The sequence below is a fragment of the Sphaeramia orbicularis genome, chromosome 16, assembly GCF_902148855.1.
Source record: "Sphaeramia orbicularis chromosome 16, fSphaOr1.1, whole genome shotgun sequence".
In the NCBI taxonomy this organism is placed as follows: domain Eukaryota; kingdom Metazoa; phylum Chordata; class Actinopteri; order Kurtiformes; family Apogonidae; genus Sphaeramia; species Sphaeramia orbicularis.
Genome location: NC_043972.1, coordinates 9716147 through 9986146, shown reverse-complemented (window position 1 = coordinate 9986146; position 270000 = coordinate 9716147). Strand labels below are relative to the sequence as shown.

General features: G+C 36.4%; 4 protein-coding genes across 13 annotated transcripts in view; 3 read left to right on the top strand and 1 right to left on the bottom strand.

The window, feature by feature from the left end:
- dop1a (DOP1 leucine zipper like protein A) overlaps positions 1–72077 on the top strand; it is a 73054-nt gene extending 977 nt beyond the window's left edge. Inside the window, exons 2-38 of one of the 3 annotated variants that reach the window (XM_030157093.1) lie at positions 1763–1957; positions 3721–3902; positions 4689–4859; positions 7508–7697; positions 8816–8914; positions 9248–9347; positions 13687–13769; positions 17255–17369; positions 18574–18694; positions 20454–20573; positions 20672–20789; positions 25162–25191; positions 27834–28106; positions 31967–32489; positions 34853–35136; positions 37761–37913; positions 38001–38101; positions 39347–39612; positions 42399–44520; positions 46459–46570; positions 47546–47728; positions 51541–51666; positions 52298–52432; positions 55602–55657; positions 55787–55891; positions 55967–56033; positions 57578–57722; positions 59045–59124; positions 61343–61452; positions 61551–61700; positions 62896–62957; positions 64659–64811; positions 66986–67122; positions 67219–67274; positions 69486–69650; positions 69748–69877; positions 71478–72077. In XM_030157093.1, coding sequence (XP_030012953.1) covers positions 1820–1957; positions 3721–3902; positions 4689–4859; positions 7508–7697; positions 8816–8914; positions 9248–9347; positions 13687–13769; positions 17255–17369; positions 18574–18694; positions 20454–20573; positions 20672–20789; positions 25162–25191; positions 27834–28106; positions 31967–32489; positions 34853–35136; positions 37761–37913; positions 38001–38101; positions 39347–39612; positions 42399–44520; positions 46459–46570; positions 47546–47728; positions 51541–51666; positions 52298–52432; positions 55602–55657; positions 55787–55891; positions 55967–56033; positions 57578–57722; positions 59045–59124; positions 61343–61452; positions 61551–61700; positions 62896–62957; positions 64659–64811; positions 66986–67122; positions 67219–67274; positions 69486–69650; positions 69748–69877; positions 71478–71786 — 7470 coding nt within the window. In that variant the 5' untranslated portion in view covers positions 1763–1819 and the 3' untranslated portion in view covers positions 71787–72077. Of the gene's footprint in view, positions 1–1762; positions 1958–3720; positions 3903–4688; positions 4860–7507; positions 7698–8815; positions 8915–9247; positions 9348–13659; positions 13770–17254; positions 17370–18573; positions 18695–20453; positions 20574–20671; positions 20790–25161; positions 25192–27833; positions 28107–31966; positions 32490–34852; positions 35137–37760; positions 37914–38000; positions 38102–39346; positions 39613–42398; positions 44521–46458; positions 46571–47545; positions 47729–51540; positions 51667–52297; positions 52433–55601; positions 55658–55786; positions 55892–55966; positions 56034–57577; positions 57723–59044; positions 59125–61342; positions 61453–61550; positions 61701–62895; positions 62958–64658; positions 64812–66985; positions 67123–67218; positions 67275–69485; positions 69651–69747; positions 69878–71477 lie in introns of all 3 variants that reach the window. The other 2 variants (XM_030157092.1, XM_030157094.1) reach the window with 2 other exon arrangements.
- Positions 72078–74556: 2479 nt separating this feature from the next.
- Positions 74557–189371, top strand: snap91a (synaptosome associated protein 91a). Of its 8 annotated transcripts, none has more exons than XM_030157099.1 (29): positions 74557–75024; positions 122624–122766; positions 130458–130533; positions 132018–132120; positions 136290–136383; positions 138435–138546; positions 138647–138753; positions 140217–140258; positions 148942–149003; positions 151324–151332; positions 151899–151911; positions 153674–153843; positions 154164–154258; positions 155146–155160; positions 157500–157721; positions 162689–162766; positions 164373–164642; positions 166596–166679; positions 166961–167029; positions 168764–168898; positions 170510–170581; positions 174527–174748; positions 179176–179352; positions 179449–179467; positions 180974–181064; positions 182365–182451; positions 182537–182665; positions 183482–183570; positions 187474–189371. In XM_030157099.1, exons 1-28 carry the CDS (start codon positions 74895–74897, stop codon positions 183560–183562), a joined length of 2907 nt encoding a protein of 968 aa, XP_030012959.1. In that variant the 5' UTR covers positions 74557–74894; the 3' UTR covers positions 183563–183570; positions 187474–189371. The 8 variants fall into 8 exon arrangements, with proteins under 8 accessions (XP_030012959.1, XP_030012960.1, XP_030012963.1 ...); XM_030157100.1 differs by having other exon boundaries at positions 74895–75024; positions 140217–140253; positions 148937–149003; XM_030157103.1 differs by having other exon boundaries at positions 74895–75024; positions 162710–162766.
- A 2842-nt stretch (positions 189372–192213) lies between these two features.
- prss35 (serine protease 35) lies at positions 192214–201649 on the bottom strand. The gene is made up of 2 exons (XM_030159233.1): positions 201276–201649; positions 192214–194585 (listed from the first exon to the last, which is right to left on the bottom strand). Exon 2 carries the CDS (start codon positions 194564–194566, stop codon positions 193301–193303), a length of 1266 nt encoding a protein of 421 aa, XP_030015093.1. The 5' UTR covers positions 194567–194585; positions 201276–201649; the 3' UTR covers positions 192214–193300.
- A 46046-nt stretch (positions 201650–247695) lies between these two features.
- me1 (malic enzyme 1, NADP(+)-dependent, cytosolic) overlaps positions 247696–270000 on the top strand; it is a 210428-nt gene continuing 188123 nt past the window's right edge. Inside the window, exon 1 of the mRNA XM_030158231.1 lies at positions 247696–248099. Within this exon, the coding sequence (XP_030014091.1) occupies positions 247815–248099 (285 nt within the window). The 5' untranslated portion in view covers positions 247696–247814. The remainder of the gene's footprint in view (positions 248100–270000) is intronic.

Below are 270000 nucleotides of genomic sequence, written 5' to 3'. Positions count from 1 at the left end.
TCACATGGACGCTTATTGTGACACACAAAGAAGCTTCAATTCAGGAAAACTGCAATAGAATATTTCCCTTCAATCAATTCGATTCGATTAATCGAATTGTGAATTTTTGCATTCGCTTCAAGCGCCTAATCAATTAGTCGTTTCAGCTCTATTTTAGAATGGGAAGATTGAATTGAAAAATCTTTAATGTCACCGAAGGGCAATTTGATTTGCAACAGAAGTGTACGTATCTCACATATCACCAAAATAATCAGTCACACGTAGCACAATAAATGCAGTAAATAAATGTAATATAAAAGTATAATTACATCATGAAAATGTTTACATCTATAAATGATCCTTTAAAACAATGTGAATAACAGAAACAAACTATGAATGTGGTTACTTTGGTCAGACCGGTAAAATAGTACCATCATAACCTGTAAATACTGTCAAATCTAAAGTTTTCACTGTGTTTTAGAGTGAAAAAAGTACAATTACATCATGAAAATGTTTACATCTATATCCTATTCTTTAAAACAGTGTGAATAACAGAAACAAACTAAAATGTCTTAAGAAAAATAAGTGCAATTTTAACAATATTACATGTCAGTTTATCATTTACACATGTACATTACAGCTTACAGATCACAGTGGATCTACACATACACAAGACATTTAATAACAGGCAGAATACTGGTACAATTGCACTTCTTAAAATATTTCAGGTATTAGTTCAGGTTATTCTTTTTTATGAGAAATGATAGTTTATTTTAGTATAATTACAGTATACAGTGTTTACATTTACAAAGAGAGACATTTGGAGTTTTCACTATTTGTAGGTTATTATAATCGTATTTTACTGGTCTGTCCCACTTGAGATTGAATTGCTTTGTATGTGCAAACTGAACTAAAATGATTGTTAATATCTTAGTGTAATTTCTGCGTTACACAAATTCATCCCCTTTGGTGGGCCAGATTTGGCCCCTGGGCTGCATCTTTGACACCTCTGCTATAAACTTACATTAACACATTTACATTAACTTACATTAACATGAAGACACATGCAGTATTTACATGTAAAAGTATGAATGTTACGTTATGTCTGAGACCAAGGGGGTCAAAGGCTTTGTAATTCAGGTACTACATTCAGTCCAAAATGATCTCAACTGGGTCAGACCAGTAAAATAATACCATAATAACCTGTAAATACTGTCAAATCTGAAGATTTCTGTGTGTTTTAGAGTGAAAAAAGTACAATTACATCATGAAAATGTTTACATTTATAAATGATCTTTAAAAAAAAATGGATAAATATGAACAACCATGAAAGTAAAAGTGTAATTTTAACAATATTCTGCCTCAGTTTATTATTTACACATACAGTACAACTTCCAGATCACAGTGGATCTACAAATACACAAAACATTTAATAACAGGCAGAATATTTGTAAGATTACACTTAATTCTCTTTAGACATTTCAGGTTGTTCACATTTTTTGTGACAGGATAGTTTGTAAATGTAAAAATATTCATCCAATTTTACTTTTTTTATACTAAACCAAACAGAAAATTCTAGCTTATTCACAAAAACAAATGTAGGAAGGACTACTCCCTTCAGACTTTACTCATTATTTATATGATTAAGCGAATGGCTCCATCTAAACACTGGACATTCTTGGTCCCTCATGTAGTGATGACACACTGTCCAGGATGATTTAAGACCGATGAGTCACATGTTTTCATCCCAGTTCTTCTGTTTTCTTTCTGTTTCTCTCTGTAGGTGTGATGTGCATATGTGTGGCCGGTGTTTAACAGTACCGTCATAACTACCAGGAGAATGAATGCAGAGGAAGTGGAGCTGCTTAGTGACTCCAAGTACAGGAACTATGTGGCAGCAGTGGACAAAGCCCTTAAGAACTTTGAGTATTCCAGCGAGTGGGCGGATCTTATCTCAGCGCTGGGAAAACTCAACAAGGTAATGATCAGACAGACGCATGCTGTGGTATTTACAACGTAGACGAAGCAAAGTCAGGTACATAGGACACACACACACACACACACACACACACACACTGACATGGATGCAGGATGGACTCTGAGTTACTGTCACTCATTTACTTTATCTGTTTACATCAGACGTGTCAAACATATAGTCCAGCCCACAAGATGAATATGTACGGAAGAGCATTAGGGCCACTGGAAAAAAAAAAGGTCCAATATATTTTTTTTTCTTATTATGTTGAGAAAAAAGTCAGAATTCTGACTTTTTAGCCTCAGAATTCTGACTTTTTTCCCTCAGAATTCTGACTTTTTTCTCAGAATTCTGACTTTTTTTTTTTTTTTTTTTTCCAAAATTCTGATTTTTTCCCTCAGAATTCAGACCTTTTTCTAAGAATAATAATAAACAAATATATATTGGACCTTCATTTTTTAAAAAAAATTTCTTCCAGTGGCCCTAATCCTCTTCTGTAAATATGTACAAACAATGACACTGACAAGTGAAATTTACTCTGTTTTCTTGTATGTTTTTAGTGTGGATTTATGAATGAAATTTCTGTTTTCTGTAAATTCTGCTGCTGTCTTGATCACAACACTCTAGCAAAAGAGATTTTTACTCTTCATTTTTTCTTGGTTAAATAACAGTTAATAAATAATAAAATGTAGTTGATAGGGGTGTAACGGTGCACTCATTTGTACTGAACTGTTTCGGTTCGGTACGATACAATACGGAGGTGTACCGAACGAATACATGTAGCCTATGTGAAGAACGCAAACACTCTGGAAGCATGTGCAGGGTTTCCTCTATATACATTCAGCAGCTGCGAAATCTCAGTGCTGCCACTAAAAAAAAAAAAAAAAAAAAAAAAAAGGACAACAGAGAGTATAACAGAGGCACAGAAGCTGGGTCGGACGTTCGAAGTGTGTTGAGTTTCACTTTCTTTTTCCGTATGTTGCAGCTTTGTGGCACTAAAGAGTCCACGGGTTCCTTTATAGCAGAAAGGTTTTGTTTTCAAAATCCAGTGAGCCTGCTTCTTCCTCTACTGGTGTTACTGTGAGGTCACGTCCACCGCACCTCAGGGAATACTGTGAGGCATTCAAAAACACTCAGTAAATTACAGTATTTACTATAAATTAACATTGAACATTAAAAAATGCAAACATACATAACCTCCTAAGACCCAGGAAATGTCAGCAAAGTACAAGCTTTTTTGTTTTTTATTAAATCTGTGCCTATATTAGAAACATCATGATGCAACAGTTTTTTCAGATGCAGTTTTTAAAATTTTGATGGAATGTTCTTTGTGGTGGACAGTTTTCTTTTCTTTTCTTTTTTGTATAAAGTTGTGAAACTCTTGTCCACAAATGTGGACAGTGGGTCTTAGGAGGATAACATGTGGGGTGCCTGTTAATGCACAAATGACTGAACAATATTCTGTAGAAATGTCCTGTGTCCCGCAGGTAGTTACAGAGCGCACGCCCCCATACCCTCCCCCTTCACTGGTCTCCTTCACTGTACTGAAAATATATCGAACCAAAGACCCCTGTACTGAAAACGTACCGAACGGAAATTTTTCTGTACCGTTCCACCCCTAGTATTTGATATGTTTTTCCCCTGAATTGGCCTAATTAGACATAAAATCTAATATTTACATGTAATCTTGCAGTAGTAGAGGTTGGGGTCATCTCCCTGTTCCCTCTGTTTTACTTTCACTCAGTAATTCTTAAATCCTGTCGCAGGTTTTGCAGAATAATGCAAAATACCAAGTGGTTCCCAAGAAGCTGACGATAGGGAAGCGTCTGGCCCAGTGCCTCCACCCCGCCCTGCCCAGCGGCGTCCACCGCAAGGCCCTGGAAACGTACGAGATCATCTTCAAGATCATCGGACCCAAGAGGCTGGCCAAAGACCTCTTCCTCTACAGGTAACGCCGAACCGACACGTATGAGATTAGCGTTAGCTCCCAACATCATCAAAGACACATCCCACCACGGCCACTGTCTGTTTGACCTTTGACCTCTGGCAGAACAAGGACCAATAGATTCAGAGACAGTTTTGTCACCACATTAAAATATAGATAGTCAGAAGTCGGGTGTTTCTTCCTGTTCAATCACTTCCCTCCATTTATCGTCATACAATCACGTCCAGTAATGTGCATTAACCCGGTTTAATGTCAATTATGTGCAATAAGTCGTGCAACAATTTCCTGTACTTACAATGACAATGCAATATTTATTCAATACTTATTCAAACATAAATGCACTATTTTTATAGACTGTCATAGATATACATACTGTTAATATTGTGTCTGTTCATATTTTATGTCTATTTTTATTTTTATTTTACTTTTAGTTCTATTCTTATTTACTTTTGTTGAATTTTATATTCTGTTTTCTTTGTACTTTTGAAAAATTGTTTTTTTATTCATATTGTTGCATTGATTGGAGTAGAACTGGTACTTTCATTGAACACACAGTAAAGTCTATTCTATTCTATTCTATTCTATTCTATTCTATTCTATTCTATTCTATTCTATTCTGTTCTGTTCTTTTTTCTTCTCTTCTCTTCTCTTCTCTTCTCTTCTCTTCTCTTCTCTTCTCTTCTCTTCTCTTCTCTTCTCTTCTCTTCTCTTCTCTTCTCTTCTCTTCTATGTGGTGTTTCAGTTTTCAGTCCTTTAACCTTGGCTCTGTGTCTTGTTGTGTCTCTGCAGCTCTGGTCTCTTCCCTTTACTGTCCAACGCTGCCATGTCTGTCAAACCCGTCCTTCTGGGGCTCTATGAAACCTACTACCTGCCCCTGGGGAAGACGCTGAAACCAGGCCTCCAGGGGCTGTTGACCGGGGTCCTTCCAGGTCTGGAGGAGGGGTCCGAGTACTACGACAGGTAAGATCAGCAGAGATGGAAAGAAACTAAATGAACATGAATGAAAATCAACAAAATAATAAAATAAATGAATTCATCAATCAAATTTAAACCAAAATGAGCAAAAAACAAACAGAATAATAAAGAAAATCAACAAAAACTGAAATGTTCTTATTGTTGAAGGTCTTTTGTGGTCTGAGACCGGATCATTAGAAGACATTTTATCTCTAATGTGGAACTGATCATCGATCGTATGAATTATACATGAGTTGTATTAGTCATAGAAAACAGCCCATATCTGAATCTGGACTGACGTTTAATTCCAGACCATGTCCTGATGATGTTCGAGAAAATAATATTGAGTTACAGCTCAAAACATGTCAAGTATTTGATCCAAGGAATTATTATTTTTATTATTATTTTTTATGAAGGTCAAACACTTTGACATTTACTGTCATTTTAAATAAGATAAGACTATCCTTTATTAGTCCAACAACAGGGAAATGTACAGTGTTACAGCAGCATCGAGATAGTAATATTAAAAGGATTGAACTAAGAAATATAAAAAGAGTAAAAAAAAAAATTATATATGTGTGTGTGTGTGTGTACCTGTGGTCTGAGTACCTCATGTGCTTTTATTGTATATTTATTATTGTATAGACTAGCTATTTATTTTTCTGGCTATGCCATTTTATTCTTAATATTCTTATTCTTTATACTTAACTCTTACATCTTTTTTGTTATTTCTTTTTTCTCCATCCTTTTTTGCACTACCATTCTATCCTTCTTTGTACTATTGTACATATGTTTTTTCACTGTGTCATTTGTACGTATGTATGCGAGCAACGGAGTTCACAGAATTTCTTGCAGGATCAATAAAGTACATTTCTATCTATCTATCTATCTATCTATCTATCTATCTATCTATCTATCTATCTATCTATCTATCTATCTATCTATCTATCTATCTATCTATCTATCTATCTATCTATCTATCTATCTATCTATCTATGTTTTTGTCCATTTTCTTACGCATTTCATTCAGTTTTCATTAATTTTATCTCATTTTGTTAATTTTCCACTAATTTTGCTGATTATTTTTTGTCTTTACTCATTTTGATGCTTATGTTTGTCCATTTTTACTCATTTTGTAAACTTTTTCAATCATTTTTACTCATTTTGTTCTATCTATCTATCTATCTATCTATCTATCTATCTATCTATCTATCTATCTATCTATCTATCTATCTATCTGTCTGTCTGTCTGTCTGTCTGTCTGTCTGTCTGTCTGTCTGTCTGTCTGTCTGTCTGTCTGTCTGTCTGTCTGCACAAAATATACAAAGTAACACTCAATAGAAACAGTAATAATAATACATAAGTGCAGAAAATGTATGGAAAAAATCAAAGTATGGAGTGTTACAACTAATCTTGCACTTTGCTGAGGATCATCTAAGCTTTAATAATAGTAATAATAATAATAAAATATTGTAATAGATGTGCAATGGTGAAATTTCCAAATAAAAAGCTTAACAAAAGTAAAGGTAGAAACCCATCACTTATTCACTGAATTCATTCCCATGTTTTGTTTGTTTACCAGGTTCTAAGGTTCATATTATTATTACTGCTGAGAACATTTGTGCCAGTAGAGGGCGTTACGTTTACAGGTTAGGCTACTCAACGGAAGGTCTTTAAATCAACAAACACTGGACGTTTTTAGCAGAAAAGCCCTGTTTGAGGTTAATAAGAATAATGGGATTTTTTTTTACAGTAACGTTTTAGTCCATTGTTCTATTAGGACGCAAAGTCACAGACACAAGAAAGACCCATTTAGATTAAAAATCTGTGTTTAGAACATCATCCTGGTCAAACATTATATTTAGTTCAAGGTAGGTACAATGTAAAAGGCTGTAGTTAAAAATGTAAATCAATTAAATTAAGCAAAACAAGAGCATCGAACTCATTTTAGTTCAGGTTCCACATTCAGCCCAATTTGATCTCATCTGGGCCAGACCGATAAAATAATAATGTAATAACCTATAAATAATGACAACTACAAATCTGTCTCTTTATTTTAGTGTCAAAAAATAACATTGAATTAAGAAAATATTTACATTTACAAACTATCCAAACACAAACGACGTGAATAACCTGAAAAAAGTGAAATTTCCTGAGAAAAAGAAGTGAAATTTTAATTATATTATGCCACAAAGTATCATTTATACATGTGATTACAGATTGGATCTACAGAGGCACAAAACATTTAATAACAGGCAGAATATTGTTAAAATTGCTCTTAATTTTTTTTAGACATTTCAGGTTATTTGTATTTTATTTGCTAATTTAATGTAAATATTTTCATAATCTAATAAATTTTTTTTGCACTCATACAAAGACAAAAATTTGCAATTGTCATTATTTATTGGCATAATGTACTATTTTTTTCACATTATTCACATTATTTAATGGTTATTATGCTATTATTGAGCTTGAGATCATATGGTTCTGTATGTGGAACCTGAATTAAAGCCAGTTTAGCCCTTGACTGTTGTTACCTTCAGTGTAGTTTTTACACTTTGCACATTGGTCCCGTGGGCTGGTTTTGCAGTGTCGGTGTAATTGGAGGTACGAGTCGTGCTGATGTAAGCGTATTGGTTGTGTTTGTGCCGTAGAACCAACACCCTGTTGGAGAAGGTGGCGGCGGCGGTGGAGCAGTCGGCCTTCTACAGTGCCTTGTGGGGCAGCATCCTGACCAGTCCTGCTGTGCGTCTGCCGGGGGTTTCATTTGTTCTGCTGCATCTCAACCGCAAACTGTCCATGGAAGACCAGCTGTACGTGATGGGCAGCGACATCGAACTGATGGTACGTAACAGAAACCAACAAACAAACGCCATCTGAGTAAATACACAAGTTCATATAGACACTAACTGTAGATGTTAGGTATTTATATAATTAGATATATTAGATCCAGACTGGACCTAAAACTGTAGATCTAAGTTAGATTAGATGAGATAAAATGAGATTAGTTTTGATTAGGGTCAATTAGGGTCGGTTAGGTTATATTAGATTAGGTTAGATTAGATTAGATTAGGGTCGATTAGATTAGGTTAGGTTCGATTAGATTAGGTTCGATTAAATTAGATCAGATTAGGTTAGATTAGATTAGATTAGGTAAGGGTCAATTAGATGAGGTTAGATTAGATTAGGGTCGGTCAGGTTAGACTAGATTAGGTTCGATTAGATTAGGTTCGATTAGTTTAAATTAGATTAGATTAGGTTAGATTAGATTAGGGTCGGTTAGATTGCATTAGATTAGGTTAGGTTAGATTCAATTAGGTTAGATCAGATTACATTAGGTTAGATTAGATTAGAGTATATTAGGGTCGATTAGATTAGATTAGAGTATATTAGGTTTGATCAAGTTAGATTAGATTAGGTTTTATTAGATTATTTTAGATAAAATTAGATTAGATCAGGTTCGATTATATTATATTAGGTTTTATTAGAGAAGATTAGGTTAGGTTAGATTAAATTATGTTAGATTAGATTACATTAGTTTATATTAGAATATGCTAGATTAGATTAGATTACATTAGATTCAGTTAGATTAGAGGAGCAGCACAACACCGAATGTACACATAATTATATAATAATAATATAGTAATAGCAGTGAAAAACAGACAATTGCACATTAGAAAGTTGTCGTAGAAAAAAATCATACCTATCTTATCTTATTTTATCTTACCTTACCTTACCTTACCTTACCTTACCTTACCTTACCTTACCTTACCTTACCTTATCAGTACTGTGGTTATTTGGTTTCTTTAGGATTACTGTACAGATGTTATATCTGCATTGTAATGAATATTAACACCCTCACTTACAGAAAAAGCCTTAAGGAGGTTTATACATAGTTGCTGCATTTGCATTCATTCTGGGACCCAGTTTGATTAATATTCTGCTATGTTTCATCCGACCAGGTGGAGGCGGTCAGTACCTCGGTCCAGGACTCCAGTGTGTTGGTGCAGAGGAGCACCCTGGACCTGATTCTTTTCTGTTTCCCCTTCCATATGAGCCAGGTAACAAAGATGTGTAACGGAGGTTTACAACTGCAACATGACACTGGTGTATTTATGCAGATGCTCCTGTATCAGTATCACTGTAAATACGCCGTATGGGTTTGTTCTTGTGGAATTCCACGTGAGCGAGGCCACGGCGGTGACTCATGCTGGCTGCTCGTTAAATTCTTCACCTCAAAACAGTTTCTGGACCTGTCAGGACTGGGACTGGGCTCTTATCAGAGCTGCACAGTTCCCACATAATCTTTTGTGGGTGTGTGTCTGTGCGTGTAATTGAATTATGTGTATGTGTGAGACGGTCTCAGATGTTCTGGTGTGTTCTGTTGTCGACAGGCGACTCGCCCCGACATGATCCGGATCCTGTCGGCAGCTTTGCATGTGGTTTTGAGAAGAGACATGTCCCTGAACCGCAGACTCTACGCCTGGCTGCTGGGTGCGAATGACACAGCTCTGACACTCACATATATCAGGGTTCCCACTCGTCAGACGGCAGACTGAGGAGAAAATAGAACGAAACCGAGAACAATGAACTTTAGCAGCCTTTACTTTTACAACAACAGTCCGATTGAGTTACCTCTACACTAGTTTTATAGATTCACCTTCCGGTATCCAGATGAGCGTGTTATGCACTTCATGTTACAAAAGGTCAAATTATTTTTCATAATTTGAGTGGGGTGAGAATTCAAAAGTTGTTCATTTTTGCGTGATTTTTTAAAAAATAGAATAGATCTTCATTGTCGCTGTTACAGGAAGGTTAGTGTATCTTTTGGTAATTGGATTTTCTTTTCAGAAACGAAAGAAAAAACTAGTGGTTAGTTGATTTTTGTTTTAAAATAGAAGAATTAAAATTGAATTTCAAAGCGTTTTTCTTTTTCAGTATCAAAACAGATAAACCAAATTTAAGGAAAAAACCGATTGATTTTCGTTTTCTCTTTCTATTAACAAAAAAGAAAGTTACTACCTGACAGAAATGGAAAAACGGACCAAAAACGTCCGTATTTTTCATTTTATGAGATCGGATGTTGTCGTTTTCAAGGAAAGAGCGCTAATGCCATCGAAGTCGCAAAGATTCTTACAAATGATGGGTTTTACAAATCCCTCCAGTTCGAACAAAATCTGGAGTTCGTAGACGTTTGTGGAGGGAGCATGTCGACGATGTCCAGATTTTGTACGAAAAGAAAATCCAATTACTAAAAGATGCACTGACCCAGGAACAATGAAAATCTGTTTAGCAGCTCCATTTCTGTTGGTGAACACTTAAAGCACTAAAAGACTATAGAAAAATATTGCACAAAATACTGAAAAATATTGTCAGTGTACAAAAACTACACAGATAAAATGTTAAATATACAAATCCTTATTCTAAAATACTACTAAATAGAACTAAAATATACAAAAAAGCTAACTTTATACTACAGATGAGGATATATACAGGTAATAAAGGATATTTACAGGTAATAATGGATATATGCAGGTAATAATGGATATATATATATATAGGTAATAATGGATATATACAAGTAACAATGGATATATACAGGTAATACTGGATATATGCAGGTAATAATGGATATATACAGGTAATAAAGGATATATACAGGTAATAATGGATATATACAAGTAGTAATGGATATATACAGGTAATACTGGATATATACAGATAATATTGGCTATATATAGGTAATAATGGATATATACAAGTAATAATGGATATATACAGGTAATACTGGATATATACAGTTAATAATGGATATATACAGGTAATAAAGGATATATACTGGTAATACTGGATATATATACAGGTAATAATGGATATATAGAGGTAATACTGGATACACATAGGTAATACTGGATATATACAGGTAATACTGGATATATACAGGTAATAAAGGATATATACTGGTAATAGTGGATATATACAGGTAATACTGGATATATACAGGTAATACCGGATTTATACAGGTAATAAAGGATATATACAGGTAATAAAGGATCTATACAGGTAATACTGGATATATACAGGTAATAATGGATATATACAGGTAATACTGGATATATACAGGTAATAATGGATATATACAGGTAATAATGGATATATACAGGTAATAATGGATATATAAAGGTAATAATGGATATATACAGGTAATAAAGGATATATACAGGTAATAATGGATATATACAGGTAATACCGGATATATACAGGTAATAATGGATATATACAGGTAATAAAGGATATATACAGGTAATACCGGATTTATACAGGTAATAAAGGATATATACAGGTAATAATGGATATATACAGGTAATAATGGATATATAAAGGTAATAATGGATATATACAGGTAATACTGGATATATACAGGTAATACTGGATATATACAGGTAATATTGGATATATACAGGTAATAATGGATATATACAGGTAATAAAGGATATATAGAGGTAATATTGGATTTATACAGGTAATAAAGGATATATACAGGTAATAAAGGATATATGCAGGTAATAAAGGATATATACAGGTAATACTGGATATATACAGGTAATACTGGATATATACAGGTAATACTGGATATATACAGGTAATAATGGATATATACAGGTAATAATGGATATATACAGGTAATGAAGGATATACACAGGTGATAATGGATATATACAGGTAATAATGGATATATACAGGTAATGAAGGATATACACAGGTGATAATGGATATATACAAGGTCAAATTAAAAACAATGTGCATGGGTTGTGATTATTGCACTGAGGTAGGGTAGGGTGAGTATTGTATTGTTTATTAGACTGGGGGTGGTGGTTATTTCGTGACCCAGCCACTAAAATCAGCATATTGTAAACAATATTAAATTCCTGCACTAACAGGCTTCTACCAAGTGAGTAAAAAATGCACGTTGACTCATTTAGCATTTAGCATTTAACCTAGAACCCAAAAAAATAATGCCAGGATAGAAAAAATAAAAAAGTAAGTAATCCAATTTTGCATCAAAAATATGGTTTGTTTACGTTACAGACATGGCATGTAAAGGGTTAAAAATGACAGTTACTGAGTATTTGGTATTTTTGTTTATTGCTAATGTTGATGAAATACAAAAAAACCTCTCTGGGCTGTATACAGGAGGGTTAAACGGTGGGACCCCTGATATATAAACCTTTATTTGTTATCATTTGTAAACACTCTAAGCCTCGTAGCTTCTGTGCTGCTTGTCCTCCCATTTTTATTTTTCGTGAACATACACAACATCTACACGGTGCATCTACTGTGGCCATTGTCTCACATTATTTTCTCTTGTTTGCAACTTAACTGCGGACGAACGTGCTGGTAAGTGTCTGCATGGCGCTAAATGTGACAAAGCTACATGTGACGGAATGTCAGTGCTAATGTTAACATCTCAAAGGAGGACTGGATGTAGTGAAAGTCAGATGGGTAACTATAGCAACTATAGCTGTTTGGTATTTTAGATATAATTTAAAAAAACATATGAGATCCAGACTGGCCATAAAAGTGTAGATCTGGATACAAATTAGATTAGATTACATTACATTACATTACATTAGATTAGATGGAACTTTATTGATTGGAAGTTATTGGAAATTAGAGCTACAGTAACAGCACAACACCCAATGTACACATATAATAAATATTGTAAGATAAAAGGAAATAAAATAGTTATAACAATAACTATGAAAACATGAGTGAAAACCAGGCAGATGCACATTAGAAAATACTAGTAGAATAGGATTTCTGCGGGTCATTAAAAAGCATTAAAAGTTATTAAATAGATTTTGTGAAAATTAAGGCCTTAAAAACATGAACAATACAAGCACAGTATGAAAAAGTGCTATATAAATAAAGGTTGATCGATTGAAATGGTATTAAAAAGCATTAAATTCAATGTCCAGAGGCATTAAAAAATTAAATTCACTTGATGGAATTAAAAGCATTGTTATTCATGATTTATTTTGATTATATAAACATTTAATAATTGTGACTGGAAATATAGTGTGATGATTGACAGGTGGAACCCTTTAATTGGCTATTGTTTACGGCCGATACACAAAGTCACAACATCGAATACTTGGATTGCAACGTGCTGTGAGTGTGCACATGCTGTGGCGAAAGAGCGGAGGGAATATTAGCAAATGTGGGAAAAATGGGAAAATGCAAGTTTCAGCAGAAGTGATTGGAGTAGAAACTGCTCAGAACCTGGTTAAAGCCTGTCGACGGTAAACAGATATAAAACTATATATAAAACTGCATCTGCAGTTGGACATTTATTCGAAGTGGCATTAAAAAGCATTCAATTAGATTAGCAGAAACCCTGTAGAAATAAATTAAGTAGTAATAATAATAATAATAATAATAATAATAAGTATGTTATATTATTATAATATGACACTTTACGTATAAAGCTGTTCCAGACCAGACTGAATAATCCAGAAATAATAATATTTTAACTCTGGATACTTCCTTGAGTCAAAATGTACAGTACTCCTTCTTCTGTGTGTAATATTATTATTAATCCATTATCATTAATGAATGTGAGAGCGAATGAATAATGGATCGATAATGTAAAGTGCTTTGGGTGCCTTGAAAAGCACTATAGAAATTTAATCCATTATTATTATTATTATTATTATTATTATTATTATTATTATTATTATTATTATTATTATTATTAACCTTCTTCACTAACTCTCTATTGTTTTTTTTTTTTCTTTTTTTCAAGGCTTTGACAACAACGGGGTGAAAATAGGCCCCCGCAGCACTCGCCAGAGTAATCCAGAAGAACACGCTAGCCATTACTTCAACAGCTTCTCAAAGGATATGCTGGTCCAGGTGAGGTTTGTCTCTTCAAGACCGAGGCACTGAAAATAGCAGCCAATCACTAATTCTAACATGTTCTAATGCAGGGGTTTTCAACTCATTAGAGTTCAGGCTCCATATTCAGCCCAATATGATCTCCAGTCGGCTGGATCAGTAAAATAATGGCATAGTAGCTTAAAAATAATGACAAGTCCAAATTATTCTCTTTGTTTTAGTGCAGAAACCCTTTAAATTATGAAGATATTTACATTTACACACTCTCCAAATGAAAAAGACGGGAATAATCTGAAAAAAACTGAAATTTCTTAAGAAAAATAAGTGCAATTTTAACAATATTGTGCCTCAACTTATCATTCATTCATGTACATTACACACAATGTTACACAAAACATTTAGAAACAGGCAGAATGTTGTTAAAATTGTACTTATTTTTCTTTAGAAAAATAAGTACAGGTTATTCATATTTGTTCAGGTTATTCACATTTTATTGTTAAATGATAGTTTGTTAATGTAAATATTTTCAAAATTTATTGTTATTTTTTTTGCATTAAAACAAAGAGAAAAACACAGAGTTGTCATTATTTATAGGCATAATGTAATATTATTTTCTTCACATTAAATCAAGACGAAAATTCAGATTCCTTATTTATAGGTTATTATGATTTTATTTAACTTGTGATCTTACTGGTTTGTATATGGAACCTGAACTAGAACCAGTTCAACATCTTTGACTGTTAATATCTTCAGTGTAATTTTTACACTTTGCACATTTATCCCGTGGGTTGGGTTGGACCCTTTGGCGGGCTGGTTTTGGCCCACGGGCCGTATGTTGGACACCCCTGTGTACTGTATGTACAAGTATGAGTTGGCCATATTTTGGCAGACATTTCAAGTTGTTCATATTTTATTGTTAAAGGATAGTTTGTTAATGTAAATATTTTTATAATTTAATGTTATTTTTTTGCACTAAAACAAAGAGAAAATGTGGAGTTGTCATTATTTATAGGCGTAATGTAATATTTTTTTCCACATTAAATTAAAAAGAACATTTAGATTAATTATTTATAAGTGATATTATTTAACTTTAGATCATATTGGTTTGCATCTAAAAAACAGTTCAACATCCTTGACTGTTAATATCTTCAGTATAATTTTTACACTTTGCAAATTTAATTTTTGGACCCTTTGGTGGGCTGGTTTTGGCCCACGGGCCGCATGTTGGACACCCCTGTGTACTGTATGTACAAGTATGAGTTGGCTTTATTTTGGCAGACATTTCATTTTGTTCATATTTTATTGTTAAAGGATAGTTTGTTAATGTAAATATTTTCTTTTTTTTTTGCACTAAAAGAGAAGAGTTGTCATTATTTATAGGCATAATGTAATTTTTTTTTTTTTCCCGCATTAAACCAAGAAGAAAATTTCAATTCATTATTTATAGGTTATTATGATATTATTTAACTTTAGATCATATTGGTTTGTATCTAAAACCAGTTCAACATCCTTGACTGTTTACATCTTCAGTGTAATTTTTACACTTTGTAAATTAAATTCTTGGACCCTTTGCCCTTTGGTTTTGGCCCACGGGCCGTATGTTGGACACCCCTGTGTACTGTATATATATGAGTAAGTGTTGGCCTAATTTTGGCAGCTCTGGTCCTTTTTTTTGTGCTTCACCCTCTTTAATCGTCCCCTTTCCCGACTCCACACATGCTGTCGGGTTTGGATGTTGGTCTTGCTCCCTCTGCTCTTATTCCCCACAGTCTGACCTTTAAAGGCGGCGTCCAAACACATCCATACACCGTCACGAAGTCGGACGGACCCGGGCTCTGCTGGCATGTGTTCTGCTCTGGTACTCCAGGGTTTGGAACGGGGGGGGTACAGAGCAACCAGGAGGCCAAGTTTAGGTTTTTTTGAAAGTGTTTTTGTTTTGTTTTTAATTTAGGTTTTTTTTTTCGTTTGCTCCTCTGCCATCTGCTCCGAGATAGTTTTGGAGCTCCCTCCATAGGGAGAGTTTTGGTACTACAGGGACCTTCTGTTCCAGGCTGCAGCCGATTATGTGGCAGACGAAGCGTGAAACACACAGGAAAAGGAGGAAACATAAAGGAGGGGGCGCATCAGACATATCAGCTTTGGCAAAGATTACAGGAAGAAAAACAACAAATAAACACCTACAGTTGTTTTTGTTGTGGTTCTGCATTTAATAAATATGTTTTTCACTCTTAACCCTCTGCTATCTCGCCCAGATCTGTGTGTAATCTGCACAGTGCTGTAGTAATGTCAAGTATTTTTCTTTTTTTTGACACTTAGTTTTTAATTAGTTATTTATCATTTTGTCATACACAACATAACGACAACAAACAATAATCGGTAATAAATAATGTCACAATCTAATAGTAAAGATAATTTAGGTTACATTTATGAAATAGCAATCAAGTTACACATTTAAATTTTTAGAGCGGCAGTTTATATAACATTTCACAGGACTTTGAGACAAACCACACATTAATTGTATTTAAATAAACTAATCCATTAGCCCCACCTCATCATGTAAACGTCAGTTTACAGCCTCGGCGTAAATGTTAATCTCTCCATTTTGTGAATTTCATCAACAATTTTCAACCAGTCCTCCAGCACCGGTGCATCAAGTTGAAGCCATTTATGAGTATTTGGTTTTTTTGCTGTGCATTTTTTATTCACTTGGAAGAAAGGTATTAGTGTAGTGGTGTTCCATTGTTTCCAATGTGTTGATTTTAGTGTCTGGGTCAGAATTTTAAAAATCCTGCAAAAATGAGCAACTTTTGAATTCTGACCTAAACCAAATTGTGACAAATAATATGACCTTTTATAACATGAAGTGTAAAGTGAGTATAACAGTGGTTTACAAACTTTTTTGTCTCGTGACCCCATTTTAACATCACAAATTTCTGGCGACCCCAGACATTCAGAACAGAGACATTTTGCTAAAATTAATTTGATTTTGATCATGTAATGGTTTGCTACACTATGTTGCAAATAAATATTAATTTTAGGCGACATTTAGTCTATATAATGTATATTATTATGGACAGAGGCAGAAAAGCCAGGTGTAGATTACTGCACAAAGGGAGGATTTTATTTTCCTTGGTCAGGATATGTACAGTCAGTCCAGCTTGGATTTACAAGGCTGACAATTAATACTGAACAAACAAGAACTCAAACTATGAAAGAGCTGCAGCATCTGAAACTGACCACAATGAACATTTGACAGATAAACAGAACCACAGTGCTGCAGTTTCACACTCACAGTTTGTCATGTCTTTTATGTACTGGGATTTTCTTTCTCAACTCACCATTTATTTTTTATTAGTAACTTTTTGTTTTTATTTTGATCAGTTACTAGAAATTTCAGGCGACCCCATTTGAATTCCAGGTGACCCCAAGGTTGAAAAACACTTGTGTATAATATGCTCACCAGGATACCAGCAGGTTAATATTTAAGGGTATGTGTGTTTCAGGCGATGGTGGGAATCCTGCAGGGAAAAGCCCGGGGTGGTGAAGAGGAGAGCATCCTCATGCACGACCTAAAGCCATTCCGTATCCTCATCAGTCTGTTGGACAAACCAGAGCTCGGTAACCGATCTGTCGATAATTACACCAATAGTCCAGTTAATATTACACACTGAGCCTGTTTATATGACTATAAACATCTAGTAACTTGGAGTAATCAGATAATTGTAATAATCAGATCTGATACGTTTACATTAGTGATGTGTGGATCAGCAGTTACCTCGGGTACCCGCGGATTGAGTTTGGATGGGTCAAAAAATGTCACTTTATTTGTGGTGTGGGTCATTAATTGATCAGAGACACAAAATTATGTACAGTATCATGTATAAATTCCCTGTAGCAGGTTTATTTCTATTATTTGATGGTTAGTATTATATAACTTGCATAACCTGCGGATTGACGTCACAAGAGCGCCAAGCAGTGACACCTAGCCGCCATTCATTCACATTAAAATGCTTGGCTTTATTTAATTTGTTGTGGGTTGGGTTGTAAAAATAGCTGCAGTGATACAGGGCTGTTTGGGGCAGGTCACATAATTCCAAAAAAGCGGGATCTGCAGGTTGAAATAAACCCAATAATCACTAGTTTACATGCACTTGAGAAATGCAATAATTAGAAAACACTGGTAGACATTTAAGTCCATGATCAGATTTCTTTCAGATTACGTACGTATGTAGTGACGGTAGATTCAAACGTCCTGTTATTGTCTTTTGTCACTTTCGTTTTATATGATGTCATTGTTTTAACGCATGCGCAGATGTAAAAGAACTAAATAAATCAGATCAACGCGTATATGTGCATTAAGACATCAGAGTATTGAGGAGAAATCTAGGTGTGTTAATCTGATTTATTATAATTAGTTTAGAATAGAACAGGACTTTATTGTCACTGTTAGAGGAACAATGACCGTCAGTTTAGCGGCTCTATTTGTCTTTAGCAGCAAATACTTAAATAAAAAAATAAAAAAAAACTGTATAAAAATATCACACAGTCTGTACCAAAAATAATGGCAATGTACAAAACTACAGGAAATACTGAAAAATACAAAAAGCCAACTCTGTAATACAGATGGAACACATATATACAACATATAATGAATATATACACCTAATATAGGATAATAATCAGTAATAATCAGATTACTATTAATAACTCCATTAATCAGATAATGAGTATTAGTGTGGATGGAAACGGGCTCACTGATGTGTGGAAGTCAGTGTTGTATTCCCAGTGTGTATCTCCAGTGTCTAAACATGTCATCTTCCAGGTCCAGCGATCCTAGAGGATGTACTGATCGAGGTGTTTCGTACCTTACACAACCAGTGCCGAACAGAGTTGGACCTCCAGAACCAGAGTCCATTCAGCAAAGACCACACCCACCTCAGCAGGTGAGAGCCCACCTCCCACTAAGACCACACCCACCTCAGCAGGTTAGAGCCCACCTCCCACTAAGACCACACCCACCTCAGTTTAGAGCCCATCTCCCACTAAGACCACACCCACTTCAGCACATCAGAACCCGCCTCCCACTAAGACCACACCCACCCCAGCAGGTGTGAAGTCACCTCCCACTAAGATCACACCCACTTCACCAGGTTAGAGCCTGCCTCCTGCTAAGACCACACCCACCTCATCAGGTTAGAGCCCACCTCCCACTAAGACCACTCCCACCTCAGCATGTTAGAGCCCACCTCCCACTAAGACCACACCCACCTCATCTTAGAGCATGTCTCCCACTAAGACCACACCCACCTCAGCATGTTAGAGCCTGCCTCGCACTAAGACCACACCCACCTCAGCAGGTTAGAGCCCACCTCCCGCTAAGACCACACCCACTTCAGCACATTAGAACCCGCCTCCCACTAAGACCACACCCACGTCAGCAGGTTAGAGCCCACCTCCCACAAACCCCACACCCACCTCAGCAGGCTAGAACTTGCCTCCCACTAAGACCACACCCACCTCAGTAGGTTAGAGCCCACCTCCCACTAAGACCACACCCAGCTCAGCAGGTTAGAGCCCACCTCCCACTAAGACCACACCCACCTCAGCTTAGAGCCCACCTCCCACTAAGACCACAACCACTTCAGCACGTTAGAACCCGCCTACCACTGAGACCACACCCACCTCAGCATGTTAGAGCCCGCCTTCCACTGAGACCACACCCACCTCAGCAGGTTAGAGCCTGCCTCCCATTAAGACCACACCCACCTCAGCAGGTTAGAACTCGCCTCCCACTAAGACCACACACACCTCAGCAGGTTAGAACTCGCCTCTCACAAAGACCACACCCACCTCAGCAGGTTAGAGCCCGCCTTCCACTAAGACCACACCCACCTCAGCAGGTTAGAGCCCACCTCCCGCTAAGACCACTCCCACCTCAGCTTAGAGCCCATCTCCCATTTAGACCACACCCACTTCAGCACATTAGAACCCGCCTCCCACTAAGACCACACCCACGTCAGCAGGTTAGAGCCCACCTCCCACAAACCCCACACCCACCTCAGCAGGCTAGAACTTGCCTCCCACTAAGACCACACCCACCTCAGTAGGTTAGAGCCCACCTCCCACTAAGACCACACCCAGCTCAGCAGGTTAGAGCCCATCTCCCACTAAGACCACACCCACCTCAGCTTAGAGCCCACCTCCCACTAAGACCACAACCACTTCAGCACGTTAGAACCCGCCTACCACTGAGACCACACCCACCTCAGCATGTTAGAGCCCGCCTTCCACTGAGACCACACCCACCTCAGCAGGTTAGAGCCTGCCTCCCATTAAGACCACACCCACCTCAGCAGGTTAGAACTCGCCTCCCACTAAGACCACACACACCTCAGCAGGTTAGAACTCGCCTCTCACAAAGACCACACCCACCTCAGCAGGTTAGAACTCACCTCTCACAAAGACCACACCCACCTCAGCAGGTTAGAGCCCGCCTTCCACTAAGACCACACCCACCTCAGCAGGTTAGAGCCCTCCTCCCAACACAGAACCATTCTATTAAGTGTCTGTCACAGGTCATGGGTTTGACTTTATCTGATCAACATTCAACTGTTTTATACATTTAAATAATCAGTCAGGTGTATTTAACATGTGCTGTCGTCCAGACCTGTCGACTGTTTGTAATTTAATTTTGTTTCTTAGTAAACTGCGAGAAAACAAGAAGACGGCCGAGCTGATTAAGACGGCCAACCTGCTGTTCAACTCCTTTGAGCCGTACTACATGTGGGACTACATCGCCCGCTGGTTTGAGGAATGCTGCAGGTCAGTGGGTTCTGGTTCTGATCAGTGGTTCCAACAGTCACATCAACACCATCTGCAGGTCTTTATTAACCACCGCTCCTCATGTGTGTGATGTACAGGAGGACGGTGAAAAGCAACACAAGGGCACCGCGGCATTCTGGGACATTAGACACTCCAGAACTGTCACTGGAGGAGTTCTGTCAGCTGGTGGACTTCCTGTTGGACATCGTCTCCCTGGTGAGGACTGTCTGTCTGTCTGTCTGTCTGTCTGTCTTTGTTTGTTTGTTTGTTTGTTTCTTTCTCTTTATCTCTTTCTTTCTCTTCATTTCTTTCTTTTTCTTTATCTCGTCATGTCCTTTCTTTCTCTTCATTTCTTTCTTTTTCTTTATCTCGTCATGTCCTTTCTTTCTTTCTTTCTTTCTTTCTTTCATTTCCTTTTTGTCTTATAACTTAGGTTCAGCTCTTGATCGTATGTTTGTAGTTTGTTCCATTCAAATATTTATTTCTTCTCCGTCCTACCATTTTCTGTATCTTTTTTCCCTGTATCTTCCTTTTCTATATCTTCCTTTTCTGTATCATCATTTTCTTTTTTCTCTATTTTCTGTATCTTCATTTTCTATATCTTTTTTTCTATATCTTTGTTTCTTGTATTTTCATTTCTGTCTTTTTTTTCTGCATCATTTTCTCTTTTCTTTATTTTCTATATCTTTTTCTAAATCTTTTTTTCTGTATCTTCATTTTCTTTTGTCTTCATTTTCTGTATTTTTTTTTCTGTTTCTTCATTTCCTCCATCTTTTTTCTATATCTTTTTACCTGTATCGTCATTTTCTTTTATCTTCCTTTTCTGTATCATTTTTTCTGTTTCTTCATTTTCTATATCTTCATTTCCTCTATCTTTTTTTTTTCCATATCTTCCTTTCCCGTATCTTCATTTTCCTCTCCTCCTTCTCTGCTTGTTTCCATTTCTTTTCCTTTTCTGTCCTGACTCACACACCTCATTCTTCATCTTTCACACACTTTTATTTTCCTGCTGTTTTCATATTGTGTCTGATCATCTCCTTTTCTGGATTTAATCTTGGGGTGTTATGGCCACTTTTAGGTTTATATGTGAATCCTGTCTGTTCTTTCTTTTCTTTTTTTCTTTGTGCAATCCCTTCACAGGTTCCAAAAGATTCCTGGTTTTTTTTTTTTTTTTTTTTTTTAATTTCCTTGCCAAATATATTGTTTGCATTCAGAAATATGCTTGTGTTCTTAGTATTTCCAATCAGAGTAGTTTGGAAATGCCTCAGTCTTTTATTACCCTGGTTGGATGTTTGTGTGTTTGACAGAGAATCAGAAGAGTGAGTGAAGAAGTCTATGTTGGTGGTTTGGCCTGTGCAATACGAGCAAAATATTCTCTATCAATTTCGAGAATTATATCATATGATTTAGTACATGTATATAAAATTAATTAGACTTAGATGAGCATGTGAAAAGATCTAATTTTTTTTTTAAGGAATTAACTAAGATTATTAAGTCATTTATGGACTTTTTCCTCTTCTTGTATTTGAAACTTTTAATTTTCAGTTTCACATTCATTAAACATGAAACAAGAATATTTACAACATATACAGGAAAATAGAAAATGTCTCATTCAAAGATTCTTTATCATCAATTCACCATATGCGCAAAACATACAGATATTTGAGATACTGTTTCTCTCACACCTTGTTAAATGTGATGCGTTTTTGTAAAAAAAGAGATAAAAATGCAATGTGATCTTTGTAATCCCTTGACCTCATGACCTGTTTGTTTTGTTTTTTTGTTTTTGAATCTGTAAAAAAAAAACCCAAAACTTTCATAAATAAAGAGTTAAAAAAAAGAGGTAAAAATAAAATAAGAATAAATAAGCGGTATAAAGAATAAACTATAGCAGAATATAAAGCAGAATAACATTCATTGATCTCAAGTGGGTCAGACCAATAAAATAATAACACCAAGATCTATAAATAATGACAACTCCATCTTTCTATCTTTATTTTAATGCAAAAAAGTAAAATTACATTATGAAAATGTTCATATTTACAAACTATTCTTTCAGAAAAATATGAATAACCTGAACAGCCTGAAATTTCTTAAGACAAATATTCTCACTTTATCATTTACACATTTACATTACACCTTACAGATCACGGTGGATTTACAGATATACAAAACATTTGACAACAGGTAGAAAATTGGTAAATTGCACCTATTTTTCTTAAGACGTTTGAGGTTGTTTATATTCAGGTAATTTGCATTTTTTGTGAAAGCATAGTTTGTAACTGTAAACATTTTCATGATGTTATTTGCACTATTAAAAAAGAAAATCTTGGAGTTGTTATTACTTACAGGTTATTATGATAGTATTTTCCTGGTCTGACCCATTTGACTGTTGATATCCTCAGTTTATTTTGTATTTGTGTTTATTTAGTTACAGAACAGTGCGTATTCACTTTAGTTACAAAGAATAAGATGCATGCACCAGATTTAGCAGAAAAGCTCATTTCCATCTGTTGTCCTGGACAAACGACTAACATGACAAACATCACTTAGATTACAAAGTCCTAATATTTTGGAAGAAAACCGTTAAACATGACAGATATTGGAAAGTCTGTGCAGACTGAACGGCTTCGGCCAAATACATAAAACGGGGCTTACATTCTAAAAATACACTAACTTTCCTAGAGCAAGAATAAGATATAAAAGAAAGAAAGAGAAGAAGAGAAAGAGAAGAAAAAAAACAAAAACTAGAAAAGCACTCAGAGAGCGCAGACCTCCACCAAGGCAGATCAGCCCCCCCCCCCCCCATCACCACCAAAATTTCATTATTTGTTCCTTGTTCCAGTGTCAACATTTCCTGAAAATTTCATGAAAATCCATCCATAACTTTTTGAGTTATCTTGCTAACAGACAGACAAACAAACTAACAAACCCTGGTGAAAACATAACCTCCGCTGTTCCTTGGCGGAGGTAATGACAGGCAGACTTCTGTTGTCTTTTGTAGTTTTACCAAGAAATCAAAAATCGAGTTTTTAGAGGGGAAAAAAAATCAGGATTTTATTTTTGTCCGAAATCATGCAGCCCTATTTACAGGTTATTCTGATAGTATTCTACTGGTCTGACCCACTTGATTATTAATATGAGTGAATGAATGAATATTTTATTTCAGTTATGTACAAAAGCACATACATATAAAAAAACAAACAAACATAAAATTAACACAGTTGGTAACTGAAAAAGGAAGAAGCTGATTTCTGCTTCTCCTACTCCCATCCTTACTGCAACTCCACTCCTGAAGTTGCAGCAAATAAAACAATAACACAAATTAGTCTACATTCAGTTTCTTAAGTCACTTTGAAATCATTTTACTTTCATAGCCCTTGAGAGTTTGACAACTTAAAGCTTTTTTGAAACTCGACAGCGAGCTACACAATTTCACTTCGTCCTTTAGTTGGTTCCATAGTTTGTTTTGTTTTTTGTTTTTGAGTCTTTAAAAAAAACCCACAACTTTCATAAATAAAGAGTAAAAAAAAAGAGATAAAAATCAAATAAGAATAAATAAGCAGTATACAGAATAAACTGTAGCAGAATATAAAGCAGAATAACATTCAGCACAATTTGATCTCAAGTGGGTCAGACCAAAAAAATAACAACACAAAGATCTATAAATAATGACAACTCCAAATTTCTATCTTTATTTTAATGCAAAAAAGTAAAATTACATTAGGAAAATGTACATATTTACAAACTATCCATTTTCAGAAAAATATGAATAACCTGAACAGCCTGTTATTTCTTGAGACAAATATTCTGTCTCACTTTATCATAACTTAAAATTTTTCTGAATACAAACAGGAAGATTTTTACTTTTAGCACGAAAACATAATTTCCATTGTTTTTAAATATACAATATCAAAAAATTTTAATAAACCAGATTCTAAAAAATGGATTACTTGATTGAAGATAACCAGCTTTATTTATTACTCTAATAGCTTTTTTTTTGGAGTTTAATTATCGGGTCTTTATTAGTTTTATACACATTGCCCCAGTGTAATTTTTATATACCACAAATTCATCCCACAGGCCAGATTGAAAAAAAGAGATAAAAATGCAATGTGATCTTTTTATATTTCACAAATTCATCCCACAGGCCAGATTGAAAAAAAGAGATAAAAATGCAATGTGATCTTTTTACATTTCACAAATTCATCCCACAGGCCAGATTGAAAAAAAGAGATAAAAATGCAATGTGATCTTTTTATATTTCACAAATTCATCCCACAGGCCAGGTTGGACCCTTTGACGGGCAGCTTTTGGCCCGTGAGCCTTATGTTTGATGCTCCTGATGTAGTCTATTAACTGCAGAATTGTACGAGGAACAACACAAGACGTTCTGCAGACAAATAAAGCATACGCAGAAGAATAAAATGTCTAAAATGCCATAGTATGAAATGCCAGTTCCATCATGTGTTTGGTCGTATTGCACAGTCCTGCTGGTACAAGAACGTGCGTCTGCAAACATACAGTTGTGTTGCCTGTGCTCTGCTTGCTCCTGTCTGTTGAAACTATCTGCTCTTTCTCCTTGAAGCCTACTAGAAGCATGAGGGTAATCTGCCAGGTAAAGTACTGCTCTTTCCTGCTTTTTCACCTCACCCTGCTTCACTGAGGCTTTGATAACATTTCTGCAATTTCCTGCCAACATCCCCGAGGCTATCTTTGTTTCTCCCGCTTTTGACTGACTGATCATTTCAGAATGATTGACCGTCACGTATTAATGTGAAAAAAACTAACACGATCCCATTGAAGAACAGTCATGACCCGCTCCGTTTACTGGCTGTTTGGTGTGGATCTTGTGAAAATGAGATCTTTGCCCAGTGTGAATGTGCAGTTTAAGCATGCATGCAGATATACGCTATTGCGGCGCTCACATATTTTTTAAGAAATATGACAATGTTAATTCCTAAATTTCATGTTTTAATGCTTATATTTTTTATTTGGCAGTTATTTTATGCTCATTTTTTTCTTTTTTTGTTCATGACATGATGTGTTTGCTTGTTAAGTCACAATGATTATTAGAATATAACGGATACTTCTGTCACAGCGAATGGTAAAATTTAACATGAAAAAGAATTTTGTTTACACAGTCACAGATCTGATTGATATATTTAAGATGCATCAGTTATGACACATTAGATGTTATTATATGAAGTTAAATTAAGAAAAGAACCACAGAATGGATCAGAGATGTCATTGATGGGGCCAAGTTTGGACAATAATTACATGTAAACTGGTAATATATGCACATTTCACTGTTAAAACTAGTAATGGAGCAACACGGGGAAGTATTTCATCTTATTTAACCTTGAGGGGTACAGAAATGTCAATAATTACATCATTTTTTTCTATTTTTCCCTTGTTGTGTTGGTCATTTCTTTCCTGCTGTTTTTTATCATAGTCGAATGGGATGACTGTAACACACAATAATTTCCCCTGGGATTAATAAAGTATTCTAATTCTTATTATAATTATGATATTATATCAGTATTCTGTATAGAAGTCTTCACAGTGTGAGCATCAGTTCAACCAATAGCTTTAATAAAATAAGATTTAGATTGATTCTTAATTTCTGGTGTTTTTATTGTTGTTTTTTTGTTTTTATTTATCCTGGAGTCACACGTCATCAAAATCAGAATCAGAATACTTTATTAATCCCACAAGGAAATTATTGCGTGTTACAGTTGCACCATTCAAGTGTAATAAAAAGATAAAATTAAAAAAAGGAATGATCCATACAAAAAAGAAAAATAGAAGAAAAAAAAAAAATAAAGCTCTAAACATAGAAACATACATAGCTCTGAATGTGTATATATATGTATATATACTGTATACTAGGGCTGTCAAAATTAACGCTTTAACGTGGATTAATCCATCATCATGATTGATCTGATAAAAAATGTTAACTCCATGAACCCATCTGCAGCAGAATGACTCTGAACATCTCTGCCAACGCATTTGGGTCAGTTTGTCCAAGTAGAGTTACTGTCTCGTATGAACAAATGGTCAGCTGATCCAGTAGTAACAGGCAGCAGAACCGACCCATAAAGATGGAAAACACTAAACAGCACGTTGTCCCTCTGGATGGAAATATGAGGACAAAAAAACCAAGAAGGAGCAGGCGACCCAAAGAAAGTATTAGACACACTCTGCAGGAAGGAGTTTTTCTGTATTCACTGAAGCACTTCCACATTCAAATACCACATTAACACCAAGCATATATTAGTCTGGGATTCTGCTAACGCTTCGGCTAACGCGTTGCCCAGCTTGGACAAACATGTTAAGTACAGATATATTCACTTCTTTCTTGAGTCTGTTTGCAAAATCAAACGTGATTAATATAGATTAAAAAAGAATGATATTTAATCATGATTAATCAAAGTTAATTCACAGCAACCCTGTGATTAACCCAATTAAAAATTTTAATCGTTTGACAGCACTAATATACATATATATATTCACACACCAAATATACATATTACAACTAGGGGTGTGTATTGGCAAAGATTCTGTCCATACGATACAAATCACAATACTAGGATCACGATACGATATATCACGATATATCACGATATATCATGAGACTGTTAAAAAGGCAAGTTTTTTGTTTGTTTCTTTTTTTTTAAATGATTATTTCCTTAACGAATTGAGTTACACTAGAAATCTGCACAAATACTAAACACAATTTTATTTAATCAGAACAGGTTCTAATGCTATATCACAAAATGTTCCTGTGTTCAAACTGAAATTCTGTTTCACAGACATTACAGTTTAAGATCCTGCTCAAATGTTCATATTCTATTAGTTCAGAACTAACATCAGAACATTATTTTTGTGCAATCCCAAGAAAGGAACTAACATTATTTAATAAAAGAGTGTTAAATAATAATAAATAAAATATAAACAATAAAGAAAAACTAAAATTAACCTCCACAATATCTGCATTTGAACAAATACCTAAAAAATATCGATACAGTACTTTTTAATATCGATACAGTATTGTGAAATGAAATGTCGCGATATATTGCATAACCGATATTTTCTTACACCCCTAATTACCACACTATTAAGACACATTCATAACTGCAATTTATCAATATGATAATGAAAGAAATAGAAAAACAAATGTTGTGTTGTTAAAAATGATGTGGTTATAATGAGTGTCACGTTCCTTTCTTCATCCTTGTTCTTGTTGTAATTTGTCAGGAGACGTACATAGAGATCCAGACTGAACACCTGCCTCAGCTGCTGCTGCGGATGGTGGCGGCGCTCACCTGTCACCTGCAGGCGCTGGGCCTCGCTGAACTCACACACTGCCTTCGCCTCTGCTCCAAGATCCTCAGCAAAGTTCAGCCCCCACTGGTGTCCCCTTTAGCCCTGCCCCCCGGACCCCAGACCCAGACCCAGGGCATGTCCACCTCCAGCGGTACCCCCTTAAACTCAGCAAGAGACAAGAGCAGAGGAAAAGACGACAAACAGGTGAGAGACGGGCTGAACACGTCTATGAATGGACAGTGTCATTACAGAGAATACGCTGATGTCACCACCATTAATACAGTGGTTCAGTAGAGTGAATGTCTGTTGGGTCATTCTGTAGATTTTGTTGTAAATCATGTCCAGGCTCTTTACAGTCTAACACACGGGTACTAAACATACAGCCCACAGGCCAGAACCGGCCCACCTCAGGCTTCAGTCTGGCCGAATTTGTTTTGTTTTGTTTTTGGTTCGGTTCCTTTGTTTGTTTACACTTAACAGCAAAACTATTGGTGTTTCAGATATTTTTATTTCGAAGCTTTGTCATAGTACAGATTTGAAATCCCCCAATTGGTACATTATACTTCATTTTTAATATCAACACAACAAACACACATTCAGAAATAAACAGCACTGATAGAGTGAGAAAAGAGGAAGGAAAGAAGAAGAAATAAGAGAAAAGAACAAAACAAAAAAAAAAACAGAAAAACCCCCCAAAAAAAACATACAATGCAGCAAAACTGTTGGTTGAATTCATACTATATTGGGTTTATAGATTACCAGTGACCCAGAATAGATGTCATTACATTTTGGGAAAAGTAGGTCAAAGTTAAAGTTTTTATGAATTTTTAAAATCTTTTTTTTTTCTTCTCCCCTTTACTTATAATGGGTGAAATTTCACATGTCTATAAAAACAATTTCTTTCAGTTTACTTCAAACTTGGCACATATATAGAAAAGTTACTACCAAGTAATATACAACTAGAAAAGCACTTGGAGAGCACAGACTTCCGCCAAGGCAGACCCCCCCCCCATCACCACCAAAATGTAATCATTTGTTCCTTGTGCCAGTATCAACATTGCCTGAAATTTTCATCCAAATCCATCCATAACTGTTTGAATTATCTTGCACACAGACAGACAGACAAACAAACCAACGCCGGCAAAAACATAACCTCCTTGGTGGAGGTAATAATTCCTGCCAAATGTTCTTTTTTTCTGTGTTTCATCTTTGATCTGTTAAAAGCCTTTTGATAACTGTTAGCCTTGTTAGTCACTTAAAAGAGTAAATACAATTTCAGCCCCTTTTGACCCATTTCTTTTCATTTAATTCACTGCTCAAACACATCCTGTGGACTGTGATGGTTTTGTGATGCCCTGGTTTGTGGGGGGGGTCCCAGTGCTGTCGGGGTCTGGATGGTTAATGCGACAGGCAGAACAGGCAAACTCTCCACTCAAAGCATTTGAAGACGTGTCCAAAAAACAAATGTTCCATCGGCCCCTGGTCTCTGTTCAGCCGCCTGGTTGTTTAAGGGTTGGAAGTTCAGAAGGACGTGGCAGCGAGTCCCCTGTCAGAGGAGGGTGGGGGGTACCCATGAGGGGTGGGAGAAGGCAGAAGATGGTTGACAAACAGCTGAGCCCTTCATGCCTTTGGTTTGTAAAGAAGAAGAGGAGTAGACCGGCCTTGTGACGCCTCCGGGGTGAGACGAGTCCACCAGAGTGGAAAACAGCCTACATACATCCGTGGAATACTATAACGCCCCCCACCCCCACCCCCCATCCCCATCCTGAGGGGCGTATAGAGCATGTGTGGAACTCACCATCTGAGTCCAGGATGCACAGGCTGCCTGGATCTAAATGCATTTCTGAAGCCCCTGTTCTCTTTGAAAATCAGCCATAAAAACATTAACTATATGGACAAAAGTAATGGGACACGTTGAATTCAGGTGTTTCTTTTCTAACAGGAGTCTGGGATACAAAACAATAAGGACTCATTTCAGAATATAGCTTTATATTATGGGATAAATGTCATTGCATTGGTTAGTTTGGTTTAAATTATCTTTGCTTCCAAAATGCCTCAGAGATGGTTTTTACTTAATTTCTTTCAACACAGATTTTTTGTTTTATCTATGACTATGATTTTAAATGTTCTGCCTCTAAATTTCTAGGATATTTTTCAAGCTCTGACTGTAAATGATAATTTTCTACCACAACTAACCATCTACTTTCTTTTTTTGTGTGTATTTTGCTCATTATGATGCTCTTTTCTCCATTTTTGTTCATTTTGAGGCTTTTTTTTTTCTCTCTACTTTGAGCTCCCATTGTCTCAAAATCAGTCATAAAACTTTAAGGAAGTATAAACTACATGGACATTAATATTTGGACACATCATGTCAACAGCTGTAAGGTGTCCTGCTCAAGCTGATTTGAGATACAAACATAAATATTTCCTTGAAGTTTAATGGGGGATTTTTCTTCCTCAGTGAGATGTGAAGAAAGTAGATGGAAAAAAATCAACAATATAGATCTCAAAGAGAATAAGAAAGCATCAAAATGAACAAAAATTAATAGTGCAAGCATAGAAACTGAACAAAAACAGCCTCAAAATGGACAAAATTGAGCAGCACAAGCATAGAAAATGAACAAAAAGCCTCAAAATGAACAAAAAATGAAGAAAAGAGCATCATATTGAGCAAAATACACACAAAAAAAGAAAGTAGATGGATAGTTGTGGTAGAAATTAATTTCTCTTAACACTGACTATGATTTTAAATGTTCTGCCTCTAAATTTCTTAAATATTTTTTCTGCTCTGACTGTAAATAATAATTTTCTGCCACAACTAACCATCTGCTTTCTTCACATTTCACTGAGGAAGAAAAATCTTCCATTAAATTTTAAGGAAATATTGATGTTTTTATCTCAAATCCTCATGAACAGGACATCTTACAGCTATAGACATGATGTGTCCCAATACTTTTGTCCATATAGTTTCTAAATATGTGACTGTAACTGTACATTATGTTATTATATGGTAAGTATTTTCTCTTGATACAAAATCCAGACTGAACATCACTGAATTATTAAATAATCTTCATGAAATCACACATGAACTCACTCAATATTGATTTTGTTTGGTGTTTTTATTCATGACTGTGATTTTAAATGTTCTTCTAAATGTCTAAAATATTTTTCGTGCTGTGACTGTAAATGGTAATTTTGTACCACAACTAACCATCTACTTTCTTCACATCTCTCATTAAACGTAAAGGAAATATGTATGTTTATAAACTATATAGCCAAAAATATTTGGACGTATCAGGTCTACAGTTGTAAGATGTCCTGTTTATGAAGATTTTACAATAAACATCAAAACTAACCAATGCAATGATACTTATCCGTACAAAACAATAATGACAAATGTCATAATATAATTTTGTATTGGGATAACTATCATTGCATTGGTTAGTTTGGTTTAAAAATTTTTATCTTTCAACATTGATTTCTTAACTCCATTACACTTTAAGGAAATATTGATGTTTATATCTCAAATCATGAACATATCCACGATGTGTCCCAATATTTTTGTCCATAAAGTTTATAAATGTCAATATTTTCTTAAAGTTTAATAGGGAGGTTTTTCTTCCTCAGTGAGATGTGAAAAAAGTAGATGGTTAGTTGTGGTAGAAAATTATTATTTACAGTCAGAGCAGGAAAAATATTTTAGAAATTTAGAGGTAGAACATGTAAAATCATAGTCATGGATTAAAAAAAATATATAAAAAAAAAAATCAATGTTGAGAGAAATGAAGTAAAAACCATGTCTGATACATTTGGGAAACAAAGATAATTTCACCCAAACTAACCAATGCAATGATATTTATCCCATAATATAAAACTATATTCTGATATTAGTCCTTATTGTTTTGTATCCCAGACCCCTGTTAGAAAAGAAACACCTGAATTCAACGTGTCCACATACTTTTGTCCATATAGTGTATATTTGTTTGTTAATATAACATTTACTCTAAAGGCCAAAGGTTTTATCTGCCTCTAAACTTCTTGATGAACCTCCTCTTCTTCTGCAGACTCTTCCTTCTACTTTGGAAGTACCCGGCAGTGGAGAAGTGTTTGAGGATGGAGAGAACGCTCCCAGCGGTCGTTCATCTGAAAGTGGTTTCACAGACTTTGTCCAGTACCAGGGCGACGGTTCCGATCCGACCGAGCAGATCCCCAGTCCCCACCCTGCGGTCAGAACCGGGCGCCGCTCCTCGGGCCCGTCTCAGACCAAACCTCTGGACAAACCCGTCATGCAGTGTTGCCTGGAGCATTTCCAGCAGTTTCTGTCGCGTCTCATCACCTTGTACATCGTCCCTGAGCCGGAGCGAGGGGACGCCACGCCCTCGGGAACCCTGGTCGTCGAAGGAACCCAGCTCAGTCTGGTCCAAGCGGAACCGGGCTCCGAGTCCGGGTCTGGGTCCGGGCTGGTCCAGAAAGAGTGTGTCGCTGCCTTCACTGCTGCCTGTCAGCTGTTCTTAGAATGCTCCAGTTTCCCCGTCTACATCGCAGAAGGGAATCTGAAGTCATCGCCTACACAGGACGAGCACTTTAGTGAGTGTCAGGAACCAGGAACACACACATGTAGAACCCACACACACACTTAGAACCCACTCACACACGTAGAACACATTCACACACATAGAACCCACTCACACACTTAGAACCCTTTCACACACACTTAGAACCCACTCACACACTTAGAACCCATTCACTCATGTAGAACCCATTCACACACACACATAGAACCCACTCACACACGTAGAACCCATTCACACATGTAGAACCCAATCACACACTTAGAACCCACTCACACACATAGAACCCATTCACTCATGTAGAACCCATTCACACACACATAGAACCCACTCACACACTTAGAACCCATTCACACACATAGAACCCACTCACACACTTAGAACCCACTCACACACACTTAGAACCCACTCACACACTTAGAACCCATTCACACACATAGAACCCACTCACACACTTAGAACCCATTCACAAACACTTAGAACCCATTCACACACTTGGAACCCATTCACACACTTAGAACCCACTCACACACACTTAGAGCCCATTCACACACTTAGAACCCATTCACAAACACTTAGAACCCACTAACACACTTGGAACCCATTCACACACTTAGAACCCATTCACAAACACTTAGAACCCACTAACACACTTGGAACCCATTCACACACTTAGAACCCACTCACACACACTTAGAGCCCATTCACACACTTAGAACCCACTCACACACACTTAGAACCCACTCACACACTTAGAACCCATTCACAAACACTTAGAACCCACTAACACACTTGGAACCCATTCACACACTTAGAACCCACTCACACACACTTAGAACCCACTAACACACTTAGAACCCACTCACACACACTTAGAGCCCATTCACACACTTAGAACTCACTCACACACACTTAGAACCCACTAACACACTTAGAACCCACTCACACACACTTAGAGCCCATTCACACACTTAGGACTCACTCACACACACTTAGAACCCACTCACACACTTAGAACCCATTCACAAACACTTAGAACCCACTAACACACTTGGAACCCATTCACACACTTAGAACCCACTAACACACTTAGAACCCACTCACACACACTTAGAGCCCATTCACACACTTAGAACTCGTTCACACACATATAGAACCCACTCACACACACCGAGGGGAGGGGTGGGCAACCTGTGGCTACCAGGCCACATTTGGCTCTTCTTTGTTTGTTTGTTTGTTTGTTTGTTTCTTGCTTGCTTTCTTGCTTTCTTTCTTTCTTTCTTTCTTGCTTTCTGTTTTGCTTTCTGTCTTGCTTTCTTTCTTGCTCACTTGCTTGCTTTCTTTCTTGCTTTCTTTCTTTCCTACTTTCTTTCTTTCTTGCTTTCTTTCTTTCTTTCTTGCTTGCTTGGTTTCTTTCTTGCTTTCTTTCTTTCTTGCATTCTTGCTTTTGTTCCTTCCTTCCTTCATTTATGTAACCAGAAAAAAATAGTACAATATTTTCCTCAGTATTTTGCATTTTTTACTGTAAATCATGTATATTTCTGTATTTAATTTCCTATATTTAATTTAGATCTTCATGAAAACTCAGAGTAAAGTCAAAAAATATTATATCAAAACAGAGAAAACTGAAGAAAAAGCGACTTTTTCAGTAAATCTATCATTAACTGAACAGAAACCCAGTGTGTCCATCCACTGTCATTGATCCAACTCCATGGGTTTTACTGGTGAATCAGTGTTGTAGAAGATGATGTTTATGAGGTAAATTTTCTTATTCGTCTTTGTTCATTTTGTTCATTTTATTTATTATTTTCATTGTTTTTCTTAATTTTCTTTCTCATTTTTTTTGTCCTTTAATTTAGTTCAGTTTGTGGCTTATTTCAGTAACGTTATGAATTTTTAAAATTATTATTCAGTTTTGTTCATTTTATTCATAATTTTTTTTGCTTCTTTTTCATATTATTTATAATTTTGTAGGTTTTTTTTTTGTTTTCATTTTTGTTCATTTTATCCACTGTCATTTTTCCAACTCCATGGGTTTTACTGGTGAATCAATGCTGTAGAAGATGACGGTGTTTGCACGGTAACTACGAAGCCTCTGAACATCCAAATGGGTCATATCTGATGACCATGAAAAGATGAATAACTGTATTTTACACCAAATATTTCCATGTATTGACAGGATTAATGGATCAACAGGTATTAAACAGTTTCGATCAGTAGATGGTTTGGGTTAACCGTGGATGTTTGGGTCTTTATGGGATAGAGAAGAGAAAAAAACAGTAAACAAAAAACACAAAGAAAATGAACCAACCAAATAAAACCCAGATGTAAATCTATATTCTGTACTGAATAGGATGCGTCTTTGCTCCGCCCTCGCAGATAGTGAACAGCTCCGCCTCCCGGTGTGGCTGCAGACGCTGATGGACGCCTGCTGCTCGGCCGCTGACTTCAGCCTGCAGGGCGTGGCCATCTCCCTGCTCATGGATCTGGTGGGACTCACCCAGTCGGTCGCCATGGTGACCGCAGAGAGCGTGGCGTGCGGCGGTCCGTCCGAGTCGGCCCAGCCCATGAGCCCCAGCCAAGGTCGAGTGGCAGTCGTCATCAGACCGCCGCTCACCCAGGGGATCCTCAAGCACATCGCAGACAAGACTGAATTCTTTAAGGTAAAGAACTGAGGCTGTTGGAAAACAACAGTTCGTCAAACTTATTTTAGTTCAGGTTCCACATTCAGCCCAATTTGATCTGAAGTGGGTCCCAACAGTAAAATAATAACATAATAATCTATAAATAATGACAAAAAATGTTCTGTGTGTTTTAGTGTCTGTGTTTAGTTATGATAATATTTACATTTACAAACTACCCTTTTACAAAAAAGTGCAATTTTAATAATATTACACCTCATCTTATCATTTATACATGTGCATTACACACAGTATTACACAAACATCAGACAACAAACAGAATAATCCTAAAATTTAGGACTTTTGGAACTAAAATAAGAATATTTTCTGCAATATTACATCTCAGTGGATCTACAGATGCACAAAACATTTAGTAACAGGCAGAATATTGGTACAATTACACTTAATTTTCTTTAGACATTTCAGGTTTCTCATATTTGTTCATGTTATTGACATTTTATTGTTGAAGGATAGTTTGTAAATGTAAATATTTTCATGATTTAATTTTTATAACCAAGAAGAATATTTGGAGTTGTCATTATTTGTAGGTTATTATGCTTTTTAAATTTTTTTTTTTTTTTACTTGAGATCTCATTGATCTGTATGTGGAACCTGAACTAAAATGAATTTGACATCCTTGACTGTTCATAACTTCAGTGTAATTTTTGCACAATTTTTCACAAATTCTCCCCATTTGGTTTGGAACCTTTGGTGGCCCCCTTTTGGCTCACGGACCACGTGTTTGACACCCCTGATTTAATTCTTTCCCTTCTATGATTATGAAATAGACATTTCCATAGTTTTTCTCTAGAGAAGTAATTACTGCTTCTGTCCAGCTGAGGGCGATATGGAGCACAATAAAACAGAGCTGATGTCCACTGCAGAAGACATTCCATAAAAAATAAAAAATGTATCTGAAAAAACTGTTGCATTTTTCTGTTTCTGATCAAGACAATTATTTAATGTATCAAAAAGAAAGCCAAAACATTTACTTCCCTGGATCTCAGGTGGATAAATTAAGACTGGGTTGTCATACAGTGGTCAAATCAAATCGTGTAATTACCATTTTTCCTGTAATTCATGTTCATGCCCTTTTGCAACTTAACAAAAGAAATCTGACTTCTCCAAATAAGCCACATATTTTGCTGCACCAGTTTTTATATCACATTTTGGGTGTTTGTTCACAGACAGAAAGGTGGCTCCAGTAAAAGTCAGGGAAATCAAACTCATTTTAGATCAGGTTCCACATACAGCCACATTTGATCTCACGTGGGCCAGACCAGTAAAATAATAACATAAAGATCTGAATTAATTATTAGATCTGAATAGAATCATGACAACTCCAAATTTTTCTCTTTGTTTTAGTGCAAAAAGGGAAAATTATATGAAAGTGTTTACATTTACAAACTATCCTTTCACAATAAAATGTGAGTAACATGAATGAATATGAACAACCTGGAACCTCTGAAGAAAAATAAGTGCAATTTTAACAATATTCTGCCTGTTACTAAATGTTTTGTGAATTTGTGATCTACAAGTTGTCTCATCACACAAATTATACTGTTCTCTTTTTTTTCACTGGAAGGAAGATAAAAAAGAAAAAAGGGGGTAATTTGTGAACCTTTGCTGCATGAATATTGTCATATATGAGTCAAAACACAGTATTCGAAATCTCTCTGACAGGACATTTTAGAGACAATTTGATATATCAGTGTTGCTAAATGACCCACATTTTTACTTTAAAATTCATTTTTGCTTTAGTTGGACCTTAAGGGATTATCCAAAACAAGGAGTTACTTTATATTGAAAGAAATGTTTGTTAAAGTTTGCTCTTTGATCGGACATTACTGTGTTTTGACCCGTACACATAGACTTTGCAAACATAACAGAAGAGTAAATTATGAAAAATCAGCACTTTTCATGGTCATCCTACTTTGTAGAACAATAACACGAAGAGTAATAAAGATTATATATGCAAACAAACATATTTACATTTACTTACTTGCACTCACATTTATCTACAATTACTCCTTCTATTTAATGTTGTCACTAGGGGTGAGTATTGGCAAGAATCTGGCGATACAATACAAATCACAATACTAGGATCACAATTCGATATATCACGATATATTATGAGATTGTTAAAAAAAAATATATATATATATATATATATATATTTTTTAAGATTATTTCCTGGAAGAATTGAATTACACCAGAAATCTGCACAAATACTAAACACATTTTTATTTGATCAGAACAGGATCTAATGATATATGACAACATTTTTCTAATTCTCCTAGTTTCCAAAGGAACTAAAACCTGCCACTCTCAGACGGTAAAAAGTGCTTTCAGGATGCTTCACATAACCATTATTTAATAAAACAGTGTTAAATAATGAAAAATAAGATATGAACAATAAAGAAAACCAAAAAAACAAAGATGAACCTCCGCCATATCTGCATTGGAATGAATACCTAAAAATATTGATACAGTACTTTTTAATATTGATACAGTATCATGAAATGAAATATCGCGATATATTGCAGAACTGATATTTTCTTACACCTCTAGTTGTGACTGTATTTAATCCTCATTCTTTGTCTCAGAGTGTGGCGTTGATTCTGTGGGACCAGCTGAGCGAAGGAACCCCTCAGCACCATCAGCGCAGCGTGGAGCTCTTCTATCAACTCCATAACCTGGTGCCTTCGTCCAGTATCTGCGAGGACGTCATCAGCCAACAGCTCATGCACAGAGACAAGGTTCAGTACAGCGATCACACACACAAACACACACACATTCAGCCGTTCCAGGAAAACTGGGCGTCATCTTCTAATTGTTTCTTCCAGAGAATCCGGTTGGAGGCCCATGTGAAGTTCTCCATACTATGGCATCTGACACGAGACCTGAACATGACCAAGTCTTCTCCGTTTAATCGCACATTTGACCGGTCAGTGTTTTTCTATTGTTCAGATGATCGATGGATGAATGGATGGGAAAAAAATGAGGTTGATTTAAAAAAGTTGAAAATGAAAAATGAGCAAAAATTAATAAAAACTGATCAAAATAGGCAAGAAAATGGACAAAATTAAACATAAATAAGTGGATGGATGGATGGATGGATGGATGGATGGATGGATGGATGGATGGATGGATGGATGGATGGATGGATAGATAGATAGATAGATAGATAGATAGATAGATAGATAGATAGATAGATAGATAGATAGATAGATGAGAAAAAACAGCAGATTGATTAAAAAGTTGAAAATGAAAAATGAGCAAAAATTAATTAAAAACTGATCAAAATAGGCAAGAAAATGGACAAAATTAAACATAAATAAGTAGCACAATGAACAAAAAGGATGGATAGAGATAGATGAGAAAAAAATGGCAGATTGATTAAAAAAGTTAACAAAATAAGGGGAAAATTGGACAAAAATGGACAAATATACGCATCAGAATAAGTAAAGACAAAAAATAAGCCGCAAAATTGTGAAAAATTAGACAAAATGAATTTAAAAACTGAACAAAATAACCAAGAAAATGGACAAAAATCAACATGTATAAAGTAGCACAATGAACAGAAATCATAGATAGATCCTCATCTTCATATTTATTTAAGAATTGTATTTCATATATTCCCTTAAACTGATTTATGTTTTGACTTTGTTCCCTGGGATTGAAACACACATTCTTTCTACAGTTGTTCTGTTCAGTTCATCCCCCTTCTCCATCTGAGGACAAAGTCTGTATTTTAATTGAAACTCATTTATGTTTTGCTTTAAATATTAGTTGTGCTGTTTTAAACTGAATCAAATGTGGAAATTTTTGAGTTTGTCATCTTCAAAAAAGTTCATTTGTATGGTCTCTATATGCTGCATTATTTATCAGTCTAATGGCCTTTTTCGGTGTTATATATATTGTTTATATATTGGTTTTATACGTGTTATAGCACAGTAACTCAAATACAGTCAAAGTAATGTACAGTATCATGTATATAGTTGTGTCTGATTGTCAGTAAGCCTTGTTTTGCTTCATTCCATCTTCCCTTGAACGTATTTAATGTGTGGTTTCCAGCAGGTTTTGTATTTAAGATCAAACTAAGAAACATATTTAACTTATTAGACGTATGTTCCTTCCTCTCCTCTGTCCTAACCCTTCACCCCTCCCTCTGTTCTTACTCCTCCTGTAGATCCCTCTTCATCATGTTGGACAGTTTGAGTTACTGGGACCCATGTACCAGCGCCGTCGGTCGGGCGTGGCTGAACCAGGTCCTTCAGCGACATGACATAGCCCGGGTCCTGGAGCCCCTCCTCCTCCTCCTGCTCCACCCTAAAACCCACCGAGTGTCCATTCAGAGAGTCCAGGCCCAGCGCCACTGGACCCAGGCCTTCCCTGATCCGCCTGAACAGGACACGACCGACGCCATCTACACACGGGACTCCGGCTTCTCTGACAGTAAGGGTTTTAGATTTGGACACAGCCGGGGGCTTTCCAAATTGATGTAAAATTCTAATATGTCTCGTTTTTCTATACCCCTGATACACCGGGAATTCTGTCCATCTGTCCGAGATTTTTGTCCATCTCATTTCTCTGCCAATATTCACCCGATCTTTTTAAAATTTCACGTTCTTTGTCAACAGGAGATGTGTAGTGCACAGTTTGATGGCTGAATTTCAATTTTTGGGATTTTTTAATACATTTAAAAAAAGTTCAACTCATACAGTTTGTCCAACTGATTTCTGTGATGTGATTCACCTCAATGTTTTTTTCAAAATTTCACACATACAGTACAGGCCAAAAGTTTGGACACACCTTCTCATTCTTTGCATTTTCTTTATTTTCATGACTATTTACATTGTAGATTCTCACTGAAGGCATCAAAACTATGAATGAACACATGTGGAATGTCACCTGAAATGGTTTCCTAACAGTCTTGAAGAAGTTCCCAGAGATGCTTAGCACTTGTTGGCCCTTTTGCCTTCACTCTGCGGTCCAGCTCACCCCAAACCATCTCGATTGGGTTCAGGTCCAGTGACTGTGGAGGCCAGGTCATCTGGCGCAGCACTCCATCACTCTCCTTCTTGGTCAAATATCCCTCACACAGCCTGGAGGTGTGTTTGGGGTCATTGTCCTGTTGAAAAATAAATGATGGTCCAACTAAACGCAAACCGGATGGAATGGCATGTCACTTCAGGATGCTGTGGTAGCCATGCTGATTCAGGTTGCCTTCAATCTTGAATAAATCCCCAACAGCATCACCAGCAAAGCACCCCCACACCATCACACCTCCCCCTCCATGCTTCACGGTGGGAACCAGGCATGTAGCATCCATCCGTTCACCTTTTCTGCGTCGCACAAAGACACGGCGGTTGGATCCAAAGATCTCAAATTTGGACTCATCAGACCAAAGCACAGATTTCCACTGGTCTAATGTCCATTCCTTGGGTTTCTTGGCCCAAATAAATCTCTTCTGTTTGTTGCCTCTCCTGAGCAGTGGTTTCCTAGCAGCTATTTGACCATGAAGGCCTGATTCACGCAGTCTCCTCTTAACAGTTGTGGTAGAGATGTGTCTGCTGCTAGAGCTCTGTGTGGTATTCATCTGGTCTCTAATCTGAGCTGCTGTTAATTTGCGATTTCTGAGGCTGGTGACTCAGATGAACTTATCTTCAGCATCAGAGGTGACTCTTGGTCTTCCTTTCCTGGGGCGGTCCTCATGTGAGCCAGTTTCGTTGTAGCGCTTGATGGTTTTTGCGACTGCACTTGGGGACACATTCAAAGTTTTTGAAATTTTCTAGACTGACTGACCTTCATTTCTTAAAGTAATGATGGCCACTCGTTTGTCTTTACTTAGCTGATTGGTTCTCGCCATAATATGCATTCTAACAGTTGTCCAATAGGGCTGTCAGCTGTGCATCAACCTGACTTCTGCACAACACAACTGATGGTCCCAACCCCATCAATAAGGCAAGAAATTCCACTAAGTAACCCTGACAAGGCACAGCTATGAAGTGAAAACCATTTCAGGTGACTACCTCTTGATGCTCATCAAGAGAATGCCAAGGGTGTGCAAGGCAGTCATCAGAGCTAAGGGTGGCTACTTTGAAGAAACTAGAATATAAGAGATGTTTTCAGTTATTTCACACTTTTTTGTTAAGTACATAATTCCACATGTGTTCATTCATAGTTTTGATGCCTTCAGTGAGAATCTACAATGTAAATAGTCATGAAAATAAAGAAAATGCAAAGAATGAGAAGGTGTGTCCAAACTTTTGGCCTGTACTGTATATTCTTTACGCACGCCTTTGTTTCAAGTTTAGAATTTTTAAAAAATAAATATCTGAAAATATTTTAGAAAGATTGAAGGCTCAAAATGAATCCCTGGGCAGTCAGGGTAAAATTGATAAGGAGGGGCAATGTGTCGTGTGACTGGGTGGGGGCATTAGTAAGCTCTGCCTACTTTGTTACTTGTTTTTTTTTTTATTTTATTTTTTGTGTTTTATATAGTGCATCCAAAACACACACTTCATTTCTCTCATTGCCTTTCACTCTCACATATGTTTTCATTTATAATACTTTTTTTCTTAAATTGACATAATAATAAATTTTATGTGTAAGTGCCTTAACAGACAATGCATAAAATACAAAGAAGTAAACACATACTTAACAGAATAACTACAATATATAGAAATAAAACCATGTAACCATACAAAAAAATTAAATATTTCAAATAATTTTGCCTTAAATGGGTTACATCTGACCTAAACCTGATCAAAAACTCAATAAATTTTACACAATTGTTTTATTTATTTTTTTGCTAGAGGCACTGAAAACTCCCATCATAAACATACTGACTACATTTATGGATTAAAAACTACTACAATAGACACACAACAGTAGTAGTTCCAGTATATTTTCATTTCTTTTTCTAATATATGAGAATGTCTATAGCTATTTAATATATTCACATATTTAATGGTTATGGATGCTAACAGCTAAGGGAAGCAGCTAACTGACTAAAAAGTGATTAAACTGGTTCCAGCTGGTTTAATTTGAACTGGTTGAGTCCAGAGCTGTTATAGAGTAGATAAACACACATATTCTACTGGGACAAACTGTTAAAAATACTCTGTTCAACCCAACGTTACTTTATTAAATGACATTTTCTGACTGAAATCACTCATAGATGCATCTCCTCATATTTGTGTCCTTTGTTCGTCTCTTCTTCTCTCTCTTTTTCGTAGACTTCAGTCATCTTCAAGGTGAAAGGATGACACAGGAGGAGCTCCGAAGCCTGGCGATCAATGACATGGAGCCGTTCTGTCTCACCGTTAACCCTTTGAGCGACAGTCTGTCTTTACTGAGTCTGAGCAGTGAGAACCTGCAGCTCGCCGGTGAATATCAACCTGCTGACCAGCAGGGGGAGCGCAAGAGCTCCGAGTCCAGCGCCTCTCAGTCCTCTACAGTGGAAAATGGAAGCTTTGAGGATCCAGATGGCGGCAACAGCACCGCCAACGGCTCCGACCAACATCCGGGTTCCTCAGATTACATGTCAGACGACTCCATCGAAGAGGCCGTGTCCTGCATCGTACAAGAGCTGATAGAACGGGTTCTGGTTTTAGTGGATGATGGACCGGTAGAAGTCTCAACGGCACCGGAGAACTGGCCTCAGACAGACACTGACAGCACCTCCTCAGACACCTCCACCGGCCCCCGTCTGGACCCGGGTGCTCCTCACGGATCCAACCATCAGACTCTGCCGGAGATGCTCGCTGAAGGAACGCTGGAGTTTCTTTCGGTCGCCGGCGTCGAGGAGCAGCACAAAGAGGGAATCACGCGCCACAGTTCATCGCCATCCATCGTGACGTTACCGGACAGCTCCGACCCGGCCACCCCCGACCACAGCCTCCGCGTCGACGACCCCCAGGCCCGCAAACGCAGCCACAGCAGCACCCAGCTCAGCCTGAAGGGCAAGATCATGGAGAGACTTGCTGACAAATCTCCAGGAGCCAAGCCCAAGATCAAGAAGGCCAAGAGGAAGGAGGAGGAGCGGCAACGGAAGGCGGCGAGTCAGGCCGAGAAGCTGCGCCCGCCCAGTATTTTCTTCGGGGACAGTCTGGACCTGGAGAACTGGTACAGCTGTGGGGAGGGGGAGGTGTCAGAGATTGAAAGTGACACCGGTTCGCCCAGCGGGGGCTCCGTGGGGCCTCTAGGTGGCGCCGGCAGCGTCACCGGGCGTAGGTCGTCCTCGGCTCCTCCTCGTTTCAACATCCATCCCCTCTACCAACACGTCCTGCTCTACCTCCAGCTCTACGACTCGTCACGGGCGCTCCACGCTCTGTCGGCCGTCGCAGCCATGCTCCGAGCCGTGCCCTCGGGGTTCGTGAGCGCCATCTCCACCACCAGCATCAACAACACCTACACTCCACAGCTGTCTTTGCTCCAGAACCTCCTGGCCCGTCACAGGGTCTCTGTCATGGGCAAAGACTTCTACTGCCCCATCCCTCAGGACTCCCACTCCCACTCATTCCGCAGCGCCATGTACCTGGAAATCATCATCTCGCTCTGTCTCTACTTCCTAAGGAGCTATTACTCCGCCCACGTGGCAGCAGGGCCTCAGGATTTGGCGGGAAACCGGGCCATGCAGCTGACCAGCGTGGAGGTCTTAACTCTTCTGTTCAATGAACTCGGCAAAGTCACAGGTGGCTCCGCTAAAGGCTTCGCTAGTTTCATCAGTGACGTCCTCTCCAAGTGCAAAGTTCAGAAGGTGGTCCTCCACTGCCTGCTGTCCTCCATCTTCAGTGCCCAGAAGTGGCACGAGCAGCGGATCGCCGGGGTCAACGTGGCCACGGTGGAGGAAGGACTGTCAGAGGACAGCGTCATCAACCTGTCGGAGGACCAGATCGACAGCTGCAGCGCTGTCCAGTCCCAGCTGCTCAGGTTACTGCAAAGTCTGGTCGTACTGGAGCACAGGGTCCTGGTCCCAGCTGATGAAGCAGGAGAAGGAGGACCCGTGGGTGGAGGGACGGGCGGCGGTGGGACGGGCGGCGGCTCCGGGGCTGGTTACGAGATCCTCGGTGGTGAAGTGGAACACGTCAACCCTCAGCAGCCAATGACATCGCTGCAGTATCTCCACGGACAGCCAATCACAGCCCAGGGCATGTTCCTGTGCGCGGTGATCAGGGCGCTTCATCAGCATCACGCGTGTAAGATGCATCCGCAGTGGATCAGCCTCATCACTGCCACACTGCCCTACATGGGGCGGGTCCTAAGGAGGGTGGTGGCGTCGGTCACTCTGCAGCTGTGCAGAAACCTGGACAACCTTCTGCAGCAGTACCGCTACGAGACCGGGATCACCGACACCAGGTACAACGAGGAGACGAGTACAGTACTACTTCACAAACACACACTGATCTACATCCAGATACTTTATACACAGTAAATGCAGAAATATAAAGACGTACCAGGTTTGGTCAGCAGATGGCAGTGTTGACCATGAAATGCAGCAGTGCACATGTTCAGCACATGAGTGGGCTCTATGCACAGCCCCACTACTTCCTGATTTTCAGGTGGCTTTTTTATTTCCTGTCTTTTATTATTGGACACACTGATTAATCCAGGTGTGCTGAATTGATCAGTTGTCACAGCAAGAAGTAGCAGGCACACCTGGATAATAAATAAAATAAAGGAGCCACCTGAAGATCAGGAAGTAGTGGGGCTGTGCATAGAACCCATTACATGTCTGGTTTTACTGTTCAAAGGGATGTGGGAAATAGACATTTATATATATACATATATATAAAGTCCAGTCAAATTTTATTTATATAGTAAAGTTGTCTCATGACACTTTACATTTAGAGTTGGTCAAAAAAAGGCCAACATAGAAACTAATGATAGTTTCTTCCAAATTACAAAATAAAAAGCATATTTTTTTTGCAGAAAAGGCAAACTGGACAAATTAGCCAAAAATGTAGTAACACAACAAAGGTTAATTCACAATTAACTGTGTTGGGTTGGATTAGATTAGATTAGATTTGACTCGACTTTATTGATCCCACAGTGGGGAAATTCAATAGTCAAGGTGGCAACAGAATGAAGTGCAAGACAAAATGTGCAAAAAATAACTATATAAAATAATAATAATAGTAATTAGTAATGAAACTCTAACTGAGGGATGTCCAAATCCGGCCCTCAAAGGCCAGTATCCTGGATGTTTGAGATATTTCCCTCTTCCAACACACCTGATGGTCGTTATCAGACTTCTGCAGAGCATGATGATCATCTTATCATTTGAATCATGTGTTGGAAGAGGGATACATCTAAAACATGCAGGATACCAGCCCTCAAGGACCAGGTTTAGACACCCCTGCATCTAACCCATAAAGACCCAAACAGCCACTGACAACCGAAACCAGCAACTGATCGAAACTGTTTAATACCTGTTGATCCACTAATTCTATCCATCCATGTAAATAATCGATGTAAAATACAGTTATTCATCTTTTCGTGGTCATCAGATATTCAGATGTTCAGAGACTCCATAGTTACCGTGGAAACACCGTCATCTTCTACAACATTGATTCACCAGTAAAACCCATGGAGTTGGATCAATGACAGTGGATGGACACACTGGGTTTATGTTCAGTTATTGATAAATTTGACTGAAAAAGTAACTATTTCTTCAGTTTTACTGTTTTAATATAATAACCCTCAACTTTAATCTGAGCTTTTGTGAACACTTACATGATCAGTGAATTAAATGGAGGAAAATACCTGATTTTCACTGAAAAAGCGCGAAATACAGAGGAAAATATTGCAATAAATGTAAAGAAATCACTTACGAAAGGTTAAATAGAGACAAAAATTGATTTGGGGACAATCACAAAAATAGCAGTGGGTCTTTATGGGCTAATGACTACATTTATATTTACAACAGAGTAGAAATACAAAATGGCAGACAAAACTACAGATGAGACTCAAACAGGATAGGGTTACACTGTTGTATACTTAATTCAACTTAATACTCAAACTTAACTGAGGAAGGTTTCAGAAATCTGTATTTTGTGGAATAAACCTGATTCAGTCACTGCTTTCATACATAATGGTTTCTTCTCTACCTTCTCTACATTAATATCTAGTGTTTTTTGCTGCTCATGGAGTAAAAATACAATCATCTTGACTTTCACTGAGGTCTTTTGATCTTCAGGCTGGATGTTTCTGCACTATTTTGTTTTTTTTTTTATTATTTTGTTGTTCATAATGCAGTTTGATTCTAGTGTGTATGTGTTGTATTCTGTCGTCTAGGCCCCAGTGGATGGCTCTCTGCATCCCTCCTGACCTCATTCTAACGGTGCTGGAGGGGGTGACGGCCATCATCCATTACTGTCTACTGGATCCCACTTCCCAGTACCACCAGGTGAGGGCGCCATGCATCACAATTGAAACAAGTTGCTCATTCATGCCTCAGTGGACATTGTAGTTGACGCAGCAATAATGGGAGAACCTTCAGCTGATTCAGATGTGCTTTTTTTAGATTTATTACCCCGCCCCCCAAAGGGGAGGCAAGGGGTAGTGTTTGTGGTTCTGTTTGTTTGTTTGTTTGTTTGTTAACACTTTAGCAGCAAAACTGTTAGTTGAATTCATACCAAATTTGGTTTATAGTTTGCTATTGACCCAGAATAAATCTCATTACATTTTGGGAAACATAGGACAAAGTTAAAAATTTTTCTGAATTTTTCAAATCTTTTTTTCCCATTTACTTATAATGGGCAAAATTTCAAATGTCTGTAGCAGCAAAATTATTGCTTTAATTCATATCAAATTTGGTCTATAGATTGCCAGTGACCCAGGATAAATGTCATTACATTTTTGGAAAAGTAGGTCAAGGTTCAAATTTCTTATGAATTTTAAAATCTTTTTTCTTTTCCCAGTTACTTATAATGGGCAAAATTTCACATGTCTATAAAAACATCAATTTTGTTTCAGTTTACCTCACACTTGGCACATATATAGAGGCAGTTGATATGTTGACATCAGCACAAGCATAGACATGATGACATCAGCTGGATCGATGTCAAAATAAGCTACAATACGTGTGAGGGGCGGGGTTGGTTGTGCCTGGAACTACGTGTTTGTTTGTTTGTTTGTTTGTTACCATTTTAGCAGCAAAAGTATTGGTTGAATTCATACCAAATTGGGTTTATAGATTGCCAGTGATCCAGAATAGATTTGGTTACATTTTTGGGAAAAGTAGGTCAAAATGATAATTTTTAATGAATTCTTTATATCTTTTTTTCTTCTTCCATTTACTTATAATGGGCAAAATTTGTAATGTCTATAAAACATTAGTTAAACCGTCCAATAAGCTCTAATTGTTCCTTCTGTTTCTCAGTTACAAGTGAGTGTGGACCAGAAGCACCTGGCTGAGGCCCGCTCAGGCATCCTGTCCATCCTCCACACCATCATGTCTTCAGTCACGCTGCTGTGGAGCGTCCTCCACCAGGCCGACAGCTCCGACAAACCGGCGGCTGCTTCTGCTTCATCAACATCCAACATCAACCTGGGCTCCACCAAGGTAAACCTGACGGCGAGTATTCGATAAAAAAACACATTCAGTTATCCATTCCAACAAACTGGTGTCAGAGGCGTAGTAATCTAACTGTAGGAGCTATTTGTCCGTTTAGTTTATTGTTCAAAGTTAATTTACTTTTTTGTTTAGCAGTCAAAACACAGTAATGTCCCATCAGAGAGCAAACTTTTATTGATTGCCATTCCAACATTTATTTCAATGTAAAGTAGCTCCTTGTTTTGGATAATCCCTTATGGTCCAACTAAAGCAAAAATGAATTTAAAAGTAAATATATGGGTCATTTAGCAACACTAATCTGTGAAATTGTCTCTAAAATGTCCCGTCAGAGAGATTTCCAATACCATGTTTTGACCCTTAAGTAATTTAGTATTTTTTGCTAATTGTTTATTTTTGATTGTTTGCTTTTTTTAATTGAATATTTAGAACATATTTTGGACTTTCATGGTTATTACTTTCATTCTTTAGTATTTAGCACCTTTTGTTTTGTTTTGTTTTGTTTTTCATACTTGTTTAGACCGTGGGCACCTGGGCATTAATAGGCAGCACTAAGGGAGACCAGCATGCACCTGGGTGGGCCTATGGTTTTTTTTACCAGTCAGTCAGTCAGTCAGTCAGTCAGTCAGTCGACAGCCGACGGCATGACAGGATGAGCAGGAGAGGCAGCAAATAGGCCTTAATTGTTGCTTGTCTGCTAAACCTAAGAATAAAATGCCTGAAATACTTTTATGGTATGGACATTATGTTTTTAACTGTTTAAACCACAAACCTGTGGTGCTTCTAGTGGTTATTTTAGTTATGTTGAAGTCTTAAGTACAGTCACTTTTAAGTTGGTTTAAATTTGATGACAAATAGTCACTAGGCTTATAAATCCAAATGCAACTTTGACATTATTCAACAAATGTACGTGGAGATCGAACATCAAAATCTGACCTGATTGGCTCCATTTAGACCAGAGGTGTCAAACTCAGTTTAGTTCAGGTTCCACATTCAGCACTGTTTGATCAAACCAGTAAAATAATAACATAATAATTGATAAATAATGACAACTTAGGGCAAAAATATAACATTAAATTACGAAAATATTTACATTTGGGTGCTTCTATGAAACTGGGTACATTTTGGTGCCTAGCACTTTTCCAGCTTTTTAGACCCAATAATAAAAGGTAAATGTAGACATATTTCCCCTTAGGATGGACCTAATGATGACCTCAGATAAATGCAAAAAAAAAAAAAAATACTCTTGCTCTGAGCCATCCCAAAATTAATGAATTTTTAATAAAATATTGGGTCCAAAAATAGGACCAAATATGGACATTAATCTCCCTAGGTGTCAGTGCATTAGATGTGAAAACGTGTGTGTAAGTGGTCTTACATAGTCTATAAATAAAGAGACTGTGTTAAATGTGTTGATCCTAGTGGTTTTTCTAATCCACACATGTGGGTTTTTCATCAATCTCAGTCTCATTCCAGGTTTTGTGTGGAACCCATCGTGTCCACTGGCATTACATGCAGAACCTGCCCATTTAAATACAAATACATCACAAATGATTTTGCAACAGCGGTCATTTTTGTGGAACACTCTGCCTTGCATAATTAGTGCAATTGCCAAAATGTACCTGTGAGAGAATAAAGAGATATTTAAAAAATAGTAGCATGTAATTTTCATGTCCTTTTGACTGTGTTACATACAAATTTTTGTATTAAATATAATGTAAAATAATATATAATAATATAGTTTCTAACATAGTTTAAGTAAATATTTATTTTTAAAATAGACCCAAAGTGCTTCCAAAATTACTTCATAACATTAGTCTACATCTGGTTTGAATTTTTAGCCCCTCTGCCCTGCTTTTAGGGACCAGTTTCATGGAACCACCCCTTTAGAAACTATCCAAACAAAAAAAAATGTGAATAACCTGAAAAAAAAAAGCAATTTCTTAAGAAAAACTAGAAGCACTCATAGAGCGCAGACCTCCGCCAAGGCAGATCAGTGGGCCCCCGTGGCCCCCCCACCACCCCCGATCACCACCAAAATTGAATCATTTATTCCTTGTGCCAGTATCAACATTTCCTGAAATTTTCATCCAAATCCGTCCATAACTTTTTGAGTTATCTTGCACACAAACAGACAGACAAACAAACCAACACCGACAAAAACATAACCTCCTTGGCAGAGATAATAAGTGCAATTTTAACAATATTATGCCTCAGTTTATCATTTATACATGTGCATTTCACATTATGTAACACAAAAATGCAGAATATTGTCAAAATTACGCTTAATGTTCTTTAGACGTTTCAGTTTCATATTTGTTCATATTATTCGCATTTTTCTGTTAAAGAATAGTTTGTTAATTTAAACATTTTTACAGTTTGATGTTATTTTTGTGCTACAACAGGGAAAAATTTGGAGTTGTCATCATTATTGATTGGCGTAATGTAATATTATTTTTTTCACATTAAACCAAGAAGGAAATTTGGAGTCATTATTTATAGGTTATTATGCTATTATTTTACTGGAGATCCCATCGGTCTGTATGTGAAACCTGAAATAAAGTGTACTATAGACCATATACGTAGATGAACAGGTAAACTGAATAAAAGCCCAGAGTTAATGTGAACATGTGCATCCTGGTTTAACGACGCCGTGCATAAAACTTAAATCACAGGTCTCAACAGTACGGCTGTAATCTATTTACTGGCACCAATGGATGTTTTTTAAGCCATTATCATCTTGCATTTTTCTGCCAATAAAGTTATTAGCCTCATCTAGATGGTGGAATATGAGGCTTTTCCGGAGCTGGTTGGATAATGTAATTTCTCCTGAGATAAAACAGAGCGTAGTTAGGATTTATTACAGTCTGTGTCCCTGAAGGAAATCAATTAAAGACCAAGTCATCTACCACACTCTGTTTAAAAAGAAACTCCCATAATTCAGCAGTTTGACATGAGTCGAGTTCCAGTGTAGATGTAGATAATGTCATATCATTTACAGAAGTAATGTAATGTGTGCTTTGTTTTACTTGGTTATAGTTCAGAACACAAAGTGGTTCTTCATGTTCTGTGACATATTTAAAGACCTTTACCAGTGACACCAAGGATATTTGAAGTGCTTTAAGTTTAATTGGCTTTGTTATTTTGCTAAAATTAATGTCGTGTATAATTGTGTTATTGTGGATTACCTTGTGTTGCACAGGGGAAATATTTAAGCGTTACACAGAATAGGTGAAGAAGATTGTACCGTGTGTATTTTTTCTCTGTCTTAATCCTTTATAATATGTAAACAATTATATATTTTGTCACTATTGATTGTATGATTTTTTTATATTATTTTTATATTTCTAAAAATTTTACATGGTCATATATCTCCTCCCGCAATATGCACATGTTTCTATTGCACAGTTTGTTTTTTTTTTAAATAAATGTTTGTATTATATTGTATTGTTATGAGATCTAAGTGCACTGTCACTGGCAGAGATCTATTCTATTCTATTCTATTCTATTCTATTCTATTCTATTCTATTCTATTCTATTTTCATTTCTTTTTGATCCTATTCTGTTCTTTTGTATTCTATTCTTTTCTTTGCTATTCTTTTGTATTCTGTTGTTTTCTATTCTTTGCTTTTCTATTCTTTCATTTTCTTTTTTCTTTTCTCTGGATTTTATGGACACCATTTGGAGAAGTTTAATTAATCCATAACTGTTTTGAACAGCGGTCCAGTGTATTTCCTGGAGGGAGTGAAAATGCAATTTATCTAACCTTTATTCTTCATTTCTTCATTTTTTAAAAAAAATAGAACCTCCGGCAGCAAATCCTGGAGTTGCTGGGTCCAATTTCCATGAACCACGGCGCTCACTTCATGGCAGCGATAGCGTATGTTTGGAATGAGAGGAAACAGGTCAAGGCTCCAGTTAGAAACAAGGTGAGTGTTGGACATTTCAGACCTATCGAAATGATCTGAAGTACAATAACAGCATCACAATCTGTAAATAATGACTCTAAATGTTGTTCTTGGTTTAATGTAAGAAAAATATGACAGTATGCTTATAAATATTGACAACTTCAAATTTTTCTTTTTGTTTTAGTGTAAAAAAACCATTAAAATATAACCATGTTTAAATTAACATACTATCCTTTAACAATAAAATGTGAATAACCTGAACAAATACAAATAACATGAAACATCTAAAGAAAATTAAGTGCAATTTTAACAATATTCTGCCTGTTATTAAATGTTTTGTGCCTTTGTAAATCTGATCCCTAATCCACATGTATAAATGATGAGTTGAGGCAGAATATTTTTAAAAATGCTGTTATTTTTCTTTAGAAATTTCAGATTTTTCAGGTTTTTCACATCTTTTTTGTGACAGTTTGTAAATGTAAATATTTTCAGAATTTAATGGTGTTTTTTTTTGCACTAAAGCAAAGAGAAAAATTTGGAGTTGCACACTGGAATAAACAATCTAAACAGCGTTGCACAGTCCCAAATAAAGCCCTATATCAGAGTGTCCATGCTGATGTCCTTCATCCTCGGACTCCTCCTGTGTTTCCAGGTGATTCCTTTGGCCAGTGAAGAGCAGCTGCTGCTGGTGGAACTGGTCCGATCGGTGAGCGCCATGCGCACCGAGACCGTCATGCAGACGGTGAAGGAGGTTCTGAAGCAGCCGCCGGCAATCGCAAAGGACAAGGTCTGAGTTTGGTTTCTGCTGCTTGTTAAAGATTTTGACCATGTGTATTACTTTGATCCCCAAACTCAGAGGAAAGGCTAAAGATGTTCATTTTGTCTTCTGTTTATGTAATTATACTTCTCTTTTTTCTTTTGTTCAGACAAGGTATAGCTTTTTTAGATGTTACCTGCTTGACAGTTTCGACTGTGGCTCCAGTCTTCCTCAGAAGCGTCATCCGACGTGCTGCTGACGTGTCATTTATCAGCCACAGTCACAGTTGAAACTGTCAAGCAGGTAACATCTAAAAAAGCTATACCTTGTCTGAACAAAAGAAAAAAGAGAAGTATAATCTCAGAGGAAAGGGTGAACTTCACCAAACTGCATCTCGCTGTAAGTTTGATGGAACACAGTAAAAACACCTAGGCCAAGTTTTTCAACATATTTTGATAAGTGCATCTAGTTTTTCGTGAGGTTTGGATTTTTTTTTGTATTTCTTTCTGTGGTCATGTACAGCACTGCACAAAAGTCTTAGGTAAACATAAGGTTTGTTGTTTTAGCAGGATTATGACCACAAACATGCATTTCTCAATCTCTGCATTAAAATTTGGACACCTGGAATATACAGAAAATAACTAAAACAAATTTAACCCATGAAGACCCAGTGCTACTTTGCAGGTCCTAAATTAATCTTTTTTCCACATTTAACCTTTCTTCAATGATTTTTCACCATTTATTGTAATATTATTCTCTGTATTTAGTGTTTTTTCAGTGAAAATCAAGTATTTCTGAAATATAATTTACTGGTCATGTAGATGTTCATAAAAGCTCAGATTAAAGTTGAGGGTTATTATATCAAAATTAGAGAAAGCTGAGGAAATAGTGTCTTTTCTCAACAAAATATATCATTAACTGAACATAAACCCAGTGTCTCCATCCATACTCCATGGGTTTTACTGGTGAATCAGTGTTGTAGAAGATGACGTATGAACATCTTGCAGATAGTCCAATAGGACCAGCACAGAGGCTCTGTTATTGACTTTCTATATATGGAACCCAGGAGCAGCATATACAAAGAAAACAGGATCCAGAATAGAACCCTGAGGCACCCCAAAGCCTTCAAATTCAACTGTTATTATATCAGAACAGAGAAAACTGAAGAAAAAGTGAATTTTTCATGAAACTCTATCAATAACTGAACATAAACCCAGTATGTCCATCCACTGTCATTGATCCAACTCCATGGGTTTTACTGGTGAATCAGTGTTGTAGAAGATGACGGTGTTTCCACGGTAACTGCGGAGCCTCTGAACATCCAAATGGGTCATATCTGAAGACCATGAAAAGATGAATAACTGTATTTCACACCAATTATTTGCATGTAATGATAAGATTAGTGGATCAACAGGTATTAAACAGATCATATCAGTAGATGGATTTGGTATCTAGTGGCTGTTTGGGTCTGTAGAACCCAATAATGTAATAATGACTGATAACATAATAAAAGTCCTGAACTGATAATGTAATAACTTATTATTAGCCAAAAGTTATTTCGTAATCAGTTCAGGACATTTATTATGTTATTGATCAGTTATTACATTATTGGCCTATTAAATTTTAAAAATGGCAAATTTATTACGTTATCGGCCGTTATTTCGTTATTGGCTTCTGCAGGGTCTTTATGGGTTAAGAGAGTCGAAGAAACACTAAATCCAACATGCTAAATACTGACTTTACCTGAAATTGTACATATGTTTTTGTGTGTAGGTGTGTTTTAATACCACACACTAGGGCTGCTCGATTATAGAAAAAAAAATAATCACGATTATTTTAGCAATAATTGAAATCACGATTATTAAAAACGATTATTTGTTAACCTTAAAGTTGTTTATTTTTTTCTTGCAAAACAATGTAAGATATACTCTTTAAATATAAATAAAGCTTTTAACCACTAAAACAAAGTATGTTCACTTTTGTACGAAACAAAAAAATCTTTGAATGCAAATAAGTGTACTGTAAATTCAAGTATGTTTCCTTTTGTAAACAAATAGTGCACTGGAATTAAACTGCTCTAGACTTGCCATAGAACTGTAGCAATAAAAAAAAAACTCACGTAAAGGGCAAATTATAAATTCAAGTATGTTCAGTGTAGTATGAAACAGTAAATTCAGTGGCGTGCCGTGAGGTTTCAGTTAGGTTAATACGGGAGTTGCAGCGTAAAGAGATTCGGAGACTGAAGATTGCATTGCGGACAAAGTTGTAGACGGAGTTTTTTTAATGTGTTTTAGTTTTTCATAAGATTATGATAAAGGTCGCGGTGGTTAAACTTTAGATGGTTAAAAAGGTTTGCTGTGTTACCGGTCGGTGCGGACACAACTACGAAACACTTTTTGCACGTAATGGGTTTTTGCTCTTCATCTTCTTCATCAAACCCAAAGTGATTCCATACAATTGAATTTGACTTGCCTTTTTTGTTTACCAAGCACTTCTGCTGTGATTCTCCTGCCATTTTTCCAGACCGCTAGGTACAACTTTCCTCTTGGGGTGGACCTGCCGGCTAGCAGGCAGCAGTAGCTTAGAGGGGGGCGGGGCAGAGCAGCTCATGGTAGCTTGCGTTCGAGTGAATTAAACAACTCAAAATTAATAATCGTTTTTTCTCGATTACATAATTTTTGTAATCGTTGCGTGTAATAATCGAAATCGTAATTGAATTTCGATTAATTGCACACCCCTACCACACACATATTTCCTGCCATTCCATCCCTGCAGAGAAAGAGAGAGACAGAGAGAGATATTTTTTTTACCAGGCCAATAACATAAGTTATTATGTTAGTGGCCAGAAATTATTACGGTATCGGTTCAGGACTTTTATGACGTTATTGGCCAGTTATTACGTTACTGGCCTATTACATTTTAAAAATGGCAAATTTATTACGTTATCGACTGTTATTTTGTTATTGGCTTCTACAGGGTCTTTATGGGTTAAGAGAGTTGAAAAAACATGAAATCCAACATGCTAAATACTGACTACCTGTAGAAGTTGTACATATTTTTTTGTGCATGTGTGTGTTTGTGTGTTTTATACCACACACATATTTCCTGCCATTCCATCCCTGCAGAACCACCAAATCAGTGGTGCAGTACCAGTCCAGTATTCCTTTATTCCTTTAGTAACGGTCAGTGTCTCCTACAGAAACACCTGTCCTTGGAGGTCTGCATGCTGCAGTTTTTCTACGCCTACGTACAGAGGTGAGTTCACTGTACAACGTCCTCATATAACTCACCTCTGGTATTTACTAGAATTAACATCTGAGCCTTACAGACGTCAAAGTGACTCACATTTACAGTTGTTTTGTTTACTTCCTGTTTTTGTCCTAGAATTCCTGTGTCCAGTCTGGTAGACAGCTGGCCGTCTCTGTTAGCGCTGCTGAAGGACTCGGTTCAGTTAGGGCTGCCGGCGCCCGGACAGTTCCTCATCCTGGGGTGGGTGTTGTCGTTTTACGAACATACAGGGTTAGACTGACCCAGAGTGAACATGTGTCTGTTTCTGTCCTCTAGAGTTTTGAACGAGTTCATTTTAAAGAATCCAAATCTGGAGAGTAAGAAGGATCAACGCGAGCTGCAGGTAATTACTCAAAGTCTTCAGGTTTTACATTGTGCTTTATAATAAGTTTCTTTAACCATTTTAAGATGATGTATGTCTCCTGTAATACATTTTGAATTTTACGGCATTCAAATTACCGTAACTCCTGAAAAGTTCTCGCTATTGACAAAATTCAAATGGCGTCTAAAAGCAGAGATTCAGAGCTTAAACTCTTATTACTTTTATCAGAGTTTTAGTGAGATTTTAGCTGTGTTTTTGCGGTGAATACCTGTAAATAATTGTATGTAATAGTGATAGTGCTGTTTTTGAGTGTTCTACTAGTGTATTTTGTATACTTCATTGATATATTTTAGCTGTAAATATAAAATAAATGTATGTATGTGCATTAGGGATGTAACAATTACCGATATAACGATAAATTTCTGATGGTTAGTATTACCGTTTAAATTCTAATTCGCAGTTTTATCTGTAGTTTTCTGATTTGTATACTTCATTGATGTATTTTAGCTGTAAATATAAAATAAATGTATGTATGTGTATTAGGGATGTAACAATTACCGATATAACGATAAATTCCTGATGGTTAGTTTTACCGTTTAAATTCTAATTATCATGATAACCGTGTTTGATTAGTGCACTTTCAACACAAAGTTGATATGGAAAATGGTTAAACAATGGCTATAAGGTGCCATCTTTAATGCACATTTGTATGTTTGATGTTTACATGTTAATATTTGGATGTTTCTGCCAACAGAAAGTACATTGTGACTATTATTTTATTTTATTTTATTTATTTATTTATTTTTCAAAATGCAACTTGGGTAAATTATTTCAGGTTATGTATAAGTACTTTTTGAACATTTCAGTAATAATGATAACCATGATAATTTTGGTCACAATAACCGTGATATGGAATTTTCTTATCGTTACATCCCTATTGTGTATATGTATGTGTGTGTTTGTGTGTGTGTATGTATATGTATATGTATAGAGGGTGCAGTTTGTCAAAAAATCGGGGAATTTTTTTTTTTTTTGGCGGAGCACGGGGAAGGTAGTTATATATGTGGGGGTGCAGTCCACAACTAACGAAACTAACCCTGGCGTGAAACGAAAAGTTATGTATACATACTTTCAATGTCCAACTCCGTGGTTCTATTCCTCTCTTATACAGCGGATCTTACACAAAATTTTCACAACTTCTAACCTTTATCCACTGGACCCACTCTACTGCTCTATGCCCCCCAACACACACACGCGCTCGCAAATGCTGGGCCCCATGAATTTGTTTTTATGACATATAATAATAATAACGAACAGCCAGATATTGAAAGTGAAGTTCTTGAAAAAAGATGCAAAACAGCTGGTAAAAAAAAAAGACACTTTTTGATGCTTTTATTGCAAAAACAACATAATGAAGTCTCGGTCTGTTATAATGGGAGTCCTTAAAGGGTTCATTCCTGTAGCTTCCACAAGTTTAACTTCACACACAGGAATGCGGACGGAGCCGTAGAAACAGGATGTGATTGAATTCGACGTCTTACTGAAGTCATTATCTTATCTTTCAGGACGTGACACATAAGGTGGTGGAGGCCATCGGGACGATCGCAGGCTCGTCTCTGGAACAAACCACGTGGCTGAGGAGGAACCTGGAGGTGAAGGCGTCTCCTCAGATTATCGTGGATGGAACAAACCTGGAGGCCGATGTAGAAGGTGTGTCATTTACCCACAGTTCACTTCTGCACCACTACAACAGTTATAAAGCCGGTTCTAGTCAAAGGTTAAATTTACTGTTTCTGTGTCGGGTTATTAGTGATATTTGTGACAAGGGTGTTTTATTAACAACAAACAAATAATGAATTAATAATGGAATGAACTGCCGCTGCACATTAGACAGGCGTCACTGTCTAATTTTAAAACTCTTTTTAAAACCCACCTCTTTTCTTTGGCTTTTCACACTGCGTAGGATGTTGATTTTATGTGCATGGATAGTTTATCTGCGGTAGACAGTGTTTATTTATTTAGCTAGTTATTTGCTATGTTTTATTGTGTTTTTATCTTAGTATTTTAACTTTTATTATGTTTTTATTGTATTTATTTTTCTGCGCAGCACTTCAGAAACCTTTGTGCTTGTTTAAATTTGTGCTCTATAAATAAAAATGGATTGGATGGAAATCATTTAGAAAAAAAAATTTGCATTTGTTTGTGTCTGATGTAGTCGCACCTTTCAAAACACAAAAAAAGATAGTTCCAAGTCAGTTGTCAATATTGCGATTTTATGTGCATGGACAGTTTACCTGGAGTAGACGGTCTATTTATTTATTTATTTATTATGTTTTATTGTGTTTTTATCTTAGTATTTTGTTTTTTATTATGTTTTTATTGCATTTATTTTTCTGTATAGCACTTTAGAAACCTTTGTGTTTGTTTAAATTTGTGCTTTGTAAATAAAAATGGATTGGATGGAAATCATTTCGAAAAAAAACAATTAATTAGCATTTGTTTGTGTTTGATGTAGTCGCACCTTTCAATACACAAAACAAGATAGTTCCAAGTCAGTTGTCAATATTGCGATTTTATGTGCATGGATAGTTTATCTGTGGTAGACAGTCTATTTATTTATTTATTGTGTTTTATTGTGTTTTTATCTTTTATTATGTTTTTATTGCATTTGTTTTACTGTACAGCACTTTGGAAACGTTTGTGTTTGTTTAAATTTGTGCTGTATAAATAAAAATGGATTGAATTGGATGGAAATCATTTAGAAAAAAAGAATTAGCATTTGTGTGTGTCTGATGTAGTCACACCTTTCAAAACACAAAAAAAGATAGTTTCAAGTCAGCTGTCAATATTGCGATTTTGGTGCTTAAAGGGTTAGCTAAAGGAGAGCACACCCGCATTGTAAAAGTAGGAATGAATGGAGTTTTGCTAAATTAAACACCAAAACCGTGTATGTTTCCTGTAAAATGTGAGTTTATTTTACAGATAGGTGGTTGTTCTGTGCTGCTAATGTTGGGTTTGTGTGTGTTTTCTAGATTTAATGCTCACAGTGATGGAGGCCTCCAGCTTCACTCCATCAGTCTACAGTGTTCATGCTCTCACGCTATTGGCCGAGGTAAAGCACACACATGTGATTTAGCTCAAACTGCATCTCTCAGGGCCTTTTTCTTTTAATTCCATACTTCATCTTCGTCACAAACACGGTCCGACTCAGCTCTTTACGTCTGATTTACAGCCTTCTTCCCCGTCTCCGCGTCAGGCGTTATTAACGAACCAATAACTCAATCTACCGGCCTAAACGGGGGCCGCCTTCTCGTCACTCGGCCTATCTCTGCTCTGTGTGGATCTAATTATGCAGATTTGTTTCACTGCTGTGCAGCTCGTAGATGAATGGATGAGTTTATGGCAGTAAATCAACCTAATGCTGCAGTGGAGCTTCTCAGATTAACACTGAATTCATGTGAAACTGTAAAACACAGAACACACCCTATCTTCATAAATCCGTGTAATCATTTGCTCTTTTCATCTTCAACTGAGAATCGCATTTTTATTTTTTGAGTGTGTAATTAACCTTACTTTTCTTTTCTTTTCTTTTCTTATCATCATACTATCACTGTGTTCTATGGTATCCCATGACACGTTCTTATGTCTTGGGCCCACTTGTGGTATTCGGGCAAAAATTATACTAATGTTAAAGTTCTTTCTGTATGTTTGGTTCATTTCAGGAGTTCTAGCATTACTTTAGTAGCACATATGTTTTAATATTTTATTCTGAAGCCCTAGCACAGTTCACTTTTCTTAACACTGTGATATTTGTATTTTATTTTTCGTATACTGTCCCTTTGCAATAAGTGTTTTGCTGCTAAATTGAACTGAGCTGCTGAACTGATTTTTATTGTTCCTATGGCAGTGACAGTAAAGATCTATTCTATTCTGTTCTATTCTGTTCTGTTCTATTCTATTCTTTTCTATTCTATTCTATTCTATTCTATTCTATTCTGCTCTACTCTACTCTGTTCTATTCTACTCTACTCTACTCTACTCTATTCTATTCTATTCTATTCTATACAGTTGGGCTGAATGTGGAACCTGAACTAAAACAAGTATGACACCTTTGACTCTTAATAACTTTAGTATCATGTTTACAATAGAATAGAATAGAACAGAGTAGAGTAGACTATTCTATTCTACTCTGCTCTATTCTATTCTATTCTATTCTACTCTATTCTATTCTATTGTAAACATGATACTAAAGTTATTAAGAGTCAAAGGTGTCATACTTGTCTTAGTTCAGGTTCCACATTCAGCCCAATTGTGATCTCAAGTAAAATAATCGTATAATAACCTACAAATAATGACTCCAAATTTAAATCAAAATTTCATCGTAAAAAGTCGGTATCGGATTGGTATCGGATCGATATCGGCAAAACTAATCCTTAAAAAAAAACTGGATCGGAAGCAAAAAAATCCAGATCGGGACATCATTATCTAGAACACATGGTTCCCCACGGGTCATCGCGCTAGTTCATAAATAACTATACAGAAATATTGTTGTGTGTAATTATAATTATATGGTTATTGGGTGGAATTATTAATTATTATTCGGGGTGTGTATTGGCAAGAATCTGGCGATACTTTACAAATCACAATACTAGGATCACGATACGATATATCACGATATATCACGATACTGTTAAAAAGGCATTGTTTTATTGGTTTTGTTTCTTTTCTTTAAAGATTGTTTCCTGGAAGAATGGAATTAAACCAGAAATCTGCACAAATACTAAACACATTTTTATTTGATCACAACAGGATCTAATGCGATATCACAAAATGTTCCTGTGTTCAAACTTAAATTCTGTTTTACAGACATTACAGTTTAAGATCCTGTTCAAATGTTCATATTCTATTAATTCAGAACTAACATCAGAACATTATTTTTGTGCAGTCTCAACAAAGGAACTACCATTATTTAATAAAAAAAAAAAAAAAGCCTAAAATGAACCTGCACAATATCTGCATTTGAATAAATACCTACAAATATCAATACAGTACTTTTTAATATCAATACAGTATTGTAAAATGAAATACCGTGATATATTGCAGAACCAATATTTTCTTACACCCCTAATTATTGTCTCACTCACAAACAAACATTAACCAACCAACAGATAATCCCCCAGCGGCTGATTCCATAACCTGACGACAGAGATAATTAACCAGGCTGATAACTGAACAGTGAGGGGTTCATATCTCCACATATGGTGTCATTTATTGCTGTTTTGTGAAATAAATTCACTGTTATTTATGGTTTTTGGGGTTTTTTTTGTCAGGTGTTGGCTCATCTGTTGGACATGGTTTTCTACAGCGACGAGAAGGAGCGGGTCATCCCCCTGCTGGTCAACATCATGCACTATGTCGTCCCCTACCTCCGCAACCACAGGTGTGGGTCAGCTCCTCGTCTCCTGTTTCTATACTGACTTCACTTCCTCCTCGTATCTGACGGTGTCTGTTTTGTTGGATGTTTTGTGTTTTGTCCAGTGCTCACAACGCCCCCAGCTATCGGGCCTGTATCCAGCTGTTGAGCAGCCTCAGTGGGTACCAGTACACCCGTCGTGCCTGGAAGAAGGAGGCCTTCGACCTGTTCATGGATCACACCTTCTTCCAGATGGACTCCTCCTGTGTCAGTCAGTGAGTACCAGGGGAAAGCAGGTCTGGTTTTAACCCTTTGAAGACCACTGTGTCTGCAGTGACACATTTAGCATTTTACTGCATTCAGATTACCGTAACTCCTAAAATTCAAACGGCATCTGAAAGATGAGATTCAGAGCTTTTGATTGATATATAACACATTAGGGTAGAGGGGTGGGGGAGTGGAAGTGGGCGGAGCTAAGAGCAGCATAGTGCAGTCGGTGAGAGAGAGATGAAAGATTTTTGTTATTTTTAGCATTGTTTTAGTGAGGTTTTAGTGGTATTTTTGTGGTGAATTCATCCAATCAATTTTTTTTTTAGCGCCAAATTATAACAAAAGTTATTTTATGACACTTTACATGTAGATCTGGTCAAGAGTCAAGACCAGAATCTTGAATTCTTGTAAATAATTGTATATAATAGTGATAGTGCTGTTTTGGACTGTTCTAGTGTGTTTTGTCGAGTTTCACTGTTTTGGTTTTATTGTTTTTACCTTTTTTCCACTGTTTTAATCTGTGTTTTTCTGGTTTGTAGTTCAGTGATAGTTGTATTTTAGCTGCAAATATTACATAAATGTATGTATATTAATATCTATGTAAATCTATACGTAGAGAGCTAGCCAGGGCAGAAAGAGACGCAGTGTCTGAAAAAAAAAAAAAGGAGATGATGGATGTTTTTGTCAGTGAAATGAGGGGCTCTGTCGACAACTAGACAGAAAATGGACACAGACTATAAACACGGGATCAAAATTACATGAAAGAACTAAAAAGAAGAAGAACAACAACAGGGAGACAAAATGATCTAGACAAATTTAAATGTTTGAGCATTTGAAAATAGTGGAAAGTTTATTTCTGTGATCTCATAAAGTTTTGTTATGAACATTTACAGTTGTTTTTCATAAAATGATTTGTTTTTTAAAATGCAAGTCTTTTTTTTTTTTTTTTTTTAATAACACACTGTTTTAAGCATGTATTGCATATAATTATGATAATTAGTGGCCAGATATTGAAAGTTAAGTTCTTCCTGAAAAAAGATGCAACAAAGACATTTTCAGACACTTTCATTGCAACAAAAACATTTTAAAAACTCTAGGCGCCTGTTTATAATGTCGTCCTTATTGGGTTAACATGTCACTTTGTTTCTGTGTTTTTATGAAATAACACTTTAATATTAACACAGTTTTCTCCTTTTTCAGCTGGAGAGCCATCATTGACCACTTGATGACCCATGACAAGACCACGTTCAGAGACCTCATGAGTAAGCTTTAGGTTTTGTAACAAATATTCGACTGATGTGAGGTGCTCAACAGGGGGGCTGCGGCCCATTAGGGGGCCACTGAAAGCTGCCCAGGGGCTTTGAGATGGTGGTGAATGTTTCTAAGAAAACAGAGAAAAACACTTTAGAATCACACAGTAATTAGAGGAACAACACTATCCATAATGCACATGTATAAATAATAAGTTTAGGCATAATGTTGTTAAATCGCACGTATTTTTCTTATGAAATTTCTATTTTGTTTTGTTTTTTCAGTTTATGCACACCTTTTTAGTTTGGATAGTTTGTAAATATAAATATTTCCATATTTTAATGTTATTTTTTGCACTAAAGCAAAGAGAAAAAATTGGAGTTGTCATTATTTATACACATAATGTAATATTACTTTATTATTTATATGTTTTTATGTTATTATTTTACTAGTCCGACCCACTGGACATTGTTTGGATAGTTTGTAAATATTTCCAAATAATGACAATTTCAAATTTTTGTCTGTGTTTTAATGCAAAAAAACATTAAAATATGAAAATATTTACTTCTACAAACTATCCTTTAACAGTAAAATGTGAATAACCTGAACAAATATGAACAACCTGAAATGTGTAAAGAAAATTAAGTATAATTTTAATAATATTCTGCCTGTTGCTAAATATTTGTGTTATATTATGTGTAATGCACATGTATAAATGATAAGTTGAGGCATAATGTTGTTAAATTGCACTTACTTCTCTTAAGAAATTTCTGTTTTTTACAGGTTATTGACGTCTTTTTAGTTTGAATAGTTTGTAAATGTAAACATTTTCATATTTTAATGTTATTTTTTTGCACTAAAACAAACAGAAAAAATTGGAGTTGCCATTATTTATATGCATAATGTGATATTACTTTATTATTTATATGTTATCATGTTATTATGGGATTATTTTACTGGTCCAACCCACTGGACATTGTTTGGATAGTTTGTAAATATTTCCAAATAATGACAACTCCAAATTTTTGTCTTTGTTTCAATGCAAAAAATATTAAATTATGAAAACATTTACAAACTATCCTTTAACAATAAAATGTGAATAACCTGAACAAATATGAACCTGAAATGTCTGAAGAAAATTACATGTAATTTTAACAATATTCTGCCTGTTATTAAATATTTGTGTTACATTCTGTGTAATGCACATGTATAAATGATAAGTTGAGGCATAATGTTGTTAAATTGCTCTGTTTTTTCAGGTTACTCACATCTTTTTCGTTTGGATAGTTTGTAAATGTAAATATTTTCCTATTTTAATGTTATATTTTTGCACTAAAACAAAGTAAAAAAAAATGGAGTTGTCATTATTTATACGTATAATGTAATATTACTTTATTATTTCTATGTTATTATGTTATTATTTTACTAGTCCGGCCCATGTGGGATCAAATTGGGCTGAATGTGGAACCTGAACTGTAATTAATCTGCCTATACATATCACTATTCTGTCTTAATTAGTCACATCTTCCACCTGGGTGTTATACATCTCCTACTGGATCCTGTTTTTCTGAGTTCGTCCCACAATTACGTTCGTTCTCAGACAGACACAGATGCTAATGTTCCCTCTGTCATTAAGTCTCTGGTCCGTGTACCTGCAGAGTCGTCGGTGTGAACGTCTGCGCTGATAATCCACCTGCTGTGTTTCCTTTCAGCTCGGGTCGCCGTCGCTCAGAGCAGCTCTTTGAGTCTGTTCACCAACAGAGACGCCGAGCTGGAGCAGAGGGCCATGCTCCTCAAACGCCTCGCCTTCACCATCTACAGCAGCGAAGTGGACCAGTACCAGAAGTACCTGCCAGATATACAAGGTGAGCATCTCCATGGAAACCAGATCATTTTACAGCAGCAGTAGGGATGAAGAACATGCAAATGATACAATATATGGAAGGAAATATTGATGTTTTATCTCAAATCCTCATGAACAGGACATCTTACCGCTGTAGACATGATGTGTCCCAATACTTTTGTCCATATAGTTTATAAACATCAGTAATTCCTTAAAGTTTAATGGGAGATTTTTCTTCCTTTGTGAGATGTGAAAAAAGTAGATGGTTAGTTGTGGTAGAAAATTATTATTTACAGTCAGAGCATGAAAAATATTTTAGAAATTACAGAAAGAACATTTAAAATCAAACACGAATAAAGACAAATCTAATTTTATCACGAGGCATTAAGTCTAATAAAGATACAAAGTCAGAATAATTAACAATATTGTCACCTGTAGATAAACTAAACAGACAAAAGTATTCTGATATATTGAACTCAGGTGTTTCTGTTCTAATAGGGATGAGACTTTAAGGAAATAGTGATGTTTATAAACTATATGGACAAAAGTATTGGGACACATCATGTCTACAGCTGTAACATTTCCTGTTCATGAGGATTTGAGATAAAAACAATATTTCCTTAAAGTTTAATGGGAGATTTTTCTTTCTCAGTGAAATGTGAAAAAAGTTGAGGGAAAAAATGAACAATACAAATATCAAAAATAATTAAAAAAAAAAAAAAAAAAAAAACTCAAAATGAACAGAAATGAAGAAAAGAGCATCATAATGAGCAAAAATACACAGAAAATAAGAAAGTAGATGGTTAGTTGTGGTAGAAAATTATTATTTACAGTCAGGGCATGAAAAATGTTTTAGAAATTTAGAGGAAGAACATTTAAATCATAGTCATGGATTTTTTTAAAAAATCAATGTGGAGAGAAATGAAGTCAAAACCATCTCTGAGGCAGTTTTGAAACAAAGATAATAATTTAAACCAAACTAACCAATATTTATCCCATAATATAAAACTCTATTCTGACATTAGTCATTGTTGTTTTGTATCCCAGACCCTTGTTAGAAAAGAAACACCTGAATTCAACATGTCCACATACTTTTGTCCATATAGTGGATGCAATAGAGTCAAAATGTTATTACCAGTGGTCCTGTATTACATTTTTTATGTAAAAAATGAATATGAATGATGTGAATTTTTTTTTGCCTCTGTGCTTAATGATGTTACACTCTGACACACAGTAGTGCAAAAAAGTTTTCAGTCACCCTTAAACTTTAGCAATCTCAAATATTATCATGAAATATTTGCAGAAAACTCTTTTTTGTGTTTCAAAAGGTGTGGCCGGATCAGACAGACATGAGTAAATGCAAATGATTTTCTTTTTTTTTTCTTTTTTTTTTTTTAATGATTAGGGGTGTAAGAAAATATCGGTTCTGCAATATATCGCAATATTTCATTTCACAATGCTGTATCGTTATTAAAAAGTACTGAATCGATATTTTTAGGTATTTATTCAAATGCCGATATTGTAGAGGTTCATTTTTAGTTTTTTTTGTTTTTCTTTTTTATTTATATTTTATTTATTATTATTTAACACTCTTTTATTCAATAATGTTAGTTCCTTTGTTGGGATTGAACTAAAATAATGTTCTGATGTTAGTTCTGAACTAATAGAATATGAACATTTGAACAGGATCTGAAATTGTAATGTCTATAAAACAGAATTTCAGTTTGAACACAGGAACATTTTCTGATATAGCATCAGATCCTGTTGGGATCAAATAAAATGTGTTTAATATTTGTGTATATTTCTGGTGTAATTCAATTCTTCAAGGAAATAATCATTTAAAAAAGAAACAAACAAAAAATTGCCTTTTTAACAGTATCATGATGTATTGTATCGTAATCCTAGTATTGTGATTTGTATCGTATCGTCAGATTCTTGCCAATACACAGCTCTATTTACGATTAAAAAAAATATCAAATTAAATCCTTGACAGTTTCAGCATGTCATGTCCTGAGATTTGAATGTTTTGTCCTTAGACCAGTTAACATTCTTACTGTTGAGGATTATTGTGAATTTCCAAACAGACGTTCACTGATCATGTTGGACTCTGTTTGACATGTCTACACTCACTATTAAACCTTCTTATCATGTGTTTGACCGCTGTCTGTTTTTATGTTGTTTTCTTTTTTCCTGCAGAGCGTCTGGTGGAAAGCCTGCGTCTTCCTCAGGTTCCCATCCTTCATGCTCAGGTTTTCCTGTTCTTCAGAGTCCTGTTACTGCGCATGTCCCCTCAACATCTCACCTCCCTGTGGCCCACCATGATCACCGAACTGGTGAGAACCACACACAGACCAGGACATGAATCCAGCTGTTAATGTGTACGTGTGTTCAGACTTCTGGAGCGTTTGGTCTTTGGTTTGTCTGTGCAGGTTCAGGTGTTTCTACTAATGGAACAGGAACTAACAGCAGATGAAGACATATCAAGGTATGAGTTCATGTTCAGTGTTTACTCCGGCCTGGATCCACTGTTTACATCCCATGTTTTTTTCTTCTCCTTCTTCTTCTCCTTCTCCTTCTCCTTCTCCTTCTCCTACTTCTTCTTCTCCTTCTACTTCTTTCTTCTGCTTCTTTCTTCTTCTCCTTCTTCTCGTCTTTGTCCTTCTCCTTCTTCTACTTCTTTCTTCTCCTTCTTCCTCTTCTTCTTCTTCTCCTCATCCTTCTTCTTCTTTCTCTTCTTCTTCTACTTCTCCTTCTACTTCTTTCTTCTCCTCCTCCTCCTTCTTCTTCTCATTCTTCTTCTTCCTCTCCTTCCTCTTCTCCCGCTCCTCCTTCTTCTTCTCACTCTGTTCCAACATATCACGTGCACAGTTCATTGAGCATTTTAAATCTGTTTTAAATATGCACCCATTTACACTGGCTTTTAATACAAGTGACTGACATTTATTTGTTTTATCCTCTGGCTTTGTTTAAATGCTTTTTATCCTATTATTGTGTATCTGTTTTATCAGTTTTAATGTCTTCCTGAGACCCAGCAATACGTTTTTGTCCTCTGTAGTGGACAAAAGTTTTACAGTTTTACTTAAAAAGATGCTGTCCATTGTGAAGGACATTCCATTAAAAAATAAATGCATAAATAAAAATAATTTTAAAAATGTATCTGAAAAAAATGTTGCATTATGCAGTTTTCAATCAAGACAGTTTAATGTAAAAAAGCTAAAACTTCCACTTTCCTGGGTCTCAGGAGGATATATATTATATTATATTATATTAATTAATTTTAGCATTTTTTTTATACGTTTATATCTTTGTACCGCATTTTGGGCATGTTGTGTTGTTTTAAATGTCCTTTATAAATAAATTTGACCTTGACCTTCATATTATTACAGGGTGGGGAAGCAAAATTTACAATATTTTGAGGCAGGGATTGAAAGACAGTGTATGACCAATTAGTTTATTGAAAGTCATGAGAATTTATTTGCCACAAGAAAACTGACATAATAGAAAATGTTTTTATTCTATGTGTCCTCCTTCTTTCTCAATAACTGCCTTCACACGCTTCCTGAAGCTTGCACAAGTGTTCCTCAAATATTCGGGTGACAACTTCTCCCATTCTTCTTTAATAGTATCCTCCAGACTTTCTCGTAATAGTTTTGCTCATAGTCATTCTCTTCTTTCCATTATAAACAGTCTTTATGGACACTCCAACTATTTTTGAAATCTCCTTTGGTGTGACGAGTGCATTCAGCAAATCACACACTCTTTGACGTTTGCTTTCCTGATTACTCATATGGGCAAAAGTTTCTGAAAAGGTATGGATAATAGTGTTAGGTATGATTATGACATCAATATATGTTTGGTTTCAAAACAATTGACGTAGTGCCTGCTGAGAAAAAACAACTAAATGTTATTGTAAATTTTGCTTCCCTACCCGGTATATTTAATATAAATTAAACACTAAGGCAGAGGTGTTAAACATACGGCCCGTGGGCCAAAACCAGCCCATCAAAGGGTCCAGTCGGGCCCAAAGGATGAATGTGTGAAATGTACTGAAGATATTAATGGTGTCAAACTCACTTTAGTTCATGACAACTCTGAATTTTTGTCTTTATTTTGTATTTTAAAAAAGTAAGATTACCCAAAAATATGTGCATTTACAAACTATCTACAAACTAAAATCAGGATTTACATTTTAAAATCAATAACTCTATAAATAGGAATGCTTCTATTTTGATATAATCTAAAATTTTGATATCAAGAATTCAAAAAGCTGTATCTTGGCACTGTTTACAGATAGACTCATACTGTACATGAGGAAAATGTTGGATATGACCCAAAGGTTGTGATGGGAGTAAATGTACTCATCTAATTTACATAGGTCACATGGTGGCAGCCATATTGGATTGCATACCTCTTAGGAAAATGTAATTTTGAACGTATTTACATAGTTTTTTGTTTTTGTGTTTTTTGTCATCTTATCCTTAAAATAAATTAACTTAGTAAAATGTATGAAGTTTTAGTAGTGTTTTAGCCAAGCAGCAGAGTATTGTGTTTGTGTTGCGTTTGTCAATATTATGACACTGGTGCTTAAAGGGTTAAGTTATTTTACTGTCGTATGTTGAATGTAGTCAGGAGTATCATCATAAGCCTCTTTTGTTCTGACTGTTTTCTTTGTGTTTTTTTTTCTATCTGTGTGCAGGACTTCAGGTCCATCTGTAGCCGGACTGGAGACCACCTACTCTGGAGGAAACGGGTTCTCCACGTCCTACAACAGCCAGCGTTGGCTCAACCTGTACCTGTCTGCATGTAAACTCCTGGACCTGGCCTTGGCCCTTCCTCCAGAGAGTCTTCCTCAGTTTCAGATGTCAGTACTAACTCACCTGCTGTGTGTTCTGGGTCAGTGTGGGGAGGGTGGGGGGGTTTGATACTGTTGAAAACCGTGTGGTTCTGTTTCGTTACAGGTACCGCTGGGCCTTCATCCCAGAGGCTTCGGACGATTCAGGGTTGGAAGTACGACGCCAGGGGACTCACCAGAGAGAGTTTAAACCCTATGTGGTCCGACTGGCAAAGCTGCTGAGAAAAAGAGCCAAGGTATCACTTCTGTTTCCTCTGATGAGTCAACGATGGAGATTAATGAGCGGCTCGTTCACAGAGAAAACAGTCATTAAACGCTCTGTGTTCCTGCACCTGCACCAACACACGACGTGGTTAAAGTAAATTAGTAGCACAAAGAAATGCATGTGCACAACAGTATGGAGGTGGATTTGTGGGAGTTGGAGTGATGACTCTGGTGTATGTATGTAAATAAAAACAATTAAGATAATCATGTATGGTATAAATTATGAGGAGAACTGTATATGATATAAGGATTATGAGGTCCAGCGCCTTGGTCTAAGTATTGTGGACTGCTGATTCCGACATCCAGACTGGCAACACTACTGATGATGTGTCCCGAAATTTACATCCTTCCCATGTCGGAGATACAGCTCCCATCCCCCTCTCAACATCAAGGCAAACCTCATGTGCAGACCGTCTACTGGCACAATGGACAGTTTAACATCATGTCCTGTGTTTCATGATTCTGATAGGGTTTACATTTGGCGAATATGTAATGGATTATGATTTAGAATTATATTTATTATAATTATTATATTGATATATATACTTTTTGTTTTAACTCTTCAGTGTCCTGCCCATAGAGGCTGTTTGTAACCACCGACAGCACATAATCTGCATAGAGTTGTAATAATGTCAAAATATTTTAATACAATGTCTTTAACTTTTTTTTGTATTTCATCAACTTGAACTGTAAACAAAAATACCAAATACTCAATAACTGTCATTTTTTAAACACTTTAAATGCCTTGTTTATAACATAAAACAAACTGTATTTTTTTATACAAAAAAACACAAAACAGGTTGTGTTTTGTTTTTTTCAATATATTACGTAAAAATTGGATTACTTTTTTTTTTTTTTATTTTAGCAGCCTGACAAATGTTAATGATTAACACCAACATTGGTTAATATCCATCATTATTTTTTGTGCTAAGTCAAATTTTAAATTTCAAAATGTGCCAATGTGCATTTTTTTATTCACTTGGTAGAAGGGTGTTAGTGTAGGAATATACTATTATTTATAATGTACTGATTTTAGTGGATGGATTAGAATTTTAAAAAATAATGCCAAAATGAACAACTTTTGAATTCTGATTTAAAGCAAATTGTGAAAAATATTCTGACGTTTTAAATCATGAAGTGCAAAGTGTGTATAATATACTCACCCAGATACTGGAAGGTTAACATAGACTGATATAATTTGCTCCTTTTCAGATGTGTAAATATCTCTAAAACTGTATGAAGTCTCTGTTTTCTGGTTCTTATGTTCTTACTTTTTATGTCTTAACCTCCTAAGACCCAGGAAATGTCAGCAAAGTACAAGCTTTTTTAATTTTATCAAATAAGTGCCTATATTGGAAACATCATGATGCAACAGTTTTTCAGATGCAGTTTTTACATTTTTTATGGAAAGTCCTTTGTGGTGGACAGTTTTCTTTTTTTTTGTTGTATAAAGTTGTGAAACTCTTGTCCACAAATGTGGACAGAAAACCCATAGCTGGGTCTGAGGAGGTTAAATAAAACATTCATCCATTCATCCATTCATTCTTTTTGTCCATGTCTGTGACCCTGCAGAAGAACCCAGAGGAGGACTGCTCCAGCCGGACCCTGTCCTGGGAGCCGGGCCACCTGATGTTAACCCTTTACGTGATCCGCAGCATGGAGCAGCTCCTGCCCTTCTTCAACCTCCTCAGTCAGGTGTTCAACAGTAAGGCCAGCAGCCGCTCAGGACCGGCCTTTACCCACAATCCCACGGACGCCGCCTTCCCCGGACACAAAGACGGACACAAACTGGAGAGTCAGAAGGTATTCTGGAGCCGAGCCAGGCAGAACATTGAGGAGATGGTGGAAAAAGACTTTCTAGAAGGACTTATCAAGACGTGAGGACGCCACCGACGGCGATTAACAGACGATTGATCAACACTAGTGAAAAACCTCAACTTGTAAAAACACGGGAATAAAATGGGAAAATAGTTTGTACATGTTTTGTATTTATAATAATTATTTTACTTTTCAGAAGCCATTGTATTTAATTTTAATTATTTGTACATACAGAGCAGCTTTGATGACTTTTAACATTTCATGTGAGTCCTTTGGGACAAAGTACAGATGCTGTGCCATTCCATATCGATGTGACTTAATAAAGATTTCTAATGACAGGATCACGGCTCTGAAGACGCTTTGACATTTAACTTTAATCTGTGCATGGATTGAGTTTTCTTCTTAACCCTTAAACCTCCTTTACACAGGGGTGGCGATCATTGAGAGATCACTGAGCGATGAAAAAATGGCCACATCTGTCAACAATCTTTCAATGAGCACCTAACGATCACTGAGGTCTCTCAGTGATCTTCCAGTGGTCGCCACGGTCTCCTCAAAGTTTTGTCTCAGTCCAAAACAATCTTTAAACGAACGCTCAAGGAGCCCTCAGTGATCTCATCGATCTCCCAATAATCTTTCAATGAATGCCCAGCGATCACCAAGATCTCTCAATGATCTCGCAATGATCTTCCAGTGATCTCCATGGTCTCCTCAAAATTTTGACAAAACAATCTCCCAACGATCACAAAGGGAAGTGATTTCTCAGGAAACGCTCAAGGCGCACTCAACAAGCTCATCAGTCTCCCAATGATCTCTCAACAATCTTTCAATCACTGCCAAATCTTTCCACCCCGAAGGTAGAGATGGTTGAGGGATCAGTGAGGGAATGGGTACGACTATCTGGATGACCCCCCCCCGCCTGATGCGACTGACCAGACAGTTTAAAGTAGGGGCCAGAAGCACAATGACCACAAAGATCTCCCAAACATTTACACAGAAACAGCTTTTTTGAGGCTTAGTAGATCATTGAGAGGTCGGGCCAGTTTTTGATTGCTCAGTGGTCACCCAGCGATCTCCGTACAGTTTAAAGGGGCCTAAAGTGGCTCAAAATGACCCGGTGAAGCTTATTCCAATATCTTTGGATTGAAAAGTTATGGTAAATGAACTGATATTGTGCATTTTCTACACCTTAATGGTGCCCAAAGCGCTGTACAATTCCTCATGCATTCCTCCATGCAAGGCACTGCCAGGCTCTACAGGGAGCAACTTAGGGTTCAGTGTCTTGCCCAAGGACACTTCAACATGTGGACAGTTGGAGCCAGGATTCAAACCGCCTACCCTTCGGTCATTAGACGACCCGCTCTACCAACTGAGTCACAGTTGCCCTGGATTGAAAAGTTATCAAATGTAGTTTTTGTTTTATTATTATTATTTATTTATTAGTTTGTCTTTTATGGATTGGGATTGTCTCTGTCAACTCACCATATATTTTTTCATTAGTAATTTTTTTTTGTTTGTTTTCTAGCAATTACTAGAAATTTCAGGTGACCCCAAATGGGGTCCCGACCCCAAGGTTGAAAAACACTCTATGCACAGCCCCACTACCTCCTGAACTTCAGGTGGCTCCTTTACTTCCTGTCTTTCCTTATTGGACACACTGATTAATCCAGGTGTGTCTGCTACTTCTTGTTGTGATACTGATTAATTAGGCACACCTGGATTAATCAGTGTGTCAAATACTAGTTATTTCTAACTTCATGGGGATAATATGCAAAAAAAAACCCTGTTTTGATTAACAAAACTGTTAATTACAGTCTAATAACAATTAACAATTGATTTAAAACATACTAGGGCAGATCAGGTTTATCGAGAACAGCAAAATTACAGTAACAGTATGAATTGCAGTGGATGGGATGATGCATAAGTGTCCACTGTGTCGGCTGATATAATAATAATAATAATAATAATAATAATAATAGTAAGTTGCATTTATAAAGCACTTTTCATTCAGCAGAATCTCAGAGTGCTTCAGAGAGAAGATATAGAACCAAAATAACAAAACCCATGAATATACAGGAGAACAGCAGTAGAATAACTGTCCACTGGAGTAACCACTGTGCATGAAAGGGTTAAACACCTTTAAACTGTAATGTCAATCATCACATGTAGCCTATTTAGTCATTAAAACATTGGTGTTTTAAAATAATGAAAAACACATAAAAGATCCAGTTTTATGAACGGCTCCCTTCACAGAGCCTACACTCCCATCCCTGTGACCTTCATAGTCCAGCTGCAGCTGCAGGATGACAAACATCAAGCTTGGCTGTAGAGGAGCTTCATTAACCCTTCACGTGCTCAACCATCCTCAGCCTCCGCGCGCACTTCTCGCCTCCTATTCCAACTCTCGCGATAACACATTCCGCAGCGGGGTCGGGGGTTGGTAACACCGCGTCAGCTGACTCAGATGAGGAGGCGGGGCGAGATGACAAATACTGACAAATAAATAATTAAACACACGCGAGAGGATGTGCGCGCACTGAAACCGTCGCCATCCGTCGACCCGGTTCGAAGCGCGCGCGCCTGTTTGTGTGTGTCGCCGGTGGTCTCGAGGCTGAGTCCGGTGGACCGGGAGGAGGACGGGTGGGGGGGGTTCGGTGATGCCCAGCAGGTCCTGATGCTCCTCTGCATTCCCAGGGAACCGGAGGAGAGGATTATCCAGGAGGCGGAGGAAGGAGGACAGGGAGGGGGGGCGCGCGGACACGGACACGGGGGGAGAGCTTTTACACACAACACACAACCGGACTCACACCCACTGAGCTGTTTGTTTTTTTGTTTTGTTTTGTTTTGCTTTTTTTGGGATGCTTTATTTCCTCTCTCCTAGGCATCATTTTCAGAGGTTGTCCCAGTGGGAATAAAAACACTTCATGATTTTCCCACAGACGCGTCAGTTCCCCTGAATCGGTCCCGTTACGCAACCCGGTTCACCCCCCGTGGAATTCAGATCCAAGTGGGTTTGCCTCCGAATCCCACCGACACTCAGGACGAGCTCTTCCGGTCTTTTATTGCCGCTGTTGGGATTACTGAGGCCGGTGTGTCCGTGGGAGTGGGAGGGTGGGGGGGTAGGACCATATTGGACGCTCGTCGGTCGAGGTTGGACTCCACGGACTGAACATGTCGGGTCAGACGCTCACGGACCGCATCGCCGCGGCGCAGTACAGCCTGACGGGTTCCGAGGTGCCCCGGGCGGTGTGTAAAGCCACCACGCATGAGCAGACGGCCCCCAAGAAGAAGCACCTGGAATGTGAGTACAGCACTTACCCACCCATCTGTCCCCTCCCTCCACCCATCTGTCCCCTCGACCGACCATCCATCCATCCATCCATCTTCCTCGTGCACAACTAGGCCAGTGGTGCACCAGTGCTGGTTTCCTCTCATCACTGGATGCTCCACACTTCTGACTCACATACTTCTAATGCCTGATGCAGCTGGTGCTTTAATTTTAGACCTAAACCAAACTAAACCCCAGAGCCTTAAACCAGATACTGATGCAGGATGGAGATGGTATGGAGTAAAGTTATGTCCAAATATTCATGTGCATAAGACAGAAATGTGTTTATTGTTTATTAAAGCTTGGAAAGATTTAGTGATCTATGTTTTATCAAGTTAATTTTCAAATTTAAAAACTAGTAAAGCACTCGGAGAGCGCAGACCTCTGCCAAGGCAGATCAACCCCCCCGCCCCCCTTCACCACCAAAATTTAATCATTTGTTCCTTGTGTTAGTATCAACATTTCCTGAAAATTTCTTCCAAATCCTTCCAGAACTTTTTGAATTATCTTGATAACAGACAAAGAAACAAACAAACAGATCAATCCCGATGAAAACATAACCTCCTTGGTGGAGGTAACAACTTTGCACCTGGACCACTCAGTCGATTTGTTGAGAGACAAAACAGCAGCACAGTCACCAGAAGCTCCTCAAACCTAAACTGTAAAATCCCATTCTGCAGGACAACTATGGGACAGTCATCCTTCTCCTGTAACGCCGCGTTTCCATGTGGAACTGGCTCGGCTCGGCTCGGCTCAACTCTGGTACCAGGTCCTATTCCTGGAGACCGTTTCCATTACAGGATACTACTGACTTTACAGTATCTGGTCATCATAGTGATGCAGCGTGTTTCTTCCATGTCGTCTGCTCAGAGAGTTGTTGATAAACTCGCTCGTTGTCTCGTCAAGCTCATGCTGAATTTTTACGTCAGTCACCAAAGACTGAATCTCCTGAGTGAATGGTGGAGTTTTCCAGGCTGTCATCATGTGGATTAACCTACCGCTGTGTTTACTGTAAACTTCTGCATCTGGTTTTGTGAAACGGTGGGTCACAGAGACGACTCTCTGACCAATCAGTGGTCTGCAGTGTGTACACGTCATTGTTTTAGTATCTGGTCCCCAGTCCTGGAACCTCGGTGGAGGTGATACCAAAAAACTAGTACCGGGTACCAGATTCCAGGCCCTTTTTCGTAATGGAAACGCAAAAAGGCCGAATCGAGTGGAGTCGAGCCGATACCACCTAGTGGAAATGTGGCATAAGAGTATTAAACTGTGGAACTCACTACCATCAGAAATAAAAATCCATCTCAGAGTTTAAGATGTTCACCACCAGAACCAAAACCTGGTTAAAAACAAAACACAACTGTTCTCATCTGTAAATATTGTGTATATTGTGTGGAAGAGTGAGTGAGTGAGTGAGTGAGTGAGTGAGTGCCTCATATCATATAAATGCAACACTGGATTATTGAATTGTATGGTATGATTGTTTTAAATGATGTACATCAGGGGTGTCCAACCCTGGTCCTCCAGATCTACTCTCCTGCATGTTTTAGATGTATTTCTCTTCCAACACACCTGATTCAAATGATGAGCTGATCATCAAGCTCTGCAGAAGACTGATAACGAGCGTCAGGTGTGTTGGAAGAGGGAAACATCTAAAACATACAGGATAGTAGATCTGGAGGACCAGGGTTGGACACCCCTGTTTTAGATGTTTCCCTCTTCCAACTAGGGATATAACTATTACCGGTATAACGATAAACTGTGGTAAAATTGCAGATGGTTAGTATTACCGTTAAAATTCTAATTATCATGATAACTGTTATTGATTACCACATGTTTAGGGGAAAAAACCCTATGTAGAGCTATGCTTTTATGTCAAATATTTGAGTATAGTTTTAATTTATTACAATTTTGATTTTATATACCTAACATTTGGAACCAATATTCACTTTTAAAGTCTTTGAAAAGGTTCGTAAAGCGTCTTTGTTATTTATGCAATAAAGTATATAAATGTTTCAAATTGGATTTTATAATTTTTTGTGTGTTTTCTGGCCTTTTATGTTTATATAGTAGGTTAACGTGAAAAAATAACAGGCACATGATATAGATGAAGTTGTGCTGAAAAAAAGATACCAAACATGGGTATAATAAACATTTGTGTATATAGTATATAAAGGCAAAATCAAAAGCACTCAAAACAGCCAAAATAGACTCAGACCTCTAAGGGTTAATACTTGAATGTTTCTGCCAAGAGAAAGTACATTGTGCCAATTATTTTATTTATTTATTTATTTATTTATTTATTTATTTTTTGTTTTTCAAAATACAACTTGGTTAAATTATTTCGGTGTGTGTATAAGTACTTTTTGAACTGTTTGAGCACAGTTTAAATAGTACCGCAATAATAATGATAATTGGGATAATTTTGGTCACAATAAATGTGATATGAAATTTTCATATTGTTACATCCCTACTTCCAACACACCTGATGGCCGTTATCAGTCTTCTGCAGAGTTTGATGATCAGCTTATGATTTGAATCAGGTGTGTTAGAAGAGGGATACATCTAAAATATGGAGGATAGTAGATCTGCAGGACCAGGGTTGGTGACCCCTGTCATAGATGGTGTCAGTGTCTGCAGAATTAAAATAGTTGGTAGTGATGGTGTCGATATGATGAAACACACAAGCTTTTTTTGTTTTTTTGTCATGTGAGTTATGTCCCATATGGAAGAGAAACAAAGACTTTGATGATCAGAATCTGTTCTAGGTCCGAAGAAAAATGAGTGCAATATTCTGCTTCAGTTTATCATTTCCACATGTACATTATAACGTACAGATCACAGTGGAGCTACAAATACACAAAACATTTAATAACAGGCAGAATATTGGTACAATTACACTTAATTCTCTTAAGACTTTTTAGGTTGTTCATATTTTTTCCAGGTTATTCACATTTTTTATGAAAGGATCGTTTGTAAATGTCAGCATTTTTACACTAGAACAAACAGAAAAATTAGGAGTTGTCATTAGTTATAGGTTATGATGATAGTATTTTACTGGTCTGACCTATTTGAGATGGACTTGGCCTGTATGTGAACTGGAAATGACTTAACCCTTTCATGCACAGTGGTCACTCCAGTGGACAGTTCTTCTCCAGCTGTTCTCTTGCATATTCCTGGATTTTGTTGTTTGTTTTGTTGTTTGTGGACACTTATGCACCATCCCATACACTGACATTCATACTATTACTGTAACTTTGCTGTTCTTGATAAACCTGATCTAGAGTAACATGTTTAAGTGTAAATCAAGTGCTTGTTATTGTTATAAGTCTGTAATTAACAGTTTTGTTGTTTTTTTTTAAAGTTGTTTTTTTTTTTTTTGTTTTTTTTTTTCATGTAGAAGTGATAAGTTACTACTCAAAAATCACCAAATTCACCCAAAAATTACCCTAAAATCAACTAAAAATGACTCAAAAACCACCTATAAATCACCCAAAAATGACCCCAGAACCACCTAAAAATTACTCAAAAAAACACCTAAAAACCACCCAAAAATTACCCAAAAAACACCTAAAAACCATGTAAACACCACCTAAAAATCATGCAATAAACCACCTAAAAAATCACCCAAAAATTACCCAAAAACCACCTAAAAATCACTCCAAAATGACCCCAAAACCACCTAAAAATTAGTCAAAAACCACCTTTTTTTTGCATATTATCTCCATGAAGTGAGTACTGACTGGTATTAGCATGTTCAAATGTGAGAAAACTTCAGATTAGTAGCATTAAAAATGTCTGCTCAAGGTTCATACTGTCTTCCACATATAATTTTTGTAAATAATTCATTTATCAGACAAACTAGTAAAGCAGGTAAACAAACAACTACCCCTGTCTGAGAAATGAATTACCTAGAACAAGCATTCAAAATGTTTTTATTTCATAGTTTTCACAGGGTTTATCAATAAATACATGTTTCTTTGCTTCAACAATGAAATGCATGGTGTCCAGCTGAGTGGACATTTTTGCAACTCCATGATAAAAATGTTCATAAGAAAATTGTCTTTAGGCATGTTTTTTTTTTCATGCCTAAAGAGGAATAAAAACACTCAGGAAAAAAAATCTTGATTAAGGTTCTCATAATTCATGCATGAAAAGGTTAAAAACCCTCAACTGTTAATTGAATTGAATATACTTTATTGATGTTTTAAGGGGAAAATTCAGGTGTGTACAGCAGTGCGAGACAGTATGTGTCAATACAATAGAAAAATGAAGAGATAAAAATATAAACAATATAAACAAGTTTGTTAAAGTGGCTAACGTGACAAGAAGTAGCAATGATAATAATAATAATAATAATAAAGTAACAAGTGTGCAGCAGGTGACTTTTATAAATGTGCAATATAATGTCTAAAGTGTAGATTTTGCATTTCACAAATTCATCCCACTGGGCCGGATTAGACCTTTTGAGTGGCCAGTTTTGGTCCACGGGCCATATGTTGGACCCCACTGATCTAAACCCTTTTGAATGAACCCTTATATGTTCTTGTGTTCCACCCGTTCCTCACTCTTTTATCAGTTTAACCCATAAAGACCCAGTGCTACTTTTGTGGCAGTTACCAAATGAGTTTTTTCTCTATTTCTAACTTTTCCGAAGTAATTTTTTCTCCATTTATTCTAATATTATGCTTAGTATTTTCTATTCTTAAGTGAAAATCGGGTATTTTTCTATGTTTAATTTACAGATTATGATTGATGTCCATAAAAGCTCAAATTAAAGCTGAATGTTATTATATCAAAAACAGAGAAAATTTAAGAAAAAGTGACTATTTCAGTCAAATCTATCATTACCTGAACATCAACCCAGTGTGGCCATCCACTGTCATTGATCCAACTCCATGGATGAAATTGGAAATGAAATTGGATGTTGTGATTTCTGAAAATGTAACCCAGGGACATCATATACAAAGAAAACAGGATCCAGGACAGAACCCTGAGGCACCCCAAAGCCTTCAAATTCAACTGTTATTAAATCAGAACAGAGAAAACGGAAGAAAAAGTGACTTTTTCAGCAAAAATCTCTCAACAACTGAACATAAACCCAGTGTGTCCATCCACTGTCATTGATCCAACTCCATGGGTTTTACTGGTTAATCAATGTTGTAGAAGATGACGGTGTTTCCACATTCAGGTAGTCCAATAGGACCTGTACAGAGGCTTTATTATTTACTTTAAGAGGCAAGTAGATTTGCACATCATCCGCAAAACAATGAAATTGGATGTTGTGATTTCTAAAAATGGAACCCAGGGGCAGCATATACAAAGAAAACAGGATCCAGAATAGAACCTTGAGGCACCCCAAAACCTTCAAATTCAACTGTTATTGTATAAGAACAGAGAAAACTGAAGAAAAAATTACCTTTGCAGCAAAAATCTGTCATTAATTGAACATAAACCCAGTGTGACCATCCACTGTCATTGATCCAACTCCATGGGTTTTACTGGTGAATCAATGTTGTAGAAGATGACGGTGGTTCCACGGTAACTATGGAGCCTCAAAACTTCCAAATGGATCATATCTGATGACCATGAAAAGATGAATAACTGTACTTTACACCAATTATTTCAACATATTTTTTCAATTTTCTTCAGGTTGTGGCTTATTTTGTTCTTGTTGCTGATTATTTTTTCATTTTCTTGTTCATTTTATGGATTACTTTGGCTGCTCTGGTTCATTTTGTTGGCTATTCAGTTAATTTTCTGCCCCCAGCGTCCGTTCACCAAATCCCTGTTAAATATGCGACAGACGTACTAAGTCGATCAGTAGGTGAAAGCAGAGACGAAGCCAATACGACGAAACGCTGACACAAACTTTGGCAGCTGGGCTGGCTTTCCATTTTGTGGAGCTATAACTTTAACACTGTTCATCATCCAGTTTTATTTTTTAGTCTGAACATAAACAGATGGGTGGATTAATTTCTCCCCCTGGATTTTCCTTCTCCTGCCAATTTAAGCTTATGACTGATTCGGTCCAATTTTACATTAAAGAAATGAGAAACACATGACACTGACGGCTTTTTCATGAGGTTTAATGGTTACACTGGGCTTTAAATGCCATCTTCATTAGCCTGATTCACTGATTGGTTTCTATGGGTCCTGAAGGCATCATGAGATATGAATAAAAAGTAAAAATTTAACCCTTAAAGACCCAAATATCTACTGACGACCAAAACCATCTGCTGATCTAAACTGTTTAATACCTGTTGATCCACTAATCCTATCAATACATGTAAATAATCGGTGTAAAATACAGTTATTCGTCTTTTCATGGTCATCAGATGTGACCCATTTGGATGTTGAGAGGCTCCGTAGTTACCATGGAAACACTGTCATCTTCTACAGCATTGACTCACCAGTAAAACCCATGGAGTTGGATCAATGACAGTGGATAAAATGCACAAAAATGAAGAAAAAAAGTCTTTGGCTTTGGGGTGCCTCAAGGTTCTATCCTGGATCCAGTTTTCTTTGTATATGCTGTCCCTGGGTTCCATTTTTAGAAATCACAACATCCAATTTCATTGTTATGCAGATGATGTGCTAATCTACTTGCCTCTTAAAGTAAATAATAGAGCCTCTGTGCTGGTCCTATTGGACTATCTGAATGTGGAAACACCTCTGAAGTACAAACTCAGCTGATTTGCTCTTGTCCGTTTAGTCTCTGTGTCCTCACTCTAAAAATAATCTGTTATGGATTGTTCCACTAACAGCCCGGTGTTTTTTTGGTCCGTTGCTCTGCTGATTTAGTTCAACTGGGATCCAAACAGCAGCGGGACAACCTCCTCAAACTGTGAAACTAAAGCCTCAGACAGAAAAAAAAAAAACCCAAAAGAATCACAGATCAAACAGTTTATGGATGAATCAGGTCCAACAGTCAATTCAATAATACAGAAAAAAAGAGTCTGGGATTTAGATCAGGTGTATTTTGAGCCTTTTCAGCTTTGGAGACATTGACTATATACTTTTATACATTAAAGGAGTGATATTTCGCTTGTTTAAATAGAATTCTTCATTCTAAAACATTTCCCTGTGGTCTCCATAAACTGTAAATGCTCTGTTTAGGTCTGAATTCTTCATTCATTCAACTCCACAGGTCCATCTGCAATTGTATTTCTGAGTAATGACACCAGAAAGGTGGTTTGGAGCACTGGCCCTTTAAATGAACTTTTTTTTTTGTTTCCAAAATGTCTCAGAGATGATTTTTGACTTAATTTCCCTCAACGTTGATTTTTTTTAATCCATGACTATGATTTTAAATGTTCTACCTTTAAATTTCGAAAATATTTTTCATGCTCTGACTGTAAATAATAATTTTCTACCACAACTAACCATCTACTTTCTTTTTTTCTGTGTATTTTTTCTCATTATGATGCTCTTTTCTTCATTTCTGTTCAATTTGAGGCTTTTTTTAGATTCTCTTTGATATTTGTATTGTTCATTTTTACCCTCTACTTTTTTCACATCTCACTTAGGAAGAAATATTGATATTTTTATCTCTAATCATCATGAACAGGACATCTTACAGCTGTAGACATGATGTGTCCCAATATTTTTGTCAATATAGTTTATAAACATCAATATTTACTTAAAGTTTAATGAGTAATTTTGAGAGAATGGGAGACCAATGTTGACAGAAATTAAGTCCAAACCATCTCTGAGACATTTTAGAAGTAAAGATAACAATGTATCCCAAACTAACCAATGCAATGATATTTATCCCATAATATAAAACTATATTCTGACATTATTCATTATTGTTTTGTATCCCAGACCCCTGTTAGAAAAGAAACATCTGAATTCAACGTGTCCACATACTTTTGTCCATATAGTGGATGACATGGGGATGCGTTCATGTGCAATTTTTGTGTTTTGCATTATGATGCTTTTTTTCACCCATTTTTGTTCATTTTGAGGGTTTTTTTTGTTCATTTTTTATGCCTGTTTTGGTTCATTGTTATTAATTTTGCTGCTTATTCGTCATTTATGGGAGATTTTTCTTCCTCAGTGACATGTTAAAAAAGTAGATGGTTAGCAAAAAAAAAAAAAAAATCAATTAAAAAAAGAACAGAATAACCAACAAAATTAATAAAAATGATCAACACAATGAAAAAATGAATTACAAGAAGTGGAGAAAAGAGCATCATAATGAGCAAAATACACACAAAAAAAGAAAGTAGATGGTTAGTTGTGGTAGAAAATTATTATTTACAGTCAGAGCATGAAAAATATGTTAGAAATTTAGAGGTAGAACATTTAAAATCATAGTCACGGATAAAAAAAAAATCTGTGTTGAGAGAATTTAAATAAAAACCATCTCTGAGGCATTTTAGAAGCAAAGATAACAATTTAACCCAAACTAACCAATGCAATGATATGTATCCCATAATATAAAACTATATTCTGACATTATTATGGTTTTGTATCCCAGACCCCTGTTAGAAAAGAAACACCTGAATTCATCGTGTCCACATACTTTTGTCCATATAGTGTGTGTGTGTGTATGTGAGTGTGTTTGTATATGACACATGCCTCTGGCGACATCCCCATAAAAAGACTGAAGTGGTGATCCGGTGGAGTCTTTGTGAGTGGAATCAGGAGGAGGTGCAGCTGTGACAGGATAACAACTCACACAACAGACACCAGTCAGTCTGAAGATCTGCAGTGAAACGACCCAATCTGAAAACGGAGCCAAAGATAGGGTTGGAATTACTGCTGCAAAATGCTAGTGTTTGTGATCTTCAGAGCGTTTGGGGCTCAGCTGGTAGAGCGGGTCGTCCAGTGACCAAAGGGTCAGTGGGTGAATCCTGGCTCCGACTGTCCACATGTCGAAGTGTTCTTGGGCAAGACACTGAACCCTAAACTGCTCCCAGTAGGACCTGCATGGCAACAGCTGCATACTGGTGTATGAGTGTGTGTGAATGGCTGAATGTGAGGTTTTGTAGAGCGCTTTAGGTACCATGAAGGGGTCGAACATGTGCTATATAATGCTGCGTTTCAGGCAACCCGTAACTCTCAAATTAGCTAAATGTGAAACCTGAACTAAAATAATTGTTTGTATCTTCAGATGTCATTTTTACATTTCACTAACTCATCCCATTGGGCCGGATTGGAGCCTTTTGGGGGGACGGTTTTGGTCCATGGGCTGTATGTTTGACACCTATGACGTAGATTTATACAGGGTGGGGAAGCAAAATGTACAATATTTTGAGGCAGGGATTGAAAGACAGTGTATGACCAATTAGTTTATTGAAAGTCATGAGAATTTATTTGCCACAAGAAAATTGACATAATAGAAAATGTTTTTATTCTATGTGTCCTCCTTCTTTCTCAATAACTGCCTTCACACGCTTCCTGAAACTTGTGCAAGTGTTCCTCAAATATTCGGGTGACAACTTCTCCCATTCTTCTTTAATAGTATCTTTAAGAAAGTCGACATTGCTGTGTGATGTTCTATTGGTAGCATGTTCTAAAACGCCCCAAACAGCAGAATCCAGAGGGTTTAGATCTGGGCTAGAAGGCGGCCATAAACATGATTCCCAAAAATTGCTAAAGTTGGATTTGTTGCTGTTGTCAACAAGTGTTTTGGTGTTCTTGTGTAAGATTTTAACTTCAAATCATATTTTACTGCATTTCTAACGCTCTTGTTGTCTACCTCAAGTTCAATTGCCATTTTTCTCATGGATTTGGTTGGATCCTTTAGGATTTTGGATTTGAGAGCTTTAATAAAAGCTTTGGTACGTTTTTTGTTGCTTCCTCCACTTCCAGACTTTCTCGTAATAGTTTTGCTCATAGTCATTCTCTTCTTTCCATTATAAACAGTCTTTATGGACACTCCAACTATTTTTGAAATCTCCTTTGGTGTGACGAGTGCATTCAGCAAATCACACACTCTTTGACGTTTGCTTTCCTGATTACTCATATGGGCAAAAGTTTCTGAAAAGGTATGGATAATAGTGTTAGGTATGATTATGACATCAATATATGTTTGGTTTCAAAACAATTGACGCAGTGCCTGCTGAGAAAAAACAACTAAATGTTCATTGTAAATTTTGCTTCCCCACCCTGTAGTTGCCGCAAATGTGTGGACACGGCCTCACTACAACTAAGTTGATATTTTACTATTCCGATACTATTGTATCGAGAGGTAGATCGGCGACATCATGTCATATTCAGATACTTTCCGATACTTAATTAATTTGATATCGGAGGCCCCGATCCCGATACAGTATCGGGATCGGCGCATGTCTAAACATGACGTTGACATACAGGAACACTGGAACTATTTTTGTTTATTATTCAGTTGCTTTGTCTATTTTATACATTTAGTGTTAAATCAGAAGTTGTGTCCGTTCTCCGTCATCCTCCACTAAATGCCTCGGTTCTTCTCTTCTTCTAAATCCTCAAACATGTCTGTACTGTTGGACCGGCCTGTGAAATGAAGACCACGTCCATATTTTGTGCATCATTATCTTATCTCTCTTCCTCTGTCCTCCGCCGGTGCTTTTCTGTTGCTAAGCTCCTGAATGGATTCTCTTAGAGGACTTGTGTAACCTCCGTCGCTGCCTCCGCCCCCGGTTCACTATTAAATTATGGATCAAGTTTCAGAATTCCTGCGCTGGGTTTCAGGGAGACTTTCCTAAAATCCCACTGGACATTTTACTGTGGACACGATTAAAAAGCAGCTGACGTCCCATCTGCTAAGACCTGCGTTTTATCCCTTTAATTAACCGTTGGCTTTCAGTTTTTTATTATTCACTACTTCACGCAGCTTCGCTTTCATTTCTTTTGTCTTTTTAGAAACGTGCGAAACAAACGCATCCTGGTGTCATTTACTGACTTCCACAGGTCTGTGAATGCACCGTCCACATACCGTTCGTCCTTTTGGATCGAGATGAAGAGTTGGCTGTTGAATCATCACATCGAAGAAATGTGACCATCTGCCACTCGCTGGGGTTTGATGATGCCTTCATGTGCCGTAGGGAAAATGAACCTTTCCACTTGTGAATTAGAAATTACAAGTGTGTTGTGTTCAAGCGCTTTTGTCGTTGTAATGAAATGAAAAATGGGCGCACACAATTTATTTTCCCTCTAAATTTCTACAATTTTTCATACTCTGACTGTAAATAATAATTTTCTACCACAACTAACCATGTACCTTTTTATTTTGTTTGTATTTTGCTCATTTTTGTTCATTTTGAGCCTTTTTTGTTCATTTTTATTAATTTTGTTGCTTATTCTGTTCAGTTTACTGATTTCTTTTTTTTATTTTGCTGACCATCTACTTTCTTCACATCTCACTGAGGAAGAAAAATCTCCCCTAAATAAAGAATAAGCAGCGAAGTTAATAAAATGAACCAAAACAGGCATAAAAATGAACAAAAAAAGCCTGAAAATTAACAAAAATGGAAAAAAGAGCATCATAATGAGCAAAATACACATAAAAATCCAACACAGCTAACCATCTGCTTTCATTTTTGTGTGTATTTTGCTCATTATGATGCTCTTTTCTTTATTTTTGTTCATTTTGAGCCTTTTTTTTGTTCATTTTTATTAATTTTGTTGCTTATTCTGATATTTTACTGTTTTTTGGGTTTTTTAAAAAATTTTGTTGACCATCTACTTTCTTCACATCTCACTGAGGAAGAAAAATCTCCCCTAAATAAAGAATAAGCGGCAAAATTAATAAGAATGAACCAAAACAGGCTTAAAAAATGAACAAAAAAATCCTAAAAATGAACAAAAATGGAAAAAAGAGCATCATCATGAGCAAAATACACACAAAAATCTACCACAACTAACCATCTACTTTCTTCAGATCTGACTGACAAAGAAAAATCCTCCATTAAACTTTAAGGAAATATTAATGTTTTTATCTCTAATCCTCATGAACAGGACATTTTACAGCTGTAGACATGATGTGTTCCAATTTTTATGTCTATATAGTTTATGAATATCAATATTTCCTTGAAGTTTCATGGGAGATTTTTCTTCCTCAGTCAGATCTGAAGAAAGTAGGTGGTTAGTTGTGATAGATTTTTCTGTGTATTTTGCTCATGATGATGCTCTTTTTTTTCCATTTTTGTTCATTTTGAGGCTTTTTCTGTTCATTTTTATGCCTGTTTTGATTCATTTTTATTAATTTTGCTGCTTGTTCTTTATTTATGGTAGATTTTTTTTTCCTCAGTGAGATGTGAACAAAGTAGATTGTTAGCAAAAAAAAAATCAATTAAAAAAAGAACAGAATAACCAACAAAATTAATAAAACTCATCAACACAATGAAAAAAATAATGAAAAGAAGTGGAGAAAAGAGCATCCTAATGAGCAAAATACACAAAAAAAAGAAAGTAGATGGTTAGCTGTGGTAGAAAATTATTATTTACAGTCAGAGCAGGAAACATATGTTAGAAATTTAGAGGTAGAACATTTAAAATTATAGTCATGGATAAAAAAAAAATCAGTGTTGAGAGAATTTAAATAAAAACCATCTCTGAGGCATTTTGGAAGCAAATATAACAATTTAAACCAAACTAACCAATGCAATGATATCCATCCCATAATATAAAACTATATTCTGACATTATTATTGTTTTGTATCCCAGACCCCTGTTAGAAAAGAAACACCTGAATTCAACGTGTCCACATACTTTTGTCCATATAGTGTACAACATGAAGAGGTGTTCATGTGCAGTTTTCAAGTTTTAACTAGTATTTACCATAATTCCCATTGCACCTGAAGGCAGCATAAGACGAGGAAGCCACGAGCCTGGTTCACCGACACTCTATAATTGTATCATGTAGACGTGTGGGTAGAGTCAGACAGGACTGTTAGAAATATTAGAATTACCAGTGGATCGACTGAACGGACCAGACAAAGCGGTCGACGCCTGATTTACCAGGGTTTGAATTCTAATAATTCATATGTGACGTGTCAGGATATAATCAGTGTGTTTACATGGACAGTGTGTGTCATTATGGAGCTACATACGTCTGGATTAGTCTGTTCTGGGAGTTTTAATCTAACGGTTACTATGGTGACTGTATTGTCTGTGTTTTTCGTGGATTCATTTTGCTGCTGAACATTTCTTGGCAGCGTTTTGGAATCAGATTTCCAGTCAAAAAGTTGGTTCCTGCAACATGAAAAACTAATTTGAGACTATGCACTTTCTGATTCCACATCACTGTTTCCACTTTAATAAGATTTTGTATTTAAAACCATCTCAGTTTCATCTTCAGCATGTTTAACTGTAACTGTACTACTGTCAAATATTTCACCTTCTTCAGCTTTATTTTTCCACTTTGACAGACCTTTCTCCTTCAGACTTATTCAGCTTCATCTTCAGCCCTTTTAAACTTTACTACTTTAAGCAATTTCTTTTATTTTTTTTTACTTTGACAGCGATCTCTGATCTTCTAACAGCCTCAAATGCACAGAATTAGAAACATTTACAGCCAAACAGTCAGAAAAACCTGCATCACAGCCTTATCTAACCCTTAAAGAGCCATAATTATTTTTGTCACAACTTAAAAATTATATTTTTTTTATCTCTTTCGTGTGATTTATCACTATTTATTTTAATATTAAGATAATATAAGATAATATAAGATAAGATGTGACTTAATTGATCCAACTGTGGGGAAGTTGCAGTGTTTATAGCAGTAAAAATACACGAACAATGTTCAGGTGACGGGCAGAAACATTTAGGAGTAAAAATATAATCATATCAGCTAAATTACTTTTTTGTTTTTACTTATTTACATGTAAATATGTCAATGTGACATGTAAATAAGTCCAGACATCCATCCTGTCAACAGCGTTTTGATTAAAGATATGAGTTTCAAGTCTGAGACGGATTTATGACAAACCCAAAGACTGGAGAACAGTTTACCAATGGAGCATGCTCAGTGCATCAGTCAGAGAATGTCTGGGTACGATTCATGATACCCCCGGCCTGACTGAACAAGGTGGATTACGTTGCATCCTGGTGAAACATTAGATAAATAGTCAATTACACGCCTGGTGCGAACCTTCTCCGCCTCCTTCTGCTTCTGCACCACAATAAAGCTGCGAACAAAACGAGCAGCTGCCAGATGAGGCTGTTGTTGTTATTAGTTTTCCAACCTGAAGGTGCAATAAAACCTCCTGACTCAGAAATAGGAGCTTACAAGGGGTACCTGAAGGCAGCGTTTTGCTTCTTTGGTCTCGATGACAACTGAGCTGCTTTTCAGAGCATCCACAGGTGAATCAGAGGACGAACAGGGTGTCCACGGCCCAGAGGGACACAAATACACAACTATACAACTACACAACAGCGACTGTAACAGGGGGGATCATCTGCAAATGACAACAGCTGTTTCTAAAGGCATCATCCACACTGGAAAAAAACAAAATCTTACCAAGTGTATTTTTCTCATTTCTAGTCAAAATATCTCATCACACTTGAAATAAGACATAATCACCTAAAGAGTAACTTTTCAGTGAGATATAGGAACTTATTTTTAGACAATAGATCTGGAAAATTTTACTTCAAGAAATCTTACCAAGATAATTTTTACTTGTTCCAGTTTTGCTTGAATTAAGCAGAAGATTCATGAATTAAACAAAAAAATCTACCAATAGAACAAGTGAAAATTAGATTTTTTTTTCACATTTTTTTGTGATTTTAAAAATTTTCATAATTTAATTGTACTTTTTTTGCACCATTATTTTATTATGTTCCTGGTCCGTCCTACTTGAGATTATATTGAGCTGAATGTAGAACCTGTGACTTGAACATATTTCCGGTTTATCCATCAGATCAGAAAATTCATTTCAACACAATCGGTTTTTCAGTAGGCATTCCACGAGGCTCTGTTCTAGGTCCTCTTCTATTTACCTCATGTGTAGAACGTATACTAACAAAATTCCACTGAGGTCCGTTGTGATCTCTAAGTTGTAATGCGCGTGTGTAAATGATAAACTGAGGCAGAAAATTGTCAAAATTGTACATATTTTTCTTAAGAAGTTCCAGGTTGTTCATGGCTGTTCAGGTTTTTTCACATTTTTTGCGAATGTAAACATTTTCATAAGTTAATTTTACTTTTTTGCACCATTATTTTATTATTATGCTGGTCCGACCTACTTGAGATCATATTGAGGTGAATGTGGAACTTGTGACTTGAACATATTTCTCAGTATATTCATCAGATCAGACAATTCAGTTCAACACTAAATCAGTTTTTTTCCTTTGGCATTCCACAAGGGCTCTGTTCTAGGTCCTCTTCTATTTACCTCATGTGTAGAACGTATACTAACACAAGTTCCACTGAGATTCACTGTGATGTAATGCACGCGCGTAAATGATAAACTGAGGCAGAATATTGTTAAAATTGCACTTATTTTTCTTAAGAAGTTCCAGGTTATTCATGGTTGTAAAGGGTTTTTTCACTTTTTTTGCAAATGTAAACATTTTCCGAATTTAATTTTCCTTTGTTGCACCAAAACAACGAGAAAAATTTGGAGTTGTCAGTATATTTGCAGGCTATTATTTTATTATTTTATGGCTGCCACCCAATTAAGATCATATTGGACTGAATGTGGTTTGACTTGAAGATTTTTGCAGAATATTCATCAGATCAGAAAACTAATTTCAACACTATATCACTTTTTTTCACTTGGCATTCCACAGGGCTCTGTTCTAGGTCCTCTTCTAGTTGAACGTTGAATGTAGAACGTATACTAACAAGAGTGTCACTGAGATCCACATGATGTAATGTACATGTATAAATGATAAACGGAGGCAGAATATTGTTAAAATTGCACTTTTTTTTAAGAAGCTTCAGGTTTTTTGTGGTTGTTTTTTAGAGGATGGTTTGTAGATTCTACACATTTTCATGTAGTTTAGCTTTTTTCGCTGTAAAACATATGGAAAACTTTTGAGATGTCAGTATTTATAGGTCATTATGTTATTATTTTACTGGTCTGACCCACTTGAGATCATATTGGGCTAAATGTGGTTTGACTTGAGCATATTTACAGTATATTTATCAGATCAGAAAATTCAGTTCAACATTAAATTAGTTTTTCCAGTTGGCATTCCACAGGGCTCTGTTCTAGGTCTTCTTCTTTTTTTTACCTTATGTGTAGAACGTATACTAACAAGAGTTCCGCTGTGATCTGTAGGTTGTAATACACAAATGTAAATGATAAACTGAGGCAGAATATTGTTAAAATTGCGCTTATTTTTCTTAAGAAGCTTCAGGTTTTTCATGGTTGTTCACTTTTTTCCAGGTCATTTTAGAGGATGGTTTGTAGATTCTGCACATTTTCACCTAATTTAGCTTTTTTCACTGTGAAACATACAGAAAACTTTGGCGTTGTCATTATTTATAGGTCATTATGTTTTTATTTTACTGGTCTGACCCACTTTAGATCATATTGGGCTGAATGTAGAACCTGAACTAACAGTCCTGATCTCCATCTTTATCCTCTGCTTAATCTTTCAACAGGAACCAAATGTTTGACGGAGCGGTTCCTCTTTAAATCCACATAGATAAACATACACCTGTTTATCGTAGTGACCTGCTTTCTGATCTGAAACTTCATGGGTGGGATTGTGTCGGATAATTATCACCAGCTCCTCCACCGCTGTTCTAAAACCCCCGTCACTCTAATTAACAGGTTTTTTCTTGAACAGAGATGTGATTCTTGTGTTGTGCTGCGGTATCTAACCCGCTGTCAGTATGTGTGGTGGCGTGGGGGGAGGGGATGATGGGAAATATTAACAGCATGCTGCGTTCCCTTTGGCTGCTGTGGCGCCTGAGTCACCGTCATGTGTGTTATCACGTGCGAGCGGCAGCCGACCGAGGTGCGTTTGTCAGCATTCAGGTTCAGTGTTGGCAGCTTCAGATCTGGTGCAAAAGCCGACAGCTTCAAATACACAAGAATTAGAATCATTTACAGCCAAACAGTCTGAAAAAAACCTGCAGTACAGCCTGTTTAACCCTTAAAGAGACATAAGTGTTTTTGTCACCATTTTCAAATTATGTTATTGAGATGAGACAAGATAAAATAAGATACAGTAAGATAAGATAAGGTAAGATGAGATAAGATAAGGTAAGACAAAATATGATAAGATAAGAAAAGATAAAATTGTTAAATTAAGGTAAGATAAGACAAAAAGATGAGATAAGATAAGAGAAAATAAGATACTATAAGATAAGTTAAGATGAGATGAGATAAGATAAAATAAGATACAGTAAGATAAGACAAGATAAGATGCAATAAGATATGACAAGATAAGTTAAGACAAAATACGATAAGGTAAGAAAAGATAAAATTGATAAATTATGGTAAGATAAGACAAGACGATAAGATGAGATAAAATAAGATACAATAAGATAAGATAAGGTAACATACAACAAGATAAGATAAAATAAGATACAATAAGATAAGACAAAATACGATAAGATAAGGTAAAATTGATGAAATAAGGTAAGATAAGACAAGAAGATAAGATGAGATTAAAATAAGATACAATAAGATAAGGTAACATACAACAAGATAAGATAAAATAAGATACAATAAGATAAGACGAAATACGATAAGATAAGAAAAGGTGAAATTGTTAAAATAAGGTAAGAAGATGATAAGATAAAATAAGATAGAATAAGATAAGACAAAATGCGATAAGATGAGATAAGAAAAGGTAAAATTGATAAAATAAGGTAAGATGAGACAAGATAAGATGAGATAAAATAAGATAAGGTAACATATAACAAGATAAGATAAGATAAAATAAGATATAATAAGATAAGATGAAATATGATGAGATAAGAAAAGGTGAAATTGATAAAATAAGGTAAGATAAGACAAGAAGATAAGATAAAATAAGACAGAATAAGATAACACAAAATACGATAAGATGAGGTAAAATTGATAAAATAAGGTAAGATAAGACAAGAAGATAGGAAGTTGCTGCTTCACTTGTTGCCTTCGCTGTAAAAGCAGAAACTGTCGAATTTTCAAAATATTACGACTTTAATCTCATAAAAGTACGACTTTGTTCTCGTTAAATAATGATTTTTTTTTTACTACGACTTTATTCTCATTATATTATGACTTTATTTTCAAAATATTACGACTTTATTCTCGTAGTGACAAGCGTTTTTATTCTTTAATGTGGTCCTAATATCCCGTTGTACAATGGACAGCGTTTTTAAAGTAAAACTGTGACACTTTTGTCTCCTACAGAGGACAATCATACATTACTGGGTCTCAGGAGGATATTTATTTTAACTGGAGGTTGTGTTGGACTGTGTTTATTCTCAGCATAAGGAGCTAAATGCTAACATGGTTTCAGTTTGCTGCAGCTTGTGCCTGTGGATGTGACGGTAAACACAGACAGTCCTTCCTCTGAACAGTCTCCACTCGACGCTTTCACTCCCACCCTCGTCTTCACTCCTTTAAAGCGACGCTGTTTTTCTGCTCGTTAATGGTTATAGTTACAGCGAAGATGTAAACGGACCAGCGGTACAAGATCTCACAGTGGGTTTCCTTCCAACTCCCAGAATGCCTCTGTAATGTCAAACAGTGTGTGGGAGGTGCTTGTCCTTCCACCAGCCCAGTGTGTGTCCACATTAATGAGCTGGGACCAGGATGGCCCTCGAACCCACTGTCACACAGTTATCAGACACATCCGTCCACTCGTCCTCTAATACGGCGCCTCCGCCTCCACTCCTATCTGTCCGTCATCTTCACGCTCATGCCCTTGAACCTTCAAGTATGTTCAGATCCACACACTAGACCATACATACGACATAAAACACACATACCACTGCTCCCTTTAGCAGTTTCAGGCCTAGGGGTGTAAAAAAAATCATTCATTTGACAATACTATATCCATATTAACCCTTTCATGCATAGTGGTCACTAAAGTGGACAGCTATTCAAAGATGTTCACTTGTATATTCATGGATTTTGTGGACACTTATGCATCATCTCATACACTGCAGTTCATACCATTACTGTAACTTTGCTGTTCTTGATAAACCTGATCTGCACTAACATGTTTGAGTGTCAGTCAATTGCTTGTTATTGTTATTAGACTGTAAGTAACAGATTTTTTTTTTTTTATCTCCATGAATTGAGTAGTGACTAGTATTAGAGTATAATAAAAAGTGAGAAAACAGATTAGCAGCCTTAAAAAAGTTTTTATTTAATAGTTTCACACAATATTTTATTTATTTATTTGTTTGTTTGTTTGTTTGTTTGTTTAGAACATTTTTAGTAAAATTCAACTTGGAACATATTTATATGGAAGTTTTCTTTGTGTTTTTTTGTCATCTTACCCTGAACTTAAAGGTGCTGGAGACTTTCGTGACCAATTTTTCATCAAATCTGTCAAACCTCAGTCATAGCCTAAGTTTCACGAAACTGTAAGTCGTTCTGTGATTACTGACCTGAATCTCTCACATTATGGTGAACAGTTTCTCAGTGCCATCCACCATAAACAAACCATGTGATTACATTCTGAGCCGGGAGTAAACTTGGGCATCTTCGGAATTTTGTCGTGACTTGCACTGTGGGAAACGGACGTTCGCGCAGCCACCTGACAGCGGCAGCGGAAACCGTATGATATTATATGAATGAAACAAACACGACGCGGAAACGTCTGAAACGCGGAAACGGCTGGAGGAATATGCATAGAGGGAAGGGAGCTCCTGCCGTTTCCACATCGTGTCTGTTTCACTGCTGCTGTCAGGCAGCTGCGCGAGCCTTCGCTTCCCACAATGCATGTTGCGACAAAATTCCGAAGATGCCCGAGTTACCTCCCATGCTCTGTTTGTAAACATATGGTCTGTTTATGGTGGATGGCAGAAATTGTTCACTGTAATGCAAGAGATTCTGGTGAGTAATCACAGAAAGACTTATGGATTCATGATACTGATATGACTGAAATTTGACAGATTTGATGAAAAATTGGTCACGAAAGTCTCCAGCACCTTGAAACATTCGTAGAAAGTAAAATGCAATAAGTTTTAGCAGCTTTTTATCCAAGCAGCAGAGTAGACAAATCTGTCTTATTTAAGTTTTATTTATTCTTCTGTACAGCACTGTTTGTTTTTTTTTTGTTTTTGTTTTTGTTTTTTTTTTTTGGGGGGGGGGGGGCGTTGTACAGTCGTTCTGTGTTTTTTTTCTATTCTTGTGTGTTTGGTTTTTATTTATTTATAGCACTTTGGTCCACTGCAGTTGTTTTAAAGCACGTTACAAACAAAGTTGGATTGGATGAGTTTTCCATGGAAACACTATAATTACCGGATGACTTGACAAATGCTTATGGAGGTTTGCATTAAACTCTTTTCTTGTTAAGAAATTGATGGTGTTAGTTTTGGTTATCAGCGTAAAGCAGCTTCAGACAACATGAGATGAGTGTTTTTTGCAGGCGTTCATCATTTTTAGGAAAATGTGTCACGACAAATGACAGTTTTATGGACTTTATGGAGTTGCTGGAGTCTCCTGCAGTGAACACACACATTTTTTTAAGAGCTGAATTTTAATTTTTTAATGTCTGAATAATATGATGGAGGACATTACACACACAGCTCAACTAACATAATGTCATTTATAGTGGGTCTGTGTGGTTCTGTTGTTGTATACTACATACACTACATAGACAAAAGTATTGGGACATGTTTAATTCGGGTGTTTCTTTTCTAACAGGGGTCTGGGATACAAAACAATAATAATGACCAATGTCAGAAAATAATTTTATATTGGGATAAATATAATTGCATTGGTTAATTTGGTAAAAAATTTTTGTTTGTCACCACTTTAGCAGCAAAACTATTGGTTTAATTCATACCAAGTTGGGTTTATATATTGCCAGTGACCCAGAATAGATGTGATTACATTTTGGGGAAAGTAGGTCAAAGTTCAAATTTTTAATGAATTTTTAAAATCATTTTTTCAAAAGGGTTAGGGTTAGGGCATGTTTCTGTACAACTACACTGTAAGAATGTGGTAATATTTAATGTTTTAGAGTCATTTCCCTCCATGTGCAAAACCAACAACCTCTGAAAGTTGCATTAGTTCCAAATCCGCAAAAGAAATCCCTAATCTCAGTGGGACATCATTGTTAAGTAAAGGTAAAATAAATAAATAAATAAAATCGTTTTGTTTTTTTTTTATCCATGACTATGATTTTAAATGTTCTCCCTCTAAATTTCTAAAAGATTTTTCATGCTCTGACTGTAAATAATAATTTTCTACCACAACTAACCATCTACTTTCTTCACATCTCACTGAGGAAGAAAATTTTTATATTATACTTTTAGGAAATATTAATGTTTTTATCTCTAATCATCATGAACAGGACATCTTACCAGCCGTAGACATGATGTGTCCGAATACTTTTGTCCATATAGTTTATAAACATCAATATTTCCTTAAAGTTTAATGGGAGATTTTTCTTCCTCAGTGAGATCTGAAGAAAGTAGATGGTTAGATGTGGTAGAAAATTATAATTTACCGTCAGAGCAGGAAAAATGTTTTAGAAATGTATGATTTATGATTATGAATTTATAAATTGATGCTTTTTTTTTTTTGCCCATTTTTGTTCATTTTGAGGCTTTTTTTGTTTCAATTTTTATGCCTGTTTTGGTTCATTTTATTAATTCTGCTGCTTATTCTTTATTTAGGGGAGATTTTTCTTCCTCAGTGACGTGAAGAAAGTCTATGGTTAGCAAAACAAATTTTAAAATCTGTAAAATGAACAGAATAAGCAACAAAATTAATAAAAAATGAACCAAAAAAGGCTCAGAATGAACAAAAATGAAGAAAAGAGCATCATAATGAGCAAAACACACATAAAAAAAGAAAGTAGATGGTTAATTGTGTTGGATTTTTGTGTGTATTTTGCTCATTATGATGCTTTTTTTTTTCCATTTTTATTCATTTTGAGGCTTTTTTGTTCATTTATTATACGTGTTTTGGTTATTTATCGTGTCAACATCAATAACAAAATCGATCAGCGTTGAGATAAATTAATTAAAAAACATCTTTGAGGCATTTTGGAAGCAAAGATAAAAATTTAACCCTTACTAACCAATGCAATGATATTCATCCCATAATATAAAACTATATTCTGACATTAGTCATTATTGTTTTGTATCCCAGACCCCTGTTACAAAAGAAACACCTGAATTCAACGTGTCCACATACTTTTGTCCATATTGTGTACTTCTTCTGGTCAGACTCAGGCGTCGATGGTTTTCCAGTTTGTTTTTTGAGGAGGTGGATTTATTGTTTGTAAAAGCTGGGACAGTTAAGCAGTGCTTGTTGTGGTTTGATGTAAAATCGTGGTTTGGTATCAGCAGGATGTGACTTTGCAGAAGCACTTCTTCTGCGTATGAATAATGGATGAGGCCTTGGGTTTCCTACGGTTTTATTATTATTATGTCCGACTGCTGAGTTCTGCCTCAGGGCCTGACTCTGCAATAAGAATGTAAAAGTGTCACAAGAAAAGACCCCCCCCCCCAACTGATGGAATGAGCCGATACAAGGGACTCTGTGGCATTTCGATCGATCCCAACACTTTAGAGTCTGTTAAAGTTTGTTCTGGCATCGACTGTTTTGCAGAATATTTAATGTATTCTATCCAGTTATTCTTTTTCGTCTTTTATTTTGCTGCTTCTTCAACCATTTCCCCTCATCTTCTTCTTCTTCTGCACTTTTACACTAGAGATTTTCCTCTAGCATCCTGCCTGTCCAGTTGCATGCTGGGTAAATGTCTGTCTCAGTCTCAGTCCTGCAGTTTGGGGTTTTCAGTTCAGACAGGGAAAAGCAAAGCCTCATGGGAAGTGATAATAACAAACCAGAGGAGCGAGGTCTGACGACGTAAACAGAGGAAGGAGATTCAGAGGCTTCAGATCATCAGCAGATATTATGGATGTGTGGGTAAAGATGGTTAGAGTCAGTGGAAAGATGATCGACTGACGCAGAAAGGAAGAGAAAATGTGTTCACCAGAGGAAACGTGTGTCTGAAAACTGAGAACGAACAAAGTTTATGAAAGGATTTATTTTTAATGTTAGTATTCAACTGTCTGTCAAAACTAAAATAATATTATATTAACCCTGAAACGCCTAAACATCTGCTGATCTAAAATATTTAATAGTAGTAGTATCAGTAGTAGTAGTAAGAGTAGGAGAAGTAGTAATGCTACTAGTAGGAGTAGGAGTAAAAGTAGTAGTACTAGTAGTAGTAGTAGAAGTACTAGTAGTGGTAGGAGTAGGAGTAGTAGTATTAGTAGTAATGGTAGGAGTAGGAATATTGGTAGTAGTACTAGTAGTAGTAATAGTAGTGATAGGAGATGGAGTAGTAGTATTAGTAGTAATGGTAGGAGTAGGACTATTAGTAGTAGTGCTAGTAGTTGTAGTAGTAGTAGTAGTAGTAGTAGTAATAGTAGCAGTAACGATAGGGTGTAGGAATATTAGTAGTAGTACTAGTAGTAGTAATAGTAGTGATAGGAGATGGAGTAGTAGTATTAGTAGTAATGGTAGGAGTAGGACTATTAGTAGTAGTACTAGTAGTACTAGTAGCAGTAGTAGTAATGGTAGGGTGTAGGAATATTAGTAGTAGTACTAGTAGTAGCAATAGTAGTGATAGGAGATGGAGTAGTAGTATTAGTAGTAATGGTAGGGGTAGGACTATTAGTAGAAGTAGTAGTAGTAGTAGTAACGGTAGGGTGTAGGAATATTAGTAGTAGTACTAGTAGTAGTAGTAATAGTAGTGATAGGAGTTGGCGTAGTAGTATTAGTAGTAATGGTAGGAATAGGAATATTAGTAGTAGTACTAGTAGTACTAGTAGTAATGGTAGTGTGTAGGAATATTAGTAGTAGTAGTAGGAGTAGTAGTAGTAGTAATAGTGATAGGAGTTGGAGTATTAGTATTAGTAGTAATGGTAGAAGTAGGGATATTAGTAGTAGTACTAGTAGTAGTAGTAGTAGTAATGGTAGGACTAGGAATAACAGCAGTAGTACTAGTCGTAGTAGTCGTATTAGTAGTAGTATTAGTTGTAGTAGTAATGGTAGGAGTAGGAATGTTAGTAGTAGTGCTAGTATTAGTATTAGTATTAGTAGTAGTAGTAGTAGTAGTAATGGTAGGAGTAGGAATATTATTATTACAAGTAGCAGTAATAGTAGTAGTAGTATTACTAGTAGTAGCACTAGTAGTAGTAGTAGTAGTAGTAGTAGTAATTAATGGTAGTATTCACATTTTTTGTGGAAGGATAGTTTAATAAATATAAACATTTCATGATTAAATGTAACTTTTTTTCCACTAAAACAGAGAGACAGATCTGGAGCTGTCATTATTTCTAGCTCCTTTTTTAATTGTTTATTTTTTTCTGTGTTCTATGCGTATTGTGTTGTTGTTGGACTGGTTCTGCTTCTGACCCACTTCACATCATATTGGACTGAATGTGGAACCTGAAATGAACTGAGTTTAACACCTCTGCTTTACGTCACAACAAACCCCTTTACAACTCTACTAAGAACTGTGTGAGCTATGGTGTGATGCTGCAGTCGTGGTCGTCGTGGAGACGGCGTTGCTATCTGCGTCCACCAGCAGTGGCAGATGCATTGTGGGAGACGCCAGCGTTTTTCTCAGATGTCACTTCCAGCCTCCACAGTGTCTCCATCCACACGGGCTTCTTCCTCTTTGTTTGGCTGCCACACCACATTGGTGCTGCGCTCCACCGTGGCGCAGTGCATTCTGGGTACTCTTTCTCCCCCCTGTATGTTGCTAGAGGGTGCGAGGAGCTAAAAATAAACAGCGAGCTTTGGCGGTGTATTCATGTGTAGCTCAACCAGGCATCATTCATGCTGCACGGCTCGTCCTGCTCAAAGCGTCACATACATGAGAAGAACTGTTTTCATGGCGTGGACGCTCAGCCTGTAGGTCAATTCAAGGATACAAGGAAACAGATTAAAAAAAGAGACAAACCTCTGAGCTGTTTGAATGTTACTGCATCGTGTGGACAAAAGTATGTGGACACGTAGAATTCAACTGTTTCTTTTCTAACAGGGTCTGGGATACAAAATAATAATGACTAATGTCAGAATATAGTTTTATATTATGGGATAAATATCATTACATTGCTCTAGTTACTGTAAGGAAATACTGATGTTTATAAACTATATGGACAAAAGTATTTGGACACATCATATTGTAGACATGATAAATGAACCAAAACAGGCATAAAAAATGAACAAAAAAAGCCTCAAAATGAACAAAAATGGAAAAAAGAGCATCATAATGAGCAAAACACACACAAAGATCCACGACAACTAACCATCTACTTTCTTCACATCTCACTGAGGAAGGAAAATCTCCCATTAAACTTTAAGGAAATATTTCTGTTTATAAACTATATGGACAAAAGTATTAGGACACATCATGTCTACAGCTGTAAGATGAGGATCAGAGATAAAAACGTCAATGCTCCAAAAACATGCCTCATAACAAAGACAGCGGCCTCACATCAACTCAGACAATTTATCAAATACTGTATGGATGTACTGGCTGGAAAAATCAACTAATATAAGCATCTCGCATAATTACCTAAGTCATACACAAATGGACAGAAGTATGTGGACATGTTGAATTCAGATGGTTCTTTTCTAACAGGGGTCTGGGATACAAAACAATAATGACTAATGTCAGAATATAGTTTTATATATGGGATAAATATCATATTGATTATTAATATTGATGTTTTTATCTCTAATCATCATGAACAGGACATCTTACAGCTGTAGACATGATATGTCTCAATATTTTTGTCTATATAGTTTATAAATAATGTCAATATTTCCTTAAAGTTTAATGGGAGATTTTTCTTCCTCAGTGAGATGTGAAAAAAGTAGATGTTTAATTGTGGTAGAAAATTATTTACAGTCAAAGCCGGAAAAAATATTTTTGAAATTTAGAAGTGGAAAAAAGGTGGGATCACCATCTCACTATCTACTTCCAGTTTATAATGTAGGATATTCTGACATTAGTCATTATTGTTTTGTATCCCAGACCCCTGTTAGAAAAGAAACACCTGAATTCAACGTGTCCACATACTTTAGTCCATATAGTGGATGACGCGAGGGTGCGTTCATGAGCCAAGTTTGGAACTAGTATTTACCATAATTCCCATTGCATGTGAAGGCAGCATAAAATGAAGCCACGAGCCTGGTTCACTGACACTCTATGATGGTATCATGTAGACGTGTGGGTAGAGTCAGACAGGACTGTTAGAAATATTAGAATTACAAGTGGATCGACTGAACGGACCAGATAAAGCGGTTGACGCCTGATTTACCAGGATTTGAATTCTAATAATTCATATGTGATGTGTCAGGATATAATCAGTGTGTTTACATGGACAGTGTGTGTCATTATGGAGCTACATACATCTGGATTAGTCTGTTCTGGGAGTTTTAATCCAATAGTTACTAGACTATTCATGTAACACCTGAATTCAACGTGTCCCAATACTTTTGTCCATATTATGTATTAGTTCTGACTTGATGTCAGTCTGCAGTGGTGGGAGAGTCACCTGGAAAAATGATTTTAACCCTTAGATGCATATGTGGGTCAAAATGACCCGGTCAGGTTGTTTTCTTCCAATATCTTTGTAATGGAAAGTTGTTAGTATTTCATATTCCTGGTATTTCTCTAAAAACATGTTACTGACATCATGACATTTAAAGTTTTAAATTATCTTTTATAGATTTCATGTAATTGTGGTTTTTGTGTTACTCCCCCAACCTTCCATTGGTGGATCAATTTGACCCACATTCGTTTACAATGGAATTAAATCTGAATATTTGATTAATTCTACTGTAAAACCAAAGCACTCACTCGCTCACTCTCTCACTCACTCTCTCACTCACTCACTCACTCACTCTCTCTCTCTCTCTCTCTCTCTCTCACTCACACACTCTCTCTCTCACTCACTCACTCACTCACTCTCTCTCTCTCACTCACTCATTCACTCACTCACTGTCTCACTCACACTCTCTCTCTCTCACTCACTCACTCTCTCTCTCACACTCTCTCTCTCACTCACTCTCACTCACTCACTCACTCTCTCTCTCTCTCTCTCTCTCTCACTCACTCACTCACTCTCTCACTCACACTCTCTCTCTCACTCACTCACTCACTCTCTCTCTCTCTCTCTCTCTCTCTCTTTCTCTCTCTCTCTCTCTCACTCACTCACTCACTCACAAACTCTACAAACTTCTTCTCCAAAACCATCAGCCAGAATCCATTGAAATCCCTACCATAGGTTTCTTGGGGTAAGGTCTACCAAGTTTGTTGATAGAATTGACAAATATTGATTTTTAATTTTTTTATTAAACTTTAGGACGTCACATATGGGCTTTAATTTTTAACCCACTCATGGATCCGTGTTGGGTCCAGACCAAGGTTATAATAGTTTTGGATTTTTCATTGTAGTTTAGTTTTATTTAGTTTGGACTTTTTTTTCTCTAATTCAGTTAGTTTTAATTAGTTTTTAGAGCAGGTTTGCTAGTTTTTATTAGTTTTTGTTTTGTTCTAAATGCTTAGTTTCAGTTTAGTTTTAGTTTTTTCGTATCTTTTATCTTCCTCGACTCTGCAGCTTTCTCCCATCTTTAGTCTCCATGTTTCCAGGTAGAGTGGGGAACAGAAGACGACTGTAAACCATAAGTGACAAGAAGTGACAGATCGTGAAGTGTCGTACGGTGCCACTAGCTAAAATTGTTCTAGGGAAATAAATCAATTTCGTATCAATCCGACATTGACAAAGATGAAAACTAAGGGAATTTTATCCATAATTTTTATCTGTTTTAGTTAGTTTTGTAAGCACACACTACAGTTTCAGTTAGTTATCGTTTTTTTTTTTTCTTTTAATTATAGTTTTTATTTATTTCAGTTAACGAAAATATTTTTACAATTCTAGTTTTCATCATTTCGTTAGTTTTCATTAACGATAATAACCTTGGTCCACACACTCATGTATCTAAGGCTTATAAGAGAATTTTCCAGTTTGCACGATGCCGCAGCAAATAGGAGAGCTTGTTGCCAAGGAAACCACCTTGGCATGCCCCTCGTGGTGCGTCCTGATACATTTGTAAAAATCCATCCATGAAAACGTGGAGGATTGTGTGTCGGCGTTGTGTACGAGCTCGGAGTCGTGCGTATACATAAGTGCGTCCTGCGGTTCATGCATGTTCGGCGGTGTTTCTCCGACCGGCAGCGGCTGTGGTATCACTTCCATTTATTGATGTGTGTGAAATGTGAGTTCTTTCACTGGTGTGTGAGACAGCCCAGACTCTGCAGGGCGTTCTGATGGTATTCAGTGACAGAGATCTGGATCCGACGCTGTGTGAGGCGACAGGACACACACACATACGAGCAGAGTGTGAGGGCTGAGGACGTGAGACCATGACAGCAGCCAATGGGACGCCTCCAAAAACCTCTCATGTCAAATCAGTGCAAAACCCAAGACAGAAACCTACACGACCCAGAACAGGACTGGACTGGACTGGTTTAACCCTTTGAGGACGGTCGTGTCTCTGGTGCTCAAGGTTACACTATTGACAAAGTAGTGCCATCTGAAAGCTGAGATTGGGTTCTTTCTATTGGTCTATAACACATTAGGGTAGAGGTCTGCATTGGCTGAGGGGGAGGGGTGAGAGTGGGCGGAGCAAAGAGCAGCAGAGCGCAGGAAGATTTGTATTACTTTTAGCAGTGTTTTAGCAGCGAATTCTTGAAAATAATTGTATACAACAGCGATGGTGCTGTTTTGGAGTGTTCCACAAGTGTTGAGTTTCACAGGTTGTTTTTTTGCCGTTTTCCTCTGTTTTTATCTGTATTTTCCTGTTTTTAAAGATAATGACTAGAAATACCTAAAAATAAGAAGCTGGAACATGGACACAGAATGATCAAGACAAACTAAAATGTTTGAGAACATGTAAAATATTTGAAAGATTATTTCTATAATCTCATAAAGTCAGGTCAGGTTTTTTTTTCCTATCACACGCTCTTTTAAGCATTTATTACATATAATAGTGACAATTAATAGCCATATATTGAAAGTTAAATTTTTAAATGTTAAAGACATTTTCTGACACTTTTATTGCAAAAATAACATAAACTAGAAAAGCACTTGGAGAGCGCAGACCTCCGCCAAGGCAGATCAGTGCCCCCCCCCCGATCACCACCAAAATTTAATCATTTGTTCCTTGTGCCAGTATCAACATTTCCAGAAATTTTCATCCAAATCTGTCCATAACTTTTTGAGTTATGTTGCACACAGACAGACAGACAAACAAACCATCGCCGGCAAAAACATAACCTCCTTGGCAGAGGTAATAAATGTAGGCAGCCTGTTAAAATGGTCGTCGTTATAGGGAAACACTATAGCAGGGGTGTCAAACATAAGGGTCCTCCAGACTGGACCCTTTGGTGGGTCCAATCTGGCTTTTGGGATGAATTTGTATAATGCAAAACACTGAAGATTTAGAGTAAAGACTATCAAAATCATTTTAGTTCAGGTTCCACATACAGACCAATATGATCTCAAGTAAAACCAGTGGTTCCAGGTACAACAAACCCCGCCCCTCACACATATTGTAGCTTATTTTGGCATTGATCCAGCTGATGTCATCATGTCTATGCATGTGCTGATGGCAACATATCAGTTGCCTCTATATATGTGCCAAGTCTGAAGTAAATTGAAACAAAATTGATGTTTTTATAGACATTTGAAGTTTCACCCAGTTTTAAAGAGCCCGTAAGAGGACATTGAGAGAAAAAAAAAAAAAAGGGTCAAGTTTTGCGAGATCTCGTGATACTTTTGTGAGATCTCTCAAAACTTTTGCGAGATCTCACAAAGTGGGGGGAAAAAAAAAAAAAATTTTGCAAGATCTCGCAAAACTGTTTACATTAAGAGCAATGTTGTGCAAGATCTTGCAAAAGTTCGTCTTTTTTGTTTCTACCCATCATTTTTTCCCCCAGTGTCCCTTAGGTGGCTCCATACATTATATGTAAATGGGAGGGAAAAAAAAGATTTTAAAAATTCATACAAAATTTTTACTTTGACCTACTTTTTCCAAAATGTAATCACATCTATTCTGGGTCACTGTGAATCTATAAACCCAATTTGGTATGAATTCAACCAATAGTTCAATCCACCTTTCTGGTGTCATTAGTCAGAAATAGGGTTGAAGATGGACCTGTGGAGTTGAATGAATGAAGAATTCAGACCCAAGCAGAGCATTTACAGTTTATGGAGACCACAGAGAAATGTTTAAAATGAAGAATTCCATTTTAAAAAAAAGCAAAATATCACTCGTTTAACACCCAGGCCCAGATCTGCTTCTTAAATAAAATAAAACCAGTTGTTTTTTGCCCAGAAGCAAATAAGTGGTTCAGTGATAAATCGCAGCTGTGAATTAAAAACAAACTCCTGTTAAAAATATCAGACATGTGAAAACTCCACCGTACGTCTGAAAAATTTACCCTCCACTTGGGATCTAAAGAGAAAACCCATGGACGACAGGAAGGATTTGTCGTATTTTTCTCACGGTTCAGTGTTAAAGAGACGGCGCCAGTTTGAGTTTTTAAGACTGTTCCGACGTCGTCATGCCTAACGGACAGAGGTAATGTGGGAAAATGTGGCTGACGGCGGCGTTTTGACGGTTGTCACAAAGAACGCTGATTCATAGCCTCAAAATGCAACGTGTGAATGAGTGTTTATGCGCATTTACACAACATGATATGAACGACTTTCACAAAACGGTGTGTTTTAACTATAATATACAACAAAACACACAACGCTGGATGAGGTGGATGTAAACCGGAGCAGACCGGCGTTGTGTGTCTGAGCATTTGTGTAGTTTTTAGCAGTCGTCCTCACATCACTGTTAACCTTGTGGAACAGCTCAACGTTCCCCAGGCTTTAAATGAAGGTCATGTGACCAACAAAAACATCAAATTCAACTAAAACATGAAGTCAATACTGTAACATACACAAAACACTGTGTACTATGTGGTTTAATCTGTGGGACTTCCTTAAATAAAGACCCAGGGCTACTTTTATGGCAGTTCCCAAATTAATTTTTCTCTATTTTTAACCTTTCTTACATGATTTATTAGCATTTATTGTAATATTATCCTCTGTATTTTGATTTCTTTCAGTGTAAATCATGTATTTCTCTATATTTAATTCACTGATCATGTAGATGTTTTTTAAATCTCAGAGTAAATTCAAAAGTTATTCTAAAAAAACAAAGAAAACTGAATTTTTTCAGTAAAGATATCAATAACTAATCATAAAAACCAAGTGTGTCCTTGAGTTTTACTTTAATTACTTTGGCTGTTTTTGTTCATTTTGTTACCTATTTTCTTCATGTTATGTATTATTTTGTAGATTTGCTTTCTCTTTGTTCACGTTGCTCATTTTATTTTATTTAATTTTTTTCTTTTTGTTGTCTTTTTTTATTTTTATTTTTTTCAATGTCACTCAGGCACTTTCACTTTTTTTTTCCTTTTTTGTTCATTTTATTCAGTATGTTATTTGTTTTTGTTCGTTTTGTAATGTATTATATTCTCTTCTTCTTCATTTTAGTCTGTTACTTGATTCTTTTTTAATGTTATTTATTTTTTCTGTTTTTTTTTTAAATATTAATTTCTGTTGCTTTCATTTATTATTTAACATAAACCAAATGTGTCCATCCACTGCCACTGATCCATCTCCATAGGTTTTACTGGTGAATCAGTGCTTGTCAATATGTGTTTTTGTTCATTGTCTTACCAGTTTTTTTTTCAGTTTGTGGCTCATTTTGATAATGTTACTTATTATTTTGTTTATTTATTCATTTTTGTTCATTTTATTAATTACTTTGGCTCTTTTTGTTCATTTTGTAGCTTATTTTATTCTTTTAACTTTATTTTAGAAAGGTTTTTGCTTATTTTTTCCAAAATATTTATTATTTTGTAGGTTTTTTCTTCATTTTTGTTCATTTTTTCCACTGTCATTGATCCAACTCCATAGGTTTTACTGGTGAATCAGTGCTTGTCAGTACATGTTTTTGTTCATTGTCTTACCAGTTGTTTTTTGTTTTTTTTTCTTCGATTTAGTTCAGTTTGTAGCTCATTTTGTTAATGTTACTTATTATTTTGTTGGTTTATTATTAATCTTTGTTCATTTTATTAATTACTTTGGCTCTTTTTGTTCATTTTGTTGCTTATTTTAGTCTTTTATTTTCTTTATTTCAGTAATTTTTTTTGCTTATTTTTCCACATTATTTACGATTTTGTAGTTGTTTTTTTTTAATTCATTTTTGTTCATTTTATCCACTGTCATTGATCACACTTTGTGGGTTTTACTGGCGAATCAATGTTGTAGAAGATGACGGTGTTTCCATGGTAACTACGGAACCTCTGAACATCCAAATGGGTCATATGTGATGACCATGAAAAGATGACAAACTGAATTTTACACTAATTATTTGCATGTATTGATAAGATTAGTGGATCAACAGGTATTCGACATGTTACAGTAGATGCTTTAGGTCGTTGTTGGTTGTTTGAGTCTTAATTTGTTAAATATACTGGGTCACTTCTTGGTTAAATCATCCATAAGACCTGTCATATCACTGTTTAATCGGTCCAAGTGATCAGCCCTAGAGTCCAAAATGTCAGATTTTTTCTGAGCAAGAAGAAGAAAGAAAAGAATAAAGGAGGGAGACAGAAGATGAATAATGCAGACGAAAGATGAGGAAAACGAAGGAGGAAGCCTCGGTCCTTTGTGTTGCCTTCACTGAACACAGATCTGCACTGATATAAAACCCAGGAAGATGTAAACTGGTTTATGGGTGGCTGTGACTCCGTAGTGTTGCTTTCACTATTACAGTAATCAGCAGCTCAGACCTGACGGCTCCTGCAGATGGATGGACTCGCTCTGTAATTACCCTCCGCAGTTCAGAGGAAGCGGCTCTGCAGGACCACGGCACTGGTTTCCATCAGGATTTCATCATGATTCATGAATCAGGCCAACGTGGCTCCGTCAGCGCTCAGAAGACGACGGCTCCTCCAAATATTTTTAAAAAGACTCAATATGTGACTCACCTCAGCCCATCCAACACACTGGAGTTCCTCAAAGAGTGACTGAAGCTTTATTTAATTCAACTACAGACGTTTTTATGCAGCATTTCTACTAGGAACGCACCATAGTTGTTTTTTACAACCGATACCGATAACTTCCTGCTTCTTGTAACCGATACCAAACAACAATAGTTCCCATTCTTCAGGTTCTTTTATTCTTATTTCCAGTCAGTTGTAAAACTCAGTTAATAGTCAAATAAAGGCTTCTTCTGAACCTAAAGCCTATGGCTGCTGGAAATGGACAATAGACAAAGGGTTTTCAGTTCTTACTATTTATGTCCACTCACAGAATTTGCTGATGATCGACCGCTGTTTTTCAACATTAAAATGCATTCATCTTTTTCTCTATAATGTGTCCCTATGGAGAGGAAAAGGCTTAACGTGGACAACATCCATAACATTGGGGTTGTAGTGATTTTTGCAGAGGTGAAAGTGGGCGTGGCTACAGGTGTCTACATGAACTTTGGTGGTGATTGATCACTGTTCTGGGGCATTAAAAGGCTCATATGTAGCTAAACCCACTTTTCTTAGTCTTTGGTTCATTTATTTGTGTATTTGGATCCTAATAGTTCATATAGTTTGAATTTGAACCCTCCAAGTGCTGCAAAGTAATCTTTTTATTCATTTTGGCAATAATCGAGTGGATTTATACAGTCCGTTTTAATTCCTGGTTAATTTGTTACATTTTGTAACTAGTTCCGTCTCCACATTTGCCCATATCAGGTCCAGACTTCAGACCAACATTTCTCCAGTTTTTTTCCATAGTTGTTTGTCAGCAGCAACGGTTGTAGTAAAAACTGAAAATATGTCCAAACTTGGAGCCCATTACCTAAAATGTTCAGTTGTTGGTTGAACAGGACAGAGCAGCACAGCCAACAACCTGGAGGGGGCGGGGCCTGAAGTGGCTCATGTGCATTTAAAGGGCCAGCGCTCCAAACCACCTTTCTGGTGTCATTACTCAGAAATAGTGTTGAAGATGGACCTGTGGAGTTGAATGAATGAAGAATTCAGACCCAAGCAGAGCATTTACAGTTTATGGAGACCACAGGGAAATGTGGGAAAAGGAAGAATTCCATTTTTAAAAAAAGCAAAATATCACTCCTTTAAGCTATGTAAAGTTTTTTGTTTTTTTTTACGTTAAGCATTTTCAAATGTCCCACTTCTTCTGGTGCTGTTGAACCAAAACAGACTAAACAACCACTGGATCTTCCTCTTGGTCTTACAGCTGTAGCAGAGAGTAAAAAACTGAAAACCCTTTGACTGACAAACAATGGACTGATCCGCACCTCTTCTTCTTTTTCTTGGTTTTTAGGGTGGTTGGCATGGCAACAACGTGCACTGTGTACTGGGGAAATGTGCGAAATCTAAGCAATTTAGATTTATTATTATGGGCTCTATTTATCGGTGAAAACTTTCATTGTCTGGATTATCTGAATGACGTCATTTTTTTTCAATATCTGATTGATAATTATCAGTGCCAATAGTTATTGTGCATCCCTAATTTGTGCATCCAACGACGACCAAAACCATCTACTGATATAAACTCTTGAATACCTGTTGAGCCACTAATCCTATTAATACATGTACGAGGGCTGTTCAATAAGTTCATGGCCTCACCCAGAAATACTGGTTGTTATAATACAGGATGTTACATTCTTTCGTGATGGGATAGTGATGCTTGAACATCGATGGACCAAGTGCATTGCTGTAAATGGCGATTATGTTGAAAAATAAAATATAAATTATCAGTCTGTGTTGTTCTGTTCTGGGTGAGGCCATGAACTTATTGAATGGCCCTCATAAATAATTGGTGTAAAATACAGTTCTTCATCTTTTCACGGTCATCAGATATGACCCATTTGGACATTCAGAGGCTCCGTAGTTACCGTGGAAACACCATCACCTTCTACAACATCGATTCACCAGTAAAACCCATGGAGTTGAATCAATGACAGTGGATGGACACACTGGGTTTATGTTCAGTTCTTGAGAGATGTGACTGAAAAACTCACTTTTTCTTCAGTTTTCTCCATTTCTAATATAATAACCCTCAACTTATATACAGTTGCAGAAAAAATTATTAGACCACCCCTTGTTTTCTTCAATTTCATGTTTATTTTAATGCCTGGTCCAACTAAAGGTACATTTGTTTGGACATTAAAGTGTGTTCTAAATAGTTTTAAATAGGTATTAAAAAGTCTTAAATTTAACTTGTAGAAACCTGTAGGAACCCTGTAAATATTAAAAATGTGCCTTTACTTACAGTTGTGGAAAAATTCTTATCCCACCCCTTGTTTTCTTCAATTTCTTGTTCATTTTAATGCCTGGTCCAACTAGAGGTCCATTTGTTTGGACAAATATAATGATAACAACAAAAATAGCTCATAGTAGTGTAATTTCAGAGCTGATATCTCTCCATTTAACATGTTTTCTTGATATAAACCAAAATCACTTCAGTTCTTCCATCAGTATCTATGTCATTGTACTGACAAAAACAGTGCTTTTATTCAGTCCATGTTTTCTTTTCTGTCTGTTTTAGTCACATGATACACACAGGAGTTAGGACTGGATTGCATAACCATTGTTTTTGGTGACTTTTGATGGTCTAAGAATTTTTTCCGTGACTGTATATATATATGTTTCACATTAACCCTTTAATGTTTCAGTTGAGAGAAGCTCTTTATAAATAATAAACAGTGAAATCAGTGACATGTTGTTGACCAATACTGATGCTATTGGACGATATATCGGTTCATCCTTAGTCTGTAGTGACTCTTTAAGGCACAATTTTAGCAGGAGTGGACATTTTTGCATTTCCAATCCAATCCAACTTCATTTGTAAAGCACTTTAAAACAACCGCAGTGAGGATGTCACAAGGAACTGGTTAAAAAGTGACCCTCTTCGACCAGAGCAATGGATGGACATTATAGACAAAATATATACCATGGAAAAATTAACATTTCATCTGAGGATTAAGGTGGAAACATTTAAGCAAAGATGGGAGAAATGGACCATATTCAAGGACAATAATTCTAGATACCAGATTTGATATGGAAAGGCAGTTGAGTGCATACAGAGCAGCACCCCCCCCCCCCTTTGTGTTGTGTGCTTTTTTTTTTTTTTTTTGGTTACTGCACTGTAAAAGTGATTTTAAGAAAATTTAAATATAAAGTAAAAAAAGAAAACAAAAACAAAAACACAGTGGACCAAAAGTGCAGTACAGAAGAAAATTTAAAACCAAAATAAAAGAATAAAATACAGAATAGATTAAAAAACATAGAACTGTACAAAAAGAGAAAACAGTGCTGTACAGAAGAATAAATAAAAAAAAAAATTGAATTATAATGAAAAAAATCTACCAGATTTCTGCTGCACCAACAAACATATTCTTAAGCAAGTGACTGTTTTTGGTAATTTCCACAAACATTAAATATGGGGCTAATCCTGTGCCTCAGTGAAGTCCGGAAGCATGTTGGTTTTTCTAACACTATACAGTGAGTCAGACAGATTTTATAGACTAAGCTGTAGCTGTAAATAGTTTATATGAGTCATTTTTTATGACCTTATGACAGTTGTTTTATTGCATTTCTTTACTTTTTAGCAAGTGCTGCTCAGACGTTTTATGGCAAGAAGAGGGATACGACGATTTCCAATAATATAGAAAGGCTGAAATTTTGGATTTCAGAGTATTTCAGTGAGTGGGTTTACAGTCTTACATTAACGGATCTGTGCACCACACTGATTTATTTAAACTGGTATCGTATGACGTATAGTGATAATACTTTTATTCATTCTGCTAGTGCAACCTCCATCTCCAGGTCTTACTCATGCACAAATATGAATAATTGAAGCTCCGCGGGGGAAGGCGGTGACTCAGGAATTGCAGCTGAATTGTTTTTCAGCATCTCAATCCGACCCCCCCCCCACACACACATACACAAAAAAATCCTCCAGACATTATCATAATACATTTTCAGCTCAACAAATGCCAAGTAACCAAAGCTCAGACTGAGAGAGAATGCGGAAAAAACACAATTATGGGTCAAAATGTGTTGAGTTAATTACAGATTCTGCATGTATTATTGTTAATACCGAGTGGTTGGAGTCTGTGTTTTATGAAAACGCAGCAGTAGGTGGTGTTTATCTGGAAGAACCTCCACATCAGAAGTGTCAAACTCATTTTCATTCAGGTTCCACATTCAACCCAATATTAACTCAAGTGAACCGGACCAGTAACATAATAACAGAGAAAAAAAGTGAAATTACATAATGAAAATGTTTACATCTAGAAACTATCCTTTAGAAAAATGTGAATAACATGAACAACCTGGAATTTCTAAAGAAAAATAAGTGTAATTTTAGTAGTGTTACACCATATAAACATCATTTATCATTTAAATATGTGCATTACAGAGAAGTGGATCCACGAATACACTAAATATTTAGTAACAGGCAGAATATTGTTAAAATTGCATTATTTGTTTTAAGACGTTTCAGGTTGTTCGTATTTGTTCATGTTATTCACATTTTTTGTGAAAGGATAGTTTGTAAATTTACACCTTTTCATGTAATTTCACTTTTTTACACTAAAAGAAAGAGGAAAAATATGGCGTTGTCATTATTTATTGGTTATTATGACGGTATTTTTCTGGCCTATAGAATAGAATAGAATAGCCTTTACGGTCATTGTGTGTTCAAGTGTTACTCCAGTCAGTGCAACAATATGACTAAAAAAACCAATATGTCAGAAAATAAGAATAGAGCAAGTATAAAATTTAGAATAAAAAATTTAACTAAGGTAAAATAAGAATAGAACTATGAGTAGAATACAATAAAACAGACATAAACTATGAATAGATGATATATTTGTAATATTAACAGTCTTAACAGTGTGTATATCTATGAAAGTCTGTATAAAATAATGCATTTGTAGTTGAATAAGTATTGCATTCTTGTTGTAAGAACAGAGGATTACTGCACAACTTATTGTACATAATTCACAACTGTACAAGGTTATTGGAGTCACATGACCGCTGCGGGGTATGCAGTAGCTTTTCACCACAGCTCCGTAGCCCCCCTCCTTAAATTTTAATATCTTATACACACTTCTATACTTTGGTCGAAGAATTTTTTTTTTTTTTTTAAGTCTTAGGTCACAGGTGTCAAACATAAGGCCTGGGGGCCAAATCTGGTCCGCCAAAGGGTCCAATCCGGCCCGTAGGATGAATTACACTGAAGATATTATAAAATCAGTGGTGTAAAATTCATTTTAATTCAGGTTCCACAGACAGAACAATTAAACTCAATTGGGTCAGACCAGTAAATTATTATCATACTACTATAAATAATGAAAACTACAGATTTTATCTTGGTTTTAGTGTAAAAAAAAAAAAGTAAAATTATATGAAAATGTTTATATTAAACTATCTTACAAAAAATGTGAATAACCTGAGATGTCTTAAGAGAAGTACATGCAGTTTTACCAATATTCTGCCTGTTATTAAATGTTTTGTGTATTTGTAGTTGTAATGTACATGTGTAAATGATAAACTGATAAACTGAGACAGAATGTTGTTAAAATTGCACTTGTTTTTCTTGAGACATTTCAGGTTGTTCATGTTATTCAGATTTTTAAGGAAATGTTGTAGATTATCATAATGTAATGTAATGTAATGTAATTTTACTTTTTTCACTGGTATTATTTCACTGGTCCAGCCCACTTGAGATCATATTGGACTGATTGTGGCCCCTGAACTAAAATGAGTTTGACCCCCCTGTCTTAGATGGACAATAATGGCGATATCCTCAAAGAAGCAATCTTCCAAACAGACACGAGAGCAAACAAATATTCGTTCCGTTGACGGCGAAGAGCTTGCTAAGCTAGTTAAGCTAGCAGTCGTAGATGCCCTTAAGGAAACTATGCCCAAGCTTGTAGATGATGTGGTAGATCAACTTTCAACTAAAACTATACAAGGTTATTGCACATTATTGGCTCCTAGACTAAAATTATTGATCGTTAATGTCTTCAGTATAATTTTTGCATTTCACAAATTCATCCCATTGGACTGGATTGGACTCTGTGGCGGCCCAGTTTTGGCCCCCGGGCCGTATGTTTGACACCCCTGCTCCAGAGCCAAGTAGTGTCATGGAGACGCTGGTGCAGGAGGTAAAAGTTTAGCGAGAAACTGTGGAGATTCTTTAGTTGAATTGACTTCTTGGCGCATATTATTTTGTGTAGATCACATGGTTTTTGCTGCATTTTGTGTCTCATTGTCTGAAAAAAGCTGGTATAGGAAATGAAAAAGACAGACAGACAGGAAGACAGACAGACAGGCAGGCAGGGATGCTGAGATGAAGCGTGTAGGATGATGCAGGCTGTTGACTCATCAGCCCTGCAGGGATTATCCTTCCCACCGTAGAACTGACGAGCACGCGCACAGCCATTATTACTGCATGATGGAAGTATGAGCGACCACGCAAAGCACCGCCACAGCAAACTCACTGTCAGCGTCTGGGTCTGTTTTTAGGCCGTGTCCACATGAAACTTCATCTTTTCCTGTCCCATCTGTTTCTTTGTGGTTTTCAAAAAGTCGTTTCGGGAAATATCTGCATCCACACAAAACCAAAACGACTGAAAATGATGTAGTACCTTAATGCCCGACTTGTATGTGGCGTTGTAAAAAGACGTGGAGCATGTGCATGAAGCTTTCTTGGTTCTACTGGTTCTGATCCAGTATTTCCTCCAGGTTGCCCTTCTCTGTGGTAGATCCAAGAGCATGTAGTGAATACTGAAAATTGCCTGAGCAAAATGTACTCAAGTTGAAGAAAATTTGACTCAGATAACATTTGGACCCTCTCTTAAAAGAGTAAAGTTACTCTTTGGGTAGAGCTCTCCAAACTCAATATAGAGCCAAATTTACTCAATATAGAGTCAAGTTTACTCCATCTGAGTCAAATTTACTCAATATACAGTCAAATTTACTCAATATACAGTCAAATTTACTTAATATACAGTCAAATTTACTCCATCTTGAGTCAAATTTACTCAATATACAGTCAAATTTACTTAATATACAGTCAAATTTACTCCATCTTGAGTCAAATTTACTCAATATAGAGCCAAATTTACTCAATATGCAAATTTACTCAATATATAGTCAAATTTACTCATTATAGAGTCAAATTTATCAATATAGAGCCAAATTTACTCAATATGCAATCAAATTTACTCATTATAGAGTGAAATGTATCAATATAGAGCCAAATTTACTCAATATACAGTCAAATTTACTCAATATACAGTCAAATTTACTTAATATACAGTCAAATTTACTCCATCTTGAGTCAAATTTACTCAATATAGAGCCAAATTTACTCAATATGCAATCAAATTTATTCAATATATAGTCAAATTTACTCATTATAGAGTCAAATTTATCAATATAGAGCCAAATTTACTCGATATGCAATCAAATTTACTCATTATAGAGTGAAATGTATCAATATAGAGCCAAATTTACTCAATATACAGTCAAATTTACTCAATATGCAATCAAATTTACTCAATATAGAGCCAAATTCACTCAATATAGAGCCAAATTTACTCCTATTGAGGGAAATACTTTTGACTCTGGAGAAAATGCTCAGTAATTTGTCCTGTGTATGGCTGTTTGTTGCTCATTGTAATGAAAGTGCAGCTGAAGATTTAGATTCAGTGTTTCCAATAAGCTCCATAGCTGTTGTAAAGCAGGAGCATTACTCTGGAGTCCGTCATTAGTCGCTTTTCCATTGGACACTTGTGCAAAACTTTACCGATATTTATTGAATGTCGAAAGAACAGAAGTGTGTAATTTCGGTTTTTCCATTAAATCACCAATGCGATGATTTGTTTATTTATTATTGCAAGATGACATGAAAGTCATTCCATAAATATGGCGACGAACATGAATATGGTGTTGATTTACAGATATATTCATTATTATTATATACGTATTACCCCTCTGTCTCATACTAAAATTAAAAAATGATTCATTTCTTTGTGTGTCCACACATACCACGCCATGTTTCTTTTAAAACTCTTCATCTTCACTTGTTGTAACGTCTGTCAACATCCGTTTTATTTTTTGTTTGTTTTTTTTTATTCACATGACTCTAGTTGTGAAAAAAGGTCTTTTCGTTACAGTTTTGCATGATATACCAAATGCGCTACACTCAAAAAACCACCTCTTGGTGGCGCAAAAACTTTCAATTGAAAAATGAGAGTTTTGGTTGAAATCGTCATTTTTCCATTTGGTAAATTTTTATGCACAAGTTATATTCATGCAATTTGAGGGTCAATGGAAAAGCATCTATTGTTGTAGTTGTTGTTGTTATGAAGTGGCGTCTTGCTTCCGGGGTGAAAGGTTAGAGAGGTGGGGCTATGACATCATCGTTTTAGAAAAGTTGTGGTTTGGTCGTACAGACAAAGACGCGAGACCGGTGTTTTCAAATGTATCCACTCTGGGACCCAGTTTCAAAAAGTTGCGGTTTCAGTGACTGAAAATGTCGGTTTCGTGTGAACAAAAGGCCTATCCGATAGAAAACTTTTGCGGATACGACTGAAACTGTCTTCGTATGGACCTTAGTCTCTGTTCTGTCTTTAAGTATTACGTCCTGTCTATGTCAGCTGTATTGATATTTATATCCAGTATGTGGGTTAGTTATTGTGATTTTTATGCAGCTCTGTTCAATGTTATGTTTGTTGGGCTTGACACGTGCTCATGGTCAATTTATTCAGTATTTTTAGCTTAACCAATATGAGCTATTGTGAAGAAAATGTGTCTGGCATCATCATCATCATCATCATCATCATCAAACTACTAAAACTGATGCATTATTTGTCAAAAAGTAATTAACAACTACGATTTTTGGATAAATTCTTGAAATAATATTTCATAAATGATATTACTTTATGAAACTACTGGTCGGATTAATTTTAAATTTATTATCTAACTTCCTTGGGACAATGTCTACCAAGTTTGGTGACAGTTTTGAGAATTTTTGATTTTTGACAATTTTTTTGAAATATTAAAAATGTGCCTGTACTTAAAATGGTCCATGTTTTGATTGTTCATAACATGTAAATGGTTACAGATATCACTATAGTTACTACTAAGCACTGGGAAGTCACATATGGACTTTCATTTGGGTCCATGACCTTTGACCTTGAGTGACCTTGAAGGATCAAATTCAAGGTCACCAATGTGTACATTTTAACAATCTTCTTCTCCAAAACTACTGGTTGGATTCATTTCAGTTTTTTTACGTAGCTTCCTTGGGTCAATGATGACAAAGTTTGTTCACAGTTTTGAGAAATTTTGAGTTTTGACAAAGATTTTTAATATTAAAAATTTGTCTTTCCTTCTAATGGTCCATATTTTAATGGCTTATAACATGTTAATGGTTACAGATATCAGTATAGCCTAGTTCCTATTGATCACTAATGGAAGTCATTTATATGGACTCTCCTCCAGTGAAAGTACCGCCCACTTTTATTAGGAGACTGATCTCCTGCATCTAGACCATTGATTCTTGATGGAACGTGATGCTGCGATACAGAGACATTGGTCCTATTTTTATTAAATTGAAACATTTCCCTGTTGTAAAACCACTGCTTCACTATAATAAGTAACTGATTGATTCATGTGTGAAGTGGATCAGGATTTAGTCTGTTAAACCACAGAGGAAAATTCAATATTCGCCTGTGAGCCGCTGCCATGTCCATTCTGCCGGCTGCAAATGTGCAGACAGGGATATGACACTATGAATGAGTCAGTGGGCTGATGGGAAGTCTCTGTGCGTCCCTGCTGCTCTGCTGCATCAGGCCTTTTAACCTGACGCCGGTCGTGTCCCCTCTCACCATCTGTCCATCACCTCTTGTACACACCTGCTTATCTCCTCCCTGAAGATGTCGCTCTGCTATCGGCCCGCCGAAACCATTCCCTTCACACAGCGTTCACTGTTATCAGGAGGAAATGCATCTTCAGATTAGTTTTAGAAAGATAGATGTTCGTCTCAGTGAATCCACATGTTCAACAGAAACTGAAAAGGCATCGTTCACTTCATGTTTATGCATTTGGCAGACGCTTTTTTCCAAAGCGACTTACAGGGGAAAACCAATCAAATCACTCAATCAATCAAATTTTATTTATATAGCGCCAGATCACAACAAAAAAGTTATCTCATGACACGTTATATATAGAGTTGGTCAAAACCAGACTCTAAGCCAATTTACAGAAACCCAACAGAATCTTCATGAAGTTCACTTTTCATATTGCGTTTTTTGACCATTAACCTCGTAGAAGCCAATAATGTAATAACAGCTGATAAATTAAATTATAACTTATTGGCTGGTTATTACGTTATTGGCCTGGTAAAAAAAAATTCTTTGCAAATGTAATAACTGAGCCAATAACGTAATAAGTTATAACGTTATTGGCCAAAAGTTATTACATTATCGGTTCAGGACTTTTATTACGTTATTGGCCAGATATTACATTTTTGGTCTATTACATTTTAAAAATGGCAAATTTATTATGTTATTAGCCGTTATTACGTTATTGGTTGTTATTACATTATTGGCTTCTACAAGCCTTTTACAATTTTCATCTCCTTGCTGAATTGAGTTAACCCTTTCAATCATGACACATATACATATATATATATATATATATATATATGTATATATATATATATATATATATATATATATATATATATATATATATATATATATGTATATATATATATATATATATATATATATATATATATATATATATGTATAGTATTGATATATACTTACAGTGGTACCTTTACTTATGAGTGCACCACCTTATGAGGTACGAGTGAGCTTCAGATAAACCACCGCTAGTTTTCAAAAAAGTTTTCCTAAAAAAAAAAAAATTTTTTTTGGACAGCTAGTGTTCTGGTGGTGGATCCTCCATGTCTCTGCTCACCATGGCGTCTTAAGGAGTACTGACGAGTTCCTCCTGTCAACCCTATTTTTATATATCCTACTCTGCGGCTCCGTAGCATTTAACCCTATAACACCAAACGTATCATATCTGATAAATGAGTTTTGAAGCCCTCTACATGATCAGTGAGACGTTTTTTGTCTTGAAAAACCTGATGTATACAATTAGATACATGCAATACACAGATAATCCACCAGGGGGAGGAGTTCATTCACCAGAGGCCTTTCCAGTGACACTACAAGACTGTCACTAATGAGGAAGGAGGAGGAACTTTGACAACTTAGAAAAGGAATTACCAATTTGTTAGACATGTTTGTGTTAAATTATGTTTTTGTTTGTTCAAACATAATAATATTTAAGCATTGAGACCTGATGTATCAAATATGATACAAAATTGAAACTCATATTTGGAAATTGATATTTGAAAAAAACTAAATTTGGTTGTTCAGAAGGACCACTAAAGGCTCCAGTTTCACAGAACTGGAATTTTCTCTCAGTTATTTAATGATTCAGGCTTTACAGGGTTAATTTAAATGTGTTTTATTTTAGTTGTTAGTTTTACCCCTCGGCCAACTCTGGTCAGAGGGCTACTGCAATTGTTTGTCAGCTGTCTGTCCATCCATCTGTCTGTCTGTCCATTCAACAATGTGGTCACATCATTTGAAGAATGCATTGACATATCTGCACCAAATGTATACTGTGAATGCATCCTGGAATGGAGCAGAGGCCTATCGAAAATAGGTGACCTTGACCTACTTTTTCAAGGTCAAACGGGGACATGTCTTTTCAATGAGCTAATAGCTATATTTGGCCAAGGGATATTAAAAGTGTGCAACATGTTATGTTTTCAAATATAATTCTAGATTTGAAGATTATGGTGATAGTAGGTATTACAGGTGTTATCTCCTGCTGTCGCTGTCCACAGGGGAGAAATGCTTTGGTGAAAAGAGGTCATTCAGAACACGTCAAATACGTCTACATACGACAATATGCGCTAGAGATAAGTTCGGTATAAGTTACACATAGGTTCAAAGCACGTGACTCATAGGTTAGAAATACGTTTTGGATTTGCTAGACGTTATCTCAATGTATTTTCAGGTTATTAGGCTGGAACGGATTAATAGCATTTCATTTCATTTCAATGGAGTAAATGGATGTGATATTCAAGCAAATTGAATTACGAGCTTGGTCACGGAATGAATTCAACTCATAAGACAAGGTGCCTCTATATATATTTATTATTTCCTTTTTTTATTTGTTGTTGTATTGATATTTTCTTCCTGCTGCTTTTTATTAAGTACACACAACAGTTTCTCCTTGGATTATAGTATTTTTATAGTATACTTTACATTATTAAGTATTCTGATGAAACTATCTCATACAAAGGAGTCAGGTCTCATGGATCCATCTCTTAGAAGTTGTTTTATTTGTTCAGTTTTAAACATTTATTTGGTAAAATCCTCTGATGACATCACTCTGGAGACTCCATTTGACTCGTATCTCCTATTTACCGCTTCAGCTTCGCTCCTCATACAATCCTGACCTTTTTTTTGTTTCCACTCTGTCTGTGCTGTGGAATATTCTGCTCCCACTGCCTCTGCTTCGTCCTTCTATTAGCAAATGGCTGTGAAGACGAACAAAGCAGCCGCCAGTGTGACTCACGCCAGGCTGCGATAGCATCATCTGAAGCATCAGTGAAAACCACAGCTTTCTGAAGCACTACCCAAAGCTCATCACACTTGAAAAGATGAATCTGTTATTTAATAAATGAACATGAGCAATTCAGTCTAAGGACTAAAACCTCACAGTGGATTTGACTCCTGTCATCTTCAGCCTTTTCGATTGATTTGCTTCATCTTAGAATGAACAAATATCTGACTGTAAAGCAAAATGTTCTCACTGAAGACATTTTTTTTTACATAAATGATGAAATAAAATGAGTTGAGACTGACGATACAGATATAGTCACTCCACCTACTGATCTAAACTGTTTCTTCTGACATTGTGACACTTGCTGACAGCTTTATATTGCGTTAGAAAGATCTGTCTTTGGGGAGATGTAGAGTGAAAATGTTGGATTTGAAATCGTAATGTAAATACAAAGACATATGGGTTGTGAAAATCCAAAAAATCGACATAATAACTTAACCCTTTAACCTCCATGACATGATTCCAGGTAAAAGTGCTGCTGTGAATCTGCGTCTGTTTCAGGTTCATTAACGCCTTTCTTCAGTGGTTTTGCTTTATTGTGTGTTTTAGGGTCAAAATAGGTGGAATAACAGAAAAAGACAAAGAGGAACTGAAGTTTGACAAGTTTGGACTAAAGGCAATAGAATGTACATTAATAAGAGATTTAAGATGTTAAACATCAACTGTGAACTGGAGCACACTGAACAACAATTCAGTTCAATCCAACTTTATTTATAAAGCACATTTCATGCACAAGACAGACTCAATGTGCTTCACAACAGGTATATAACATAAAAAAAGACACACAGGGCTTTACAGAATTAGTTGAATTTGAAAACAAACAACAGTCGAATAAACAGTTGAAGAAGTGGAAACAAGGATTTGAATTTGGGCCTAATAGTTTTAGTTTTGGGCTCTTTTTTTCTAAATCAGTCCAGCTGCTTTTTGACACCTGTTTAACTCCATAAAGCATTTCCACGGTCAAAACTTGGTAAAAACACAATTAAAAAAAATGAAAGGAAAATCACCACAACATTGGAAACAACAGAAAAAACAAAAAACGACAAGTAAAATGGTGGAAAAATAAAAGCCCAAACTGTCTATTTTTATAGTGCAAGTGTTAATCGGTCTCACTCATTGCTCTGTGTTTTACCCCCCATTATACAGGGGGTAGGGGGGTGTACTGGGCATGCTCAGATATCTATGGAAAGAACAAGGTCTATTCTATCAGCACGATTTGAAATTTTTCCTATAGAGCAAACGGTTGAATTTGTATGAATATTTAAAATAAATCATGTATTCCGAACGCTCACCACAGACATGTCAGGGGTTAAAGGGTTTCCCATTAATACCGTGGCTTGAGGCAGGTTTCCATAATCACAGTATCTGCAGGTGTTGGATCATTTTACAGAACACTAACACCTCCTGTAACTGAAAGCAGAAATCTGAATGCAGGAGAGATGTGAACTGCAGCAAAGCCTCTGCATTCTGACACACCCCTGCACGACTACAGCACAGCCTCTGAACACACACACACACAAACACACACACACTGTACACTGTACCTGGTCTGAAAGTGCCCCCCCCACCACATCCATAACCTGACGTCCTGTTGTCTCTGCTCCCCCAGACCTGATCCAGGCCACACAGGAGACCAATGTCAACGTCCCCCAGATGGCGGACACGCTGATGGAGAGGGCGGGAAACGCCAGCTGGGTGGTGGTTTTCAAAGCCCTGATCACCACCCACCACCTCATGGTGCACGGCAACGAGGTGAGGGAGGGGACACACACCTGGAGACCAACATGGGGGGTAGGGGTGGGGGTCCCTAACACTAAAGGCACTGCCAATGGGTTTAGATATATTAGAGTGGATAGATAGATAGATAGATAGATAGATAGATAGATAGATAGATAGATAGATAGATAGATAGATAGATAGATAGATAGATAGATAGATAGATAGATAGATAGATAGATAGATAGATAGATAGATAGATAGATAGATAGACTTTCCTCTAGGCTACAGCTGCCGTGCCATGAAAAATGGACAAACATAAGCATAAAAATGAGTAAAGACAAAAAATAAGCAGTAAAAATTGTGAAAAATGCACAAAATTTGACAAGATTAATATTATATAAGCCAGGGGTGTCAAACTCATTTTAGTTCAGGGGTCACATACAGCCTAATATGATATAAAGTGGGCCGGATCAGTAAAATAATACAAATAATAGGATAATAACTTTTGAGTGAAAAAAGTAAATTCCATAATGAAAATGTTTACATCTACAAATTGTACTTGAATATAACATAAACAAATATGAACCTGAAAATTCTTTAGTAAAATAAGTGTAATGTTAACAATATTACAGCTTAGTTTATCATTTATACATGTGAATCACTACTTACAGATCACAGTGGATCTACAAATACACAAAACATTAAATAACAGGGAGAAGATTATTAAAATTCCACATACTTCTCTTAAGACATTTCAGATATTGACATTTTTTGTTAAAAGCTAGTCTGTAAATGTCAACATTTTTGCGCAATTTTATTTTTTTACACTATAAAAAAATCGACAAATTTACAGTTTCCATTATTTATAGGTTATTATGATGATATTTTACTGGTCTGATCCACTTTACATTGAACTGACCTAAAATGATTTTAACATCCTTGATTGTTAATATCTTCAGTGTAATTTTTGCATTTCACAAATTCATCCCAGGGGCCGGATCGAACCCTTTGGCCCCGGGGGCCCGGGGGATTTGGCCCCCGGGCCACATGTTTGACACCTGTGATATAAACTATATCAATGAAATAAACTATATACTCAGGATCTTAAAAAGTCTTACATTTACAAATCTGCATTTAATATCTTAAAAAAGTCTTTAAAAGGTATTAAATTTGAATTTGGTAGGTCTTCAGTTCTGTTTCCATTAACTTGTTCTCTGTATTGTGCTTAAATGTGTCTGTTAAATGTGTCCAAACTGTAAAGAAAGTAACGTTAGTCGACTCAGTTCCATCTTTTCCAACCTGACAATTTATATTAAAATTATGAACCAGTTATTGCTAACTTTGCAGCCCCCAGTGAGAAATGACTCGAAAGAGTGAGAATCAAGCCGCTGGAGTAAATAAATACATTTTCCTAAATTGTAGCAGTCACAAATTTTTGCCAGTTTGGCTGTGAAATAGGCATTAAATTCTATTCTAAATAGTCTTAAAAAGGTCTTAAAAAGTCTTAAATTTAACTTGTAGAAACCTGTAGGAACCCTGTAAACTATTGCATCTAAATAAACCATAACAACTATAAAAAACAACTATCACCTGTAAATCTTTCCCTGTTTTGAGTCCCTTTTATAAATGTGAATGGTTCAGCGTTTGGCGTTTCCATGTCGGTGGTTCAGATCCATCTGTGGTTCACACCGTAGTTCTGATGCAGGAACATTCACTCTACGTTCTCTGCATGAAAACACCAGACCAAAGCATTTTTCTCTCCATGGAATTCACCGAAAAATGCCCGTTCAACACTTTTTCCCTGTATTTTTACTCCACTCAAAGACATGAGTGGAGTTAACTGAGGGTATGTGACCTCTGGTTCCTGGTCGGGACCTCCTGACCCAGTTTATGTCCTGACAGAAAAGAAAAGAAAGGCTGTGAATACAAAACAATAACAGACAAACAGACAGAGATAGGATGATAGGAAAAGGTATTCTGCTGCATTAAATAGAAGAAAAGAGAAGTTATCGACTACAGAGGAGGATCCACTGGGGTTATATTAAAATACAACATTATTAGTAGTTGTAGTTTATTTGGTCGTTAATTACGTTAACTCTTTCATGCATGAATTATGAGAATCTTAATCAAGATTTTTTTTTCCTAAGTGTTTTTATTCCTCTTTAGGCATGAAAAAAACCCAATGTGATTGAATTTTTTTTTTATGAACCGATTTTACATGGAGTTACAAAATCATGCATTTAATTTTAGAAGCAAAGAAACATGTATCTACTGATATACTGTGTGAAAACTATGAGATAAAAACATTTTTAATGCTGCTAATTTGATGTTTTCTCACATTTCAACAATACCTGCATGGAGATTATATGCAAAAAAAAGCAAAAAACATAACTGTTAATTACAGTTAAATAACAACTTGCTTTTTTTTTTTTTTTTTTACACTCAAACATGTTAGTGCAGATCAGGTTTATCTAGAACAGCAAATTTACAGTAATGGTATGAATTGCAGTGTTTGGGATGATACATAAGCATCCACTGTGTTAACTGATATGGAACTAAAACAACAAAATCCATAAATATACAATAGAACAGCTGTAGAATAACTGTCCACTGTAGTGACCACTGTGCATGAAAGGGTTAAACAACGAACATAAGCAACATATCCATTTGTTCCAAATACAATGCGACCAAAAGGGTTTAGGCTGAAGTTAAGACTTATTTTACTGAACCCTATTTACAATTAACACAATGTTTCCACATGAAAACAAACAAACAAACAAACAAACAAACAAAATAATCATTGCTAAATATACAACAGAGGAGAATACATATTTAATTTTTATTCAGATAAATCATGTTCTTTTCTCACTACCAATACTGATCCTAGTCTTTTAAACAAGTATTTTCTTTAGTCAACCCTGAGCTCTATATTTTTGAGTGAGTTAATTTGTACATCTGTTTAGAAGATTAATTGTTTTAGACTGATGAGAACATTAGCATCACTTGCTAATCTCGCTCATCGGCCCATCAGCCATGAACTATTGTGAAGGCGACGAAACTACCGGTCAGATTCATTTCAGATTTTATTTGTTGCTTCCTTGGGACAATTTCTGTAAAGTTTGTTGAGTTTTGAGAAATGTTGATTTTTCAATTTTTGATGAATATTTGAAATATTATTCCATATCCATATTTATATATGCTAATAAATAATTTATTCAATTCCCAAAATGGACCTGTGAGAGAACAAAGAGAAATTTACAAAAAAAATAGTAGCGCATAATTTTCGTGTCCTTTTGACCGTGTTACATGCAGATTTTTGTATTAAAAAATAATGTAAAAAATAAAAATATGTTTTGTCTGAAAAATAGTTTCTCTTTTATCTCAGTAAATATTTCTTTTTAAAACAGACCCAAAGTGCTTCCAAACTTGCTTCATAACATTAGTCTACATCTGGTTTGAATTTTTAGCCCCTCTGTCCTGTTTTTAGGACCAGTTTCTTAGACGCATTCATTTCCATTCCTCTTTTTATTCCTATTTCTACACAACAGTAATGACCTTAAACCAGGTGCATTGATTACATACTGAGTCCCAGTTACACTTTATCGACAAATAATAAATAACACTGTCATATATAAATGAAATATCCAATAATTTAGCTGCATCCTTATGATATTTAGTGAGTAGTGGAGTCTGTATCCCAGCATGCTTTGCAGAGCAGCGTTCTACACAGTGATAGAATTAACCTTCTGTAGCTGAAATAACAGGTGTCAGGGTGAATGTGCAGGTGACGGCGGACCGCTTTGACCGCTGGTGCATGAATACGATTCCCTGATAAACTTAATTAGTGTGTGAATAATGTGAGGAGGTGATTATGTACGTCTTATGGGAGAATGGGTGATGTATTCGCTGTTTCCTGACACCTGTTTTTCATTTCACTGGTCTATAAGGCGAATGCTTCTAGAATAAAAGTAGTGAAATTGTAACATGTGTGAGTCACCGATAAAGATAAATCCAGTCCTAAATACGGTTTGGCTGAACTTTCCCAGATACAGCCTTGGGTCAAAATGTGAAATTCAAGAATTAACGACAGAACGGGTTTAACTCTAAATGAATATTAGTGTCAGAGCTACCAGATCTACTTCAAAACACTGTCTGCACACGACAATACATTCACTTTACAGGTTCTATCAGTGGAACATTTATAAATCTGTTGTATAAATGTACATAAACCAACATATACATGGAATAACACTTCATCATATACCTTGAAAACATCAGCAAACCAGCACTTTGGTCGTTTATTTTCCAGTTAATCTTATTAACCCTGTAAAGCCTGAACCATTAAATCATTGACAGAAAATTCCAGTTCTTTGAAACTGGTCCTTCTGAACAACCAAAAAGAAATGTTTTTTTCAAATATCATTTTCCATTTATGAGTTCCAATTTTGTATCATATTTGATCCATCGGGTCTCAATGCTCAAATATTATTACACTGGGTTACAAAAAAATGTTTTTTGCAAGTTGTCTAGGTTTTTTCAACTGAATTAGGACCATTTTGCACCGCTAAATCCAAAAATGACATCTGTTTTTCTCAATCAGGGCAGGTTTTTTGGCTAATTTGATTTTGAAAAAATTGATCTTCTCACAAAATTGATTGCATTTTTGTGACTTTATCAGTTGATTTTTTATATAGTTCTCACCCAAAATAGGTTTTAAGAGAAAAAAATCATTTTCTAACAGGATTCCTGTTAGGTACAATGGTGTATTCACCGCAGATGTAGCAGAATACGTCAGGCTTATTTTTGCAAGATCTTCTAGTCGAAGCCATTTCATTCACCTGTAATATTAAAAAAACCATTAATCATAAATTGGCAAAAGTAAAATCTTCAGAACTCGTTTATTGCAAGAAATATGAAAGAATTTTGTATCATATGATGTGAAAATGCCCATAAATGTAAGCAAAAATGTTAAAAAGCCAATATGTAGCATAGTTCAGAAAGTTGACCTGATTGACCAAAATTAATGTGATTTTTGGATTCAGCACACCAAAATTATCCTAAATCAGCTCAAAAAACTTAAACAATAAATTTGTTGTTGCTCAGTGTTATTTTTGAACAAACAAAAACATAATATAACACAAACATGTCTAACAAATTGGTAATTTCTTTTCTAAATTGCCAAAGTTCTTCCTCCTTCCTCATTAATGTCAGTCTTGTAGTGTCACTGGAAAGGCCTCTGGTGAATGAACTCCTCCCCCTGGTGGATTATCTGTGTATTGCATGTATCTAATTGTATACATCAGGTGTTTCAAGAAAAAAAAATATCACTGATCATGTAGAGGGCTTCAAAACTCATGTATCAAATATGATACATTTGGCGTTATAGGGTTAAAATATGTAACATTTAGCACATTTAATCTCTGAGGCAGATCATCTCTAAAAAAAAATGTAGACCATTGTTTTATTTCACTTTATGTTTCCCTTTTAGTTACTTTTCAGATTTGGCTGTTTTTCTTCTCTGTCCTTTGCTTCTTTAAGCTGAACAAACCCGCTCTGATTTACTTGAAAATACATCCTCACAAAGCTGAAAAAAGCAGTAAAATGCAACATACACAGTAATGATACAGCAGGAATTAATGCAAAAACACTGAGACGTTTTCCTGACAACATTATGCCTTTTACTTTGCGTGCTTTTTTATTTGTAGTGGAGTGTTTGTAGCTTTAAATAATTAAAATTTCAGAATCTTTCCCTCCACCACTGCCATCGTGTATAGTGGGAAAAGTGGTAGGAGGTGTGTGGTTGTGAGTTCTCCAGGGAGGATGTCTCACTCCTGTTCACTGTGTACATAATAAGCCCAGTCGTCTACATTATTAATCATTTTCTCTGTGTTTAATTTATATTCACACCCTCCCACACAGAAGGCGCTTTAGTTGCTCCTTTAACGCTGGATCAGTCTCTCAGAAACCCACCAGAATAGCGTCACACCTGTCGTATTAATCCCATTGTGTTCCACAGACGGATGAAGGTGACGCCTTTAAGCCATAAGCGCCTTTTATTTCTGTTTTTATTTTAAATAACAGTAAAATGTAAAAGTAAAAAGCAGACATTCAGCTACTGAAAATGCACCTCATCTGTAAAGTGTAAAACAGGTCTTTCATGAGGAGCAGAGCTGAGTTTTTATTAAAATGCTAATGAAGTAAAGCTGTTCTATGTGGACAAAAGTATGTGGACACATTAGATTCAGGTGTTTCTTTTCTAACAGGGGTCTGGGATACAAAACAATAATGACCAATGTCAGAATATTGTTTTATATTATGGGATAAATATCATTGCATTGGTTAGTTTGATTTAAATTATCTTTGTTTCCAAAATGCCTCAGAGATGGTTTTGACTTCATTTCTCTCAACATTAATTTTATTTTTTTTATCCATGACTTTGATTTTAAATGTTCTTCCTCTAAATTTCTAAAATATTTTTCCTGCTCTGACTGTAAATAATAATTTTTTTAACCGCAACTAACCATCTACTTTCTTCACATCTCACTGACGAAAAAAAATCTCCCATTAAACTTTAAGGAAATATTGACGTTTTTAAACTATATGGACAAAAGTATTGGGACACACCATGTATACAGCTGTAAGATGTCCTGTTCATGAGGATTTGAGATAAAAACATCAATCAATGGTTAAAAGATAACAATTTAAACCAAACTAACCAATGCAATGTCATAATATAGTTTTATATTATGGGATAAATATCATTGCATTGGTTAGTTTGGTTTAAATTGTTACCTTTGTTTCCAAAATGCCTCAGAGAAGATTTTTACTGAATTTCTCTCAACATGGATTTTGGGTTTTTTTTAATCCATGACTGTGATTTTAAATGTTCATCCTCTAAATTTCTAAAATATTTTTTGTGCTCTGACTGTGAATAGTAATTTTCTACCACAACTAACCATCTACTTTTTTCACATCTCACTTAAGAAGAAGAAGCTCCCATTAAACTGTAAGGAAATATTGATGTTTTTATCTCAAATCTTTCAGCTCTAGATGTGAGTGTGTCCCAATATTTTTGTCCATATAGTTTATAAACATCAATATTTCCTTCAGTCAATCAATTTTGAGAGAAATTACAGGAAGTTAACCCATAAAAACCCAAACAGCCTCTGGCAACAAATACCATCTGCTGATCTAAAGTGTTTAATACCTGTTGATCCACTAATTCTATCAATACAAGGAAATAATTGGTGTAAAATACAGCTTTACCTCAGTTATTCATGGAATAAAATGTACAAAACTTGCAAAATAAGAATAAAATTAGCAAAATACTTTAAAAATAAGGTCAGTCAGAGCATGAAAAATATTTTAGAAATTTAGAGGAAGAACATTTAAAATCATAGTCATGGATTTTAAAAAAAATCAATCTTGAGAGAAATTAAGTTAAAACCATCTCTGAGGCAAAGGAAGCAAAGATAAATCAACCCAAACTAACCAATGTAATGATATTTATCCCATAATATAAAACTATATTCTGACATTAGTCCTTATTGTTTTGTATTCCAGACCCCTGTTAGAAAAGAAACACCTGAATTCAATGTGTCCACATACTTTTGTCCACATAGTGTAATTCTGCATTTGTCGTAATTAGAACCATTTTGCTGTATTTTCGTGGTGTGTCCTGCAGAGGGACATCAATAACCCTCCATGTGTGCTTTCTCCTGCAGAGATTCCTGCAGTTCCTGGCGTCTAGAAACACCCTGTTCAACCTCAGCAACTTCCTGGACAAAACCGGCTCTCACGGTGGGTGGTGAATCCTTTACTTTTGCTTTTTCACCTCAGGGTTCATCTTTCTGCTCTTTCTATAAAAGTTCTGCAGTTTCAATGAAAGCAGAATGAAACCCAACCTAACCATCCCTCTGTCAGCTGCTATTAACTCCGCCAGGAGGTATTGTGATCACTTTGCTTTGTGTGTTTGCATGTTTGTTTGTTTGTTAGCAAGATAACTCAAAAAGTTATGGACGGATTTTCAGGAAATTTTCAGGAAATGTTGATACTGGCACAAGGAACAAATGATAAAATGTTGGTGGTGACTGGGGGAGGGGGGGGTCTGTCTTGGCGGAGGTCTGTGCTCTCTGACTGCTTTTCTAGGTTTGTTTCTTAAATCACTGTTACTCTCAGTTAAATCTGTATCCCTGGAAATGAAATGGTCTCCCATGGCGATAAACACTCACTGTACATCCTGTTGTCATGGGAATTTAGTCCTGGATGATTACAGCTAAACTGTGCATATTGGAGACATGTAAAATACTGTCTTATTCCTCTTTTTGCATGTTGTAATTTTGCTTTTTTAAGATTTCATTTGAGTGTTTATGTCATGGGTGTCAAATTCAGTTCAGGTTCCACTTTCAACCCATCTTCATCTTAAATATATATATATATATATATATATATATATATAAATATATATATATATATATATAATATATATATATATATATATATATATATATATATATATATATATGTATGTATGTATGTATATTTAGCTGGGCGACACGGTGGTGCAGTGGTTAGCACTCGTGCCTCACAGCAAGAAGGTCCTGGGTTCGATTCCAACACCAGTCGACGGGGGGTGGGACCTTTCTGTGTGGAGTCTTCATGTTCTCCCCGTGTCTGCGTGGGTTCTCTCCGGGTACTCCGGCTTCCTCCCACCATCCAAAGACATGCACTAATAGGCTAATTGGTTAATCTAAATTGCCCATAGGTGTGAATGTGAGAGTGATTGTTTGTCTCTATATGTTCAGCCCTGCGATGAACTGGCGACTTGTCCAGGGTGTACCCCGCCTTCGCCCCTATGTAGCTGGGATAGGCTCCAAGCGACCCCCGTGACCCTAGTGAGGACAAAGCGGGTTCAGATAATGAATGAATGAATGTATATTTAGCTGACCATCCTGTTGGCCAGTAAGCTAAAAATGTGAATAACACGAACAACCACGGACAACCTGGTGTTTATTAAGAAAAATATGTGTAATTTTAACACTATTGTGCTTCATCTTCTCATTTACACATGTATATTATAACTTACAGATCAGAGTGGATCTACAAAGACACAAAACATTTAATAACAGGCAGAATACTGTTAAAATTTTAGATTTTGGAATTTGTGGTTGACATTCTTTATAGGTTATTATGCTTTACCAATGGTCCAGATTAGAACCCTCTGTGGGTCGTATGTTTGACACCCCTGCTCTTCGCTGAGTTGTATTTCCATGTGTTTCCTTCAGGCTATGACATGTCGACGTTCATCAGACGCTACAGCCGCTATCTGAACGAGAAGGCCTTCGCTTACAGACAGATGTCCTTCGACTTCGGCCGAGTCAAGAAAGGGTACTGTTTCCAATGTCCCTCCCTATTTAACCCTCTGGTATCCAGCTGAACATGTGATGCACACTTTACACTTCATGTTATCAAAGGTCTTATTATTATTACTCCACCCCCCAAAGGGGAGACAAGGGGTATTGTTTTTGGTTCGATTGGTTTGTTTGTTTGTTAACACTTTAGCAGCAAAACTATTGGTTGAATTCATACCAAATTGAGTTTATAGATTCCCACTGACCCAGATTAGATGTGGTTACATTTAGGGAAAAGTGGGTCAAAGTTCACATTTTTTGTGAATTTTTAAAATCTTTTATCTTCTCCCATTTACTTATAATGGGCCGAATTTCAAATGTCTATAAAAACCTCAACTTTGTTTCAACACAGAGAACCAACAGATGTTCAAAATCTTGTATTCCTTCAGCTATCCCAGTTTTAAACTCTGACAGCAGTCATTTTAGTCATTTAATGTGAGATTTTTTTAGGTTATGTTATGGATTATTTATTGTTGATTATTTAATGCATTTATTCATAGTTGCTTCCAATGATCTTGTATTTGTAGACTGATTTATTTATGTTTGTCACATTGCTTTTTGGGTGTAGGCTGATGTCTGTGGTAAGCTGCAAATGAATTAGCCCGTATGGGATAAATAAAGTTTTCTGAATCTGAATCTGAATCTGAACATACAGTTGTGGGAAAAAATGATTAGACCACCCCTTGTTTTTTTCAATGTCTTGTTCATTTTAATGCCTGGTACAAGTAAAGGTCCATTTGTTTGGACAAATATAATGATAACAACAAAAATAGGTCATAGTAGTTTAATTTCAGAGCTGATATCTATCCATTTAACATGTCTTCTTGATAAAAACCAAAATCACTTCAGTTCTTCCATCAGTATCTATGTCATTGTACTGACAAAGACAGTGCTCGTAGACATTCCATGTTTTCTTTTCTGTCTGTTTTAGTCACATGACACACACAGGAGTTAGGACTGGATTGCATAATCATTGTTTTTGGTGACTTTTGATGGTCTAATAATTTTTTCCGTGACTGTACATAGAGACATCAGCACACGTATAGACATGATGACATCAGATGGCCAAATATACAGGGTGGGGAAGCAAAATTTACAATATTTTGAGGCAGGGATTGAAAGACAGTGTATGACCAATTAGTTTATTGAAAGTCATGAGAATTTATTTGCCACAAGAAAATGGACATAATAGAAAATGTTTTTATTCTATGTGTCCTCCTTCTTTCTCAATAACTGCCTTCACACGCTTCCTGAAACTTGCGCAAGTGTTCCTCAAATATTCGGGTGACAACTTCTCCCATTCTTCTTTAATAGTATCTTCCAGACTTTCTCGTAATAGTTTTGCTCATAGTCATTCTCTTCTTTCCATTATAAACAGTCTTTATGGACACTCCAACTATTTTTGAAATCTCCTTTGGTGTGACGAGTGCATTCAGCAAATCACACACTCTTTGACGTTTGCTTTCCTGATTACTCATATGGGCAAAAGTTTCTGAAAAGGTATGGATAATAGTGTTAGGTATGACTATGACATCAATATATGTTTGGTTTCAAAACAATTGACGTAGTGCCTGCTGAGAAAAAACAACTAAACGTTCATTGTAAATTTTGCTTCCCCACCCTGTACTAAAGATGCCAAAATGAGCTACAATATGTGCAAGGGGTGGGGTTTGTTGTGCCTGGAACCACTTGTTCACAATTTGTTTCAGAACAGAATTTAAAAGTTGTTCATTTTTGCATGATTTTTAAAATTCTGACACAGACACTAAAATCAGCACGTTGTAAACAATGTTAAATTTCTACACTAACACCCTTCTACCAAATAAGTAAAAAGTGCACAGTGACACATTAGCGGTGCATTGAGGCTAATGAATTAGAATCATTAGCCTCATATTTTTGGTCACATTTTTGACCAAACTGTGATATCTGCATAAAATGAAGCAGCAGTGTTAGGAGAGTAAAGTTCTGCAGGTATCGTAAGTATACAATAAGGCTGACGAACTGACACATTTGACCTAACAAAAAATAATAATGCATATTAACCAATGTTGCTGTTAATCATTGACATATGCCAGACTGCAAAAAGTAAAAAAAAATAATTAATCCAATTTTTATGTAGTGTATTTGAAAAAAAAATACATTTTATGTGTTTTTTTGCATTAGAAAATATGGTTTGTATAGAATAGAATAGAATAGAATAGAACAGAACAGAATAGAATAGATAGAATAGATAGAATAGAATAAATCTTTATTGTCACTGTTACAGAAACAATGAAAATCTGTTTAGCAGAAGACACAAAAAGTGCAAAACGAGTGTATAAAACTATCACACAAAGTACTGAAAACCTTTGGAAACATACAAAAACTACTAAAATATTCAAAACTCTAACTCTGTATCTCATATAAGAAATATGTACAACATATTTAGGGAAAAAATTGTATTTAAAGAGTTAAAAAATACAACAGTTATTGACTATTTGGTGTTTTTGTTTAAGCTCAAGTTGAAGAATGACAAAAAAATGTAAAAAACTGACTGAAAATAATTTCCTCATTACTCTGACGCTATGCGATTTTACCCTTTGTGTGATTAGGACGGACCTCTGGGCGGGACACTGCAGCATTAATCATCTAAGTAAAGTTATCGATTTCTGTGTTTTTATGTATAAAGTCTGTGAGTTTGATCCGGACCGGAGCAGAGTCCAGTATACTGTAGGTTTTTTTTTTCGTCCTCTGCACATACCAGAATATCAGTGGATCCCTAGAGGTCCGGTGCATGCGTGGGACAGACTCCACCACCTCCAGCCCGGCATCAGGCCGAGTGCGTGGTGTCAGCGCCGGTACTGAGCGCTCCCATGAATACAGAGTAGGTTATTACTCATGCTCAGGGAGTGGACGACTCTGTTTAACTGCAGACACAAGGTCTGAGCGGCTGCACGAGCTGACAACGAAACACCAAAGCACACTTCAGAATAGACTTCAGACACACGGGTGGTACTGGGAGTGTGACGGGTACGAGTCCAGGTGTTCAGAGTGTTGATGGACATTATATAGATCTGACAGGTTCGGTTTCAGCTGCTGGGTTCATTCCAGCTGCTACGGAACCAAAAAAAAAAAAAAAAAAAAAAGTAAAGTAATAAATCATGTGCTTTATTTTTTGGCAATGTCCACTGCCACAGTACTGTAGCACAAAATATGGGTTTGTCTATTACCACAGAGCCAATCAAATGTTAGCATTTGTACTAGAGCCAATCAGGGATACTGTTCCATGAACTCATTCAACTCTTGTTTTTTTTGTTTTTTTCACTCATTCTAACTCTCTAATTCTATTCTACACTTGGCTTTTCTGCCTCTGTCCATAATAATATACATTATATAGACTAAATGTCCTCTAAAATTAATGTTTATTTGCAACATAGTATAGCAAACTATTACATGATCAAAAACAAATTAATTTTAGCAAAAAAAAAAAAAAAAAGTCTCCATTTTGAATGTCTTGGGTCGCCAGAAATTTGTGATGTTAAAATGGGGTCATGGGGCAAAAAAGGTTGGGAACCACTGCCATAATAGATAGATAGATAGATAGATAGATAGATAGATAGATAGATAGATAGATAGATAGATAGATAGATAGATAGATAGATAGATAGATAGATAGATAGATAGATAGATAGATAGATAGATAGATAGATAGATAGATAGATAGATAGATATTAAATTAAATTAAATGTTTAAAAAAGTTTAAAAGGTGGCCCTTGACAACTCAGTGGAGATAAAAAGGTGTGGTCATGACTAAAACTTAGTGATTTAAAACCATTCAACTTAAACTTTTTCATACTTTTGACTATGTCTGCAAATTAGAAGAATACACTTAACATTTTATAGTAATGTAATAAAACTTAAATCATTTAAGTATATTGCAATTAAAGCATTTTAGTAAATACAACGTCCAGGCTTACAATACTAATAATAATAATAATAATAATAATAATAATAATAATAATAATAATAATAATAATAATAATACATAGGTTTTATATAGTGCTTTTGTAAGTACTCAAAGAGGCTTCCAGTGTGAGAACGGCTGCTCTAACAGGTGTTCAGAGTCTGACAGTGGAATTCTTTGTCTTTTTCCTTTTCCCATTTCAGGTCTGAGGGGGCGATGAGGACCATGTCGGTAGAGAAGCTGTTGAAAGGAATGCCCACCCTGCAGAGCCAGATCGACGCGCTGTTGGATTTTGAAGTGAGTGACACTCGCTAATAAGCAACAGTGTGACTTTGGGAGGTTGGTGAATTAGCTGAAGGATAAACAGCGTTGAAAAAGCTGCCATCTGGGTTTAACTAAGATTAGAACAACAGGCGAGTTAAAATGAGCCTTCTGCGTCACCTCTCTGCAGTCAAAAATCTTTTCTTTAACCCTGAACATCCACCACCGACCGAAACTATCTAAACCGTTTAATACATGTTCATCCGCTAAATCTATCAATACATGTCAATATTTCAGGTAAAATACAGTTCTTCATCTTTTCATGGTCATCAGATATGAGGCTCCGTAGTTACCGTGGAAACACCGTCATCTTCTACAACACTGATTAACCCATGGAGTTGGATCAATGACAGTGGATGGGTATATATTAAGTAAATAAAATGAACAGATAAAAATTGTACAAAATGATAAAATATGTGAAACAGTAAGCAAAAAAATGTCTTAAATGAAGCAAAAAAGAATAACTGAAGCAACAAAATCAGTTAAAGTGATCAATAAAATGAACAAAATTAATGCTAAATCAACAAAATAGTGAACTGAAATTATGAAAACATGAACAAAATAAGCCAGAAAGTGAACTAAATTTGAGAAAAAGTAATGAAATAGGCAACAAAATTAACAAAAACAAAGAAAATAATGCATAGAATGAATAAAAAAGAACAAAATGACTAAAAAAATGAACAAAATAAGAATGTTACACTTTATGTGGTTTATGTTCAGTTAATGATATATTAATTGTTATTTATTTATTAAGTGGGGACTGCGGATGAAAATTAGCACTGACACGAACTCCGGCATATTTACATGTTCATACTGAAATGGAATATATAAATATGTTCATTAATGTGCACTGTCCCTTCTAAATAAAGATATATAAATATATATTTTGCTTAAAAGAGTCACTTTTTCTTCAGTGTTTACTCCTTGGCTGAGCGGTATTGTAATGGTTTTGTCATCCATCTGTCTGTCCGTCTGTCCGTCTGTCCATTCAACGACATAATCGCATTATCTGTAGAATGCACTGACATACTGTATCTGCACCACATTTATACTGTGGATGCATGTTGTCATGGAGCAGAGGCCTTTTAAAAATAGATGACCTTGACCTACTTTTTCAAAGTCAAATGTCCTTGTGCAGTTATAATATCTGAGTACTTTCAAATATAAATCTGTATGTAATACATTTTACACAAACACAATTTAATGTAAATTATGGGGCAGTAACTTTAATAGAATCTTACACTATATTTGGCCAAGTGGGATTAAAAGTAGCACGTTATGTTCTTTTTTCTGATCAAGGGAGTAGGTTTGAATTTGATATTGGTGGGGACACAAAAGTGCTCCAAAGCAGCACTCCTGAAAGTTGATGTTTTTTTGCATTTGCAATCATAATTTCACGTCATGTAGAGCTGCAAACAACAAACAAGCAAACAATCATAGTCAGAAAAAAAATTCTGTAATTGACATGTTTATAATGTATATCTGAATATCTAAAGACAATACAAGAATTTAATGCATTCTGCAATTTTATTCTCATGACTAACATATCCATCATTATTTAACCTCAACTGTGAATTTACAGCCTCTCCTCCTGTACCTCCTCCTTCTTCTCCTCCTCTACCTCCTCCCTCCTCTCTACTGTCTGTCACCTGACATAAATATGTTGATGCATAACATATAAACAGATTATGAATACAATGATCATAGAGTTTGATGGTACAGTTACTGCCTGAGTAAAAAAGGCTTTTACTTTCAATTATTATTATAATTTATTCCCCAAAAATATGGATAAAATCACATGAACATCTAGAATCTGAGGTTTTATTGTATTTTCCCCACAAAATTTTCTTTATTTGTGTTTTTTAAACAGTTGTCTTCCATACAAATATGTGAAAATAAGTAAAAATAACTTTAAAAAAGTGCATCTGTTTGGACCCTTTGGCAGGCTGGTTTTGGACCCCGGGCTGCGTGTTTGACACTTGTGGCTTAAGGTGATGTTTGTGTGTGTTTTTTTTTTCTTTCTGCAGGTGCATCCACAGGAGCTGAACAACGGCGTGATAAACGCCTGCTTCCTCCTTCTCTTCAAAGATCTGATTAAGTTATACGCCTGCTACAACGACGGGATCATCAACCTGCTGGGTGAGGACGCTCTTTAACACAGGATCAGTGAGGCAGGAAGTGGAATGTTTCTGTACTTTATGGAGACAAAGATTAACATTTCCACACCTCCGTCCTCCAGAGAAATTCTTCCAAATGAAGCGGAGTCAGTGTAAAGACGGGCTGGAGATCTACAAGAGATTCCTGACACGGATGACCCGAGTATCCGAGTTCTTCAAAATAGCCGAGGTAGAGCTTTTTAACCCTTTTAAGACCAGTGTGTCTCCGGCGCCACATCATCATTCAAATGACTGTAACTCCTGAACCGTTTGTGCTATTGACAGAATTCAAAGTGCATCTGAAAGCTGAGATTATGTTCTTTCTATTGGTCTATAACACATTAGGGTAGAGGCCTGAATTAGCTGAGGGGGAGGGGCAGAGAGCAGCAGAGTGCAATTTTAAGCATTTTGTTACATGTAATAATGATAATTAATTTCCATATAATGAAAGTTAAGTTCTTCTTGATAAAAGGTTACAAAAGAATTGGCAAAAAAAGACATTTTCTGACACTTTTAATGCAAAAACAACATAAATAAATCTATTATAATGGTAGTCCTTATAGGGTTGAAGTTACACTTATTTGCTCTAGTTTTATTTTTTCTACCAGTTGTTTTTTAGATGTTTTTATCCTAATTATCCTAGTATTTTGTACCCGTTTTTATTGGTTGATTGATTGATATCTTTATTTCGATCATGTAAATGACAATTTGAAAACAGAAATGCAAATAAATGATAATGAAGAGAATGAGAACAAAACAAAATGGTAACTTAAAACTGCAACGTCTTAAACCTCAAAATGTACACGAGTGAAAAGGAGTAGGAGGAAGTAGAAATGTGTCTGTTTTTGGGCATGTCAATGGAACTATTGTGCTGTTCTTCTGTCTAAGTCTGTTATGACTGTTGATATTTGTATTATGTATGTTTTGCTTGTTCACATATATGTTAAATTTCATTGCATGTTCAGAATAAATCTAATCTAATCTAATTTTACCCCTGTCAGTTTCAGTAGGTTTTTGTTCTTATTTTTACTATTTTACCATTTACATATAGGGCTGTGTAATGGCAAGAATCTGGCGATACGATCCAAATCACAATACTAGGATCACGATACAATGTATCACGATATATCATGATACTGTTAAAACGGAATTTTTTTGTTTGATTCTTCTTTTTTTTTAATGATTATTTCCTTGAAGAATTGAATTACAGCAGAAATATCCACAAATACTAAACACTTTTTTATTTGATCAGAACAGGATCTAATGCTATATCCCAAAATGTTCCTATGTTCAAACTTAAATTCTGTTTTACAGACATTCCAGTTTAAGATCCTGTTCAAATGTTCATATTCTATTAGTTCAGAACTAACATCAGAACATTATTTTTGTGCAATCCCAACAAAGGAACTAACATTATTAATAAAAGAGTGTTAAATAAAAATAAGTAAAAGATAAACAAAAAAGAAAAACACCCACAATATCTGCATTTGAATAAATACCTAAAAATATCGATACAGTATTATGAAATGAGATATCGCGATATATTGCAGAACTGATATTTTCCATCACCCCCATTTACTTCTATGTTTGTATATCACTTTTAGAAGCTTTCGTCTGTGCATGTCGGTAAATGTTGTGTCTTTTCTGTTACAGCAAGTGGGAATTGACAAAAATGACATACCTGAACTGACTCAGGTAAGACCCAGATCTTCCTCCTTTATCTTTTATCTTTTATATTTCACTGTTTCTTTACTGATCCGTGGTGTTTACTGGATAAATACTAACAGGGCATGTCACCTTTTGTAAACCTGTGCATGTATTATGGGTCTTTTTTTAAAATCCTGCTTCCTTTTGGTAATTATCAAACATGTGAAGGTGCCGTCAGCGGTCCTTTGTGTTGTAAAAGGACGCCACTGTCCGACATGTGCACTTCCGTTTTCCATGCCATCAATGAGCGTGGGTTCTTTGGTGAATGACGGCCCCACTCCCACTCCCTCCCCCTTTCTCTTCTTCGCTCTTCATTTCCAGAGATGCAGATTGATCATTCAGGCTGAGAGTGTGAGTAGTGAGCGGTGCACAGAGCTAGAGCTTAGGGAAAAGATCCACATTTGACGACTGTAGACGTGCACTGAATTGAAGCACATTTTGCGCACACACAGCAGACGGAGCTGAGGCGCTCTGATCAAACTGGAATGATGTGACTGGAAGAGCCGTTTGGATATGCTGTGAGCGATCTGCTGAGCCATGCTGCTGACCAGGCCCCTGTTTCTGCTGCTGACACTAAACTAACACTATGTGGACAAAAGTAATGGGACACGTTGAATTCAGCTGTTTCTTTTCTAACAGGGGTCTGGGATACAAAACAATACTGATGTCATAATATGGTTTCATATTATGGGATGAATATCATTGCATTGGTTAGTTTGGTTTAAATTAAATTAGGGTTTCTCAACAGGGGTGGTATCACCCCCTAAGGGCTGTTTGGACAACATCAGGGGTGTGTTTTTTTCTATATCAGAACAAACTTTCTTCATTTGAACATGAAATAAGATAAAACTATGTATTTTGGGCGTGATTAGAAATACCAGTGCTCTCATTTTCCTACTGACACACCCCCACCCCTTCCCCCGGTCTACCGCATTGAGGTCCATCGCGTTACTGATCTATTTCCTATCTGTTTGTTTTGATTCTGTTTTGGGATGTGACATTTACTCCTTTGGGTGGTGCTTGTGTGTGTGTGTGTGTGTGTGGGGGGGGGGGGGGGGGGGTCAGGAGGCTCATAATGAGGTTAACAACCACTGGTTTCAATTGTTATCTTTGCTTTCATGAGAAGATTTTTACTTAATTTCTCTCAATATATATATATGTATATATTTTTATCCATTACTATGATTTTAAATGTTCAATCTCTATATTTTAAGATATTTGTCCCTCTCTGACTAAATAATAATTTTCTATCACAAATAACCATCTACTTTCTTCACATCTCACTGAGGAAGAAAAATCTCCCATTAAACTTTAAGGAAATATTGATGGTTTTGTCTCAAATCCTCATGAACAGGACATCTTACAGCTGTAGCCATGATGTGTCCCAATACTTCTGTCCATATCGTGAACACATAAATATTAATATTTCCTTGTAGAACATTTAAAAATCATAATCATGGACAAAAGAAAACAAAGCAAAAAAACAAAATCAATCCCTCAAAACCATCTCTGAGGCATTTTGGAAGTATAGATGATAATTTAACCCAAATTAACCAATGCAATGAGATTTATCCCAAGATAAAACAAGAAAAGCACTTGGAGAGTGCAGACCTCCGCCAAGACAGATCTGTCGTGTCCCCCCCCGATCACCACCAGAATTTTATAATTTCTTCCTTGTGCCAGTATCAACATTTCCTGAAAATTTCATGAAAATCCGTCTATAACTTTTTGAGTTATCTTGCTAACAAACAAACATGCACGCAAACACACAAAGCAAAGTGATCAAAATACCTCCTGGCAGAGGTAACTATATTCTGACATAGCATTGGTTAGTTTGGTTTAAATTGTTATTTTTTAACAAATGAATGATTTTTTTAATCTCAAATCAATCAAATATTTTTGAAATTTAGAGGTAGTCATAGTCATAGGAAGTCATAGTCATGGATAAAAACAAAAACAAAAACAATGTTGAGAGAAATGAAGTCAAAACCATGACTGAGGCATTTTGGAAGCAAAGATAATTTAAACCAAACTAACAAATGTAATGATATTTATCCCATAATGTAAAACTATATTCTGACATTAGTCATTATTGTTTTGTATCCCAGACCCCTGTTAGAAAAGAAACACCTGAATCCAACGTGTCCACATACTTTTGTCCATATAGTGTCAGGTTAGTTGAAAAGGTGCAGCAGAATGTTTCCCTGCGACTGGGCTGCAGAGTTTCCATGACGGCTAAGACATCGCTGTAAACGGTATCTGTGGCTTTTGTAGCAGTGAATCCCAGGATCAGAAAGCAGGATGCTGGTCTTGTTGTTTGTGGAAACTCTAAAGTGAAATGGATGAGCTGCATGAACGGCATGATGAACGGGCGTCTGTGCTTAAACCAGTGGTTTCCAACCTTTTTAGGCTTGTGACCCCATTTTAACATCACATTCAAAACGAAGACCTTTTTCTTGCTAAAATTAATTTGTTTTTGATCATGTAATAGTTTGCTATAGGGTCAAAACACAGTAACGTCCTGTCAGAGAGCAAACTTTTATTGATTGCCATTCCAACATTTATTTCAGTATAAAGTAGCTCCTTGTTTTGGATAATCCCTTATGGTCCAACTAAAGCAAAAATGAACTTAAAAGTAAAAATGTAGGTCATTTAGCAACACTAATCTGTCAAATTGTCTCTAAAATGTCCCATCAGAGAGATTTCCAATACCATGTCTTGACCGTATACTATGCTGCAAATAAACGTTAATTTTAGACGACATTTAGTCTATATAATGTATATTATTATGGACAGAGGCAGTAAAGCCAGGTGTAGATTACTGCACAAAGGGAGAATTTGATTTTCCTTGGTCAGGATATATACAGTCAGTCCAGCTGTGATTTACAAGGCTGACAATTAATACTGAACAAACAAGAACTCAAACTATGAATTATGAAAGAGCTGCAGCATCTGAAACTGACCACAATGAACATTTGACAGATAAACAGAACCACAGTGCTGCAGTTTCACACTCACAGTTTGTCATGTCTTTTATGGATTGGGATTGTCTCTGTCAACTCACCAGATGTTTTTTATTAGTAAGTTTTTATTCAGGCGACCCCGTTTGAATTCCAGGCGACCCCATGTGGGGTCCTGACCCCAAGGTTAAAAAACACTTGATTAATCCTGTCAATAAATTAAATAATTCAGGTAAAATGCAGTTTGTTGGGTTTTCATCAGAATCAAATATGACTCATTTGGACGTTCAGAGGCTCCGTAGTGACTCAAACAGTAACACTGATTCAACAGTAAAAACATGTCGAGTTTGACAAATGAAAGTGGACGTAGACAATGACTTTAGGTTCAGTTAATGATATATTTTGTTTGTGTTCATATTTTTTGTAAAAGGATAGTTTGTGGATGTAAATATTTTCATGTAATTTTGCTTTTTTTACACTAAAACAAACACAACATTTGGAGGGGTCATTATTTATGAGTTATTATTAAAATTCCACTTATTTTTCTTAAAATACTTCATGTTGTTCATATTTTTTCAGGTTATTCATATTTTTTTGGTAAAAGGATAGTTTGTAATTATTTTCATGTCATTTTACTTTTTTATTCTAAAACAAAGTGAAAAAATTTGGAATCGTCATTATTTATAGGCTATTAAAATTCCAGTCATTTTTCTTCATGTTCATATTTTTTCAGGTTATTGTTTTGTTTTGTTTTTTGTAAAAGGATAGTTTGTAAATGTAAATAATTTCATGTAATTTTGCTTTTTTTACACTAAAACAAAGAAAAATTTTGAGTTGTCATTAATTATAGGTTATTATGATATTGAGACTGAATTGTTCTGAATGTGGAACCTGAACTAAAATGATTGTTAATATGTTCAGTGTAATTTTTGCATTTCGTAAATCATCCCTTGGGCCAGATTAGACTATTCAGTGTGCCGGTTTTGGTCTACGGGCCGTATGTTTGACACCCTTGGACTAAAAGCTGCACCCTAATCTGGTCTATAATTTATTAGGAGCCAGTTCAGAGTCTAAAACAGCGTCCTGGGTCTGAATCCCTGCGTCCTTCTACTAAAAATACTGAAAAATATCTTAAAACAATGAATAGATCAAATGTGATTAATGCGTCCAGGAGGATTGGGTCTGTGATTGGTCAAAGTGGAGGGTTTATCTGAGTCTCATCCCCTCCAGGAGGATTTACGAACAGCTGATAAGACACAGTAATATCACCGTGTCACCGTGTTCATAGTGTGTCGTTATGTCATCAGCCGCTGTCAATCATGTCCCATTCATCTGAGGATGTGCCTGGAGGCCAGACGTTGAGCTCTAACACATGTGAGCATTTCAGAAACACAGTTATGACGCAGGATGTCCATAAAGTCTGTTTACAATATAACAAATGTATTACAAAAGCAAATGAGTAGACGAATCTGTGGAAATTATTAGATATTGATGTTTTTTGCCTCATTTAACCCATAAAGGTCCAGTGCTGTTTTTGTGGAAATGATTTTTTCCTCTATTTTTTAAATTTCTGAAGCAATTTATCACCATTTATTCTTAATATTATGCTCAGTATTTTACGTTCTTAAGTGAGAATCATGTATTTCCCTATATTTAATTCACTGAACATGTAGATGTTCATAAACGTTCAAATTAACCCATTAAACCCAAACATTCACCATCGACCAAAACCATCTGAACTAAATCTAAACTAGATCTAAACTGTTTAATACCTGTTGATCCACTAATCCTATCAATACATGTCAATAATGGGTGTAAAATACAGTTCTTCATCTTTTCATGGTCTTCAGATATGACCCATTTGGACGTTCAGAGGCTCCGTAGTTACCGTGGAAACACTTTTATCTTCTACAACATTGATTCACCAGTAAAACCCATGGTGTTGGATCAATGACAATGGATGGACACACTGGGTTTAAGTTCAGTTAATGAGAGATTTTGCTGAAAAAGTCACTTTTTCTTCATTTTTCTCTGTTTCTGATATAATAGCCCTCAACTTTAATCTGATCTTTAATGAACATCTACATGATCTATAAATTAAATATAGAAAAGTACCTGATTTTCACTGAAAAAAAACACAAAACAAAGAGGATAATATTACAATAAATGGTGATAAATCACTCAGGAAAGGTTAAATATAGATAGAAATTCACTTGGGAACTACCACAAAAGTCACACTGGTTCCTTATGGGTTAAAGTTGAGGGTAATTATTTAAAAAAAAAAAGAGAGAAAACAGAAGAAAAAGTGACTTTTTCTATAAAATCTATCATTAACTGAACATAAACCCAGTGTGTCCATCCACTGTCATTGATCCAACTCCATGGGTTTTACTGGTGAATCAATGTTGTAGAAGATGACGGTGTTTCCATGGTAACTACGGAGCCTCTGAACGTCCAAATGGGTCATATCTGATGACCATGAAAAGATGAAGAACTGTGTTTTACACCAATTATTTCCATGGATTGATAGGTAACTAATATTTAACAAGTGAAAAACTAGCAGATCTTACTAATACCCCTGCCCCTCCTTCTCACCAATATCCTGCCTAGTCAGGGATTAATTTAGAATTTTAAATTAATAATTGTAAATTACATTAACCCATAAGGACCCAATGTGACATTTGTGCCAGCTCCCAAATACATTTTTGTCTATATTTAACTATCCTTAAGTGATTTATCAGCATTTACTGTAATATTATCTTTTTTTCAGTGAAAATCAGGTATTTTCCTACATTTAATTCACCAATCATGTAGATGTTCATAAAACTCAAAGTAAAGTTGATGATTATTATATTAAAAAATAGAGAAAACTGAAGAAAAAGTGACTTTTTCAGCAAAATCTATCATTTACTGAACATAAACCCAGTGTATCTATCCACTGTCATGAGTCAAACTCCATGGGTTTAGTATTTTTGTCTTCAGTTTCTTCAGTTTGTGGCTTCTTTAGTTCTTGTTGCTCATTATCTTTGTTGATTCTGGTCATTGTATTGAATATTTTAGCTGTTTTTGTTCATTTTGTTGCTTATTTCAGTCCTTTTTACTTCATTTTTTCCACACTATTATTTTGTAAATATTTTATTCATTTTTATCCATTTATTAAATATATACACATACAAATGTGTCCATCCACTGTCATTGATCCAACTCCATGGGTTTTACTGGGGAATCAATGTTGTAGAAGATGACGGTGTTTCCATGGTAACTACGGAGCCTCTGAACTTCAAATGAGTCATCCATGAAAAACCATGAAAAACTGTATTTTACACCAGTTATTGACATGTATGGATAGGATTAGCGGACCAACAGGTATTAAACAGTTTAGATCAGTAGATGCTTTTGGCCGATGGTGGGTTTTTGAGTCTTTATGGGTTAAACATAATCCCATCAGTTGCTTTTATAATATGTTTTTTAAATTGTAGCGCCTTTGTGGACCCCCACCTCCATGATGGGGTTTTAGTAAAGACACAGCGGTTCCGTGGCCTCTCAGGTGTTTCCTCTGCGGATGATAAACGTCCTCCATCTGTGTCCACCTTATCGGCCTCTCGACAGTTTAAGGATGATTAAACTCTGAGCTCTGAGTCCATAGATCCAGGAAACAGAGCAGGGAATTAAGAAAAAAGAAGCAGTGACTGAGTTCAGGGGCTGAATTGTCTGTGACCTGGCTTACAGAAATAAGCTCACAGGGTTTTGTTCCTGCATGTCGGAAGGTGATAATCTGCCTTTTAGTCAACGCTTTGCATGGAGACTGGCTTTAATGCATGAGGTTTAACATCTGTCCGCTTGGTTTTAATGGAGCTATTTTATTGTTAGTTTTTTTTTTTCTGATTTATGCTGCTTTGTGTCCCAGTTCCTTTTTACTAAACAGAATTCTGCATCATAAACTTCTACTAAAATGTATTTATTTGCTAAAGCGCATCTCTTATTTCTAATTTTAACCAGTATTTCATCTATTTTTTATATATTTATTCATTTATTTATCAGTGACAATGCAGTAAAACATAGCGAACATACGCAACATCTGATGTTAGCATAGCATTTACTTTTATTTATTTTTATATAGAGATTAAGGTTTAGGGATGATATTAGATACTTTCATAACTCAGACTGATTTAGTTAAATACAATTTGAGCTGCACAGTTTAATAATAAAGTGGTAATATTATGACTTTGTTTAGAGCCGACCTGCTCAGTTATCAAGGAAAAAACACAGATGAGTCTTTCCACTAATTTTATTTTTAATTAGCTCAAACTTAAATTAGTGTAAATAATGAAAATGTAGTTTTGTAACTTTAATTTTGCAGGTTTTGTGCAGTTTGTCACTGCTCAGTGTCACCAAAATCAGAATTAATAAATAGAAACAACAAAAAAAAGGTTATATAATAGGTTTATATATTATTTTCTGTTGTTGTGAGTGTGTATAAATGCAAATAAGCTGAAATTATCAGTAAATATTTGAACCATAATGCATAAGTAGAAGTCAGAATGTCAGTATTAGAGCATCAAAAATATCTGAGCAAAACCTTGAGGTTTGATAAAATATAATCAATCATATGAGGTTATTGTTTAAGATAAGATAAGGTAAGATAAGATTAGATCAGACAAGGTAAGGTAGGATAAGATAAGGTAGGATAAGGTAAGATAAGGTAGGATAAGATAAGGTAGGATTAGATAAGGTAAGACAAGATAAGGTGGGATAAAATAAGGTAAGATTAGGTAGGATAAAGTAAGGTAAGATAAGACAAGGTAGGCTAAGGTACGGTAAAATAAGATAAGGTAGGATAAGATAAGGTAAGACAAGATAAGGTAGGATAAGATAAGGTAAGATCAGATAAGGTAGGATAAAATAAGGTAAGATTAGGTTGGATAAGATAAGGTAAGACAAGATAAGGTAGGATAAAATAAGATAAGATAAGGTAGGATAAGATAAGGTAAGACAAGATAAGGTAGGATAAGATAAGGTAAGACAAGATAAGGTAGGATAAGATAAGGTAAGATCAGATAAGGTAGGATAAGATAAGGTAAGATCAGATAAGGTAGGATAAAATAAGATAAGATAAGGTCGGATAAGATAAGGTAAGACAAGATAAGGTAGGATAAGATGAGGTAGGATAAGATAAGGTAAGATAAGGTAGGATAAAATAAGGAAAGATAAGGTAGGATAAGATAAGGTAAGACAAAATAAGGTAGGATGAGATAAGATAAGATAAAACTTTATTGATGCCCTTAAGGGGAACTTACACAGTCAACAGCAGCAAAAATACAAACATAAAGTGTAGCAAAGACAGAAAATATACAATGTGAAACCTAAAATATAAATAGAAAAAAGAAATCTGCTATTTATACAAGTATTTATATACATTTAGATTTAATTATTATATACATATTTACAGTGTTTTTCTAATTTCTGATAACATTTCCTTTCGGATCCAACAGAAAACACAGTATTTGGCAGCAGCTGAAACATAAACATCCTGTCATGTATGTGCAGATGAAACCTGTCTGTATTCAACCCTTCGCTCTCTGGTGAAACATGATGATCGTTTCTAACCGAGCGCGTCCCTCGTGTTTCCCTGGAGCGTCATGGTGTTTTCCTCTCTGACCTTTCCCATCCTGTTGCCATGGTTACAGTATCCTCTCCGTCTTCTTCCTCAGGCCCCGGAGAGTCTTCTGGAGTCTCTGGAGACGCATCTCAACACCCTAGAGGGCAAGAAGCCGTAAGTACCAGCACTAATGGTTTCCACCCATCTGTAGCCACGGGGTTCCAGGTGATCCGCGTGAACCTGCTGCTCAACCCCTGTGGCCTGATTAACCTTTGACCTTTAACCCTTTAAGAACTGTTGTTTCTCAGGTGCTACATTTTTGCACCGTCATACAAATGAACATGTGCTCTTGACAAAATGAGGTCGGGTTCTTTTTATTGGTCTATAACACATTAGGGTAGAGGCCTGTATTGGCTGAGGGGGAGGGGTGGAAGTGGGCGGGGCAGAGAGCAGCAGAATGCAGTCAGTGAGAGACAGATGGAAGATTTTTATTACTTCTAGCAACATTTTAGCGAGGGAATGATTAGAAATAACTGAAAATAAGAAGCTGGAACGTGAATGCAGAATGATCTAGACCAGTGTTTCTCAACGGGGGCAGTTGGGACAACGTGTGTGTATGTGTGTGTGTGTGGGGGGGGGTTGGAACGGGAAAGCTGAGAGGGGGCCACTGAGACTCAAATGGGAGGGGTTAGTCCATATAAGTGTCAATAACAAGCAGCATGTTGTGTCAATGGTGAATTTCCATCCCCCCCTGGTCTTTGTTGGTAACATCCGTCGTGACCCCTCCCCCCGGTTGCGAAGGAGGCACTACCTAAGCAACGTAACATATATATATAAGCTCCGTCAGACCAATTCCACCCCCTCATTCGCAAAATTTTTTTTTTTTTTTTGGGGGGGGGGGGGGGGGGTAGCAGGAGGCCTATGATGACAAAAAGGGGCGTTTGCTCAAAAAAAGTTGAGAAACACTGCTCTAGATGAATCAAAATGTTTACGCACTTTTTTAAATAGTTGAAAGTTAAAGGTAGGGTGGGAGAGCCAGGAAAAACAGTTCGAGCAAGCTACATTTTGAAAATACACAATTCAGAAGTCCAAACCCCAGAATCTCTTTATTGTCAGTGTACCAAGTACAACGAAACTGAGGTAGAGCTCTCAGGTTCAGTGCAAGAATTTACAGACAGACAACAAATATCAATAAAAGGCACAGTTATTCACATTAAAAAAAAAAAAGTATTACAAACTAAGATATTTGTAAAACATAGAATTTATTTAGTGCAAATTATTTATTTTTTGTTTGTTTATTTAGCAGGGACAGTACACATTAATGAACATTTCTGTAAATGTGCCAGTATTAGCAAAACATTGTTATTATTATTATTTTTCAACTGTTGCCCCTGGATAAGATGTAAAATACCAGCATTCATAAAATTAGAAACATTTTAAAAAATTATGGCTGCACCCACACATTGCATAAATAACACGAGAAGTAGTGCAAATGACATGAAAGATAAATATCATGGGATAAATAATGTGAAGAATAAATAATATGATATATTCAGATCTCTGATTCTGATATGGGCAAACACATATGGGGTCACCATGGAAACTACATACAAACCCACTTGGGACCTTTATATGCAGCCCAAATGGAACCCTTCTAGGGCCCACATGGACATGCTGGCTAAAGTACCGGTACACGCAATGCTTATTCCTGAGGGTTCACGAGCGCTGAGTAGCATCCATTCACCCGCCTGCCGCTGTGACAAAGCAGCTATCCGGTGAACTTTCCATCCTAATAACTTAATATAGCCAAGCTCTGGCTCTGGCTCCATTTCCTGTACAAGTGCTCCAAGCCTCTGAGAACGAACGATTCATGCACGAAGAGGGGAACGAGCAGAGGGGGGAGGGACAAATGGCAGTTGAGTTTGATAGACATGTCACCGTTCAGTCATTTCGATGGGTCGGTTAAAATGATTGGATGGTGTTTTTTCAGTCCTGTCAGTTCCACAAGTGAATATAATATTTTATTTTTGGGTTAGAGCATTTAATTAATTGGTTGTAATCGGGGTGTGAAGGAGATTTCAACCAATATAGTAAAAAATACTCCAGGAAAATATCTCCTACCCCACCTTTAATCCCTAGAGTTTCGTTAAATTTGTTACGCACATTTACAGTTGATTTTCATGATAAATGTATGACTGTTTTTTGTTTTGTTTTTTAACTATAACATGTTGTTTTAAGCAGTTACTACATTTAATAATGACAATTAATGGCCAGATATTGGAAGTTAAGTTCTTCCTGTAGAAAGATGAAAAAGAATTGGCAACATAAAGAACTCTAGTCTTGCTATAACGGTTAAAGGTCCAGACCACTGTACCTCACATAACCTTCTACAACCTGACTCTAATACTGTACTCCAGGTCTCAGAGGTTTAATGTGTTTTATCTCCAAAATCTCCTCTAACATCCTCTTTTCTCTTATTTCCACCTTAACTCAGAGAGGATAAGTAAGTATAAATCAGAACAGGCCTCATTTCACCTCCTGTGTTTGTGTTTTGGTCTTATTTTGTGCAGCGTTGCTTCACTTTGATCAGTGTAAACCTAAATGATTCTGTAGAAATCCCATCTGAACACTGTGCAGTGACAGATTTCTATTTCTACAGAACTCTTCAGTGTATTTTCTTGTCATTTGTGTCACTGACATACAACGACAGACCTGTACGTTCACTAACATTTATGTTTCTGCATCTTCCAACCTGCTTTAACTCCTGCAAAGCTTTACAGTCCTGCATTTCTACAACATCTACGTCTAACATGAGGTTAAAAAAAAAAAAAAAAAGAAAGAAAAGAAAAGCTTTGTTGATGTGGAGCTGGGGTTAAGATGCCATTACTCAGCGGTGCAGTGTGGATCCATTAATTGCAGATGTTTAGTAAATGGAATTGCTTTGAGATGCTGCCTGCAAACACTCAGTGATACTAAAGCTGTTGTTTTGCCTCCATGTCAGTACCAGTCATTATGTTGAACATGTGCTCTATTATTGTTTTTAACTCACGTGATCTTGTTGTTTTGCAGGTCGCCCACTAAGGTAAGACATGTCTCAGTGTAATTATAGTGTAGGGCTAGTTTACTATTAACCTTCTGGTATCCAAATGAGCATATGAAACACACTTTGCTCTTCATGTTATAAAAAGTCATATTATTTTTCACAATTCATATTAGCTCAGAATTCAAAAGCTGTTCATTTTTGCATGATTTTTAAAATTATGACCCAACCACTAAAAACTGCACATTGTAAACACTTCTAACACCCTTCTGCCAAGTGAGTAAAAAACGCACGCTGACACATTTAGAACAGTTGACCAAGCACAAAAAATAACAAGTGGTTCCAGGCACAACAAACCCAACAACACCTCTTGCATGTATTGTAGCTTATTTTGTCATCAGTTCAGCTGGTGTCATCCTGTCTAATGCATGTGCTGAGGTCAACATATCAACTGCCTCTATATATGTGCCAAGTTTGAAGTAAATTGAAACAAAATTGATGTTTTTATAGACATTTGAAATTTCACTCATTATAAGTAAATGGGAGAAAAAAAAAAGATTTAAAAAATTTATTAAAAATGTGAACTTCGACCTTCTTTTCCCAAAATGTAATGACATCTATTTTGGATCACAGGCAATCTATAAACCCAATTTGGTATGAATTCAACCAACAGTTTTGCTGCTCCAGACATTTGAAATTTCACCCATTATAAGTAAATTGGGGGAAAAAGATCTTAAAAATTCATTAAAAATTGAAACTTTGACCTACTTTTCCCAAAGTGTAATCACATCTATTCTGGGTCACTGGCAATTTATAAACCCAATTTGGTATCAATTCAACCAATAGTTTTGCTGGTAGAGTGTTAACAAACATAAACATGCTTGAATTAAGGTAAAAAATCTTGAATTAAGATAAAAAATAAATAAATCTGCCAATGAAACTAGTGAAAATTATCTTGGTAAGATTTCTTGAAATCAGATTTTCCAGATCTATTGTCTATAAATCAGTTCTTATATCTCACTGAAAAGTTCCTCTTTAGGTGATTCTGTCTTATTTTAAGTGTGGTGAGATATTTGGACTAGAAATGAGAAAAATACACTTGGTAAGATTTGGATTTTTTCCAGTGCACATATCAATTGCCTCCATATATGTGCCAAGTTAGAAGTAAATTGAAACAAAATTGATGTTTTTATAGACATTTGAAATTTTGCCTAATATGAGTAAATGGCAGAAGAAAAAAGATTTAAAAAATTCATAAAAAATGTGAACTTTGACGTACTTTTCCTAAAATGTAATGACACATATTTTGGGTCATTAGCAATCTATAAACCCAATCTGGTATGAATTCAACCAATAGTTTTGCTGCTAGAGGGTAAACAAACAAACATGCTTGAATTTAGCAACAAAAAAAAAATCTTGAATTAAGCAAAAAAAAAAATCTGCTAATGGAACAAATAAAAATTATCTTGGTAAGATTTCTTGAAATTAGATTTTCCAGATCTATTGTCTAAAACTAAGTTCTTATATCTCACTGAACTCTACTTTACGACCTAAAGTTCCTCTTTAGGTGATTCTCTTATTTTAAGTGTGGTGAAATATTTGGACTAAAAATGAGAAAAATACACTTGGTAAGATTTGGATTTTTTCCAGTGCAAAAATAGTCACTTGCCCGATAAAGGCTTAAAAACTAATAAGTACAATACAATAAATGTAACTGATAGAAAACAGAAGTACTGCTGTCAGGTTGTGATAAATGTAAACCAAACCCGTGCTGGTGCTGATCCGTGTCCTCGTGTTTCTGCAGCAGGAGGCGACGGCCAACAGCAGTTCACCGGCAGCAGCGGCAGCACCGGCCAAGCCCGCGCCCCCCGTCCCCGCCGCCCATGGACCCCCTGCTCGCCCCGGGCCCCCTGCCAAACCCCCTCCGCCCTCTGTCACCCCCACCGCCCCAGCCCCCGCCCCTGCCGCCGCCAAGTATGAGCCACTCAACACTGTTCTGGAGTCTGTGTTACAGTCAGACACAGGCTGAACTGTTCTTCTTCTTCTTCTTCCTCTTCTTCTTCTTCTTCCTCTTCTTCTTCTTCTTCTTCTTCTTCCTCTTCTTCCTCTTCTTCTTCCTCTTCTTCTTTTTCTTCTTCTTCTTCCTCTTCTTCTTCTTCTTCTTCCTCTTCTTCTTTTTCTTCTGCTTCCTCTTCTTCTTTTTCTTCTTCTTTCTCTTCCTCTTCTTCTTCTTCTTTCTCTTCTTCCTTTTCTTCTTCTTCTTCTTCTTCTTCTTCTTCTTCTCCTCTGTTCAGTGCCCTGGATGATGGCTTCCTGTTGGATCTAGACCCCATGTCCTCCTCATCAGCAGGGGGCGCTGCAGCTGCTTCCACAACGACCGGATGGGGAGGTACGAACAGAAACGCACAGATGACTTTAATTCCAGTCTTTAAAAAAATGTTTTTTTAACTTTTTTAATTGAAATTAGAATAATGACAATATAAATAAAAAAGTCATATACAGTATCCAGTATAGGTGATGTCAGAACAATCTGCACTCACATGTACACACACACAAACATATTAAAAAAGAGGTGTGTGTGTGTGGGGGGGATCTGCCTACTTACTTAATAATAAGTTATCTATACAGGGCTGCCAAATTGGATAAAATAACTTTACATTATCTTTTAGTGAAAATTAGATTTTCTTATTTATATATATATATATATATATATATATATATATATATATATATATATATATATATATATATATATATATATATATATATTTTTATATATATATTTATATATTTATATATATATTTATATATTTATATATTTATATTTATATTAAAGCACAATTTGAATAGTATGTACTAGACAAATATTATCAATATACAGTTAATAGTAGAGTTTTACACACTACTGCAGATTATAAAAAGTACTGACCTCATCCAGTACTTCAGAAAGTACTGTTCCCTCTTCTGTGTTCTACATGGACGGACTTTAAGTGCCAGATCATTTGCGTTCTAAAGCTGCCGTTGCCATTTGGCAGACCCTGTGAACGTGGCTCCGGTCCAGCTCCAGCCTTCAAACCCAAATTACATCAAAGCCCTTTTAGCTCTAATAGGCGTCACTGGGGTTTTTCAGCCTTGTTCTTTATTTTGTTGGCAGCGTTCAGATTAAGGATGAATGAATGTCATCAGAACATCCGATTTAAGCCTCACACCTCAGCATTTCCTTCTCCTGTCTGTGTGTTTGTCTTGTGTCGTTTCGTGTCGTGTTGTGTTGTGCAGATCTCCTGGCTGAAGGTGAGTACGCTGCTGATAAGATCCTTCTACAGATTCAACTGCAGAAACACCGGCAGCTGTCAGACTTTACCCCCGTCAGCTTGGCTTTCTATCTGTTGTGGAGTTACAGCAGTGGAAAAAAGTTCCAATTTGCCAAAAAATAAATAAATAAATAAGCTAATGATTTTTTTTTTTTTTTTATTAGACTTAGAGTTGATTTGTCATTCAAGTTTACACCGTACTGTGCTACTGAGAATAAAATTTCATGGCTTTGGCCTCGAGTTCTGCAAAAACAGGGTTTCTGCGGGTCATTAAAAAGCATTAAAAGTCATTAGAGATGCAGATGTTTTGTCTGATGCACTTTATCTTCATCTCGTGGGCGCTTTTAGCAAAGTAGACTTTGGAAGGTTTGACTTGATTTTGTGGTTTTTTGATGTATTGAAAACTTGTTTTTATGTATGAAAGCTTGTGTCTGTTTGAAACTTTAATGTACTGCTGCCCATTTTCAATCTCAATGAGGTTTTCCTGGTTAAATAAAGGTAAATAAATAAATAATAAATTAAATAGATTTTGTAAAAATTAAGGCCTTAAATGCATTAAAAAGCATTGAATTTGATGTCCAGAGGCATTCAAAAATTCAATACACTTGATGGAATAAAAAGCATTGTTATTCATAGTTTATTTTGAATATAAAACATTTAATAATTTTGATCAGAAGTATAGTGTGATGATTGACAGGTGGAACCTTTTAATTGTCTATTGTTTACGGCTGATACATGAAGTCAAAACACCGGATGCTTGGAATGCAACGTGCTGTGATCGTGTTCATGCTGTGGTGAAAGAGTGGAAGGAATATTAGCAAATGTCAGAAAAATGGGAAAATGCAAGTTTCAGCGGAAGTGACTGGAGGAGGAACTGTTCAGAACCTGGTTAAAGCCTGTTGACAGTAAACCGTCATGTATATATAAAACTATATATAAAACTGTATCTGCAGTTGGACATGGACATTGAATTTGTTTCAAGTGGCATTAAAAAACATTAAATTAGATTTGCTGATACCTGCAGAAACCCTGAAAAATTAAACAGCAGCATTGTTGTACATAAAAGAATTGGAAGAATTGACAGATACAAAAATATAAAAACACTACAGAAGGATTTGAATAGAAAAATATATTTGAAAAATGTTTTGCGTGTGTATATTACATGTATGTTATGTTATTTGGAGGTTATTTTGAGTTCAACAGTCTTATGGAATATGTTATTGTTAACAAGAAAAAAAGACACAACAAAATCCTTGACAGTTTCTATGTGTCGTATTCTGGATGTGTTTCATTATCTTTCTGAAACATCCAGTTTTGACCTCGATAGAACGGAGCGTGTGCAGAAGGAACATGTGGGTTTAATGGAACAATAGTTGAGTTCAGTGACTTAAGGGTGATTCTTAATAATGTCAAATCTCATAAATGTATTCAGTGAACAAAAACTTTTTTCCACCACTGTATGTTTGCACACTGTCGAAAACAGACAGATACTCACTTTAGACCAGAGGTGTCAAACATGAGGCCTGTGGGCTAAATCCAGCCGCTAAAGGGTCCAATTCAGCTCATAGGATGAATTTGTGAAATACAGAAATGATGCTGACGATACAGACAAAAGGATGTTAAAACCATTTCAGTTCAGGTTCCACATACACAACATGTCAATCTAAAGTGGATCAGACCAGTAAAATACCATCATAATAATAACTTATAACTAACGACAACTACCAATTTTTAAAATTACATGAAAATGTTTACATTTAGAAACTATCCTCTCACAAAAAATGAGAACAATCAGAAAAAACTACGAACATGAAATGTCTTAAAAAAAATAAGTGTAATTGGACCAATATTCTACTTGTTATTAAATGTTTTGTGTATTTGTAGATCCACTGTGATCTGGAAGTTTTAATGTACATGTGTAAATGATAAACTGAGACAGAATATTGTTAAAATTACACTTATTTTTCATAATAAATTTCAGGTTGTTCGTGTTCATATTCACATTTTTTAAAGGATGCTTTGTAGATGTAAACATTTTCATATGTAATTTTACTTTTTTTCACTTTAAAACATTGATAAAACTTTGGAGTTGTCATTATTTATAGGTTATTCTGTTATTATTTTACCGGTCTGACCCACTTTGGATCATATTGGTCTGAATGTGGAACCTGAACCACTAGTCTGACCCCCCTGCCATAGACACTGACCCCGTCCTGCTGATTTCTTTCCACCGTGTCCAGTCTCTCTGACGTCGTCTTCCTCCTGTCTCTTCTTTTGTGACTGGGTTTTATGTTTGGATTTTGGGTTTTACTCGAGTAGCACCTCCAGCTGCTGCTGCTGCTGCTGCTGCTGACAGCGCCTCCGAGGCTCTGCTGGCTAAAGGAGACTCTGCTGCTGAGGCTAACGCTGCAGCCGCCACCGCCGCCCCTGCAGCTGCGGCGCCCACCGCTGCCACCGCCACTGTGCCCGCTGCGGCGCCCACCTCGCTGCCCGTCTCAGCTCCCAGCACCACCTCAGCCACAGACATCGACCTTTTCGGAGGTCAGTGTGGTTGCAGGGGTCAGGATACGCAGCATGGCCCGTCTGCTTGTCTGCAACAAACCCCTTTAATTTTACTCATTTACAAGGAAGAGTCAAAAAGGTCTCAGACAAAACGTTTATTTATCAAAGTAACCAAGTTTTTTTTCTACATAAGCTCCGTTACTGTCTAAATACTTCTCCAATCTACGTTTCCGTCGGTAGATTCCTTCCTTCCTGTCTTCGACACCAGGCAGTAACCTGCTTTTTTTCTTCATCTAATGACTGAAATCGAATTCATTTATTTATTTAACCTTTATTTCTGGGGCACCATAAAGGGGGGGTAAACGTGACAAATTCATGGGGCCCAGTATTTCTGGGGGGCCCATAGAGTAGTGGAGGGAGTCCAGAGGATACAGGTTAGAAGTTGTGAAAATTTCATGCAAGATCCGCTGTGTAATAGAGGCATAGAAGCTGGGAGTGAGACGCAGAAAGCATGTTAAGTTTCACTTTCGCTTCATGCTACATACTCCACCCCCACCCCCCCCGCTCCAATAAATCAACAAGATACTGGATTTTATAAAGTCCCCACGATGTTTAGCTTTCATGGGGCCCACAGTCGCTAGCAGCGCCCCAGCTTTTGTTTACCTAGGTAAGTTAGTTGAGAACTGATTCTCATTTCCAGTAATGACCTGACCAAGAGGCAGCACACACACACAATGAACCGCAGAACAGATTACATGTACAACAAATCACACAATATCACGTAACAAATAGAAAAGGCTAAAAATGAAAACAGGTGCAGTGGTCCCTGGGGCACTGCTACCAATTGTGGTCCCCGTAGAAGGTAAACGTTGTGGGCCCTTCAAAAAATAAATTATCTGTAAATCTGTCGTCAGAGCTGGGGGGTGGGGGGTGGGGTAGGTCCGTAATGTAAGAACTGGTGGTATAGGGGTGTGGTCCGTAAGTGCCGTAACAACTGGTGTGAAAACAGAAGTAAAACTGAACTTTGGATGTCCGACTTCATGCCTCCCTTACAGCAGAGCTTACACGAAATTTTCACAGCTTCTAACCTACATCCACTGGGCTGCCTGGAAATGCTGGGCCCCATGAATTTGTCATGTTTACACCCCACCCCCCTTTACGGCACCCTAGAGTGGTCCTGAAGTGGAACTGGCTCTGACCTTTAAAATGACCAGAGCGGTACGGCTGAGGTGAGTTGTAGGGATTGTTGCAAAGAATTCCAATCATTAGCGGCAGAAAACTGGAATGAGAATCGACTGAGTCAGTGCCTTTCAGATGTTCTTTTAAGTTTTGGGGACAGAAAAAAAGTCTTATGGAGCTAAACCAGGGCTATAATGAGGATGTGGAAGAATTTCCCATTGAAATTCTCTCAGAAGACTCTGACATCCTTTATAGATTGCACTGGGGCGTCGTCTTGTCGCGGTGAAACCAAACTTTGCAGTGCAGTTTTTCCACTTTGTTTTTTCATCAGTGCGGTCTTCATCTTTCTTAAAACACCTTTTTCACCACAGTTTTTTGTCCTTCTAGAAAATCTATGAGGACAAGTTTTTTTTGAATTCCAAAAATTCGTGGCCATGAACTTTTTAACAGAGCTCTGTGTCTTGAAACTTAAAGGTCCAGCTGCTCCTTCTGGTGCTTCTCTTATGATTGAATTCGGCTCTTTGCAGGGTTCCCACAGGGTCTTAAAGAGTCTTAAAAGTCTTGAATTTACAAATCTGCATTTAATGCCTTGAATGTATTAAATTTGATCTGGTAGGTCTTCAGTTCTGTTGCCATAAAGTTGTTGGCTGTGTTGTGGTTAAATGTGTTTGTTAAATGTCTAAGCTGCAAAGAAAGTAACAGTTCTACCCGTTCCAACCTGACAATTTATATTGAAATTATTTAATTATTGCTAACTTGGCATCCCCCAGTGAGAAATGACTTTGAACGGTAAGAATCAAGGCGTTGGAGTAAATCAAGACATTTTCCTACATTCTAGGAGTCACAAATTTTTGCCAATATGACCATGAAATGGGCATTCAATTCTGTCTTAGTAGTCTTAAAAAGGTCCTAAAAAGTTGTAAATTTAACTTGTAGAAGTCTGTAGGAACCCTGTCTTTGGGTCAAACTGGTAGATCCGAGGTGCTACCCTAGTGACACAGCACTCTTTGTATCAGTTTGGATTAAAATTGCTAAAGAAAGGTCAGCCCTTTGAGTCAGTTGGTCTTCGTGCAACGCTTTTGGAACCCAGCGAGCTGAAATCTTGCTCAACCGATGATTTTCAGCAATAATTTAAAATGCTGAAACATGTAAGAATCCAACTTCTCGGGCAATTTCGTCAATAGTGATTCGTCGACCTTCTTCAACTAGATTCTGCACAGTCTTGGCATTTTTGTGATTTTTTTGGAGTTGTTCTCCGCCTTCCTTGAAGCATTTAATCCAATCGTAAACTACAGCACTACTTGGTGAAGAGTCCCGTAAACCTTTAGTAAAGCATCAATAGTCATAACAAGCTTCTAATCAAGTTTGGTTGAAAACTGAATGTTGGCTCTAATTTCAAGATTGAAAAGACAGATTTAATAAAGCACGACCTAGATAGAATGATTAAAGTTGTCGAAATCATCAACAGGACATCAAAGACGAGTTAAAACATGTTCTAGTTTGTAAAATACTGTATATTTTGAAATTATAGCATTTGTCTGAGAAATTTTTGACTCTCCCATGGTATAAAATTAATATTTATCCAACATGAACATCTATATAAACACATTTGGACATTTCTGGGAACAGTTCACCACCACATCTATAATTAGACAGTTTCTTGTCCTCTTTTATCTGTAACGTTTCACATCCTCTGCTTTGTTGCTGACATAACGTCGAGCTTCCACGCACCCTGTTTTTGCTTTTAGCGCAGAGCAAAAGGTTCATCACATCCCAAACCCAGATTACCGTCTTTTCATTGAGTTGATTCAAAGCTGCACAATTGTCACAAAACGCTAATGTGTTTTGACATTAACGTTCATCAGAGCTGTTTGTGTTTTTCGTGCACCCAATAGACCCAATGAAATGCAGTTAATTTGTTCTTAGGACTCCTATTAGTGGGATGTGTTGCTTTTTTGTTGTTTTTTTTTTTTTTTTTTTGTTCGTCACCCTTAATGATTTTCTTGGTAATGGCTTACTAACAGTGTCATAAATATGTCAAGATGATGTATTCTGTTTAATCAGGTCTTAGTTTTTACCTCTGCCTCCAAACTTTCAAGGTATTTTTACCAAAGTTTTATCAAAATGAGCTAACTGACAGTTTTTGTCAGAGACATTGTTTCTCCCAACCCTGAACTTGACATTTTCCCTTTTGTCACAGAGTACCAGTAACTTGTGACAGTTTCATTAACCCATAAAAACCCAAAAACCAAAAGCATCTACTGATCTAAACTGTTTAATATCTGTTGATCCACTAATACTATCAATGCATGGAAATAATTGGTGTAAAATACAGTTATTCATCTTTTCATGGTCATCAGATATGACCCATTTGGATGTTCAGAGGCTCCGTAGTTACCATGGAAACACCATCATCTTCTACAACATTGATTCACCAGTAAAACCCATGGAGTTGGATCAATGACAGTGAATGGACACACTGGGTTTATATATATTAAATACAATGAACAAAAATTTGAAAACAAAAACAATACAAAATAATAAATAATATGAAAAAAGAAGCAAAATATAGACTACAGTGACGTAAAAAAGAATAAAATGAGCAACAAAATGAACAAAAACAGCTAAAGTACTGAATAAAACAAATAAAAATGAATAAACAAAATCAACAAAATGATAAGTAAAATGAATAAAATAAGCCACAAACTGAATGGCATTAATAAAGGAATTGAAAAAGACAATAGAATGAACAAAAAACTAATAAAACACTAAATAAAATGAATATGAAAATCTACAAAATAATAAATATCATGGAGAAAATGAGCAACAACAACAAAAAAACAGCCAAAATAATTAATAAAATGAACAAAATGGGTAAAAAATTGAAAAATTGATTAACCAGTAAAACCCATGGAGTTGGATCAATGACAGTGAATAAAATGAACAAAAATTTAAACAAACAAAAAAAACTACAAAATTATAAATAATGTGAAAAATAAACAAACATTTACTAAAATGAAGTAAAAAAAAAAAATGAAGTAAGCAACAAAATGGAAAAAAAAAGTTAAAGTAATGAATTAAATAAAACAATAAATAAAATTAATATAATGATCAAAAGCGAATAAGAAATTTTGCAAAATATTAAATAATAATAAGCAAATAAGTAATCAAATCAACAAAATGAATGAAAACTTGAAACATTAATTCACCAGTAAAACCCATGGAGTTGAATCAATAGCAGTGGATGGACACACTGGGCTTATGTTCAAATTAATAGGAGACTTTGTTGAAAAACTCACATTTTCCTAATTTTTTTCTAATTTGACATAATTACCTTTGAATTTACTCTGAGCTTTTATGAACATCTACATGATCAATGAATTAAATATGGATATAGGGAAATAAATACAAATATGAAGTAAATGATTTTCACAAAAAAAGCCAAATGCAGAGGATAATTCTATAATAAATGGAGATAAATCACTTGGGAAAGACAAACCAAACCTTTGGAAGTTGTGCCAAACATCAGTAGCTGTGGGTCTTTAATGGTTAATGTCCTTCATCGTACATGTGCTCCCTGAATGCAGCATTATGCAGCCCTTTAAACCACACTGATCCACGGTCGTCACCTCCACGGCTGGAGGAACGGGGCTGCATATTTCTTGTATTCTCTGCTTTCTTTCCTGATGCTGACCTCTCATCTTTGTTTCCTCTCCGTTCCATCTGTTTGCTCATCTTTCGTTCTGTACATCCATGTGTCTGTCGACGTGTCTGCCCGGGTGTTTCGTTTTTTGCGTTCTTGCTCTTTTCCGTCTGCGATATCCCAGATGCCTTTGCACCCTCCCCAGGAGACGGTCCTGCTGCCGTGGCCGCCGGCCCCGCTGCTGATGCGTTTGGTGGATCTGGTGGGTGACCAACTGGCTTTATATGTGTGTGTGTGTGTGTGTGTGTGTGTGTGTGTGTGTGACGGTAAAAGCTGTGGCTTTTATTCTATTAAGGCTGCTTCTGCTTCCATAACAGACAGTAGAACTAACACCTGCCCCCAGGGCCTACTGTCTCACCCCAAATCCTGCTCTAATGCCCCAGTCATGGACCCCCTCCTCCCCCTTTGACTTACTCTGTTCCTCAGAATATTCACCAAGTGAATACCGCAGTAAAAAGCACAGCTCAGCTACGAATACAACGTAACAGAAGAATTAAAGCTGCACTATATGGACAAAAGTATGTGGACACGTTGAATTCAGGTGTTTCTTTTCTAACAGGAGTCTGGGATACAAAACAATAATGACTAATGCCAGAATATAGTTTTATATTATGGGATAAATATTATTGTATTGGTTAGTTTGGTTTAAATTGGTATCTTTGCTTCCAAAATGCCTCAGAGATGGTTTGGACTTCATTTCTCTCACCATTGATTTTTTTTTTAATCCATGACTATGATTTTAAATGTTCTTCCACTAAATTTCTGAAATATTTTTCCTGCTCTGACTGTAAATAATAGTTTTCTACCGCAACTAACCATCTACTTTCTTCACATCTCACTGAGGAAGAAAAATCTCCCATTAAACTTTAAGAAAATATTGATGTTTTTATCTCAAATCATCATGAACAGGACATCTTACAGCTGTAGACAGGATGTGTCCCAACACTTTTGTCCATATAGTTGATAAACATCAATATTTCCTGCATAACTTTACTCTCCTAACACTGCTGTTTGATTTTATTTTATCTCACAATTTGGCCAAAAATATGACTTAGGCAATTATGCTATGAGGCTAACGATATGCCTAATGTTTGAGTGGTTACAACATCCTGCAGTTCTGTGTAAGTAAGTAAGGCTGTTTTAGTTTTACTTTTAATAGATAAGGACAGATTTGGATACTCTGCTGTTTGGCCGAAAAGCTACTAAAAACTTACTGTATTTTACTTTCTACTAATGTTGTACTAATGTACTAATGTTTGTTTATTTTAAGGATAAGATGAGAAAAAACAAAAACACAAAGAAAACATCTATGTAAATATGTTCAAAGTTCAATTTTAGTAAAAGTTACACAATCCAATATGGCCGCCACCCTGTGACATCACAATATGCAAATTAGATGACTACATTCACTCCCATCATAAACTTTGGGTCATATCAAATATTTTTCTCATTCACTGTATGATTTTATTTCTAAACACTTCCAAGATACAGCTTTTTGAAATCTTCATATCAACATTGAATATTAAAAAAAAACACCTCCTAAAGGTGCCTGAAGGGTTAATATTTGTATGTGGATGCAGGTCTGACTTTCATGAGTGGCTGTTTTTTCTGCTTCTTTTTGTTTCTAACCTTGATTCTGGGCTTTAGACGTGTTTTGCTTCTAAAACGGCTTTTTACAGAGTTTGTTGTTTTAACAAACCCTTAACCCCTCCCCTTCCCCTTCCCTTACACCCCCTCCCTCCCTCCCTTCTTCTCTGATCATGACCCCCCACCCCACCCCCACCCCCCACACCCTGCTGTACCTGAAGACCCCTTTGCTACGACGGAGGGCAGCGCGGACATTGCTCCGGAGCTGGACCTGTTCGCTATGAGGCCTACCGCCACAGGGGCTGCCACTGCCACCGCCGCCGCCGCCACCACCCCTCCCGCCACCTCTAGTGAGGCGCCGACCATCGCTGCCCCCATCGCTGCCCCCGCTGCCCCCTCCCCTTCTTCCACCACCACCACCACCACCACTACCACCACCGACACCACCACCACAGAGTCCGCAGCCGCTCCGACTCTAGATATCTTTGGTGGTAAAGTCTCTCATTCTGCCTCGCATTGCATTTCCCTGCATTATGATGATGATGATGATAATGATGATGATGATGATGATGAAGTTTTAATGATGATGATGATGATAATGTTAGTGATAACTTGCCCAGTCCCTACATTTCAGATTCGTTTTCTGTTTTCCATGAAACCTTTCCTTCAAATGCAGATCATTTAATTTGATTTAATCAAGCGTGTTGACCTCCTCTGTAACATTTAATATTTAAAATATTAAACAAATCATAATAATCCAATAATCCTGTTTATCCACTATTTAACCCATAAAGACCCAAACAGACCAAACCCATCTACTGATCTAAACTGTTTAATACCTGTTGATCCACTAATCCTATCAATACGTGTAAATAATTGGTGCAAAATACAGTTATTCATCTTTTCACGGTCATTAGATATGACCCATTTGGACGTTCAGAGGCTCCGTAGTTACCATGGAAACACCGTCATCTTCTACAACATTGATTCATCGGTAAAACCCATGGAGTTGGATCAATGACAGTGGAGGGACACACTTGTTCTTATGTTCAGTCATTGATATTTTTGCAGAAAAAGTCACTTTTTCTTCTGTTTTCTCTGTTCTCATATGATAACAGTTGAATTTGAAGGCTTTGGAGTGCCTCAGGGTTCTATTCTGGATCCTGTTTTCTTTGTATATCCTGCCACTGGGTTCCATTTTTGAAAAGCACAACATCCAATGTCATTGTTTTTTGTGGATGATGTGCAGATTTACTTGCCCCTGAAAGTAAATAGTAAAACCTCTGTGCAGTTTGATAAATGAGTAGATGTAGATACTTGTTTTTATGTTCAGTTATTGGTATCTTTGCTGAAAAAAAGTCACTTTTCCTTCAGTTTTATTTCTGTTTCAAATCAATTAGATTTTATTTATATAGCGCAACATCATAACAAAACTTATCTCATGACACTGTACATTTAGCGCTAGACTAAACCACACTCTTATATAATAACCTTTGAATTTACTCTGAGTTTTCCTGAACACCTAAATCTCCTGCTGTTTGGCTGAAAAGCTGCTAAAATCTTACTGAATTTTATTTTCAACTGATGTTTAAGTTAATTTATTTTAAAGATAAGATGAGAAAAAAACAAAAACACAAAGACAACTTCCATGTAAAGATTTATTTATTTATTTATTTATATAGCACAACATCATAACAAAGCTTATCTCATAACACTGTACATTTAGAGCTGGTCTAAACCAGACTCTTATATAATAAACTTTGAATTTAGTCTGAGTTTTCAGGAACATCTAAATGAAATATAATAAATTAAATGTAGGAAAATCCATGATTTACAGTAAAAAAAAAAAAAAAAAAAGCAAAATACAGAAATACAGAGGATAATATTATAATAAATTGTAATAAAAGTTAAATGTAGAGAGAAATAAACTATGGAACTGGGTCTTTATGGGTCAAAGTTCAATATTTGCTGCAGTTTTTCTTCTCGACAGAGGTGGTTCAACTCGTTTTGATTATCGACTTAATACTAACAAAAGTTCCGAACTTACCGAGAAGAAAACTGTTTTCTTCTCCTGCTTGTGAATGAAATATTGGATACAGACAGCTGAGAATGCTTTATTATAGCTGACGCACTTAAAGTTAAAAGGGAAAACTGCTCAATTTGATGGTGAACGCTCAGTTTTTTTTGGCCTCTGACGCTCATTTTGTAAAAAGTACAGTCGACGCTGACATTGGGCTGGAAACGAACACAATTTATTCCCCTTTAACTTTTGCACCGTTTGACTCTTGCATTGCACTGACAGGATCCACAGCAGCTTTTACCCTCGTATTAATCAGAATATGTGCTCTTCTCTGCTCTCCCTCATCTGTCTTCTTAACTCATCGTTCTGAATGCACTGGACTTGGAATCTGAACGTACATCTGGTTGTGTGTCCTTGTCCGTAGATATGTTTGATTCTATGCCTGAGCAAAGCCCTACCACTGAATCCAAAGCTGCTACCACTCCTAGCGTAGACCTTTTTGGTGCAGGTACAGGTGTTGATCTCCATCTGTGTGTGTGTGGAACCTGTCCATCTCCTCTGGTTTCCATACGTCTCCTCCTCCTCTGTCGTCTGTTTTTATTTCCACTCGTCCTGGTTTGTCCCCATAGTGGTATGAGCACCGTGCATGTGACCCACTCGTTAAGTATTCAATGGTCCCTGTGGCTGCCTTCTGTCTCCTGCCCAGCTAATGCTTTTCTTTGCTTCCCGGCCTCTGCGGTTTGTTCTTCTTTCTTGTTTTCTTGCCTCTCGCTTGCGTTGGTCACTTAGACCTTCCTGCTGTTTCACGCGGCCCTTCTCCTTTGCCTGAACCGGCTCCGGTTGGAGACATCGTGACCGGTGAGTTGAGCTGTTCTTTTGTTGTTGTTTTTTTTTTTCTTTTTTTTCTGCATCACTGTTTCCAGTTTTATTGAAGAGTGCAACATGACGTCTTTGCATGGTGCTGGTACATGCACACCAGTGTTACAGTACATCTAAACCAGGGCTGTCACGCTCATTTTAGTTCAGGTTCCACATTCAGCCCAATATGATCTCAAGTGGGTCAGAACCATGAAATAACAGTAAAAAAAAATGTAATATTTATTTAATTATTTTTATTATTGATTTTTTTACAGCAATAGTGCAGAAAAAATGTCTAAACAATAGGAATTGTTTTTATACAGAGTAGAACGTACATAAAACACACATACAAAATAAAACAAAACAAAAAAAGAAAGAAAGAAAAAAGAAATCACAAAAGAAGCCACCTTCCCTCTTGGATAAATGTAACAGTTTGTGAGATGCAAACTTACACTTAAACGTAGGTACAAAATATCACCAAGAAAAAAAGAAACAATAATAATAAAATAAATAAAAAATAGTTATTTTAGAACCACTAACAATGAGTCTGTTTACATGACCATAAAAATCCAATAACTGGGAGTAATCAGATAAATGTAATGGAATAGAATAGGATAGGATAGGATAGGATAGGATAGGATAGATAGATAGATAGATAGATAGATAGATAGATAGATAGATAGATAGATAGATAGATAGATAGATAGATAGATAGATAGATAGATAGATAGATAGATAGATAGATAGATAGATAGATAGATAGATAGATAGATAGATAGAATTTAAAACAAGGTCTACAAAATGACAGAAAAACCATGAACAACATGAAATTTCTTAAGAAAAATAAGTACAATTTTAACAATATTATTCCTCAGCTTATAATTTATACACGTACGTTAAAACATACAGATCCCAGTGGATCTACAAATACACAAAACATTTAGTAACAGGCAGAATATTGTTAAAATTACACTTATTTCTATTAAGACATTTCAGGTTGTTCACATTTTTTTGAAAGGATAGTATATAGGATAAACATTTTCATGTCATTTTACTTTTTGACACTAAAACAAAGAAAAAAATTTGGAGTTGTCATTATTTATAGGCTGTTATGATAGTATTATAGAATAGAATAGAATAGAATAGAATAGAATAGAATAGAATAGAATAGATCTTTATTGTTGCTGGTACAGGAACAATGCAGAACGACTGTATGAAAATATCACACAAAATTGTACCGAAAAATTATGACAATATACAAACTAGAAAGAAATAGTAAAATATACAAAAGCCAACTCTATACACTATATAGGGATAAAATATTATATATATATATATATATATATATATATATATATATATATATATATATATATATATGTATATATGTGTGTGTGTATTATATTATTGTTCAGTTTGTGGAACCTGAACTGAACTGGTTTTGACACTCTTGGTTGTTAATATCTTCAGTGTAATTTTTGCCCATGGGCCGGTTTGGACCCTTTTGTTGACTGGTTTTGGCCCCTGGGCCGTATATTTGACACCCCTGATCTAAATGATGCACACTTCAAGGATGTGGATCAGAGTTCAGATGCAGCGGTGCTTGCGTTCTTCTCTGCATGTTCTGCCAAACGTAACGACACTGCATGAGGAAAGCATTCTCCTGTTCATGCATCTGAATCTGACAAACACAGACTTCAGCTGGAATTTAATCCTGTCCGTCTCCTTTTTTAGACTCCTTTTCTTCTCCGGCTCCGGCCCCGACTCCAGCTCCGGCCCCGGCTCCGGCTCCAGCTGAAGCCCAGTCCCCCTCCCCTGAGGCCCCCAGCCCCCCCAAAGCAGAGCCAGCACCAGTCATAGACCTGCTGGGTACTGTCCTTAAACACACCACAGATGTCCTTAAACACACCACAGATACAGTCCTGTACACAAGGCTCAGTCCACCTTTAGTTCAGTTGTTTTTCAGGGTTGAAATGATCGTACATATTTATTTTTCATTCTGTTTTCTTTAGATACAACCAGAAAAAACAGGAAATAATGAAAAAACCTTATATGATTGATTATATTTAATCTCAGCTCAAGGTTTTGTTCAGATATTTTTGAAGCTCTGATACTGATACACTTCCTTTTATACTATTTTTATACCAATTTTCCATTTTAAGCACAAGAGAATTCAGTTCCACATTATGGTTCAAATATGTAGTATCAAATAATTTTACTTTATTTGCATTTATACACACTCACAGCTACAGAACATGATACATAGACCACATATGTTTACACTTCAGTCATTTTTGGGTCTTTATTTGTTTTCGTCTTCTTGTTTCTGCTTATTAATTTTGATTGTGGTGACACAGAGCAGAAAAGAATGGTGTAAAACCTGAGAAATTACACTTACAAAACACTCCATTTTCATTATTTATGTAAGTTTAAGTTTGAGCTAAGAAAAAATAGTCATTTTCAAGGAAAGAGTGCAAATGCCAAGGTCACAAAGATTCTTACAACTGGTTTTGTAAGAAATCTGGATCCCTCCATGAATGTCAACGAACTCCAGATTTCGTACGAACTGGAAGATTCGTACAAACTCATCGTTCGTAAGAATCTTTGTGACCTCGATGGCATTAGCGCTGTTTCCTTGAAAATGACAGAAAATGAAAAACAAAACAGGTGAAAGAGACAACAAATATCAGTCTGGGTTGTTTTTGTTATTTGGTTTATCTGTTTTGACACTGAAAAAGAAAAACGCCTTGAAATTCAATTTTAATTTGTCTATTTTAAAATCAATTAACCACTAGTTTTTGTTTTGTTTCTTAAAAGAAAATCCAATTACCAAAAGATACACTGACAACCTAGACCTTGAAAATGACAACATCTAGTCTCAGAAAATGAAAAAAACAGGTGTTTTGTCCATTTTTCCATTTCCATTTTGTTTTTGAAAAGAAATTCCAATTACCAAAATATACACTGGCCTGGGTCACAAAGATTTCTTATGAATGATGGGTTTGTACGAATCTTCCAGTTCGTACGAAATCTGGAGTTCGTAGGCATTCATGGAGGAAGAATGCCTACGATATCTAAAAAAGAAAATCCAGTTACCAAAAGATACACTGGCCAGAATCAGAAAATTCATTTCAACACTATATCAGTTTTTGTCCGTTGGCATTCCACAAGGCTCTGTTCTAGGTCCTGTTCTAGAATACGTCGTGTTGAACGTATACTATACTGACACCTCTGCTGTAGAATGAATGAATTAACATAAAACTGCGATTTTCCTCTACAATATACTATATTAAAGGTAAATATGTACCTCTGTGGTTGAATAATCATCTCGAATCCTGACATGTTCAATATTTGTTTTCATCGTAGCTCCTCCTTTTCTTGGTTGAATTAACCTTGTCTCTTACCCCGGCTGTGTCTCAGTGGCCCAGGGTTGACCTTTAACCCCTTTCTGCCCCCATGCTGCATTGTGGATCACCTCAGACTCCTTCAGCAGCCCTGTGGACGACGCCCAAAGCTCCGCCCCCGGAGGACCCGGAGACGACCTGCTGGGAGGTAAGACTCCGCCTACTTCCCCACATCCAGGATGAAAACGACTCCTTGAAAACTTTAATAGGAGTTTTACACGAGAGTTCGTCTCCTGGCAAATGTTTGAAGCTGATTCGCTGAAGTAGTGCAGTGAGTAATGATGAAGATGCATTTGTCAAATTAATATTGACAGAGACTTGGCTTCAGCGGTTGGATTTCATTACACAGACGTTTCAAAGTGGAGTCATTTGGAAACGCTACTGCTCGATGTTTATGCAGCCATTAACTGATGAACGAAGAGGCTCAGAGGTCACAACTTCCATGAAAACAGTCTGAAATCTGCAGCCAGTGATTGAAGGAACTAGATTTGATTTAACGTGGAAACACTGTCATCTTCTACAACATTGATTCACCAGTAAAACCCATGGAGTTGGATCAATGACAGTGGATGGACACACTGGGTTTATGTTCCGTTAATGAGAGATTTGACTGGAAAAGGCACATTTTCTTCAGTTTTTTCCTGTTTTTAACATAATAACCTTTGTATGAGCTCAGAGTTTTTATGAACATCTACATGATCAGTGAGTTAAATATAGGAAAATAATTGTCCCTGAAAAAATGCCAAATACAGAGGATGATGTTATGTATTTTTTAAATTTAACCGTTATTTAACCAGATAAAATCCCATTGAGATCGAGATCTTTTTTACAAGGGCGGCACAAACCATAATGAAAAATAGGTTCAAAGACCAGTGATGACAATAAACAAATAAATAAATAAACAGACGGTAATTTACCAAGACCACAAAATAATAACAGTTTGACAGAATTTTTAAAATGCAGTGTAGTTTGGGTTACCAGCAATCTTTAAAAATGCAAGGTCTGGTCGAGGTCAGCAAACAATGTAAAAACACAGGCTCAGTCCAAAGGATTCTCACTGTTTAGGGAGATGAGTTCTGATATTTTCAGTTCCAACTGAAGAGTATTCCAGGCAGAGGGGACGGTAAAACTGAAGACTGGCTTCCCCATTTCAGTTGGAACCCTGGGAACATTCAGATGATAAATATCACATGTCCATAGAGCAGAAGGGCTATTGGTTCCTGAAGAACAGAAGGTAATAAATCACCAGTGGTGGAGAAGCTACTTTGTAAGCATAGCTTGTAAAACTACAGTCATTCATCATAGTAGAAGTTCAAACAAACTATATTTCTACATCTGGAGAAATGTAGTTTGGAAAACTACAGCTAGAAAAAGTAGTTTTAACAACTACTTTTTATTTTCAGTGTTAAATTGACAATGTACATGTGGTGTATATGAAACCAAATATGGCCGTGGTTGGGGTGGCACGTCACTATCGGGGGTAGTGGTGATGGTGGGAGGGCTGTCCATGATGGTGACGACGACATGACGTTAGTACAGGGATTAAAGTTCTCCGTCACCACAACGGTTTTCCGTCAAATGGAAAAATTGAGGGGGGAAAAAAGTCATATTGAAGTAACTTCCCCACGTGTTTCTCCGCGATCCTGTCCTGGGTCTGCTGTCCTGGGTCTGCAGGTGTTTAACACAGGCACGCCACGCACAGGGGACTGATAGGTTTAACAGTGATGAGAATAAGATGACTTCTTTATTTTTATGTCGGGAGGAGAGATTGATGACGATTTATGTTTGGAAGGAAACGCTGCTCATTATGTGCCTCAGAAACACATGGACAAGTTTAGCTTTACCGAAGTTCAGCCTCCAGACGCTAACTTTAGTTTAGTGCTAACAAGTAGCTTTCATTATGAAAGAACCACAGCGAAAAGGGAAGAAGACACAACTGATCTACATGGACCTTCATGTTTGGGTTCATAGCTTATCTCCTCTTGCCGGTATATGACTAGTGTGTGTGTGTGTGTGTGTTTGTGTGTATGTGCCCTTCCCGTGCGTGCGGCTGTGTGCGCCGCGGCCTTACGCGGTTACGCGCCCGACTGCATACGTGCTTTACCCGTTTAGCATCTTATTTCTATCTGTGTGGTACAGTACGAAGATAACATTGAATGAATGAGTAACACCCTTGGTATTTGCAGTGCCAAAAAGCAGAAAAAATAAAAGATTAGTTGGTTAGGGTTACATTTACACAGACATTTTCCCCAAAATTCATGTGCTGTTGGAGTTGGAGTTATGTTTTAGGAGTTCCTAAATTGTTAAATAAAAAGTTTTTCACTCATTTTTTGCAGTAAGGTTTTCTTCTAGTTATTATTTTCACTTGCTTCAAAGGCTTTCATACCCTTTAAAATTAACCAGAGAGCACCAAAATTGACCTGAAGCTTTAAAAATTTTCTGGGGGAGGACCCCCACCAACTCCACTCATGACATTTTTTCTCTCCATGTTACTAATCTTCTACACCTGTACACTCTTCCATTCAGTGTGTTTTACAGTATTGCCAAATTTGACTATATAAACTTGTACGCTATAGTAGTATTGTATTGCATCATTTTTAATAGTGGCCAATGATTTTGACCAGAAGAAAATTTTCAGTCAGATGAAAAATTTTTGCTTTAATCCCTGCGTTAGTAATGATCGTACATCTGTGAAGCATTCAAGTGTTGCCAGGGTCAGCCAATCAGAGGCAGAGTTGGCAGTGATGTCATGACATGATCATGGTTTCAACGCGATTCAAAAGGAAAGAAAAAGGGACTGTCTGTGTTCAGTGGACAAATGCAATTTATATTACTGTACTCTCCAGACTATTGGCTGTTGGCTGACTATAAGCCACACCCACACTTCTCGCTGCCGTCTCCAACATCTCACCATGGATTGATTGATGCCAAGCTTACATGCAGCAACTCTATTTTCTTCTTCAACGGCTGGATCAAAGTATAAATTAGCCGCATCATTGTTGTTGGCTTATAGACCGGAAATTATGATTCAAAAAGAAATCTAAAAAAACCCTTACTTTTATGTTATAGTTTGCAAATTGAGTAAACTACCGTACTTTCCGGGCTATAAGGTGCAACAGAATATAAGTCGCACCTGACTGTAAGCCGCAGGTGTCCACGTTATGACATGAGATATTTACACAGAAAGATGTTAAACAGAAAGATTATTTAAATATTTATTTCCATACCTTAACTGCGTTTTTCCAAACAGTGCCTGTAACACGGCTGGTTCAAAAACCCAGAAAAGTCATAGATCTGTATCTTCATCTTCCCTCTGCTCATTAAACCACTGCAGTCGTCTTCTTCAGTGTCAGAGTTGAACAGCCTCAGCTCCGTCACTCTCCTTCTCAGTCTCTCCTCCGTTGTTGCTCAATGGCACTTCGGTGCTGCAGCTCTATTTCCTTCTTAGACAGACGCATCGATTGGTTTTAACTTCAAAGCTGCATCATATGCATTTCTTCCTGTGTTTTCCATGATGAGGGTTTGTGCATGACATGCAAAATGATTGTTAAAACTTCTCCTCTTCATCACCTCTTCCCCCGTCTGTCTCACTTTTGCGCTTCCTGCTAGAGCGCCCCCTGGTGGCCATTAGCCCATAAAGATCTATACTTGAGCTGCATCACTGTATAAGCCGCGGGGTTCAAAACGAGAAAAAAGTAGCGGCTTGTAGTCCGGAAAGTACGGTCCAAAAAAATTACCCAAAAAGCACTTGAACTACTGTGTAAAATCTGAATATAGTTGAATTCCAAAGTTCAACTGCATGTAGTTTAAGACTCCCCAACACTGTAAATCATGTAGGAAAGGTTAAACAGAGGGTAAAAATCATTTGGGAACTGACACAGAAGTAATACTGGATGTTTATGGGTTAAAGATAAAGACACACAATAACACTGACCTTTGACCTTTATCGACCGTCTTGTCTGTGTGTCCTGATTCCACTGAATGTTCTCAGTTTAAACCCACTCTCGGTCCATTCCTGGCTTATATAGTTTTAATATATGGACACATGTAAAACCACTATTCTTCTGTCACTTTGACCCCCCCTCCCCCCCAGGCCTGATGTCCCCCACCCTGGCCCCCACAGTGGCCCCGGTCCCTGCTCAGAACGACCTCCTGGAGTCCGGCTTCGATGCTCTGGGGTCTCTTCCCTCCCCGACACCACCGGTTCCTGCTGCAGTTTCAGCCGTTCCTATTGTTCCGGCCACAGCAACAGCAGAACCTGCAGCCGCCACCACCACAGCAGCAGCAGCGCCCTCTGGTGGCTTCGATGCCTCAAGTAAGTGCACGGTGATGGGTTTTTATTTGCATTTCATTGTAATAAAACATGCTTTATGGACTGTGTGATATTTAAGGGTTCTGTTCAAATCTACTCAGGTTTAATCTACCATTAAATTCGAAGGAAATGTGGTTGTTTATAAAGTATGTGGACAAAAGTATTGGGACACATCATGTCTACAGCTGTAAGATGTCCTGTTCATACTAATTTGAAATAAAAACATCGATATTTCCTTAAAGTTTAATGGGAGATTTATATTTTTAAGTGAGATGTGAAGGAAGTAGATGGTTAGTTGTGGTAGAAATCTATTACAATAGATCCATCCATATTATTTTGTTCAACTTTGGCTCATTTTTTGGATTATTTTGTTAATTTTTCCTTATTTGGTTGATTTTTTTTTCTCTTTTGGTAAATTTCTCATCATTTTGTGAGATATTTAAGTCTTTCTGTAGTCATTTATAGTATTATTGCATTCATTTTGTCAATTTTTTTGAATTATTTTTTCCCTTTTGTTCATGACTGTTCATTTTGTTGATTGTTTTTTTGCCTTTTTATTCAGTTTTGTTGATTTTTTTTTTCTTTTTGTTCAGTGTAATTGGTTTTCTAAATTATTTTTCTTAATTTTTCTTCAGTTTGCGGAATATTTCCTTTTTTGTTCATTTATTGTATTATACTAGATATCTTTTCTAATTCATTTTTATTTTTTGTCCCTTTTCTTGCCTATTATGTTCAGTTTTTATCAATTGTGTCTCGTTTTGTCCTTTTTTTTTTTTTTACTTATTTTTACCCTTTTGTTCTTTTCTGTTTCTTTTGTTGATTGTTTTGTTCCTTTTTTTATTCAGTTTTGTTGATTTTTTTTTCTTTTTGTTCAGTATAAGTGTTTTTTTTTTAATTATTTTTCTTAATTTTTCTTGGGTTTGTGGAATATTTCCTTTATTTGTTCATTTATCATATTGTATTGGCTATCTTTTCTAATTTATTTTTATTTATGTCCCTTTTCTTGCCTATTTCGTTCAGTTTTTATAAATTGTCTCATTTTGTTCAGTTTTTGACTTATTTTTTACCTTTTGTTCTTTTCTGTTAAATTTGTTGATTGTTTTGTTCCTTTTTTTTATTCAGTTTTGTTGATTTTTTTTTTCTTTTTGTTCAGTGTAATTGGTTTTTTGAAATTATTGTTAATTTTTCTTCATTTTGTGGAATATTTCATAGTTTTTTTGTTCAGTTATTGTATTGTATTGTATATCTTATCCAATTTATTTTTAATTTTGTCAATTTTCTTGCCTATTTTGTTCATTTCTTACTCATTTTGCTACTTACTTTTGGTCTTTACTCATTTCAATGCTTATTTTTATCCAGTTTTTCCCCTAATTTTGTGAACTTTTTTAATCTATCTATCTGCTGTGGTTCATAAAAACTTCCAAACGTCCGTAGATCCTGGTCTCTGCTTTCAGACGGGCTTCTTTGCTGCAGCTGTTCTCCACTTCTGCATGAATGACACTGACATGTGCTGCTGTCGCTGTCCTCCTTTATGTAAAACTGTTGTTTCTGCTGATGCTTAACTCCTCAGCACTGCTTCCACTCTGCCAATGACTTTTCTTTTTCTCAATTTCTTCTCTCAAACGTTCACAGACTGAGCTTTTTTCTCCACTCCCTGCTCATCCCACCTCCTCCCAACACTATTGACACATATTTCTATCTTTGTTTCTTCTGCTCCATGCTCTATTTTTACCTCCATTTGTACCCTTTCCACTCTGCTGGGTCATTGCTTGCTTCTTCTAATCTGTAATTGGTGAGTCCAGTCCCTCAGTACATTGCAGCATGTGCAGTTTGGACACGTCCGCCCCCCTTCTGCGTCTTTTAAGGATTGACCTGCTTTGCATGTTTTAACACCCAACTGTCTCCTGCATGAGACAAAACGTTCTGTTGTGTGCAGAAAAGCCTCTTTTACATTTAGTATTTCATTTAAACATGTGCACTCAAGGCTTAAGCGAACGGTTGAATACGCAGGTCTGGATTTGGTGACGATGATATAAAGGAACATAGCGTTAATACACAATGATGCTCTGATCAGATCTTTATATACATCATTATCATTGTTTTTTTATCTGACAGCTGATGACAAATTCATCTCATTCATCTGACATAATCCTTTGTATCAAAAATGAATTTTATTTATTATTTAAAACCCCCACAGTTCAATGTATTAACCCATAAAGACCCAAATATCCTCCAGTAACCTAGATCATTTACTGATCTAAACTGTTTAATACCTGTTGATCCACTTATCCTATTAATACATGTAAATAATTGCAGTTTGTTGTCTTTTCATGGTCATCAGATATGACCCATTTGGACGTTCAGAGGCTCCGTAGTTACCATGGAAACCCTGTCATTTTCTACAACACTGATTCACCAGTAAAACCAGTGGAGTTAGATCAATGACTTTGGATAAAATTAACAAAAATTTGTTTAAAAAACCCCCCAAAAAAACTACAAAATAATAAATAATGTGGAAAAAATAATCAAAAATTGACTGAAATAAAGTAAAAAAAAAAAAAAAAAAAAGAATAAAATAAGCAACAAAATTAATAATAAATCTAAAAAAAAAATAAACATGAACAAAATAAGCCACAAACTGAAAGTTGAAAAAATAAAAGATAACAAACTGACCTAAAACAAATAAAACAATAAATAAAGTGAATGAAAACAAATTAGAATAGCTACAAAATAATAATAATATTTTATTGAGAAGGTCACTGTTTTCAGTTTTCTCTGTTTTTAATGAGATCAATCTGAATTTTCATCTGAACTTTTATGAACTTCTACGTTAAATATAGAAAAATACCAGATTTTTTGCTTAAAAATGCAAACTAACATAGGATCATATTAGAATAAATGGTGATAAATCACGTAAGAGAGGTTAAAAAACAGAAAAATTCATTTGGGAACTGACTCAAAACCAGCACTGGGTCTTCATGGGTTAAATTATAAATATTGCTGAAATTATTATTACTGCTCATCAGTTGAAAGGCATTTGTGGTGCAATTTAACATGAACATCTTTATTTCTATTGCAAACGTAGACAGACTTTGTCATTTAAAATTTACATTCAATTCAATTTCAATTCACTTGGCTCCAGAGGAAACAGCAATAAATAAAACGGACACCATTTATGCAGGATAGAGTAAATATGCAAATACAAACTATGTGTGAAGTATTAAAAAAAAATGTGGTTCTCTGATAAAGACTATGTTCATTGGTGAATGTTGCACTGTGTATCACTATGTTAGGTTAGATTAAATTAGGTTAGATTAGATTAGATTAGGTTAGATTAAATTAGATTATCTTAAATGACATTATATTAGATTAAATTATTTTATATTAGGTTAGATTAGATCAAATTAAATTAAATTAGATTAGATTAGATGAAATTATATTAGATTAAATTAGGTTAGATTAGATTATTTTAGGTTAGATTAGGTTAGGTTAGATTAGATCAAATTAAATTAGATTACATTACATTACATTACATTTGGTTAAATTAGATTATATTAGATGAAATTAGATTAATTAGTTTAGATTATATTAAATTAGGTTAGGTTAGATTAGGTTAGATTAGATTAGATGACATTATATTAGATTAAATTATTTTAGATTAGGTTAGATTGGATTAGGTTAGATTAGATCAAATTAAATTAAATTAGATTAGATTACATTACATTACATTTGGTTAAATTAGGTTATATTAGATGAAATTAGATTAATTAGTTTAGATTATATTAAATTAGGTTAGATTACATTAGGTTAGATTAGATTAGACTTTATTGATCCCACAATGGGGAAATTCAATAGTCAAGGCAGTAAGAGAATGAAGTGCAAGAAAAAATGAACATGCATAAAGATGCATGTGCAAAAAAAACCCCAATACAATATAAAATAAATAAATGATAATAGTAATTGTAATAAGAACACAGACTATGTTTAATCACTTATGAATATTCAGGCTCCTTGATTAATAATAATTGGTATCGATCCTAAATGATGCCCATCTGACCTCTTGGACGTTAAAACCATATTCAGACTCAGAAAAGGTTCTTATTCGTGGATATTTTGAGGTGAAACCTGCAAACATTTGGTCCTTGATGGCACTTGGTTAAAAACGTGTCCCTCGTCTTTACTAAAATGCGACTGGTCTATGTTCACCCTCTGAACCAATAGCGGTTCCGTCCCTCTGAATGCCTGATTAAAGCGGCGCTCCTGCCTCGTGCATGCGATGCACAGCTGCCTCCAGACGCCGTCGCAGCTGGATTGTGCTCCTCACCGTCCCATCATGCCCCTGTCTGTGTCACAGCCACATTAGGGATTTGTCGTTTTTTCTAATCCCTGTTGTTTCTCTGCTGTCCCGCCGTCCTCACCCTCTCCTGAAGTGTTTGATGGATTAGGCGACTTGCTGATGCCCGCCGTGACGCCGCAGAGCACAGGAGGAAGCATGGGAACCCCAGCGTCGGCGGGAGGCCTTCCAGCCGCCGCTCCGCCCGCCACCCCCCCGCCCACCAAAACCATGGCAGGAGATCTGGACTCGTCACTGGCCAACCTGGTCGGAGGTAGGCTGCAGCCGTTCTGCCCTGGAGGGGTTTATTAGTAAGAAATTAACAGATTAAATGTTGACTTTCCTTTATTTCTGTTTTTTTTTTTTTCAGACCTTGGAGTCAAGAAAAAGTAAGTGTGTGCAGATGTTTGTATTTTTACTTTTGGGTGCTTCTATGAAACAGACCCAAACCAGATGGAGACTGATGTTATGAGACAAGTTTAGAAGCACTTGGATAAATTTAATAAATATAAAACAAAAATGTCCAAATCATCCCCATTATTTAAATTATTTTTAATTCCGCTGAAAATTTATTTTGAGTCTCTAAAACGTATTGAATTTAACAAATAAAAAAAGCTTATCTGCTCTTCAGTTTTATTCCAATTACCTTGAGTGAATTTGTCTGTCCATTTACATTATAATATTATTTTTCTTTCTTTTTCTGACTGAATTTGTACTTATTGGTGGATCCTCATTTTTATCCTCCTTATTTTATTGATTTACGTATGTTTTACTTATTTACTTATCTATCTATCTATCTATCTATCTATCTATCTATCTATCTATCTATCTATCTATCTATCTATCTATCTATCTATCTATTTATTCTCGTCGTTGTTATGCCTTCTTTGTTGTCAGTTCATAATTGGGTCTGTTTTAAAAATAAATATTTACTGAGATAAAAGAAACTGTTTTTCAGATGAAACACATTTTTATATTATTTTACATTATATTTAATACAAAAATCTGGATGTAACACAGTCAAAAGGACACAAAAATTATGTGCTATTATTTTTTTATATATATATATATCTTTTTATTCTCTTACAGGTACATTTTGGGAATTGAACTAATTATTCAAGACAGAGTGTTTCACAAAAATGACCAGTGTTGTAAAATCATTTGCAGTTTATTTGTGTTCTGTATGTAACACCAGTGGACACAATGGGTTCCACACCAAACCTGGAATGAGACTGAGATTGATGAAAAACTCACATGTGTGGATTAGAAAAACCACTAGGCTCCACACAGTGTCTTTATTTATAGTCTACAGAAGACCATTTACACACATGTTTTCACATCTAATGCACTGACACCCAGGTAGTTTTAATGTCCATCTTTGGGTCCTATTTTTGGACCCAATATTTGATTAAAAATTTGTTAATTATGAGATAGCTCAGAGCAAGAGGATAATTCTTGTGCATTTATCTGAGGTCATCATTAGGTCCATCCTGGGGGGAAATATGTCTACATTTAACTTTAATTATTGGGTCTAAAAAAGCTGGCAAAGTGCCAGATACCAAAATAAACCCATATCAAATTGGGCTGAATTTGGAACCTGAAAGAAAATGAGTTTGCCCCCCCCCCCCCCCCCCCCCCCAAGGCTATGGCTGTTCACACATGAGTCTGATGGCATCACATTTACATTATAACGTGAACAACCATGGGGAAAAAAAATCATTAATACCTGCAGTGTGAACGTAGCATCAGACTCTGTTTCTGCTGTAATTGTGCAAAAATACCCCGTGAGTTTTTGTCCTAAAGTTTCCTGGTTTCTGAAAATCCAACAGACGTAGAAGTGTGAGTGTTTGTGTTATAATGACCTCAGTCTAAGATCCATCATATGTTTTTATCAGGGACCCGATGAGTGAGAAGAAGCTGACCGGAGGTGCCAACTGGATGCCCCAGGTGGCCCCGACCAGCTGGGCGACGCCAGGAGCCCCCATGGTAGGAGTCAGCCCCCCCCCCCCCCACCATGTAAACACACTTCAACCAAAACAGTTCAATCACAGCGCACGTCAGGTTTACATCCACCAGTTCAGACTCAGAACACAGTAATAAGATGGAACTGACATGGGTTTGAATTTTTATTTGAGGCAAAAGTATAAAACAAATGTCATTATTTCCTGCTCATTTGTGTGACATTAATGAAACATCTGAGGTTAAAGAGTTACTGGTTTCTAATATACTAGACCAAGGGCTTCAAACTAATATAAGTTCAGGGGCCACATTCAGACCAATGTAACCTCAACTGGGCTGAACCAGTAAAATAATAATATAATAACCTATAAATAATGACAACTCTAAGTTTTTATATTTGTTTAAGTGCAATAAAAAACATTAAATGATGCAAGTATTTCAATTTACAAACTACCCTTTCACAAAAAAATGTGAATAACAAGAAAAAAATGAAATTTATGAAGAAAATGAAGGGCAATTTTAACAATATTATGCCTCAACTTATCATTTGCACATGTGCATTAGACACAGTGTGACACAAAACACTTATAACAGGCAAAATATTGTTAGTTATTCCCATTTTATTGTTGAAGAATAGTTTGTAAATGGAAATATTTTCATAATTTAATGTTAATCTTTTTGCACCAGAACAAAGAAAAGTTTGTAGCTGTCCTTATAATCTCAACCAGACCAGTAAAATAATAACATAACTTATAAATAATGACAACCCCAAGTTATTCTCTGTTTAAGCGCAATAAAAAATATGAAATGATGCAAATATTTCAATTTACAAAATATCCTTTCACAAAAAAGATGTGAATAACAACAAAAAAACAGAAATTTGTGAAGAAAATTAAGGACAATTTTAACAATATTATACCCTACTTTATCATTTGTACATGTGCATTAGACACAATATTACACAAAATATTTAATAACAGGCAGAATATTGTTAAAATTGCACATATTTTCTTCATATTTGTTCATGTTATTTACATCTTAAAGTTGAAGGATAGTTAAATATTTTCATATTTTTTGCACCAAAACAAAAAAAAGTTTGTAGTTTTTTTTAATTTATTGGTTATTATTCTATTGTTGGACATGAGCTCATCTTGGTCTGTAGTTCGACACCCTTTATTGTTAATATTTTCAGTGTAATTTTTGCATTATATAAATTCATCCCATGGGTCAGACTGGACCCTTCAGTGGGCCAGTTTTGACCCCTGTGCCGTATGTTTGACACCCCCGTACTGGACTATATATAACATGCTGTAACTTTCTTCTTCAGGCTGGAGCTGCTCCTGGAGCCCCCGGAGCGGCGCCCCCTGGTGGAGCCATGGTGCCACCCATGGGAGCACAGCCTGGTTTTGGGATGGTGAGATGGATTTCATAACCATGGAAACAGTCAGATGTTGAATCAGGAGGAAAACGTTGCATTCGTGTGTGTTTTCTCTGCGCAGCCTCCTGCAGGAGGAGCTCCCATGATGCAACCCATGATGGGGCAGCCGATGATGGGACAGCCCATGATGAGACCTCCCTTCACTGGGGTGGGTGGAGCTGCACCCGGAGCCGCTGCACCTGGAGCACCGGTAACCATGAACACTTCAGCAACAGCCAGGCCTTATGCTGCCTTCATGTGCTGTTTGGAAAATGAACCTTTATACTAGTGAATTTGAAATTACAAGTGTGTTGTGTTCAAGTGCTTTTGTTGTTGTGAAAGGAAAAATGTCTGACAATTTATCATGACCTGCTACTTGGGTTAAACAGTTTTGGACGTGTTAATTTATCTGCAACAGTATTTTTTGGGGGGGAAATTGTATATACTATAAATGTGCAAAACTATCAGCTGACAGCGACAGAATGTTAATAAAAGTATTGTTTTTATTCGCGATGAATCCTTCCTTGAAATGTTCAAAGGTTATTTTCATCTCGTGGATCAAACTTTTGTCCCAGTTCTCCAGTGAAAAATACATGAGGGGGCATTCATCTGCAATTTTCAAGTTCATAACTACATGGTGTCCCATAAGTCTCCATACATAGGAGACATAATACATTCCATACATATATGGTTCTAACATGTATTTCTTTATATTTCTTCTCTATAGTTCTTCAGCCGTGGAGGACACGCATTGAAATGTGTTCCCGACAAAATGGCAGTCATATAGAGCATATTATATAAATAAAAATGTTTATGTCAAGAAACATTTATTTTTCCCATGTATGGAGACTTATGGGACACCCTGTAGTATTTACCATAATTCCCATAGCACTTGAAGGCAGCATTAGTCTGATCAAACAGTGAAATAATGTAGATTTATTGATACAAACAGAAGTAGAAATGTTGATGTCGATGTGTTCGATGTCGAGTCTAAATTTAATTACGTTTTTTTTTTGTTGTTGTTCAGCTTTCTCCAGGACCTGCAAGCCAGAGTCCCAAGAAGCCCAAGGACCCACTGGCAGAACTCGACCTCAAGGACTTCTTATAACCCCCCAGGTGGGAGTTCAGGACCCCAGACTCACTCATTTCATCTGATCTGTTCTGATCTCCTTCAGAGTTTATCACTGCAGTTTAAACCACATTTGGTCAAATACGGAGTCTGGACTCATGTCATCTCAACATCATCAAACAGAAAATATGGTAGTAATTAGAAACTATATGGACAAAAGTATGTGGACACGTTGAATTCAGGTGTTTCTTTTCTAACAGGGGTCTGGGGTACAAAACAATAATGACTAATGTCAGAATATAGTTTTATATTGGGATGAATATCATTGTATTGGTTAGTTTGGTTTAAATTGTTTAATTAATTCTTAAATATATAATATTGATGTTTATATGTCTGATTAGCATGAACAGGATATTCTTACAGCTGTAGACATGATGTGTCCCAATATTTTTGTCCATATAGTTTATAATCATCAATATTTCCTTAATGTTTAATGGGAGATTTTTCTTTTTCAGTGAGATGTGAAGAAAATAGATGATTAGATGTGGTAGAAAATTATTATTTAGTCAGAGCATGTAAAATATTTTAGAAATTTAGGGGTAGAACATTTAAAATAATAGTCATGGATAAAAAAAAAAAGAAAAGAAAAATCAGAGTTGACAGAAATTAAGTAAAAATCATCTCTGAGGCATTTTAGAAGCAAAGATAACAATTAACCAATGCAATGATATTCATCCCATAATATAAAACTATATTCTGACATTATTTTTTATTGTTTTGTATCCCAGACCTCTGTTAGAAAAGAAACAGCTGAATTCAACGTGTCCACATACTTTTGTCCATATAATGTACTTGATGACTTGGAGCCTGTTTTTCCAGTTGTAAAAATGTACGATTTCCGTTCACATCATCCACAGTCGACACTGATTTGTACACATTTACACAGATGAGTGTTTTATTATACTATAGTATGTAAATGTATTAGTAATAAATACATATGAGATCATTTTCATATTATACCCAGAGGAAAAATATAAAATGCTTTTGTTTTAGCTCTAATTATTGGTGGGTTTGTGTGTATCAGACCTGTTCCTGTCACAGTTGAACTCTGTGTTAGTGAGCGTCCTCCTGACAGGTGTGTCCTATCAGGAGGCTGATTGGACGGCACCGTTATCGAACAGGTGTGTCTCAGGTTGGAACCAAATAAAAGGACACTGAGACTCCGTTTACACAGCAACGCTCTGGGGTGAAAATGACAATATACAGGGGTTGGACAAAATAATGGAAACACCTTCACCTCAAGATGATAATGCCCCAATCCATACAGCTAGAATTGTTAACAAATGGCATGAGGAACATTCTAATGAAGTTGAGCATCTCATATGGCCGGCACAGTCCCCAGACCTCAACATTATTGAGCATTTATGGTCAGTTTTAGAGATTCAAGTAAGACGTCGATTTCCACCGCCATCGTCTCTAAAAGAGTTGGAGGGTATTCTAACTGAAGAATGGCTTAAAATTCCTTTGGAAACAATTCACAAGTTGTATGAATCAATACCTCGGAGAATTGAGGCTGTAATTGCCGCAAAAGGCGGACCTACACCATATTAAATTATATTTTGTTGATTTTTTAAGGTGTTTCCATTATTTTGTCCAACCCCTGTATTTGATCAGATGTGGCTTTTGTTCAGACGGCAACGGTGTTTTTTGGGGGTTGAAAATGCAAAAAACAGTGAAATCACCTTCCAGGTTGTAGTCTATGCTGAAAATATGTCCAAACGTGGGATCCATTACCTAAAATGTTCAGTTGCTGGTTGAATGGGACAGAGCAGCACAGCCAACCAGAGTCCTTTGAAGAGTTATGACATGCTTTGATGTGGCCGCTCCGGTGATCAAGTGGTTCATGTAACCCTGAATAGTTCCAAACAAACTAAGCGCTCCCATGTGATTTAATGGGACAAACAGCAGTGAACATGGTGAATCTGAAAATAAAACACACACAACTGTTGTGTCACGTCCGTATGTACTGTTATGTGTGTTAAACTCTAAGTAGTGGGGTTGGCCACTGAAAGGACTGACTATTACTTTGAAAACTTAAATTCTGGGGGGACAGGTTGGTGTTAGCTTGGGTAAGCCTGCCTTGGCGGAGGTCTGCACTTTCCGAGTGCTTTTCTAGTTTTTTCTGTCTGGTAGTGATAGGTCCGGCAACACCGATGCGTCGGCGCATGCAGCGAGCTCAGAGAGCAAAACCCTGTGTCGGTGCACGAATCGCTTCAAGAAAGTCACGTGACCGATACAGGACCTGTTATGGAACTGACACTGAGGCGCCAAACTGTGTTAATAAGGAAGCGCATCTGTCAACGGGTTGCATCTGCCAAAAGAACCTCTGATCTTTGCGGTTCATCGTCAAATTCATCAAGAATTATGGAGCAGCCTCAAGCCAAAAGAAAGGTTTCCACCGTGTGGGACCATTTGGATCTGATATCAGAAAATAAGGGATTTGTTTTAATTTCCTTGTTGTTTCATCCTGTTCCTCTCAGAGTTTCCACTTGATCTATCTGAATTCAAATTCATTTCAAAGTGACTCTTAGTTTACTATTCATATTATTTTCTGCAGGTTAAATGTCGCATTTGTTGGACAGAACTTTCCTGTTTAAACAAAAGCACCTCCTCAGTGCTGAGGCATTCTAGGGCCAGGTATGAGAGTGAAGTCCAGATCCACCAGGACAAACTCAGATATACAGCCATTCTACAACTGACTCACAGTTGCTTTATTGATAATTAATTCCTATTAATTTATTCTTTACTTCATTTTTAACCATCCAGCTCAAAACGTTGGAAAAACTTTTTTTTTTTAAATAAAAATTTGTTAAAAAAAAAAAAAAAATGCCAGTCCACAAGCATCCTCATTCACAACACGTTCACTTAGATTTTCACGTTATGATCCATGTTCACATTATTTATTGACTGTATCTAAAAATATCAGATATTTTAAATTTAAATGAAGATATGAAATAATACAATATAAGATACAATGACTTAAATTATATTATTGTATATACAGGGTGACACAACAAAACAGGAACTTTTTAACAATCCAATAAAACCAAGAGTGATAGAAGAAAAATATTTTATTCATAGTAATTGAAACCTTAAAACATGCCATTTAAGAAACAATGATGGAATTTTCATTTTTTAAAAATGACTTCCTGTAGATGGCGTCCTCCTGTATGAATGCATTCTTGAAATCTGCTGTTGAGATTCCTCATTGACCGCTGCAACATCTCAGCTGGGATACTGTGAATTTCATCCTGAATTCTCTGTTTTAACTCATCCAGAGTTCTTGGTCGAGTCGTGTACACTTTACTCTTGAGATAGCCCCACAAGAAAAAATCACAACGGACGGCGATCTAGGGGGCCAGGGAACGTTACCGAATCTTGAGATCACACGGTTACCGAACAATTCTCGCACAGCCGCCAATGGTTACTAAAATGGGGGGGTGTTTACTTGCTCAAGGTCACTGTCTCACAGTGCTGCCACTTGCTCATGTCTGCCAATACGCACTTCAAAAATTACCGTTTTTTTTGGGTCACCCTGTAATTTTAAAAAAAATGAAAATTCCATCATTGTTTCTTAAACGGCATGTTTTAAGGTTTCAATTACTATGAATGAAATATTTTTCTTCCATCACTCTTAGTTTTATTGGATTGTTAAAAAGTTCCCGTTTTTTTGTGTCACCCTGTACTAGGTCATCAGATCAGTGTCAGCTGAGTCTGTCAACTGGGTTGCCTGTAGGGATTTTGAAGGTCCAGCAGGTGTCAGTATTCAGTGACACAGTATCGACACAGTATCAATACAGTTTGGCAATGTGTCGAAACGCTTCGTGACGCCTCATCTACTTATCACTACTGTCTGGTGTTGACATGTGGCTGTGTTTTGTGTCTTTCAGCTGGTTTCAGGGCCCTTTCACCGTTTGCCTGGTGTCTGTCAACATCTCCGGATGCCAGCAGCCACCCCTTCGCCCTCCTGTTCAGCTACTTAACCTTCTAGAAGCCTCTTTTCTCCGCCCCTTTCGTCCATGCCCCGCCCTCTTCCTGTGTGATGTCGTAGCACAAACTGTGAAAGTGAACCATAGCGGATTAAATATATATAAATATATATGAGAAGATTTAAAAAAAAAAAAAAAAAAAAAACTCAAGCGTGTGCTAATGTAGATGTACTAATCTTTTTGTCTAAACAAAATCACATAAAACCTCCAAAAAAATAAAAAGCTCCACAAAAATACGTGAAGAGGAAGTGAAGGCATATGTGTTTAGGTTAATTTCTAGTGTTGAGTTGAATGATGGATGTGCTTTGTCGTCCTGAGCTCCACCCCCCTACCCCAACCCCAACCACCCCCTCTATCTGCCCCCGCCTCTGTACATAAAGGGGCGGAGCTCTTCTTCTTTGTCCCACTCTGATTGGATGGGAGTGGTGAACGAAGCCCCAGTAGATTTTGGAGAAACTTGTCGTGTGCTGTTTACAGGAAGGTCCTCTTTTTCATGTACATAGATTTCAATCCAATCCGAGGATTTCGTCTCTATTCTGTACGTCTGTTGAAGAGAATATAAATGTGACTCTGACATGAAATTGTACGAAGTCGTGTGAGTAAAACCTTCTGTTTCCTGTCATCGTTTGAAAGTATTTGGAAACAAATATGAATATATGATTGATATACTGTATAAACCCACCACATCTATGGGCTTCTAAATCATTTCCAGACCAGCAAGTGATCCTTTTTGTTGCTTTTTTTTTTTTTTTTTTTTTTTTTTTTACTTGGTGGTTTATTTTTTTGTATGTATTTTTCTTTCTTTTTTTGTCCCATGTTATGTATATGTTCTGTTTCTTCTACTGTAGAATAGTCCCGCTGTTGATATTTGCTGACATTGCTATCAACGAACATATCTTACAACTAACTTCCATAAAAAGTACTTCAGTAACTCATCACAACTGAACAGAACCGTCCCTGATATAACTGTCCAAACGTCTGTACAAGTATCTACCTGCAATATAGACATTTACCAGCTGGATATGTCTACATGAATACTTCTCTGGTTTTTATTATCGTTGCTTGTGCTTTCATTCTAACTATGACCGGGTCAGTATGGTATTATGTTTATTATGAAAAGATGTTCCCTTTTCATGCCAAATTCATGTTCAGACACATCAAATTGAAACTAGCGTCTAAATTAAGTAGACAGATGCATGCTGGGAAAGCAAAAAGGTGTTTTTGGCACCCCCTGCTTTTACAAATAAGAAAAGAACCAGCTGCTTTAAAACCAAAATGGAAATCAAATCAGAGAGTGCATGTGTCCGTTTAGCTTCGACCGTGCAGAAACAACAACCAAAAAAAAATCATATTTGATTTGTGTCTGAGCATAACCTTCATCTGATCATCGCTGACCTTTGACCCCATCGTCACCGGCCGCATGAGCGTGATGTGCACAGCGTAAGAACTTCACGGGAGGCCTCTGTAAATGTACTTAGCTAAAAGCATTGTTACGTTCCCGCCGTGAAATCAGTATGTTGTTAGTGTCGACGCGACTTTTTGGACAGATTTCCAACATCTCCGTCCTGTGTCTAAAAAAAAAAAAACACTGAGTTATGAAGCGTAATTTGTGTGTTGACATTTCAGTGGCTGGTTGTGAGAATCCAACGTGATTCAGAGAAAATGGTAGGATATTATGAACATTTTACAAGAATTAAAATTGTATTTTTCTTTAGTTGTAAATTTATTTTAATTACAATGGCCCTGTCCCCTGTGCATGTAAGACCTTTGAGATGCAATAAATCAATGACGGATTGAAATTCTACTGAAGTGCTTTGTCTTCATTCTCACAAAACATCAGTGATTAACCCTCAAAGACTCAAAAATCCACCGGTGACCAAAAACAACCACTGATTTAACATGTCTAATACCTGCTGATCTACTAATCCGATCAATAAATGTAAAAAAATGTGTGTAAAATACAGTTTACACCAATTAATACAGTTGAAATTGGAGGCTTTGGCGTACCTCAAGGTTCTATTCTGGATCCTGTTTTCTTTGTATATGCTGCCCCTGGGTTCCATTTTTAGAAATCACAACATCCAATTTCATTGTTTTGCAGATGATGTTCAAATCTACTTACCCCTTAAAGTCAATGATAAAGCCTCTCCGTGTTTGTTCTGTTTTTCTACTCTGAGCTTTAACGAACATGTACATGATCAGTAAAATAAATATAGGAAAAACCCTGATTTTCACTGAAAAATCCAGAGAATTGTACTATAATACATGGTGATAAAATCAAAAATGTTGAATGGGGAGAAAAAACATATATGAAAGTCCCCACAAAAATAGTTCTAGGTCTTTAAAGATTAAATAAATAATATTTAGATGGTTTATGGTGCAGGTTCCTATAAAAACAATTGATTAGTGAGTTCATGATAACCAGCTTTATTTATAATTTGAAGTTAATTCTAGTTTCTATGTGTGAATCCTCATCAAACGTGGGTTCATTTTATCGTTCTATATCTGATTTACAGTTTTTATTTGTTATGCTTTAACCCATAAAGACCCAAACATCCACCAGTGACTAAAAACATCCACTGATTGAACATGTCTAATACCTGTTGATCCATTAATCTGATCACTACATTTAAAACATTTGCTTAAAATACAGTTTGCACCAGTTAACACAGTTGAATTTGAAGGCTTTGGGGTGCCTCAGGGTTCTATTCTGGATCCTGTTTTCTTTGCATGTGCTGTCCCTGGGTTCCATTTTTAGAAATCACAACATCCAATTTCATTGTTTTGCAGATGATGTTCAAATCTATTTACGCCTTAAAGTCAATAATAAAGCCTCTGTGTGTTTTTTCTGTGTTTTTTTTTTTTTTAATGAACATCTACACGATCAGTAAATTAAATATAGGAAAAAAACTGATTTTCACTGAAAAATCCAGAGAATAGTACTATAATACATGTAGATAAATCACTTAGAAAATGTTGAATGCGGAGAACAAACATATATGGAAGTCCCCACAAAAATAGTCTGAGGTCTTTAAAGGTTAAATAAATAATATGTAGATGGTTTATGGTGCAGGATCCTATAAAAACAATTGATTACTTGGCTCACAATAATCAGCTTTATTTATGATTAAAAACTAATTCCCGTTTCTATGTGTGAATCGTCATCAAACTTGGGTTCATGTTACCGTTATATATCTTATTTACAGTTTTTGTTTATTATGCTTTAACCCATAAAGACCCAAACATCCACCAGAGACCAAAAACATCCACTGATCTAACATGTCTAATACCTGCTGATCCACTAATCTGATCAATACTTTTAAATAATTGGTGTAAAATACAGTTCTTCATCTTTTCATGGTCATCAGATATGACCCATTTGGACGTTCAGAGGCTCTGTAGTTACCGTGGAAACACCATCCTCTTCTACAGCATTGATTCGCCAGTAAAACCAATGGAGTTGGATCAATGACAGTGGATGGACACACTTGTTAATTATATGTTTTGTTGAAAAAAAAACACTTCTTCAGTTTTGTTTGTTTTGATTGACTCACCTTTGAGTTTACTAAGGAGCACATACATTATCAGTTAATTAAATATAAGAAAATACCTGAGTTTCGGTGAAAAATGGAAATGATAATGATAAAATAATAGGTGATAAAAAGCTTAGAAAAGGTTAAATGTGGAGAAAGAGTTCATTTGGAAGTCACCACAAAAGTAAATGTGGAAACACTGTCATCTACTGCAACACTGATTCAACAATAAACCCAATTAATGACATATTTTGCTGAAATAGTCACTTTTTCTTCAGTTTTCTTTTTTGTGATATGATTAAGCTTTTATGAATGTCTGATCCATGAATTAAATATAGGAAAATACCTGATTTTCAGTGAAAAATCCAACATGCTGAGGATAAAATGCTGATAAATCTCTTGTGGAGGGGAAAATTGCTAGAAAAATATTTGTAGTTGTTTAAAAGTTAAAGAAATTCCATTCAGGTCATTTTAATCAGATTAATCCACATCGTGACCAAAGCTTGTACTCCTTTTCATGGTGATTCTTCCTGAATAAAGTCATATTATCAAATTATACGAAAATAATGGACTCAAAACTAACTGAACTACATATAAACCTACACAATTATTTGGAGCATGTTCAGAAGATGTGCATCAAGCTGGAATTTTATCAACTTTTACAGCTGTTAGTGAACAAAAGCAAATTTCTGCACAGGAGTATTTGGCGTCTTTGAAAATGTCTAAAAAATAAAAATAAATCAGTTATAAATCAGTTTTTATGTCAGTTTTCCTCTAAAACAAGCTTCCTGTTAATGTAAAATAAAGAGAGACGAGCCAAATGAGTAAATTTATAGTCAAGTCAAACCAAAACAATGAGGTAAAAATGCAGAAAAGTTCAGACATGGACCTTGTGCATTACAGTTTGTAATGTCATCCACTGTTAAACACCTCAGAATGCAGTATTAAATGCACAAATGACCCGAAAATAGTTTAATTTGGGGCCAAACAAATTCATATTTAATGACCCTTTGAGTATCTGATTCCATTACTTATCTGTTCCACCTCCCAAACCCCACTTTTAATAAAGTAAAACAGATTTTGTTTTTATCACAAACACCCACACAAGTAGTAATCTTGGTTTAATGGTTGGTTGTTCTCAATCTGCATCAAGAATTTCATGTATTTTCCATCAAATTGAGAAATATTAGCAACACGAAAAGGTAAAAAATATCACAATCCAGATTAAAATGAATGAACAATGTGACTTTTTTTCGTAGACGAATCTAAACAGCTCAAGTAAAACTGCAGAATGGTTCAGTCCCATATGTAGCCTCACATTAACAGTTACAGTACAAGGCTTTCAAAATATATTCCGAGAAATTTCCCACCCCTGTTAAAAAAAAAAAAAAAAAAAAAAGTTTACAATTCCATAAATTAGCACCACGTTTTCTGGAAAAGCACCGATATAATTATGTGCACAACAATGAAACCACATTTCACTGCGTTGCAAGAACAGAGAGAAAAAAAAAAGGGTAAAACATCTATTTAGGATCCGAGAGGAGCCTTTCTCTAGTAAAACAGGAAACAATACTCTTATTTTAAAAGGTAGTTGTAAAAAAACCTCAATGTTCTAGATATACACAATGCAAAACACCAGTTAATGCTTTCTCTGTATAGCTCATAAAACACAAGTTACATTGACTTTTTCTGGGTCTTTTGTCAAATCCAATACTGGTTCGTTCTTTTTACAGTGGTGCAAAACACCTGAAATATGTTAAATTTGCTATAGAAGCCTTAATGTTATATAACACAAATGTACCAAGGCTTTTCTCACATTAAAAAAAAGATCTGAATATACGCACTTGTCAAAATTTTGTCCAAAAGTCAAATAAAAAATGTCTAAATAGGACACGATGAGGATCTGACTGATCTGTAAATACATACATTACATATTTTTCGATGTTTTTTTTTTTTTTTTAGCAAATAAATTAGAAAAGCTGCAGAGCCACAGTTCTCTGGATGTGTCGACGACAGAAATGTGTCGACACCGAGTCTTTGTGGGTTTAGATCAGTGTAGCAGGAGCCGATGGGGGGTTCAGGGTCGGACAGGAAGGCGTGAAAAGGAGGCAGTCGACGGGCCCCTGGTTGGTGTCAAAGAGAAGTGGGAAGTGGACGAATGGGCTTGGGGGGCGGTAGGGGGGTCCGGTGTGGTTTTAGGCTACTTGGCACTCGCTGGAGTCCCCGTGAACCCAGTTGCAGATCTGGGCGTATTTGAGCGGCGTTATCCTCACTGCTACGTTGTAATCCTGCTGCATCCCATCCCCGGTCACGTCTACCCACTGGTGACCCGAGAAGATCCCGATGATCTTCCTCTTCCACTTCTTTTTGCCGGGTTCTTTGAGGCGGATGTAGACGCCGGAGCCGCTGGAGCCCGGTTTGGCGTCGCAGTACTGGTAGAGCAGGTCGTTGGACTCCTCGGACACGGAGCAGAAGCGGTAAACCAGGTTCCCGGGCCGGTCGTCGTCAAAGCCGGAGAAGTGGATCCTCCCGGCGGGAAGTTTCTTGATCGACGGGATGACGCCGAGGTCCATGTGCTTGACCTTCGGGGCTTTCTTCAGCTCCAGGACGGCGTAGTCGTAATCCGCAGCCAGGCCCTCGGACACGCCTTTGAACCAACCTTTGGGCACCTGGGTCTTCTTGACCCGGGTCCACCTGAAGGACGGTTTCTCCACCTCGGTGCTGCGTCGACTCCGGCTCTTCCTGCCTTTCCCTTTCCCTTTCCGCTCCCCTTTCCCGTTGTTCTCCTCCTGTTCGGGCGCTTCCTCTTGAGGTTTTTCCCCCTTCCTCCTCCGGCCTTTTCCTCGCCCTCCTCGCCCTTTGCCTCCTTTCCCTCGTCTGGATTTTTCTTTCAGAATTCCAACTCGTAGCTTCTGCGCTCCGTCTAGATAATCCTTCCCGTCGTGGATGCAGTGAGCGGCCGTCAGCACATGTTTGGGCGACACCAGAACTCCGGAACACCCAGTGGAGATCTTCACCGAGGTGGAGAAGGGGTACTTGGTGGAGTACTGCTTATCGGAGATGGTGAAGCGGGTGTCAGTGCCGTACACCTCCCTCTTCTGACGAGAAGGAGAGGTGGTGTTTCTAGACCAGGACACCACCTCATTAAGACCCTGAACCGAGACGGAGGTGAAGGTACGCGTGCCGTTCTCATAAACCGTCTCATAAGACAGAAACTCCTCCACGTCGTCCAGGGAGGGGGCGGGGAGGCGGCGCTGGCATTCGATCCCGCAGGTGCCGCTTAGCTCCTGCTGGGGTGGGGCGGAGAAGTCGGGGGAGCTCAGCAGCACCGTGCGCCTTTTCCGCACCAGAGGAACCTTCCACTGCGGCCAGGTGTACTCGTCATCAGCCGCGTTGTCCACCGCCGCTGCCACAGCCAACGCCGTCATCAGGACCAGGACGCACAAGGGTATGGGGCCCATTGTTAAGTCGGGCCTGGCTCTGAAATGGAACCAACACATCATCATTAGCAACAGAGAAGATACAGGAACAGACTAGAGCTATGTTTTTAAATGCTCTCTGAAAACCTAAAGAGAAAAAGTATGTTTTAACTCAGTCTGAGAGGTTGTTTTTTTTTTGGTTTTAACCCTTTCATGCATACTGGTCACTACAGTGGACAGTTATTCTCCAGCTCTTGTCTTATGTATTCATGGGTTTTGTTGTTTTAGTTCCACATCAGCCGACACAGTGGACGCTTATGAATCACCCCATAATGCATTGTAATTCATACCATTATTGTAACTTTGCAGATCAGGTTGATAAACCTGCAGTAACGTGTTAAATCAATTGCTAATTGTTATTAGACTGTGATCAACAGTTTTCTTAACCAAAAAGAGGTTTTTTTTTTGCATGTTGTCTGCATGAAGTTAGTAATAACTAGCATTAGAGTATGTTAAAATGTGAGAAAACATCAGATTAGCTGCATGAAAAATGTTTTTATTTCATAGTTTTCACACAGTTTATCACTTTCTGATGATGGGTTTTAAATACATGTTTTTTTGCTTCAAACATTGGTGTCCAGCTGAGTGGACATTTTTGTAACTCTATGAAAAATGGGTTCATAAAAAAATGTCAATCGCATTGTTTTTTTTCATGGCTAAAGAGGAATAAAAACACTCAGGAAAAAACACTCAACTAAGGTTCTCATAATTCATGCATGAAAGGGTTAATGTATAATACTTTTATTGTAACCTCCTACCTGTTTGTTTGTCTGTTAGCAAGATAACTCCAAAAGTTAAGGAAGGATTTTGATGAAATTTTCAGGAAATGTTACTGGCACTAGGAACAAATGATTAAAATGCCTTGGTGGAGGTCTGCGCTTCTGTATCTGTGTAAAGCACTTTGTGTTGTTTTTAAAGTTGTGTATGACGCTTACCACCAGTTTTTCATCAAATCTGTAAAACCCCAACAAAACCGTCACTCTGGTTTTTTCGACATTTCCATGCAGCCACAGTGGAAACAAACACAGAAACGACTTTATTGCCTCTTTCTACAGCGGCTGCGTGGAAATGCTGAAAAAACCCAAGTGATGGTTTCATTTAGGTTTCGGTTTGGAATGTAAACAAATAGACTGTTTGTGATGGAGTACACTTCCAAGTTGTTCATCGTGAGGAGAGTGATTCAGGTGCGGATTTGTGATACCTAGGCTATCACTCAGGTTATACAGACTTGATGAAAAATTGGTGATGAACGTCGTACACAGCTTTAAAGTGCTTTATAAATAGAGTTGAGTTGAGTTGAGGAACCTTAACCCTTAGATGTTGAAGTGGGTCAAAATGACACAGTGAAGTTGTTTTCTTCCGATAATAAAAAGTTGTTATTATTTCATATTCCACATATTCCACAAAAAAACATGCTATTGACATCATGCCATTTAAATTTTTAACTTACCTTTTATAGATTTTATAAAATTGTAGTTTTTGTATTACTACCCATAGCTCCCATAGGTGGGTCAAAATGAGCTCCATTCATTTACAGTGGAATTACATCTGAAACTTTGATTCATGCAACAGCAAAACCAAAGGACTCACACTGTTCTATTACTGTTAAATACGGGGCCTATACTGTATATTATATACTGTATACAGTATAACATTTTGAAATTTTTTTTTTAATGAAAAATAACAAATATTTCAGACATGAAGCCATTCTTTTGTGGATGTGGGAGGACGTTTTTAACACGAGAAAATGACAAACATGGTATAAAAACACAGATTTTAACATTTTTGAGCCATTTATGGAAGAGCGTAGGGTCCAGACACTCATACATTTAAGGGTTAAGAGCTAAGTAGGTGACATTTTTAGCATCATTTGGTCAAAAAAAAAAAAAGCTTTTGTCATTTTGCAATTCAAGGATTCAGGGAGGAAACTTAACTTTGAGATGTCAGCCAATCACAGCTGTTCGTGCGGAAACGGGTGGAAGGTTGACATCTGTAATGACCAATCAGTAAAGGAACATCGCAGCTCTATTAACTGGGATATTTTAGCTTCTTTGTTCCAAAGTGGCACAAAACAGATGACTGTATTTATTGTTAAATACAGTCTGTGATCGGACAGAGATGATGTCATTATTACATAGCCCTTTTTTTTTTTTTGCCGACTGCAGCTTTAATCAGTTTGAAGCACTTTAATTTAATGTTTCAGGTTGACTTTTAATGGTTTTATGAGGATATAAATCACATCTTCACTTTTAATTTGATCTCTCTGCCTGTTTTTAAATCCCTTCTTAAAACCCATCTTTTCTTCTTGGCTTTTGAAACCGTGTGAGATGTTTGAAGGTATTTTTTTTATTCTGTTGTTTTATTTGGTACTAGTTTATTGTTTTTTATTTTTTTGTTGTTTTTAAATTGTACAACTTTTTATGTTTTTTTTTTTTTTTTTTTTTTAATCAATTCTTGTATTTTTATTCTGTTATTTTGGTTGTATTTATTCTTCTGTACAGCACTTCGCTCCACTGTGATTGTTTTAAAGTGCTTTACAAATAAAGTTGGATTGGATTTCACTAGCTTTGGTTTTAGTGTCACTGTTCATTCAAGCGTTTATGAGGAAATTATTGACCACAGATGATGAAAATGTGGAATGAAAGAATGCACAACCTCATTATTATTATTATTCGTAAAGGTTTCATAATCAAATGCAAAATCATTTTTATTCTTCTGTAAATATCACAACCACCATGCAAAAATAAGCTGTTTCATTTGCAGCTTTAATTAAATTTAGTTCAAGTTCTTCATTCAACGTTTTTAATCTTCATTTCGCTTTAAATTATTTTTTTAGTCATACTTTTCTTTACCTACAAGTCCAAATTTCCCTGATTTAGGACAATCCTCCACTCATTCCAACCTCTAGATCAATGTGTTTTTTACATCCACAAGGAGGCAGTGTTGTCCAGAACATTCCACACCTCCTCAGCAGTCTGTCAGACCACAACACACTCAGTCTAGATCTCCTAAGCACCGTTTGTCAAGATGCTGGGGTTTGCAGAAAAAGTTCGTAGCACGCTCCTTCAAATGTTCTCGAGATCCCGAAGCATTTCCCTGCGGTGGAGTATTAGCTGTGTGGTTGGGGGCAGATTTATATCCTCTGAGTCTGGCTGGAGGCTGTGGCCAGTGAGGAGAAGAGGATGAACCCTGATCCTCTGAATGGGCTGAGACAGTGGCTTGGAGGTTTGCCACAATGGTTAACCTTCTATTGCAATAATGACCATATCTGGTTTCCCTTCGCATGCATTCAAACGCCATAAAACATACAGTAGAGAATGTGCAGGCTGCAGACGGTGGAGCTGCCATACTGCCAGTAATCCTGATAACTCCATGAAGAAAATTACAATTTGGGTAATTTTTAATAGATTCAGCAGACCGTCTCTTAAGTAGCAAAGTCTGATTTCGTCAGCAGGGCTGCGGCGATGAAGTCACGCTCCTTGTTTTCCGAGCACAAGGAGAGAAAGTCATTTGGATGATGAGTGTTACAGCAGCAGCAGCAGTGTGAATCCAAATGTTAATCTCAAACAGGAGTCCAGTGTGAAAAAAAACCACAATGGGTGCTTTTGCTCTGCTGTTGGAAGCCTCTAAATCATCGGTGTCAAACTCATTTAAGTGCAAGGGTCACTTTCAGCCTGATATGATCTCAGAAGAGTAAAAAAAAAATAGCATGATAACCTAAATAATAATGACAAGTCCAAACTTTTCTGTATGTTTTCGAGTTAAAAAAAAGTTAAATCATGTTATGAAAATGTGAATAATCTGTACAACCGTCTACAACCTGATGAAAAATAAGCGCAATTTCAACATTTTTTGTGCAAAGATAGTTCATTTTGTAAACGCCGTCATGTAATCTTACTTTTTCACAGTAAAATAAAGACAAAAATTTAGAGTTGTCATTACTTTTAGATTATTATGATAGTATTTTCTGATTCAATGCACATGAGATTAAATTGCACTGGAAAAAAAAAAATCAAAATCTTACCAAGTGTATTTATCTCATCACACTTAAAATAAGACATAATCACCTAAAGAGTAACTTTTCAGTGAGATATAAAACCTTATTTTTAGACAACAGATCTTGGAATATCGTATTTCAATAAATCTTCACTTGTTCCATTGGCAGATTTTTTTTTGCTTGAATTTAGCAAAAAAAAAAAAAAGAAAAAAAAAATCTTGAATTAAGCAAAAAACAAGTGAAAATTAATATTATATAAGATTTCTTTAGATAAGATTTTCCAGATCTATTGTCTAAAAATCAGTTCTTATATCTCACTGAAAAGTTACTCTTTAGGTGATTATGTCGTATTTTAAGTGTGATAAGATAAATACATTTGGTAAGATTTGGATTTTTTTCCAGTGTAATTTAATCACATGTGCATTGGATCAGAAAAAATACTATCATAATAATCTATAAGTATTGATGATTAAAAATGTTTGTCTTTATGTTACTGTGAAAAAGTAAAATTACACAAAGGCGTTCACAATACGAACTATCTTTGCACAAACATTGTTGAAATTGCGCTTATTTTCCCTCAGGTTGTTATGGTTGTACAGATTATTCACATTTTTATAACATGATTTTACTTTTTTAACTCTAAAACATACAGAAAAGTTTGGAGTTGTCATTTTTTAGGTTATCATGCTATTTTTTTTTACTCCTTTGAGATCATATCAGGCTGAATGTGGCTTTCGCACTTATATGAGTTCAACACCAATGATTTAGAGGCTTCCAACAGCAGAGGGAAAGCACCCACTAAGATAAATAAATTTGGTAAGATTTAGATTTTTTTCAGTGCAATTTAATCTCATGTGCTTTGGATGAGAAAAATACTATCATAATAATCTATAAGTAATGATAACTGTAAATGTTTGTGTTTATTTTACTGTGAAAATGTAAAGTTGCATGAAGGCGTTCACAATACGAACTATCTTCGCACAAACGTTGTTGAAATGAATGAAATTGTTGAATACACTCGGTAAGATTTAGATTTTTGCAGTGTGTTGTGGATGTGGCTCTTAAACTAAAATGACTTAGAACTTTTGACTCTTAATATCTTAAGTGTCAATTTTGTATTTCACACATTCATCCCATGGGCTGGATTGGATCCTTAGGCGGTCCAGTTTTGGCCCACGGACCCTATGTTTACCCCCCCCTGCTCTAAATGGTGTGTGACAGACCAGGATCCAGCTGGAGGTCAAACCTATGGGGGACGGCCTGGACTGGCAGGGGAACTGACAGCACATTCTCTTCCAATTAGACGTTAGAGCAGCGTGAAAACGAGATACTGCCACGCTCCGTTAAACTCCCAGCAGACCCGGATAAGTGGGAGAACTCCCTCATTGCATGTTTGGTATCACCTGCGGACCATGTCAGTAACTCATCATGAATCTCAGGGATATTATAAACCCATCCAGCTTCCAAATCCCCTTTTATGGTGCAGCTCCAGAGTCTGGCCTTTCACTCCCAGGTTTGTTTGACAGTCGATGAGTTCATTGTCATCCCAGAATCGGACACATTTTTGCCAAACAGTGTCCAATAAAGCATTCCCAGTGGCCGACATTTACCCAGTCTGGCACAGAATGTCATAAAATACAAGCCCGCAAGAGCTGTAAAACAGACTCAATAAATGAAAATCCAAAACTGAGCCTTAGTTTCTGCTCAGCTTCACACTCCCAGCGCCAGACGCAGACATAACAGAAGAAAGCCTGTAATTATTCAGCATAGAGTGGAAACTGATAGGCTGCCATGATGGCCCTCTGTCATCTGAAGGCAACTATTTTCCATTGAATTAAACCCAACAAATCTGTGCCCTCTGCATCCCACGGACATAATATCACCAGAGGGTGGCGCTAGAGAGCAAAGTCCCTGCATGTAAAACGCACAGAATGAGCCAGAGTGTAGTTGAAGAGCAGGTTTAAGAAGAAAAAAAGGCGCATTTCAACTATTTTGACCTATTTTCACCCAAAAAATAAACTAATAGGTAGATCAGCTCCTCTGTGATATAAAAAAACTAAAGCATCATCAGGTTAAAACTGGAAATGATGCGTAAAAACGCAAAAACCAAAGTGAAAAAGTTAGGTTAGTTTATGAAACTTTATCTAAAGTGAGGGTTAATTGACAGGTTTATGAAGGGAAAAAAAGGCGCATTTCATCTATTTTGACCTATTTTCACAATAAAATTAAACTAATAGGTAGATCAGCTCCTCTGTGATATAAAACCACCAAAGCATCATCAGGTTAAAACTGGAAATGATGCGTAAAAACGCAAAAACCAAAAGGAAAGAGTCAAGTTAGTTTATGAAACTTTACCTAAAGTGACTGTTAATTCTCATAAAGTTTATAAAAAGTGAAGATCACACTCATATCAAGCCTAATAATAACGATCATACTCCAAAAATTACACAATTAAATAAGAAAAAAACGCATCTGCAGCTGCACATGTGCACAGAAACTGCAAAAAGACGCACAGTCAGCTCATGTAGATGCAATTAAAACCATCAGCTTTAAACAGTAAAAGCAGAAAACTTGGTGGTTCACATGAAGAAAAATGATCAATAAATGTATCGACCATGAAAAAAAGCTTTAAAAAAAAAAATAATAATCCCAAATGTCAGTTAAATAATCGGGTTATGTTTGAGGGTTTAATACCTGCTTGCATCCGATTGATGGATCAGCCAAATCCGCAGTGTATTGTTTGTGTTTTTTCCCCACAGACACAGAGGTATGATCCGAACAGAACCAGGCGGATGGCTCAGTGCATCCCAGACGGACCGGTACCAGCAGCACCACGGCTCCGTGTCCGCATCGCTCCTTCTCTGACTGTGGAGAAAGTCCGGCCGGGACGCGCCGCTCGGGCTGCACTTGATGCTGAGGAGGAAAGGAGGGGGAAGAGGAGGAAAAAAATCTGAAAAGAACTTTTTTTTTTTCACTTGTGACAAAAGCTGTTCACATATGGGGTGGGGCCAGAGCCAGAACCCGAACCAGAGGCTGGACTGGCTGAAGTCAGAGGCGCATTGAGGAGGTGATGCGCACTGAAAGGACCAGAGAATGGAACAGAGGAGGCATTAGTTCCACTGATCTGCACAATACATGAAGGCGGCTCCAGTCACACACATGAGAGACTCAACATCTGCAGCATTTTCTTCTATTCAGGAGGAAAAAAAACACACATTTGAACCTCCACTACCTGCAAAAATACTGGGATTCATACTTTTAACCCTTTCATGCATGAATTATGAGAACCTTAGTCAAGATTTCTTTCCTGAGTGTTTTTATTCTTCTTTAAGAAAAAAATTAAAAATTAAAAAATATATCATTTTTATTTCTACTTACAAAATCACAACAACAAGAAACTACAAGTCACCAGAAACAAACAAACAAAAAACAATAAGCAAAAACAAACAAACAAAAAGAAAAACAATAGCCACAAGGGGTGAAACAAACAAACAAACAAACTGATTTTTATTCTTCTTTAGGTATGAAAAAAACAATGCAATTGAATTTTTTTATTTTTTTTTATGAAGCTATTTTTCCTGGAGAAAAAAGTTAGACTTTTTACTTTGATTTCATCTACAGAACGTGTTTGAACCACAAGAATGTCATTAATTCTAATAAAACTTTTAATGAGTTCATTAAAAGTTGGACTTTTTTTCTCAGAATTCTGACTTTTTTATTCAGAATAATAATAAAAAAATATATTGGACCTTAATTTTTAAATTTTTTTCCCAGGGGCCCCAATCATCTACAGTAGAAAATACCTGATTTTCACTGAAAAAATGCAAAATGCTCAGACTGAAATCTAATAAATGCTGATAAATCCCTAAGGAAAGGAGTCTGATAAATGACAGTGGATGGAGATACTGTCTGAAAAAGTCCCTTTTTTAGTAAAAGAAAATAGTTTTTGATATAATGACCTTCAATTTTTATGAACATCTACATGATCAGTGAGTTAACCCTATAATGCCAAACGTATCATATTTGAGACATGAGTTTTGAAGCCCTCTACATGATCAGTGATATTTTTTTTCCTACAAAAACCTGATGTATACAATTAGATACATGCAATACATGGATAATCCACCAGGGGGGAGGAATTTGTTCACCAGAGGCCTTTCCAGTGACTCTACAAGACTGTCATTAATGAGGAAGGAGGAAGAACTTTGAGAATTTTAAAAAGGAATTACCAATTTGTTTGACATGTTTGTGTTATATTATGTTTTTTTTGTTCAAAAATAATAATTTTTGAGCATTGAGACCTGACGTATCAAATATAATACAAAATTTAAATGCATACATGGAAATTGATATTTGGAAAAAATGTTTTTTGGTTGTTTAGAAGGACCAATAAAGGCTCCAGTTTCAAAGAACTGGAATTATCTGTCAATGATTTAGTGGTTCAGGCTTTAATTTTCACTGGAAAAATGCAAAATACAGAAGATAATGTCATAATAAATGGTGATAAATCATTTAAAAAAGGTTAAATATCGAGAAAAATTCATTAGAGAACTGCCATAATAGTAGTACTGGGTCTGTACGGGTTAAAATAACACATTCCACTTGCTGAAATCCATCTTCTCAGCTTGATGACACTTGAGCGTCCTCACTCAGCCGACGGTTTCTCCAAACTTTCATCCTCCTGCTGTTCTCACAGTGCGACCAGATGCCGACATACATTAAGTACATGTTTAGTCTTTGCATCATGTGAAGTCCAGGCTGGAGAGAAGACACCAGGGCTTCAATACGCCAAGAAAACACATGGAAAATATGTGTGTGATGAAGCAGAGGAAAGGGAGGAGTGTGATGATACACATCTGCTCCAGAGGATCCACAGTCAGGATGTCATTTGGATCAGACGCTGATCTTCATGTCATCACTTCCCATCTCCAACAAACTGCTCATAAAACTCCACCTGCTTCTAAAACTGTGAATGTGTGTGTGCTTTGTGTGTCTGTCGTGGGTGGTCAAACACACCTGACGCACACGTTGAGGATCATGATGGATGCTCGTCTGCTTCATGGTGTTGTTTGCACAGAGGCACATTTTCATTCTTTCCAGAACTCACAGGGAGCAGCACATTAATGAAACAAACAGTATATGGACAAAAGTATGTGGACACGTTGAATTCAGGTGTTTCTTTTCTAATAGGGGTCTGGGATACAAAACAATGATGACTTATTTCAGAATATAGTTTTATATTATGGGATAAATATCATTGCATTGGTTAGTTTGGTTGAATTCAATGTGTCCACATACTTTTGTCCATATAATGTATTTGATGACTTGGAGTCTGTGTTTTCCAGTTACAAAAAAGTATGATTTCTGTTCATGTCATCCTCTGTCAACACTTTGATTTGAACACATTTACACAGGCATGTGTTTTAATATACTTAACCTCCTCAGACCCAGCTATGGGTTTTCTGTCCACATTTGTGAACAAGAGTTTCACAACTTTATACAAAAAAAAGAAAAGAAAACTGTCCACCACAAAGGACATTCCATAAACAATTTAAAAACTACATCTGAAAAAACTGTTGCATCATGATGTTTCCAATATAGGCAATTATTTAATAAAAAACAAAAAAAGCTGGTACTTTGCTGACATTTCTTGTGTCTTAGGAGGTTAAAAGGGAAGTGGACTCTGTTTTGGCATCACACTTAATCTGTACAGAGTGGACTGCTGCGGTTTGTCATACTCATGCATTTTTTTTTTTTTTTTTTTGTCTAGGAACAGACTAGTGAAAACGGCAAGTTGATAGGACCAATATTTTGGGAGATGTTGGTAATTTTGGAATCCAATAGCTTTACAGTTGTTGTTAACACATGTTGCTAGCTAGCTAGCTAGCATTAGCTAATTCAGCCTTTGTTATTGTCCAAGTTCAATGTCTTAATAAACATTCACCCAAATTTGACACAAAAAAAAGGAAACTTATACATTAACTAAAAGCATTACAAAATTGAAAATTAAAAATGTTCTTAACTATATTTGGAATTACATTAATGTCATAGTTGGATGAAACTTTTTTACTGGCTTGAAACTAGCTAGTATTGAAAGCAACATTAGCAAATATTAATTACAAAATCTCTAAAGGTAGCTAAATTTGGAAGATGATTGATATTGTTATATTATCTGATTATATAAATATATCAGATAGATAGATAGATAGATAGATAGATAGGTAGATAGATAGATAGATAGATAGATAGATAGATAAAAATGGACAAAAAAATAAGACTATAATACAATAAATGAACAAAAAAATCATGAAATATTCCGCAAAATGAAAAAAAAAGAACAAAATATTAAAAAAAAAAAAAAAAAGAATTACACTGAACAAGAAGAAAAAAAATCAACAAAATGAACAGAAATGAACAAAAGGGGAAAAGTGCACAATATGAATGCAATAATACTACATATGAATGAAGAAAGACTTAAATAATTCCCAAAATGATGTGAAATTAATCAAAAAAGGAAACAAAAATAATCAACAAAATAAGGAAAAATTAACAAAATAATCAACAAAATGAGCCAAAGTTGAACAAAATAATATGGATAGATCTTTTATGACAAACTGGATAGATAGATAGATAGATAGATAGATAGATAGATAGATAGATAGATAGATAGATAGATAGATAGATAGATAGATAGATAGATAGATAGATAGATAGATAGATAGATAGATAGATAGTACCACAGCAAACATGAGTAACGACAGTGTAACACAAGAGCAAACACTTTACACTGTACACTATAAATCAGTATAAAAGGTCTGGGTAGAATCTGGAAAACTGTAATGTACTGAAAAATAATTGTAATGTGCTTGAGATAAAACTGTAAGGTGCAAAAATAAGTTAAAATATTCCAACTGGTAATGTGCAAAAATACATTTACGTGCAAATAGATTAATGACCAGAGGCCTCAGACAGAGGTGAGTGTGGTACAGCATGCATGAAGCCATAACAGCATAAAAACTCCCACATCTAGAACCAGTGGATCCCCATGGGTCAACACACGAGTTAGTAATAAATACATGTAAGTGCATTTCAGTGTTCCACTCTGAACACAAATATAAAATGCTTTTGTTTCAGCTCTAATTTGTGATCAAATCAAGGATGTAAAGCTGTTTCTGTGAACATAATAAAGCTGTTTGTGTCACAGTTGAACTCTGTGTTAGCGAGTGTCCTCCTGACAGGTGTGTCCTATCAGGAGGCTGATTGGACGGCATCGTTATTGAACAGGTGTGCCTCAGGTTGGGATTAAATAAAAGGACACTGAAATGTTTTAACCTGAGGAGACAGACAATGAACAGACACTGTGTCAATAAACCTAAGTATAACTGCTAAATTTATAAAACTTGGACGTACCGGACTTTTATTTTGAAGAGTAACTTCCGATCTTAACATCAGAAGGAGAAAAAATGGTTAAAAACGGCAAAGAAAGTTCGACACAGAGTCAGTTCATTGTTTTGTATTAGCTGCCCCTATAAACAGGCACAAGGTTTGTGTTAAATGTAGAGACGTTACTGAATATTTTGTGTCTCTCACTAGTTTATTAATTTCTCATTTACGCTAGCGAGCTAAGTTAATGTTTATTGTTAGGTTTCAGTCAAGCTAATCCTCATAGTTATTTTGCTAATGTGAAATGTAAGTGCTTTGTAATTACATGTTTTTTTTGTGTGTGTTCTTTAGCTCTTATGATTGATTTAAGGATTTAATGCCATTAAATCTAAAAAATCACCAGTAAAGTGTCATCCTTTATTTGGGGGGGGGTATGCTACACACTGAACTACGGTTGTGACAGTTATGGAGGAGGGTGGGGTCAGAAGACCACCATCTGAGTCCAACACTCCTCTTTCATGCAGAGTTTCTGAGGTTGTTTACTAGTGATGGGACTTTAGGCTCTTTGAAGGGAGCCGTTCACTGAAAAGAGTCGTTCAAAAGATTGGCTCTTTTATGTTTTTTGCATTATTTTGAAACACCAATGTTTTAATGATTAAATAGGCTACATGTGATGATTGACATTACATTTTAAAGGTGTTTAAGTGGTGCGGCAGTAATATTATCTATTGTAAAAAAGAATAGTTAGTTCAAATGTGTGGGTTAAATACATGACATGAGAGGTGACATTGGGCAAATGCTGGAATTTGACCAAAAACATCACGGTACACTATGTGGACCAGTCTGTAGCCTAAAAATGAAGACGAAAATAAAACATTTTTTCATGAAATAACATTTTATTCTCCTCAAAACAAGAACAAGAAATGTGTGTAAACATACGGAAAAAATTGCACAAAACACAACAGTGATTAATCCCTGCAATTACTTAAATACCTGAACTGTAGTGCAATTCTCAGAACAAGAACAGTATGTTGGTAAATTGACAGGTAATCAGACACTCCCTCCTTTAAAAAAAAAAAAAAAAAAAGAGCAGCTCTTTACAAAGACTCGGTTCCCATGGTTCATTTCAAAGAGCCATTCAAAAGATTCGATTCGTTCATGAACGTCACATCACTATTGTTTACTCTGGCCTGGTCTGTGGACACTTGGGACATCTGTTATATATTATACAGGGTGTCCCATAAGTCTCCATACATTGGAAAAATAAATGTTTCTTGACATAAACCATTTTTATTTATATAATATGCTCTATATGACTGCCATTTTGTCGGGAACAAATTGATCCAAAACACTTCCTGTTTTTGTGAACTTGACAATAAGTTTTGCCACAGTGTCGTGTGTGATACTCGTCCCATGTTTTCTGTTAAATGCGCTTGCAACCATACGACTGCTTGCTGAACCGGCCATCAGGATGATTTCAATTCGTTGCTCTTTATTCAAATGCATTCTTTGGGTTATCTGAAATATAAAGAAATACATGTTAGAACCATATATGTATGGAATGTATTATGTCTCCTATGTATGGAGACTTATGGGACACCCTGTATATTATATAAAAGAAACACCTGAATTCAATGTGTCCCGATACTTTTGTCCATATACTGTATCTACTTCTGACGTTTGTGTCTTCATGTTCCTGTTCAGCATCTTCGAGCCACACAGATGGTGGAAAACTTTGTGTATGTGACGTGACCGTGGTTTTCTGGAGCAGTTTTTGAAGCTCCATTTGGGTTTACCACTTACTGTCATCATCACCAAATGACTGAGGCCGCAATATCTAAATTATTTAGGCAAAGAGCTGGGGGAGCGAAGGTGGGATAATTACAGCGTCCACTGCTTCCAGAGACTCCATGAAATGTAAAAATCCCCCCGATTTACCCTGGGAAACCTTTGGAATATGTACTTATGAAGAAATGTTGGAGGTTTTCTTCTGTAACAACAGAAACAGCCACTGCAGATAAAAACCATCTACTGATCTAAACTGTTTAATACCTGTTGATCCACTTACTCTATCAATACATGTAAATAATTGGTGTAAAATACAGTTATTCATCTTTTCATGGTCATCAGATATGACCCATTTGGACGTTCAGAGGCTCCGTAGTTACCATGGAAACACCATCATCTTCTACAACACCGATTCACCAGTAAAACCCATGGAGTTGGATCGATGACAGTGGATGGGTTTATATATTAAATAAAAAATAAATAAATAAATAAAATGAACAGATAAGAATTGTATAAAATCATAAAAAAGTGGAAAAAATAAGCAAAAAATTGTCTGAAATGAAGGGAAAAAGTAAATTAAGCAACAAAATGAACCAAACCAGTCAAAGTGATCAATAAAATGAACAAAATTATTGCTAAACCAACAAAATAATGAACACATGAACAAAATACACCAGAAAGTGAACAAAATTTAAGAAAAAAAAAAAAAAAGGAAATTGGCAACAAAATTAACAATCTTATTTTCTACAACATTGATTCACCAGTAAAACCCATGGAGTTGAATCCATGACAGAGGATGGACACACTGGGTTTATGTTCAGTTAATGAGAGATTTGCTGAAATTCATTTTTCTTCAGTTTTCTCTCTTCTGATATAATAACAGTTGAATTTGAAGGCTTTGGGGTGCCTCAGGGTTCTATTCTGGATCCAGTTTTCTTTGTATATGCTGGCCCTGGGTTCCAGTTTTAGAAATCACAACATCCAGTTTCACGGTTTTGCAGATGATGTGCTAATCTATGTGCTTCTTATCAAATTATATTAAGGTAACAGCCTGTAACTAACTGAACTATATATAAACCGGCAGAATTATGTGATGCATATTTAGAAGTTCGTTACGGTAGAATTTTGTGACTTTTTAGCGTTGTTTTATGGTTAGCTAAAGATATATTTTGTTGAAAAAGTCACTTTTTCTTCAGTTTTCTCTGTTTTGATATAATAACAGTTGAATTTGAATTCTTTGGGGTGCCTCCTGTTTTCTTTGTATATGCTTCCATTTTTAGGAAGCACAACATCCAATTTCATTCTTTTGCAGATGATGCGCTAATCTACTTGCCCCTTAAAGTAAATACTAAAGCCTCTGCAGGATGAATTTTCTTTATCTTTTATAAACAGCTACAAGATCAGCAAACCAAGTATCGAAAAAATGCATGGGAAATTGCTTTAAAACGGTTAAATGTAGATAAATATTTATTTGGAAGTTGCTACAAAAAATAGTTCAAGGTCTTTAGGGGTTAAATAAGTTGTGTTTTTTCTCATGGATCAACTCTTTTTGGAGTCTGATCAAGATCATTTTGTTTAAATTAACTAAGAATCTCCCACTTCCCACCTTCTTCCTGAATCCCCACTTCTTTACTGGTAGTTTATTTTTATTTTTCCTCATGTACTTGCGTCTAAATCAGGCCCATGAATGGACGAGGAGGGTTTATGCAGCAGTAAAACCTTGAATCCTATCACTAAAAATGTAAATGTTCAGAAGAGCAGCTGCTCCAACAGCAACAAACTGTGACAGTGTTGTCACAGCCGACGCAGAAAGGCGGTAAATGTTTCTGTTTTTCTTTAAGTTTGGGGTCAAAGGTCACAGAAGAGGAGTCTGAGGTGGAGATGTCCATACCTCCAGCTCTGCGGATTCCAAACAGAAAAACACCAGCGCCGTTTGTGGTCGGGCTCGGGCCGATAGAGGGGCTTTTGTGCCGTGGTGTGACACATGGACGCAGAGTGGTGGGAGCTCTCCATGAGGAATTTCATTAGTTGTGTTTGGGTGAAGAGGATGAAAACATGACCTTCACAGCAGTAAACAGGAAGTCCGTCCAGGAACCACACGGGCCTTCGTCTTTGATGATGATGATGATAACAATGATAGTAAACTTTATTTCGAATATAAGTGAATGAAATACAAAGGTGAACAAAAAGCAAAAAGAAATTACAAATTTAAACAGAACACTCCACAATACTGATGGCAATAATTTAACCAAACAAAGAAAAAACAAAAAACAAAATGTTGCATAATGTACAAATATCTCATTGTGACTCTTTAACAACACTTTATGTCTGAAATACAGAAGGAATAAGTCGACTTTATATCATCTTACCCCAAATTTATATAACTAATGTATACAGCCCATCAAAAAAGAATAGGTCAGTTATTAGATTATTTTAAAAAATTGAACAAGTTATAACATACCATCAATAACTATTACCGCTGTACTTTTCTGGAAAACAGGGTTTTTATTTAATTCAGTTCTTTTTATTTTTGCACACTTATTTATGTATACTTCTTTAATTATCATATAGATATTATATTGTATTATTATTCAGAGCTTTATATATGTTGTTTTTGGATGTTTACGATGTTTTTGCTTCCTAAAAATGGAACCCAGGGCCAGCATATACAAAGAAAACAGGATCCAGAATAGAACCCTGAGGTACCCCGAAGCCTTCAAATTGAACTGTTATTATATCAGAACAGAGAAAACTGAAGAAAAGTAGCTTTTTCAGCAAATCTCTCATTAACTGAACATAAACCCAGTGTCTCCATTCACTGTCATTGATCCAACTCCATGGGTTTTACTGGTGAATCAGTGTTGTAGAAGATGACGGTGTTTCCACGGTAACTATGGAACCTCTGAATGTCCAAATTGCCCCTTTTTTTTTTTTTTGCCAATTTTTTTTTATTCATTTTATTAATTTGATTTATTATCTTATTTGTTTTTGCTCTTTTTTTGTTTGTTTGTTTGTTTTTTCTAAATTGTTTTTGCCTCAATTTTTTTCTTCATTTTTCTTCAATTTGTGGCTTGTTTTTCCATACATAACTTATCATTTCATTGATTTATTATTGAGCTTTTTTTTTTTTATTATTATTTCATTGATTGCTTTGGCTGTTTTTGTATCTCCATCCACTGTCACTGATCCAACTCCATGGGTTTTACCAGTGAATCAATGTTGTAGAAGATGATGGTGTTTCCGTGGTAACTACAAAGCCTCTGAACATCCAAATGGGTCACATCTGATGACCATGAAAACATGAAGAACTGTATTTTACACCAATTATTTACATGTATTGATAGGATTAGTGGATCAACAGGTATTAAACAGTGTAAATCTCAATCTAAATCTCACTTTATTTCAAGCTTGTTTTAAAGTTTTCTTGCAGCTTAACTGAAGTTGAATCCATGGTTCAAGTCAGGTTTAAGCGGACACAGTATCAGCCACATGATTTATTGTCTCCGTTTGAGTGTTTGTGATTTGTGTGGCTGCTCCTTTCAGTGTGGACGGAGTTTTTTTTTTTGGCTCAAACTCAACCTCAGAGGACCTCAGTGGCCTTTTTGCTGAATATAGCAGGATGCATTAAAGCCACTCCTCTACACAGACCGCACTAATAAACCAAGTCAGAGAGCCGCAGTGACCCACAGTTCACTTCCATGGGCTTTATTTTGACAACTGAAAGGCCTTTTAGCTCCACTCCTCGCCAAACAGACCGCCATTGATATGACAGGACTCGCAACTTTTCTACCTCCCTCTTTCACGCACACACGCACACACACACACATATATTATATACAGTATATATAGTAAACAGTAATGGGACAGTTAGTTAAAGGTCTTAGATCCACATACAGTTTCAGACTTATTTAATTGTAAATATTTGGGTTAATGGTGCTCATGCCAGCGTTCAGAGAAGACACTGTATGCGATGAAAGGCCGAGTGAAGTCCTGCGTCCGGCTTCGAGTCTCATGTGCAAATGAACAGGTTTCCACAGTCCTGACGTCCGGCGAACGTTGACGTCTGGAGGAAGGTCAGAGCGTCGGCACCCGCTGAAAACTTTAAGCTTTAAGTCACTTTAATTTTTATGTTGATGAATGACATGAGGGTGATGTGTTGGACTGTATATGGGCCGATGTATGGAATGAAACGACCGCCACACAACCGTAAAATATGTTTTAAGAGCAAAAAATGTCAAAAATTAAGAAAAACAAAAAAATTAGATGAGTGTAAAAACAGAAAAAGCAAAAATGGCCGTTGTAAATAATCAGTAATCAATCAATAATTAAGTCTTATGTAGAAATAAAAGTCCTTTATTTACATGGTGTTCCTGTAAATAATAAAGGTCTGTCATAGATGGTTTTTGTGGCTTTTTTGTCGTCCTGATATGAAATAATCTGAACACATTATTTCATTTTATTTCATTTCTTTTTTTTTTCTTCTTTTTTTTCTTTTTCTCTCTTTTTTTTCTTCTTTTTTCTTTCATCTTTCTCTTTATGGGCTCAGCTGGCTGACAGGCAGCTGTCTGTACCGATAAGGCAACAGCCGACACCAACTGTACTCCCAGTCATCATTGCCCATTTTTCTGACACCTTTGCTTGTGTGTCCTCTTTTATTTGGACATTTTACCAAGGAGTATCTCACACTACTTTTTTTTTTTTTTTCCTATTTGTCTTGTCCAGCGTCCTAACAGCAGAATGGTAATCTGGTTCCTTTTGGTGCTGAACAAATTTGCTTTGCCAAGGGTAACTTCATAAAGTATATGAAGCACCCTCACTGTCACCAATCACAAGTGTTTGCTCCTGGAGGATTCTGTGGGGTCTCTGTAAACTTGATTTGATTCTGATTTAAATTGATAAAGCACTTTGTGACTCTGTCTGTGAAAAGTGCTCTATAAATAAAATTTACTTACTTACTTTGATATTCTACTGTGTTTATTATGAGTTTTGTTGAACCACATTTCTGTTCCTGTCCGGTCCTGTTACTCTTGTTTTTTTTTTGTTTTGTTTTTTCATGTATGTATTTTAGTTTGTGTATTGTGTTTTTGTGAGTATTTTAAGATAAGATATATCTTTATTTATCGTATTGTAGGGAACTTTCAGTTTGTCCAGGCCACAGGTGTAAATAAGAATGTGTTCTTAATCTGTCATGTCTGCTTAAATAAAATAAAATAAAATAAAACTAGAAGCACTCGGAGAGCGCAGACCTCCGCCAAGGCTGATCAGTGGCCCTCCCCCCGTGGGCCCCCCCCACGCCAAGGAGGTTATGTTTTTGCCAGGGTTTGTTTGTTTGTTTGTTTGTTTGTCTGTCTGTTTGTCTGTCCGTTAGTGTGCAACATAACTCAAAAAGTTATGGACAGATTTTGATGAAATTTTCAGGGTTTGTTGGAAATGGGCCCCCCCGTGGGCCCCCCCACCCCCGATCACCACCAAAATTTAATAATTTCTTCCTTATCCCATTTCCAACAAACCCTGAAAATTTCATCAAAATCTGTCCATAACTTTTTGAGTTATGTTGCACACTAACGGACAGACAAACAGACAGACAAACAAACAAACCCTGGCAAAAACATAACCTCCTTGGCGGAGGTAATAAAATAAGAAAATGAATCCAGTGGGTGAAGGCAGGAGTGGGTGTGTCTCTGGTTCATACACACACACACACACACATACACACACACACACACACACACACACACACACACACACACACACACACACACAGGTGATTTAAATTAACCCATTAGCCAGAGGAACCCACACAGACATGAGGAGGAACATGTCAACTCTGCTCAGAAAAGCCTTCGATGACCAGTGTTGGACTCAAACCCAGGACCTTCTCGCTGTGAGGTAATCACTGCACCACCCTGTCGCCATATTTAATGTCAAACGCCCTAAAATTCTTATGTCCTTCCATTAATTAAAGGAAAATTCCACATCCACTCACTGAGAGCAGTCGTTTATCTGTCTTTGCAGAACATCGTGGATACACTGTCACAGATCTTTAACCCATAAAGACCCAGAACTTCAGTGTCAGATCCTAAATTATTATTATTTTTGTCTTTGTTTAACCTTTCCTGAGAGATTTATCTTCATTCACTGCAAAAATCTAAATCTGACCAAGCGTATTTTTCTCATTTCTAGTCCAAATACCTCATCCCACTTAAAATAAAACATAATCACTTAAAGAGTAACTTTTCAGTGAGATATGAGAACTGATTTATAGACAATAGATCTGGAAAAATCTGATTTCAAGAAATCTTATGAAGATAATTTTCACTTGTTCACTTGTTTTTTTGTTTTGTTTTAATTCAAGATTTTTTTTCTTAATTCAAGCAAAAAAACTAACAAACAAACAATCTGCCAATGGAATAAAATACAGAGGATAATATTATGATAAAGTTATCATATTATCCTCAGTATTTTACATTTTTCCAGTGAAAATCAGGCATTTTTCTATATGTAATTCACTGATTATGTAGATGTTCATAAAAGTTTAGATTAAAGTTGAGGCTTATTTTATCAGAAACAGAGAAAACTGAAGAAAAAGTGGCTTTTTCAGAGAATATATCATTAAACTCAACATAAACCCAGTGTGTCTATCCACTGTCATTGATCCATGAGTTTTACTGGTGAATCAGTGTTTCAAGTTTATTAATTTTGTTCATTTTATTATTTTCTCCATGTTATGTATTATTTTGTAAACTTTCTTATTTGCTTTTGTAATTTTTTTTTAAATTTTATTCATTACTTTAACTGTTTTGTTCATTTTGTTGCTTATTTTATTCTTTTTAAACTTTGATTAGGTTAATTTTTTTCTTTCTTGTTTTTTTTTTTGTTCCACATTATTCATTACTTATTAATTTTTGTTCATTTTATTTACTGACATTGATCCAACTCCATGGGTTTTACTGGTGAATCAGTGTTTCAAGTTTTTTGTTATTTTGTTCATTTTGTTGCTTATTTTCTCCATGTTATGTATTGTTTTGTGAAATTTCTTATTCGCTTTTGTTAATTTTGTTTATTTTAGTCATTATTTTGACTGTTTTTGTTCATTTTGTTGCTTATTTTATTCTTTTTTTTTTTTTTACTTTATTTTAGTTGATCTTTTTTTTTTTTTCCCCATGTTTTTTTTTTTTTTTTTTAAATTCATTTTTGTTCATTTTATCCACGATCATTGATCCAACTCCATGGGTTTTACTTGTGAATCAATGTTGTCGAAGATGACAGTGTTTCCACGGTAACTACGGAGCCTCTGAACATCCAAATGGGTCATATCTGATGACCATTAAAAGATGAATAACTGTATTTTACACCAATTATTTACATGTATTGATAGGATTAGTGGATCAACAGGTATTAAACAGTGTAGATCAGTAGATGGTTTTGGTTGATGGTGGATGTTTGGGTCTTCATGGGTTAAAACTCTCATTACAGACAAGCCATGAAACCTGAAAATAAACCTTCTTCAGCATAAATATAACCATCTTTTTGCAGCTCAGCACACATCAGCATTTATGTCTTTATCATCGTCCATAAATCTGTGTGTGTGGCCGGGTGTTTACACTGTCTGCCCAAAAACTGCAAAAAAAAACATCTAAAATATCATTATAGTTCACATGCCTCCTTGCACCTGAACATGCACGGGCATCTTTAATCATCTTCATGCTGAAATAAAAGCAGGCGTATCGGTGGGATGGAGACTCCTGCTTGGTTTCTTCACGGATCGGGACAGTGTTTGGACGTCCGAGGTTTCACATTTGATTGATGATCTTGTAATTTGTGCTTCGGGACAGTAATGGGTGGTTGAGGAGCCTAAATTTGCATGAAGGAAATATCATTTAGGAGTCGTGTCTCCTCTGAAAAGGCAAACCGAAAATGGCCTTGACCTCTGTGTCACATGCACAGACCTTTTTATTCTCCTGCTGAACATACACGACAGTGATCAGCCACCGTCTACACGTGTCTGCAGGAAATAGTCGCGTACGAAGCAGCTCTGTATGTACATAATATGGACAAAAGTATGTGGACACGTTGAAATCAGGTGTTTCTTTTCTAACAGGGGTCTGGGATATAAAACCATAATGACTAATGTCAGAATATAGTTTTATATTGGGATAAATATCAATGCATTGGTTAGTTTGGTTTAAATTATCTGCTTCCAAAATGCCTCAGAGATGGTTTTTACTTAATTTCTCTCAACTATGATTTTTTATTTATTTATTTTTTTATCCTTGACGATTTTAAATGTTCTACCTCTAAATTTCTGACTGTAAATAATAATTTTCTACCACAACTAACCATCTACTTTCTTCACATCTGACTGAGGGAGAAAAATGTCCCATTAAACTTCAAGGAAATATTAATGTTTTTATCTCAAATCCTCATGAACAGGACATCTTACAGCTGTAGACATGATGTGTCCCAATACTTTTGTACATATAACCCCTAACCTCTATTAGAACAGAAACACCTGAATTCAATATGTCAGAATACTTTTGTCTATATAGCATATCTACTATTGCTGACAATATTGTTAATTATTGTAACTTGGTATCTTTATTAGACTTAATGCCTCGTGACAAAAATAGATTTGTCTTTATTCGTGACTATGATTTTAAATGTTCGACCTCTAAATTTCTAAAATATTTTTCGTGCTCTGACTGTAAATAATTTATTCTCTACCTCTTTCAAAGAAAGAAAACCCTCTTAACAGGAAGATTTTGATTATATATTTGCAGTATTTGTGCTTTTAATTGTAATATCTAAATATTTTAGAGTTTAGGATCCTGTAAAAGTCAATTATTTATGATTTTTAATGCAGAATATTTCCATGTGGTGCAGTATTTTCACTGTGTGTTGTGGTACTTTTACCTCAGTAGAGGTACCAGAGGTGGGATGATATTTTTCTTTTTTTAAATTTATTTTGGCCAGTTAACCCTATAACACCAAACGTATCATATTTGATACATGAGTTTTGAAGCCCTCTACATGATCAGTGTGATGTTTTTTTTTTTCTTGAAAAACCTGATGTATACAATTAGATACATGCAATACTCAGATAACCCACCAGGGGGGAGGAATTCATTCACCAGAGGCCTTTCCAGTGACACTACAAGACTGTCATTAATGAGGAAGGAGGAAGAACTGTGACAATTTAGAAAAGGAATTACCAATTTGTTAGACATGTTTGTGCTATATAACGTTTTTGTTTGTTTAAAAATAATAATATTTGAGCATTCTGACCTGATGTATCAAATATGACACAAAATTGAAACTCATACAGGGAAATTGATATTTGAAAAAAAAAAAAAAAAAAAAAATATATATATATATATATATTGGGTTGTTTAGAAAGACCAATAAAGGCTCCAGTTTCAAAGAATTGGAATTTTCTGTTAATGATTTAATGGTTATGTAATGCGGCTAGTACAAACACTGAATCCAAATGCAGTAACTCGGACACAAAAATAAGGTTCAATGGATTTATTATTCACACACAGGTGGAAGAATAATAATAATGACAGAATCTTGAGGATAAAGGTGGGAGATATCCTCCTCTGATTCGTCCTCCGGTTCGAGGGCGGCAGCCCGTCTCCCCGAGCGGCGTTTGGGGTATTTTCCCCGACTGGGGAAAAGCAAAGGGAGGTCAGGGACGGAAACAGGTCATGCACAGGCAGGCTATCACTCAGGCAACAGGACATAAGGGCTAGACAAATACTCACGTACCAGAAAGTCAGGGCGAGAAGATCGAAACCAGGAAATCCAAAGAGGCAGACAAAAACCGACAGGGAGCAGGCAGTAGGCAAAAAACCGAGGAATCCAAAAAGGGTCACAACAGGCAGACAAAACGAACAAACGAGGTCAAGACGCTGGTAAGAACTACGAGAGTTACAAACTGGCGACTGACAAGGGGAAAGGACAGGGTTTAAATACACAAAAGGGAGGGAAGACAACTAGACACAGGTGGAGCAAATCAGGGCGGAGACAGGTAATCAGGACAGAGGTCAGGATGAACGGGGAACAGGAAGTAAAGACGACGGACAAGACACATGAGGGAAAACTTAACAAAATAAAACAGGAAATGACAAACAAAACATAAAAGACAGACAAAACCAGACTAGCGTCTGGCAGCAGGTATGACAGTACCCCCCCTCCTAGGGACGGCACCAGACGGACCAGGGACATCAGGATGACTCCGATGGAATTGTCGAATCAGGTCCGGGTCCAGAATCCGGGAAGCCGGCACCCAGGAGCGTTCCTCAGGTCCATAACCCTCCCAATCCACGAGGTACTGGAAACCTCTCCCTCGCCGACGAGCAGCCATAAGACGTCGAACTGTGTAGGCCGGATCCCCATCAATCATCCGAGGAGGAGGTGGAGGTTGGGTGGGCGGGACCAGGTGGCTGTCTTTCACGGGTTTGATTTGGCTCACATGAAAAGTGGGATGGATCCTCATAGACCTTGGCAGTTTTAGGCGTACAGAAACAGGATTCATAATTTTCGAGATAGGAAATGGACCTACAAACCTGGGTGCCAACTTGCGACTCTCAATGCGAAGAGGAAGATGTTTGGCCGACAGCCAAACCCGCTGGTCCGGATGGTAAACGGGAGCGGGGCTTCTACGTGAATCCGCCGAGGTCTTGTAGCGGCCTGAAGCCTTCAACAGGGCCTGTCTAGCTCGAGTCCAAGTCCTCTTGCATCTGTGGATAAGGGCCAAGGCCGAAGGCACGCCCACTTCCTTCTCCAGGGAAGGAAACAAGGGCGGCTGATAACCATACACCACGTGAAAAGGAGAAAGGCCAGAAGAAGCACTGGGAAGCGAGTTGTGAGCAAACTCCACCCACACCAGATGACGACTCCAGGAGGCGGGGTTCTGAGAAGCCAACACACGGAGACCCACCTCCAGGACCTGATTAAGCCTTTCCGTTTGGCCGTTGGTCTGCGGGTGAAAACCAGAAGACAAACTGACAGAAGCACCAACGAGAGAACAAAAAGCTTTCCTAAAACTAGCAATGAACTGGGGCCCCCTATCGGAGACCACGTCTCTAGGGAAACCATGTATGCGAAAAACATGAGTCAACAGCGCCTCTGCTGTTTCCTTAGCTGAAGGGAGCTTAGGTAGGGGAATAAAGTGCACCATCTTAGAGAACCTATCCACTACTGTAAGAACAACTGTGTTACCGTTGGACAAGGGCAAACCAGTCACGAAGTCCAGAGCAATGTCCGACCAGGGCCTTTTGGGGATAGGTAACGGCCGCAGCTCCCCCATGGGAGACTTATTGGAGGTCTTATTGACAGCACATACAGGACAGGCGGCCACGTATTCCGCGACGTCCTTCTCCATGGCTGTCCACCAAAAATGTTGCTTTAGCACAAACAGGGTCCTCTTCACCCCGGGGTGGCACGTCATCTTGGAAGCGTGGCCCCACTGGATCACCTGGGGGCGGAGGTGAGGAGGGACAAACAGGCGGCCTGGCGGTACGCCATCCGGGATCTCACAGTCATTCAGGGCCTCCATAACCAATTTTTCGACACCCCATTGAAAAGCCCCCACCATACAGGAACTGGGTAGAATAGATTCAGGTTCAGAAACAGATGTGTCAGGAGAGAAGACTCTGGAGAGAGCGTCCGGCTTCCCATTCTTGGAGCCAGGACGGTAGGAAAGGGTGAAGTTGAAGCGAGTGAAAAATAGAGCCCACCTGGCTTGACGTGAGTTGAGGCGCTTAGCCGACCGGAGGTATTCGAGGTTCTTATGGTCAGTCCAGATGAGAAACGGCACATCCGTCCCCTCCAACCAATGCCGCCATTCCTCCAATGCCACCTTGATGGCCAACAGCTCGCGATTACCAATGTCATAATTCCTCTCAGCTGGAGACAATCTCTTTGACAGATAGGCGCAGGGGTGGAGCCTATTGTCAGCAGGGGAGCGTTGAGATATGACCGCCCCAACACCCAAATCAGAGGCATCGACTTCCACCACAAACTGCAGAGCTGGATCAGGGATGGACAGGACAGGAGCGGTGGAGAACGCCCCCTTCAGGCGGTTAAACGCCTCTTCAGCTTCCGGACTCCACCTGAATGCAGACTTGGAAGAGGTGAGAGCATGCAGAAGGGCAGCCACACTGCTGAACCCCCGAATAAACTTTCTATAAAAGTTTGCGAAGCCAAGAAACCTCTGAACATCCTTCCGGGAGACAGGAGTAGGCCACTCCCTCACCGCACTGACCTTCTCAGGGTCCATCTGGACACTTCCCTCAGAGATGATGAATCCCAGAAAGGAAACCGTGGGTTGGTGGAACTCGCACTTTTCTGCCTTGACGAATAGTTGGTTGGCGAGTAGCCTTTGAAGTACCTGGCGAACATGTTGAATGTGTGTCTCCTCGTCTGGGGAAAAAATCAGAATGTCGTCCAGATATACAAACACAAACACATTAAGCATATCCCTGAGCACGTCGTTAACAAGGGCCTGGAAGACAGCAGGGGCGTTGGTGAGGCCAAAGGGCATTACCAGGTACTCGTAGTGGCCACTGGGGGTGTTGAATGCTGTCTTCCACTCATCTCCTTCTCTAATTCTAACCAAATGGTAAGCATTGCGAAGGTCTAGTTTGGAGAAAACTTTGGCCCCGTGTAACAGTTCGAAGGCTGATGACATCAGCGGCAAAGGATATCTGTTACGAATTGTAATGTCGTTAAGCCCCCTATAGTCAATGCATGGTCTTAGAGACTTATCCTTCTTATCAACAAAAAAGAAGCCTGCTCCTGCAGGCGACGACGAGGGCCGAATTAACCCAGCTGCCAGGGACTCGTCTATATACTTTTTCATAGCCAGGTTCTCTGGGCCGGACAGGGAATATAATCTCCCTTTAGGAGGAGAAGTACCAGGTCGTAATTCAATAGAACAGTCATAGGGGCGATGAGGAGGTAAGGCCGTAGCCTTAGACTTACTGAATACCTCCTTAAGGTCATGGTAACAAGGAGGAACTTTTTCCAGTGCAGGAAAGTCCTTATCCTCCTCCTGAGGAACACTAACCGGGGCCACGGAGATCTGAGGCATCTTGGGAGGACAAACAGGTAACTTAACAAACTTGCAACGAGCACCACATTCTTTACCCCAAGAATAAACCTCCCCCGTGCCCCAATCAATAAAGGGTTCATGTTTCTGCAACCAAGGATAACCCAGGATTAGTGGCTGAGTGTCTGAGTTGTAAATATGAAAACTGATGTTCTCAGTGTGTCCGTCCATAAACTGCACAGCGACCAGCTCAGTACAGTGGGTTATCCTGCAGATCACGTGATCATCCAGGGCTCGAGCTTCTAGTGGACGCGGGATAGGAGTAGAGCTGAGTCCCAACTTAAGTACCAGGTTCTGATCCATAAGATTAGCGTCGGAACCGGAATCGATCAGGACGGGGTGCTGGAGAGACAGATAATCAGAACACAGAAGAACCACAGGAAACGGACGAGTGACAGTAGACAGACAAACAGTTCGGCTCAATAGCGACCCCTCACCTGTCTTAGCATCTGGTCTTAAGGCACAGCTGCTGACTCTGTGCCCTCCTTGTCCGCAGTATAAACAGAGGCCTTCAACCAAACGTCGTCGGCGTTCTTCAGCCGAGATGTGAGCCCGACCCAGTTGCATCGGCTCCTCTTTGTTGCCGCTGGTCTCAGCAACTGGGGAACGAACCACCTCACGACCAGATCCCGTGCTAGTCGGAGTGCGGACCTCGGGTTCTTCTGACTGCCACACAGACTCTTGATCTGCGACCCGGATAGCCTCGGTGATGACATCATCTAAGGAGTGCAGCTGTTGGCGAAGCGCCATCTCCCGGCCAACAGAACGACTTAGGCCGGTCAGAAAAGCGGTAATCAGGGCCTGGTTGTTCCACCCCGATTCAACCGCTAGGGAACGAAAAGCGCTCACATACTGCCTGATTGTCTTATCTCCCTGTCTAAGCCTCATGAGCTGATGACCAGCAAATTGGCTCCGAACCGGGTGGTCATAAACCCTCTTAAGTTCTGATACAAGGGTTGAAAAAGACTGAACAGCAGGGGAATTTTGCTCAAAAAGGGCATTGAAATAGCTTAAAGGAGGGCCTTCCAACAGGCTGGCCACATAGGCAATCTTAACAGAGTCTTTAGCAAATCGAACGGGCTGGGAAGCAAAAATTAACTGGAGCTGGGTGAAAAAATCTCGACAGGTATCAGGATTACCAGAATATTTGGATGGCGCCGGAATGTTCGGCTCAACCGAGTCTCGAACTGGCGGGGTAGCGGCCCGATTCTTGCCTGACGCAGCTGCAGCCGCAGCTTGGGTACTGGTGAGTTGGGCGACCTGAGTAGTGAGCTGGTTCATTTTATCGAGGAGGGTGTGGAGAGCCTGATCATGTCCACCCAGCCTGTGCCCCTGGGACTGGATAGCCTCCTTGACCTGTGTGAGTTCTGCTGGATTCATTTTATGGCCAGTTTGTACTGTAATGCGGCTAGTACAAACACTGAATCCAAATGCAGTAACTCGGACACAAAAATAAGGTTCAATGGATTTATTATTCACACACAGGTGGAAGAATAATAATAATGACAGAATCTTGAGGATAAAGGTGGGAGATATCCTCCTCTGATTCGTCCTCCGGTTCGAGGGCGGCAGCCCGTCTCCCCGAGCGGCGTTTGGGGTATTTTCCCCGACTGGGGAAAAGCAAAGGGAGGTCAGGGACGGAAACAGGTCATGCACAGGCAGGCTATCACTCAGGCAACAGGACATAAGGGCTAGACAAATACTCACGTACCAGAAAGTCAGGGTGAGAAGATCGAAACCAGGAAATCCAAAGAGGCAGACAAAAACCGACAGGGAGCAGGCAGTAGGCAAAAAACCGAGGAATCCAAAAAGGGTCACAACAGGCAGACAAAACGAACAAACGAGGTCAAGACGCTGGTAAGAACTACGAGAGTTACAAACTGGCGACTGACAAGGGGAAAGGACAGGGTTTAAATACAGAAAAGGGAGGGAAGACAACTAGACACAGGTGGAGCAAATCAGGGCGGAGACAGGTAATCAGGACAGAGGTCAGGATGAACGGGGAACAGGAAGTAAAGACGACGGACAAGACACATGAGGGAAAACTTAACAAAATAAAACAGGAAATGACAAACAAAACATAAAAGACAGACAAAACCAGACTAGCGTCTGGCAGCAGGTATGACAGGTTAATTCTTTACAAAGTTAAAAAAAATCTCAGATACACACATACATGCTCTGAAACCTTCCAGTATTATCATACAGACATTCTGTCATTAGTCCTTATTGTTTTGTATCCCAGACCCTGTTAGAAAAGAAACACCTGAATTCAAAGTGTCCACATACTTTTGTCCATATCATGCACATGGCAGTGATTGCATGTATGTCTACTCAGAGAACAGGTCTTTAGAAATGTCTCCGCTCGTCATCCATCCAAACAGTGTCAAAACATTTGGCACAGCTGAGAAGTCAAGCCTGAAAAGGAGGAAGCAAAACAAACAGCACAAAGAGTCGACCTATCTCTTATCATGGTAATAACCCGTCCACAGCAGGCGAGTGCTGCTTGACAGGAGCCGACACAAACAGCAGTTTTGTCACTTGCAGTAACTTAAACAACCTACACCAAGCATATATTTTCCAGATTACACAGTACGCAGCATCAGCGAGCTTCATTTGGCAACAGAAGGGAAAGTGGAACCAACAATTCGTGTTTGTTACTGAGCTGAAGTGAACGGATCTGCAGAGTGTCCACAATGAGATGAAGCTGTTTAGACACGCTGAGACAAACAAGGCCAAATGTGACATTTATCCCTGACAGAGCTCTTGTTTATAGTGAGGATTTGGACAGAGTAGGTGTTTTCATTTCACAACGTTCTGCCAGAACTGGAGACATGTGAGAGGAGGGAGGACGCAGGGTGGAAGTCAGACCATGCAGATATTAGTCAGAGGATGGAACAGATCTGACCCAATCACATCAGATCAGTTTATGTCCAATACGCAACAAAAGAACCAACAATAATCCTGCATTAGTACGTAGAAATAAAACAAATTTCAAGAAATCATGAAAACTCACAGCAACATATTATGTCTTCATTTGCATATTAGAAAATAAATGAATAAATTTCCTTGGATGTTTTGGTAAACAGTTAACCACAAATGTTATTTTCACAAAATACACATACATACAAAACCTACACACCTATAATTAACATCAATAATATAAAATAAAAATAAATAAATACAAACATACATACATACACACATACATACATATATTTCCTTGGATCTTTTGGTAAACAGTTAACCACAATTGTCATTTTCACAAAACACATATACATACAAAATCTACACACCTATAAATAACATAAATAATATAAAACAAACAAACAAATAAATAAAAAAAATAAATAAAGAATAAATAAAATAAATAATACATAAATACATAAATAAAATTAAACAAACAAACAAATAGATAATTTTCCTTGGATCTTTTGGTAAACAGTTAACCACAAATGTCATTTTCACAAAATACACATCCATACAAACACACCTTTATTCACATTAACAAAAAAACTAATACATAAATAAATTAATTAAATGAATGAATGAATGAATCAATCAATCAATCCTTGAAGGCAACACAAAATGAATAAACAACAAAATAAATAAAGTGAACAAAACAATGATCAAAAACAAAGTAAAACAAACAAAAAACACAGTAAACATCTGTTAATACTCAGACACCCTCTATAATCTTCTACCGTGTATAAACCATCTCCATGTACAATACAAACAAAAAGTTAAAGATATTTTACATTTTTGGGCTATTTTTTTCAGTTGGGATTCTTGCACAGCGTTTTTTACTTTTTTTTTATGTGAATTGAATTAAAACACTTTTTTTTTTAAATAACCAGACATAGTTTTATTTACAAATGGCAAACATAAAAAAAAAGACCAAAAAAAGAAAAGAATTATCCTTAACTTTTTGTTTGTAGTCTATGTGTTTTTGAATTGGCTGATGTTTGACTTGTTTCATAATTTCACTCCTAGTACTAAAACAGAAACTGTTCCTTGTCATTTTCACTTTTAAGGTTTTGAAATTAATTTGGCCTCTTAATTCATAACCCCTGTCCCTTTTTGTGAATAATTTTTGAATTTTTCTCAATGGTAATTTTATTTATTTATTTATTTATTCATTTATTTATTTGTTTGTTTGTTTATTTATTTTGCTTTAACCCTTAAAGACCCAAACATCCACTGATAAACAAAACCATCTACTGATCTAAACTGTTTAATACTTATTGATCCACTAATCCTATCAATACATGTAAATAATTGGCGTAAAATGCAGTTTGTCATCTTTTCATGGTCATCAGATATGACCCATTTGGACGTTCAGAGGCTCCGTGGTTACCATGGAAACACCGTCATCTTCTACAACACTGATTCACCAGTAAAACCCATGGAGTTGGATCAATGACAGTGGATGGACACTTGGGGTTTATGTTCAGTTAATGAGAAATTTGCTTAAAACATCACTTTTTCTTCATATTTCTCTGTTTCTGATGTAATAACCTTTAACTTTATTCTGACCTTTAATAAACATCTACATGATTATTAAATTAAATATGGGAAAATACCAGATTTTTGCTGAAAAAATGCCAAATAAAAAAGATAGTATTACAATAAATGGTGATAAATCACTTAAGAAATGTTAAATACAGAGGAAAATCCATTTGGGAACTGCCACAAAAGTATTACTGGGTCTTTATGGGTTAAATAATATCTGAGGTTTCTGAAATCTTTAAATTTGACCAGTTTTGACTGTAATAATATGAAAGTTTTCCACCTTTTCCATCGGATAATGTTTTATTCAAAGTGTAAAACATCACCCGAGTCGATCTGTTTTTCTTTTTCGTGGAAATACACGCATATGCAAGGAAACACAAAACAAACACAGACAAACAAAAACACATATGCTTGGAATGATGGCATACAATAAGAATGAAAGCACAAAAAAAAAAAAAAAAAGCGTCTGTGTCTGCGTTGAAAGAGGGAGCTTCACATATTCTGCAGGGTCAAAAAGGTTACATAAACACACTGTGCGACTAGGTTAACACACTAATCTCTGTCCTCTTCCCTGGAGAAGAAAGGGGGTTTTGTTGAAGTGCAATGATGACGCCTCTTTGGCTCATTCTGCCAAATGCCATTTAGTTGGACCGGAGAAGCTCTGCTGTCTCTTTGGCCCGATCTTTGCTCTGAAGTTCAATGCCTCCCTCCCTCTGCCGCCGCTGCCTCCATTTGGCAAACCTTGACCTGCCTGTTTGTTGCACGGCTCTTTCATTCTGAAGTCACAGCTGGGCTCAGTGGCACACCTTGTTTTGTGGGTACAGTCATTATGAACACACCCACACATTCATGAAAGCAAGTAGAAACAGAGACACCATCCAACTGTGAGCCAGCTTCTGTCGACCACAGAGAAATTTATGTGGTTGTTTACAGCATGAATTTTACACATATTTATGGTTTAGATAGATAGATAGATAGATAGATAGATAGATAGATAGATAGATAGATAGATAGATAGATAGATAGATAGAATCAGCGAATTTAGCCTTATGTTATTGTCAAAGTTCAATGTCTCAAAAAACATTCATGCAAATTTGACTGGGAAAAAAAATGAAAAACTACACATTAACTAAAAGCGTTGCAAAATCTGAAAATTAAGATTAATGCACTTAACTATGTTTGGAATTAGATTAATGTCATAGTTGGATGGAACTTTTTCATTAGCTTGAAATTGGCTAGTAGATAAAGCAATATTTGCTCATATTAGCTAATGCTAACCACAAAATCTCTAAAGGTAGTTAAATTTGGAAGATGATTTATATTAGTATAATCAGATAATATGACAATAAGTCAGTTGATAGATAGATAGATAGATAGATAGATAGATAGATAGATAGATAGATAGATAGATAGATAGATAGATAGCATTAGCGAATTTAGCCTGTTGTTCAATGTATGTAAATAAAAACATTGCAAATCTGAAAATTGAGATTAATATACTTAAATATGTTTAAAATTAGATTAACGATATCGTTAGATGTTGGCATAAAACTTTTTCATTAGCTTGAAACTAGCTCATATTGAAAGCAGCCTTAACTAACATTAGCTAACATGAGCTAATATTAGCCACAAAATCTCTAGTTAGTTGGATGTTGACATAAAACTTTTTCATTAGCTTGAAACTAGCTAGTATTGAACACAACATTAGCTAATATTAACCAAATATTAACCACATTAACCAAATATTAACCACAAAATCTCTAAAGGTAGTTAAATTTGGAAGTTGATTGATATTAATATAATCAGATAATATGACAATAAGTCAGTTGATAGATAGATAGATAGATAGATAGATAGATAGATAGCATTAGCTAATTTAGCTTTTGTTATTGTCCAAGTTCAATGTCTTAATAAACATTCACCCAAATTTGACAAAAAAAAAGGAAACCTATACATTAACTAAAAGCGTCACAAAATTGAAAATTAAAAATGTTCTTAACTACAGTATATTTGGAATTACATTAACGTCATAGTTGGATGAAACTTTTTTACTGGCTTGAAACTAGCGAGTATTGAAAGCAACATTAGCAAATATTAACTACAAAATCTCTAAATGTAGCTAAATTTGGAAGATGATTGATATTGTCATATTATCTGATTATATAAATAAGTCAGATAGATAGATAGATTACATTAGCTAATTTAGCCTTTTGTTATTGTCAAAGTTCAATGTCTCAATAAACATTCACACAAATCTGACTAAAAAAAGGAAATCTAGACATTAGCTAAAAGCATTACAAAATCTGAAAATTAAGATGAATGTACTTACATATGTTCGGAATTCGACTAATGTCATAGTAGGATGAAACTTTTTCACTGGCTTGAATCAAGCTAGTATTGAAAACAGCATTACCTTATATTAGCAAATATTAACCACAAAATCTCTAAAGGTAGTTATATTTGGAAGATGATTGATATTAATATAATCAGATAATATGACAATAAGTCAGTGGATGGATGGATGGATGGATGGATGGATGGATGGATGTCTAGCTAGCTAGACAGATGGATAGGTAGCTAGCTAGCTAGCATTGGCTAAATCAGCCTTTTGTTCAAGTTGAATGTATGTGAATAACTAAAAGTGTTACAAAATCTGAAAATTAAGATTAATATACTTAAATCTGTTTAAAATTAGATTAATGATATCATTAGATGTTGACATAAATAATGAAAATTGTACTTTGCCGTCCACACCGAATACCATTCAAATTTAAGATGTATAAAAACGGAAATGGAATAATTTAACTCGGAAATTAAAATGAACCAAACAAAGTGGCATTTAAGAATGGTGTGCAAAAGAGAATGAGCCTAAAATATGAACAACTATTACTAAGAGACAATATATATTTACATACATGTGCAATGTATGAGTAATTGTGCAAACTGTCAGAGATAAATATGCTAAATGTGCAAAACTGTCAGAGATGAAAACTACGATATACAGTACAGGCCAAAAGTTTGGACACACCTTCTCATTCTTTGCATTTTCTTTATCTTCATGACTATTTACATTGTAGATTCTCACTGAAGGCATCAAAACTATGAATGAACACATGTGGAATTATGTACTTAACAAAAAAGTGTGAAATAACTGAAAACATCTCTTATATTCTAGTTTCTTCAAAGTAGCCACCCTTAGCTCTGATGACTGCTTTGCACACTCTTGGCATTCTCTTGATGAGCATCAAGAGGTAGTCACCTGAAATGGTTTCCTAACAGTCTTGAAGAAGTTCCCAGAGATGCTTAGCACTTGTTGGCCCTTTTGCCTTCACTCTGCGGTCCAGCTCACCCCAAACCATCTCGATTGGGTTCAGGTCCGGTGACTGTGGAGGCCAGGTCATCTGGCGCAGCACTCCATCACTCTCCTTCTTGGTCAAATATCCCTCACACAGCCTGGAGGTGTGTTTGGGGTCATTGTCCTGTTGAAATATAAATGATGGTCCAACTAAACGCAAACCGGATGGAATGGCATGTCACTTCAGGATGCTGTGGTAGCCATGCTGGTTCAGGTTGCCTTCAATCTTGAATAAATCCCCAACAGCGTCACCAGCAAAGCACCCCCACACCATCACACCTCCCCCTCCATGCTTCACGGTGGGAACCAGGCATGTAGCATCCATCCGTTCACCTTTTCTGTGTCGCACAAAGACACGGCGGTTGGATCCAAAGATCTCAAATTTGGACTCATCAGACCAAAGCACAGATTTCCACTGGTCTAATGTCCATTCCTTGGGTTTCTTGGCCCAAATAAATCTCTTCTGTTTGTTGCCTCTCCTGAGCAGTGGTTTCCTAGCAGCTATTTGACCATGAAGGCCTGATTCACGTAGTCTCCTCTTAACAGTTGTTGTAGAGATGTGTCTGCTGCTAGAGCTCTGTGTGGTATTCATCTGGTCTCTAATCTGAGCTGCTGTTAATTTGCGATTTCTGAGGCTGGTGACTCAGATGAATTTATCTTCAGCATCAGAGGTGACTCTTGGTCTTCCTTTCCTGGGGCGGTCCTCATGTGAGCCAGTTTCGTTGGAGCGCTTGATGGTTTTTGCGACTGCACTTGGGGACACATTCAAAGTTTTTGAAATTTTCTAGACTGACTGACCTTCATTTCTTAAAGTAATGATGGCCACTCGTTTGTCTTTACTTAGCTGATTGGTTCTCGCCATAATATGCATTCTAACAGTTGTCCAATAGGGCTGTCAGCTGTGCATCAACCTGACTTCTGCACAGCACAACTGATGGTCCCAACCCCATCAATAAGGCAAGAAATTCCACTGAGTAACCCTGACAAGGCACAGCTATGAAGTGAAAACCATTTCAGGTGACTACCTCTTGATGCTCATCAAGAGAATGCCAAGGGTGTGCAAGGCAGTCATCAGAGCTAAGGGTGGCTACTTTGAAGAAACTAGAATATAAGAGATGTTTTCAGTTATTTCACACTTTTTTGTTAAGTACATAATTCCACATGTGTTCATTCATAGTTTTGATGCCTTCAGTGAGAATCTACAATGTAAATAGTCATGAAAATAAAGAAAATGTGAAGAATGAGAAGGTGTGTCCAAACTTTTGGCCTGTACTGTACGTGCAGTTATTGAGTATAAAATGTAGATCTATGGTCTTGAGGTCTTGAGCTGCTGAAGTACATGTTCTGTACTTTTATTTATTTACATACTAAAGGTCAGAACATTTACATGGAAGTTATTGTTGTGGTGAAGTGTTACGTCTTTTACTGAGGTGAAGAATCTGACCCATTAATGCACCGGCTCAGCTGTACTTTCCTCAGGATATGTTCAGGGCTTCCTTAACCCAACCGGCCGTATTACCATCAAGCTCCTTCTCATGTCAGTGCAACCTTTTCTAATAATGCAAGACAGACAAGCTGCAGCTTAAAGCTCTCTGTTTTTCCACCTCCACAGCTCCAACAGTGGGTTATTATGAGGAGTGATCGGTGAAAGGGCCCATTGATTTTGGGGTTCTGGGGGGAGGTCATGTATGGACTCACACAGCTGATGCATGTATGTGTGTGTGTGTGTGTGTGTGTGTGCTCCTTGTGGAATCCCTTTAAAACATCCGCCCACTTCCTCGGCTGCTGAAGTGGGAGCTCGGCCGCCCCGACGCCTCTGAGCTCCTTTGTGGACGCTCCAAACAACAACAACCAAAGTTACGGCTCAATAAAAGTACCTATAGGAAGGAAATGTGGGTCTTGTTCAGATTTTCCTCTGCCGGTGATCAAACCAGGATCTACATGCCAGTTCTTATGAAATCCGTGGGGAATAGTGGAATGGTTAAGTATGGGAAAGGCCGTTCCTTAAGCCAGCGGAAACAAGCCACACAGAGTTCATTGTAGCAGGAGTTTATTGGTCCAGGGTAGTGATTATTAAACGGGCTGAAAGGTCAGAATCCCCTGAGGTTGAGGCAGGTGGACACACCTGAACCTCCCATAGTGCCTGATCTGTGACCTCCGTCCCTTTTCACCCACTGACTCCACTCATATTGAACTCTCCAGCTCTGCAGGATTCATTTACACATTAATTCGAATTTCAGAGATTTGGATATGTGTGAGTGGATTAGAGTGGGAGCAGATGTGAAGTCTAGATGAATTGGGATTGTGGGTGTGAAATTATGGAATGGACCTTTTTTTTTTTTTTTTTTTTTTTTTTTTTTTTTTAGTGTTTTATTTTGGTTTTCGAATTTTCATTTTACAAATGAAGGAAGAGAACAATGGAACAAACAAATGTGACAAATACTGCCCCCCTCCCTCCCCTGCTCACTAGAGGAATAAATTAATTAATTAATTAAAAAAAAAAAAAAAAAAAAAAAAAAAGCTCTTGCTCTTACTTTTTGTTCAAAAGGACACATGGCATGACACAATAAGACCAGTTAAATTACAGTTGCACCTACATAGTCTAAGTAAGGTTGCCAAATTCTGACAAAAGTTTTATATGACTTTCTTAGGCTATATGTTATTTTTTCTAAAGGGACACAATTGTTCATCTCTGTACACCATTTGGTTAAAGGAATGGGAGAATCAGACTTCCATGTAACAGCAATGATTTTTTTTAGCCACTGCCAAGGCTATTTCGAGGAATTTTGTTTGATTATGCAATCGACCTTATGATGCATTTAAGTTATCCACTCCTTTGGCGAAGTTTTAAAAAAAAAAAAAAAAGAGTATTTTAAGTTTAAATTATTCAGAAATATTGCATTGAGATGGTAGATGTGTTTTTGTTGTTGACTTTATTATTATTTTTTTTTATTTGTTATTATTATGGTGTAAATGCTGGATGCTGTACACATTTAAGTTGATGTAAGCAGTGTATTAGTTGAAAAGGATAGGCAAAAAAATAAGCTTTTGCTTCTAGCCTATTCCTTTTTTGGTTTTTATGTTTATTACAATTGATGTACTGAGTACAATGACTGATGTAAAACCAAAAATAAATTTATTCATTCATTCATTCATTCCACCCACAGTGACCCAAACAGCCACCGGTGACACAAACCATCTGCAGATATAAACTGTTTACTAACTGTTGATCCCCCTAAGCCTATCAATACATGTAAATAATTGGTGTAAAATACAGTTACTCATCTTTTCATGGTCATCAGATATGACCCATTTGGACATTCAGAGGCTCTGTAGTTGCCATGGAAATACTGTCATCTTCTACAACATTGATTCACCAGTAAAACCCATGGAGTTGGATCAATGACAGTGGATAAAATGAACAAAAATGAATTTAAAAAAACTACAAAATAATAAATAATGTGGAATAAATAAGCAGAAAGTTTACTAAAATAAAGTAAAAAAAAAAAAAAAAAAGAAAAAGAAGAATAAAATAAGCAACAAAATGAACAAAATAAGCCAAAGTAATTAATAAAATGAGCAAAAATGTATAATAAATCAACAAAACAACAAGTAACATGAAGTAAAATGAAAAAGCAAACAATTGACTAAAATAAAGTTAAAAAAAAAAAAAAAAAAAAATATATATATATATATATATATATATATATATATATATATATATATATATATATATATATATATATATATATTAGAAGAAGCAACAAAATTAACAAAAAGAGTCAAAGTAATTAATAAAAAGGAACAAAATTGTTACTTATTTTGTTTTAATAAAACAAAACTAGAAGCACTCGGAGAGCGCAGACCTCCGCCAAGGCTGATCAGTGGCGCCCCCCGTGGGCCCCCCCACCCCCGATCACCACCAAAATTTAATCCAATTTCTTCCTTATCCCATTTCCAACAAACCCTGAAAATTTCATCCAAATCTGTCCATAACTTTTTGAGTTATGTTGCACACTAACGGACAGACAAACAAACAGACAAACAAACTAGAAGCCCTCAGAGAGCGCAGACCTCCGCCAAGGCTGATCAGTGGCCCCCCCCTGTGGGCCCCCCCACGCCAAGGAAGTTATGTTTTTGCCAGGGTTTGTTTGTTTGTTTGTTTGTTTGTCTGTTTGTCTGTCCGTTAGTGTGCAACATAACTCAAAAAGTTATGGACAGATTTGGATGAAATTTTCAGGGTTTGTTGGAAATGGGCCCCCCCGTGGGCCCCCCCACCCCTGATCACCACCAAAATTTAATCATTTCTTCCTTATCCCATTTCCAACAAACCCTGAAAATTTCATCCAAATCTGTCCATAACTTTTTGAGTTATGTTGCACACTAACGGACAGACAAACAGACAAACAAACAAACCCTGGCAAAAACATAACCTCCTTGGCGGAGGTAATAAATAACATTAACAAATGAGCCACAAACTGAACTAAACTGAAAATATGGGCAAGAAAATGAACAAACAGAAGTACTGACAAGCAGTGATTCACCAGTAAAATCCATGGAGTTGGATCAGTGACAGTGGATGGACACACTTGTTTTTACCTTCAGTTAGCAATATCTTTGCAGAAAAGTCACTTTTTCTTCATTTTTCTCTGTTTTGATATAATCAACTTTGAATTTACTCAGAGTGTTCATGAACATCTACATGATCTAAGGATTAAATATTGGAAAATACATGATTTACACTTCAAAAAATGTCAAATACAGAGGATAATATGAAAAAAAAAACTGGTGATAAATCAGTTAAAGGTAGAAATTGAGAAAAAACTCATTTGGGAATTGCCACAAAAGTAGCTCTGGGTCTTTATGGGTTAAAAACTCTCACCTCAAAGATTTTCCCACTAAATTCAGCTGTTGTTTTTCCATATGTTTTACTCACATCTGTACGAAGTGAACAGTTTTACCAAAACATCAAGGATTAATAATTTTAGTCTTATTTTAAATCTGACAGTTTTTTATAATGTTCTCATACTTGTTGGTTCAGTTGGTGTGTGTTGTTTTTATATTATTTATTTATGTTTTTAAATGCACTTTAAAGGTTTGCACTTTCAATTTCATTGTCTCTTACTGGATGATGACAATAAAGACTATTCTATTCTATTCTATTCTATTCTATTCTATTCTATTCTATTCTATTCTATTCTAAACATTTTATTTAACCATTAGCTGAATAAATGGGTCAAATATGCCCTGATGAGGTTGTTTTTTTGCAAGATCTTTGTAATCTCGAGTACCCCTGGGGGTACACGTACCTCACTTTGGGAACCCCTGCATTAGTGGATCAGCAGGTATAAAACATTTACATCACTAGATACTTTTGGTTAAAGGTGGATGTTTGGGTCGTTATGGGTTAAACAGGAAACTGAGATAAAACTGTGCAAAAGGTGGTAAAACCCCAGGATTTACCTCCAGGATGACACCCCCCCACCCCACCCCCCTCCTCCTCTTCCTGCTGCTGCTTCAGCCCCTTTATGAACCTTCCATATGGTTTATACAGACAGGTGCCAATGCATCCAGAAGGTATGGTTTCCCCATAGAGTCTCACTGTAATTACATTTAACGACCACGTTTGTCGAGTCCTTCACCGTCAGCGACAGCGCAGGAAGTACGGCCAGGTGTTTCTGTCAATGCGCAGCAGAATAAATGGACGTAAGAGACAAAACCATATGTTTGTGGGTGATTTGATTCTCAGTAATTGTGTTTGTCTTTGTCTGCTGCCTCCTCCTCTTCCTGACCAGAAAAAGCCCACAGGGATAAACAAGAGTCAAAACATAGACGAGCAGAAGGAGGTCCTGCAGGGAACGGGATCGGGCATCAAACCCGGATCTGCTGCATGTGAGAGTGAGTCAGGGAGGCGTCTGTTATTAAGACGCAATAACAGACAAGATTAGAGCAATAAAACATCTGGTTCAACAAGGTCAGAAGTTGATGAGGACACATGATTTATGTGAATAGTCTGCCCTCAGAGAGTTCACAGCAGATCTGGAACACTTATGATCTAGACCAGGGGTGTCAAACTCATTTTCTTTCAGGGGCCATATTCAGCCCAATTTGATCTCCAGTGGGCCGGACCAGTAAAATAATAGCATAATAGCCTATAAAGAATGACAACTCCAAATTTTTTTGTGCAAAAAATAACAGTAAATGATGAAACAATTTCTACACATTAAAAAAAAAAAAAAAAAACTCGGAAAAAAAACAAAAACATATTATTCCGGCAGCTTAGGTGCCTAAAAAATACAGTTAAATAACAGAAAAAAAACATCTCATAAAAATACGGTAATTTTCCATAATTAAAATACAGTTTTTTGCCCTAACTTTACATGAGATTTTGCATATTTTTTGACTTTTTAATGTTTAATAAAGAATATTTACATGCATTTTGCATTTTGCCCTTTTTAAATTCATCTCGTGGGCCAGATTGGAACCTTTGGCGGGCAGGTTTTGGCCCCCGGGCCGCATGTTTGACTCCTGTGATCTAGACGAATTAGATTCTGCTTTGAGATGCTTTTAATCCAATCCAATCCAATCCAACTTTATTAGTAAAGCACTTTAAAACAACCACATTGGACCAAAGTGCTGTACAAAAGAAAAATTATTCCCCCCCCCAAAAAAAATACAAGAATAGATAAAAAAAAAAAATCAAACATGAAAAGCCATAGAATTAAAAACAACAAAGATATATTGAAAATGTAACATCAGAAAATGCAACAATCAGGACTCATTGTGAACACGCATGCTTTTAAGGGACATTGTTGATTATACATTTAGTACCTTTTATATTATTGTTCATTTTTTTATACGTATGTTCTTAGTTTAGTTTTCTATGTATAGTTTTAGAACTGACTTTTATCATGTTTTATATATTATAGCAAGCAGGTGTAATATCAGGTATCAAAGCATTTATTATATTCTACTTAACCAGTGGTGTAGTCCAGGGTATACAGCGTATACCTACTTATTTTTCAGTCAGCATTGGGTATATCCTTTTCTAAATCCCCCTGATGTGCACCATTCAGTAGTATCTGAGCTAAATCGTCCATTTTTTCCCCTCAGATGGTGAAGCTATGACCTGCCCTACTCTGTTTCTAATTGGCTAATACTCGCTGCCTTCACTGATTAGATTGGTTAACTTTAGGCATGAGGACTGATGAGCCAATCAGAGGCAGAGCAGGGCGGGTCATACCAAGGAAAATATTGCTAAGTAGCGCCGACCACCTCTGGAACCTGGTGTCAGTTCCACCCCAGTTGATTGACAGGTCACTGCACGTCCCTTTGAAAGATGCGAGATTATTGGAAATATGAACAGAAAGGCAGAATAAACGTCTTTAAAATGAGTGACACATATTGAGTAAACCTACTTTCATGGAATACATAATTCTGAGGTAAGTTTTAAGGTGGTTTCAGAATGAGTCACTGTTTTAAACTACTGGTCACATGACTGCACATTTAAAGGAGAGATTTTGTCACCAATAGTTTAACTGTCTGAAGAGGCTAACGTTATGAAAAGCTAACATTATGAAAGGCTAATGTTGTAAAAGGCTAACTTTATCCTATGTTTGCCTCATTTTGAATCCATTTCCATTCATGCAGCTGCTTGTGTGACCAGTAATATCTACAAATTGCTCCTGATCAGGTCATGATAATTTTGTCATAGTGAACAAATACTACTGATGGATTTTTGGGTAAAATAAATAGGGCAGTCTTACATGTCACTGTTTCTAAAACGGTGTTTTTCTGGACTTAAAAAAATAAATAAAAAAAGAAGCCAAAAATTGAGAGTATACCCACTTCTCCAGGGACCACTACACCACTGTTAACAACTAGTGGTGGGCGGATTGATCCAAATATCAATACCAAGAAGGTATCGGTATCAGATTGATACTTGTGGTGAGATCGATACTTTAGTTTCAGTTTTTCTTGTATGCGTTGCTGCAGTTTTGTCAAAGACGTGTCAGCCAGGTCATGTGACTCACCCCCTCTGTCTTAGTAGGCACACTTTGCCTCTCCTCCCCCCTTTTGTGTTTCAATGTTGTCCCGTCATGAGAGTAAACAAGCAAACCGCCGGCTCAGGTGCACCCGCCCACCAGCACACGCACAACGCACCATGCACAACGCCCCCTCCCCTTGAATCTGATATTCTTCACTGTTAAAAAAAAAAAAAAAAGTGAACAGACAAACTAAAAACCCTATTTGAGCTCTGAGACTAGTAGTATTAAAGGAGTGATATGTTTTTTCCCCCAGCAATCTATGTTTCTGACTTCCAACGCTATGTGTTGAAAATGTCATGTGGTTCAGTCCCGTGGCCATGACTGTGGACCCTTAAGGGTTAAATCAGTGTTTTTCAACCTTGGGGTCGGGGCCCCATGTGAGGTCGCCTGAAATTTCTAGTAATTGATAAAAATAAAAACTTACTAATAAAAAAATATATTGTGAGTTGAGAGAGACGATCACAATCCATAAAAGACAAACTGTGAGTCTGAAACTGCAGCACTGTGCTTCTGTTTATCTGTCAAATGTTCATTGTGGTCAGTTTCAGATGCTGCAGCTCTTTCATAATTCATAGTTTGAGTTCTTGTTTGTTCAGTATTAATTGTCAGCCTTGGAAATCCAAGCTGGACTGACTGTACATATCCTGACCAAGGAAAATAAAATTCTACCTTTGTACACCTGGCTTTTCTGCCTCCGTCCACAATAATATACATTATATAGACTAAATGTCATCTAAAATTAACGTTTATTTGCAACATAGTATAGAAAATTATTACATGATCAAAAACAAATTAATTTTATCGATAAAAATGTCTCCGTTTATGCATATCTGGGGTCGCCAGAAATTTGTGATGTTAAAATAGGGTCACGAGCCAAAAAAGGTTGGGAACCACTGGGTTAAATAATCATAATGAACTTTTTCAGGATGATGTTCTCCAACCCCTGCCCCCATTGTAGTTGTTCATGTCTGATATCCACCATGTACCAACATGTTTTCAGTCGAATCTTTAATTACAGTTGATGTGTGGAAAGTGTAATAATGACTTCAGGTTTTCATCAGATGGAAGATAAGACGTTAGAATGTGTCAGTGTAAACACAACAGACACATTCTGCTCAGGTAGAAAACGTCTTCACCGGCAGCTGCTCCACGCCGCCGCCTCCTGACCTTCATCGATACCAACACGGTGACCTCAGTGGGTGGGCTGATGGCGCTTCCCAAACCCTCCCTGCATTCCTCACACCCTGGCGTTGCCAACTGGCGTCCTGCCCAAACCTCAGAAACAACGAGCAGCTCCTGATCCAGGACCAGATGGTAGATGTTTGTCTGCTGGATTAGTCCTTCAAACACAGAACTGGAGTCTGATGAACGAGGCCATCAGGGGAGGGGTGGGGGGTGGGGTGTAGTGGGGAGTTTGATTATGGCACATTGTTCCTTATTGAACAGTGATCACTAATCAACAATGTGCAATAATCAACAATAAAAAATCAAGAATGTGTAATAATCAATAATCATAATCAACAATGTACAATAATCAGTAATCAAATAGCAACAATGTGCAATAATAATGATCAATAATGTGTAATAATCAATTATAATCAACAATGTACAATAGTCAACAATAATCATGATCAACAATGTGCAATAATTAAAAATCAACAATGTGTAATAATCCACAATAATAAAAAAAAAATAAAGAATGTGTAGCAATCATAATCAACAATGTGTGATAATCAATAATCATTATCAACAATGTACAATAATCAACAATAATCAGATATCAGCAATGGGTAATAATAATCATTTGTAATAATCAATTATCATAATCAACAATGTGCAATAATCAACAATAATCACGATCAACCAAGTGTAATAATCAATAATCATACTCAGCAATGTGTAATAATCAACAGTAATCATGATCAACAATGTGTAATAACAGTAATCATCAATAAAATGTAATAATAATCTTAATCAACAATGTGTAATAATCAACAATAATCAAATAACAATAATGTGTAATAATCAATAATATGTAATAATAAAAAATCATAATCAACAATGTGCAATAATTAAAAATCCACAATGTGTAATAATCAACAATAATAAAAAAAAATAAAAAAAGTTACACTGTGTAATAATCAATAATCATAATCAAAAAAATTTACTAATCAATAGTCACATATCAGCAGTGTGTAATAACTGCTGTCCTTCCCTTTCACTGTCCTCTGCACCTGCCAGGGTGTATGTGTGTGTTCTATTGTTTATTCTAGGTTTTTTGCTTTATTTAAATATTTTGTTTTATATTGTTTTGTTTTTTTTCAACCGCCATCTCCGTAGGTGCATCTGAATTCCGTCAGTGTATGCTCTGTGTATAAAATACCGATAACTGACTCTTTAATCTTTGATATTGATCAGTGTGTTCAGATTAAACAGCGGACTGTGGGATACAGCTGCTGCTTCTCTGACTCGTTCTCATGGTTCTTTCTAAACGCTGGATGTTGAGCCAACGATAACAGTTCCCACTTTATCACCATGTGTCCAAAAACATTAGTTTTTCAGTCTGGCAGACTGGGAGCTGAGGGTGAATGATGAGGCTTGAAGGATTCCTCACATTTTGCTTCTAAAAGCTTATATTTGACGTCCTGAAATGTTGGCCGGCTGCAGGTCCAACCCATTCAACACATGGATCTGTTTGAGGAGAACCTGAACAGAACAAACCCATGTGACCCCTGGACCCTCCACATGATGCAGATTTAGTGGACAGACAAGGGAAAACAGAGGATGCAGCTGAGAAGGAGGCATATTTATACAGCTAACATCCTGTTATACTGTACGTTGTGTTTGTATTTTAAAAAGACATTTATTTGTGTGTGTTTTTTATGCTTTAGACAGTGTACACCGACAGGACAGTCTGAGGAAAGACGAACGACCTGAGCTGGAAGCAGGACCTCATTCCTGCAGTGAGGCATCAGTCTACGTGGTCCACAACCCACCAGTTGAACCACCAGGTACCACATGAGCTTGGATACCTTCAATCTACAATGCAGTGTTGTTAATAATAATAATAATAATAATAATAATAATAATAATAATAATAATATATTTTTTATAAGAGTCTTTCAGGACACCATGCATATAATGGATAAAATCTTGCATATTTAATAAATAAATAAATAAATAAATAAATAAATAAAAATACATTTTTATGAGTCTTTCAGGACACCATGCATATAATGGGTAAAATCTTGCATATTTAATAAAAAATAAATAAATAAATAAATAAATAAATAAATAAATAATAATAATAATAATAATAATAATAATAATAATAATATATTTTTAAATAAGAGTCTTTCAGGACACCATGCGTATAATAGATAAAATCTTGCATATTTAATTAAAATAACAATAATAATAATAATAATAATAATAATAATAATAATAATAATAATAATAATATTATTATTATTTTATTTTATTTATTTTATTTTTTATTTTATTTTATTTTATTTTATTTTATTTTATTTTTATTTTTATTTTTTTTTAGATTATTTATTTAACTCAATGGGAAAAGGACAAATGTGGATGTAGATGTTTTTCCAATTGATTGAACTGGGTTCAGTTTTAAGATAATTTCAAGGAACATTGTTGTTATACTTTTAGTACCTTTTAAAATAATGATGTTTTATATGTATGTTCTTATCAGTTTTAAATTGGTTTTTAGTACTGACTTTCACCATGTTTATGTATATTAGTATGGATGTATAGCTGTGATTTCCATTTTCTGCTGCTGTCTTGGCCAGGACCCTTTGAAAAAGAGATTTTTAATCTCAATTAGCTTTTATTTCCTGGTTAAATAAAAGTTATAATAATAAATAATAATTATTTATTTCAAAAAATGCTACAGTAAATTTTAGCAATATTATACCTCCATTTATCATTTACACGTGTACATTCCAACTTCCAGATCCCAGTGGACCTACAAATACACAAAACATTTAATAACAGGCAGAACATTGTTAAAATTACACTTATTTTACCTAAGACTTTTCATGTTGTTCACATTTGTTCTATGGAAGTTTTTCATATTTTTTGTGAAAGGATAATTTGTAAACCTGAACATTTTCATATAATTTTACACTAAAACAGACACATTTGGAGTTGTTTACAGGTTATTATGATAGTAATTTTGCTGATCTCACCCACTTTAGATCCAGTTGTTCATTATGTGACCATAAACTAAAACTGATTTTAACATCCTTGATTGTTAATATGTCCAGTCTAATTTTTGCATTTCATAAATTCATCCCAGAGGCTGGATTGGACTCTTTGGCAGGTCTGGTTTTGGCGTATGTATGTTCGACACCTCTGGGTGAAAGCATAAAGAGTTACAGTCGCAGAAAAAATTATTAGACCACCCTTGTTTTTTTCAGTTTCTTGTCCATTTTAATGCCTGGTTCAACTAAAGGTACATTTGTTTGGACAAATATAATGATAACAACAAAAATAGCTCATAGTAGTTTAATTTCAGAGCTGATATCTATCCATTTAACATGTTTTCTTGATAATAACCAAAATCACTTCAGTTCTTCCGTCAATATCTATATCATTGTACTGACAAAAACAGTGCTTTTAGACATTCCATGTTTTCTTTTCTGTCTGTTTTAGTCACATGACACACACAGGAGTTAGTACTGGATTGCATAACTATTGTTTTTGATGACTTTTGATGGTCTAATAATTTCTTCTGCGACTGTATATAATTTACTGTAGAGGTCGTTCCATTCTTGAAGGTGTGAAAAACTCCATATGTTCTGTTACTTCTGTTCTAATGACCTTTCTGTCCTGACCTGACACAACCTGATCTCATCTGTCATCTTTACACACTTGGCACAAGCTCAGCCTCAAATAAAATCAGACCTTGGTTGTGAACGTTCGACCTGGATAATCTACTGTTATCTCACTGACACACACCGGAGGGAATCCTGACAATAATAACAATAATAATAATTTAAAAACCATATAAATAAATGAATTAAAAAGAAAAAAAAAAAAAAAAAATAATAATAATAATAATAATAATAATAAACAACCAAATAAATAAATAAATAAATAAATAAATAACATAACATAACATAATAAAAATAAAAACCAAAGAAAAAAATAAATTAATAAAAAATAAAAAACATGAAATAATAATGATCATAATAATGATAATAAATAACGTAATAAAAATAAAAACCATGAACTAATACTAATAATAATACTAATCATAATACTAATACTAATACTAATAATAATAATAAATAACATAATAAAAATAAAAACCAAAGAAAAAATAAATAAAATAATAAAAAATAAAAACCATGAAATAATAATGATAATAATAATCATAATAACATAATACAAATAAAAACCATGAAAATAAATCAATAAATAACATAATAAAAATAAATTAATAAAAAATAAAAACCATGAAATAATAATAATAATAATAATAATAATAATAATAATAATAATAATAATAATAATAATAAATAACATAATAAAATAAAAACCAAAGAAAAAATAAATAAAATAATAAAAAACATGAAATAATAATGATGATAATAATAATAACATAATAAAAATAAAAACCATGAAAATAAATAAATAAATAAGTAAATAACATAATAAATAAATAACATAATAAAAATAAATTAATAAAAAATAAAAACCATGAAATAATAATAATAATAATAATAATAATAATAATAATAAATAACATAATAAAAATAAATAACATAATAAAAATAAAAACCAAAGAAAAAATAAATTAATAAAAAATAAAAACCATAAAATAATAATGATAATAATAATAATAAATAATGTAATAAAAATAAAAACCATGAAATAATAAGAATAAGAATAAGAATAAGAATAAGAATAATACCACAAAGACTCCAAACCTGAATGACCTTACATCCATATGGAGCTGTCACCAGATCACTGTGACATGTACAGACCAGGACGCTTCATGACCTTTTCCCACTTATTCCTGACACTTGACCTTTCTTTGGCCTAATGTTGCATAACTCCTCCTCCTCCTCCTCCTCCTCCTCCTCCTCCTCTTCTGCTGTAACAGAGGCTGAAGGTCGACCTTGACTCCAAATATCCTCATTCCTGTCAAAGCCTTCAGACACATAATACTGTAAAGGATCTGACATACGTGGAACAAGTGTCACCATGACTTTTGAAAAACCGTAAGGATCATTAGCTCTGCCAAGGACGTCATGTGATCATGTATGATCATCTGTCTGACTGTGGCTTTGTTAAAGGAAGGATATTTTGCTTTTTTAAATGGAATTCTTCATTTTCAAACATTTCCCTGTGGTCTTCATATAAGAATATTAGCTTTTGCCTTGGGGATTAAGCCCCTGCTTTCTGTTACTGTATCCTGTCCGTCCCGTGTCTGATCGATGTTGCAGCACAGGAGGGCGTTTGTTCAGGTTTTCCTCAGACTTCACAGGCCCGATCGCCGCCAAACTCGCCAAATGAATAGAAACATTATCTGACCATCTACTACACATAATTTTATGTCCCTATTCAAATGTTGTGAGGTATTCTGGGCAATTTTAGCCTCTCATGCTATCGTACAATGGCACCATGTGTACAAAAAAACATCTAATAACAAGCATCTGGAACTGAAACATACAGTATTTAACAGTGTGACCTAAACAGCCTGTTAGGACTCAGTGTCTTTGCAGATTCATCCTGTGGACCAGATTGAACCATTTGGTATCCCTGTTTTGACCCGCGGGCCGTATGTTTGACCCCCCCTTAACCCTTTCATGCATAGTGGTCACTGCAGTGGACAGCTGTTCATGGATTTTGTATTTTTAGTTCCATATCAGCAAACACAGTGGACGCTCACTAGGCAAATATCTAACTCTGACCAAGTGTATTTTTCTCGTCTCTAATTCAAATATCTCATCACACTTAAAATAAGACATAATCACCTAAAGACTAACTTTTCAGTGAGATATGAGAACTGATTTTTAGACAATAGATGTGGAAAATCTTGTTTCAAGAAATCTTACTAAGATCATTTTCACTTGTTCCATTGGCATATTTTTTTTTTGTTTTTTTGCTTGAATTAAACAAAAACAATGCTCCTCTTTAGGTGATTATATCTTACTTGAAGTGTGATGAGATATTTTGACTAGAAATGAGAAAAATACACTTGGTAAGATTTAGATTTTTGCAGTGCATGCACCATCCCATACACCGGAATTCATACTGTTACTGTAACTTTGCTGTTCTTGATACAACTTGATCTGCACTAACATGTTTGAGTGTAAATCAAATGCTTGTTATTGTTATTAAACTGTAATTAACAGTTGTTTTTTTTCTTTTTGCATATTATCTCCATGAAGTGAGTAATGACTAGTATTAGTATATGTTAAAATGTGAGAAAACATCAGATTAGTTGCATTAAAAATGTTTTCATTTCATAGTTTTCACACAGTTTATCAGTAAATTTGTTTCTTTGCTTCAAAAATGAAACACGTGGCATCCAGCTGAATGGACATTTTTGCAACTCCATGAAAAATGGGTTCATAAAAACTACACTGAACAAAAATATAAACGCACCACTTTTGTTTTTGCTCCCATTTTTCATGAGCTGAACTCAAAGATCTAAAACTTTTTCTGTGTACACACAAGGTTTATTTCTCTCAAATATGGTTCACAAATCTGTCTAAATTTGTGTGTGAACACTTCTTCTTTGCTGAGATAATCCATCCACCTCACAGGTGTGGCATATCAAGATGCTGATTAGACAGCAGGATTTTTGCACAGGTGTGCCTTAGGCTGGCCACAATAAAAGGCCACTCCAAAATGTGCAGTTTTATCCCACAGCACAATACCACAGATGTCACAAGTTTTGAGGGAATATGCAATGGTCATGCTGACTTCAGGAATCTCCACCAGAGCTTTTGCCTGTGAATTGAATGTTCATTTCTCTACCATAAGCCATCTCCAAAGCTGTTTCAGAGAATTCATGAAGAAGACTGTGTGAGGAAAATGGTGGTCACACCAAATACTGACTGGTTTTCTGACCCCCCTGGACCACCCAATACAGTAAAAGTGCACATTTTAGAGTGGCCTTTTATTGTGACCAGCCTAAGTCACACCTGTGCAATAATCCTGCTGTCTAATCAGCATCTGGATCTGCCACACCTGTGAGGTGGATGGATTATCTCAGCAAAGGACAAAGGAGAAGTGCTCACTAACACAGATTTAGACAAATTTATGAACAATATTTGAGAGAAATAGGCCTTTTGTGTACATAGAAAAAGTTTTAGATCTTTGCGTTCAGCTCATGAAAAATGGGAGCAAAAACAAAAGTGGTGCGTTTATATTTTTGTTCAGTGTATTTCAATCACATTGTTTTTTAAATGCCCAGAGGAATATAAACACTCGAGAATAAAAATCTCTCATAAAGGCTCTCATAATTCATGCATGAAAGGGTTAAAGTATGGAGTGGACCGAACACCAGACAGTAGTTTACAACTGGATTAACCTGAATTAAGACCTTTGTAACCATGGTAACAGTCAGTTCAAACAAGCATTGATAAAAAGAAAGAGAAGTAGGTCATATTGTGTGTTTTTATGAGTTTATTATGTGAAATTACTCCTTATCTGAGTGCAGCTCTAGTTGAATTCATGGGATAATACGAGTACATATTGTACAAATTACACTTCTCTAGCACGTATTGTATAAATTGCTGTTCTAATTTTGTCTTATTTGAGTGTATATTTTATTTATACATGTACTATTAGCTAAATTAACTAATTAGGAATAACTTTATTTACATTTTTTTTTAAATAAATATTTTTTCTTGTCTTTTTTTGTGTAGATAATTTCTTTCCTGTTCCTTTTTATTCTACTGGAATGAAACAGCTGTAACACACTCATTTCCCCTGGGGTTAATAAAGTACTCTGCTAATCTGCTAATCATAGAACAGAGTTTGCAGTTGTACAGATAGTGAAGCCCAAAGGTGTGATGTATATAATGAAGTCAGATCAGTGTCGACCACATTTAGACTCAGGAAAACAGGGTCATGGATCTGTTTTTATTGGGTCTGGCAGAACAAACTCTGTCAGTTCTGTTTCTGGACGTTATTTTTCCCAGTTCTGGTACATTTACACAGCGTTGTTTTGACAATACAAGGCACTGTTCATGATGTATGTTTACACTTTATACACTTTATAATCTATTGTAGTTTATTCTTTATACCATGAATTTACTCTTAGTCAGAACTTTTTAGACATTTTATCTCATAATTTCGACATTTTAAGTCATAATTTCAACTTTTTATCTCATAATTTTTACTTTTCATCTCATAATTTCATATTTTATCTAAATTTTGACCATTTAAATCATAATTTTGACTCTTTTTTTTTTGCATAATTTTCACTTTCTATCCCATAATCCCTTTAAACTCATAATTTCAACCTTTTAAATCACAATTTTGACATTTCATGGCATATTTTTGACTTTTATCTCATAATTTTGACCTTTTAAATCATAATTTTTACTTATCTCATAAGTTTGACCTTTAAAATCAGAATTTCAACTTTCTATCTCATCATTTTGACTTTTTATCTCATAATTTTGAATTTTACCTCATAATTTTGAATTTTATCTCATAATTTTGACATTTTAAATCATAATTTAGACTTTTTCTCATAATTTTGACCTTTTAAATCAGAATTTTGACTTTTATCTCAAAATTTTAACTTTTTATCTCATAATTTTGATTTTTAAACTCATAATTTCAACTTTCAATCTCATAATTTCGACCTTTTAAATCAGAATTTCGACTTTTTACACTATAATTTCCACTTATTTTTCATAATTTCAATTTTTTAATCATAATTTCGACATTTTAAATCATAATTTCAATTTTTAATCTCATAATTCTGACCTTTTAAAATAGAATATTGACTTTTCATCTTATAATTTTGACTTTTTACCTCATAATTTTGAATTTTATCTTATAATTTTGACTCTTTATCTCATAATTTGGAATTTTTTCTCATAATTTCAACCTTTTAAATCATAATATTGACTTTTTCCTCATAATTTTGACGTTTAAATCATAATTTCAAAATTTTATCTCATAATTTTGACCTTTCAAATCAGAATTTTGATATTTCATGGCATAACTTTGACTTTTATCTCATAATTTCAACTTTTAAATCATAATTTAGACCTTTTAAATCATAATTTTGACTTATCTGATAATTTATTTTATCTCATAATTTTGACTTTTTATGTCCTAATTTTGAATATCATCTCATAATTTCAACATTTTAAATCATAATTTTGACTTTTTCTCATAATTTCAACCTTTTAAATCAGAATTTATACTTTTTATCTTATAATTTTGACATTTTATCTTATAATTTTGACTTTTTATCGCATAATTTTGAATTTTATCTCATAATTTCAACCTTTCAAATCATAATTTTGACTTTTTCCTCATAATTTTGACCTTCAAAACTCATAATTTCCACTTTCAATCTCATGATTTCGACCTTTTAAATCAGAATTTCGACTTTTCATAGCATAATTTCCACTTATATTTCATAATTTTGACTTTTTATCTCATAATTTCGACCTTTAAAACCAGAATTTCGACTTTCTATCTCATAATTTTGACTTTTTACCTCATAATTTTGAATTTTATCTCATAATTATGACTTTACAAGATGCATTTATTATTGTAATTTTTTTTTTTACTGGCGAAAATGGGCTTCCATACAACTTCCTATGAAACAGTTCCGTAAAAATATCCTCAGAACTGTCCAAACTTTTCCCTTTTACTTCACAACAGCCTCATTGTTCAGACACACGCTGTCATTTCAGGCCTTTGTATTGTGCGTCTGCAGGTTCGGTGTCTCGTGCCATTGCGCGTCCACCTGTCGCCAGGTAACGTGACCTAAGCAGCTGTAGTGGATTACAGGAAACTCTGGTCCATCCTGAATGATAAGGAAGCACCGGCTCCCTCTTAAACGGATCCGGAGGAGCCGTGCCGTACTGTGCCGTGCCGTGCGTGCAGAGGACACCGTGGGTCTGGACGCGCGCATCCACTTGTTGAGTTCACGGCAGTTCAGCTGCGTCTATTTAAAGAGGCCGGACATGGCGCACGGCCTGGTGCGGAGGGAGTCTGTGGACACGGAGATGCACACGGCCCACGACACGCGCAAAACATACGTGTACACCAAGAAGAGGGGCTACGATGTGACCCGGAACCCACACTTAAACAAGGTGAGTCCGGATCGGGCCTTGAAGTGACGACGTTTCCACCGCTTTACGAGAGCCCAAGGGTTTTAGGCGAGCTCTGCGGTGCGTTCAGGGGCTGTGGGAAATACTGGCACTGCACTCCCAGTAGTCAAATTATACACTTTAAATAGTAGAGTTGAGTGTTTACTTGGCGTGTTTTGACATTTTGTACAAATAGAAGGCTGTTTGAAGAAGAAAATCCATGTTGATAAGCGAGTTTGACCAGACAAGAGCCTGAAACAATTCCATTTCTTTTCATTTATTTTGTTCATGATTGTGCATTTCATCAGCAGACGTTCAATAATCATCAGGTGAACAAACATTTACACACTCATGCTTGAGAATCTTGTATTTCTTGCCCCCTTCTGCATAATAATAGCCTTAATGGTTAGCTATACACAACTAGCTATAAAGTCCTACTGTATAAAGTCCTACTGTATAATGTCAGAAAAACCAAACACTTAAATAGAGGGAAAAAAATAATAACTTCAAGTTTATTTGGTAAATTAACTAAATTTTGCTTACAACCACATCATACTAAAACAGAATAGTCTTTCTCTTTTACAAAGCAAATGAACTATTCTAAATTTTCTGCTTTTAAATGTGTTTTTATTGTTTTTCTTCACATTTTATCGTTTTATTGGTTGATTCGTACTTCCTGTTTTGTAGCACTTTGAGATCTGTCTGTGGGAAATACTGGAACTCCACTCTGAGTAGCCAAATTATACACTTTAAGTAATAGAGTTGAGTGTTTACTTGGCGTGTTTTGACGTTTTGTACAAATATAAGGCTGTTTGAAGAAGAAAATCCTTGTTAATAAGCAAGTTTGACCAGAAGAGAGCCTGAAATAATTTCATTTCATTTCATTTATTTTGTTCATGGTTGTGCATTTCATCAGCAGACGTTCAGTAATCATCAGGTGAACAAACATTTACACACCCATGCTCGAAAATCTTATATTTCTTGCCCCTTCTACATAATAATAGCCTTAATGGTTAGCTATACACAACTAGCTATGAAGTCCTACTCTATAAAGTCCTACTCTATAATGTCAGACAAACCAAACACTTAAATAGAGGGAAAAAAACAACAACTTCAAGTTTATTTGGTAAATTAACTAAATTTTGCTTACAACCACATCATACTAAAATAGAATATTGTCTTTCTCTTCTACAAAGCAAATGAACTATTCTAAATTTTCTGCTTTTAAATGTGTTTTTGTTGTTTTTGTTCGCATTTAATCGTTTTATTGGTTGATTCTTACTTCCTCTTTTGTAGCACTTTGAGATCTGTCTGTGGGAAATACTGGAACTCCACTCTGAGTAGCCAAATTATACACTTTAAGTAATAGAGTTGAGTGTTTACTTGGCGTGTTTTGACGTTTTGTACAAATATAAGGCTGTTTGAAGAAGAAAATCCATGTTAATAAGCGAGTTTGACTAGAAGAGAGCCTGAAACAATTCCATTTCTTTTCATTTATTTTGTTCATGGTTGTGCATTTCATCAGCAGACGCTCAATGATCATCAGGTGAACAAACATTTACACACCCATGCTCAAAAATCTTATATTTCCTGACCCCTTCTACATAATAATAGCCTTAATGGTTAGCTATACGCAACTAGCTATAAAGTCCTACTGTATAAAGTCAGACAACCCAAACACTTAAATAAAAGGGGAAAAAAAACAACTTCAAGTTTATTTGCTAAATTAACTAAATCTTGCTTACAACCACATCATCCTAAAACAGAATGTTTCTTTCTCTTTTACAGAGCATGTTAACTATCCCAAATTTTCTACTTTTTAAATGTGTTTTTATTGTTTTTAATCACATCTTATGGTTTTATTGATTGATTTTTACTTCCTGTTTTGCAGCACTTTGACATCTGTCTATCACAGATACAAAAATGCATTACAAACAACTATATCATTATTTATTATTGTACTACTTTCATGCCCACATCTTTTCATCTTCTTATGTCTGAGCTGTGAAGGAGTACCTGAACGCAGCATCCCGTCAGAAGGTTTAGGTATCAGCTTTAGTCAAGGTTATATTTAGATTTAAAGCGACCAAACTCCTGTTCCACACAGAGAGGGGCTTTTGTTACCGCTGTCCAGTCTGTTTACAGTGGCTGAAGTTTGAGGAAGTGGAGTTTCACTTTATCATCATCATCATCATCATCATCATCATCATCATCATCGTGCCCAGAACGCCTCAGTTTGTGATTCAGCATTTTGAGATAAACCATAGAGGCTGATCCACTGTCCAGTCAGATGAAGTCACCTCTGTCCCATTTACTGTCCAAATGCTACAAATACAGCTTGTTTTCAGTTCCTCAATCTTGAACAAACAATAAGAGGAACTGGGACGCGCTCAAAGTTGCTGAATCACTCAACAAATACTGCAGATCAGGGCTCTCAAAGTCATTTTCGTTCAGGGGTCACATTCAGCCCGATTTGATCTCCAGTGGGCCGGACCAGTCAAATAAAAGCATAAAAACCTAGAAATAATGATAACTCCAAATTTTTGTCTTTGCTTGAGTGCAAAAAAACCCCATTAAATTATGAAAATACTTACTTTGATACACTATCCAAACAAAAAAAGATGCGACAACTTGAAAAAGATGAAATTTCTTAAGAAAAATAAGTGCAATGTTAACAATATTCTGCCTCAACTCATCATTTTTACATGTGCATTATGGATCAGATCTACAAAGACACTAAACACTTAGTAACAGGCAGAAAATAGTTAAAATTGTGCTTAATTTTCTTTAGACATTTCAGGTTGTTCATATTTGTTCAGGTTATTCACATTTTATTGTGACAGGATAGTTTGTAGACAAGGTTATTATCGTTAACAAAAACTAACAAAATGACGAAAACTAGAATTGAAAAAACATTTTCGTCAACTGAAATAAATAAAAACTATAATTGAAAGAAAAAACGAGAACTAACTCAAACTGTATTGTGTGCTTACAAAAGTAACTAAAACGGATAAAAATTATGGATAAAATTCCCTTTGTTTTCGTCTTTGTCAACGTCAGATTGGTACGAAATCGATTTATTTCGCTCGAGCAATTTTAGCTCGCGGCACCATACAGTACTTCACGGTCCGTCACTTCTTGTCACTTGTTGTTTAGAGTCGTCTTCTGGTCCCCACTCTACCTGGAAACATGGAGACTAAAGTTGGGAGAAATCAGCAGAGTCCTGTCTGGGATTTATGTGAATACGACAGTGAGGAAGATAAAAGATATGAAAAAACTAAAATTAATACAAAACTAAAGTAAAACTAAGCATTTAGAAAAAAAAAACAATTAATAAAAACTAGCAAACCTGCTCTAAAAACAAATTAAAACTAACGGAATTAGAGAAAAAAAGTCAAAATAAAACTCAACTATAATGAAAAATCCAAAACTATTATAACCTTGTTTGTAAATGTAAATATTTTCGTAATTTAATGTTATTTTTTGAACTAAAACAAAGACAAATATTTGAAGTTGTCTTTATTTACAGGCATAATGTAATGTTTTGGGGGGGTTTTCACATCAAATTGAGAAGAAAATATGGAGTCATTCTTTTTTGTAGGTTATTCTGCTGTTCTTGTTTTACTGTAGATCATATTGGTCTGTATTTGGAACCTGAACTAAAATTAGTTTGACAGCACTTTGTAAATTCATCCCACAGGCCAAATTGGAACCTTTGGCAGGCCACATTTTGCCCCCGGGCCGCATGTTTGAGACCCCTGCTGCAGATAAACAGAGGATGTTGTATGATGTTGTGGAAACGTCCATCATGATATAAGTTTTTTCCCATGCAGTGAACGCATCGTTAACAAAAGAGCCTCTGACAGCCGCTGAGCCTTTCCAGTGTTTTCCCCCTGGTTTGTATGTGAGGGTGGTGGGACCGGACGGGGCCCCAAAGGTCACCCCGGTCCAGTCCAATCCAGTCTGGTTTAGTCCGGTCCAGACCAGGTCTCTGTCCGTGGTGCTGACTGACCATCAAAACAACCGGGTGCGTCCAGGGTCAGCCTCATGTCAAGTGTTCTCTGTTAACATGGAGGTTAATCTGAAAGCTCTTTGTCAACGTCAGGCTAATTTTAGAAACACTTGAACTGTGCATTTGTCTTCTGTCGATGCTTTTCTGTCCCATCAGCGTCCTCGTCAGAAAGAACGGGAATATAATGGAGACTGGAGGAGGGGCTAGTGTGGGTTAGGGTCAACTTTACTACCCGTAAGACTTTGGATCCATGAAGAGACGGAGGAAACGGAGTCATCATTTACACAAAAATCATAATCAATTAAAAAAAAAAAAAAAGATAAAACAAGAGCTTGGGAGAAATTATAGGCAATGAATCCAGTCAAACCCTTAAGTTCACCCTCGGTACAAAAAAATTCAAGGTTTTTGTCCTCGTTTGACACATTTAGATTTTTGAAATATTAAAAAAAGTGCCTTTACTTATGATGATGCATATTGTGATTGTTTATAACATGTAAATGGTTCCAGATATTAATATAGTTACTACTGATCACTGATAGGAAGTCATATATGGACTTTCATTTGGGTCCACGACCTTTGACCTCTTGTAACTTTGGAGGGTCAAGCTAAAGATCTTCTCTGAAACTACTAATCAGACTCATTTCAAATTTTATATGTATCTTCATTGGGAGACCGTCTGCAAAGTTTGTCTACAATTTTGTGAAATGTAGGTTTTTTTTTTAAATATTAAAATTTTCTTTTACTTCTAATGGTCCATATTTTAATGGTTTACAACATGTAAATGGTTACAGATATCAATATAGTTCCTATTGATCACTGATAGAAGTCATAAATGGACTTTCATTTGGGTCCATGACCTTTGACCTCGAGTGACCTGGGAGGGTCAAACTCAAGTTTACCAATGTCTAGATTTCGACAATCTTCTCCGAAACTACTGATCAGATGCATTTTAAAAATTTGATGTAGTGTCCATGGGACAATGTCTACAAAGATTTTTCCCATTTTGAGAAATTTAGATTTTTTTTTTTTTGACAATTTTTTTGAAATATTAACATTTTGTTTTAGTTCTAATGGTCCATATTTTAATGGTTTACAACATGTAAATGGTTACAGATATCAATATAGTTCCTATTGATCACTGATAGAAGTCATATATGGACTGTGATTGGATAAGTTCAGTTCTCCTCTAGTGAAAGTCCCGCCCACTTCTATAGTTAGATTGATGTGCATCCAGACCACAGGACTGGAAAATAGAACAGAACCTGACAACCTCACACACTCAACTTGGTGTTGATTCTTGATAGAACATGACGCTGACATACAGGGACATTGGAATTATTTTGTGGATCTTAGGAGATGGACCACTTGTTGGGTCGAGACGTTTCTATTTGATTCTCAGTAAATACTAGAGCTGCGTCTGTAGTTTCCCGTTTATTTTACTCCTAGTCTGGGACGCCATAAAGGGGTAAAAGTGACAAATTCATGGGTCCCAGCATTTCTGGGGGGCCCTTTGAGCAGTGGATGGGGTCCAGTGGATACAGGTTAGAAGTTGTGAAAATTTCATCTAAGATCCAATGCATAAGAGAGGCATTGAAGCCAGGAGTCAGACATTGAAAGCATGTTAAGTTTCACCCCCCTCCTCCCAACAGATCGACAAGATACTGAATTTTATGACGGGCCCACAACATTTACCTTTCATGGGGCCCACAGTTGGCAGCGGCGCTCCAGCTCGTAGTATTTATCACTTCTAATTTTGCTTTACATCTGCACAGACACAGTTTTTGTTTTTGTTTGTTTTTTTTATCAGATTTTCAACAATCTTCACCCCAAAATCATCCAGTTTTAGCCATTAAGATTAATTTAACCAAAAAATAATATTAAAGAAGTGGAAAATACAGGAAAATAGGCAGTTTTAGCCCCTTTTTCCACTTGCTCTGCAGGATTATTAAAGTAAAAGTCAAAAACAAGAAGCCAAAATGTCGTTTTATTTAACAGAAATGAAAACAAAGGTGACAAATGATGTATAAAACTAAACTGTAAAATGAACAAAGCAGCACGAAAGGAAATGAAATAAAATGGCCGGTGCAGTCGTGGCCAAAAGTTTTGGTAGTGACACAAGTTGATTCCTTGCATAAATGTGAATTATTTGATGAATGTCTGTGAAATTTGGAACATTGTTGTAGATATTCTTGAATTTACCTCATAAATGTGTGGGGAAAAAAATATCAAAAAATACTGAAGCTGTAAAGTCAAATTTTTTGTGGCCATGACTGTAAAATCCTCTTTTTTAACTCCAGTGTCTGATGATGCACAAGACGTTGGACAAATCTTTTTCTACATTCCCTCAGGATTTCCTTCTAACACCTGGAAAATAAAATCTAACACTAAAACTACATGAAAACTGAACAAAACTGAGCTGATACTTTAAAATAAAAGTCAATAATGAGCTCAGAGACTGAATGTAAAACTAAAATCGTCCGTATTCTAATAACTCATGCGTTCTCCTGTGCTCAGATGTTTATCTAGACAGCGGTTACTGTTCGTTGTTGGTGTCAAATCTGTTCTTGTCTGATAAAACCTGGAGGAGCTGGCGGCCTGGGAGGCGTCCACGCTGATATGTCAGACAATAGAGTTCACACAGGTCAGCATTGGGGGTCGGGTGGGGGTGGGGGTGGGGGTGGGGGTGGGGGGGTTCGGACCAACACAGAGCCCTGTTTGTTCACCCAGACCACCGTGGACTGGACATCAGCTCCGTCTGTTTGTTTTCAGGAGCCTACGTTTCCATGGCGTTGTGAGTGCAGATGCAGAAACCGATAAGAGCAAATTAAGGAAACTGTGTAATTAACCAGGTTAGCAGTGAAATGTCTGACACCGATCTGAAACATGTGTTCAGTTAAAACTGTTAAGGCTGAACTCCTGAACCATTTCTGCTGTTGACAAAATCCAAATGTCATCTGACAGCTGAGATTGGGTTCTTTCATTTGCTAGATAACACATTAGGGTGGAGGCCTGCATTGGCTGAGGGGGAGGGAGCGGCAGAGAGCAGTCGGTGAGAGAGAAAGAGATTTTTTTTTTTTTTTTTTACTTTTAGCAGTGTTTTAGCAAGGTTTTAGTGGCGTTTTTGCAGTGAATTCTTGTAAATAATAATACAGTGTTTCCTGTGGAAGTGATCTGTTGGTGTGGCGGTTTGTCATCTGGGGGGGGTGGTTTCTGTTCTACATTTTTAAGGATTAGATCAGTTTATACTTCTTCTTACTCCTTTTTGCTCACGTAAATTTTGAGGCTTAAGACGTTGCAGTTTTAAGTTACCATTTTGTTTTGTTCTGCTTCTTTTGATTATCAATTATTTGCATTTCTGTTTTTAAATTGTCTTTTACATGATTGAAACAGACATCAATCAATCAATCAATCAATCAATCAATCAATCAATCAAAAATAACTACATTGCAATATCATTTAATAATTTTAATAATAACATTTAATAATGAAAATAGTATTAATTACTGAATCATGATCCACTCAATGACATTCTCATGCGCAGCGCAGAATGACTCTGAACGTCTCTGGCAACGCATTTCAGGCAGTTTGTCCAAGTAGAGTTACCGTCATGCATGTGCAGATGGGCAGCTGATCCAGTAGTGTAGTGGTTCCCAGGCTTTTTTGGCTCGTGACCCCATTTTAACATCACAAGTTTCTGTCAACCCCATACATTCAAAACTGAGACATTTTTCTCTTGTCATAGTCAGAATCAGAATCTCTTTATTGTCATTGTACAAGTACAACAAAATTGAGGCAGAGCTCTCCAGTTTAGTGCAAGAAATGACAAGGTACAACAAATAACAGTACGAAGGCACACTTATTTAGGTTAGAAAAAATACAAAATACAAGTATTGCAACTAGGTGGGGCCACGCGGGCAAGGAAATCTTTCCATTCTCTGATTGGTCCGATTTTCTGACTGCGACTGCGTCCGGGCAGGTTGAAGTGTAGTAGCTAATGCACGCGGTCACATGATCGGGTCAGTCAAGATATGCCCGCTCAGATATTACATCCTGCATTTTATTTGGACTTGATTTTTATTAGGAAAAGCGTGTGGTGTTTTAATTATAATGAAATATATATTGAATCATTAAAAAATGTTTTTATAAGTAATTTTTCACTAGAAATTTCAGGCGACCCCATTTGAATTCCGACCCCAAGGTTTAAAAACACTGCAGTAGTGACAGGCAGCAGAACCAACCCATAAAGATGGAAGACACTACCACTGCAACCACTGTTCTGTGTTGTAAAAGCTTCTAATTTTAAATTCGAGACTTTAACATGCATAGCCTAATGTGTAGGCCTATTATAAAAATTTGTGTATCAAATGTATGGTGTATTTTTTTGTGTTTTTGTCAAGTGCACATTTAAAATAGTTCTACAATCTCAATAAACTTCATCCTGCACATTTTCAGTTGTTTTTCATATGTGATGAAATACTTAAGTCCATTTTTTTTTTTTTTTTGTGATAACACACTGTTTTAAGTATAGTTAATGGTCAGATATTGGAAGTTATCTTCTTCATGAAAAAGGTGCAAAAGAATTGGGGAAAAACTATTTTCTGACACTTTTATTGCAAACAACATAGAACATAAACAACATAAAACATAAAGACAGCCTGTTCTAATGGGAGTCCTCATAGGGTTAAAAAAATGTATACTGTTTGTTTAAAAAAAAAAAAAAATAAAAAAAAAAATAAATAAATAAATAAATAAATAAATAAATAAAAGTTTTATTTGTAATGCACTTTAAATTTTTATCTTAAAACCTCAAAGTGCTACAGGCTGGGTACAATAAATACAATTAAAAGGGAAGTTAAAAAAAATAAAAATTGAAAGCAAGTAAGACCGATAAAAACAGTTTAAAAAAAACAACGAAAAACAGCTGAAACAGGTGAAGCATGCACAGACGTGGGGAGATTATGGATATGCTTTCCTGTATAGAAAGGGCTTCAGAGTGTTGTAGTTTCAACAAATATTCATGTTCTTTTTGTTTTAGTATCAAATTGATCTGAGTGTCACGAGCACTTTTAGCAGGAAATCTGATGCATTTGAAAATTGAACTGCATTCATGACAGTTGCAGAATCTGCCCAAACAGATGAGTTGTATGTGCATTTATAAAGTCAATACAATGGATAAAAGGGAGATCAGGGCCAGTGTTTCTCATTGTTACAGGAAAAGAAGATATAACTCTCATTTGTTCGTTGTTTGTGGATTAATTCTGTCTTTAAGGAAGAGTCAAATGTCTTGGAGATCCTTAGATTTCTTGTTGGAAATAAATTATTATTGTTTGCGTTGTTCCTGTTAATTTCTAAGTTTACACTCAGTTTTTTTCCTTGTTCCTTTTTCCCTTTTGTTCATCCTGATTGCTTCATTCGATCATTCTGTTAAGTTTTGTTTAAAGAAGTCCAGAAGTTTTTGTGTCTTTTCAGAGCTGATCTGATCTATAGTAGTTCACAGATTCTCGTAAGAGTACATAAGGAGACTGGCCGCCATGGAGATTTAACACATCACGCCATTAAATGAAAAGACGTTAATTCTCTCCTGCTCATTGTGCATCGTTACCTTCGCCAAGTGTAACAGCGGAGGTTATGTTTTCATTGGGGTTTGTCTGTCTGTTTTTGTCTGTTAGCAGGATAACTCGCAAAATTATGGACAGATTTTCAGGAAATGATACTGGCGCAAGGAACAAATGATTCAATTTTGGTGGTGACTGGGGAGGGGGTCGATGAAATTTTCAGGAAATGTTGATACTGGCACATGATTAAATTTTGGTGTTAATTGGCGGGGGGGGGGGGGGGGGGGGGGGGGGTTGTTTGTTCGTCTGTCTGTTAGCAAGATAACCCAAAAAGTTATGGACAGATTTGGATGAAATTTTCAGGAAATGTTGATACTGGCACAAGGAACAAATGATAACATTTTGGTGGTCTGATCTGCCTTGGTGGAGGTCTGCGCTTTCTGAGTGCTTTTCTAGTTTTCTCTAGTTTTTTCCAGTTCATCTGATCTTATACACTCAAGGAAAAAAGAAACGCACCTTTTTCATTTTCTCAATTTTTTTCAGAAATATGACAGTTATTGCAAAATTGCAAACTACAATGAGTTCAGTACTATTCTGAGTCAAAATGAAATGATTGTTTTCCTGGTTCCGGTTGATTGATTTTGATTAGCAATAAGAACTGTATTTGTGTATTCCTCACCCGTGTCTGCTCATGAGTGAAATTCACAGATGAATTGGACCTCTCCTCAATTGTGCACAACCATTCCCTACAAAAAGACACCAAAATGGAGCAAAAACACATTTGTCCACAATGCCACAACTACTGCAACCGGGGAGAGATCGGGCCAAATCGGGCCTAAACCTGTCACAGAGATGTGACAGCCCATTGGCACGGTCCTGATTGCAGTAGTCGTGGCATTGTGGACAAATGTGTTTTTGCTCCATTTTGGTGTCTTTTTATAGGGAATGGTTGTGCACAATTAAGGAGAGGTCCAATTCATCTGTGAGTTTCACTCATGAGCAGACATGGGTGAGGAATACACAAATACAGTTCTTATTGCTAATCAAAATCAATCAACCGGAACTGGGAAAACAATCATTTTATTTCGACTCAGAATAGTACTGAAGTCATTGTAGTTTGTAATTTTGCAAAAACTGTCATATTTCTGAAAAAATCGTGAACATGAAAATAGTGCGTTTCTTTTTTCCTTGAGTGTATATACAAATATAAAACTAGGCTATACACCGACATGTATTCCAGACCCCCGTTAGAAAAGAAACACCTGAATTCAACATGTCCACATACTTTTGTCCACATAGTGTATGACTTGGGCAGTTATGCTGCGAGGCTAACGATATATTATAAGCTTGTATTTACTTCAATGATCTGATGTGATCTTAAATAATTCCCTTGTTTGTGATGGAGGTCAACCCGGAGGCTGTTAAAGCTGCCCTAGTAAACTGTTTGTTTACATCTCCATTTACACCTGGAGGTCTTGAATGGACCCAGTGTTCAACAGGGTTCTTTAAGAGGGTTAGATGGGTTGACCCACATTCACGTAGAAGCGTGAACCAGTCGACCGGTTACGGCGTTAAACTATGGTCTGAGTGTTTTAATAAAGGTCAGATATGAACATGACACAAATCCACATATGTCCTTATATGTTGTATAGTTTTCTTTTATCTGTAGTACAGAGTTAGATGTTTGTATATTTTAGCAGTATTTTAGAAGTATTTAGTATATTTAATATTTTATCTTGTAGTTTTTGTACATTCCCAATATTTTTCAGTATTTTGCGTGATTTTTTTTTTTTTTTTTTATACAGTCGTTTTGTACTTTAACCCATAAAAACCCAAACAGCCACTGGTGACACAAACACATCTACTGATCTAAACTGTTTAATACCTTTTGATCCACTAATCCTATCAATACATGTAAATAATTGGTGTAAAATACAGTTATTCATCTTTTTATATGACCCATTTGGACGTTCAGAGGCACTGTAGTTACCGTGGAAACACCGTCATCTTCTACAACATTGATTCACCAGTAAAACCCATGGAGATGGATCAATGACAGTGGATGGACACACGTTTTTACATTCAGTTAGCCATATCTTTGCTGAAAAAGTAACGTTTCTTCATTTTTCTCCGCTTTGACATAATTAACTTTGAATTTACTCTGAGTTTTCATGAACATCTACATGATCTGTGAATTAAATATAGGAAAATACATGATTTACACCCAAAAAAAGCAAAATACAGAGGATAATATTATTAAAAAAAAAAAAAAAAAAAAAAAAAAGATGGTGCTAAATCAGTTGAGAAAGGTAAAAATGAGAAAAAAAATCATTTGGGAAGTGCCACAAAAGTAGCACTGGTGTCTTTATGGGTTAAGTTGATAGAAACAGAGCTGCTAAATTTCATTGTTTATTTAATAGAGACAATAAAGTTCTATTCTATTCTGTTTTCTATTCTTTTCTGTTCTATTCTATTCTGTTCAGTGCTCTGTGTGGTTCTATTCTGTTCTGTTTTCTCTTCTCTTCTCTTCTCTTCTCTTCTCTTCTCTTCTCTTCTCTTCTCTTCTCTTCTCTTCTCTTCTCTTCTCTTCTCTTCTCTTCTCTTCTGTTCAGTGCTCAGTTTGGGTCTATTCTGTTCTGTTTTCTATTCTATTCTATTCTGTTCTATTCTGTTCAGTGCTCTGTTTGGTTCTGTTCTGTTCTGTTCGGTTCGGTTCTGTTTCTATTCTATTCTATTCTATTCTATTCTATTCTATTCTATTCTATTCTGTTAGAAACCACATGCGTGTTCCTTGGTAGGAGTGGATGTTACAACACCCTGTGTTCTTTGTACTTAAGTTTACGAGGAAGCTTTTGGTCCCACTTTAAAGCTGCCCACTCTAATGAGCTCACAGTTCCACAGTTACATTGTTTTGGAAATGCTGCTTTAATACGATTCCTTATGAGGCAGGAAACTATGTCTAAAATCTGGCCTACTTCGAAAGTTTATACTCACCACACCAGTTAGCTGCATCAAAAGAAGTCAAGTGGATTTTTTTTTCTTTTTTTTTTTTAATAGCGTCAATATGTTAGTGTAGACCATGTTCCACATTCAGCCCAGTATGATCTGAAATGGACCGGACCAGTCAAATATTAACAGTGAAAAAAGTCAAATTACGTTATGGTATTTTTTCTATTCTATTGTTTTTATTTGGTTGTGATTTATTTTTATTTTTTTGTTGTTGTTGTTGTTGTTTTTAATTGTATGGCTTTTTATGTTTTTCGATCTATTCTTGTATTTTATTCTTTTATTTGGGTTTTATTCTTCTCTACAGCACTGTTTTCTTTTTTTGTACAGTTCTATGCCTTTTAATCTATACTGTATTTTATTCTTTTATTTTGGTTCTAATTATTCTTCCGTACAGCACTTTGGTCCACTGCGGTGGTTTTAAAGTGCTTTACAAATAAAGTTGGATTGGATTGGATGAAAATATTTACGTCTATAAAGTTTCCTAAATAACCTGAAACGTCTTAAGAAAACTATGTGAATTTTAACATTATGCCTTAGTTTATTGTGCATTACATCACTTGTACAAAATACAAATACACTAAATATTTAATAACAGGCAGAATATTGTTAAAACTGCTCTTATTTCCTTAAGACGTTTCAAGTGTTTCATGTTTGTTCAGATATTTCACATTTTTTATGAAAGGATAGTTGGTAAATGTAAACATTTTCATGTAATTTTACTTTTTTTACTCTAAAATGAAGAGAAAAATAAATAGTTGTCATTATTTATGGGTTATTATGATAATATGACCCAGTCAAGATCATATTGGACTAAAATGAGTTTTACATTCTTGATTGTTAAAATCTTCAGTCATTTTTGCACTTTTTTTTTTTTTTTTTTTTTTTTGCAAATTCATCCCCCTCTGGTGAGCCAGTTTGGGCCACATGTTTGACCCCTGTGGTCTAGACCCTGGGTCGGCAACCTTTGCTGTCTGAAGAGACATTTTAGGACCAAAATGGGAAAAATCACATCTGGAGCCAAAAGGTGTCCTTCTATGTTTTACCTCCAAGTGGTGACTGTTTAGGAAGCTCTGTCAGACTAGTTCGTATGGAATATATTGGGAATAAATCCAAGTTTTTGTGCATTTTCAGAACTACAGAGAAATTACAGAACTAAATAAAACTGTGACATTTATCATTGTTGTGTTGTGCGGCAAAAACCAGCTGGTATGTAAATGCTTTCTTTGGAGAAAACAGATGAACACCTTTAGTGTCATAAAATCAAAATGAGTCTACTTTTACAACTGTTTTTTTGTTTGTTTTTTTATTTGGACATTTATACAAGTGCATAACATCAGAATGACTTTATGGTTGTGACAATAATAGCAAAATGAAAGCAAAACAATTTGTTGGATAAGATAAGATAAGATACGATACGAGAAGATACGATAAGATTTTACTTATCCTATCATGGGGAAGTTTTGCAGTTAACAGTAGTAACACACAACAAGCAAGTGCAGAGAAAAGACAAGTAAAAAAAGAAACAAGTGAAAAAATTAAACATAAGAAGGAAAAAATAGGAAATCTGGTATTCATATAAATATTGATATTTAAGAAAAATAAAAGGAGAGGAAAGGAAGAAGTGTTACTCATTTCCGTATGTGTTTTTTGACAAAGCCTCCTCGAGCCACTTGAAAAGGGCTCAAGATTCAAATGTGGCCCCAGAGCCACAGGTTGCCCCCCCCCCCCCCCCCCCCCCCAAGTCTAGACTCTGGTTTTCAGAGATACCAACCTCCGAATCCCTCCAGAGACATTCAGTTCATCACAGTTTGTGGTTTTGTCTAATCAACCTGAGCTTCTCATGGGCCAAAACACTAGTTCCCTCAAACATATTTAGAACGGCAACAGAAAACAGGTTTCTTATTCACCCGGGTGAACCGTCCACTGTCAGCCCCGAACATGAATCGGGGCGAGGAAATTGGAGGGGAAGGTAGGAAATGACTGCTAAAGCGTGTTAGCGGCCGTGCACAGGCGGGCTTCTGTGGTCCGGCCAGTGGCGCATTGTTGGCCTCCCTCTGGTTCCAGCGAACCCTGGGGATGAGGGCTGTTTACCTGCCTCAGCTGGCCCACTTCTCCTCTAACAGGACCCAGTCACAGCACAACCTGCTAATTGACCCAGAGGGATGCAGCGCTGAAAGCCGCCTGTCCTCACATCCACAGGCTTCCATTTCCTTTTTAACCCTTTAGGCGCCGGAGTAAAAAAAAAAAAAAGATTTAAGATTTCAAAAAGCTGTAGTTTAGTGGTTCAAGATAAAGTCGTACTGTAAATGAGAAAAATATTGGGTAGGACCCTAAGTTTATGATGGGAGTAAATGTACTCATCTGATTTGCATTGTGACGTCACAGGGCGGCGGCCATATTGGATCTGATCTATAGTACTTACTAGGGCATTAACTGAAAAGTTGGTTTGTCGATGCGTCAATGTCTGTGGCACAAGTCGACGTTACTTTAGAGGAGTCAACTATTCGTGTGTTATTCTCTTTCTCTCTTCCATCACCCGACCACGCACGAGCCGTCACTGAGCGCATGTCGATACTCTGATCTTTCTGCATGAAAACATGGAGCGCAGTGAGCGGTAGTGATGCGCGGATCAGCGGACCCGGCTCAGGTTGGTGCGGGTCCAAAAAATGTCACTTTATTTGCGGGGCGGGTCAAAAAATTCCACAAAGAGGATTAAAAAAAAAAAAAAAAAAACACCTGCGCATCACTGGCACAAGGCCAAGACTGAAGGAAGAAGACGACTCAGTAGGATTATTAAACTGACTGAAAAACTCTGGTCTCAGTAATGTTCTGTGACCCATGGAAGCACCACCAATATCACTGGTCAACAACAAATTTATTGTTTGAGTTTTTTGAGCTGATTTAGGATAATTTTGGTGTGCTGAATCCAAAAATCACATTAATTTGGCTCAATCAGGTCAACTTTCTGAACTATGCTACATATTGGCTTTTTAACATTTTTGCTTACATTTATGGACGTTTTCACATCATATGATACAAAATTCTTTCATATTTCTAGCAATAAACGAGTCCTAAAGATTTTACTTTTGCCAATTTATGATTAATGGTGTTTTTAATATTACAGGTGAATGAAATGGCTTCGACTAGAAGATCTTGCAAAAATAAGCCTGATGTATTCTGCTACATCTGCAGTGAATACACCATTGTACCTAACAGGAATCCTGTTAGAAAATGATTTTTTTTCTCTTAAAACCTATTTTGGGTGAGAACTATATAAAAAAATTAACTGATAAAGTCACAAAAATGTAATCAATTTTGTGAGAAGACCAAATTTTTCAAAATCAAATTAGCAAAAAACCTGACCTGATTGAGAAAAACAGATGTCATTTTTGGATTTAGCGGTGCAAAATGGTCCTAATTCAGTTGAAAAAACCTAGACAACTTGAAAAAAACATTTTTTTTGTAACCCAGTGTGTTGAATAATACTGTGGACAGACAGTGTGTTTGGGTTATTCTGTTCATTTATTTCATGAAAACAATGCACTCTTTTCTCTAACATGCTGTGCGTCTTTTCTGCCGCTGTCTGAACCTTTTCCCACTTTATGTTGTTCACTTAAATTTAACAGAAAATTCCAGGTGTTAGCCTGTGTTCTGTTTGGTCTAAATGTCTGAGAAGGACTGTTGATGCTTGTATCTTTCCAGTTTTTTATTCTGCTCTTTACTGTACATTGCTAATGTTACAGTGAACGTTGGTAGAAGATGCTCATTGTTGAACGGCTGTGTGTCTGTGTTGTTCCTCCGCTGTCAATGTGATGATGTCATCATACGACAAGTCGACTTGACTTCGACTTTATTGACAAATAGTCGATTTGAAAAAATGTGAAGTCACTAATGCCCTAGTACTTACTGTATTTTACTTTCTACTAATGTTTAAGTTAATTTATTTCAAGGATAAAATGACACAAAAAGAAAACTTCCATGAGAAAAATATTGGGTATGACCCAAAGTTTATGATGGGAGTAAATATACTCATCTGATTTGCATATTGTGACACCACAGGGCAGCAGCCATATTGGATTACACAACTTTTAGTAAAATTGAACTTTGATTATATTTACATGGAAGTTTTTTTTGTGTTTTTGTTTTTTTTGTCATCCTATCCTTAAAATAAACAAACTTTAACATTAGTAGAAAGTAAAATGCAGTAGTTTTAGTATCTTTTTATCCAAACACCATCATTGGTTTCTACTCAACAAGACTCTTCTAAGGAAAACACCGCAATACCTCTCCAACCTTTTGCACTTTTCCCACCAGAATTACCCCCTGAGGTCCAGCGATTTCATCACTCTGTCTCTTCCAAAAGCCTGCACTGTCTTTGACCAGAATTCCTTTCAATTTGTTGCAGCAAATGATTGGAACTCCCTTCAAAACTCCTCCAAACCTTCAGCTTTCCCATCACTCCGTATGTTTAAACAGAAACTACACCATTCCCTAGTCGACTGTTGCACGGGTTGACTCCTCTTCTGCTCATTCACTCTAGTGGTTATTTATGTTGGTTTTAACTTCAAAGTCTCGTCACTAGGGATGGGAATTGAGAACCGGTTCTTTTTGAGAGCTGGTTCCCAGTTTCTCAATTTCTTGGAATTGTTTGTCTGCCTGCTTAACTATTCTGCTTATTGATTCTGCCTTTGTTGCGCATGCATGATGACGTCACACGTACGCTGCATTGTTTTGGTCAGAATGTAGCCAACATGGCGTTGAGGCAGAAACGCTCCAAACAGACGACACCAAGTCCACTGGAACACTGTCAAAGCTTCCATTTCTTCAAAAGGGTGAAATCCCTCCAATATGCTCAAACATTTGTCCACAGCATGGGATTCATTTACAGGAATGCCACGTATTTGATACAGTACGTAGCGACACGTGAGTCTAGCGGCAGAGTGAACAGCAGGCCGGTTCTGGTGTGGGCAACAAATGTCCTGCTCCCTCAAATAAAAGTTTCCGAAGATAGGGAAAAGGAAATTAGGTGCACCACAACAGGAGACATAGAGGAATTAGTAAAGCATCTTAAGTTTCACTTTCACTGTACGGTGCGCTGCCCCCCCCCCCCCGAACCAGGCCTGGCATCATCTGTTCTTATTATTTGTACATACTGTATATGTTATATTTTCTGTGCAGAGATGGAAATATAAAAGACAGTTAATGCAAACGCACCCATTTGTACTCTTTTATTCTCTCACCCAATGAGAACTGGTAAGGAATCGGATCAATAAGCAAAATCGATAATGGAATCAGAATCATTAAATTCTTATCGATTCCCATCCTTACTCTTCACCATTGGTTGTGAGTCTTGGATTCATCTGTACCATTTCATTTTGTCAGTTTTTGTTTTGTTTGGTCTTTGTTTTTGTCTGTTGGGGCCTCTCGCCAGGTCATCATTGTAAATGAGAAGCTGTTCTCAACTGATTTTACCTGGTTAAGAAAAAAAAGTAGACAAATTTGTTCTTATCTATCCAAACTAAAACTAAATAAACTTTATTTACTTTCCAAACCAGCTCAGGACCACAACTTTAAAGTGGATTTTCTTCTTCACTTTGAATCGAAACATGCCCTGAAATGGTGTTAGGATTGAAGGGGCACATGTCCGCCATCTATGGGTGGGAGGTGGTAACAAGATCTGGTATCTCTATCTGGAGTTATTATGGTCTGTTCCAGTCAGTTCTGTTGCTTGTCGCAGTATAGCAACTTTAGCGCTTAAAGGGTTAAACTCTCCACACACACACGTATACATTCATGCATCCAGGCCCAAATGCACAGCTGTACCCCTTCTTGTCACTCCCCCCTCCTGCTGCAGAGGTGGAACCGGATATTATAGGTGTGTTTTGTGTGCGCTCACTGTGCAATAAAGAGATGAAGTGGGGTGCGAGGTGCAGAAAGGCTCCTCTGTGGCGAGGACGAGAGCGCTGGCCACGCTCCACAGACGTCCTCTGTCCCCCGGCTTCATCACACATTAATGAGGCATCTGTGTGGATCCCGGCCCTCGGCGAGGCTCTGACGCTGGTTCCGCCTTGAAACCTTGAAAAACAACAACAACAACAGCCGCTCGAGAAACGCTCTTAGCATCCAATCAGGGATGAGATTTCACCTCAAACACTGAGCCGTCGCCGACCAACAGATGCCCATTCAGGGGTTCTGAACTGGAGCCGATGGCGGCCGTAACAAGTGCAGCCAGTCATAAAGGACGGACGCATGTGAGACCTGTAGGTGATCTGAACAGGCTTTAACCAATTCTGTTATTAACCATCATCAAAAAAACAAAAACAAAAAAAAACAGTGTATCATATTACACACGTTTTAATTGAGTCGCCCCTGAAGAAAACACTAATAAAAGAGTTCCAGTGTTCCTGTATGTCAGCATCATGTTCTATCTGAATCAGTCCCAGTTGAATGTGTGAGGTTGTCAGGTTCTGTTCTATGTTCCAGTCCTGTGGTCTGGATGCACATCAATCTAACTATAGAAGTGGGCGGGACTTTCACTGGAGGAGAACTCAACTAATCCAATCAAAGTCCATATATGATTTCTATCAGTTTTTAAACATTGTCCCATGGAAGTTAGATAAAAAAAAATATGAAACGAGTCCGACCTGTAGTTTTAGAGAAGATTGATGACCCTTCAAGGTCACTTAAGGTCAAAGGTCATGGACTCAAATGAAAGTCCATATATGACTTCTATCAGTGATCGATAGGAACTATATTGATATCTGTAACCATTTCCATGTTATAAACCATCAAAATAAGGACCGTTATAAGTAAAGGCGCATTTTTAATACTTCAAAAATCAAAATTTCTGAAAACTGTGACTGGACTTTGTAGACATTGTCCCACGGAAGCTGGATAAAAAAATTTGACATGTCCTTGATTTCTTTATACAGTTCCATGTATGTTGTTCAATCTTTAATTAAGTTGTATCAGAGTGTTCTTTGACATCTGACTGTTTATTGTGGGCAAACTGTTAAATTTAAGATATTGAAGGAAAATGGTCACTACAAGGACAAACAAACTTTGTTCCACAATTTGAGGTTTTTTATTTTTTAGGACTCATTTGCCTAATGGGCTGGTGAAGTGCATCTCCTGGACTCAACAAAAACTGGAATGACATTTGTCTCTTTTTTTTAATTTTTTTTTTTTTTTTAACCAATGTCGCTCTGCTGGTGAATTTACCTGTTCATTCCAAATAAAGATACAATTTTTAAAAAAAAACAACAAAAAACAAATGTGAAATGAATCCGACCTGTAGTTTCAGAGAAGACTTGATGAAATGTAGGCATGGGTGACCTTGAGTTTGACCCTTCAAAGTCACTCAAGGTCAAAGGTCATGGACCCAAATGAAAGTCCATATATGACTTCTATCAGTGATCAATAGGAACTATATTGATATCTTTAACCATTTACATGTTATAAACCATCAAAATAAGGACCGTTATAAGTAAAGGCACATTTTTAATACTTCAAAAATCCATCAAAAATCAAAATTTCTGAAAACTGTGACTAGACTTTGTAGACAGTGTCCCATGGAAGCTAGATTAAAAATTTGAAATGTCCTTGATTTTTATATACAGTTCCGTATATGTTGTTCAATCTTTAATTAAGTTGTATCAGAGTGTTCTTTGACATCTGACTGTAATTGTGGGCAAACTAGATCATCCTTTGGCAGATAATGTAATCTATTGTGGTTACGTGAGTGCAATTCCTGTTAAATTTAAGATATTGAAGGAAAATGGTAACTGCAAGGACAAACAAACTTTGTTCCACAATTTGAGGTTTTTATTTTTTGGGATTCGTTTGCCTTATGGGCTGGTGAAGTTTATCTCCTGGACTCAACAAAAACTGGAATGACATTTGTCTCTTTTTTTTTTTTTTTTTTTTAACCAATGTCAGTCTGTTGGTGAATTTACCTGTTCATTCCAAATAAAGATACAATTAAAAAAAAAAACAACAAAAAACAAATGTGAAATGAATCCGATCTGTAGTTTCAGAGAAAATTCATGAAATGTAGGCATCGGTGACCTTGAGTTTGACCCTTCAAAGTCACTCAAGGTCAAAGGTCATGGACCCAAAGGAAAGCCCATATATGACTTCTATCAGTGATCAACAGGAAGTATTTTGACATCTGTAACCATTTACATGTTATAGACCATCAAAATATGGACCATTAGTGTAAAATTACATGAAAATATTTAAATTTACAAACAAAAAATATGCACAACCTGAGATGTCTTAAAAGTAAGTGTATTTTTACCAATATTCTGCCTGTAACTAAATGTTTTGTGTATTTGTAGATCCACTGTCACCTGTAAGTTGTGATGCACATGTGTAAATGAGAAGCCGAGGCAGAATATTGTTAAAATAGCAGTTATTTTTCTTAAGAAATTCCAGGCTGGTCATATTTTTCCATATTTTTTTTAAGGATAGTGTGTCGATGTAACCATTTTCCTAATTTAATTTTACTTTTTTATTACAGTATGCATAAAATAAGATATTATAGTTAATTGGTTGTCATGATAAGAAGATACTATCATATTTATTTATCATTGTATTTGGAGTAATATTTCAAGTGTGTGTATATATATATATATATATATATATATATATATATATATATATATATATTATAGTTTATATTAAAAACAGTTGATTATTGCAAATCTGATTGTGTGTATATGAATGGTTTTTATGGATGTTTTGTGTTATTGTAAAAAAATATACAGAGAAAAATGTGTGTTAACAAAGCAAAGGAAGCGGATCCAGTTTGATTATTAGTTTGTAAATAGGGGGTGGGAGTCAATAAGTTATACTTCTTCCCACTCCTTTTCGAGCACAAAAAAATTGTATTTATTTATTTGTTTTGACCATGTTATATGATTCTTTGTTATCTGATCATTCTATGTGCTCAAAATAAACCACTACTACTACTTTTTTTGCCCTAAAACATAGAGAAAAGTTTGTAGTAGGCATTATTTGTAGGTTATTCTGTATTATTTTACTGGTTCTGACCCACATGAGATCATATTGGGCTGAATGGGGAACCTGAACTAAAATTAGTTTCACACCCCAGATCTGACAATAATAATAAATATGACGCTAAACAAAGACTTAGATGATTTTTAAACAAAAGGCCAGAATGAGAAATAGTGCTGTCATTCATGCTTTTAGAGCTTAATCCAAAGAAAGCTCAAACCGATTCCCTTGATTAAGCGGTAATGCTTGGTTTATTGAGGTTTTGTAGAATCACTAACATCACGCGCCATTTGAGTCGACGGCGATACGA

What these genes read in the sequence shown, in the direction of transcription:
- snap91a (XM_030157099.1), top strand. Translation starts at nt 74,895, where the DNA reads ATGTCGGGTCAGACGCTCACGGACCGCATCGCCGCGGCGCAGTACAGC. An exon ending in CAAGAAGAAGCACCTGGAAT is followed by an intron (nt 75,025 to 122,623) that starts GTGAGTACAGCA and finishes CTGCTCCCCCAG; the next exon opens with ACCTGATCCAGGCCACACAG. An exon ending in TGGTGGCTTCGATGCCTCAA is followed by an intron (nt 174,749 to 179,175) that starts GTAAGTGCACGG and finishes CCTCTCCTGAAG; the next exon opens with TGTTTGATGGATTAGGCGAC.
- prss35 (XM_030159233.1), bottom strand. Translation starts at nt 194,566, where the DNA reads ATGGGCCCCATACCCTTGTGCGTCCTGGTCCTGATGACGGCGTTGGCT.